The 210383-nt window shown below is 44.8% G+C and overlaps 1 protein-coding gene across 1 annotated transcript; it reads left to right on the plus strand.

The window, feature by feature from the left end:
* Window positions 1-2327: 2327 nt before the first annotated feature.
* CCDC80 (coiled-coil domain containing 80) lies at window positions 2328-165030 on the plus strand. The gene is made up of 8 exons (XM_075333554.1): window positions 2328-2631; window positions 16095-17980; window positions 24940-25096; window positions 73881-74017; window positions 99343-99494; window positions 144144-144247; window positions 158705-158785; window positions 163427-165030. Exons 2-8 carry the CDS (start codon window positions 16106-16108, stop codon window positions 163774-163776), a joined length of 2856 nt encoding a protein of 951 aa, XP_075189669.1. The 5' UTR covers window positions 2328-2631; window positions 16095-16105; the 3' UTR covers window positions 163777-165030.
* The last annotated feature ends 45353 nt before the right edge of the window (window positions 165031-210383 follow it).

Genomic DNA, 210383 nt, shown 5'->3' on the forward strand with positions numbered 1-210383 from the left:
CTAAGGAACTCTCAATTGAGGTGAAGCAGAACATCCTGAGGCTGAAAAAAAAGAAAAAAATCCATCAGAGAGATAGCAGACATGCTTGGAGTAGCAAAATCAACAGTTGGGTACATTCTGAGAAAAAAGGAATTGACTGGTGAGCTTGGGAACTCAAAAAGGCCTGGGCGTCCACAGATGACAACATTGGTGGATGATCGCCGCATACTTTCTTTGGTGAAGAAGAACCCGTTCACAACATCAACTGAAGTCCACAACACTCTCAGTGAAGTAGGTGTATCTGTCTCTAAGTCAACAGTAAAGAGAAGACTCCATGAAAGTAAATACAAAGGGTTCACATCTAGATGCAAACCATTCATCAATTCCAAAAATAGACAGGCCAGAGTTAAATTTGCTGAAAAACACCTCATGAAGCCAGCTCAGTTCTGGAAAAGTATTCTATGGACAGATGAGACAAAGATCAACCTGTACCAGAATGATGGGAAGAAAAAAGTTTGGAGAAGAAAGGGAACGGCACATGATCCAAGGCACACCACATCCTCTGTAAAACATGGTGGAGGCAACGTGATGGCATGGGCATGCATGGCTTTCAATGGCACTGGGTCACTTGTGTTTATTGATGACATAACAGCAGACAAGAGTAGCCGGATGAATTCTGAAGTGTACCGGAATATACTTTCAGCCCAGATTCAGCCAAATGCCGCAAAGTTGATCGGACGGCGCTTCATAGTACAGATGGACAATGACCCCAAGCATACAGCCAAAGCTACCCAGGAGTTCATGAGTGCAAAAAAGTGGAACATTCTGCAATGGCCAAGTCAATCACCAGATCTTAACCCAATTGAGCATGCATTTCACTTGCTCAAATCCAGACTTAAGACGGAAAGACCCACAAACAAGCAAGACCTGAAGGCTGCGGCTGTAAAGGCCTGGCAAAGCATTAAGAAGGAGGAAACCCAGCGTTTGGTGATGTCCATGGGTTCCAGACTTAAGGCAGTGATTGCCTCCAAAGGATTCGCAACAAAATATTGAAAATAAAAATATTTTGTTTGGGTTTGGTTTATTTGTCCAATTACTTTTGACCTCCTAAAATGTGGAGTGTTTGTAAAGAAATGTGACAATTCCTACAATTTCTATCAGATATTTTTGTTCAAACCTTCAAATTAAACGTTACAATCTGCACTTGAATTCTGTTGTAGAGGTTTCATTTCAAATCCAATGTGGTGGCATGCAGAGCCCAACTCGCGAAAATTGTGTCACTGTCCAAATATTTCTGGACCTAACTGTACATATTTCACTTTATGTATATAATTTTAATTTTGATTCAGTTTTCGATGCTCAATTGTAAAGAGGGGGAGTAAATAAAGAAATCCTAAAAACTTAAGGAGTGTAAATGAAAGCTTTTTTAATCCCAGTAAAAGATCCATATAAAACATTGTGTCATACCTGTTACACGTAACGTGAACAAAGTCTAAGTGTGAAAAAGTGAAATTAGTAGTAGACAGTAAAAAAATTGTTTAAAAGAACTGAGAGTCCTCAATGGTTGATACCTTTTAATGGCTAACTGAAAAGATGGTAATAATTGCAAGCTTTCGAGACTACTCAGGTCTCTTCATCAGGCATGGTATAACACAAAATCTGAAGAGTCACATATTTATACACAACAGGACATAGAAAAGTGCAGTAAAAAAAAAAACAAAAAAACAAGTTATATAAAACAGAACTATCACTATATATATCACTTATAGTGATAGTTCTGTTTTATATAACTTGTTTTTTGTTTTTTTTTTACTGCACTTTTCTATGTCCTGTTGTGTATAAATATGTGACTCTTCAGATTTTGTGTTATACCATGCCTGATGAAGAGACCTGAGTAGTCTCGAAAGCTTGCAATTATTTCCATCTTTTCAGTTAGCCATTAAAAGGTATCAACCACTGAGGACTCTCAGTTCTTTTAAACAATTTTTTTTATCTCTACTGGCTAACACGGTACAAAGATATATTTTACTTGTAGTAGACAGTAGTATCGTCCACATGATACAAAGTATTTATTATTTATACTATAAGATGTATAAAGTTCTGTGAATTTGGAGTAATGAAAAGTTGTTAAAATGTAAAATGTCCCACACAAATCCAGAGCCATGCGATGCTCCATGTGACGCTACTAGCTGACATGCTTCCCTTCTTTCTGATGATGTGTAATGTTTCAGCCCCATAAGTAAATCTCAGTCCTCAGCCCTCCCTCATCGCTTCCATTGGGCAGGAGGCGGTGTTCTGCTGATCAGTTAAATTCTTCCTAAATTTTTTTCTCTGGCTTGCAGAGACTGCAGATCTTGTGTGAATGTGTTTAATGGTGGAGTAGACGTTTCCTCTCAGTGAAACTAAGTATTAAAAAGTGCACAGGAAACAGGAGTCGAGGAGAAGAATAAACCCTGGCCAAAGAAAAACTTGTGTGGTTTCCTTCAGTCAGGAGTGTCCCTCTCAACCCATATTCATCCTTCCCTCAAACAAAGGACCAAGGAGAAGAAAATGAGGAAGAAAACTCTGAACATCTAAACAGATGCTTTAGGAGGACAACTGATTCCATCTACACATAGAAATGGAGGCGTAAAGTCTAGCAGGAGAGACAAGGTAATATGGAATCTCTTATGTCCATTCTTTTCAATGTTTCTACTGTACAAATTGTATACTCCCACATTATCATTACAGTGTACATATACATAGTAGAGGCATTCTACATAATTTCTAGGGTTCAGTATGGTCATGCTCTACTCTATAGAAACTCTGGAAAGTTGTAGAAAACTCTGGAAAACAATTACCAGACCTGTCGTATACACAATATATATTGTTGGGTAACTTATGTAGCAGAGCGTAAACAATTATTCCCTTTTCCTGTAGTGTTTTCAGGGGTTTTCTGCAGTTTCTCCAGCATTTTCCCACCAGTATGGTTTACTTTACTCACAATGAGTTGTTTAGAGAAAGGTTTAACCCTTTTGAAAAAGAACTGTGTTGCGGATGTTCGTAATTTGCCAAATAAGCAGTAAATAGCCTCAATTTGCATGTTCAACTATATTGATACAGCTGACTGCAGGAACATAAGGAGTAACATTGGAGTATTTGTTCGAGGAGCCAAAACAGACTACCAAAACCAAATGTTCTGCTGTACAGAGAATTGTTGGGGCAGTGGGGGAGGGCTGACATACATGACTCAGAGGGATGTTATATCCGCAGGGATAGTAGAATGATGTGGTCTATGTTTCATGCAACCACATTACCTGAGGACTATATATATATATATATATATATATATATATACCGTATATATATATATATATATATATATATATAGCTATATCACAGAGGTAAATGAAAGCCAGCTCAGCTTGTCCGTATCCTGGGTCAACAGCTCACCTGATTATTTTAGTCCTGCATGGATCAGGATTGGAAGTCCATCCTTCTCATGAATGGGAAAAATGGTGCATTGATCCTGCTTCTACCTTGTCGTTGTTGGATCAATGCACCATTTTTTCATATATATATATATATATATATTTGTCGCACTTTTTGCCAACAGGGGAGGCATTGACACCGCTAGAATACAACAGGCATCACAATAAATCCAGAAGGACTGGTACCATAAAAGCAGGCCATGCCACTAATATTGGGCCCTTGGAGATAGAGGCCGAGGCTTGGCAATCCCTTCCCCTTTTTTTGGTTAGTTGAATTGTATTGTTAGCTCATGATATTGAGGAGTTGGCAATTAAATCATAAAATGGGTTGTAGTTAAAACAAAAGCTCCTTTGTTCTGGGTGGTAAAATCAGCCCCAAAAAGAGAAATCCAGTTTGACACTATAACTGGTCCAATAGTAAGTTCTGCCTCTTACCCTGCAGGATTTAACCTTTAAGACGTATTCTTAGGTTAAGTCATCAATGTGTGCCTTCGTACATGATGCTGCATCTAGGACCACATCCTAGTCATCCTTGATCTTTTTTCTTACTGATGATTGGTGGGAGATACAAGACCTGATCCCTACCACCGATCTCATATAAGTGGACTATTCCTAGGCAGTACCGATTTACTGTAAGCCTAACCTGACGGAATTTTTCTGCACTTAACACCATTTTGTTACCTGAACATTTATCATCTCAGTAAGCCAGTACAAAGTTTAGGATCAGATTTCATTACAGTAGCATTATGCTGTGATTTTTGTTTATGCGACTCCAGGTTTTAAAAATATTCTATTAGTCTAAAGAGTTTGGTGTAGCACATTAGTGAGCACGAAAGCTCGGAGACCTCCATGTTATCTCCTTACATGTTTGTATCTTAGAGTAGCATAATATAATTATTATTATTATTGTTATTATTATTATTGTTGTTGAATAAACAGACTTAAAGTAACATTTGTAAGTGCAAAAGAGTAATCGGAAAAAAGCACCAATCCAGTGTTTTTTTCATCTCGCCGCTGTAGTGGTGCTTTAAATCTAATGCGGGTGTCACATGGTACGATATATCGGGCGATATGTTGGCGGGGTCACGTCGTAAGTGACGCACATCCGGCATCGTTTGATATATCGTAGCGTGTGACAGCTACGAGCGACGGTGAACGAGCAAAAATACTCACCTTATCGTTGCTCGTTGACACGTCGCTCATTTTCAAAAAGTCGTTTCTTCTTCTGTGCACCAGTTGTTCATCGTTCCCGGGGCAGCACACGTCGCTCAGTGTGACACCCCGGGAACGATGAACACAGCTTAGCTGCGTCCCGCCAGCAATGCGGAAGGAAGGAGGTTGACGGGATTTTTATATCCCGCTCATCTCCTCCCCTCCTCTGCTTTTGGCTGGCTGCTGTGTGACGTCGCTGTGACACCGAATGTTCCTCCCCCTTCAGGAAGAGGATGTTCGCCGCCCACAGCGAGGTCGTCCGGGAGGTAAGTGCGTGTGACAGGGGGTTAACGACTTTGTGCGCCACGGGCAACTAGTTGCCCGTGACGCACAAATGACGGGAGCGGGTACGATCACTTGTGCAATCACACGATAGATCATCCCGTGTGACGCCCACATAAGTCCTCCTGCCCCCTATCTGATATTCACCTTCCGGCAGCTTCATCTTCTATTGGTCTTTTCTAGAGGGTTTGTGACCTGCCGGCAGCTCCAGTGTTTCATTGTACGCGCCAGGCTCTATAAAAGTTTTGTTCTGGTTCTCATAGAGTTGCACTGAGAGCTCATAACATATCTTCTGACTTCCGCTCAGTCAGAAGTTACCGTCACAAGATGACGCCACAAGACCACAGCTGTGTCGGTAAAAAGTGAAGGTGAGTATATGACAAGGGGTAGGGGGGGGTTTATTTATAGCACCACTCCAGCAATTTTTTTTATTGCACTGCTGGACGAGTGCTTTAAATGTAAGTCCCTGAGCCCTGTCTTAAGCTCACCTTCTAGCGTGTTCATCTCTTATCGCCACCACTCCGTCCAAGATTTGTGACCTGCCAGCAGCTCTAGTGTTTCATGTAGCGAGCCCGAGGTCACAACTCAATACATCTCTAAGGCTGCTTTCACACATCCGTTTTTTGCCGTCCGGCACAATCTAGCAAAAAAACTGATGCAACAGATCCGGCGAAAAAAACTTATCTGTTGCATCAGTTTTTTCCATGCGTTTCTTCTGATTTTTGACGGATCCGTTGTGCTACTAAGCATGCACAGTTCAAAAAAATGGATCCGTCGTTGAATTTCGTCCTATGCCGGATGATGACGGATCCGGCGCCATAGGCTTCCATTATACAACATGCCGGACAACGCCGGATCAGGCGTGGTCCGTTTTTTTGTCGGAGACAAAAAACGCTTCATGCTGCGTCCTTTCCGGTCGCCGGACGAAGACATTTCACCGGATCCAGCGGATGCCGCATGCAACGCAAGACCATCCTGCACATTCCAGCACTAATACAAGTCAATGGGGAATAAAATAGATCCGGCGCTGGATCCGTTTTATCCGTTTTTTGCCAGACGGCGAAAAACGGATGTGTGAAAGCACCCTAAGTGAGCCTCAATCTGGCCTCTTCCTGGTTATCATAGCTTGTGACGTAACTTCTGACTTCCAGAGGACTACATGGCAGCAGTTTTACTAGTTCTCTAGTGATAATCTTGAGCTGTTAAAACTATTAGTTTATCAAAACTACAGAAAGCAACCCAGTAAGCAACAGATCACTGAACACAGGGTCTCTGCCCCTACATTATGCTGTTCACAGGTTAGACAACCAAAACCTGATGATTTCCTTTAGGGCCGAGTTCAAAAGGACATATTTCATGGTATGTATATATACCGCAATACCGAAATGACCATGGGTCTCCTGACCCAAATTTACAACCTCATATATACCACCGTGAGTCTGTGCATTGTGGTTCATGTACAGAAAATAGTGAATATATTACAAAGTTCATAAAGTTTTATACTATAGTAGAATTTAAGGGGTTATCCTATAATTATAATATAGCACCAGTCCGGATGAAACAGGTATCTGATTGTTAGGTATCCCAATGCTGGGACTACTATGGTCATAAGAATGAGGATCCATTAGTGGCACACTAACACTGCATTTATTGTACAGGACACTATTGGAAAAAGTTCTGGACTCCTGGACAATGTCTATGAAAGCCTGTCATTGTGGGACAACCAGGATTGCCAACCCTCTTTTTTACAATTTTCCTGGAATACTGGACTAAAAATCATATAAAATGGCAAACGTTTACAGATATAAACCATGCCCCATTTAAAAAAAACAAAAAAAAAAAAACAACATGTCTCTGTGTCACACCCTGAATGTAATGCCCAAGAATCACAAAACATACGGAATTTAAAAGATACAATGAATAGGGTATATGTAGTGTTATGACAATACTGTGAGGTATACTGTGAAGTTGTATATCGATGTCATTGCAGCTCTAAATGTGACTGTAGTATAAGATGTAACAGCAGAATACTGACTGCAGCTATGGATGTGAGTGGAATATAAGGCGGGCTTTGCACACTACGACATCGCAGGTGCGATGTCGGTGGGGTCAAATTGAAAGTGACGCACATCCGGCATCGCATGCGACATCGTAGTGTGTAAAGCCTAGATGATACGATTAACGAGCGCAAAATCGTCGTAATCGTATCATCGGTGCAGCGTCGGCGTAATCCATAATTACACTGATGCGACGGTCCGATGTTGTTCCTCGCTCCATTGGCAGCACACATCGCTGTGTGTGAAGTCGCAGGAGCGAGGAACATCTCCTACCGGCGTCACCGCGGCTTCCGTAGGATATGCGGAAGAAAGGAGGTGGGTGGGATGTTTACATCCTGCTCATCTCCGCCCCTCCGCCGCTATTGCCCGCCTGCCGTGTGACGTCGCTATGATGCCGCATGACCCGCCCCCTTAGGAAGGAGGCGGGTCGCCGGCCAGAGCGACGGTCGCAGGGCAGGTGAGTGCATGTGAAGCTGGCGTAGCGATAATGTTCGCTACGCCAGCTATCACACGATATCGTACCTGCGATGTGGGCGGGGACTATCGCGTGCGACATCGCAGCATCGGCTTGCGATGTCGCAACGTGCAAAGCCGCCCTAAGACAAGGTGTAACAGCAGAATGGTGACTGAAGCTCTGGAAGTTACTGGAGTATACGACATAATGTAACAGCAGAATACTGACTGCAGCTCTGGATGTGACTCGAGTATATGATATCATGTAACAGCAGAATACTGACTACAGTTTTGGATGTAACTGAAGTATAAGTGTGCCACCCCCGTGCCAGCAGCCAGCGCTGCTCGGATCCTGGCCTTCAGGGGTGGTGGTTTGAGGGTCTCACGGACACACCGAATAAATGGGGGGACGTACAGTGCCTACAAGTAGTATTCAACCCCCTGCAGATTTAGCAGGTTTACACATTCGGAATTAACTTGGCATTGTGACATTTGGACTGTAGATCAGCCTGGAAGTGTGAAATGCACTGCAGCAAAAAAGAATGTTATTTATTTTTTTATTTTTTTTTTTAAATTGTGAAAAGTTTATTCAGAGGGTCATTTATTATTCAACCCCTCAAACCACAAGAATTCTGTTTGGTTCCCCTAAAGTATTAAGAAGTATTTCAGGCACAAAGAACAATGAGCTTAACATGTTTGGATTAATTATCTCTTTTTCCAGCCTTTTCTGACTAATTAAGACCCTTCCCAAACTTGTGAACAGCACTCATACATGGTCAACATGGGAAAGACAAAGGAGCATTCCAAGGCCATCAGAGACAAGATCGTGGAGGGTCACAAGGCTGGCAAGGGGTACAAAACCCTTTCCAAGGAGTTGGGCCTACCTGTCTCCACTGTTGGGAGCATCATCTGGAAGTGGAAGGCTTATGGAACTACTGTTAGCCTTCCACGGCCTGGACAGCCTTTGAAAGTTTCCACCCGTGCCGAGGCCAGGCTTGTCCGAAGAGTCAAGGCTAACCCAAGGACAACAAGGAAGGAGCTCCGGGAAGATCTCATGGCAGTGGGGACATTGGTTTCAGTCAATACCATAAGTAACGTACTCCACCGCAATGGTCTCCGTTCCAGACGAGCCCGTAAGGTACCTTTACTTTCAAAGCGTCATGTCAAGGCTCGTCTACAGTTTGCTCATGATCACTTGGAGGACTCTGAGACAGACTGGTTCAAGGTTCTCTGGTCTGATGAGACCAAGATCGAGATCTTTGGTGCCAACCACACACGTGACGTTTGGAGACTGGATGGCACTGCATACGACCCCAAGAATACCATCCCTACATTCAAGCATGGTGGTGGCAGCATCATACTGTGGGGCTGTTTCTCAGCCAAGGGGCCTGGCCATCTGGTCCGCATCCATGGGAAAATGGATAGCACGGCCTACCTGGAGATTTTGGCCAAGAACCTCCGCTCCTCCATCAAGGATCTTAAGATGGGTCGTCATTTCATCTTCCAACAAGAAAATGACCCAAAGCACACAGCCAAGAAAACCAAGGCCTGGTTCAAGAGGGAAAAAATCAAGGTGTTGCAGTGGCCTAGTCAGTCTCCTGACCTTAACCCAATTGAAAACTTGTGGAAGGAGCTCAAGATTAAAGTCCACATGAGACACCCAAAGAACCTAGATAACTTGAAGAAGATTTGCATGGAGGAGTGGGCCAAGATAACTCCAGAGAACTGTGCCGGCCTGATCAGGTCTTATAAAAGACGATTATTAGCTGTAATTGCAAACAAGGGTTATTCCACAAAATATTAAACCTAGGGGTTGAATAATAATTGACCCACACTTTTATGTTGAAAATTTATTAAAATTTAACTGAGCAACATAACTTGTTGGTTTGTAAGATTTATGCATCTGTTAATAAATCCTGCTCTTGTTTGAAGTTTGCAGGCTCTAACTTATTTGCATCTTATCAAACCTGCTAAATCTGCAGGGGGTTGAATACTACTTGTAGGCACTGTATATGTACGGGCTGGGCCGTATTAAGTTCGTGACGCCACCCACGGTGTGTGGTGAGGTGGGACACCACCGCTGCTGTTACGGGGCACCCTTTGGGAGATGTTGTGCAGCAAGTTGTTAACCCTCCGTGGGCAGGGATGGTGGCCCCGGGACCCAGTTGGTGCGTGCAGGGGATGGCGACCGCAGGGGGGTGCTGGTGTACTCACAGTTAGTAAAACACACAAGTCTCTGGTAAACCAAGGTGATGGTGGCCGGTGCCGCGGCTGGTTGCGTTCTGGTCCCCCCACCCGGCTGGTGGTCTTTATCCTTTTCCTGCATTGCTTTAAGTAGAAATGACTTCTCAGTTTGAAACGTAGGAGTCCGCTCCCGGCTGGATGTGGCTTAAGGAGCCGTGCCTGCAGATGCTGGCCCGTGGGATCTATGGGCCCTGGCGGTGACCTCTTATCCCTAATTGGTGGGCTGTTGTCTTCTATGAGGGACTTTGGGTAGGACAGAACCTCTAGTCCTGAACTTAATCGGTTAATTAACCAGTTCCACTTGTTTCTGGTCTTGGCTTCAGGGTCCGAGTACCCCCCTTTCTGCTATGGTTTCCGGGTCGGTTCCCCGTGTCGGTACTGGCGGGATACAACCCTGGCTCGGTTTACCTCGGTTCTGCCGAGCTGTCTTCCCGTCTCCTGCTGACAGAGACCACCGTCTGCCTCCTAGCCAGTGGCACCAGGGCTCCTACCCTGGTACCGTTCAACTTGGACTTCACTGCTGGAGCTACCCCTAGCTCCAGCCCACACTCCTCTCCAAACTGAACTTCAGCCTAATCTGGACTTGATTGACTGTTTTCCCGCCCTGGGATGTATAGACACCTGGGTGGGTGTGTCCCAACTGCCTGGTCATGCCCACTCGTGTGTCTATCTTTCCCTAAGGGGGGGTGACTAGGGTTTCTAGGTTGGCTGTGTGTTTCCTAATGAGGGAAGGTGTTATGCAGGGGCCTACCTGTGACTACCTGGTTTTTGCCAGGGCATCACATATGACATGCTGTAACAGCAGAATACTGACTGCTGCTCTGGATATGACTGGAGGATACAACATAATGTAACAGCAGAAAAGTGAACACAGCTATGGATGCGACTAGAAGATAAGACATTATGTAATAGCAGAATAGTAAGCACAGCTCTAGATACGACAGGAGGATAAGGGGGGTACTTTACATGTTGCGACATCGCTAGCATCGGCTAGCGATATCCAGCGCGATAGTACCTGCCCTCGTCGTACATGCGATGTCTTGTGATTGCTGCCGTAGCGAACATTATCTCTACGGCAGCATCACACGCACATACCTGGTCGGCGACGTCGCGGTGACTGCCGAACAATCCCTCCTTCAAGGGGGAGGTGCGTTGGCGTCACCGCGACGTCACTAAGTGGCCGGCCAATAGCAGTGGAGGTGCGGAGATGAGCAGGTCGTAACATTCCGCCCACCTTCTTCCTTCTGCATTGATGGTGGAGGCAGGTAAGGAGATGTTTTTCGTTTCAGCGGCTTCACACACAGCGATGTGTGATGCCGCTAGAGCGACAAATAACATCGTACCTGCAGCTGGAGCGACATTATGAAAATGAACGACGTGACACAGATCAGCGATTTTTAACTGTTTTGCGCTCGTTCATCATCGTTCCTAGGCTTTACACATTGTGATGTCGCTACCGGCGCCGGATGTGCGTCACAACAACCGTGACCCCGACGATATTTTGGTAGCGATGTCGCAACCTGTGAAGTACCCCTAAGACATGATTTAATAGCAGAATAGTGAATGCAGCTCTGGATGTGACTTGTAGATAAGACATGATGTAACAGCAGAATAGTGACTGCAGCTCTGGCTGTGACTGGAGCATAAAAATGATATAACAGCAGAATATTGACTGAAACCATGGATGGGACTGAAGTATGACCTATGACATATGTTGTTGTAGTGCCCCACGGGGCAGGCGGTTAACCGGGCATTCGACTGTCGTTGTCATGGGCGGCCTAGCCCAGCTCCATTGCCCCGAGGCGTACAGAAGATGACTGGGGAAAGATGATGGGGGTAGTAGTTAGGTGATTGTCGTGACAACACCTGTGGTATGCGGCCAGGGAATGGGCCACCGCTGCTGTCACTGTCCTCCGGGGCAGATGGTAGTAGCAGCTAGGGATGGTATCGCTCCCCACAGGTGGAGCGGGCCCCAGGGAAGATGATGAGGGGAGTAGTAATGGCGGGCGCCGAAGCGCGGAGCGGTGGTGCCGGTAATGAAGAGACAGAGTCTATGGCTGAAGTTCCAGATTGTTTACTCCCTTTTAGTGCTGTGCTGCTCACCCGGGTAATACCAGTCACTTGCTATGATTGGCTCCGTCGAACCCAAACCTATTAGAGATCAGTCTGGTTTGGGTGTTCGGTGGGTTTCCTCCTTGTAACACCTGTCTTTGGATCCCCTGGTTTGAAGCTATGAGGGGACCCTGGGTTTTACAAGTAGAACTCTTGTCCCTATATGCAGGTGCCGCGGTTCCCAAGTGGGGTCTGACGTTATCCTAGGCCACAGATCCTACTGTATATGGCACTGTGCTCTAGGGCGCTTTGTGGTCAGGGAAGCTTGAAACTTTCCCCATCCAGGCAGATTCTGGAAAACCAATGTGGAGTATGATCTTCCCTAGGGTCCTGCCGCCCTGTGTAGCGTCGATTCCGTGGGGAGAAGGTTCACTCTCCCCATGGCAATCATGTGAACTTCTCCCCCCCACCAGAGCATCTATAAGATGCGACTGCTCCCTTCCTCTCCTGCTGGAGAAATCTCTAATTGTTGTGTTGGCTCCTGACTCCCCCTGCTGGCTGCACCTCCCCCCTCCCAGGTCCTAAGCTAGTGGGACTGGGGTCCATGTGTGAGGGGATCGTGTAAATGCCACTCTGTCGGCGACCCCTTTATTACTCTACCCTAGCCCAGTCCCCAGTGGGAACAGGGCAACCTGGTGTGTATTTGAGTGTGGAATGTGGTGAAACTGGGACTGACCTCTGAATACGTTTTCCAGTTTGGGGCTCCATCTTGTGGTCAATGCTAGTGATGCAGTTGATGTGTGGAGCGAAAGCTACACACCTGTAGAGGACTGGCAATCAGGGTCAGATTGAGCTATTTAACTGAGTAGTTTTCTCTGGTTACTTGCCGGTGGTCAATTGCTCCTGTGTGTTAAGGACATTCTGTAACCAGCTCTGCTCACTTCCAGAACTCCTCTCAGATAAGTGGTTTTTGTACCTCTGCTGATTGTTTTCCACTTTCTTGTTGCTTTCTCTGCTTTGATACTAATGCATGATTCCTATTTTGTCTGTGTGGAGTTTGTGGTGGAATGGGATCATTCCCTGCTGGGAGTGTCTGTATACTTAGCTCCATGATTCTGCAAGGTTTGTGTTTGTCATGCTTGGTATTAATTCAGTGGCTCATCTGTATTAATGTGTTTGGATCCCAGTAACATCTGAGTGCTGGTACAGTGGAGAAAAACAATAGAGATAAAAGAATCGGGTTTGATGCTGCGCTAAAAACCACAATGTCACAAAGTTGTAAAAAATTCCTTTTCTTTATTTCCAAAGGTCTACGCGTTTCAAAGGCATATCCGCCTTCTTCATCAGGACAAGGAAAAATAAAATAAAAGAACAGCCTAACAGGTTAGGCTGTTCTTTTATTTTATTTTATTTTTCCTTGTCCTGATGAAGAAGGCGGACATGCCTTTGAAACGCGTAGACCTTTGGAAATAAAGAAAAGGAATTTTTTACAACTTTGTGACATTGGGGTTTTTAGCGCAGCATCAAACCCGATTCTTTTATCTCTATTGTTTTTCTCCACGGCTATATCGGGGCTGCAGCTTACCGCTTCCTTTACATTCAATTGTTTCGGCTTTTCCAGGAGTTGTGCCTGTCACAACCATAGCAGGTGAGTACCTGTCTTGTTGTTATATTTCCATTTATCATCGGATAAGACCCTATGTGCGCTTTTTTCCACAGTTTCTTCTGCTGGTACAGTGGGGGAGAAGTTGTGTGACCTCAGGAGTTTTCCATATCAGAAGTGCTGGTATATATTAAGACTGCATTTATTACGCCGATTATTACGACTGCAGACAGTTGCTCTTTCCTATCCTTTCCTATAAAGATAGTTTAGGCCTCACCTTTGCTGAATCTGTCTTTTCTGGCTTTGTATTGTATTTTTCTATATCACTGTAGCTTTTACATGTGGGGGGCTAAATATCTATCTTTGGGGACTACTCCGAGGCAGATTAGCTTTCTTATATTTCTATCTGTGAGATTATTTAGTTCTCCGGCTTTGTCGAGGCGTCCAGTTCCTCGTAGGCACGCCCCACGGCTACTTCTAGTTGTGTGTCAGGATTAGGTCTGCAGTCCGTTAAGTTTCCAGCCACTCTGTTACCTTTTTGGGATTCCGGATTTTTTGATCCTCCTTGGTCCCTGAATCATAACAGACCTCTTCAGGATCCAGGTTTAGCATTACACCCAAATTTGGGTGCAATGCTCTGTGGCAACTGAAGCCTCAGGGGCGCCACATTGTAACAGCAGAATAGTATTGCAACTCTATAGATAACTGGAGTATAACACATAATACAACAGTAGATAAGTGACTGTCGTTTTGGAGGTGACTGGAGGATAAGACAAGATGTAATGACAGAATACTGACTGCAGCTCTGGATGTGACGGAGTGACTGGGGTATAAGGTATGATGTAACAGAAGAATAGTGACAGCAGCTCTAGAAGTGACTGGAAAATAAGACTGAATGTAACATGGAATAGAACATGGAATAGTGCCTACAGTTCTAGATGTGACTGGTCTATAAGACATGATGTATCAGCAGAATAGTGACTGAAGCTTTGGATGTGACTGGAGTATATGATATTATATAATACTGTTGCAGAATAGTGACTGCAGCTCCAGATGTGAGTGGAGTATATGACCTGATGTAACAGCAGGATGGTAAGGGCAGCTCCACTCCTTCCTTATACAGCCCGCATGAGTCCCAGGTCGTCATTGTGTTTGTACCTTCAGATATACAGGACAAAATTTGCTAAAGAAAACAAAAATCACAAAGGCTGCTTTTTTTTCGCAGAAGACTATGGATGGATGGCAGACATTAAGCATCTGTTTTCTGCAGTCTTTCCCAAATTTATAGACATTGGCAACTTATCATCATGATAGGAGGGGGTTCTAGAAGTGAAATAAATACCTGAAATGCATTTATGGAAAAGATTTTCAAAATGTCATAAAAGTCTTATGTATAATACCCCTTTTAAAGAGGTTTTCCCCACAAAATACATTTAATAACTAGATCTTGGAATAAAAATAATTTCCACAATTGGATGTTCCTGTGTTGAGATAATCTTATATATATGTGCCCCTGCTATGTACTGTGTAATGTCCGTGTCTGACCATACAGGGACATGGTCTGATCATACCACATCTCCTGGGCTGAGAAGACAAACACAAGTGTATACAGATGTTATCACATAAGGTCACAGCTGCTGGTTTGTTTGAAGTAAAACATTTTTAAAAACAGACAGGGAAATGTTTTACCTCACCAAAAGAGTAATTTGTTGTAATGTCTGTGAACTGTCTTCTGCCCAGGAGCTGTGGTATGACCAGACCATGTCCCTGTACGGTCAGACACGACCATTACACAGCACATAGCAGGGACACATATATAAGATTATCTCAGAGCAGGAAGATATTTTTAACACATCCAATTATTGAATTCATTTTTATTCCAAAACCTTTTAATTAAAATCTAGTTTGTTCATGGGACAACGCCCTTTAAGTTTTTTTTTTTAATTCTTTATTTAACAAAGGAATCCTACATATATAAGGGACAACTTGCTCGGACCTAAAGATCCATATGCACCCATCAGAAAAGCAATTCAAGACAGACATTGCGAAGAAGCTTGTGAACTTAAAATATGTGTAAAGTTACAAACTGTCTAAATACAATAAAAATACATATAATTCCACAAGAATTTGTTCATCTAAAGAAAGAAAAAAAACCACTAAAGGTAAAGAAAAGAAAAGAAGATATATTAGTAGGGTCAAAGATACTAAGATCTGTGAAGCCTTAAGATAGGGCAAAGTATGTAGTGTTGAATGAATGGCCAGGGATGAACAAGAGAGAGGGAGAAAGAAGAAGAAAATCAGGTAAGAAGGGATGGGGAAGAGGGGGGGTATCCTCAGATCGCCTTCCACCATATGTCGATATGTCTAGGTTTGTTGAAAATCCATCTCCCTTTAAGTTTTAATGAAATCCTTGATATTGGTTTAATCTAACAATGTTGCCCTCAGGCCAGAGACGTTTGTGTACCCCTGGGCTATGGAGTCCAACAAGCTGATTCAGATGCTCAACTGCAGGATATGTCACCCACGATCGGTTTTACAGACTAGGACTGGGCATGAAACTAAGTAGGGCCACCGGGCTCACCATTTTAGACAGTTTTTTTCTAATATGTTATGTTTACACTGACAAAATGTTTGATTTCCATGAGACCGTACATTTTTTTTTTCAATTCTACAATTATTTTGTTATTTACTAGTGAATTTATTACTATGTACTATTAAACTTTTTGTTCCTATCTATTGCAGATAATAGCACAATGAAAAGGACTTTAATATTACGTCTGGCAATCTTGTTGGCAGTATGGTTAATATGTGCCTCTGATCAAACTCAGAAGAGAGCACTTCAGAGGAACAGTGGACCTATAAGTACTTCATACAATGGAAGAACTCTACCCTCCCATAGACAGAATGGTCATCTACTTATAAATCAGAATACAACTGTAAATAGGGGTTTACTGAGAAGAAACTTATCACAAACTATGCAGAGAGATGAAAGCCAAACCCAGGTTAAAAAAACCACCACACAACAAAGGCCTGGTGTGAGGCAACCACAGGCTAGGATGTTGAAGGATGACAGCACAACATCTGCACGTTCCAGGACAGCACGTTTTCCATCTACGGCAAGTTCACCTAATATTCTTGCCAGCTTTGCTGGAAAAAACAGAGTATGGATTATCTCTGCACCTCATGCATCTGATGGCTATTATCGACTCATGATGAGTCTTCTGAAAAATGATGTGTACTGTGAACTTGCGGAAAGACATATTCAACAGATTGTCATATTCCACGAGGAAGGAGAAGAAGGGGGGAAAATTAGACGAATTACAAATGAAGGAAAGATCTTAGAACAGCCTATTGATCCCGCTATAGTACCGAAAATGATGACTTCTTTGAAACTGGAAAAAGGAAAGTTTGGTATGGTTCTTCTTAAGAAAACTTTGCAAATAGAGGAAAGGTATCCTTATCCTGTTCGTCTAGAAGCAATGTATGAGGTTGTTGATCAAAGTCCCATTAGAAAAATAGAAAAACTCCGGCAAAAAGGTTTTGTACAAAAATGTAAAGCAGCTGGTGTTGAAGGTCAAGTATCTGAAGAAGGCGTGAGTGGTGGTAGCAGTAGTACAACTAGAGGCACAAAGCCTACCTCAGGTGGTGAAACTGTTCAAGTCACAGTTAAGAAGGAGGAACCAAAAAGAAATGTCATCCCTACAAGGTCAACTAGAGTTAAAAGTACAAGAAAACCCTACACAGCAGCGTCCACACCTTCAACCACGGTTAAAATAACCACTATTGCTCCTTCTACAAAGGCCACTACACGCATTCAAACTACTGCTTCAAGAGCACCAACAACAGTGCCAACAACGGTTCTTCCCACAACCCAAAAACCATGGTCTACTAAGTCTATTACCACTTCAGAGTCTCATAGATTCCCTGTACAAGCTGAAGTAACAACTCGAGATCCAGAAACAGCAAGGCCCTATTTTCCTGTGAGAACCGATAAACACAGAGATAGACAGCATGTGCAGACAGGAAAGCACTTTGCTGCTACAAGCAAAACAAACAAACCAATGGTCCATGAGTCTCACACAGTCGCACCCGTTGTTTCAACAACCACTACAGAGCATTATACAAAAGAAAACACAGGGCGCTTCGGGGATAACCGCACAGATAGACAAGGCCAAAGTTCTCATCATGTCACACCATCTCAAAAGAAAACTCAAAAGACTAAATCATCTAAAAAGAAAGGAGTGGAGAAAATATTTACTAATGAATATGATGAAAAATTTGACACTGGCAAACCCACAACATCACAAATTGAAGAGACTGTAGAAGAGGCAAACATTTCACCTAAAAAAGAAAAAGAGCAGAAAAAGGAGGAAAAACCTGAAAAGATTGATAAAAAGAAAAAAAAAGCTGATAAGTTAGAGAAATCTCCAAAGAAAGAAAAATCATCTAAAAAAGACAAGTCTGATAAAAAAGTCAAGGCAGAAAAAGATCGTAACAAGAAGAATAAGAAGGCAAGTAAAGGTGATGAAGAGAGTTATATCAAACCAGTGAAAAAGACCGTGACCGAGCCACCGAAAAGATCACTGTCAACATTCCTGCAAAACTTTGAAGGCAAACGAAGACTATTGGTAAGTCTATGACTCACTTACGGTACCTTAGATCTACCCATGTTATAACATATATTATTATTGAATTAGAAATCAATTGCTGAATTTGTAGGGACAGGCTTGTAATGTTTATGGATTTACGTTCTTCTTAAGAGATCAAAATATGTGCATTAAAAGGATCCATATTTCTGGAACCGTATTTTAGATATTAAAAAAAACCCAGTATAGTTGTGGGAGCAGCAGAGATTAAACAAGATAAAACAAGAACAAAAAGTTGACACTTTTGACATGATCATAGGTCCTCTTCAAAGGGGCTGCAACTACTATGACATACAGTTAGGTCCAGAAATATTTGGACAGTGACACAATTTTCGCGAGTTGGGCTCTGCATGCCACCACATTGGATTTGAAATGAAATCTCTACAACAGAATTCAAGTGCAGATTATAACGTTTAATTTGAAGGTTTGAACAAAAATATCTGATAGAAATTGTAGGAATTGTACACATTTCTTTACAAACACTCCACATTTTAGGAGGTCAAAAGTAATTGGACAAATAAACCAAACCCAAACAAAATATTTTTATTTTCAATATTTTGTTGCGAATCCTTTGGAGGCAATCCCTGCCTTAAGTCTGGAACCCATGGACATCACCAATCGCTGAGTTTCCTCCTTCTTAATGCTTTGCCAGGCCTTTACAGCCGCAGCCTTCAGGTCTTGCTTGTTTGTGGGTCTTTCCGTCTTAAGTCTGGATTTGACCAAGTGAAATGCATGCTCAATTGGGTTAAGATCTGGTGATTGACTTGGCCATTGCAGAATGTTCCACTTTTTTGCACTCATGAACTCCTGGGTAGCTTTGGCTGTATGCTTGGAGTCATTGTCCACCTGTACTATGAAGCGCCGTCCGATCAACTTTGCGGCATTTGGCTGAATCTGGGCTGAAAGTATATCCTGGTACAGTTCAGAATTCATCCGGCTACTCTTGTCTGCTGTTATGTCATCAATAAACACAAGTGACTCAGTGCCATTGAAAGCCATGCATGCCCATGCCATCACGTTGCCTCCACCATGTTTTACAGAGGATGTGGTGTGCCTTGGATCATGTGCCGTTCCCTTTCTTCTCCAAACTTTTTTCTTCCCATCATTCTGGTACAGGTTGATCTTTGTCTCATCTGTCCATAGAATACTTTTCCAGAACTGAACTGGCTTCATGAGGTGTTTTTCAGCAAATTTAACTCCGGCCTGTCTATTTTTGGAATTGATGAATGGTTTGCATCTAGATGTGAACCCTTTGTATTTACTTTCATGGAGTCTTCTCTTTACTGTTGACTTAGAGACAGATACACCTACTTCACTGAGAGTGTTCTGGACTTCAGTTGATGTTGTGAACGGGTTCTTCTTCACCAAAGAAAGTATGCGGCGATCATCCACCACTGTTGTCATCTGTGGACGCCCAGGCCTTTTTGAGTTCCCAAGCTCACCAGTCAATTCCTTTTTTCTCAGAATGTACCCAACTGTTGATTTTGCTACTCCAAGCATGTCTGCTATCTCTCTGATGGATGTTTTCTTTTTTTTCAGCCTCAGGATGTTCTGCTTCACCTCAATTGAGAGTTCCTTAGACCGCATGTTGTCTGGTCACAGCAACAGCTTCCAAATGCAAAACCACACACCTGTAATCAACCCCAGACCTTTTAACTACTTCATTGATTACAGGTTAACGAGGGAGACACCTTCAGAGTTAATTGCAGCCCTTAGAGTCCCTTGTCCAATTACTTTTGGTCCCTTGAAAAAGAGGAGGCTATGCATTACAGAGCTATGATTCCTAAACCCTTTCTCCGATTTGGATGTGAAAACTCTCATATTGCAGCTGGGAGTGTGCACTTTCAGCCCATATTATATATATAATTGTATTTCTGAACATGTTTTTGTAAACAGCTAAAATAACAAAACTTGTGTCACTGTCCAAATATTTCTGGCCCTGACTGTAGATGAATTATGATAAAGAGAACCTGTCGTGTTAAAAAGGAGCTATTAATCTGCAGATGGGGGGTTAATCTGCAGGTTAGGAAAATGAACCTGGGCTGGGAGGAAATTAACTTTATTCCTTCTCTTAGTGTACAGCTAACAGTCATATGGGTGTGGCCAGCACTGGCTCAGTCATCGCTCAGTGTATAGTGAGTGGTGGCTATAACTGCGCCCCCAGGCACTTATTGACAGCCAAGTTAGCATTAGATCCAGCTGTCATTTAGTTGGGGGGTTGAGCTGACAGTCACCACTCACTATACACTGAGAAGTGACAAACGTCACCCCTATGACTGGAATTTAAACTCCACCTGACACCATGGTTCTAAGGCCTAGTGCTCACGCTGTGTAGTTTCGATGAGTACTTTCAGAAATCTGCATCAAAATCTTCACGTCCATTGTGAAGCCAGCAAAGTCTATGAGAATTCAGAAGTGCTGTGCCCATGTTGCTTATTTTTCCCTTGCATTTTTGGTGCAGATTTGGTGTAGAAAAAAGAAATCTGCACCAAATACGCAAGGGAAAAATACTCAACGTTGGCACAGCACTTCTGAATTCTCATAGACTTTGCTGGCTTCACAATGGACATGCAGATTTTGCTGCAGATTTCTGAAAATCTGCATCAAAATCCGCGTCAAAATATGCAGCATGGGCACAAGGCCCTAGTGGGTGCCGGGCAGGTTCAGAATGTTTTTAACCTGCAAATTAAAAACATATCTTTAGGTTAATAGTGTTTTTCACATGATAAGTTCCCCTTTAACCTCTTCACGACCTTGGATGTGCACATACATACTAGAAAGGGAATAGTTTCCAACCTAGGACGTATATATACGTTAGAGCAATCACACGAGCACTGACAGACGAGCTCCGACTCTCACAAGCTGTTTAACCCCAAAATTACATGATCGATATTGATTGCAGCACCTTGGGGATTGGGAGAGGGATCACGCAATGGTAACCTCCGGTTCACTTGACTACGAGAAGCCACAGTGATTATGACTGCAGCATGATCAGGAAGTTTCTGAGTGCAGCTTTGACAGCTGCACTGTACTGCACTGATCGAGCATTGCTATACAGTGCAGCTGCGATCAGAGCAGTGAAAGTTAGGGTCCCATATAGGGACTAAGTAAAAATGTAAGAAATACGTCAAAAAATGTAAAAATATGTTAATAAAAAATGAGAGACTAAAGAACAAAAAAATAAAAAATAATTGCTTCAACAAATACTTATATTTGTGGGGGAAAAAATAAACAAAAAAAAATACACGTGTTTGGTATTGCCATGTCCGGAACAACCAGATCTATATAATTGTCACACAAGTTAACCCATTCACTGAACATCGGAAAAAAAAAATAAAAAACAACTTTGCAAAAACTGTCTTTTTATCATACAGGTGAAAAAAAAAAGTGGAATAAAACGCAATCAAAACTCATATATAAATAAAATGGTACCGCTGCAAATTCATCCCACAAAAAACAAGTCACCATAGAGCTCTATCAGCAGAAACATAAAAAGTTATAGCTCTCAGAATACAGTAATGCAAAAATTGTTTTTTTCCTATAAAATAGTTTTTATGGTGTAAAAGCGGCAAAACGTAAAAAAAATATATAGATGTGGTATCACTGTAATCATACTGATGTGAAGAAAACGGTGTAAAAAAATAATAAAATCCTGAATTGATGTTTCTTCTTTATTCTGCCTCATAAAATCAGAATAAAAAACGATAAAAAAAATTATCTTGCCCAAAATAATACCAATAAAAATTCCAACTCATCCCACAAAAAACAAGCTATCACATGTCTCTTTCGGCAGAAAAATGAAAAAGCTAAAGCCTTCAAAATTCAGTAATGCAAAAAATAAATATTTTGTAAAAATGTTATTTTTAGCATGATAGTATAACATTTTGTGACACTCCTGTAGGGTCAATATGCACCCCTGGATGAATTAATTGAGGGGTGAAGTTTGTAAAATGGGGTCACTTGTGGGGAGTCACTGCTGTTCTGCCACCTCAGGAGCTGTGCCAATGTGACATGGCACCCACAAACCATTCCAACTAAATCTGAACATAAAATATGGCACTCCTTCCCTTCTTCACTTTGCACTGTTCCTCAAAAGTAGTTTTCCAAGTTTCCACTACATATGGGGTGTTGGCATACTTAGAACAAATTGCACAAGAAAGTGTTCATTTTCTCCTGTTACCTTTGTGAATTTAATAATTTGGGGATAAGGCAACATTTTTTGGTTAAAAATGTATTTTTCATTTTCAAGGCTTAACATTATCAAATTCTGTGAAGCACCCAGGGGTTCAAGGTGCTCACTAAACATCTAGATAAATTCCTTGAGGGGTCTAGTTTCCAAAATGGGGTCACTTGAGGGGAACTCCACTGTTTAGGTATATCAGCGGATCTTCAAACGCGACATAGCATCCGCTATCAATTTCAGAAAATTTTGTCTTCAAAAAGTCAAATGGCGCTCCTCCCTTCTGAGCCCTGCCGTGCAATCAAGCAGTAAATTTCCACCACATATGAGGTATTGTCGTACTCAGGATAAATTGCACAACAAATTAAATCATGCATTTTCAGCTATTACCCTTGTTAAAATAAGAGATTTGGGGTTAAAGCATCAGTTTTGTGGTAAAAATGCATTTTTTTATTTTCACGGTTCAAGGTTATAAAATTTTGTGAAGCACCTGAGTGTTCAAGGTGCTCACCAAACATCTAGATAAATTCCTTGAAGGGTCCAGATTCCAATTTGGGGTCACTTGTGAGGGAGTTCCACTGTTTAGGCACCTGAGGGGCTCTCCAAATGTGACATGGTGTCTGCTATTTATTCCAGACAATTTTGCACTCTAAAATTCAGATGGCACTTTTTTCCTTCTGATCCCTAGCGGGTGCCCAGTCAGTAGATTTCCACGATATGTGAGGTATCAGCATACTCAAGAGAAATTGCACAATAAATTGTACGGTGCATTTTCTCTTATTACCTTTGTGAAAATGCAAAATATTGGGTTAAAGTAAAATATTTTTGTGGGAAAAAGTAAAATTTTCATTTTTTCCTTGTACATTGCTTTAGTTCCTGTGAAGCACCTAAAGGGTTAATAAAGTTCTTGGATGTGGTTTTGAGCAGTTTGAGGGATGCTTTTTTTATAACAGAGTCAATTTTGGGTATTTTCTGTCACCTCGGCCTCTCAAAGACACTTCAAATGTCATGTTGTCTCTAAATAAAAAGATTTGGAAGTTTTGGTGGAAAAATGAGAAATATCTGATAAACTTTGAACCCTTCTAACTTTCTAAGAAAACAAAAATATGTTTAAAAAATGGTGCAGATGTAAAGTAGACATGTGGGAAATGTTATTACTTATTTTGTGTGACATAACTCTCCGGTTTAAAGGCATAAAAATTCAAAGTTTAAAAATTGCAACATTTTTGCCAAAATTTCCAATTTTTCCACAAAAAAACAAAAAATATCGTCCTAAATTTACCACTATCATGAAGTCCAATATGTTACGATAAAAATTGTCTCGAAATCACTGGATCTGTTGAAGCTTTATAAAGTGAGATTAGTCAGAATTGAAAATAATTGCCTGGTCATTACTGTGAAAACGGGGTGGGGGGTAAAGGAGTTAAGGCTAGGTCATCAATATTAAATTGGGGAGTTTCGACACACAGCACTCCCACTGTATAACAGTTGATCCTGGAATGGGCACTAAACAGTGTAAGGAGCCGTGACGTCTCCCTTTATATACTCTTTACATCCAATTATTGGCAGATCTATTCAGTGGGATTCAGAGTGTCAGACCCCCACCAATCTGATATTGATGACCTATCCTTAGGATATGTCTTCAGTATTCTAGTAGTGCCAAACCTCTATAAGGGAGATGAAGCTACTGAAAAGAAATTCATGCATACAGTAAATACTAATGTAATCATTCTTTATCTAGGCATTCATTGCATGTAATCAAACACAAAGTTAATAGCAGCCATATGGACAAAAGTAAATATATCAGTCCTGAATTTAATAGGACAAAAGGCAGAACAACAAATGAATTTAATTAATAAACATACATTGCAACATGTTTTTGATTATGTTCCTTTGTATTTTGGCCACATGTTGCAGAGAATCTAAGGACAACATAGTTTTCTCATCAAATACATCAATGGTACATAAACAAACGACGTCATAAATGTATGACCTATGAGGGCCTAACCGCTGGGACCCCAACTGATCACTAGAACAACGGAGGTACACCAATCTTCAAATCACTCTGCCTCCTCAAGACTGATTAGTTTTTTTAGGACACAATTGTAGTAACCTGACTCTGTTTCCAGATTATATTAGATTAAAAGATGCTGAGTCCGAATCTCATTTTTATATATATTTTATATATCTACTCACTTGCATTCCACTGCTGTTTACTCACAAAAGGACTATATACTACATGTTGTTGAAGAAGACCTAGGAGTCCTCTCTACGATGTAAGCATTGGAGTCCTATCCATTATATGAATACACTTTGGAGTTCTCAATGATGTCCACACTCTTAGGACTCCTCACCATCATATGCACACTCTTCGGACTCCTTTCCATCATGTACATACTCTTAGGTTCCTCTCCGTTATGTCCACACTCTTAGGACTCCTCACCATCCTGTGCACACTCTTAGGTTCCTCTCCATTATGTCCACACTCTTAGGACCCCTCACCATGATACGCACACTCTTAGGACTCCTCACCATCCTATGCACACTCTTAGGACTCCTTTCCATCATGTGCACACTCTTAGGTTCCTCTCCGTTATGTCCACACTCTTAGGACTCCTCACCATCATATGCACACTCTTAGGTTCCTCTCCATTGTGTGCTCACCCTTTGGAGTCCTTTTTAAAGCAAGGATTAGCATGATTGCCTTTTGTTAAAATGATTAATCTAAGTTTATGTTTGAACATCTCATATGTCTCATCAGCTCATCACAGCTCCTAAGGAGGAGAACAATATGTATTCCCAGCAACGTGATGAGTATCTGGAGACAGTTTGTGAGATGGCCGTAAGAAAGATCTCCATTATCACAATTTTTGGAACATTGACTAACAGTACCATGAAAATTGATCACTTCCAATTAGGTAAGTCATTCTTCATAAATTAACTTCCACAATGATGCCTCCTTTTTTAAAAATGTTCTTCTGGTTTTGGAATTACATCTTAATTTCATAAATATAATACCAACTTTTGAGGGGTACGTTCTATGGAGATGCATGGGAAAAAAAACAACAAATTCTTTGATAGTGACGACTTCTGACTGAAATATGGAAGAGTCATGGAGAGCTTTGTACTTTGAGTATTTTGATAACTTCATTATGATCTCAGATTTTTGTCCAATCTACCAGCATGCAGATTAAAGTCAAGAACAGCAAAATCTTTTTTTTCCCGTTTTATGCTTTTATAGCTTCAACAATGTCATCAGACTTATGATTCAATGTTTTAAGATAACCTTCTAAGTATTGCAACCAATCGATGATAAGCAAGCCATTTTGAAGTCAATCATTGTTGTAGCAGCCATTGTGTTATTTGTAGTCTGTCTATGCAGAGTCTGTGCAAACTTAGCTCCATCAGTGTTAATGAAAAGTACATTTTGTAACACAGTAATGTTTCTGGAGTAGTACTTAGAGGATTTGTTGTGTTATTCATTGTATGTGGTTCTACATGAGAACTGCATGGAATAACAGTAAAATATTTTTCCTAATATTCTGTAAAAAAAAATGTAGAACTTAGGTGTTGTTTATTGTAGTTCAAGTCTATTCTCTCATGTATCAACGACAGGGAGAGTAGAGATGTTGGGTTATCCCAGGTAAATCAAAAGAAGAAATCAGTGGGTGACAAGTTCTGAACACAGGACTAGTGTGTGCACTTTCCCTACAGCACCTCCAAATAGTATTAAAGAGGTTGTTCACTATTTTAACATTAGTGGTCAATCCTTAGGAAAGGTTATCAATGTCTGATGGGCCAGGGTTCGACACCCGGCACCCGCAAAAGCTGTTCTCTATCCCAGCTGCTGCAGCAGGCTGCCAGAAATGCTCCGGTCTGGAACTGCCCTTTCAACTGATTGCAGCCGTGTACTGAACATCTGTCCCCCATTCAAATTAATAGGAGGCAGTTGTGCAGTATCCAGCCACTATCAGAAGATGGGGCAACTCCGAAACTGATCATTTCTGGCTGCCTGCTGTCGCCATCGGGAACTAGGAGAGCTGAACGGCGAGTGTGCTGGGTGTTGGACCCTGGACGATCAGACATTGATGACCTATCCTACGGATAGGCCATCAATGTTAAAGTAGTGGGCATCCTCTTTAAGGCCTAAAAATTGATCATAAAATATATCTACCTTAAAATGTTTTTGAAAGCCTCATTAGCATACATATATTTGTATCATGCAGTTTTTTTAGCCCATGGCCCATCAGTACTGGGAGGGGGCATATGGTGGACACAGTTGACTACATTATTTCAGAACAGATTAATGTTCTCCTAAATAAAATAAAAGTGTTTTGTAGAAAAATCTATTGGATACCCTGAAGGGCTGCATTCACAATCTGCTTATTTTAATGTAGTAAATTTGATTTCAACACTCTCACTTCCAGTTCAAGGTAATAGTTTCTTCTAAGAAGACATCTGCTGGGCAGCTCCGATAGTACTTTATATTTTACCACACATGGAGATGGGAATAAGTAGCTAAGGCTCACATCTGGTGGCCCATGGCTTATAAATAAAGGGATTGCATATGTAGTTGTTATCTGAATCCTTTTCTTTACATTTGGGAACAATTCAAGTAACAGGGATAAGCAGGCAAATAAAGATCCATTGACGTACAGTACAGACTACAGACACCATCAATTCCTGATAATGAAGAACAGGGTGGGTTTTCACCTAATATTTAAAGGGAATGTGTCAGCAGGTTTATGTTATGTAAGCTTAAGCCAGCATGCTACAATGGTTAACACAGAAATTTCAGGGCTACCTGTCTTATCACAGTCCGATCTGTTGTTTACTTGATATGTTTGTTTAAGCAGCAGGACCTTATCATTGCTCGGACTACAATGTCACTCACTCGGCAGTCCGGCACACCCCATCCAGTGATTGACACCTCACTGTCTGTGTATAATTTCTACTGTAAGCCTGGTGTGGTCACTGCTTAATGACGATATCTAAAAATTCTGATTGTGTCAAAACGATGTCGCGAGCGATAGCACCCGCCCATGTCGGTGGCGCGTCACAGTGGTGATCGACGCCGTAGTGAACAATAGCACTACAGCAGCGTCACACGCAATTACCTGTTCACCGACGTCGCTGTGGTCGTCGAACAATCTCTCCTTTAATGGGAAGGTTCGTTCGGCGTCACTAAGCGGCCGCCCAATAGAAGCGGAGGGGCGGAGATGAGTGGCCTTAAAACATCCCGCCCACCTCCTTTCTTCCTCATTGCCAGCGGCCACAGGTACGATGTTGTTCCTCATTCCTGCAGTATCACACATAGCGATGTGTGCTGCCGCAGGAACGACAAACAACCTGCGTTCCAAATGAGGAACGATTTTTTGAAAATGAAAGACGTGACACGAGGAACGATTTGACACCTATTTGCGATCGTTACTGATTGCAAAAAGGTGTCACACACAACGACATCGCTAACGAGGCAGGATGTGCATCACCAACACCCTGACCCCGACGATATCTCGTTAGCAATATCATTGTGTGTAAATGGGCCTTAAGTGATACACCGTTGGTTTCAGGATCTCTTTGCCTATACAGTTAGGTCCAGAAATATTTGGACAGGGACACAATTTTCGCGAGTTGGGCTCTGCATGCCACCACTTTGGATTTGAAATGAAACCTCTACAACAGAATTCAAGTGCAGATTGTAACGTTTAATTTGAAGGTTTGAACAAAAATATCTGATAGAAATTGTAGGAATTGTACACATTTCTTTACAAACACTCCACATTTTAGGAGGTCAAAAGTAATTGGACAAATAAACCAAACCCAAACAAAATATTTTTATTTTCAATATTTTGTTGCGAATCCTTTGGAGGCAATCACTGCCTTAAGTCTGAAACCCATGGACATCACCAAACGCTGGGTTTCCTCCTTCTTAATGCTTTGCCAGGCCTATACAGCCGCAGCCTTCAGGTCTTGCTTGTTTGTGGCTCTTTCCGTCTTAAGTCTGGATTTGAGCAAGTGAAATGCATGCTCAATTGGGTTAAGATCTGGTGATTGACTTGGCCATTGCAGAATGTTCCACTTTTTTGCACTCATGAACTCCTGGGCAGCTTTGGCTGTATGCTTGGGGTCATTGTCCATCTGTACTATGAAGCGCCGTCCGATCAACTTTGCGGCATTTGGCTGAATCTGGGCTGAAAGTATATCCTGGTACACTTCAGAATTCATCCGGCTACTCTTGTCTTCTGTTATGTCATCAATAAACACAAGTGACCCAGTGCCATTGAAAGCCATGCATGCCCATGCCATCACGTTGCCTCCACCATGTTTTACAGAGGATGTGGTGTGCCTTGGATCATGTGCCGTTCCCTTTCTTCTCCAAACTGTTTTCTTCCCATCATTCTGGTACAGGTTTATCTTTGTCTCATCTGTCCATAGAATACTTTTCCAGAACTGAGCTGGCTTCATGAGGTGTTTTTCAGCAAATTTAACTCTGGCCTGTCTATTTTTGGAATTGATGAATGGTTTGCATCTAGATGTGAACCCTTTGTATTTACTTTCATGGAGTCTTCTCTTTACTGTTGACTTAGAGACAGATACACCTACTTCACTGAGAGTGTTCTGGACTTCAGTTGATGTTGTGAACGGGTTCTTCTTCCCCAAAGAAAGTATGCGGCGATCATCCACCACTGTTGTCATCCGTGGACGCCCAGGCCTTTTTGAGTTCCCAAGCTCACCAGTCAATTCCTTTTTTCTCAGAATGTACCCGACTGTTGATTTTGCTACTCCAAGCATGTCTGCTATCTCTCTGATGGATTTTTTCTTTTTTTTCAGCCTCAGGATGTTCTGCTTCACCTCAATTGAGAGTTCCTTAGACCGCATGTTGTCTGGTCACAGCAACAGCTTCCAAATGCAAAACCACACACCTGCAATCAACCCCAGACCTTTTAACTACTTCATTGATTACAGGTTAACGAGGGAGACACCTTCAGAGTTAATTGCAGCCCTTAGAGTCCCTTGTCCAATTACTTTTGGTCCCTTGAAAAAGAGGAGGCTATGCATTACAGAGCTATGATTCCTAAACCCTTTCTCCGATTTGGATGTGAAAACTCTCATATTGCAGCTGGTAGTGTGCACTTTCAGCCCATATTATATATATAATTGTATTTCTGAACATGTTTTTGTAAACAGCTGAAATAACAAAACTTGTGTCACTGTCCAAATATTTCTGGCCCTGACTGCATAATGCTGCTCTTAAATGAGGTAGCGAAAACCTGCTGACAGATTCCCTTTAATGTATAATGGGAAACTTTAACTTAAGGATGATGGTGCTGACTTAAATGGTTCCCCATTTACATACAGTGCCTTGCGAAAGTACTTGGCCCCCTTGAACATTTCAACCTTTTCCCACATTGCAGACTTCAAACATAAAGATAAAACATTTTAATTTTTTGGTGAAGAATCAGCAACAAGTGGGACACAATTGTGAAGTAGAACAAAATTTATTGCTTATGTTAAACTTTTGTAAAAACTAAATAACTGAAAAGTGGGGTGTGCAATATTATTTGTCCCCTTTAAGTTAATACTTTGTAGCGCCACCTTTTGCTGTGATTACAGCTGCAAGATGCTTGGGGTATGTCGCTATCAGTTTTGCATATCGAGAGACTGAAATTCTTGCCCATTCTTCCTTTTCAAATAGCTGGAGCTGAGTGAGGTTGGATGAGGAGCGTTTGTGAACAGCAGTTTTCAGCTCTTTCCACAGATTCTTGATTGGATTCAGGTCTGGACTTTGACTTGGCCATTCTAACACCTGGATACGTTTATTTGTGAACCATTCCATTGTAGATTTTGCTTTATATTTGGGATCATTGTCTTGTTGGATGACAAATCTCCGTCCCAGTCTCAGGTCTTTTGCAGACTCCAACAGGTTTTCTTCAAGAATGGTCCTGTATTTGGCTCCATCCATCTTCCCATCAATTTTAACCATCTTCCCTGTCACTGCTGGAAAAAAGCAAGCCCAAAACATGATGCTGCCACCACCATGTTTGACAGTGGGGATGGTGTGTTCAGGGTAATAAGCTGTGTTGCTTTTACGCCAAACATATCGTTTGGCATTGTGCCCAAAAAGTTCGATTTTTGGTTTCATCTGACCAGAGCACCTTCTTCCACATGATTGGTGTGTTTCCCAGGTGACTTGTGGCAAACTTTAAACAACACTTTTATGGATATCTTTGAAAAATGGCTTTCTTCTTGTCACTCTTCCATAAAGGCCAGATTTGTGCAGTGTACGACTGATTGTTGTCCTATGGACAGACTCTCCCACCTCAGCTGTAGATCTCTGCAGTTCATCCAGAGTGATAATAGGTCTCTTGGCTGCATCTCTGATCAGTCTTTTCCTTGTTTGAGATTAAATTTTTGAGGGACAGCCGGATCTTGGTAGATTTGCAGTGGTATGATACTCCTTCCATTTCAATATGATCGTTTGCACAGTGATCCTTGGGATGTTTAAAGTTTTGGAAATCTTTTTGTATCCAAATCCGGCTTTAAACTTCTCCACAACAGTATCACAGGCCTGCCTGTTGTGTTCCTTGGTCTTCATGATGCTCTCTGCACTTTAAACAGAACACTGAGACTATCACAGAGCAGGTGCATTTATACGGAGACGTCATTACACACAGGTGGCTTATATTTATCATCATCAGTCATTTTGTACAACATTGGATCATTCAGAGATCCTCAATGAACTTCTGGAGTGAGTTTGCTGCACTGAAAGTAAAGGGGACGAATAATATTGCACGCCCCATTTTTCAGTTTTTTATTTTTCTCAAAAGTTTAACATAATCAATAAATTTCGTTCTACTTCACAATTGTGTCCCACTTGTTTATTCTTCAACGGAAAAATTAAAATGTTTTATCTTTATGTTTCAAACCTGAAATGTGGAAAAAGGTTGAAAAGTTCAAGGGGGCCGAATACTTTCGCAAGGCACTGTAGACATGCTTGGCCATTTCAAAGATTCGAATGCAGTCATGCACTGGTAAAGCCGGAAAGTTATAAAATCTGATGGATAGTTGTGTATCCTCATATTTACAGCTAGTTTTCCTGTTCAGCTAAAGAGAGCTAAATTGTTTCCTGTCTGTTGCTGCACACAATCCAGATTTAGCTGTAGCCTGAAAAAGCCATTATGTGCATTTCTTTGAAGAAAGAGCAGATTGGTTTTAGACAGATGCAATCACTTTACAATCACTACAATGATCTTTATAGTTGAAATGATCCTTGTTGAACTTTATGGTAAAGATTCCGATATTCATTACTAATTTATATAAGCAACTAAAATAAATGCTTTGTATGATGTTTAGACAACAGTTGCTTAAGCAATAAGGATAGAGAAGCTTTTGATTGCTAAATGAATATATACACTTGTCGTCAGGTAAAAAACAAAAATGACTAACCTGCAAATGTAGAATCATTCTTCAGGATAATCATTCAGAATCTGCCCCTTACCCACACTGAGAGCCCCACTACAAGGAATAAATTAACCATATTCCTCGCAGCCAGGGACTTTCTTTCATCAAAGTGGTGCCAGTGCAGCTTCAATCAGTGCTCTGTACATAGTGAGCAGCGGCTGTAACCACACCCCCGGCACTGACTGACAGCCAGCTCTGTAGTTATTCACTGCTGAGCCGGCTTTCAGTCAGTGCCCGTTGACATATGGTATAAAAAATCTCACATTTTTAGTTAGCAGACCACAGTACAGATTTGCATACTAATTCATATCTGTGCATTTATGAGTAGCAAAAATGTAAGATTTTCTAGGCAATTTTTGATTAAAAGAAAATAAAAAACCTTTTATTTCATATCATAAAAAATGACACAAAATTTCCAATATAGTGTGTTTCAGACCACGTAAAGTCTTTAATCATCCAAATTTTTCTTTAATTCTCGCTTCCATATATGTTATTTTGTGGCGTGGTTGACTTTAGTCGTAATCTACAATTTGCACAATCAAAAAGAATGAGGAAGACCATTGCATGAACAGGTGCGTCCAAACCTTTGACTTGTACTGTATATCATGCTCCAAGTGAAACTCATTGGCTCCAATGCAAAAACATCCAATTATTGCAAGTCTATAATAGTATTGGTCTTTTCATATAGGCCATAGGGAAGTTTTGCCCCCCCCTAGGCTCCATGGCGCAAGTGCGGTAGGATTGCGACCCCTGCACCCATTGTAGTTACACCCTTGCATGCTCCTTTTTCCATTTTAAACATTAAAGGGGACACTATAGGTGTTTTTCATCAGTGAGGTCTGTTTCAGGGGCAGGACTGGTTTCTGTTATCACTATTTGCTGCCCTCTTTTTCAATGTGCAATGACAGTGCACTCTCTTGCCAACTTGTCACTTCTCTTTAGAGCTGGCGATAAGGCGCAATGTCTGTGAGTGTCGCGGGCGGGGGCGTAAACCACGGCAGGGGGGCTACTCGAGACGCTCAGATCCGGGACTAGTGCAGCAGCCCGTCGCCCACAAAGTAATAAAGGAGTTATTTACAGGGGAGAGTTTGTCAGTGACGCCACCCGTGGGTTGCAGTGAGCGTTGGTGACACCGCCGCTGCCTTGGTATGGGGTGGCCGGGGTTGATGGAGCAGGGCAGCAGGATGGAATCCCCTCCACGGGTAGGGGAGGTGTTGTCCCGGGGCCAAGGTGTAGGTGGAGTGCTGGAACGCAGTTTGCAGGGTTGGACCGGATGATACCGGTGTACTCACAGTTTGAATAAAGTCACACAGAGTCCAGATAGTAAACCAAGTGCCGGATACTGGTAGCCTCCGGAGGGGTGTGCTCGGGTCCCACACACCGGTGAACAGAACCCTTCCGCCTGCATGCTAGTTTGTTGTCTCGTGTGATGACTAGTCCGCATGAAACAGGAAAAGTTCACTCCCGGTGTCTTTACTGTGGGAGCTGTGGCCCATGAGATCTGACCCTTGGGATTTTTGCAGGCACTTGCAGACACCCTATCCCCCGCGTTGGGCTTCCGTCTCGCTCTATCTGGGCTTCTAGTGGGACAAGACTTGGAATCTTGTCCTCTGCTGGCTAATTGACAAGGTGCTTGCAGCTGTCCTCACCCTGGGGTCCAGGTGCCCCGACTGTGCACGGCCTCCGGACTGGATTCCCGCTGTTGGCACCGGTGGGCTACAACCCTGCCCTGGTCCACTTAAGGTCTCCCGCAACCGGATCTCCATCGCCTGTGGCCCTGCTCTGCCATCTGCCACCTAGTCAGCTTAGGTAGTCCGGGAGCTACAACCCTTGACTACCACTTCACTCCTCTCACTTCCACTGTCAGCACTAGACTAACTGTCTTGTCTCTGTGTTCCATCCCCTTGACACCTCAGGACCCCTAGGTGGACTTCACCATCTGTCTGGCCCCGCCCACTGGTGTGTCCTTATTGTCCTGGGGGGTGACTAGGCTTTTGTGGCTGGTGTTTGTACCTGTGTGGGGTTGTGTTGTAGGGCCAAGGAGGAGGGAATCCTGCACCAGGAGAGGGGTGCAGTCATCTGTGACAACCTGATTTTTTCAGGGTGTCACATGAGCATTTCAAGGGATATAAAGCAGGGAGTGCATACTGAGCATGTATTGGAAATGACAACATGTGCATGCTCAGTAGAGCAAGGGCAAGCACAGAACCAGAAACGGACGTTGCTGATGACATTTCATTGTTTGACCAGTAGCTTGGATAGCGATCAGAGCTCTGGCCACCTTATGGCATCCTTTTAACATATCCCAGCATACTCTGTGGTTGGGGAATCTCAAATGAAACCACAAATATCATCAAAAGAGTAAAAAAAAAAAAAGTAGATAGGAGTGCACAGTGAACATTTAGAGAATTTGTACTTGAAATATATTAGAAAAGTGTTTAGTTTATCAAGTTAATGTGAAAATCATATTTGGCTTTGGACCACCCCTTTAAGTTGCTGTACACAGTTTCTAAACCTACAGATTTTACATTTATATCTACAGTAAGGTTCAGAAATATGTGGACAGTGACTGAATCTTCGTGATTTGGCCTCTGCAGGTCACCATTTTTTATTTAAAATAAAACAGCTGAGATGGAATTGAAGTGAAGATTTCCAGGTTTTATGCATTCATTTTTCTTCTAAGCCTTTTCATTTTAGGGTCTGAAAAGTAATTGGACAAAGTAATTTTGCCATAAATAAATGTTCATTTTTAATACTTTGTAGAGAACATTTAGTAGGCATTGACTGGAAGCCATGGACGTCACCAAACCCTGGGATTCCTTCTTTGTGATGCTTTGCCAGGCCTTTACTGCAGCTGACTTCAGTTGTTGCTCATTTGTGGGTCTTTCTTCCCTAAAGAGATTGCCATCTACTACGACAACCTCTTCTGAATCCACGTTTCCTCCATGTAAAATATAAAAGCCTATATTCACCTCCTATGCTGATGCCGTTACAGCGATGCAAGTGCTCGCGATCCCAGGGCTCCCATGATGTTGTGACATCATGCGAGCCCTGCTTCCAATCATTGACAGCTTCTGTCTCCATGCCTTCAGAGAAAGGAGTAATAAAAAAGAAGTGAGCAACAGCTGCAGCTCTCGCTTCCTGTTGATTAATTCATTTGACTGAAGGCGGGAAGAAAGAAGTCATGATTGGATGCGGGGTTCGTATGACGTCACAACATCACATGGCCCAGGGAACGCGAGCACTGGTATCGCTGTAACGGCGCTGGCACAGAAGGTGAGTATAGGCTTTTTTATTTTACATGGGGGAAGCATGGAGAATCAGAGAGGGTTGTCCTAGTAGTAGACAATCCATATACGTTTTGTCTTAAGCATGTGAAGTACACGATTGATGGGGTTAAGATCTGGTGATTAACTCAGTCATTGCAGAGTATTTCACCACTTTGACTTTAAAAAATTTGGGGTTGCTTTTGCAGTATGTTTTCAGTCATTGTCCACCTGTAGTTTAAAGTGCTGTCCAATCAACGTTGCTGTTTGAATCTGAGCAGAAAGTATAGCCCTGTGCACTTCCAAATAAATCCAACTTCCTCTGTCTTCAGTCACATCATCTGTCCAAATAATGCTTTCACACAACAGGGCTGGCTTCTTTAGATTTTTTGGGGTGAAATGTATTCTGGCCTTTCTATTTTTAAGGCTGATTAATTGTTTGCACCTTGTGATGAACACTCTGTATTTGCTCTCATAAAGTCTCTTTATGGTAGACTTAGATACCGAAACACCTACTAACTGGAGGGTGTTATTCAATAGTGTGGATGTTGTGAGGGGGGTTTTCCTTCACAATGTAAAGGATTCTGTGATCATCCATCACTGTTGCCTCCTGTGGACATCAAGGACTTTTTGATTTTTGATTTCTCAAGTTCACCAGCATGCTCTTTTTTTTTTGCAGAATGTACCAAACTGTTGATTTCACCATTCCTAACATTTCTGCTATCTCTCTGATTTCTTATTTTTTCAACCTAATGATGGTCAATGTTGTGGGCTTACAGCAACAGCTTCCAAATGCCAATGTCACACACAAAATCTGCTCCAGACCTCTTAATTGCTTAACTGACAATGAATTAACAAGGTAATAGCCCATAAAACAGCTTTTGAGATAATTCTCCAATTAATTTTGCTTCCTTTAAAAATAGCTAGCTACATATTAGAGTTGTAATTCCTAAACCCTTAAGGCACCATTACACGCTACAATGTATCTGACAATATGTCGTCAGGGTCACAGTTTTCTTGACGCACTTCTGTCGTTGTTAGCGATGTCGTTGTGTGTGACACCTACGAGCGACTCCGAACGATCTTAAAAATAGCAAAAATCGTTGCGCATTGACACGTCTTTCAGTTTCAAAATATTGTTCGTCGTTTCGAATGCAGCAGACATATTGCTACGTTTGACATCCTGCCAACGACGAACAACATCGTTAGTGCGTCCGTGAGGCAATTACACGCCATTGCTATGGACAATTATACGCCTCTGTCTTGCCGGAATCATTGGGAAGAAAGCTTTGTGACGGTGTCCACACGACTGCCTTGGTCAAACAATATATCGCTGAACGATGTTGCGTTGTTTTTGAGATGGGTACGTGTGACCGCTACAAAACAACCTATGAGCGAACTCAGCAAATCGTAGCAACGATCTGGCCGTGTCACATCGCTAACGAGATCACTAGCGATATGTGTAAAGCGACCTTTACTCCAATTACGATGTGAATACTCTCAAATTAAAGCTGAGTCTGCACTTAAAGCCCATATTGATTACATAAAGTATCTTGAATATGTTTTGGTAAACAGCTAAATTTACAAAACTTGTGTCACTGTCCAAATATTTCTGAACCTAACTGTATGTGCTTAAAAAAGACATGTGAAAGCAGATATGCCGTATGGACATAATTTTTGTCTGGCATATTACTGTGATGCTTTACATGTGAATTTTTTTATCAGTTGCTGAATTTTTGAGAAATTTTGGCTTAATCAATACAGGTGATGTATAGTTACATTTTCCAGAACAATGGAGCCTTTAAGAAGTTTAGTAATATTTTTGGTTCTGTTTAGTGAGTTGAGCTGAGACCCTTTTGTACTGTACATACTTCTGTACAATAAGATGCCAGCAGAGGGACTGACCCTACGTATAAATTACTGTAACATGAAACACATGAAATTTTACATAAAAAAAATAGAAGAAGGCGAGAGAGAAAAGTTAGGCTTCTTCCAGATTAGCTTCAGTACTTGTTATCTTATAGGAAAGCCAGAATGTGTTCCACGAGGGGCTGCTGATAAGTCTTTGGCTTTGTGATTTTTTTTGTTTCTACGGTAACGAATGTTACATCACATAAAAGTCTTATGTGTCTAATATGTTTTCAAAATTTTGTGTTTGTTGCTTATGGCAACAGTGTTCTACGCACGCAGGAAAACAAAATAGTGGAGTCTAATGCAATATTCACAGCAACTGAGAGTAAAGGAGTGATAAAATTCTTGTTTCTGAAAGGAAAATCCGCAAAGGATATTCATGGTGATATGTCGCAGACATTGGGGGATCAATGCCCTTCATATTCCACCGAGTTGACAAATTTAAAACGGGCCACTTCAGCACCAAGGATGAGGAACATCCTGGACGACTGACAGTGGTCATACTGGGGAATCGACAAATTTCAGCTAAATCAATAGCAGACTTCATGGAGATTTCTCATGAACGTGTTTGTGTCATTATCCATGAACATATGGACATGAGGAAGCTATCAACAAAGTGGGTCTCCAAATGGTTAACAACAGATCAGAGAAGCATGTGAGTGGAAACTTCCTGGTCCATTTGTCAGCATTTCCGGACTGTTAAGAACTTCCTGGATCGACTGGCCACTATGGATGAGATCTAGATTTATTTGTATGAGCCTGAAAACAAGGAGCAGTCAAAAGAGTGGAGGCACAGTGGTTCTCCTCATCCAAAAAAGTTTAGGGTGCAAATATCAGTCACTGAGGTGATGGCGTCTGTGATCTGGGATAAGGTGGGCATGCTGCTAGTGGACTACCTTCAAAAGGGTTCCACCATCAATGCAAGGTATTACACTGAACTTTTGGACAAATTAAAGACAGCTTTGAAGGCCAAAAGGCACAACAAGCTGTCCAAATCAATCTTGTTACTGCAAGAGAAAGCCTCCGCTCACACTGCACGAGCGACCATGGCAAAACTGCCAGAGTTGGGCTTCCAGCTGATTGACCACCCACCTTATTCACCAGATCTAGTTCCCTCCGACTATCATCTGTTTCCAAACCTGAAGACCCACCTCAAGGGTACCAAGGTTCACACCATTTCTGATGCCATGGCTGCTACGGATGTCTGGTTTGAGACACAACCAAAATACTTCTTCTTGCTAGGCTTACAGAACTTGGAATATCGATTAAGAAGTGTGTTGACATCAGTGGAGAGTATGTGGAATAAATGTAAAGTTTCATCATCGTATCTCGTTTCTTTCTGGGTAAAACCAAAGACTTATCAGCAGCCCCTCGTACCCTAGGTGTGGAGCATGCAGCATTCTCATGTCTGATGTAATGATACCCCACTGCAAACAAGAAGGGAATTCACCACTAGGTAGATCCACACAGTGCATTTCAGATTGGCCAGGCAATGCAAATTAACACCATTGGAAAAATTGTAAATAAACGACTCCAAAATTAAAAAAACAATTTGAGCAAGCTTGTAACCAAACAGATGCTGTAAAGTGAGCAGCTGTGTCAACACAAATCGGCAATAGTTCCATTTAGACATGACACGGAAGGGTAGGCAAAGATAGCAGGACAATAATAAGTGCCTATAAGTAGACACTTTCATTAGGAACAGCTAATATTGGAAACTTTACTTCCAACTTTCAAAGTAAAAGAACATGTGGGAACAATTAACAAATGGGACAGAATCCGCAAAGCTCAGTAAAGCTACAACCAGGGACGAGGCAAACATTATTGTGCACACATAGTTACAGTGATGCTCAGACGCTTTTTAGATTATGTCAGCTCTTTTCGCAACTCTTATTGTAGTGTGTTGAGTAAAACTATTACATTAAATGGAAAAAAGCTAAACTATCTAAACTTGCAAATTACACTGAACAGTGTCACTTTTATGAAGCCAGGTTACTCTCCCCAAAGTACAACTTTGCGTTATTTCCCAATCTTAAAAACCATGAAGCATCACATCTTCAACCTGACCAAGACTTTGGGGAGAATTTATCATTTTCTGAAAAACATTTTTTTTAAAAAAATATCAGAAAAAAATAGTCATATTCCAAATTTTTGAATATAAAATATATAATTTTTTATTAAACATTCATAAAATCAAGAAATGTACACATAATATATTAAAGGGGAAAACACAGTGCAGGGAAAGGGCAAGCAAATACCACGAAATGAGCCTTTTGGCTGCTTCTCTAATTAGTGCTATCCTTGCTTGAGATGTCAGTTTAGGTGGACACCATGTCTTGGTAAGTTTGCAATTGTGCCATCCACCTTCCATTTTTCGATTAGGGATTATAGAGTTCTCCATTAATGTTCAAATCGTGGCTTATTTTTTATCATCTAACCTGCATTACTGTTCTGCATAACTTTACCCCTGACCTGTCTGGTGTGTTCTTTGGTTTTCATGATGCTGTTTGATCCCTAAAGTTCTCAAACAAACCTCTGAGGCCATCACAGAACAGCTGTAGTTATACTGAGTATGAATTACATACTCCTTTTACTAAATTGGTGACTTCTGGAGGTGATTGGTCACTCAAGATTTTATTTAGGGTTATCAGCCTACAGGGGGCCAAATATAAATTAACTATGGGGAGATAAGGTATGCACACCAGTGACTATGTAAGGGGAATACATGAAATAGCAGAAACTGCTGTGTGAATACTGACTTGAAAAATCCAATAGCTATATGCAAGAGTGAAAATGTGAAAAATGGAATCTGCATTACTGCCATGAACATATGAATCAAGAGAAATTTAGCTACTGAATTGATCAATGCAATAGAGCCCCAACACTACGCCAAAGTATTTCTCTACTTTGGGGTCCCTAGCTTGTGTGTGTCCTCTCATGCAGTTAAAAAACTTACCGTGTATGGGAAGCTGAGACCCAGGCTATTTATGCGTATGATATGGATTGGCAATAGGTGTGGTTGGGGAGGGTTCACAAACGAAAAACTACTAACAACAATAAGGAATAACGTTTGGAACACCATTCTAAGAGTGAAAATGTGAAAAATGGAATCTGCATTACTGCCATGAACATATGAATACACGGTAAGTTTTTTAACTGCATGAGAGGACACACACAAGCTAGGGACCCCAACGTAGAGAAATACTTTGGCGTAGTGTTGGGGCTCTAATGCATTGATCAATTCAGTAGCTAAATTTCTCTTGATTCATATGTTCATGGCAGTAATGCAGATTCCATTTTTCACATTTTCACTCTCACATATAGCTATTGGATTTTTCAAGTCAGTATTCACACAGCAGTTTCTGCTATTTCATGTATTCCCCTTCCATAGTCACTGGTGTGCATACCTTATCTCCCCATAGTGATGTTTTTTTAGGTTTTTGCACCCAGTTCAGACTTAGAATGGTGTTCCAAACGTTATTCCTTATTGTTGTTAAATATAAATTAACGTCACAATTTTCAAATTTATAGCTTTCAAATATTTAGAAAACCATGTATCATTTCCTTTACACTTCACAAATACTTGCTACTTACTGTTGGTATATCCTATCAATTCACGTTTGTGGGCGTAATATAATGTAGGGTGTATATAATAGCATATAGCCTGTAAGCTACATTTCAGGGTCCGCACTGGTTCTGGAGGAGGAATCCAGTTATTCACTATGTGAGGTTCCATATAGAGCGAGGGTTGATCTGTGGTAACACATTTCCTTTAATACATTTTCCAGAATTGCTGACAAGGATATTTGAACCAAATCTTCTTTTATAAATTCAGTAAGGTTAGCGCAAGTCTGTCCTTTCCTTTTGATCTGCTCAGCGGCCACATAAACTATCAAATATCTGTAATTTCACTATTTGTCTGTTTAACCGCAGACATAAGAAAATGCTGGAGGCCACATCACTAATGCCAAGTCAAATACATCATTCATCTGTAATCCACAATGCAATAATCCATACTAGAAGCCTATATGTTACATAATGTATAGTGGATTAGTCAGATACCGTAATTAACTAAGCTTTATCGCATTTTGGAAAATCTATGTCACTTATATAAATTGTTGCACAAAATGTTCTATTATGAAAAGAATATTTTATCGGCTATGAAAAAAAACATTTTTATAATACCTCAACCACCTGGCAGAGTGCGTCTGTACCAAAGCACCAGCCATTTCTGTAAAATGCCTTCACATCTGAAAATAGACATGAATATGTGTTCTGTGTTTACCTGTGAACACTGCTGGTTTTGTTTTTCTGTTCCCGCTGAATACCAGTAAACCCCTAATTTATGGGGTTGTACAAACACTGAAATGTGTGAAGTGTTTATTCCGGAGAAATCGTATATCTGCTGATCTTGTCAGTAATTCTAGCTGTCTGGTTACATTTCAATATATCTCTTTCAGTCTCTTTACCTTTTTAAACAAAATATAATTTGTTCTAGAAAATAAAAATATTCAATTGGTCAATACAAAGTATGTCTCTAAAATTTCCTCATCTCGTCAGAACCCACCTTATTATCAAGTCATACTGTTGGGTGGACCACTGGTTCATTTAAGGCTCCTCTTTTGGCCCATTGTCTCAGAGTGGTGAGAGCAGGCAGATGCTGCTGACAGGTATTACATGTGTCACCAAAGTGTGAGAATGACACGCCCACCAGGGCCGTTGGGGCACTCGGAACCGGGCCGGTTCTGTTCTGGGAGGATGTCAAGGCGGCAGGGCCTGACTCTGTGACCCTGGCGGTGTCATTTAAATGAGTGGGGGATATTATTTACATGAGATATGTCGTGACGCCACGTGGCAAGATATGTGCCGCCGCTGCCATTCAGCTTCCCTGGGGTCGGTGGTGATGCAGCAGAGATGGCTCAGCTCTCCACGGGTAAAGCTTAACCCCAGGGCAGGTGATTGTCTATGCTGGGGGACGTAATGTTTGGGTGCAGGACCAAAGACGCAGGCAACAACTGGACACAACAGTAGGATGCAGTCACCAGTTCTTTACTCACAGTTGTCAGTTCCATGTCGTTACAACCAGTCAGAGGCTGCCCTTAGAGTGCAGAGTCCTGCTGTGATGGGATCCATGCCAATCCCGGGTAATTCAGATGCCTAAGACCAATGTTCCTTTCTGTAAAAACCTTCCCAGGTCATCTTCCTGTGCTGGCTTCGCCCTCCTGCCCTGCACCCTTACACACAGAGCCCTGAAGCAGTGTACGAGAACCCTGTTATGGGTGTTTTTTTTGTCCTTTCCCTTGGCCCTCTGTGGTCACCTTTTCCATAAATGTATGTGGATGTGGTTTTGGCACTTAAAGTTGCCGTAGCCTCCGGTTTTCTAGCTGAGCCTGGTTGTTCTCCACTAGTCTAGGGGCCAGTCCCCTTTGCGGCCTAGTCCCTCCACAACGGTACAACGGCTGTGGATGCGAGCCAACGGGTGCATTTCTCACTTCCCGTGGCCCTAAGACTCCTTCTTCCTTTCCTCCTACTCCTTTACAGTCCCTTGGATGAGCTCCCACTGCTTTGGCCCTCAGGACCGCTCCCCTCCACGTCTCCTTCATTCTGCTTCCACTGTTCTAAATCTCCACCCCCTAACTAACCCCAGTGCCAGACTGGTTCTGGGACTGTGCTGTCCCAAGGGAGCAACTCGCCCTCACCTGATGGAGTGTAGCTAAATCAGGAGTGTGTGTGCGTGCAATAGTCTGTGGTAACCTCCTCCTTACCAGGGAATGGGGTCGCACACCTCTGAATGAGGTGCAGTACCTCTGTGGCGATTGGACCCTCAGGGGCATCACAAGAATATTACTTCCCCCAAATTGCTTTTGGAAAGAAGCAGGAGTTGAAAGGTCATAACTAGAGATAGTCAAGCACTAAAATTCTTGGGTGGTTGGTCCTCAAGTTGAGCAGGTCAGATGCTCTGAAAGTGCTCAGCTCGAGTAACAAGTCTAATGGAAGTCAATGATTGGGCAGGTCAGTTCTAGACCCACATACAGCCAGCCATGTACAGAGCATTTTGGAGGGAGGGTGGGCGGATTTTTTTCTTTTTTCTTTTGACACGCTACATCTAAAAATGTTGCTTTAACCCCAGTGAGAGCCATTCAGAGACTGCGAATGGCTCTCAGTGGGGTGCCTGCACACAACATGCAGTGAAGCAAGCCTGTGCGTTGTGGTCATTGCTTCACGGACGAAACATCCAAGCACCCACGATACTCAGCTGAGCTCCACAAGTATCAGAGCACCCTGATGTTCGATCGAGTAACGAGCAATGCCGAGCATGCTCACTCATCACCAGTGAGAACTACTGCAGAGATAGTACTTGTAGCTAAAAGTCACAAGCATGATCCTGTCAAAGAACTGTAGAAAAAGACATGCACTGCACATCTGGAAATCATGCGTTGATCTAATGCTGCTAGGCAAAATTTTATATACCTGAACATAAGGTTCTTGGTTTAACATTCTGATCAGACTGTATGAACCCCACTGCCATGTTATAGCAAACCTCTGAGTGGGTCCTTAACTTTTTGAAAGATTCTGTCAAACAAAAAATGCCAGAGCTATGTAAAGATATTCAAGTCCATTTGTCAAATCTGTATTTAACTGCCACCTTGGACCAGTGTTTTAAGAAGTAACCATTATTTTATTTTTTTTCCCAATAAATCAATAGTACCATGTAAATAAGCAATTTTGTATAATAACTTATCAGATAACTGTCTGTCATTTTCCACATAGACTGATGTTATCTTACAGACTTTCCCAGTTTCACACATCTGCAAATCACAGTCCAAGTAAAAAGACGATTTATGGGCCATGGGTTTCCTGACCCTAAGGGGCACTTTGCACACAATGACATCGCAAGCCGATGCTTGCGATGCCGAGCACGATAGTCCCCGCCCCCGTCACAGCAACGATATCTTGTGATAGCAGCCATAGCGAACATTATCGCTACGGCAGCTTCACATGGACTCACCTGCCTTGCGACGTCAATCTAGCCGGCGACCCGCCTCCTTATTAAGGGGGCGGGTCGTGCAGCATCATAGCGACGTCACACGGCAGGCGGCCAATAGAAGTGGAGGGGCGGAGATGAGCGGGACGTAAACATCCCGCCCACCTCTGTCATCCCACATAGCCGGCGTGAGCTGCAGGACGCAGGTAGGAGATGTTCCTCGCTCCTGCGGCTTCACACACAGCGATGTGTGCTGCCGCAGGAACGAGGAACAACATCGTACCTGTCGCAGTCACGTAATTATGGAATTCCCAGACACTACACCGATGATACGATTACGACGATTTTGCGCTCGTTAATCGTATCATCTAGGATTTACACACTACGATGTCGAGTGCGACCCCGGAAGTGCGTCACTTTCGACATGACCCCTCCGACATCGCACCTGCGATGTCGTAGTGTCCAAAGTGCCCCTAACTCTACAGCCTCATACATGTTTAGAACCCACCGCTAGTTGGTACATTACAGTCGAAAATCAGACTATGTTTTTTAGAAGTTTATAAACAGCAATAGAGAAAGCAGGTGGCAAGGGGAGAGGTTGGAAACAGATCATCACAGTGGGGAGAGGGGAAAAAGCAACTACTGCCTCAAATAGCGAAGAGAAAAACGGATATAAAAAGGAGGAAAGTACATGAAGAACAGTACATTGCACAGCCAATCACAATGATCGTTGTTGCAGGGTGGTGGTGAAACCCCCTGTGGCAATGATTCCCGCTGTGCCATGCTGTGAGAAACAGTCGTTACGTTCCCTGTACATTCTAGGTCAGGATCTCCTTCCCAGCGATGATGTAAGGGGTATGTCAAAAGTTGTGATAGGGATTAAAGCTGTATTAAAAAGGAGAATTGGTAAGAGAAGACATACAGAAATATGCTTTACAGCATTCATGTAGATCATAGCAAACAACCGATTTTTGTTGACTTCTATGTGAGAGTATTCTTGGTATACTCTGTGATTTGTGTAGAGGTGATTGTGCATGGAGGTCATTGTCCTGTGTTTATCATATAATGTAAATGGTATGAGCCTGTGATAACTACATATACCATAGGTACCTTTCATTGTAATCCTATCTGCAATGATTATGAGAAGTATTGAGAAGTAATCTCTACAGTGTCCGGTGATTATGTGGCTTAGTTGCTCAAGTGAAAACTTCAAATTTTATTTATATATTGTAAGATGGTCACTGGAAAAATCCTGAAGGGGAGATATCTTTCACTGAGGTTGTCAGCCTCAGTGATTGTCAGCCTCAGTGATGTGAACCTGAAGCATGTTCCAGCATGTTATATGTTGAGAGGGTATGATAAGAGCTGAGTTTGTGAATAGCTAAAGAGTTGGGTGTGACAGCTTTTCACATATCTCCACCCTAGGGTGTGATCCAGCAGGTAAGATGAAGGTCTCTGGATTCACTCAGTTCCTGTGTATGGAGGTGAGCATACCTCCACAGCAGTGTTCATACTGAAAGAAGTGAACCCTAGTCCTGAGCATGTGGACCCCACAGCTGTATATGGAATGTTTGAGCTCTGTATCTTTCTTTATGCCAGACGAGTCTGCTTAAGTTTACTTTGTGCTACAGGCTTATGAAACCTAACAAACCAGCTGAAGATTTAAATGGAAATGGTTTCTCTGAGCACTTCAATTCACAGCTGAGTGAGCTAAATCCTTACGATAGATAGATAGATAGATAGATAGATAGATAGATAGATAGATAGATAGATAGATAGATAGATAGATAGATAGATAGATAGATAGATAGATAGATACTGGGGAAAATAAGGATTTGATACACCCCCGATTTTGCACGTTTTCCCCCCTACAACGAATAGAGAGGTCTGTAATTTTTATCATAGGTACACTTCAACTGTGACAGACAGAATCACCCCCAAGAATCTAGAAAATCACATGGTATGATTTTTAAATAATGAATTTGCATTTTATTGCAAGATAAAAAGTATTTGATCACCTATCAATCAGCAAGAATTCTGGCTGTCACAGACCAGTTATTCTTTTTTTAAGAAGATCTCCTACTCTGCGCTCATTACTTGTATTAACTGCACCTGTATGAACTTGTTACCTGTATAAAAGACACCTATCCGCACACTCAATCAATCACACTCCAACCTCTCCACCAAGGCCAAGACCAAAGAGCTGTCTTAAGGACACCAGGGACAACATTGTAGACCTGCACTAGGCTGGGACGAGCTACAGGACAATAGGCAAGCAGCTTGGTGAGAAGGTAACAACTGTTGGTGCAATTATTACAAAATAGAAGAAGCACAAGATGACTGTCAATCTTACTCGGTCTGGGGCTCCATGCAAGATCTCACCTCGTGGGGTAAGGATGATTTTAAGAAAGGTCAGGATTCAGCCCAAAACTACATGGAAGGACCTGGTCAATGACCTGAAGTGATCTGGGACCACAGTTTGAAAGATTACTGTTAGTGACACACTACGTTGTCATAGATTAAAACTCTGCAAGAAGAAGAAAGATGAGTACAACCCCAAAAACACCGTCCCAGGCATGGAGGTGGAAACAGCATAATTTGGGGGTGCTTTTCTGCAAAAGGGACAGGATGACTGCACCGTATTGAAGGGAGGATGGATGGGTTCATGTATTGCAAAATTTTGGCCAACAACCTCCTTACTTCAGTAAGAGCATTGAAGGTGGGTTGTTGCTGGGTTTTCCAGCGTGACAATGACCTGAAACACACAGCCAGGGCAACTAATGAGTTGCTCTATAAGAAGCATTTCAAGGTCCTGGAGTGAACTAGCTAGTTTCCAGACCTGAACCCAATAGAAAATCTTTGGATGGAGCTGAAACTCAATGTTGCCCTGTGATAGCTCTAAAGCTTGAAAGATCTGGAGAAGATCTTTATGGAGTAGGCCAAAATCCCTGTTGTGGAGTGTACAAACTTGGTCAAGAACTACAAAAAATATCTGAGCTATGTAATTGGAAACAAAGATTTCAATACCAAATATTAAGTTCTGTTTTTCTGTTGCATCAAAAACTTATTTCATGCAATAAAATGCAAATTAATTATTTAATAATCATACAACGTGAATTTCTGTATTTTTTTTTTTATTCTGTCGGTTACAGTTGAAGTGTAACTATGATAAAAATTACAGATTACTCTCAGGGTTGGAATCCGGAAATATATAAATTTTTTATTTATTTATTTATTTTATTTTTTTCAGGATTCCAACCCTGAGAGTCCATTCGTTACTAATTGGATGCATTAATTAGGATTGTTCTTAATATTACGTTGTCCTACAATATGAAATAAGTAAGCTTTTTAAATTACACGTCTTCTCATTTTGAGATTTTTTTCTTTCTGAACTCTACAAAGCAAATGTTTGATAGCTGATCTTGCATACCATGTGTAGAGCCCTAGAGACCAACCTAATATCATGATTCATGGACCCTGCCCCATTCAGGCAGGTTGGATTACACTCATTTATGTATTCTCTGATGAGCTGTTCAAAGAGAAATAAAAAACAACATTAGCCATATTAGATTACAAGGAACAGAGACATCAAAAAGCTACAGCTTGTTTCTATTCATTAGCAATCCATAAAGCCTTTATATTTCTTTACACCTAGTAGAGGAATATAATGGTCAGTTAATAATGATGTCATGTTTTCCTAGATCATATCAATAAATTCTAAAGTTTCAGCAAGGTACATCTTTGAGATGAACGGAAACTATGCATCACCAACAATGAATGACGGTACAACAATGTATAAAACTGTCAAAGTCTCAAGGGTTTCCCTAGAGTCGATGATGGAAAGTTGCAATCAGTCATCGCTTAGACAATGACATCACAGTCTCATATGTTGCCTGAGTCATTTCAATGAGGCATGGCTGAGTTTAGATTTTTTTGAGCTTTTCGTGTCTACTCAAAGCTTCTTCCCTTTAAAAAAACACAGGTGGCCACTGGAGTGGGAATATAATTAGCAGAGAAATGTTCTAAATTATTACAGTCTCTAGAAAGTAATGTAGTACAGCGCTTCTCTCAGAGAATGACCGGGTAATGTATAAAAAGCCAAGTCTTTGCCTATAGTGCTGCAATTTTGTCTTTCTAGGCCCCGAGGGTTAAAATGATCATTTATTCTTCCCCCCCTATTGATAATCAGGGTTGGACTGGGCCACCGGGGTGCCAGGGAAGACCCCAGTAGGCCCCGGATCCTTATTGGCCCCTCAGTGCTTCACATATGGCCCCAGGATAGTAACCGCAGACTGGGCTAGGGCAGGGGGCCCTGGGTGGCTCCACCAGTGGCAGTGCTAGGGCTCCGGGTGGCTTTACCAGCGGCAGTGCCAGGGCCCCGGCGGCTCCACCAGTGGCAGTGTCAGGGCCTCAGGGCCGCTTGTTACTATGTTGGCCGGGACTGAACTGCACAGTCTATTGTTCATGTACCGCCCCAGCCATGTCACAGTTAATCGACGCAGCCGCATCTGCTAACTGTGACATCACGCACCATGCCCAGCACTGCTGCTTTCTGCCGGAGAGGATCATCAATAGAGCCTGTGGGCCGGAATGGAGACAAGCCGGGGAAGGTAAGAACTCCTCTCATATGTGTGTATATGTCTGTTTAAATGACTTTTTTTTTGCATAAACAAGTATTCTGTGTACCAGTGTGTGTGTGTGTGTGTGTGTGTGTGTGTGTATGTCTGTCTGTACATTAGAGCATGTGCCTGTCTGCGTTCTTCTGAATGTCTGTGCATGTGGGTGCCTGTGTGTCTGTGCGTGGGCCTATCTGCATTCAGTGTGCATGTATGTGCCTACATGTGTGTGCATGCTTGTGCCTATGTGTGTGACGCCCTGGGCAAGCCAGGGGTCACAGGTCATCACACCACCACACCCTACATCCCAGTTAGGAACACCAAAGCTACTAAAATCCTTGCTGTCTTCCTCCAGGGGCTGATGTTCACACCAGGGGGTGGGCCAGGCGGTTGGCTCCGCCCACCGAGGACTTCACAGCCCTGGAGGCAGGAAGTACCAGGCAGTGGAGCCCAGGCAGGGCTAGAGTGAAGCTAGGGAAGTGAAGGAGTAAACAGCTAAGTGAAAGTGAAGTGGTAGTGGAGCAAAGAAGAAAAGAGTAAAAGCGAGCTTAGAAAGCCCTGAAGTTGGTCCAGCTAAGTGCAGGACAGTGTCAGCAAGGTCAGCAACAGCGGTGATAGTCTGGAGTGGGACTGCTCGGAGGTTGCTGGAAGGACCGCGGACGGGTAGTGGCCCGGCGGTCTGGAGCAGTATACGAAGGACAGTCAGCACCAGGGCAGGGGCCTCTCGGACCCCGGCAAGGCTAGGAGTCGCCATAATTTGCCAAATCCGTCAGTGAAGGGGACGTCGATCCCCCAACAACCAAGTCCCGACTGAAGGCAAAAGTCCAACCATTAAGGAGGAACACCGCCACCGCCAGGGCACCAGTTCCTCGGGGACAGCGTCTGCGGGCAAAGCAGGGCTCCTCCGGCCCATATCCAAGCCGGGGAGCGGGTTACCGGTGGGAATCCATCGCTACCAACACAGAAACACTAGGTGCAGGTCAAAGGGACATCACCGTTACCTACTGGGAAAGCAAGTGCAGCCGTCCGTGGGAACCGTCTTTCCAGCCGTGTGGTTTACCGTAAAACTGTGTCAACGTCTCAGGCTGAGTGAGTACCACAGTGCCGCAAGGCACCGCGCTGCCCCCGCGTCCCTGTGCCCACCAAGCCCTGCATCTCCCACCTCCTCACTGGGCCCCGGGATCACCAACCCCTACCCACGGAGGGGCAACACAACAACTGGCTGCTCCATACCACCCTTCTCGGGATCCCCATACAGAGCAGCGGTGGTGCCAATAAATCACCACAACCGTGGGTGGCGTCACGGACAATAAACCATCCCCACACCCAACTACCCCCTTTCACTCACGGGCGAGGAGCGCCGCTAGAGTCCCCGGGATCCGGCTCATCGCTCGAGCCACCGAGCAGCAGCAGGCCGCAGCAGCCGCGGCGGCCGGACCCGAGCAGCAGAGGGAGAGCGCGGCGTCCCCTCCTCCGCCCGCGACATGTGCATGTCTTCATGTTCATGCCTGTGTGTTTACGTATTGTGAGATGCCAAGGGGAGAAATACTAGAGAACAGGTATGTTTCCTCTCGGTTCATTTCATATGCCTCCATGTACTGATTGTGGAGCAGTCAGCCCATGAAAATGGGCTGGGAAAAGCTGGGCTGGGAAAATTATATCTGGCTCAGCAATAAGGTAGTCACTGAAGCCTGTTTATTTCAGTGTAATTTTGGGCTCGGTTTTTCCTGGAGTAATCAGTAGGAATAGCACTGGGACTGGTTGCTCCCTTCTCCACATTCAATCCAGGTTTTGATTCCTCACTGGATCAGCTGAAATAATCAGGAGGCATTCAGTACAAGGAGACTGCTGAGGAGAGCAGTCCAGGCTCATGGCTGCTGGTGCTGAGACTCAATTCCTCTGCTTGTTGTGCTGAGGAAGCAACACAGTAAGAGAATACTGTTTTGTTTGTTACATAGGTTTATTTTGTAGTTAGCATTCTGTTGTTAGTTAGTGGCAAGATGGCCTTAGACGTTTATTTTCCTGTTTTTTGAATGTGTAACACTGAGAGATAAGTGTACACAATAAACACGGCAGTGGCCGTATCTGTTTGGAACCTGCCAGTCTGCCGCTGTCATCTGTGAATCCATAGCCACTCACTTGGACCAAAGCAAAAATCCCAGCTGAGCTATATCTCCTGTCTCACAGTATGTATGAGTGTTCTTGTCTGCATGAGTGTGCATGTCTGTGTGTATTTGTCTGCATATCTCTGTGTCTGCATGCATTTATCTGCATTTGCCTGCATATGTCTGTGTGCCGATCTCCATGCATTTGTCTGAGTGTCTGCATATGTCTGTGTCTACATATATGTGTGTGTGTGTGTGTCTTTACACGTGTGCATGTCAGTGCATCTGCATATGTGTGCATGTGTCAGTGTGTGTCCATGTCTGTGTGCCTACATTACATCTTTTGTATTTAGTAACACAGCACACTCTCAATTTTGTATGATTGAAAAGAACTTTTTAATTCATGTACAAAAGCCAAGCAAAGGAAGTGAACATTTTTTGACAGATTATATTCTGACGTTTCCTTCCTTGGCCTTTTCACAGAGCCAATGCACGGGAGTGCCAGCGAGCACACAGCCCAGCTTTTATAGCCTATAAATCCAGGGCGGACTGCCCACTTATCTCCATCAACCACTACAACAGTTAGCCATTATCTCAGGATACTGAACCAGTATTGGCAGTAAACTCTGTGAACAAGGCCGTTGGCCGAAACGTCAGAGAATATAATCTGTCAAAAAATGTTCACTTCCTTTGTTTGGCTTTTGTACATGAATTAAAAAGTTATTTTCAATCATACAAAATTGAGAGTGTGCCGTGTTACTAAATACAATTCAAGATTACTCAACCCAACCACTGGCACCTCGCTTCCTTCAGTATGCATGCCTTTTCTCATAATACATCACATGGGGGGAGTGGACATTTGACCGTGCCGGATATGCAGCCACAAAAGGACGTAGGGGAGCGCAGGAGGGTGATTAGAATCTTTTTGTAACTCCCTCTGTGAATGGACAGGGTAATGGATAAAGGAGCCCAGTATGAGGCAGTTTAGGGGCCTGGGATGGAGGAACATAGGGGCCCAAGATGCAGGAACATAGGGGTCTAGGATGGGAAAGATTATTAAATAAAGGGGGCCAGGATGGGAGACATTATTAAAGGGGGCCAGGATGGGAGACATTATTAAATAAAGGGGGCCAGGATGGGAGACATTATTAAATAAAGGGGGCCAGGATGGGAGACATTATTAAATAAAGGGGGCCAGGATGGGAGACATTATTAAATAAAGGGGGCCAGGATGGGAGACATTATTAAATAAAGGGGGCCAGGAAGGGAGACATTATTAAATAAAGGCAGCCAGGATGGGGTACATTATTAAATAAAGGCAGCCAGGATGGGGTACATTATTAAATAAAGGCAGCCAGGATGGGGTACATTATTAAATAAAGGCAGCCAGGATGGGGGATATTATTAAATAAAGGCAGCCAGGATAGAGGATGGGGTACAGAATTACTATTTGGGGCCACAACAAGGAACATACATTATTGGCTTATGGTGGCAAATGGTGGACCTAATTACTGTAGGGGAAAATTAGGGGACATTATTACTGCTTTTATATAATTTAATTTTCAGGATACGGTCTTCCATGGGGGAACAAAAGTCTGATGTAGTGTAGAAATTGGGGAAAAAGTGTGGAATGTGCTCTGGGAGTGATCAGCTACAGGTAATTGTGTGTTATATTCTGCAGTTGCATCATGGCAGGAAGAAATAATAGCGGTCAGTGCCGGATGAAGAGGAAAAGCGAAGATGAATAATATCCACTAGAGAAATCATTGGTAAGTTAGTGTATTACTTGTACACACACACACTATACACTATATACAGAGCTCCTGAGTATAATGTCACTGGTGATCACTGTATTTCAAGTACACTGACACTATATACAGAGCTCCTGTGTATAATGGCACTGATGGTAATATTAGTGTTGTCATTATTAGTGTAGTATTCAGTTATTTTGTGGTCTGGTCATGGGGTGTTGGTATTTGACGCATGTATGTGGTTGTATTCGGTCACCATGTAGTGGTAATATTTGATCTGGTCACGGTATGGTGGTATTTCTCTCTTGTATGTGGTATAATTTGGTCACTGTGGTCTGGTCACGGTGTGGTAGTATTTCCCCCTTGTATGTGGATGTATTTATTTGGTCACTATGTGGTCTGATCATAGTGTTACAGTATTTATCCCTTGTATGTGGTATTATTCGGACATTGTGGTCTGGTCACGGTGTGCCGGTATTTCCCCCTTATAAGTGGTTGTGTTTGGTCACTGTGCGTTGGATATATTTTGTCTGGTCACAGTGTTGCAGTATTTCTCCCTTGTATGTGGTTGTATTTGGTCACTGTGTGGTGGTAAAATGTGGTCTGGTCATGGTTTGGCGGTATTTCTCTTTTGTATGTGGTATTATTCGGTCACTATGTGGTCTGGTCATACTGGTACAGTATTTCTCCCTTGTATGTGGTATTATTCAGTCATTTTGTGGTTTGGTCACGGTATGGCGGTATTGGCCTCCATTGCACTCCTGTGCATGTGCACCTTTCAGCTGCCTTCTAATGGCCGAGCAAAGTACGGTAATGCGCAGGCGCAATAGAAGGTCAAAGACCGCACGCGCATTAGAGTACTTTTATCTGTCCTCAGCCGGGCAGATCAAAGTGCGCATTTGCAGGAGCACAATGGAGACCTCTGTGTGAATGACGCAGGACACATCATGCACATGGGACAGGGCAGGAGGACGACAATCACACAAGAGGGAGCAGGCACCGGACCAAGAGCAGCGACACCCATCACACCAGACTACCCCCAGGTGAGTATTATAAAGGTGTTTTTTTACATTTTACACAGCAGCCTGGGTTGTTATATACAATATTCTAGAATGCTGTATATAAGGGCTCACTGGTGGTGGCCGCAGCTCATAAGGGAAAATCTTGGTGACAGGTTCCTTTAACAATGTTTTAATTTTCTGAGTTAGTTTAAATCTGTTTTTTGGTCCATTTTGCCTGAGCAATAGCAGCTACTTATTATTTCTGCACACCTTGATACAGGGCATTTATGGACTCCTTAGGCCTCACTTTCACTTAATACACAATTACACATCACTTCAAATGCTTCAAACCAATAAGCAATTGAGTTTATACAGCATGAAGTTGGAAAATATGTATAAAAATTATAATATAGCCAAAATTCTCACATGCATAATAATTATGCACACATAGTAAGGGGAAGTGACATCAATGAGGTTATGTTGTATTGAAAAAGGAATTTAGTATTACTCCAATATATGTCTGGAAAAGATATTATTAGACCTTGTAATAATATCATTGTATAATACAGTTCCGATATGTAAAAGCTTTGAATGTGTAAAGGTGTGGACCTATGCTCATGTACCTCCTTGAAGCCATCAATCGTTTAACTAATGTATATGCAATGTACGATTGTGTAAGGTTATGTGGGCTGCAGTACCAAAACTGGCTACAAGAGGTCATTGTTTCTCTGATATATTTAGATTTCCCTGAGCGCTATAGGATCTTTTGTTCAGGGATGTGAAGGTTAACTCCTAGCCCGCCTGGGAGAGAGAGGAGTGTTAGTCAGAAGTAGTGATGGGCAGTTCGGCAATTTTTTATGATCCGCTTCCCCTGGCTCTGCTCACCAAAAAGAGCCGGCTCTTTCAGATCATTCATGGCTCCCTATTACATATGTGATCACCCCAGGTGAACACATATTTAAGATTATATTAACGCCAACGAAACGCCACCCAAACACTGCCCACTTAACATGGGCCAATTAAATTGTTGAGTGGGCGGGTTTTCATCCACTGAACACCTAAATTTTACGCCCAGTATGAGCTGTTAGGAGCTGAATCCTCTTATCAGTCAAAGCAGGGAGCCGGATTTTTGTGTCGGAATGTTTGCAACCGACACATCACAAGTCAGAAGGAGAGGAAGTTCTTAGTTCAGGGGTCAGTGTGTTTTTAGTACTAGTGAAGGAAGGCGTTGTTCTAGTGATGCTGGGAACCTGTTGGAGCGACAGAGGTCACATCGGCAGGAAAGTTGGAGGAGACCTGTGGGAAAGAAACCAAACACGAAGTGAGGCCAGTTTATGCCAGTAATGGGAGACCAGGTGACGTAAGGGGCCACCCATCTGAGAGCACAAGGAAGGGTGATGCGGCTCTAAGATCAGCCCTTGTAAGGAATCACTGATGGTGGCTATAGGTGCAGGATACTCAGCTCTCAGCTATTTATTGAATTGTGGGTTCCAGTGCCATAGAGAAGGACGGCTAATTTAACTTATATTGGAATCTACCACCCTTCTATATAATGGAAAAAAAACCAAAAGGATGACTAATGCAGGCACTGATGAATAAGAACATGCTTATGTATTTGAATGGTGAAGTTGAGGATCACAATGTGCAGGGTGATCATGGCAATATCCCATTGACGAACTAAGAAGAATTGAAGTAAAAATAATAAAACATGAAAATCAAAGTTGCTGTCATGATGCTGGTGCGCCCTGGACTAGCCAGGTCGTCACAGGTAACACACACACACCCCCACCCCCACTAGACAGCAACATTAGCCAAACACAAAATCCTTGTTGCCTCCCTCCAGGGTCTGATGTCCACACCAGGTGGGGCGGAGCCAAGCGGTTGGCTCCACCCACCGAGGAGTTCACAGGCCTGGAGGCGGGAAAAGTGACAGTTTAGTCCAGGAGGTGGAAGTGTGAGGAGTAAACACTGGGTGTCTGAGTTTGTAGGCCAAGGCACTGACAACAAGGTTGGCAGATGGTGGTGGCCGTCGCCAGGAGTGGTAAAGCAACGCAGAACCGTAGGACCTGGGATGGGCGTTGGCCCGCCGGTACCAACCGGGGAGCGAAGTGAAGCCAGCACACACAGGCAGGGTCATCGGACCCCGACCAGGCTTGGAGCCACCTACAATAGTCAAATCCGAGTGTGACTGGAACCCCAGGGGTTTCCTAACAGCCAAAGACCCGATAGAAGGCAACTGCCCACACTGTGAGGGTATACAGCTACCGCCTAAGGGTAGAGACCCAATGGCCAGCGCCTGCGGGCAAACGGGCTCCTCCGGCATCCATACACTGGGGAGCGGACTACCGTTGGGGATCCATCGTAGTCAAACAAGTACACAAAGATGCAGGGAAAGACAGCCGCCATCACCTGTCCGGGGAGAGACACTGCAGCCGGCTGCGGGACTCGTCCATCCAGCCGTTTGGTTTACCGAGGACTTTGTGCATCTCTTACTGAGTGAGTACACCCGTGCCATCCGCCGCCGCGCTGTCCCTGCAACCCTGCACCTCACCAACCCTGCCTCCCCGTCACCAGCAGCGGTGGTGCCCATCTTCACCACAACCCGTGGGTGGCGTCATGGACTAAATCCCCCAAACCAACCACCCATTTCACTCACGGGCGAGGAGCGCCGCTCTAGTCCCCGGATCTGGCCCACCGCTCGAGCCACCGAGCAGCAGCAGCCGCAGCAGCGCCAGACCCGAGCGTTAGTGAGCACGCAGCAGCGGCGGCGTCCTCCCCGCCCGCAACAACTTGGCGTCACAAACAGGATTAAACCCATCTACTTACCAGTAGAAGTGCGCCTTGTGATCTCCGCCGGCGGTGTCCAACCATAAATTTTGAAGCACCGCCATCTTGGCGCGAAAATCTCCCGCTTGAGCGTCTTCTCTGAGCAGGGAAGGCGCAAAAGCGAAGCCCCGCCCCCAAGTGGAAGTGCTGAAGAGAACCAAGGGGGGGCGGGTGTGTGTCTGCCTAATGTAGCCAAGGCTATAAAAGCGGGGACGCCAGGACTCTGCAAACATTTGGTTCCTGGAACACTGCTGCGCACGATGTCCCGTTCCTCCGGCACCGCGGAAATCCCCGAGCCCACGCCAGGAACAGCGACGTGGGTGGAAGCCCGGACCGCACAAATGTGCTGCCGCCTTCAAGCCCAGGTCCGGTTCTTGATGGAGCGCTGGGTGGCTGAGATGGAGGAAGTGGCGGCGGCCGTGCGGAGATGCGAGGTGGAGGCAGAGTTGGAGGAGCGGGTAAGCGACCCACGCCCCTGTGTCCGAGAAGGACCGGCCGCTGCGGCTGAGAGGCCCGGCCTGCACCCACTCACCCTCCTGCCTCCCCCTCCATCCATACCGGTTGCTGTTGCCCCTCCGCTCGGTCCGCTACCCCCAACACCGGTAGCGGAATCCAACCCATCCGCCCTAGAGGACCGGCCTGGGAACGTTGTTCGGGAACGGCCTGTGTCCCTCCCGCTGACATGGAAGGCCCCGCGGGAAGTAGCTGCCCACGACGAGAAGCCGTCGGCCCCGGAAGTGGCCGCACCCGAGACCGTCCCAGCTCCGGCAGTCCGCCCGGCCGTGGATGAACCGGCCGCTGCCGGCCCGAAGACCCAACCAGTAAGGCCAACTGTCCCTGAATTCCCCGAGGCTGCGCCGGGCCGCCACTGCAAAGCAGCAGTACAGGCCACGTCACCGCAGGACCCCCACGAGAGAGTACCGATAGTGGCCGGTGTGGGCGCGGTCCAACGGGGCCCGACCCGGGCGCAGGGGTCTGCCAACGCCCCTTATTGGGACAGGGAACCAAACCACTTGGGCTGGGAGATTGCCGCCAGAGAGCAGCAGAGGGCCGAAGTAATGGCGCGAGTGATTAAAGAAAAAGATACACTCCGTCATGCCACCTTTCGGGTGCGGGGCCCGGTGTATAAAGGCCAAGTCCAACAGTTTGACACGTGGATGGGGTTTGGATTCATATACGAGCCAGGCCTGGAGGCCGAAGTGTTTGTGGCCCGCCGCAATGTCAATTCACATCTTCCCACGGGCCACCCAGGTCGCGTTCTATTGCCAGGCGACCTGGTAACTTACACCCGCCACTGCGGGGAGAGGGGCTGGTTCGCCCTGGACATTAAACAAAGGAAGAGCCGCGGTGAGCAGATGCGGACCCAGCCCCCTCCTCCTCCACCAAGCCATCCGGATGTTGAGCTGAAAGAGGTCCTAGACGAGTACGACCTCAACTAGTGGCAGCGGTCCGCCGTTGCATAAAGTTGTCCCCGTTGGGACCCTCAGCAGTTCAAATGAATGACAAAAATCAACCGAAGATCATCTGATTAGCTACAGTGATTATTCCGGCCGTTGCCGGCAAGTTCTCCACGGAGGGACTCTGTGTGTTTTTACTACCCACATGAGGAACTACTCATGAACATGGCCGAGAACTGGTGGGCTTGTAAATAGTTTTGTGGGATGGAAACCATTGCCGTCTCCGGAGAGGCAGATTGGAGGAAGGGCCCGCAGCAGAGCAGACTGGGGCCCGGCCACCACCAGGACCGTTGGCCATCCTCCGGGGGTCAGGGCTCCTCCTGGACGTGGGGTCCCCTGAAGTGACAGCCGGGTGCGAGTAACTGTACCCGTTCCCGCTCGGGCAGCCTGAACTTGAACTGGGGTCAAGGGGTGCTGCCCACTTCTTAGGGGCAGCATCAGGGCTAGGTTGCTTGGGTGGGAGAGCGTAAGACATCCGTCCGTCCGTTATTATTAAAAGTGTTTTTATATGTGCAACGTTTAAGTGATCTAACAAAAAAATGCTTATGTTTGAAATGTTTACGTGTTATTTATGTTTTTACAGTTTTTGAAAAAAATAAATAAAACCGGTGATGGACGGGCAGCCCGCGGACGGCCTGCATTTCACCAAGGGGGAATGTGGTGCCCTGGACTACCCAGGTCGTCACAGGTAACACACACACACCCCCACCCCCACTAGACAGCAACATTAGCAAAACACAAAATCCTTGTTGCCTCCCTCCAGGGTCTGATGTCGACACCAGGTGGGGCGGAGCTAAGCAGTTGGCTCCACCCACCGAAAAAGTGACAGTTTAGTCCAGGAGGTGGAAGTGTGAGGAGTAAACACTGGGTGTCTGGGTTTGTGGCCCAGGCACTGACAACAAGGTTGGCAGACGGTGGTGGCCGTCTGCAGGAGTGGTGAAGCAACGCAAAACCGTAGGACCAGGGTCGGGCGTTGGCCCGCTGGTACCGACTGGGGAGCGAAGTGAAGCCAGCACACACAGGCAGGGCCATCGGACCCCGACCAGGCTTGGAGCCGCCGACAATAGTCAAATCCCAGGGGTTTCCTAACAGCGAAAGACCCGATGGAAGGCAACCGCCCACACCGTGAGGGTATACAGCTACCGCCTAAGGCTACAGACCTGCGGGCAAACGGGCTCCTCCGGCATCCATACACCGGGGAGCGGACTACCGTTGGGGATCCATCCTATATCTTATAGGAGGGGATATGTCTTTGGGCCTAATAAAAAACAAAAAGAGTAAAGAGGAAAAGTCTCTTAGGGCAACATACAGATGGCACAGAGTCACTATGACGTAGATGGTAGTAAACAAATAGAAAGAACCTGATTCCTCCTTAATGAACAATGGCCCAACAGATGTATATAAATCTCCAATTTAAGTGAAGAGAGAATCTGCAATGTATAATCCAAATTTCACCGTTAGAGCCATGATGGAGCAGAGGGCCATACCTCCACAAAGCAATTATATCTACCCTTTGCAACCAATGAGTCAAGGTAGGGGTTGTTCCAGCCTGATTCCTGGAGAATTTTCACCACAAGGTTCCTGTATGTAAAATAAAGGAGTCTACATCATACCCCCATTTAATATATCAACATGCATAAATTCTTAAGTAGCACATATGGCACATGGAGGAGATAGGTTCGGTCAGGGGTCACTATCTCTGGTCCCTGGGGCCCCTCACCACCCTAGATAGGTTCCACACCTATGCACTGAGCCGGATACCTGACCAAAGGTATCCCTAGTGCTGGATCCTAAATAGGGAACAGGTGGAATAAGCTTTTCGTCAACCCCACTAAACACTAGAGAATACACAAGGAGGACACACAGGGAGAAAATGCATGAACTACTTATGCACAGATGACTCAGGTAGAAGTTCAGCAAAGCTTCACCAACAATACTACAGATGAAAGCAATACAACGACTTGCAACCAGAGCTAGAATGAACTGAATAATATCACCAGCACAAGTCCAGGGAAGATGGGAGCATTTAAGCACATGGAGAATACTGATAATCTGCAGCTGGATGGAAGGAGGGCTCCGCTGGGTCCTCAAGGGGTAGAGATGAAAACCCAGCAGGAAAATTACCTATTATAATGAATACTGCGTAACAGCAGGAACAGTAGAAAGTCAGGGAACACTCTGCGCAGACAAATGCTGTGATCTTCTATTGCCAGAAACTACATGACTGTCTGTCACCCGTGACACAGCAGTGACAGTTTGGGCCTGGTGAAAAACAAACTGTGGAACTGTTGCAAAAACTCCCCTATGATTTATCCTGCCATAGGATGAACCAATATTTTTGAATAGTTTTTTTTTACTTTATTATTACAAGGATACTGAGTGTTGATGGGTAATTCATGAATTTGTTGTGAAATGTTAGTAATTAGGTGAGTTTTTACTTTGGTGTCGACAAGCTTGGTCTTTGAGATGGCACGTACTACCTTCAATGATTGGTCCAATAGGTGGCCATCATAGCCTTTATTAAGAAATTGTTGTTTCACATAATTGGCTTCTGATAAAACATGGTATGTGTATGTGCAGCTGTGGCAGAGATGGGTAAATTGGCCTTTATGGATGTTGATTAGCCAACATGGTAAATGGCAACTGGACATGTCAATGAAACTATTGCAGTCTACAAGTTTCTTATATGGCTAATTTAACTTGCCTGGCTAAAAGACTGCATACAAGTAAAAAGCCAACATTAGAAACACAATGATTGTGCCTCTGTGTTATACAAAATACCATAAAGTGTCATGTCTGCTGTACAGTCATGTCCAAAAGTTTTGAGAATGCTACAAATATTAATTTTTACAAAGTCTACTGCTTAAGTTTTTCTAATGGCAATTTGCATATACTCCATAATGTCATAAAGAGTGATCAGCTTAACAACAATTACTTACAATTACAGCAAAGTCAATATTGGCTAAGAAAATGAACTTTAACCCTCAAAACACATTTCAACATCATTGCATTCCTGCCTTAAAAGGAGCAGCTAACATTGTTTTAGTGATTGTTCCATTAACACAGGTGGGGTGATGATGAGGACAGGGCTGGCGATTAATCAGTCATGATTAAGTAAGAATGACACCACTGGACACTTTAAAAGGAGGCTGGTGCTTGGTATCATTGTTTCTCTTCAGTTAACCATGGTTATCCCTAAAGAAACACGTGCAGCTATCATTGCTCTGCACAAAAATGGCCTAACAGGGAAGAGTATCGCAGCTACAAAGATTGCACCTCAGTCAACAATCTATCGCATCATCAAGAACTTCAAGGAGAGTGCTTCCATTGTTGCCAAATAGGCTCCAGGGCGCCCAAGAAGGACCAGCAAACGCCAGGACCGTATCTTAAAACTGTTTCAGCTGTGGTATCGGACTTCCATCAGTGCCGAGCTAGCTCAGCAATGGCAGCAGGCTGGTGTGAGTGCTTCTGCACGTACTGCGAGGCGGAGACTGCTTGAGCAAGGCCTGGTTTCAAGGAGGGCAGCAAAGAAGCCACTTCTCTCCACAAAAAACATCAGGGACCGACTGATATTCTGCAAAAGGTACAGGGAGTGGACTGCTGAGGACTGGAGTAAAGTCATTTTCTCAGATGAATCCCCTTTTCGATTGTTTGGGACATCTGGAAAACAGCTTATTAGGAGAAAAAGAGGTGAGCGCTACCACCAGTCTTGTCTCATGCCAACTGTTAAGCATCCTGAAACGATTCATGTGTGGGGTTGCTTCTCAGCCAAGGGAATCGGCTCACTCACAGTCTTGCCTAACAACACAGCCATGAATAAAGAATGGTACCAGAATGTCCTCCAAGAGCAACTTCTCCCAACTGTCCAAGAGCAGTTTGGCGCCCAACAATGCCTTTTCCAGCATGATGGAGCACCTTGCCATAAAGCAAAGGTGATCACTAAATGGCTCATGGAACAAAACATAGAGATTTTAGGTCCATGGCCTGGAAACTCCCCAGATCTTAATCCCATTGAGAACTTGTGGGCAATCATCAAGAGACGGGTGGACAAACAAAAACCAACAAATTCTGGCAAAATGCAAGCATTGCTTATGCAAGAATGGACAGCTATCAGTCAGGATTTGATCCAGAAGTTGATTGAGAGCATGCCAGGGAGAATTGTAGAGGTCCTGAAGAAGAAGGGTCAACACTGCAAATATTGACTTGCTGCATTAACTCATTCTAACTGTCAATATAACCTTTTGGTACTCATCATATGATTGCAATTATATTTCTGTATGTGATGTAAACATCAGACAAACACAAATAAAAACCAGAGGGCAACAGATCATGTGAAAATATAATTTTAGTGTCATTCTCAAAACTTTTGGCCATGACTGTATTCTGTGCTCAAGTGTTGTGCCAAGTAAAGACTGCCTTGTTTTTATCAAAGTGTCTGTGGCCCTTATCTGGAGGTCCCATAAACCTGTTGTGGAGCGTAAGGCTATGTGCCAATGGGAGTTTGTACCTGCGGATATATCCGCAGGTACGTCCGCAGGTTTCCCACAGCTGCTCGCTGGAATCCGCAGCTATCCCATGCTGCGGTAGTGTGACGCCCTGGGCAAGCCAGGGGTCACAGGTCATCACACCACCACACCCTACACCCCAGCTAGGCACATCTAAGCTAACCCAAAATCCTTGTTGCCTTCCTCCAGGGGCTGATGTTCACACCAGGGGGTGGGCCAGGCGGTTGGCTCCACCCACCGAGGAGTACACAGCCCTGGAGGCGGGAGGAACCAGGCAGTCAGCTCAGGGAAGAGCTAGAGTGTCGAGTTGAAGTCTAGCTGAGGGCTAGAGAGGAGTTTAGCCCAGTCAGGGCTTGAGTGAGCAGATGAGTTTAGGAAGTAAAAGGAGAAGGAAGTGAAGTGGTAGAGGAGCTGAGGAGTTTGTAAAGCCTGAAGTGAGTCCGGCTGTGTGCCCGGACAGTGACAGCAAGGTCAGCAGATGGCGGTGACTGTCTGGAGGGGGACTGCTCGGAGGTTGCTGGAAGGACCGCGGACGGGTGGTGACCCGGCGGTCTGGAGCAGTATACGAAGGACAGTCAGCACCAGGGCAGGGGCCTCTCGGACCCCGGCAAGGCTAGGAGTCACCATAATTTGCCAAATCCGTCAGTGAAGGGGACGTCGGTCTCCGAACAACCAAGTCCCGATTGAAGGCAACAGTCCAACCATTAAGGAGGAACACCGCCACCGCCAGGGCACCAGTTTCTCAGGGCCAGCGCCTGCGGGCAAAGTAGGGCTCCTCCGGCCCAGATTGAAGCCGGGGAGCGGGTTACCGGTGGGAACCCATCGCAACCATCATCAACATAGATGCAGGACAGAGGGACCGTCACCGTCACCTACTGGGGAAAGCAAGTGCAGCCATCCGTGGGAACCGTCTTTCCAGCCATGTGTTTTACCGAGAACTGTGTCATCGTCTCAGGCTGAGTGAGTACCACAGTGCCGCAAGGCACAGCGCTGCCCCCGCATCCCTGCGCCCACCAGGCCCTGCATCTCCCACCTCATCACTGGGCCCCGGGATCACCATCCCCTACCAACGGAGGAGCAACACAACAACTGGCTGCTCCACATCATCACTTCCGGGATCCCCATACAGAGCAGCGGTGGTGTCGACAAATCACCACAACCGTGGGTGGCGTCACGGACAATAGACTATATCCCAAAACCCAATCCCCTTTCACTCACGGGCGAGGAGCGCCGCTCGAGACCCCCGGGATCCGGCCCACCGCTCGAGCCACCACTGAGCAGCAGCAGCTGGACCCGAGTAGAGGGGTGAGCGCAGTGCTGACACCCTCCTCCCCGCCCGCGACAACTACAAGCAAACAAACACCCAAAAAAAAACCAACATTGTTTGCAATGTGCCGGGGTATGTTACAGTTAGCACTCCCCGGGTACGTTTATAAATGATACAACACTTGTGCAGGAAAATTAGTGTAATAACAAGGCATAAAGCGCTTATCATTATCAGAGCGATACAGTGAAGTGTATGCACTGAAATGTACCACCCCATCTGTAGAGTGGCAGCAGTGTAGAAATTCACCTTCTTTCTTGCACACTGCTGCAGCCCTTCTTGTAATTGCAGGCTACCTTCACATTATTGAACAGCCTTCTTATTTCCTGCTGGGTTCTTGTACTACCATGGCCCTTTTTAGTGTTCTGAACCAAGCACTTCCTTGTGAGCACCAGTCTGTTTACAAGCTCTCTAGCATTGTATTGGCCCTTCTGCTATAAACTTATCCATACCCAGCAGGACCTGTATTGTTGGAGTCAGCGCTGGCACAAATTACAGGTTCTGATTAGTATGATCGGTGGAACCCAGCAACTACCGGGGACTTCAAGAAGGCTGGTTACACTGCTAGGAAAAAGACCAATTACCAGAACAGAGAATTTATGTCCCTTGTTCTCCATTGGTTGTAAGGCCATGTCTAGCAGGGGTTAAATGTATGTGCCCTGCCCTTCTATTCAATAGACTATAGCACTAAAGGCCACTTTAAACGCAACAACATCGCTAACGAGATGTTGTTGGGGTCACGGAATTCGTGACTCACATCCAGCCTCGTTAGCGACGTCATTGCGTGTGAAACGCAGGAACGACTGTTAACGATCAAAATTACTTACCTAATCTTTGATCGTTGACGCGTCGTTCTAATCCCAAATATCGTTGCTGTTGCAGGTACGATGTTATTGGTCGTTCCTGCGGCAGCACACATCGCTATGTATGACACCGCAGGAACAAGGAACAACAGCGTACCTGCGTCCAGCCAGCAACGAGGTGGGCGTGTCTTTCCTTCGGCTGCTCTCCGCCCATCCGCTTCTATTGGCCGCCTACCGTGTGACGTCGCTGTGTGACGCCGCACAAACCGCCCCCTTAGAAAGGAGGCGGTTCGCCGGCCACAGCGACGTTGCAGGAAAGGTAAGTCCGTGTGACGGGGCCTAGCGATATTGTGCGCAACGGGCAGCGATTTGCCCATGACGCACAACCGACGGGGGCGGGTGCTTTCACCAGCGACATCGCTAGCGATGTCGCTGTGTGTAAAGTGCCCTTAAGGGTATGGTTCCACTAGTGTATAGCTTCTAATGTGAGAGCATCAGAAACGATATGCTAATGACCCTCTGCTGTGGGTGTTAGCCATGGGTCATACGACTGTGATGCAATCTTGCGAACACATCACAGGTGTGGACAAGAGGGACAGAACACTTTCTCCCCATTTCCTCCCTGGCCTGTCTCTATGTACATTGCACTGAAGTCAAATGACATGCAAGTGCAGTGCAATGTCTCACATGCTCCCATAGGCTTGTATGGGGGTGCATGAGTCAAGAATCGTTGCCAAATGCAGCTTACTGCGATTCATTTTACATGCTGCTATGGCATGAAAAATCAATCGCAGATGGACACTGCACCATAGTTTTGCATTGGTGCAAGAGCAATCCAATGTTTTATTGGATAGCACTCATCTGTGCAAAACGCAAGTGGAACCGTACCCTATACTTGAGCAGTACATCGGTAAAAAACAGAGCAGTATAACAAAGGAACAACCTCATGCTCCAGCCATTTCATCGTGAACGCAATTTTGCCACAATGGGAGAACTATAATGTCTAATTGTACATTCTGTTTAGAAGAGAGAAACATTTTTTGGGGTTCATTAAACTTGTTGCTTATAAGGTAATAAATTATTTGCTGTTCGGTAAAATTAAGTATACGATTGACTGTAGAAAAACATATGGTCACAATTTGATTGCAGGTCCATCTTTTTGTCAATAGACCTGCTTCTAATTACTAAGTCCATGTGCTTTGCCTGATGCTTGGGAGGGATGATTGACTGCCAAGACTAGACATCATTCTAGCTATAAACTGAAAACAATGGCAGAATATGTTTTTCATTTGCTGTCACATATCTTTTTTAAAGGAGAACTACCCCCTTATATATATTTATCCAGTAAAGCACTTTAAAAAAAAAAGGATCAGCTTACAGGAATTCTTATCAGTACCAAAAATTACTGATTACTGTCCTGAAGCCTATTGCACCTCTACTCTAACGTCTATAGGACAACACTATTCAGTTTTCTGATGTTGCAGTCTTGTAATGAGTCAGTGATTACATATAAGTAAGGACAATACATTTTTTCAACTAACTGTATAGTGATTAATCACGCTCTTAAAGGGAAACTGACAGAAGAGTGAACCCTCCTAAGCCTTCTATATAGGCATACATGTCATAGGAAGTTGAATAATATGACACCTTGATATCTGCGATCTGATCTTTTTTCGTGATTTTTTATTAATATGTAAATGAGCTGTTAAGATCTATGGACAAGTCATAGATCTATCAGAGAATCTACCTTTAGAGCCTATTTGAAATTAAATGGAGCATTAACCGTGTGAGACATGACTGTCAGCTCTACAGTAAGATCAAGAGAGCAAAGAGTGATTATACCTAACTGTACAGCAGAGCTGAGATTTGCCGCATTACAAACACATCAGCAGCTCTGTTCTCATACGGCTGTCAGTTCAGCTGTATTTTCCTCTCCCCCTGTGGCTGCCTGTGAGATAGTAGCTGAAGACATGTTAGGTGTAATCAGGAGCCATTCTGCAGCATAGCTGAGACCACTATGAGAGGATAACTGCAGATGTGCTTGTAATGAGGAAAAGTTCTGCTCTGCTTTACTGTATTAGTTATTATCACACACAGCTCTGCAGAGAGATCAGAGAGCAGATGATCAGTCTTATGTCTCACACTGGTAATGTCCCCTTATGCTTTATTTTGAGCTCTGAAGGCAGACTAAGAAATCTGTGTATGATCCATAGATCTTAACAGCTCATTTACTTATTAAGCAAAGCATGGGTTTTCACTGGAATATGACATCGCATTTCAGATATGAGGCATCATTTTATTCAACTATGACCTGCATGCCCACAAAAACAGCTTAGAAAGGTTTATCCTACTGACATATTCTCTTTAAAGCCAAACTTAAAGCTCCTTTACACGTTTCAATTTCTCGTGCGATCGCATGTGCGATCGAACCCACCCCCATCGTTTGTGCAGGACGGGCAATTTCTTGCCCGTGTCGCACAAAGTCATAAACCCCCGTCACACGTACTTACCTTCCAAACGACCTCGCTGTGGGCGGCGAACATCCACTTCCTGGAGGGGGAGGGACGTTCGGCGTCACAGCGACAACACACAGCGGCCAGCCAATAGAAGCAGAGGGGTGGAGATGAGCGGGACGTAAACATCCGGCCCACCTCAATCCTTCCGCATTGCCGGCGGCCGGATGTAAGCTGCAGTTCATTGTTCCCGGGGTGTCACATGGAGTGACGTGTGCTGCCTCGGGAACGATGAACAACCGGAACACAGAAAGACGTTCGATTTTTTTGAAAATGAGCAACGTGTCAACGAGCAACGATAAGGTGAGTATTTTTGCTAGTTCACAGTCACTCATTTGTGTTACACGCTACGATATGTCAAACGAGGCCGGATGTGCGTCACTAACGACATGACCCCGATGTCTTATCGTTTGATAAATCGTAGCGTGTAACGGGCCCTTTATATGCAGTAATTTATCAATTTTCTAAAATAATAAATAAATAAATAGATACTTACAGTATATATACAAATTGTGATACAAAATATCATAACGTCACGTCACCAGGGCCGTATTTGCCACTAAGCACCCGTGGTCCCGTGCCTAGGGCGGCACGTTGCGGGGGGCGGCACTTTCTGGCAGCAAAAAAAAATTTTTTTTTTTTTTTTTTTTTTTTTACATCCCCGCCCCCCGTCCTTCCCCCCCGTTACACTCGGCTGTGTTCCGGGGGGGGTTGGGAGTTAGGAGAGGCGCACTTCTGCTGTGTATTTAAATACATGGCGGGCGCCAGGCATAGTGAGCTGACTAACCCCGGAAGTTCCATGGCCTGCACTTCCGGGGTCAGAGGCGCGCAGGCGCGACAATCAGCTCACTGCCCCGTGCTGCAGCGTCCAATGCTGCAGATGACACACGCCACGGAGGAGGACGCGTCTGCAGCTGGAGCAAGCCAGAAGAGGAGCCAGCCAGAGCAGGGCGGCGGGCACCGGAGCAGGTAAGGCAGAGCCTAGAATGTATGGGCACCTTACAGGTTAGTTGATGATCGTTGCAAATTGCGATGCCATTTTTTGTCCACTGTAATCATGCAAGGGGAGGCTGGGAAGAGAGGGAGGCTGGGAAGAGAGAGAGGCTGGGGGGAGGCTGGGAAGAGAGAGAGGCTGGGGGGAGGCTGGGAAGAGAGAGAGGCTGGGGGGAGGCTGGGAAGAGAGAGAGAGAGGCTGAGGCTGGGAAGAGAGAGAGGCTGGGAAGAGAGGCTGAGGGGAGGCTGGGAAGAGAGAGAGGCTGAGGCTGGGAAGAGAGAGAGACTGAGACTGGGGGGAGGCTGGGAAGAGAGAGGCTGAGGCTGGGGGGAGGCTGGGAAGAGAGAGGCTGAGGCTGGGGGGAGGCTGGGAAGAGAGAGAGGCTGAGGCTGGGGGGAGGCTGGGAAGAGAGAGAGGCTGGGAAGAGAGAGAGGCTGAGGCTGGGGGGAGTCTGGGAAGAGCGAGAGAGGCTGAGGCTGGGAAGACAGAGGCTTAGGCTGGGGGGGAGCTGGGAAGAGAGAGAGGCTGAGGCTGGGAAGAGAGGCTGAGGCTGGGGGGAGAGAGGCTGAGGCTGGGGGGGAGGCTGGGGCGAGAGAGAGGCTAAGGCTGGGGGGAGAGAGAGGCTGGGGGGAGAGAGAGGCTGAAGCTGGGGGGGAGGCTGGGAGAAGAGGCTGATTCTGGGGGAGTCTGGGAGGGGGAGGCTGATGCTGAGGGAGGCTGGGAGGGGGAGGGTGAGGCTTGGAGGAGGGAAGCTGATGCTGAGGGAGACTTGGAGGAGGGAGGCTGAGGGAGGAGGGAGGCTGAGGCTGGGAGAGGCTGGCAGGAGGGAGGCTGAGGCTGGGGGAGGCTGATGCTGGGGGAGGCTGGGAGGAGAGAGGCTGATGCTGGGGAAGGTGACGCTTGGAGGAGGGAGGCTGATGCTGAGGGAGGCTGGGAGGAGGGAGGCTGATGCTGGGGGAAGCTGGGAGGGTGAGGCTTGGAGGAGGGAAGCTGATGCTGAGGGAGGCTTGGAGGAGGGAGGCTGATGCTGAGGGAGGCTGATGCTGGGGGAGGCTGGGAGGAGGAAGGCTGATGCTGGGAGGAGGGAGGCTGATGCTGGGGGAGGCTGGGAGGAGGGAGACTGATGCTGGGGGAGGCTGGGAGGAGGGAGGCTGATGCTGGGGGAGGCTGGGAGGAGGGATGCTGATGCTGGGGGAGGCTGGGAGGAGGGAGGCTGATGCGGGAGGCTGGGAGGAGGGAGGCTGATGCTTGGGGAGGTTGGGAGGAGGGAGGCTGAGGCTGGGGGAGGCTGGGAGGAGGGAGGCTGAGGCTGAGGGAGGGGGAGGCTGAGGCTGGGGGAGGTTGGGAGGAGGGAGGCTGGGAGGAGAGAGGCTGATGCTGGGAGGGGGAAGGTGAGGCTTGGAGGAGGGAGGCTGATGCTGGGGGAGGCTGGGAGGAGGGAGGCTGGGAGGAGAGAGGCTGATGCTGGGAGGGGGAAGGTGAGGCTTGGAGGAGGGAGGCTGATGCTGGGGGAGGCTGGGAGGAGGGAGGCTGGGAGGAGAGAGGCTGATGCTGGGAGGGGGAAGGTGAGGCTTGGAGGAGGGAGGCTGATACTGGGGGAGGCTGGGAGGAGGAAGGCTGATGCTGGGGGAGGCTGGGAGGAGGGAGGCTGATGCTGGGGGAGGCTGGAAGGAGGGAGGCTGATGCTGGGGGAGGCTGGGAGGAGGGAGGCTGATGCTAGGGGAGGCTGGGAGGAGGGAGGCTGAAGCTGGGGGAGGCTGGGAGGAGGGAGGCTGAGGCTGGGGGAGGCTGAGGCTGGGAGAGGCTGGGAGGAGGGAGGCTGATGCTGGGGGAGGCTGGGGAGAGAGAGGCTGATGCTGGGGGAGAGGCTGCTGGTGAAGGCGGGAGAGAGCGGCTGCTGCTGGGGGAATGGGAGAGGGGCCAATGCTAGAGACAGAGGACAAGGGTTGAGGGATAGAGCAATGACAATATCGATGGGGGGGAGTGTAAGGACTCAGAATAAGAGGGGGCCAGCATTGGGAGCTCATTATGGAGAAGGGGCAGCATGTCTGGGCTCAGTATGGAGTGGAACAATGTAGGGGAGTCAATATCAAGAGTGGGGTAGTGTGTGTGTGGGGGGGTCTCAGCATAAGCGTTAGTGTGGTGGTCTTAGGATGAATGGGGCAGCATGGAGGTGTCATTATGGAAAAGAGGAAGGCAGCATTAGGAGCTCATGGAGAGGGGCAGCATGCACAGGACACTGAGGAGGGGGCAGCATGCATGGGACACTGTCAGGAGGGGGCAGCATGCATGGGACACTGTCAGGAGGGGGCAGCATGCATGGGACACTGTCAGGAGGGGGCAGCATGCATGGGACACTGTCAGGAGGGGGCAGCATGCATGGGACACTGTCAGGAGGGGGCAGCATGCATGGGACACTGTCAGGAGGGGGCAGCATGCATGGGACACTGTCAGGAGGGGGCAGCATGCACGGGACACTGAGGAGGGGGCAGCATGCATGGGACATTGTGAGGAGGGGACAGCATGCATGGGACACTGTCAGGAGGGGGCAGCATGCATGGGACACTGTCAGGAGGGGGCAGCATGCATGGGACACTGTCAGGAGGGGGCAGCATGCATGGGACACTGTCAGGAGGGGGCAGCATGCATGGGACACTGTGAGGAGGGGGCAGCATGCATGGGACATTGTGAGGAGGGGGCAGCATGCATGGGACATTGTGAGGAGGGAGCAGCATGCATGGGACACTGTGAGGAGGGAACAGCATGCATGGGACACTGTGAGGAGGGGGCAGCATGCATGGGACATTGTGAGGAGGGAGCAGCATGCATGGGACACTGTGAGGAGGGAACAGCATGCATGGGACACTGAGGAGGGAACAGCATGCATGGGACACTGTGAGGAGGGGGCAGCATGCATGGGACACTGTGAGGAGGGGGCAGCATGCATGGGACACTGTGAGGAGGGAGCAGCATGCATGGGACACTGTGAGGAGGGAACAGCATGCATGGGACACTGTGAGGAGGGGGCAGCATGCATGGGACACTGTCAGGAGGGGGCAGCATGCATGGGACACTGTGAGGAGGGGGCAGCATGCCTGGGACACTGTGAGGAGGGGGCAGCATGCATGGGACACTGTGAGGAGGGGGCAGCATGCATGGGACACTGTGAGGAGGGGGCAGCATGCATGGGACACTGTGAGGAGGGGGCAGCATGCATGGGACACTGTGAGGAGGGAGCAGCATGCATGGGACACTGTGAGGAGGGAGCAGCATGCATGGGACACTGTGAGGAGGGAGCAGCATGCATGGGACACTGTGAGGAGGGGGCAGCATGCCTGGGACACTGTGAGGAGGGGGCAGCATGCCTGGGACACTGTGAGGAGGGGGCAGCATGCCTGGGACACTGTGAGGAGGGGGCAGCATGCATGGGACACTGTGAGGAGGGGGCAGCATGCATGGGACACTGTGAGGAGGGGGCAGCATGCATGGGACACTGTGAGGAGGGGGCAGTATGCCTGGGACACTGTGAGGAGGGGGCAGCATGCCTGGGACACTGTGAGGAGGGGGCAGCATGCCTGGGACACTGTGAGGAGGGGGCAGCATGCCTGGGACACTGTGAGGAGGGGGCAGCATGCCTGGGACACTGTGAGGAGGGGGCAGCATGCATGGGACACTGTGAGGAGGGGGCAGCATGCATGGGACACTGTGAGGAGGGGGCAGCATGCATGGGACACTGTGAGGAGGGGGAAGCATGCCTGTGACACTGTGAGGAGGGGGCAGCATGCATGGGACACTGTGAGGAGGGGGCAGCATGCATGGGACACTGTGAGGAGGGGGCAGCATGCATGGGACACTGTGAGGAGGGGGCAGCATGCCTGGGACACTGTGAGGAGGGGGCAGCATGCATGGGACACTGTGAGGAGGGGGCAGCATGCATGGGACACTGTGAGGAGGGGGCAGCATGCATGGGACACTGTGAGGAGGGGGAAGCATGCCTGTGACACTGTGAGGAGGGGGCAGCATGCATGGGACACTGTGAGGAGGGGGCAGCATGCATGGGACACTGTGAGGAGGGGGCAGCATGCATGGGACACTGTGAGGAGGGGGCAGCATGCATGGGACACTGTGAGGAGGGGGCAGCATGCATGGGACACTGTGAGGAGGGGGCAGCATGCATGGGACACTGTGAGGAGGGGGGCAGCATGCATGGGACACTGTGAAGAGGGGGGCAGCATGATGTGAGGACAATGTTCAGATCATATTTCATAATTGAGGAAGGTGTGGTGGGTATAATTTATAAGGGAGGGCAGTGTGTAGTTTATTAGGGGCAGTGTGACAGTCACAGTATATAAGTGGGGATGGTGTGGTGGGAATATTTTATACTCATGCTATGTTTTGATGTGCCCGTGGTGATTCCCATTGGGGGGGGGTTAGTGCCCTTCGTTTCTCATTGATACTTTTTCAAGTGTTTTACAGAGTAGATCTGCCTTAAACAGATCTCGTGTGCGAAAACTCAGTTTTACGTTGTCAATAAGGGGCGCGACCACTTAAAGTGCCTAGGGCAGCACGAAGGCAAAATACAGCCCTGCACGTCACATAGGTTGATCTTCTTGGACCAATTTTTATGAAGTGTTGACATATTGTTCTAGTTGTAACTACCTGAGAACTAGTAGGAAATGCTTGGATAATAAACTTTCAGTGATAACTTGCATATTGGATATTCGCAGTTAGCTATATACTAACGTACATTGGTACGGTCAAATCGGAGTTACCTTACCAGTAATGAAGAAAAGTGTACAACATCAACCTAGACAGCTTTGTTATTATTGAACATGCAGGAATAGTCAGTTCTGATATATTTTATGAGTTAACCCCCTTGGAATTAGACCATAAATGCAAGAAATTAATTCCAAATTCAGCCATATGGGGTAATCTATGGCTAGAACCTTTAGGTGTGGTCTGGTGCTAAGCACCCATTGTGTCAAACCCTTAGCTCACTTCAGTATCCTCTGGTACTCTGATGAGTCCGGTAAACCCAGGAGGGGTAGGGGGGAGGGTGGGAAGAAGAGTGTACAGAAAAATGACAGTCATGAAAAAAAATAGATATCCAGTTAATTGCATTCACAAGCACAAACAGAACAAGCATCGCAAGGCACTGGCAGCACCTGTGGTAAGGCTTTTTTGTACACAATGGCTGATGCCACAGATGCTGCCTGCACCTTACCTTGCTTGCTGTTCACGTTGTTAAGCTAGCAATCTACATGTGGTGAAGGATGCTCAGTTTTTCTTTCCTGAGTAATTTGCTAAACTATTAATTATGGAACTGAGCACCACAGCAGAAAGTAAACATAGTTGCTATTTATGCCAATCATTTAGTTAGCCACTGAATGAAAAATGTCTATATGTACGGCCGACCCAGTCTATTGGTGGACAAAAGTGACTTTGTATCTGAGAACAGAGCTGGAGTCCCACTTGTAAGTGACTTGCTTGAGAATCACATCACACTACCTGGACCGGCCGCTAGCTCTCCTGATAGGAGCAGGCAGCTGCATAAAAATTCATACAGCTGACCTGCTCCTGTCAGAAGAGCCGGCTGCCGATGCCGATGCAATCCTCGTGCGAATCACACACAAGTGTGCCTCCAGTCTTAAAGAGTGAACTGAAAAATGTGGCAATGATTTATTAAGATTGGCATTTCATACGGGGCATGCAGTGTCATGCGTTTCCATACATCTTGCAAGAAATGTTACACCGGTCTCTGACTGAAGCAACATTTGTGATAAAAGAAACACCCCCACCTTCCATGACCCTGATGGTTGGGTATAGCCAAGCTCAATCTAATCCCGGCACCTCCTCAGCTCGGCCCATTTTGGTGGAGCTGCTTTAAAATAGAGGGAAAACAACAAGTCGCAATATTTGTGCGCAACTCCACAAAACTCATTGAACATTTTTTATTATCATTCAAAATGGTTTATAGCATAAACACTATGATGAGTCTGGCCTATATGTCCAATGTGATGGAAACTTCTCACCTTCAGTTACAGAAGGAAGATCAATTCTGAATAACAAACACCACTTTAACCAGTAAAATACTGTGCACACAGGAATATATAAAAATGTATGTGTTTATAAAATCAAATTATATTGAGAGAAATATTTTGATATTTTTCTTTATTCTTTTAGATAATGAAAAACCAATGAAGGTAATTGGAGACGATGACTTGCTGGACCGTGAGCTGATTATAGAATTAAGAAAAGAATATGGGATGACCTACAATGATTTCTTCATGGTACTGACCGATTTAGATATGAGGGTTAAGGTAAGTAGAAGTTTACATTTTAGAAGTAATGTTTATTATCTAATTATGTTGGTTTTGCTGTTATTAATATTGCTGTTATTATTATTTTTATTATTATTATTATTATTATTATTGACTTGTGGACTCTAAAGATAGGCACGTACTTGCAAATTCTATTCAGAAAGTTCTAAAAAAAAACGTCTTATAACATCTACTCTAGATTTATATCATTCAGCATTTCCATTTATTTCTGCAAGTTCTTTTCAAATAAATAGGACGATTGCAGAAAATTAATAATATAAAATTGAATTGAGTTGAATACAGCCACACATGACATCCAGTGGATCTATTGGAATTTCTTAGTATAGCTTCAAAACTACTTCAGTCAACAGCTGGAGGTATGTTTTAACTTAACATGTACCATGTCATACATGACATACCACCTCTGTAATAAAAGAGGTTCTGTTTGAAACTCCTCAGTGTGCAAAAATAAAAATCCACTGGTGGATAACAGGAAATTCTTGTCAAAAAGCCAAAACTGCTGGTTATTTGCAGGGTCAAACCAAGCAAATCACAATGCACAGTATGTCATATATAGTTAAGTCCAGAAATATATGGACAGTGACCGAAACTTCGTTATTTCGGCTCTGCATTCCACTCTATTTTATTAAAAATGAAACTGAGAAGTTGAAGTGCAGACTTAAAGATTTAAAGGGAATTTGTCAGTTCCCCTATGCCCTCCAACCAAGCAGCATTGATACCTGTATGCCCAAATTCCCTCCCTAACCATCCCTGAATAGTTGGTGCTTTTTCCATGTTATCACACACCTGTGGGTGTGATAATATGATTTCCATGAGCCAGAGTCACCACCAGCTCCTAAAAATCTCGTGCATGTGCACGGCTCATTTTGGCAATGTCAGTGTACCTTTGAAGCCAAGTGTACATTCCTCGACTTCATTAGGTGCACTGCACATAACTGAAAGTTCAGAAGACACTCAGCTCATGTACACGATTTCTAAACCTCTGGGTAAACGCAGTACATCTAATGAAGCCGGGGAGTGTATACCCGGCTTCAAAGGCACACTGACATGGCCAAAATGAGCAGCACACATGCGCGAGATTTCCAGGAACTGGAGATGACGCTATTAAAAGAGCAGACTAGTCAGGGAAACGAACACCCCTGCAACTAGTCACAGGCCTAATTAGCATAGGGAAAGTGAGGCTTTGTAATTTAGGGCATACAGACATGTTTACTGCTGGGTTGGAGGGCATAGGGGACCTGACAGGTTTCCTTTAATTGAACAAAAATATCCTATGAAACATTTAGAAATTGCAAACATTTTTCTTCAACTCTTCATTTTAGGGGATCACAAGTAATTGGACAAATTTACTTTACCATAAATAAAATGTTCATTTTAATACCTTGTAGAAAATCCTTTGCAGGCAATGACTGCCTGAAGTCTGGAAGCCATGGACATCACCAAACGCTGGGTTCTTACTTTGTGAAGCTTTGTCAGGCCTTTACTGCAGCTGACTTGCTGTTGCTGATTTGTTGCTTGTTTGTGGGTCTTTTTGCCTTATGTATTGCCTTAAGCATGTGAAATGCAGCTCGATGGGGTTGAGAGCTAATGAATGACTGAGACATTTCACAATATTCCATATCTTTGCCTTAAACTCATGTGTTGCTTTGGCAGCATGTTTTGGGTCATTGTCCATCTGTGCTGTGAAGTGCCATCCAATCAACCTTGCTACATTTGATTGAATTTGAGCAGAAAGTATAGCCCTGTACAGATTTCATCTGGCTGCTTCTGTCTTCAGTCAATAAACACTAGTGACCCAGGGCCATTGGAAGCCATACATGCCCGGCTATCACACTGCCTCCACCATGATTTACAGAGGTTACGGTGTTCATTGGATCATGAGCCGTTCCAAGTCTTCTCCATATTGTCTTCTTCCCATCATTCTGGTACAGTTTGATCTTAGTTTTATGTGTCCAAAGAATGCTTTTCTAGAACTGGGCAAGCTTCTTTAGATGTTTGTTTTTTTTGGCAAAGTTTAATCTGGCCTATTTTTAAGACTGACCCTCTGTATTTGCTCTCTTTAATTTTTCTCTTTATGGTACACTGAGTAGATGTCGTGAAGGGTTTTTTTTCACCATAGAAAGGATTCTGTGATCATCCATCACTGTTGTCTTCTGTGGACATCCAGTGTTATGAATACAGTTGAATTAGATTTCTGATTGGGGCTCCCTCTTGTGGTCAGTGCTGGTAATGCAGTTAACTTGCTGAGTGGGAACTGGACAGCTGAGTGGGATTTGCAATTAGGCCATTTGGTTTGGGCCTACATAACTATGTAGCGTCCTTTTGTTCCTTCCCGGTGCTCAATTGTATTTCCTGTGTTCTAAGGACTTCCTGAAACCAGCCCTGTTCTCTGTGTCTACCAGAACTCCTCTCAGATAAGTTGGTCTTGTACCTTTGCTTATGGTTTTTCACTTTTTTGTGATTTTGCCTGTGTGGAGTTCCTGGTGGAATTGGATTATTCCCTGCTGGTAGTATCTGTGTACCTTGCTCCATGTTCTGTTATGTATTGTGTTTTGTCATGCTTAGTACAATATTCAGTCCCCTCTCTATATCAATGTTTTTCTTGGATCCTAGTAACACCAGAGTACTGATATAGTGGGGGAGAGCCTGTTTATGCTCAGTATTTTTCCATGTCAAGCGTGCTGGTATTTATTAGGGTTTTTACGGCTGCAGTCAGTGCTCTTTCCTATTCTTTCCTATGCAGATAATTTTGGGCCTCATCTTTGTTTAGTCTGTTCTCTAGATACGTATTGTGTTTTCCTATATCACCGTAATCTTTACATGTGTGGGGCTATCTATATTTTTGGGGACTACTCCGAGGCAGATTAGCTTTTCTACATTTCTCTTAGAGTATTTAGTTCTCTGACTGTGTCGAGACAACTAGGTCATCGTAGGCTCGTCCCACGGCTACTTCTAGTATTAGGTCTGCAGTCCATTAAGGTTCCAGCCACTCTGGTTATTTTCTGGGTTTCGAGTTATTGCTCTTTTTCTCATCATCCTCGGTCACTGGAGCACAACAATCTAGACCTTTTTGAATTCCATAGCTCACCGATGCGCTCTTGGTTTTATTTTTTTTTTTTAGAACATACCTAACTGTTGAATTGGCCACTTGTAACATTTCTGCTATTTCTCTAATGGATTTATTTTTTCTAATCTAATGATGGCCTGCTTATCTTCCATTGTATGCTCTTTTTACTGCATGTTGTCTGTTCACAGCAACAGCTTCAAAATGCAAATGCCACACCTAGAATCAGCTCCAGACCTTTTACCTACCTAATTAATTATGGCTTAGTGAGGGAATAGCCCATGCAGCTCACTAAAGGGCTTTTGAAATAATTGTCCAATTATTTTTGGTCACTTGAAAAAGAGGCAGCGCTATATTAAAGAACTGTAATTCCTAAACCCTTATTTCAATTAGGATACAAATCCTCTCAAATTAAATTTAAGAGTGCACTTTAAGATAATGTTGATTATATAACTGTATGTTGAATATCTTTTGGTGAATAGCTCAAGTGGCAAAACTTGTGTTACTGTACAAGTATTTCTGAACCTAACAGTATCTAATAACAAGCTATAAACCAGCAATGGCATAATATACAGTACATTTTTGTTTAAAAAGGAGACCTTTATAAAGAATGTAAAACATGTTTTGTAGATTATCTCAGTGTTTACGTTAGATAAGATCTTATGAAGTACACAAGTCTTCACAACAAACTAAACAGAGTGCAGTCTTTATCAGGTCATTCACATTGCTATCCATGTGTCTTCCATTTCTATTTCATATGCAAAAAAGATGGATTTTTTTAAGCTTTTTCTAGCAAATAACCAGTGAAAAACAGATATAATACAGATACCAACAATGTGATGTCCATTTTGTTCTCTTACCCTTTGACTTAAATGGGCAAGTTGAACATGGATCAGCAAAAATAAAACTGATATTTGAATAGCCCTCTAAAATATAATGTGTTAGCTTGAAAAAGATAGGCAGCACAAGGGTGACAATTTTTGCAATAATGCGTGAATAAAGCCAAAGAAAAAACATAGATGAAGATTAATAAATTGCTTTACATTTGGCTAACCATAAATCTAGAGCCTAGGATAATCTTAATTTTGTCTAGAGAAACCAAGTTGTGTGCTCGATAGAGATGGTGTGAATCGATTCATAGGACCACTGAATTTTACTGCTATATAAGGTATTGTCATCGGGCTCATCAAAAAGTATATATTAGTGGCCAGGTGATTACTGTGTGGCCTCTGGGAGCCCTGTGAAGTGCCTCCTACGTGCCATCACCTGCAGCTTCAGTTTTGATAAGCTGGCCTGGCACCACGTCATTGGAAGGAGATGATGCACACACAATGTCACGCCAGGCTGGCTAATAAAAAGGGGAGCAATGGGTTTCAACAGATGGGAGGTGGTTCGCAGGGCTCCCATCTAGTGGCTATGGAATACTGATATGACTGCTGGCCCATGGTTCTGTGAAGGGCTGAGCAGGCATCAAATAGGTAAGATCAAGATACCTCCCTCCACAAGGGGGCTATGATGGACATAGTGTGTGTGTGTGTGTGTGTGTGTGTGTGTGTGACTGTGTGTGACTTCATACTAAGAGTTGATGCGATACCTCAGTGCACATTTTATGTTACTAAACAATTGTCCTACACTATATTGTAAAATTATCTCCCTGTACAATGATAGCTTATGGGTCAAAAGTGAGATAGTTCACATGTTGCTAGTTCCCTTGCTGAAGCCTGGACATAACTTGCACTGTAGTCTTCTATTTTTCTCACAAATAACATGCTGTACACAGGGAAATCATCGGCGTAGCAGCCATAGAATAGACACAAAGTGATTCAAACCGTTAGTTGGGTGAAAGATTCTGGATGGAAGCTAACATATTAGCGTCACCATGGAGTTGGAAGTATAGCAACCAAATCCCAGCTGGGGAATTCGAGCTCCCCTGTAGTGCTGACCACATCCCGTACACGTGGTATAGCAGAATCTGGCACAGACAAAAGGTCAATGAGTTTAGTTGCTGAAAATGCTTTTGCTGTGTTCTACAGCATCATAATAATGGGACAGTTAAGGGTTTTCATTTTGTTTTTAGAGCTCTAGAGAACCTAGTTAAAACTACATACATCTTTGTAGCTGCTTTATATCTGTATGTCCTCAAACATTAATACTATATAGTCTGTAAGGTTTTTTGGCATTTTTCTTATTCTTTAGCAACTCAATTACACTGTTTTCAGCCCCTGGTGACCAACTGGTATTGTGCTCAGTGCTTGGTAAGCCTGTAAGATAGACCCGTAAAGAAAAAAAAAATTGCAGCCCAGATGATGTTACAATAAAAAGTAGAAGAAAATGGATTTTGGTTATTGTTAATTGAACCGGCACTTGTCACGCTGTACAAAGGGTTGGTAGGACATAGTACAGCGTATTCCCCACTAGGTGGCAGCAGAGTAGTGAAGGAGAGACAAAGTAGCACAGTAACAGAAAGGCAGCTGAAGTACAGCAGAGTAAAGTCAGCAGGTGGTTACTCGGCAAACCACCAGGGGGCAAAAGAGTAGTCAAACAGTCAGAGTCTAAAGCCAGGAAAGTGGAGTCACTGCAAAGGGAGGATCAAAACCAAGTTAGAAAACAGAACCGAGTCAGAAGCCGGGAGATCAGGTATGCAGAGGAAAACACAAACAACAGACAGGAGCGGGAAGTCAGGGGTTGGGACAGACAGACGAGCGGGGAAGGGTACAGGTAAGGGCACAGTAACAAGGAGTCAGATCAAACAGGAATTCTCACCAGAGCAAGTCACAAGCTGCAGAACAAAACTATAACTAGCATAGGAATGCAGGTTCAGAGACCTTATATAGTGTCCCCAGAAACCAGAATGAGGCTGATGGGAGTTAACCCCTGACATGACCAGGCCGGGTCTGGAAACTCTGGAGTGGAGATTCCCGGTCCTGGATCATGACAACACTATATGAGTAATTATTTCCACATGCAAGTGAACCAGACCTGGCCAAAGTGCAGACAGTGGGCCATTTCTGGCCTTCTTGCGGTTCCTGTATGGCCCACGGATCGTCACAACCAAACGGCTGAAAAAAACACGCTGCTGTCTCTCCCGTCCCTAACGTCACGATTTCACAGTTATCTGTATCCTCAATAGAGTTGAGCGCGGTTCGTGGTTCGAGGTTCTCCAGTTCTAGGCTCGAGTGATTTTGGGGCCTGTTCTAGATCGAACTAGAACTCGAGCTTTTTGCAAAAGCTCGATAGTTCTAGAAACGTTCGAGAACGGTTCTAGCAGCAAAAAAACAGCTAATTCCTAGCTTGGTTTCCGCTGTAATAGTGTAAGTCACTCTGTGAATCACACTATTATGACATTTCAGTTGAACAAATTTTCATAGAAGAGAAGGGGTGTAACATGCTGTAATAATACTAGTCAGGTAAATATCATCTGACTACAGTAGTCCCCATAGATAGGATTTAGTTATAGAAGGAACATTCCAATCTAACTGCAAAATATGTGAGAACACACAAAGGAATGATTTATCCAAATTTTATTCATTAGTTGTACACACAAAATAAAAACAGGAGTGCGCAATACTCCTGATTAGTAATAATCATCACTTATGAGGACATTGTAACCTCACCAACGTGGGGACCAAGACCGGACAGAAGGTATATATACTATGCTTGGGAGAGTATACGGCTGATTGCCAGTCACAATACCCCTAGGTTATCCCCAAGTATAGATAGTAAACTCCCTCATCTGACTCTGATATCGGGTAATGCAATACTAACCCGGGGTGCACAAGGCATAACCGAGTCAACTAGGTGTTAGAGGTACGTACCGGGGAACGAAGTAGGTAAGGGAGCCGGTCCAGGGTCCACGCCCGACCCGCGTTTCGTGTACCTTTTTCAGGGGCACCACACGCGTGTGGTGCCCCTGAAAAAGGTACCCGAAACGCGCGTCGGGCGTGGACACTGGACCGGCTCCCTTACCTACTTCGTTCCCCGGTACGTACCTCTAACACCTAGTTGACTCGGTTATGCCTTGTGCACCCCGGGTTAGTATTGCATTACCCGATATCAGAGTCAGATGAGGGAGTTTACTATCTATACTTGGGGATAACCTAGGGGTATTGTGACTGGCAATCAGCCGTATACTCTCCCAAGCATAGTATATATACCTTCTGTCCGGTCTTGGTCCCCACGTTGGTGAGGTACAATGTCCTCATAAGTGATGATTATTACTAATCAGGAGTATTGCGCACTCCTGTTTTTATTTTGTGTGTACAACTAATGAATAAAATTTGGATAAATCATTCCTTTGTGTGTTCTCACATATTTTGCTATGACATTTCAGTGTATAGTGTGCGTGAACAGCGCCTTCAGATCACTGCTGTTTCTATAATGGCGATCGCCATTTTTTTTTTTTTTTTTCCTTGTCTTCCTTCCCTAAGCGCGCGCGTGTAGTGGGGCGGGCCAGCATGTCAGCCAATCCCAGACACACACACAGCTAAGTGGACTTTTAGCCAGAGAAGCAACGGCATGTGTGATAGGATGTCCATGTCACATGTCCCTGCATTATAAAACCGGACATTTTCCTCCAGGACGCCATTATCTCTTCTGCGTCTTTGGTGTCAGACATCACTGTCGCAGCTCCGTCCTCCTGAGTCCTATCGCCAATACAGCAGTATGCGCTCCATACACAGCGCTGGACAGCTTAGGGAGAGCACTTTCTAGCAGTCCTTTTAAGGGCTCAAACCGGCAGGGTCAGAGCCATAGGTGACAGGTCCTGAAAACAGAGACAGCGTCTGTGTAGCCAAGGTCAGGGATTTCCTCCCTGCATTTCCCTATTAGGAGGGAATAGAAAGGCAGGCTTCCATTCCTCTACCCAGAGCCCCACAATCCTGCCACTGTACCCTCCTGTCCTCTGCACACTCCTACTCATTATAACTAAGCCATTATACTAGCAAACACTCAGTGTACCTAGTGGCATCCTAAACGTGGCTATTGGACTTTGCTATAGTCCCACTAGTGCAAAGACATTTGCAGAGCACGTCTGCCTGCATTGCACACTCCAACTCTTTTTAACTAAGCCATTATACTAGCAAACACTCAGTGTACCCAGTGGCATCCTAAACGTGGCTATTGGACTTTTGTGTAGTCAAACTAGTGCAAAGATATTTGCAGCACGTCTGCCTGCATTGCACACTCCAACTTTTTTTTAACTAAGCCAGTATACTAGCAAACAGTCAGTGTACCTAGTGGCATCCTAAACGTGGCTATTGTACTTTTGTCTAGTCACACTAGTGGAAAGATATTTGCAGCACGTCTGCCTGCATTGCACACTCAAACTCTTTTTAACTAAGCCATTATACTAGCAAACAGTCAGTGTACCTAGTGGCATCCTAAACGTGGCTATTGTACTTTTGTCTATTCACACTATTGTAAAGATATTTGCAGCACGTCTGCCTGCATTGCACACTCCAACTTTTTTCAACTAAGCCATTATACTAGCAAACAGTCAGTGTACCTAGTGGCATCCTAAACGTGGCTATTGTACTTTTGTCTATTCACACTAGTGGAAAGATATTTGCAGCATGTCTGCCTGCATTGCACACTCCAACTTTTTTAAACTAAGCCATTATACTAGCAAACAGTCAGTGTACCTAGTGGCATCCTAAACGTGGCTATTGTACTTTTGTCTAGTCACACTATTGTAAAGATATTTGCAGCACGTCTGCCTGCATTGCACACTCAAACTCTTTTTAACTAAGCCATTATACTAGCAAACAGTCAGTGTACCTAGTGGCATCCTAAACGTGGCTATTGTACTTTTGTCTATTCACACTATTGTAAAGATATTTGCAGCATGTCTGCCTGCATTGCACACTCCAACTTTTTTCAACTAAGCCATTATACTAGCAAACAGTCAGTGTACCTAGTGGCATCCTAAACGTGGCTATTGTACTTTTGTCTATTCACACTATTGTAAAGATATTTGCAGCATGTCTGCCTGCATTGCACACTCCAACTTTTTTCAACTAAGCCATTATACTAGCAAACAGTCAGTGTACCTAGTGGCATCCTAAACGTGGCTATTGTACTTTTGTCTATTCACACTATTGTAAAGATATTTGCAGCATGTCTGCCTGCATTGCACACTCCAACTTTTTTCAACTAAGCCATTATACTAGCAAACAGTCAGTGTACCTAGTGGCATCCTAAACGTGGCTATTGTACTTTTGTCTAGTCACACTAGTGGAAAGATATTTGCAGCACGTCTGCCTGCATTGCACACTCCAACTTTTTTAAACTAAGCCATTATACTAGCAAACACTCAGTGTACCTAGTGCCATCCTAAACGTGGCTATTGTACTTTTGTCTATTCACACTATTGTAAAGATATTTGCAGCATGTCTGCCTGCATTGCACACTCCAACTTTTTTAAACTAAGCCATTATACTAGCAAACAGTCAGTGTACCTAGTGGCATCCTAAACGTGGCTATTGTACTTTTGTCTAGTCATACTAGTGGAAAGATATTTGCAGCACGTCTGCCTGCATTGCACACTCAAACTCTTTTTAACTAAGCCATTATACTAGCAAACAGTCAGTGTACCTAGTGGCATCCTAAACGTGGCTATTGTACTTTTGTCTAGTCACACTAGTGGAAAGATATTTGCAGCACGTCTGCCTGCATTGCACACTCCAACTTTTTTAAACTAAGCCATTATACTAGCAAACACTCAGTGTACCTAGTGCCATCCTAAACGTGGCTATTGTACTTTTGTCTATTCACACTATTGTAAAGATATTTGCAGCATGTCTGCCTGCATTGCACACTCCAACTTTTTTAAACTAAGCCATTATACTAGCAAACAGTCAGTGTACCTAGTGGCATCCTAAACGTGGCTATTGTACTTTTGTCTAGTCATACTAGTGGAAAGATATTTGCAGCACGTCTGCCTGCATTGCACACTCAAACTCTTTTTAACTAAGCCATTATACTAGCAAACAGTCAGTGTACCTAGTGGCATCCTAAACGTGGCTATTGTACTTTTGTCTATTCACACTATTGTAAAGATATTTGCAGCATGTCTGCCTGCATTGCACACTCCAACTTTTTTAAACTAAGCCATTATACTAGCAAACAGTCAGTGTACCTAGTGCCATCCTAAACGTGGCTATTGTACTTTTGTCTAGTCACACTAATGCAAATCTATGTGCAGCACCTCTGCATGACACCCTCCTGCTCTGTTTTTAATAAGCTATAATGATAGCAAAAAATACTGCCATTTAGTGGCATCATAGAACTGGCTGTTGTATTCCATTAGTGCACCACTGGTGACAAGCTATTTATAGCACCTCTACATGACACCCTCATGCACATTTTGCTACGCTAATGTTATAGCAAACTCATGGAATTCATTGCTGCATTTCATAATTCGGAGGGATAGAAAGTCAGGCTTCCTTTAGCTTTTCATTCTGTTCATAGACAGCATCTCCAAAAGCAATTTCCCCTCCACGTCTAAGTGTGGAGAGGCAGCTAGTGCGCATGCGTGTGCCGATGTACCCCAGCTGCAGCATAATTACAGTGTTTCGCCTAGTGAGTATGCTCAGCCTGACTGTGTTATTCCTGACGATGTCTTCTTTTCGGGATACAGCGCATGCTCCCACACTAAGTGTGAAAAGCCTCTTTGCACAGGTGCTTGCATTCCGTGCCGGGTCTAAGTCCTGTTTTGTGCCTAGACACCATGCTAAAGCTGATAGTCTTTTTTCAGAGACTGTATTTCATGCTACTGAGCATGCTCAGGCACTTCCTGCATCAGAGACTAGGTCCGGTAATGAACTCTTTGGCCCTGCCCCTGATGTGGGGGTCCCATATAGACCACAGGGCATCAGGTGTCCTCCCAAATGGCTTGCAGAGGCCCACCCCTATGACTTGTCACCGCATTATTGATGGTCAGACGATGACTGGTGAGGTGTTTGGGTCATGGCAGCCATGAGGTCATCATTGAAGTTGCGGTTCCATATAGGACGCTAGTTATGCCACTCATGACGTGTCACTCTACTTTTGTCTCCAGGAGGTGCATTGTGGTTCACCCTGGTTTGGGGCGGACCCAGGTTATAAAAGGGGCTGGAGCCAACAAGGAGGTGCGCAGTCTTCTATTATGCTACGAAAGAGCACACCTCCATGTGTTGAACCCATTGCGGCTTTAGGCCAGAGGTAGGCAGGGATAGGGTGTCGATGCAGGCCACCAACACAGTTGGTAACGCAGAACGGTTAAGACCAGCTCCTGTCCTACCAGTCCTGCTTGTGCAGCCCAGTGGCATTAACAGGCCTGCTGCTGCTGATGCGCCTGCTGTCCACAGGTGTGCCCCTACGCACACGGTCAGCGTACTCAATGGCCCCTGTGTTGTTAACAGGGAGTTCCTGGGCTGGGTGGGCATGTGGACCCTGTGACGCTAACAGGGCTCACAGTCTCCAGATCCGAATGGCGTCTAACTCGGTTCAGGCTACTATTAGTTTCATAGCCACACAGCTCTGTATCCTCCACCAAACCTTCCAGTTGCCAACCTCTCCTTTTCCAACTGGGAGCACGGTGGACACTGACTGCTGATGGGGATATATACCTTTCTCTTTCTTTTCTTATTAATTTTCGTTATATAGCGGTAACATAGTATATACCACTTTATCCAAATCTGCCAGTCCCACTGTAACAGATGGTGTTTCTTCAGCAAATGTTACAGTTGCTTAACCACCAAATCCACGGACCAAAACTTTTGTCCCCTTTCCAACACACCTGTTCCCCTTTCCACCAGCATCTGTCCTTTTTCAACTCATTTTGGTATATGACCAAAAGTGCAACTCTGCAGGGCCAGGGACACCGTACTCAATGCCATCTCAGCACAGCAGCCATCCCTCGGTCCCTCCGATGTGGACAAGTAAAAGACCATTTCCTCCTATCCATGACAAAGCGTTGAGATTCACTCTGTGCAGCACTGGTGTTTAGTGGAAAAGTAGATCTAACATTGCGTACCACATTCTGCAGATACTCCTGTATACGTGCGTCCATTTCTATGGCAGGAATTAGTTCGTCAAATTTTATCTTGTACCGGGGATCTAACAGTGTGGCAACCCAGTATTCAGGATTACTTTGAATTCATACAATCCGAGGGTCATGTAGGTAGTGCAGCAAGAAGGCGCTCATGTGTCTTGTGCATCCAGGAGGACCAAGTCCTTGGTGTGTTGGTGGCAGAGAGGTGAGAATCGTGCATCCTTCCTCTGCCCTCTCCCCACAACCTCGCACAACCGAAATGTGAGCAAGCTCTCACTCATCTGCTGAGTCTTCCATGCCCATCGCCAGTTCCTCCTCCATTTCTTCATGGGCTCCTGCACTTTCATCAAAACTTTTTGCTGATACTATGCGCCCTTGTTAATCCCTCTCCCTCACCATGAATGCCGCATAGGTGCCGCTGACCATCTGGACCTCGTAGATCTTATCCCTTCCGCATATGACTCCTCCTGTACTTCCTCCCCTTCCTCTTGTCCCAACACCTGACTCCGAATAATAATTACAGTGTGCTCCATCATGTAGATGACCAGAATTGTCACGCTGAGAATGACATTGCCAGTGCTAAACATCTTCGTCGACATTTGTAAACTGTGTAGCAGGGTGCATAGGTCCTTGATCTGACACCACTCCAGCAGCGTGATCTGCACCACCTCTTGATCAAGTTATCCCAGGCTATATGTCATACCGTATTTCAGCAGGGCTCTGCGGTGCTGCCACACACGCTGCAACATGTGCAGATTCCAATTCCTGCGGGTCGGAACATCGCATTTCCGGCGTTTAACTGCCAGACCCTAAGACTTCCGGAGTGATGAAAGTTGTTGAGCTGCTGTGTGCGCACGATGGAAGTGAGCACATAGCGAGCGTGCCCGCTGCACAAGGCCATGTAGGCCGTGATGGTGTTTTAAAAATTGCTGGAGAATTCGGTTCAACACGTGAGCCATACAAGGCACGTGTGTCACATTGCCCTGAGGATGGCCCGCAGCCAGGTTTGCATCATTGCCGCACACGGCTGTTAAGTCACCAACGGAGTCCGCTCCGTCAATTTGTACTCCGGTCGCCAGGTGACAACGTGTTCCTTTCATGAATAGTGCTGATGATGGGAGAGGAGTCGATGCCAGCGGCGCAGGTGGACGCAGGTTATGCTCACCCACTGGGCTGCATTACCTTGACAGATGCAGAATCTCTGGCTGAATGTAGCTGGTGGGTATCTCACAGATGAAGTACAATCATTCAGCTACAACCAATGGGAAGACACCACACCCTTTTTTATGCCCATCCTGTCTGGAGACCACTGCCAGACATAGCTATGACCTCTGGTTACTTTTACCCCCAGTTCAGTTTTATGATTTTGTGTGCTTGTTACCTGACTACTTTTCCTGCTTGCTGTTTATGTACCTTGTTGGCCGATCCGCATTTCACCTCTGCTTGTTTTCTGATTAAGTCCTGGCCGTCCCATTCTGTTCCTGTTCCTCAATTAATGTTTTCACCCTGCCTGACTACTATTCTCTGGAACTCCAGCCTTCCACAGGTATTAATCACCTTGGGCCCTGTGCAATTCCTAATCCCTGTATAGGGGTTAAAGGGGTTAAGGGTTCTAGGGGTCCTGCTTGGTGAGTGGCTTCCCTCTAGCCTATCATTAACAGCCCATCTGAGTGTGTGGATCAAGGAAGGCGTTACACCGTGCTCTCTGCAGAAGGCCATGTGGTCCAGGATAGTGCTTTAAAAATTGCTGGACAACCAGGTTCAACACGTGAACCACACAAGCCATGTGTGTCACATTGTCACAGTGAAGGGCCGCACCCATGTTTGCATCATTGTCGCACCCGGCCTTCCCTGGCTGCTGGTTGAGTGGAGACAACCATTGATGAAACTCGGTATCCAGAGCTAACCGTCCACAACTTCTCAGCGGTGTGACTCACATTTCCCATACATTTCAAAGTAAAACTTTGACCGCCTGATGGCATTGAGCTCTGCTGCCAGCATAGTAAGGAGGTGTGTGGTAGTGCTTGTGCGCAGTTACAAGGAAGGGTGGCCTGACCACACAGGGTTTGCGCCAAGGTGGAGGACCCACATGAGGTTGAAGAGGCAGAAGCAGTGTATTAACTTCTACATACAGAAGAAGGATTGAAACAACTCGTGGGGACGGCAAGACTTGGACAGCAGACCCTTCTCCATCTCTCACCATAGTTTGCCAGTGCCCAGTCAGTGACATGTAATGACCCTGTCTATGCTTACTGGTCTAAGTATCTGTGTTGAAATGCACCCTGTCGCACACAGAGTTTCTCAAGGAAGTGGTGATGTTGTGTGCGACATGCTGGTGTAGCGCGGGCATGCTGTTCTTGGAGAAGCAGTGGTGATTGGGCATCTTGTACTGGATCACAGCGACAGACATAAGGTCTCTAAAATCCTGTGTGTCCACTAGGCGGAAAGGCAGCATTTCGGTAGCCAACAGCTCACAGAGGGATAGAGTCAACCTCTTCGCTTTGTCATGGGTCGCAGGAAGTGGCCTTTTATTTGACCACATCTGAGGGACAGAGATCTGGCTGCTGTGTGTAGACGGTGTTGAGTAGGGTGTCCCTGGAAAAATGCAGGTTTGTGAGGAAAGTGCAGGCGGAGACATGATGTTGCCTTCATCCAACGTTGGTGCTATCGATGTCTGAGAGAGCTGTACACACTCACTTGTTTCCCCTTCCAAACCAACTGACGACCTACCAAGCAAACTGCCTGTTGCGGTTACAGTGGTGGAAGTTGTGGGTGGAAAAACAGGTGTGACAGCTGTCCCCACAGTCCTAGAAGATGACGAGCGCGCGGATGCACTGGAAGGGGCAGGCGGTGGATGGTTCGCTCCGCTAGGCCGCATTGCAGCACGGTGAGCTTCCCACCGGGCCATATCATATTTATTCATGTGACGATTCATGGAAGAAGTTGTCAAACTGCTGAGGTTTTGACCTCTACTAAGAGAACCATGACAAATTTTACAGATCACATAATTTGGGCGATCTTTTTCTATGTCAAAAAAGGACCAGGGTAGGGAAGGCTTAGAGGCCATGCGACCTGTTGATCCACCCCGAATAATGCTCAGAGGCAGAGTGGTGGCTGAGGATGCAGTTGTAGACGTGCTACCAGTGCTCCGACTGTGTCCAGGAAGGTGCAAGGTAACTTCGTCGTCGGTTGCATCCTCCTCCACCGCCTCTGTTGACCTCCTCGAGTGTCTGACTGTGGGTTGACAGTAGGTGGGATCTAGAACTTCATCATCAATTGTTGTGTTTGCACTCCCCTCCCCCTCAGAACGAGCCTCTTCTTGCCCTGACCGAATATTTAAGTTGTCATCCCAATCGGGTATCTGCGTCTCATCTTCATCAGTATGTTCCTCATTGTCTATAACCACAGGTGTTGGAAAGGCAGCATTTTGGTAGGCAACAGTTTGCCGATGCTGAAAGTCAACCTTTAAGCCATTATGGGGAGATAAGGTATGCACACCAGTGACTATGGAAGGGGAATACATGGAATAGCAGAAACTGCTGTGTGAATACTGACATGAAAAATTCAATAGCTATTTGTAAGAATGAAATGTGAAAAATGGAACCTGCATTACTGCCATGAATATATGAATAAAGAGAAATTTAGCTACTGAATTGATCAATGCAGAAGAGCCCCAACACTACGCCAAAGTATTTCTCTACGTTGGGGTCCCTAGCTTGTGTGTGTCCTCTCATGCAGTTAAAAAACTTACCGTGTATGGGACGCTGAGACCCAGGCTATATATACGATGTGGATTGGCAATAGGTGTGTGTGGGGAGGGTTCACAAACGAAAAACTACTAACATTAAGGAATAACGTTTGGAACTCCATTCTATGTCTGAACTGGGTGCAAAAAACCTAAAAAACATCACTATGGGGAGATAAGGTATGCACACCAGTGACTATGGAAGGGGAATACATGGAATAGCAGAAACTGCTGTGTGAATACTGACATGAAAAATTCAATAGCTATTTGTAAGAATGAAATGTGAAAAATGGAACCTGCATTACTGCCATGAATATATGAATAAAGAGAAATTTAGCTACTGAATTGATCAATGCAGAAGAGCCCCAACACTACGCCAAAGTATTTCTCTACGTTGGGGTCCCTAGCTTGTGTGTGTCCTCTCATGCAGTTAAAAAACTTACCGTGTATGGGACGCTGAGACCCAGGCTATATATACGATGTGGATTGGCAATAGGTGTGTGTGGGGAGGGTTCACAAACGAAAAACTACTAACATTAAGGAATAACGTTTGGAACTCCATTCTATGTCTGAACTGGGTGCAAAAAACCTAAAAAACATCACTATGGGGAGATAAGGTATGCACACCAGTGACTATGGAAGGGGAATACATGGAATAGCAGAAACTGCTGTGTGAATACTGACATGAAAAATTCAATAGCTATTTGTAAGAATGAAATGTGAAAAATGGAACCTGCATTACTGCCATGAATATATGAATAAAGAGAAATTTAGCTACTGAATTGATCAATGCAGAAGAGCCCCAACACTACGCCAAAGTATTTCTCTACGTTGGGGTCCCTAGCTTGTGTGTGTCCTCTCATGCAGTTAATTCAGTAGCTAAATTTCTCTTTATTCATATATTCATGGCAGTAATGCAGGTTCCATTTTTCACATTTCATTCTTACAAATAGCTATTGAATTTTTCATGTCAGTATTCACACAGCAGTTTCTGCTATTCCATGTATTCCCCTTCCATAGTCACTGGTGTGCATACCTTATCTCCCCATAGTGATGTTTTTTAGGTTTTTTGCACCCAGTTCAGACATAGAATGGAGTTCCAAACCTCCAAGCCATGTCATGCCCTTCTAAAAGCATGTAAAACACAGCGAGGGGACTCCAACCACAGTCTCCCTCGTTTCCACTAACTGTGCCACACACACCCCACTTGACTGGCATCGGTTGACCCCCCCTTTTGAAAAAGAAAAAGATGCTTTGCATGAAGCACTCTCAAAAATACGCGTGCCTTTCCCGTCCCCTGGCTGACCCAGGGGAAGAAAAGTCCTCTGAGAGCCATGACTTGTTCATCTTGGTTCTTTTATAAACACAGCGAGGGGACTCCAACCACAGTCTCCCTGATTGCCACTAATTGGGCCACACACACCCCACTTGACTGGCATCGGCTGACCCCCCTTTTGAAAAAGAAAAAGATGCTTTGCATGAAGCACTCTCAAAAATACGCGTGCCTTTCCCGTCCCCCGGCTGACCCAGGGGAAGAAAAGTCCTCTGAGAGCCATGACTTGTTCATCTTGGTTCTTTTATAAACACAGCGAGAGGACTCCAACCACAGTCTCCCTCGTTTCCACTAAATGGGCCACACACACCCCACTTGACTGGCATCAGTTGACCCAATTTTCAAGATGAAAAATATGCTTTGCATGAAGCACTCTCAAAAATACGCGTGCCTTTCCCATCCCCTGGCTGACCCAGGGGAAGAAAAGTCCTCTGAGAGCCATGACTTGTTCATCTTGGTTCTTTTTTCAAAAGCGAGGGGACTCCAACCACAGTCTCCCTCGTTGCCACTAAATGGGCCACACACACCCCACTTGACTGGCATCGGTTGACCCCCCTTTTGAAAAAGAAAAAGATGCTTTGCATGAAGCACTCTCAAAAATACGCGTGCCTTTCCCGTCCCCTGGATGACCCAGGGGAAGAAAAGTCCTCTGAGAGCCATGACTTGTTCATCTTGGTTCTTTTATAAACACAGCGAGGGGACTCCAACCACAGTCTCCCTCGTTTCCACTAAATGGGCCACACACACCCCACTTGACTGGCATCAGTTGACCCAATTTTCAAGATGAAAAATATGCTTTGCATGAAGCACTCTCAAAAATACGCGTGCCTTTCCCATCCCCTGGCTGACCCAGGGGAAGAAAAGTCCTCTGAGAGCCATGACTTGTTCATCTTGGTTCTTTTTTCAAAAGCGAGGGGACTCCAACCACAGTCTCCCTCGTTGCCACTAAATGGGCCACACACACCCCACTTGACTGACATCAGTTGATGCCCCTTTTCAAAATGAAAAAGATGCTTTGCATGAAGCACTCTCAAAAATATGCGTGCCTTTCCCGTCCCCTGGCTGACACAGGGGAAGAAAAGTCCTCTGAGAGCCATGACTTGTTCATCTTGGTTCTTTTAGAAACACAGCGAGGGGACTCCAACCACAGTCTCCCTCGTTTCCACTAATTGGGCCACACACACCCCACTTGACTGACATCAGTTGATGCCCCTTTTCAAAATGAAAAAGATGTTTTGCATGAAGCACTCTTAAAAATACGCGTGCTTTTCCCGTCCCCTGGCTGACCCAGGGGAAGAAAAGTCCTCTGAGAGCCATGACTTGTTCATCTTGGTTCTTTTATAAACACAGCGAGGGGACTCCAACCACAGTCTCCCTCGTTTCCACTAAATGGGCCACACACACCCCCCTTGACTGGCATCAGTTGACCCAATTTTCAAGATGAAAAAGATGCTTTGCATGAAGCACTCTCAAAAATACGCGTGCCTTTCCCGTCCCCTGGCTGACCCAGGGGAAGAAAAGTCCTCTGAGAGCCATGACTTGTTCATCTTGGTTCTTTTAGAAACACAGCGAGGGGACTCCAACCACAGTCTCCCTCGTTGGCACTAATTGGGCCACACACACCCCACTTGACTGACATCAGTTGATTCCCCTTTTCAAAATGAAAAAGATGCTTTGCATGAAGCACTCTCAAAAATACGCGTGCCTTTCCTGTTCCCCTGGCTGACCCAGGGGAAGAAAAGTCCTCTGAGAGCCATGACTTGTTCATCTTGGTTCTTTTAGAAACACAGCGAGGGGACTCCAACCACAGTCTCCCTCGTTTCCACTAACTGGGCCACACACACCCCACTTGACTGGCATCAGTTGACCCAATTTTCAAGATGAAAAAGATGCTTGGCATGAAGCCATTCTCAAAAATACGCGTGCCTTTCCCGTCCCCTGGATGACCCAGGGGAAGAAAAGTCCTCTGAGAGCCATGACTTGTTCATCTTGGTTCTTTTATAAACACAGCGAGGGGACTCCAACTACAGTCTCCCTCATTGCCACTAAATGGGCCACACACACACCCACTTGACTGACATCAGTTGATGCCCCTTTTCAAAATGAAAAAGATGCTTTGCATGAAGCACTCTCAAAAATACGCGTGCCTTTCCCGTCCCCCTGGCTGACCCAGGGGAAGAAAAGTCCTCTGAGAGCCATGACTTGTTCATCTTGGTTCTTTTAGAAACACAGCGAGGGGACTCCAACCACAGTCTCCCTCGTTGGCACTAATTGGGCCACACACACCCCACTTGACTGACATCAGTTGATGCCCCTTTTCAAAATGAAAAAGATGCTTTGCATGAAGCACTCTCAAAAATACGCGTGCCTTTCCTGTCCCCTGGCTGACCCAGGGGAAGAAAAGTCCTCTGAGAGCCATGACTTGTTCATCTTGGTTCTTTTAGAAACACAGCGAGGGGACTCCAACCACAGTCTCCCTCGTTTCCACTAACTGGGCCACACACACCCCACTTGACTGGCATCAGTTGACCCAATTTTGAAGATGAAAAAGATGCTTTGCATGAAGCACTCTCAAAAATACGCGTGCCTTTCCCGTCCCCTGGCTGACCCAGGGGAAGAAAAGTCCTCTGAGAGCCATGACTTGTTCATCTTGGTTCTTTTAGAAACACAGCGAGGGGACTCCAACCACAGTCTCCCTCGTTGGCACTAATTGGGCCACACACACCCCACTTGACTGACATCAGTTGATGCTTCAAAATGAAAAAGATGCTTTGCATGAAGCACTCTCAAAAATACGCGTGCCTTTCCTGTCCCCTGGCTGACCCAGGGGAAGAAAAGTCCTCTGAGAGCCATGACTTGTTCATCTTGGTTCTTTTAGAAACACAGCGAGGGGACTCCAACCACAGTCTCCCTCGTTTCCACTAACTGGGCCACACACACCCCACTTGACTGGCATCAGTTGACCCAATTTTCAAGATGAAAAAGATGCTTTGCATGAAGCACTCTCAAAAATACGCGTGCCTTTCCCGTCCCCTGGCTGACCCAGGGGAAGAAAAGTCCTCTGAGAGCCATGTCCACATTGTCAGTGGACAGACACATGTGCTTATCTGCCAGCAGACCCCCAGCAGCACTGAAGACAGGTTCCGAGAGAACGCTGGCTGCAGGACACGACAAGATCCCCAAGGCGTACGTGGCGAGCTCAGGCAATTTATCAAGATTGGAAGCCTAAAATGAGCAGGGCTCAAGTTGCACAATAATGGAATCGATGTTTCCTTGCATATACTCATATATCTGTGTGTCCTCCTCTTTCTCCTTGTCCAGCTGTTTTGTTTTCGCATGAGTATATGTCCTTGTCACTTTCCCATGTGTTTGAGTTGTTTGTCACCTTTTGGACACCTTTGAGGGTGTTTTCTAGGTGTTTTTCTGTGTTTGTGATTGCCTGCCATTGTTTCCTATGCAGTTCGAGTTCGGTTCGTCGAACGTTCGACGAGCCGAACTCGAACGGGACCTCCGTTCGGCGAACCGGCCTCGAGCCGAACCGGGACCGGTTCGCTCATCTCTAATCCTCAATATGCATGTAACGGTGAATATAATGGTGGAGGAGGGAATTACCAGCTCCTTCTTCCAACATTCAACACAGGCAACTGAATCAGCAAAGATGATGACATCACTACATCATGTCTGCCGTGCAGAGCCTCAGTGCACACATCAAACACTGGAACAGAGTGTCGGGGAAATAGGAGTGAGCTGAGTATTTGTTTGGGGCTCAAACCAGTGACGTCTGTTTGTGTGATCAGTTTTTCTCTCTGTTGGACCACAGCCTGTTTTGTCTCTGTCCAATTGTTCTCTTGTCTTTCCTATCCTTTGCCTTGCTTACCTGTTTTACTTCTATTCAGTTGTGTTTACTTCTTTTGTTTTAGTTGCCCTATCACATCTTGGGTGGGGCTATTTATACTTATCATGGACATGCCTTCATTGCGGGCTATATTCCAAGATGGATGTTTGGAGTCCCTGCTCTTCAGTTAAGGATTATCTTGCTGAATTATCTCTATTGCTAGTACCTGCATTTGTATCTAAGTTTTCCTTCCTATTCTGTTACATTTGACAATTGGGAGGTTTTCAGAATTTGGTAAGTCTTTTAGGTTTCTTAAGTTTTCTTCCTTCCTCCCTGTATGACTGTGTGAACGTATTCTTAGCCCTGTTTCTCACCCTCAGCTTGTGTGCACTTCTTTTATGGTTATTCTTGTTTTGTGTTACGCTATGTTTATAGTTGAGGGTGCAGTTAAAGGGGTATTCCCATCTTCAAGAACCTATCCTAATATGTAGTAGGTGTAGTAAAAATAATAATAATAATACTAATAATAATAATAATAATATTAGCAAATACCTCCAATTAGAAATGTAGAACAGTTATCCTGATATAGCCAGTCTCCTACCTCATGTGCAGGGCATTGCAGCTAAGGTATCAATTGCTACTGCCACTCATATAGTGACAGTTAATTCGTTGCTGGTGGTCATAACCATGGATACCTAAGTTGCAATGCCCTGCACATGAGGTAAGAGACATGGCTATATCATGAGAACTATACTACATTTCTAATTTAAGGTATTGGCTAATGTTATTACACCTACTACATATTGTGATAGGATCTTGGTGATGAGAATAACCCTTTAAGAACACTCAGGATCAGCTGACGTTGAATGTGGGACGCCATTGTGTAATCTTAGGGTGCCAACCGCCATGATCAGGCAGAAAGAAATCAGGGTCAGATTTAGGGTTTCTCATAGTTTGGCTATCTGTAATGTTTTCACCATATATATATATACAGTCATATGAAAAAGTTTGGGCACCCCATTAATGTTAACCTTTTTTCTTTATAACAATTTGGGTTTTTGCAGCAGGTATTTCAGTTTCATATATCTAATAACTGATGGACTGAGTAATATTTCTGGATTGAAATGAGGTTTATTGTACTAACAGAAAATGTGCAATCCACATTTAAACAAAATTTGACCGGTGCAAGAGTATGGGCACCTCAACATAAAAGTGACATTAATATTTTGTAGATCTTCCTTTTGCAAAAATCATAGCCTCTAGTCGCTTCCTGTAGCTTTTAATGAGTTCCTGGATCCTGGATGAAGGTATATTTGACCATTCCTGTTTACAAAACAATTCCAGTTCAGTTACGTTTGATGGTCGCTGAGCATGGACAGCACGCTTCAAATCATCCCACAGATTTTCAATGATATTCAGGTCTGGGGACTGGGATGGCCATTCCAGAACATTGTAATTGTTCCTCTGCATCAATGCCTGAGTCGATTTGGAGCGGTGTTTTGGATCATTGTCTTGCTGAAATATCCATCCCCTGCGTAACTTCAACTTCGTCACTGATTCTTGCACATTATTGTCAAGAATCTGCTGATACTGAGTTGAATCCATGTGACCCTCAACTTTAGCAAGATTCCCGGTGCCGGCATTGGCCACACAGCCCCAAAGCATGATGGAACCTCCACCAAATTTTACTGTGGGTAGCAAGTGCTTTTCTTGGAATGCCGTGTTTTTTTGCCTCCATGCATAACGCCTTTTTGTATGACCAAACAACTCAATCTTTGTTTCATCAGTCCACAGGACCTTTGTCCAAAATGTAACTGGCTTGTCCAAATGTGCTTTTGCATACCTCAGGCGACTCTGTTTGTGGCGTGCTTGCAGAAATGACTTATTTTGCATCACTCTCCCATACAGCTTCTCCTTGTGCAACGTGTGCTGTATTGTTGACCGATGCACATTGACACCATCTGCAGCAAGATGAAGCTGCAGGTCTTTGGAGGTGGTCTGTGGATTGTTCTTGACTGTTCTCACCATTCTTCTTCTCAGTCTTTCTGATATTTTTCTTGGCCTGGCACTTCTGGGCTTAACAAGAACTGTACCTGTGTTCTTCCATTTCCTTACTATGGTCCTCACAGTGGAAACTGACAGTTTAAATCTCTGAGACAACTTTTTGTATCCTTCCCCTGAACAACTATGTTGAATAAATTTTGTTTTCAGATCATTTGAGAGTTGTTTTGAGGAGCCCATGATGCCACTCTTCATAGGAGATTCGAATAGGAGAACAACTTGCAAGTGGCCACCTTAAATACCTTTTCTCATGATTGGATACACCTGTCTATGAAGTTCAAAGCTCAATGAGGTTACAAAACCAATTTAGTGCTTTAGTTAGTCAGTTATAAGTAGTTAGGAGTGTTCAAATCAAGAAATTGATAAGGGTGCCCATACTTTTGCACCGGTCAAATTTTGTTTAAATGCGGCTTGCACATTTTCTGTTAGTACAATAAACCTCATTTCAATCCAGAAATATTACTCAGTCCATCAGTTATTAGATATATGAAACTGAAATAGCTGTTGCAAAAACCCAAATTGTTATAAAGAAAAAAGGTTAACATTAATAGGAGTGCCCAAACTTTTTCATATGACTGTATATATATATATATATATATATATATATATATATATATATATATATATACCAAAAGTTTGGACACACCTTCTCATCTCTAGAACAACTATTAAGAGGAGACTTTGTGCAGCAGGCCTTCATGGTAAAATAGCTGCTAGGAAACCACTGCTAAGGACAGGCAACGAGCAGAAGAGACTTGTTTGGGCTAAAGAACACAAGGAATGGACATTAGACCAGTTGAAATCTATGCTCTGGTCTGATGAGTCCAAATTTGAGATCTTTGGATCCAACCACTGTGTCTTTGTAGAAAAGGTGAACTGATGGACTCTACATGCTTCGCACAAAGACAAGGTGGTTGGATCCAAAGATCTCAAATTTGGACTCCTCAGACCAAAGCACAGATTTCCACTGGTCTAATGTCCATTCCTTGTGTTCTTTAGCCTAAACAAGTCTCTTCTGCTTGTTGCCTGTTATTAGCAGTGGTTTCCTAGCAGCTGTTTTACCATGAAGGCCTGCTGCACAAAGTCTCCTCTTAACAGTTTTCTAGAGATGTGTCTGCTGCTAGAACTCTGTGTGGCATTGACATGGTCTCTAATCTGAGCTGCTGTTAACCTACAATTTCTGAGGCTGGTGACTCAGATAAACTTATCCTCCGCAGCAGAGGTGACTCTTGGTCTTCCTTTCCTGGGGCGGTCCTCATGTGAGCCAATTTTTTTGTAGCGTTTGATAGTTTTTGCCACTGCACTTGGGGACACTTTCAAAGTTTTCCCAATTTTTCGGACTGACTGACTTTCATTTCTTAAAGTAAAGATGCCCACTCGTTTTTCTTTACTTAGCTGCTTTTTTCTTGCCATAATACAAATTCTAACAGTCCATTCAGTAGGACTATCAGCTGTGTATCCACCAGACTTCTGCACAAGACAACTGATGCTCCCAATCCCATTTATAAGACAAGAAATCCCACTTATTAAACCTGACAGGGCACACCTGTGAAGTGAAAACCATTTCCGGTGACCACCTCTTGAAGCTCATCAAGAGCATGCCAAGAGTGTGCAAAGCAGTAATCAATGCACAAGGTGGCTACTTTGAAAAACCTAGAATATTACATATTTTCAGTTGTTTCACACTTTTTTGTTAAGTATTTCATTCCACATGTGTTAATTCATAGTTTTGATGCCTTCAATGTGAATCTACAATTTTCAGAGTCATGAAAATAAAGTGAGCTCTTTGAATGAGAAGGTGTGTCCAAACCTTTGGTCTGTACTGTAATATATATATATATATAGCATACTGTATACATTGTGTGTGTGTGTGTGTGTATATGTGTATATATATATATAATATATATATATATATATATATATATATATATATATACACACACAGTATATATAAATATGTACGTGTGTGGTCCTATATGTAGGTTCTTTATTGCTTTTCTGGTGGCCGGCATCTCAATATATGTATTACTTCTCTGGTGTTTTGGCTTGCTGCCATTTTTGTAGGTTGTATGTTTAGCTGGACCATAAAATGCCTCTTCCCTGCAGCCATTATTACTAACCTTAACTGAGCCGCAATGCCGAATTGAACAATTTTGTAAATGAAATATCTAAATAAAATGTTCCATGCTCATATATTTAAATTGATTTTCTTTGTCTTTATTTTTTATTACACAGCAATATTATGAAGTGCCCATTGCTATGAAGTCGGTGTTTGATATCGTTGATACATTCCAATCCAGAATTAAAGAGATGGAGAAACAGAAAAGAGATGGGATTACATGTAAAAGGGAAGACAAGACAAGATCACTGGAAAGTTTCCTCTCAAGGTAAGCTGATCCAAAAAATCAACTGAAGTGAACTTGTCAGATAAAGTCTTCAAATTTCAGTTTAAAAAAAAAATCAATCCACCAGAACATTCTAGTTGGAGGCACTTAAGAGTAAATAAAATAATGTAATGTGAAACATTTGCTCATATTTAGAGAAGGAATTTTTTTATCTTTTGAAAATTGAAAATAAATTTTAATATCTTTTATAACAAATGTAGGCAATAACGTATGCTAATAAGCATTATTTTCATTCCTTATAAAAAAAAACAAAAAAAAAAAAACAGGAATTTGTAATGGTTAAGTTGGCTTTCTTAGACGACAAGCAGGAGGTCCAGTCGATAATATGCCATTGTTCTTTGCAACATATGGAAGTGACCATTCTCTTATATCTCTTTGACCAGTTTCCTGGTTGTCTAGTGGAAAATATTAACCCCTTAACGACCTTGGACGTACTGAGTACGTCATGGTGACATGGTGCTAAACGACCCATGACGTACTCAGTACGTCATGGCGAAATCGCGGTCCCGGAGCCCCGGGAAGTGAAATTTGTTTACTTAAACGGTAGATTCGGGAAGGAGGGGACCTCTGCCTGACCTCAGGAGGGGTGGTGCCTCCTCCCCGAACCTACAGAGGCTGTGATTGGCTGACGAACGCCGCTCAGCCAATTACAGCCACTGTAATGTTCCAGCCATTGAAAATGGCTGGAACATTGAAATCCAGCCCTGATCAGTGCTGCTGTAGCACTGGCCATTGGCTGGAGCTGGGTGATCGATGCTTCACCCGCCCCCAGCTCTGATTGGAGAGACCGGTCTTGTGACCGCTCTCTCCAATCAATGTGGATCTGCGGCCTGTGACCGTCCCTGGAAGCCGAGGAGAACGGTAAGTTGCTGTCCCCGCCGCCCGCCCGCCCCTGTCCCCGCTGCCCGCCCCTGTCCCCGCCGCTGTCTCCGATCGCCCCGCCATGCTCCCGCTCCACCGCTGTCCCCGCCGCTGTCTCCGATCGCCCCGGCGCCATGCTCCCGCTCCACCGCTGTCCCCGCCGCTGTGTCCGATCGCCCCGCCATACTCCCGCTCCACCGCTGTCCCCGCCGGTGTCTCCGATCGCCCTGGCGCCATGCTCCCGCTCCACCGCTGTCCCCGCCGCTGTCTCCGATCGCCCCGCCATGCTCCCGCTCCACCGCTGTCCCCGCCGCTGTCTCTGATTGCCCCGGCGCCATGCTCCCGCTCCACCACTGTCCCCGCCGCTGTCTCCGATCGCCCCGCCATGCTCCCACTCCACCGCTGTCCCCGCCGCTGTCTCCGATCGCCCCGGCGCCATGCTCCCGCTCCACCGCTGTCCCCGCCGCTGTCTCCGATCGCCCCGGCGCCATGCTCCCGCTCCACCGCTGTCCCCACCGCTGTCTCCGATCGCCCCGCCATGCTCCCGCTCCACCGCTGTCCCCGCCGCTGTCTCCGATCGCCCCGCCATGCTCCCGCTCCACCGCTGTCCCCGCCGCTGTCTCCGATCGCCCCGGCGCCATGCTCCCGCTCCACCGCTGTCCCCGCCGCTGTCTCCGATCGCCCCGCCATGCTCCCGCTCCACCGCTGTCCCCGCCGCTGTCTCCGATCGCCCCGCCGCTGCTCCCGCTCCACCGCTGTCCCCGCCGCCGCTCCCGATCCACCGCTGTCCCCGCCGCCATGCTCGCCACTGTCCCCGCCGCCGTCGCACCCACCTTTTTCAGCCGCTGCTGCCCCCGAATCGGCCCCCACTGTTCCCGATCGGCGGCCGCCGCCGCCTCCTTCATCGGCTGCCCCTTCTCCATCGCCACACCTCCTATCCCTCCATGTGCTGCAAACCACCCTCCCCCCACATGGGGGGAGGGTGGCTTGCAGCACATGTGGGGGGAGGGTGGCTTGCAGCACATGTGGGGGGAGGGTGGCTTGCAGCACATGTGGGGGGAGGGTGGCTGGCTTGCAGCACATGTGGGGGGAGGGTGGCTGGCTTGCAGCGCATGTGGGGGGAGGGTGGCTGGCTTGCAGCACATGTGGGGGGAGGGTGGCTGGCTTGCAGCACATGTGCTGCAAGCCACCCTCCCCCCACATGTGCTGCAAGCCAGCCACCCTCCCCCCACATGTGCTGCAAGCCAGCCACCCTCCCCCTACATGTGCTGCAAGCCACCCTCCCCCTACATGTGCTGCAAGCCACCCTCCCCCCACATGTGCTGCAAGCCAGCCACCCTCTCCCCACATGTGCTGCAAGCCAGCCACCCTCCCCCTACATGTGCTGCAAGCCACCCTCCCCCTACATGTGCTGCAAGCCACCCTCCCCCCCGGGGCCCCTCCTCCTCCATGTGCCATCTCTCTCTCCCATCAGACTCTGCCCCCCTCCCCGATCTGCTGCCTGCTCTCTCCCATTTTCCATCTACTGCCCCCTCTCACCCTCCTCGATCTGTTGCCTCCTTCATCTGCTGCCTCTTCTGTCTGCTGTGATCCTGCTGCCTAGATCCATCCTGAAAGGTAGGTATCCCCATCTCACCTCCCCCCCCCATCCTCTGCCGCTCCTCCATCTGCTGCGCCATTTCCCATCCATCCGCTGCGCCATTTCCCATCATCCATCCGCTGCGCCCTTTCCCATCCTCTGCCGCTCCTCCACCCGCTGCGCCCTTTCCCATCTTCCATCCGCTGCGCCCTTTCTCATCTGCCGCCCCGCCCTCTCGCATCGCATTATCCAGCGCAGTTGCTCGCTTCCAGACTGCAGTGGATGATGCGATGCGAGACTCGTGCATTGCTCTCACGTTGGGCACTGGTCTTGGCAGGCGCTCATTTTTTTTTTTTTTTTTCTACTGATGTCTGTATTTTTTATTTCGCCAAACTAATTTTTTTTGTATGGGGGGGGGGGTCTAGTTTCCAAAATGGGATCACATGTGGGGGAGCTCCATTGTTTAGGCACCTCAGGGGGTCTCCAAATGAAACATGGCGTCTGCTAATAATTCCAATCAATTTTACTGTGAAATGGCGCTCCTTCTCTTCTGATCCCCGCCGTACGCCCAAACAATTGATTTCCACCACATATGAGGTATCGTCGTACTCAGGAGAAATTGCACAATACATTTTATGGTGCATTTTTTCCTGATACCCTTGTGGAAAAAAAAGCTACCTGTTTGAAAAAACAATTTTGTGGTAAAAAAAATAAAATATTTTCACGGCTGAACATTACAAACGTTTGTGAAGCCTCCAGGGGTTCAAAGTGCTCCCTAAACAGCTAGATAAATTCCATGAGGGGTCTAGTTTCCAAAATGGGGTCAATTGTGGGGGAGCTCCATTGTTTAGGCACTTCAGGGGGGTCTCCAAACGCAACATGGCGTCCGCTAATAATTCCAACCAATTTTGCTGTGAAATGGCGCTCCTTGCCTTCCGAGTCCTGCCGTGCGCCCAAACATTTGATTTCCACCACATATGGGGTATCTGCGTACTCAGGAGAAAATGCACAATACATTTTATGGTGCATTTTTTCCTGATACCCTTGTGATAAAAAAAGCTACCTGGTTGAAGCAACAGTTTTGTGGTAAAAAAAAATTTTTTTCTTTTCACGGCTCAACGTTATAAACTTCTGTGAAGCCCCCAGGGGTTCAAAGTGCACATCAAACATCTACAAAAAATATTTGAGGGCTCTAGTTTCCAAAATGGGGTCACTTATGGGGGAGCTCCATTGTTTAGGCACCTCGGGGAGTCTTCAAACCCGACATGGCGTCCGCTAATGAGTGCAGCTAATTTTGCACTCAAAAATTCAAATGGCGCTCCTTGCCTTCCGAGTCCTGCTGTGTGCCCAAACATTTGATTACCACCACATATGGGGTATCTGCGTACTCAGGAGAAAATGCACGATACATTTTATGATGCATTTTTCCTGATACCCTTGTGAAAATACTAATTTTTATGGCTAAAGTAACATTTTTGTGTTAAAAAAGTAAAATTTTCATTTTTTCGTCTACATTGCTTTGGTTGCTGTGAAGCTCCTAAAGGGTTAATAAACTTCTTGGATGTGGTTTTGAGCAGAGTGAGGGGTGCAGATTTTAGAATTGGGTCATTTTGGGTATTTTCTGTCGCCTAGGTTTCTCAAATCACTCCAAATGTGATGTGGTACCTAAAAAAATTTTTTTTGTAAATTTTGTTGGAAAAATGAGAAATTGGTGATGAACTTTGAACCCTTCTAACTTCCTAACGGAATTTTTTTTTTTTTCAAAAATTGCACTGGTGTAAAGTAGACATGTGGGAAATGTTATTTAGTAACTTTTTTGTGTGACATATCTCTCAGATTTATGGCCATAAAATTTCAAATTTTGAAAATTGCAAAATTTTCAAAATTTTCGCCAAATTTCCGAAATTTTCACAAATAAACGCAAAACATATCGGCCTAAATTTACCACTGACATGAAGTACAATATGTCACGAAAAAACAATCTCAGAATCGCCAGGATCCGTTGAAGTGTTCCAGAGTTATAACCTGTCAAAGTGACACTGGTCAAAATTGCAAAAAATGGCCGGGTCTTTAAGGTGAAAACAGGCTGGGGGCTGAAGGGGTTAAAAAGATCCTATGAAAAAAACAAAACTTTGGTCATTTTTTTCATTGGCTACAAACAGAGTTTGCATCGTGTTATTCTAAAAGTCTCCGTTGATAACGCCTGGAATGATATTTAGCACTTGATATATTCGGAACATCAGTCAAAAGTGATCATCCTTCATCCTGCATCTGACAATGAAGAATTATCAAAAATGTATCCATTTGTTCAATCTGTCCTTATACTTCGAACAAAAGGTTATCAACTTCAAAATACTTTTTTTTTTATCCAACTTCTAAAATTGTAGTGACAAGGAACATTTTCATGTAAGAACAAACATGTGCCTTCCCTTCAAGTACTAGAACTCACATGTGTTGTCAATCTGGATGTTTGCCACCCACAATATTAGAATAGCAACATCTGATTATCATCCATATTTGAATCTTCCCTTTAAATAGGCGGTACGTTCCAGCTGCGCAGGCAGGGGCCTCCAGGAAATACAGAAATGTTATAAATGAGATAAAGCTGGGGGCAGGAAATCATGATTACCGCTAATTTCCAAAATAAAAAAACTACACGAGAGATCTGAGACTCAGGGGAATTAGACCCAGCACTATAGATAGCAAAATGAAAAATTAGATCCGGTGTACTATCACACATTTTTTGAGAAGGTAAATTGAAGGTCTTTTTATACAATAGTACAAAAATTCTAAATGCTATACATTATATAAACAAAGAGAAAAAGGGAGTGTTAAAAGGCCCATATAGTATGAGGAAACATGTACAGACTCCTTGTAATTATCAGAACAATAATTTATTATACAAATAATAGTAAACAAGGAGACAGTAATCATGGTGAATATTAGACATACATAAGTGCAGGAAAGATGTCCCAGAAAACAAGATGGTTCCCAGACCAAGGACCTCTGCCACGCAAATGGGCCCGTAGCAATCCCATATCAAAAGGTTATAATCTAAATCATCACTAAGATTGCCGCTTACCCATAGATAAAGTGCAATAGTGCTTTGGCAAGTGCCAGTATAGAGGTCCGGTGCAGAGGAGGAGGGGTCACACTTATGTATGTCTAATATTCACCATGATTACTGTCTCCTTGTTTACTATTATTTGTATAATAAATTATTGTTCTGATAATTACAAGGAGTCTGTACATGTTTCCTCATACTATATGGGCCTTTTAACACTCCCTTTTTCTCTTTGTTTAATTATGCGTACGTGGAGTGGCCCTCATAGATTTATTTTTATCCCATCTGATACCCTGAAATCCTGTTATATAACATTATATACCCTATGTAACTTTAAATGTTATTCGTATTATTACTGGGAGAAATAATTTCATTTTATCACTCATTTAGCTCAAGAGCTATTGAGAAATCCCAATACTGGTTTTATGTATTGAAAATTCCAATAAAATGCCTGTTATAGTGATGTAGATTTGCTAATCTATAAATTAAGATGAGAAGCACATACAAGAGACATGGATACAATGAAATTACATAGGACAGACAGGACGTGCAACAGCGAGGACCAGTAAGGCTGTGTGCGCACGTTGCGCTTTTTCATGCAGTTACGCAGGCTGCTGCTGCTTGTCTTAAGCGGGCTTTACACCCTACGATTTTGCTACAGCGATCTCATTGGGGTCACGGAATTTGTGACGCACATCCGGCCGCTGTAGCGATCTCGTAGTGTGTGACTCCAAGGAGCGATTTTGGATCATTGCAAAAACATCCAAAATTGCTTCTTGTTGACATGGGGGTCCGCTCCCAATTATCGATACTATCGCTTTGCCGTTGTTGTTCCTCATTCCTGCGGCAGTGCACATCGCTGTGTGTGACCCCCGTAGGAATGAGAAACCTCTCCTTACCTGCCGCCGGCCACAATGCGGAAGGAAGGAGATGGGCGGGATGTTCGTCCCGCTCATCTCCGCCCCTTCGCTTTCATTGGGCGGCCGCTTAGTGACGTCGCTGTGATGCCGAACGGACCGCCCCCTTAGAAAGGAGGCGGTACGCCGGTCACAGCGACGTCGCTATGCAGGTAAGTATGTGTGACGCGGGTGCGCGATTTTGTGCAGGACGGGCAGTGATATGCCCGTTTCACACAAAAGATGGGGGCGAGTCGCATGCTAGCGATATCGGTACTGATATCGTAGCATGTAAAGCCACCCTTAATGTGCTATAAAAGGGATAAAGGCAATTAGAAAAATAAGGTGCACAGCAATAGATTCATTAAAGAGCAGGGTGCTAACACATGCAGTGGGTAACAATGTGAAATCTAGAGAGAAAAAGACACTGCATATAAGAGGAGAGCACACCCAATATATAAAAGTAATGAAGACTTTATTGACAATTTTACATTATAACACAATTAAAACAATACACCCTAACCAGGGTATCTCCAACAACCAAGTTCATATAAATAATCAATATCTGACAATATTGCAAAAATGAACGTTGCAGGAATGTGGGTTTCACATGTGCCCAACAATTATATATATGGCCAACCACAAATCACAATAATAATTTATCCACATGATACACAAAATGAGACATGACTCTAATCAGCAAAGCATGTCCTCATAGGTAAGTGGTGACCATACAACCTGTCATTTAGTGAGCAACCTGCTCAAGAATCATGGACCCACAGAATCATATAACCTGCAAAAGGAAGAAGGAGACCCTGGGACAACCCCACACGTATTGCCAATCTAGGCTTCGTCAGGGAAAGCTAGTACCAAAGTGTCACAAAAGTCTAGTATATATACACATATAATCATGATTATGATAATCATTTCCACCTGTTTGTGCTGTATTGCGTGGTCCAGACCAGCTGGGACTTGTGGTGCAGTTTCATGTGCAGATGGTCAATTGTATTATGTCAAATTAAGGCCGCTTTACACACAGTGATATCGCTATCGCTATCACTAGCGTGCGTACCCGCCCCCGTCGGTTGTGCGTCATGGGCAAATCGCTCGGACCCATCAAACTACTTACCTGCCTAGTGACGTCGCTGTGACTGGCAAACTGCCTCCTTTCTAAGGGGGCGGTTCGTTCGGCATCACAGTGACGTCACTAAGCGGCCGCACAACAGAAGCAGAGGGGCGGAGATGAACAAACATTCCGCCCACCTCCTTCCTTCCTCATTGCGGACGGCCGCAGGGACGGTGATGTTCCTTGTTCCTGCAGTGTCACACATAGCGATGTGTGCTGCCGCAGGAACGACGAACAACCTGCATCCTGCAACAGCAACGATATTTGGGAAATGGATAGCGTGTCAACGATCAACGATAAGGTAAGAAAATTTGCTCGTAAACGGTCGTTCGTGCATTTCACACAAAACAACGCCGCTAACGAGGCCGGATGTGCGTCATGAATTCCGTGACCCCAACGACATTGCGTCCTTTACTCGATGATTTATCTATACGTAAAATACAATACAAATTTTTTTTTTCTTCTCTCCCCAGATTGAGTGGTTCATAAGTAGACCGTTGTGTGTTGATTTTCCACATATATACCTTACAACAGGCTATGAGTAGGGCGAGTTATGAAAGATGAAAGTACCATCATATGTGGTGAAGTGTATAGAACCCATGTTAGGCTATATGCGCATGTTGCGTAATTTCATGCATTTACGCTGCGTTTAGCACTACAGTGTAAATGCATGCTTCCTGCGTCCCCAGCACAATCTATGAAGATTGTACATAATCCGTGTTCATGATGCTTTTTTGAACGCAGCGATTTGATTGTAAAAAATTTGACAAAATCTCTGTGTTTAAAAAAGCAGCATGTCAGTTCTTTTGAGCATTTTGGCAGCGTTCTACAACCATTGAAAACAATGAGTTGTTGAAAAACGCTACCAAAATGCTAAGCCGCGCGTTTGCACTGCATTTTTGTTGCGATCCGCATGTTTATTTGAAATAACAAATGCAGGTCTTTTTGTCAGACTCTTCCTCCCACCCCCTCTCTCATACTCACCGATCCTCGATCACCGGCGCGGTGCTGCACGGCATTCACACTGTGGCAGCTTCTCCTCTTATTCCATCTCGTATTCCCTGCATCCCCCACCCACCGGCGCCTATGATTGGTTTCAGTTAGACACGCCCCCACGCTGAGTGACAGCTGTCTCACTGCAACCAATCACAGCCGCCGGAGGGTGTGCCTATATCGTGCAGTAAAAAAAATAAATAAGTAATTAAAAAAAAAACAATGTGCGGTCCCCTCCAATTTTGATACCGGCCAGGGTAAAGCCACACGGCTGAAGGCTGGTATTCTCAGGATGGGGAGCTCCATGTTACGGAGAACCCACCAGCCTAACAAAATCAGCCAGTAGCTGCCCGGAATTGCCGCATCCATTAGATGTCCCCGGACTCTACCTGGCACATCCCGAATTGCCCTGGTGCAGTGGCAATCGGGGTAATAAGGAGGTAATAGCAGCCCATAGCTGCCACTAAGTCCTAGGTTAATCATGGCAGGTGTCTACCCGAGATACCTTCCATGATTAACCTGTAAGTTAAAGAAAATAAACACACACCCTTTCACCATTTTATTAATCCCCAAATACCCATCCAGGTCCAACATAATCCACACGAGGTACCGCGACACTTTCAGCTCTGCTACATGAAAATGACAGCGAGCGGCCACAGACCACGACCACTCTTTGTCAGCTCAACGCAGCAACTGAAGTGAGCCGCGCAATCAGCGATGACATCACTCAGGTTACCGCTCTCAGGTGGATTACTCCAGCTGTGGCCGCGGGTCGCCTGAGTGACAGCACCGCTGATCATGCTGCTCACTTCAGTCACTCAGGGGATTTGAAATGAGCGACGTGTCAACGAGCAACAATAAGGTGAGTATTTTTGCTCATTCACAGTCGCTTGTAGCTGTCACATGCTCCGATATGTCAAACGATGCCAGATGTGCGTCACTAACGACGTGACCCTGACGACATATCGTTAGATGTATCATAGCGTGTAACGGGCCCTTAAATGACAGGTTGTATGGTCACTACTTACCTAAGAGGACTTGCTTTGCTGATTAGAGTCTTGTCTCATTTTGTGTATCATGTGGATAAATTATTATTGTGATTTGTGGTTGGCCATATATATAATTGTTGGCCACATTTGAGACCCACATTCCTGCAACATTCATTTTTGCAATATTGTCAGATATTGATTATTTATATGAACTTGGTTGTTGTAAATACCCTGGTTAGAGTGTATTGTTTTAATTGTGTTTTAATGTAAAATTGTCAATAAAGTCTTCATTACTTTTTATATATTGGGTGTGCTCTCCTCTAAGGCCAGCATCACACTTGCGATTGACTCGCACGAGTGCAATGTGAGAAAATCTCGCATAGCATTCGGACCAATGTTAATCAATGAGGCAGCTCCGATCTGCTATTTTTTCTCAGTCCAAATCGGACTGAGAAAAAAAATTGCAGCATGCTGCGATTTCTAGAGTTTCTCGTGCAAGTCTCCTTAATGCAATGGGTGCGAGAAAAAAACGGATGTCACACAGACGGCACACAGACCATCCTAGTGACATAGCTCATCCTACTCTCAGGCATGAGAATCGGACCGATTTTACAATCACAAGTGTGACGCCGGCCTTATATGCAGTGTCTTTTTCTCTCTAGATTTCAAAAAAGGGATAAAGAGCAAAAATCTCTGTTTATAAAGGCTAGATTAACTAGCAGTTTTCTCCCACCAGCTCAGAGTGGAGTGTAAATTAGTCATACAGCATGCAGAGGAGAAAACTGGTGAAGATGCAGGATATAAGTCATATAATGGCTAGAAATACTCTTATTATTCATATATACACAGGGTTCCTTATTCTGAAAAGTTAACTGAAAATATGGTTATCCTAAGCTTACAGATAAGTATCAGCTTTGCAATGGTTTCCCATTTTTCTTTTCAAATCTGTTCAAACTCTGTCATGTTGCATGGCGGAGTTTAGAGCGGATGGCTATAGCAGAGAGAATGGAGGCCATACGACTTCCTAATGTTTGGGATTGGCCAACATTATCAGAGATCTGTGTATCAGCCCCACCAGTCAGCTGATTGAAGGCTTTGTGTCCTGTTTATCTTATGGTTCTGGGAGAAAGTTGAAAACCAGATATAACTGAAATTGACTCTGACCCATTAAAACACAATTTTATAAAGAAAAAAAGAAAACACAGCAAAAATTCCAAAATGTACATTGCAAAATCCGTTCCTATCAGGTCATAAAAAGAGATTATAATTCACATCTGTAATTCAATTTATGTTTTCAGTTCTAGATTTTGGTTCCAAATGTTGCAATCATAAATTCAGTAATCTTTGTACTGATGTAGTGCCAGTCAGCCACTTAACAAATCTACAAAAGTCTGTGTTCAATCACAACACAATTACCTTCTTGGAAACAAATCACTATGTTTCTAAATATCTCATAAGCAGTGTAATGATCATTTCCTAGTTGACTACATTGGGAAGGGGCTAGCGAATAATTAACTAGAGGTCATGGCTATTGGATGTATTTCTAACTGGTGTCTAGTAATATACTAAGGCTTTACTAATGATAAATGTATGGCAGTAACAGAGAAGACTGTACACCCATGATCTCCAAGAGAGGTTGCCACACATACTAGAAAGTGTCTTGTACACTGAAAAATATGTTAATATATTAATTATGCAATACAAATATACAGTGCTTAAATATTTTTAATCCCTTCATGATCTATAACGTAGAGGTCGCCCTGCCTTTGATGCGAGCTTGCATGCCAAGCTTGCATCTTTCCATGCACATGTCGGCTGATTTGACATGTGCCTCTAACAGCCATGGGTGCATCAGCAAGAACTGTAATGCCGGCGTCACACGGTACGATATATCGGGTGATATGTTGGCGGGGTCACGTCGTTAGTGACACACATCCGGCATCGTATGACATATCGTACTGTGTGACACCTCCGAACGACGGTGAATGAGCAAAAATACTCACCTTATAATTGCTCATTAACAGGTCGCTCATTTTCAAAATGTCGTTCCTCCTTCTGCGCGCCGGTAGTTCGTCGTTCCCGTGGCAGCACACATCGCTCCGTGTGACACCCCGAAAACGACGAACACAGATAACTTGTGTCCCGCCGGCAATGCGGAAGGAAAGAGGTGGGCGGGATGTTTACATCCTACTCATCTCCGCCCCACCGCTTCTATTGGCTGGCCGCTGTGTGACATCGTTGTGACGCCGAACATCCCTCCCCCTTCAGGAAGAGGATGTTCGCCGCCCACAGCGAGGTGGTCAGGGAGGTAAGTGCGTGTGATGGGGGTTTAACGACTTTGTGCGCCAAACAAACGACGGGGGTGGGTGTGATCGCTTATGCGATCGCACAATTTATCGTCCCGTGTGACGCCGGCATAAGGCTGTGTGCGCACTTTGCGTTCAGTTACTTGCAGTTGTAAATGCATCCTCTGGCAGAATTTGTCAATGTCAAATTTGGTTTGGACCACAAAAATGCAGGAAATACGCATCCGTTTTTATTGCGTTTTAACTGCGTTTTTACCGCGTTTTACATGCTTTTTCTGTGCTTAAAGACAGATGCGTTTTCAAACAAATACACTACTAAATAAAGTTTAAACATTCAAACACTATTGAAAAAAGGAAAAAAAAAAATTTCCATCCTTTAAATCATGCACAAAATAGCTAATTTTATTAAAAATATTAATGTGATTTAATATTTATGTATAAAATAACGTTAAATTATAGTTTTACTATTTTTTTATACTCGAACTAGATATGTGTGTGAAATGAGACGTCAAGACCTCATTATAATTTCAAAAACGCATGCTTTGGTTTTTGTCAAAAAAGCATGCGTTTTGCATCCATAAAGCATGTAAAACGGTAGAAATTTGATTAAGGATGCGTTTTGATCATTCTCATTGACTTCAATGATACCAAAACACTGCCAAAATGGCAAAAACAATTGACATGTTGCTTCTTCAAACGCAGAGATTTTGACAAATTTTATGCACCTAAAACGCTGCGTTTTTAACAGCACAGTGCGCACAAGAAATCCCTATTTCCCATAGACTTTGCCTGGAGATCAAAACGCATGCTTTTTTGCATTAAAACGCTGCAGTTCAAACCGCTGCAGAAACGCATGAAAATACGCAACATGCGCACACAGGAATGAAACTTTGCCTATATGCCTCTAATAGTAAACTATCCCTTTTTCATCACCTAACCCTACACTAATAAAGCCTACTCATAAGAACTATGCACTAAGTGCAATGACTGCCAAAATTTAGAAGGAGGCACTCACATATAACCTGGAAGGAGTAGGATGTCTACACAGGTAAAGGTGATGCACAAAGTCCAATGGCTGAAAAACATTTACTCAGGGGAAGGAACATTACAATTGAATTTAGGTTCGGCTGCTGTCATCCAGGGGAGTTGAGAAGTCTGGGCTAATCCGCACTTTGTTCATTTTGATAAGAGTCATCCTGTCAACATTTTCAGCTGACAGGCGAGTTGTTACCCACAGAAACTGATTGTGGAACCAGACGATCGCCCCACCTAATGCTTAGATGACATGTGCCTGAGCATACTTGTGATAGTTAGGCTGGTAATGGTCTGGCCCCAGATGAGCTTCATACAGCACAGGTTGCAGATCCCTCCCTCTCTGTGCTGCCATGGTCACTCTGCATGCCCTCTTGCCAGATTGGGTCAGGGACTTCATCATACACCACCTCGTCTTCCAATTCCACACTCTGGTCCTTCTCCAGATTGGTTGACTTCTTCTGACCATGGCTACTAAAATATTTGGGCATCACTGCACATGATGTCCTAATGTCCCTCTTGCAACGTGTATGGTGAGAAGTCGGAAGAAGCCATAAGTGTAAAGGTAAAGAGCTCCTTGGAATATCCAAGTGTAGGGTCATTTGTCTCTTGGGACTCACCATGGTGAGAGGAAGGAGTATCAGAGTGAGAATTATATGGTCCAGACCCTCGGCTAGTGAGACTGGACAGTGTGGAAGACAGGGTGGAGCTGGGAAACAAACTGGAACCAATATCTGCCATCCAACCACAACCCACTCGCACTCTTTTGGCTTCAACAGTGGTGTCCCGTGCCTCTGTAATAACCTGCAGGTAACGGGATACGCAAGGACTGCACGGAACCACGGGGGTTAATCAATGCAAATTTAATAACATATTGCACAACACAGGTGGAGGAAAAATGCGGGAAAGGAGCACAGCAGTAGAAATAATGCAATATACATACAACTACTTTGAATAGCTTGTCAAGGGTAGGAAGCCTCAGATTGTACTCCCAAAAGCAAAACACAGAAATCCTTATTAAGCAAAAAAAATGCAGAGTCCTTGTTACCTTACTCGTATAACACAGTGCAGAGTCTTTTCCTATCTGTCCCTAACTAAAGTAGTGTGCACACTTAACTGCAGGTTTCAGCGTGGGGTACCTCGTCACCGTTGGGGCCCGTATTCCGCCGGCAGACACCTCTAAAGTTCAGTCTTTGTCCCGGATCTGTAATTTGCCCGTGCTGTCTGGCACCTCGCTCCACATCCAGCCTTTCTTGGATCTGTGTCTTGGGGAGATGTCACGCAACACTCAGGTACTTGGACCTTGTTCAGCAGGGCAGAATGCAGCCTTGCCTTATTTTGCACGTCCGGACACACACACCTCAGCATAAACAGCTACCAAACAAAACTAACTCCTCTGCACATCCTGTTCAGGACTGTACCAAGTAAATCAAGTAGCAGGGGTTTGTGCCCGCTGTTCTTTGTTTTGACAGTAGGTGGCAGCATAACAAGGAAAAGTCCACAGTCTTCTAACCTATATATGTAAATGTTAACAGATCTTACATTTCCCCCCCTCTTTAACCTCGGCCGTCCCGGCCGATACTCTCCTGAGGCGCTCTGCACAGGGGCACACGGTGGCAACTCCTGCCCTGCTTCACAACCTGGTGCTTGGGAGCCAATGTCTTAAAACAGGATCCAGTGACAGAACACACAAATTCATCTGCCAAGTACCGATCAGGGGGAATACCAGCGTTAGCCCGCTCAGTCCGGCGTGGTACTACGGCTAAGTCACCAGACGTCGGCGCCGTATCAGGGAGTACAGTATTCTCGTCCCCATCGCTGGCGATTGGTGACTCCTGCTCTGCAGGGGTGGCACCTGTGTCTTGAATGGATGGGGGTGTGGATCTCTCCCAGTCTGCTGGGTTGGTCGGGGCCCGCCACCATTCTTCATCGTCAGAGCCCTCTTCGACGGTAACAGGAACGGGCATCGTCTCCGAGGTACTTTGTCTGGTCCTGTCTTCTGAATAGCAGGGCCTCAGCATATTACGATGCAGGATGAGGGTGTCGCCTCTTCGCTCACCTCTCACTTCGTATACTGATCCGTGGGGCGAGATTCTTCTGATCACAATGTACGGCTCTGTTTTCCAGCGCTCGCTCAACTTGTTTCTCGGGTGCTTCTCTGCAACTAGTACTCGGTCTCCTGGCAAGAACGGGGTTTCACACACAGGTTTCCGCTGTGGATGTGTCTTTTCTTGCAGCCGCTTGGTGACAATTCGATGGATAGTCTCCAGCCGTCGACGGTGACAGTCAACCCAGGAACCTACGCTCTGACCTTCGCTGATCTCGGGGGGAGCCAGGTTGAGCTCTTCAATGCCTCTTCCGGCTCTTCCAAACAGTAGTACGTATGGGGTGTACCCAGTGGTGGAGTGGACACGATTATTGTACGCCCACACGAGTTCTGCGAGATAGCCGGGCCAGTGATTCTTACGATCATCCTCCAACGTGCGTAGCATTTGTAGGAGGGTCCGGTTAAATCTCTCGCAGGCTCCGTTGCCCTGCGGATGATAAGGCGTAGTCCTTGACTTCTGCATTCCGTAAATCCTTTGCAGCTCTCTCATGACACTGCCCTGAAAGCAAGCTCCTTGGTCAGAATGTATTCTTTTGGGGCAGCCGTACACCCGGATAAAGTCATCACTGATGGCTCGAGCAGCTGATTCAGCTGTCTGATCTCTGGTGGGCGTCACCACCGCAAATTTGGAGAAGTGATCTGTCATCACAAGGCAGAACTGATAGCCCCGGTGGGAGTGGCCAATCTTCAGATAATCGATCATGAGTACTTCCAACGGCTCTTTGGTTACAATAGTCTGTACTGGTGCTTGCTGTGGGGGAGCCTTACTTAACTCGCAGGAACGGCACAGTTTACAGGCCTTCTCTACTGCCCGAAGCATCTGAGGACAGTATACTATTCTTTGCAACCACTGGTAAGTCTTGTCCGGTCCGAAATGGGCTCCCTTCTCATGCGCCTCTCGGGCCAGTGGTACTGCCATCTTCTGGGGTATCACCACTTGCCACCGTACTTCCAACTCTGTAGCTAGGTGCACCTTCCGATACAGCATCCCTTCTTGCACCGACAGCTTATCCCACTGGCTGAGAATCTGGAGGGCCACGTGCGACAGCGTGGCCCGTATTTCCTTTCTAGGCTTGCTCTGCTGGATCACCCACTCTTTCACTTGAAGCAGTTCTGGGTCAGATGACTGGATTTTCACCCATTCCTCTCTGGTTTGGCCAAGCAGGCGTGATGTCGTGCCCGATGTAATTTCCAGCATACGAGCCTCTACCACTTGAGCGGTGAATTTACTGAAGTCTGGAATCATCTTCCTCCAACTGTTCATCTCTCTCCCCCACTGGGGCTTCAGTGGTAACACGAGAAAGGGCATCCGCATTCTGATTTTCATGCTTAGAGCGGTACTGCACATGATAATTGTATCTGGAGAGTCGTGCCAGCCTTTCTGTTCCATTGCTCCCAGTTTGGCGGTGGAGATGTGAGCCAGGGGATTATTATCCGTATAGACTTCAATTTGGGCTCCCGTGAGATATTCCGAGAACCTTTCGGTTATTGCCCATACTAGTGCCAGTAACTCCAGCCGAAAGGAACTGTAATTCTCGGGATTGCGCTCGGCTTCTCGCAACGTCCGACTTCCATATGCAATCACCCGTTCAGTACCATTCTGTACCTCGGCCAGTACTGCACCCAGGCCGTAGAGGCTCGCGTCTGTATACAACCGAAAAGGGAGGTTATAGTCTGCATAGGCAAGCACAGGGGCGCTAACCAAGGCCTCTTTCAATCGGTGTAAGGCTTCTGCTTGTCTTGGTCCCCAGCAAATTTTCTGTGCTTTAGGTCCTTTCGCAGTCCCTCGGAGCAATTCGTGCAAAGGTTCTGCCTCCTTCGCGAAATCTTTGATAAAGCGACGGTAATATCCGGCTAGCCCCAGGAAAGCTCGAACCTCTCGCACTGTGCTGGGTGTGGGCCATTGTAGCACTGCTCTCACTTTCCCATCGGAGGGCTGTACGCCGGCTTCTGACACCTTGTGTCCGAGATATTCAATCTCTTCCTGAAAGATCCTGCATTTTTTTGGTTTTAGTTTAAGCCCATGGGCCCGTAACCGCTGAAACACTTGGCCCAGGTTTTCTAGATGTTTCTCAAAGGTTGCAGAATACACTACTATGTCGTCCAGGTAAATCAATGTGGCCTCGAAGTTCATGTCTCCAAGGCAACTTTCCATGAGGCGCTGAAAAGTTCCTGGGGCATTATTTAGTCCAAACGGCATGCGATTGAACTCGAAGAGTCCCATGGGTACAATAAATGCGGTCTTGGCCTTGTCTTTCTCTGCCACAGGGACCTGCCAATATCCGCTGGCCAGATCGAGGGAGGAGAAGTAACGTGCCTTTCCCAACGCCGACAGGGACTCCTCTATCCGGGGCAGAGGGTAAGAATCACGAACCGTGCATCCATTAAGCTTGCGGTAGTCAACACAGAAGCGGGTAGACCCATCCTTTTTCTTGACCAGCACGATTGGGGCAGCCCATGGACTCTGACTTTCTCTTACCACCCCGCTCTTCAGCATCTGCGCCAAAAGCTCTTTTACCTCTTGGTAGTACTTTGGGGGTATTTGTCTGTACCTTTCCCTGATTGGTGGGGCATCTCCTGTGGGTATTTCGTGCTGAATCTTGTCAGTACAGCCGAAATCTTCTGCGTGACGGGAGAACGTGGCTTGATTCTCCCAAATAAAGTCCTCTATGGCTTGGGCTTGCTCCGAAGCGAAGGGGCTCAGGTCCACTCCCATCTGTCCTAAGATGACGCAACTGTTCCATTGATCAGTGGGTTTCTCTTTTCTTTCCATAGAAACAGCCCAAGTCCAGGCTTCCCCTGCCATGGGCTGCAATTCAATCGATTCTGCGGCCGCCACCTCTTCAGGCGCCAGGTAGACATGGGCCAGAACAACTCCCGAGGTCAAGGTGTAGGCCTGTTCACCGGTGTTCACGCAACGGAAAGGGACCCTTCCATTTCTTACTGTTGCTAAAGTGCGAGCCACCAACGGTTCGTCTCCGTTCTCTTCACCACGGTAAGGCTCCACCAACACCTCCATCCCCTCGAGTGTACGGTGGGCCCCGACTGGCAAGGTGAGGACTGTCTCACGATTTGGAGGTAGAGTAATTGTTGTCTGTCTTGGGACTCGAACCCTCCCCACCGGGTAGCGGCTCCCACCATTCTTCCACAGTCCTCGGGCACGGATAAGGTGTTGGAAGACCTTTTGGGCGGGCCTGTTAGCAACTGTTGTCTTCCAGTAATCACAGCCCCCCTTGTTGAAGAGCAACAGGTCTAATTCTTTCAGGACGTTCATGCCAACGATAGCTGGTACCTCTCTGTCGTACCGGCCCTTCGTTAACACAATCCCTTTTTTGCCTAAGTTCTGGCCACAGGCACGTATGTCCATCTACACGACCCCTACAACCGGAATGGGAAGATTGTTTGCAGCCCTCAGTTTGATATGTGCCCCTTTGTCAATGGATACAGTTTGTCCAAAATGTTGGTAGAAGAACTGTTCTGGCATGGTGGTCACTTGGGACCCAGTATCCATCAGGCATCTTACTTCTTTCCCTTCAAATTTGGCCGTGATCGTCGGCGTGCAGGCTGCTATATCTTCAGGGCGTTGGTTTTCTCTAAGCTCAGTTGGTCTCCCCGCCATGTGCCCATCCATGGAGGGAGGCACTAGTTTAACGACGGTCTTTCTTGAGACGTCTTCCTTTCCGGACAGTGTCGGAATAAATGGTTCCGATTTCCACAGTTCCAACACTGGTACTCTCCAGCGGGTCTTGATCGTCTCTGCTCGATCTGTCCCCTCTCTTCTTGATAGGTATGCGTGCGGGTATTTGGTCGCGGTGCTGTCGTTCTTACTTCTGACGCCGGGGCTTGCATATTCTTCAGCAACTCTTGTAGAGCAGTAACAGTCTCTTGTAACTGATCCACTTTAGCCTCAAGCTGGCTCGGTTCTTTGTTTTTCTCACCCGGGACTACCTTATGCATACAAACTTCACCCCAGGCGTTCTGCGGGTCGCAATTTTCAGTTTGTGCGCGGGAGACTGCTTCTTCCAATATCTGCTGGAAAGTTAGTTTTTTTTCTACCCTGAGCCGTTCACGGAGGGCACCTTTGATCTTGGGGTTATGTAACCCGCGGAGGAATTGATCTCGCAGGGTACGGTCAGCATAACCGGGGGTTTGTGCTAGCTCTGGCTCTGCTGTAAGCATTTGTCTCATTATTCTCTGGAGTGCATTTGCATACTGTGTGGCAGACCTTCTTCTTCACCCTGCAGCCTGTAGAACAGTTGCGCCTGTAAATCTCCTGCTTCTGGTTTCCCGCCATACACTCTCTCAAGAATCTTCACCACCTGCTCTAACGTCTTTCGTTCACTCTCAGGGCACAATAAAATAGTCTCTTGAGCATGGCCTTCAAGGGCAATCAACAGTATCTCCCCTTGATTTTCTGCAGTCACTCCTGCTACTCTCAACATGCCCCTCACTCTCTGCGCCCAGTCATGGAGAGGTACATTGCTGCCAGTAAATTTTGGTATATGGGTCAGCATAGCCCCCAGGGACAGCTGCCTTGCTGGTATTCCCCCATCAGGTTGTATTAGAACACCTCCATCAGCGACACCCCCCTGTCCGTCCATGGTTCCGTACCAGCCTGCGTATCCTGCCGACTACGCCAAATGTAATAACCTGCAGGTAACGGGATACGCAAGGACTGCACGGAACCACGGGGGTTAATCAATGCAAATTTAATAACATATTGCACAACACAGGTGGAGGAAAAATGCGGGAAAGGAGCACAGCAGTAGAAATAATGCAATATACATACAACTACTTTGAATAGCTTGTCAAGGGTAGGAAGCCTCAGATTGTACTCCCAAAAGCAAAACACAGAAATCCTTATTAAGCAAAAAAAACGCAGAGTCCTTGTTACCTTACTCGTATAACACAGTGCAGAGTCTTTTCCTATCTGTCCCTAACTAAAGTAGTGTGCACACTTAACTGCAGGTTTCAGCGTGGGGTACCTCGTCACCGTTGGGACCCGTATTCCGCCGGCAGACACCTCTAAAGTTCAGTCTTTGTCCCGGATCTGTAATTTGCCCGTGCTGTCTGGCACCTCGCTCCACATCCAGCCTTTCTTGGATCTGTGTCTTGGGGAGATGTCACGCAACACTCAGGTACTTGGACCTTGTTCAGCAGGGCAGAATGCAGCCTTGCCTTATTTTGCACGTCCGGACACACACACCTCAGCATAAACAGCTACCAAACAAAACTAACTCCTCTGCACATCCTGTTCAGGACTGTACCAAGTAAATCAAGTAACAGGGGTTTGTGCCTGCTGTTCTTTGTTTTGACAGTAGGTGGCAGCATAACAAGGAAAAGTCCACAGTCTTCTAACCTATATATGTAAATGTTAACAGATCTTACACCTCCATGGAAATTGGGACAGGAAGCTAGGACTAGTTGATGCATATGTTTGCTGTACTCGTGTAGCAGGCCCAGTTTGCCCTGGTTCACAGTCTCTGCTTGTGCCACCATCAGCAGGTCATCCACATCCTCATCTCTTACTGTACGTATTGCACATTTCAATTTATGTGCGCAGCTAAAAGCAGTATTATTAGAGAATAGAGTGTATTTAAATTTGCCCTGAAATGAACTGTTGGCTATACGTGACATCACCAAGGACTGTAACACAATAAACCCTGACTAAGTACCTCTAATTCACTATCTGTACTCCAGAAGCTAACCCTACATTAATCGCAGATTAAGAGCAGTATTATTAGAGAAAAGGATGCGTAAATTAATAAAACTGCTCTTTTTGTTAAACACCTTCATCTCCATTGGATATCGTCTTGACAAGAAGCGCAGCAGATTTATCCATATATCCCTTTCCACTATATCATTTAAGTTACAGTACAGTAATTATAGAAACACTGATGTCACAGTACAGAGATACAGCACAAAGTAATGAATATAATGAAACACTGATGTCACAGTACAGAGATACAGCACAAAGTAATGAACATAATGAAACACTAAGTGGAGCTCCATTAGATTTTCCGCCATCCTCCATAAAACATTGCTTTTCATTATCAATAACATATCCTTGTTACATTCTTTGGGAATTTACTGTGAAATAAAATTCCTCAGTGTGCCAGATCCATTATATAGCAGACCCTCTTGATTAGCAGGCGTCTGTTGGATTTCTATCATAGTGTCCTTCGACGATGCTGCAATATTTTGTCCTTTATGTTTTGGCAGGAACTATGACTAGGCCTCCAATTCAAATGTGAGCAGAGCCTATTCTGTCTGCATTTAGTGACAAAACTGATGGGTGAGACAATGGGGATGGAACAGGGTATTAATGACTAAACCCAGAAAACTCTCCCTTTGTTCCAAACTGTCCTCACTTTTCAGTATCAGCAACTACTGCCCTGTTTTCTGTAATTTTTGTGCTGATTACATATTCTACTAATACTGTATGCTCGATGATTCCCCATTACCTCAATATATGCTGAGCCTGAAAGTATGGTGGTAATGTCACTGTCACACAATCACATTAACCAAACACTTTTTAACACTCTTAACCTATGCAAGGATTAAAAGAGATCACACAAAGGCAGCTGTTGATCAACGATTTTAAAGAAAACTTGCTGGATTGAATTATGGAAGAAGTTTAACTCCTTAAGGCTATGTTCACATGCAGTGGTTTTTTTGCAGCTCTTTTTATATATGTAAATAAGTACCTGTGTTTTTACAGCTCCAACAAAAGCTGTGATTTCAGAAATCTCATGCGCACACTTGTTTTTTTTCCTTGATTGAATTTGATAACTGTAGTGTTTTTCAATTTGTAGCATGTCAATTCTTTCAGTGTTTTTGCAGCTTTTTTTCACCCATAAAAAATAATGAGACAACACAGGACATATGAGAAAACAAAGAGTGCAAAAAATGCTACAAAAAACACAGGAAAAAGGTTTCCAATAAAACAAATTTTACTAAACTTGTCCTGTAGATAAATCGCACATGTAAACCACAACAAAAAAAAGCAGCTAAAAAACACCTGAGTTCCGGAGTTCAGCCCGGCCTGTCCGCAGCTGTGACATGAACTGAATCACAATCGCCGAGGAATCAGTCGGCGCTCGCGGTTCAGTCTTGCAAGCCCTGAGTTCAATGCACGTAACCGCAGCCAGGCCTGCTGTTACTGTAGGTTTCTCCGGTAGCCAGACTGACACTGAATGCAGCATGGAATGGAGGCGATCAGCCTGTGGCACTGCTGAGGTGTTATGGAAGCCCAGATTGCTTTGATAACAGCCTTCAGCTCATTTGCATTGTTGCGTCTAGTGTCTCTCATCTTCCTCTTGACAATACCCTATAGATTCTCAATGGGATTTAGGTCAGGCGAGTTTGCTAGCCAATGAAGCACAGTGATACTGTAGTTATTAACCCAAGTATTAGAACCAAGTCCTGCTGGAAAATGAAATTTCCATCTCCAAAAAGCTTGTCGGCAGAGGGAAGCATGAACTGCTCTAAAATTTCCTGGTAGACGGCTGCGGTGACTTTGGTTTTGATAAAACACAGTGGACCTACACCAGCAGATGACATGGCTCCCCAAACCATCACTGATTGTGGAAACGTCACACTAGACCTCAAGCAGCTTAGATTGTGGCCTCTTCACTCTTCCTCCAGACTTCAGACTGCAAACTGTCTCTTTTTTTGTTATTTTTTATCATGTTCAGTTATGCAGCTTTAGACCACTATGGTAGTAAGTCCATTTAAAAACTTCCAGTATGCTCGATCACATCTTATAGGGACCAGTTTCCATTTTACACTGCATGATATATCATAAAAAAATTGTATGCTCATTTGCATGAGACTTTAGTCATATTGATATTTTTGGTTAGCGACAAACTTGGTAAAGGGTTAAATCAAACCTGTCATTAGATTCATGATGTCTGAGCCATGGGTAGCAAGAATAAGAGCCTGGCTTTTAAGATTGGCAGGTAAGTTTTAGTCTGAAACACTGCAGTGCTTCAGAGAAATCCTAGTTTGAAAAGCCTGAAGCCAGCTTTACACCTTACAATTAGGTGTGCGATCTCGTATGCGATGTGACACGCCCAGGTCGCATATGCGATTGAATGAGATTGCACATAGGTCGTTCATTTTCTGTCACACGTGCGTTAGTAGTCTATGTTAAATTGATCAATTTTGTGTGCGATCCTTTAGATCATGTGTTCTGTGACGTATGCATTGGGCACCCTTTTTTTTTTATTTATTTATTGACTTGCCAAGCGTGTGTAATGTGTAGGGATGCGTTGTTACTATGTCATCTGCCATTCAGCTCTGCTACATGGCCGCTGACAGCAGACACAGACAGCCATGTAGAAGAGCTGAATGGCAGATGACAGCAGACACAGACAGAGCTGCACTGTCAGAATGAACTCGGGTGAACCTCACCCGACTTCATTGTCTGTGTCGCGCCCTGATTAGCGGTCACCTGTGAAGGACTCACCGGTGACCACTAATCCCCCGAGTGACTGAAGTGCCCCCCCCTCTCTCATATACTCACCGATCCCCGATCCCCGGCTCTGCACGGCATTCACACTGCTCCGGCGGCTTTTACTATTTTGAAAAAGCCGGCCGCCCATTAAACAATCTCGTATTCCCTGCTTTCCCCGCCCACCGGCGCCTATGATTGGTTACAGTGAGACACGCCCCCCCGCTGAGTGACAGGTGTCACACTGCACCCAATCACAGCAGCTGGTGGGCGTGTCTATACTGTGTAGTGAAATAAATAATTAAATAATTAAAAAAAACGGCGTGCGGTCCCCCCCAATTTTAAAACCAGCCAGATAAAGCCATACGGCTGAAGGCTGGTATTCTCAGGATGGGGAGCTCCACGTTATGGGGAGCCCACCAGCCTAACAATATCAGCCAACAGCCGCCCAGAATTGCCGCATACATTATATGCGACAGTTCTGGGACTGTACCCGGCTCTTCCCGATTTGCCCTGGTGCGTTGGCAAATCGGGGTAATAAGGAGTTATTGGCAGCCCATAGCTGCCAATAAGTCCTAGATTAATCATGTCAGGCGTCTCTCCGAGATACCTTCCATGATTAATCTGTAAATTACAGTAAATAAACACACACACACCAGAAAAAATCCTTTATTAGAAATAAAAAACACAAACATATACCCTGGTTCACCACTTTAATCAGCCCCAAAAAGCCCTCCTTGTCCGGCGTAATCCAGGATGCTCCAGCGTCGCGTCCAGCTGTGCTGCATGAAGGTGACAGGAGCTGCAGAATACACCGCCGCTCCGGTCACCTCCACACAGCAAATGAAGACAGCCGCGCGATCAGCTGAGCTGTCAGTGAGGTTACCCGCTGTCACTGGATCCAGCGGTGGATGCAGCGGTGGCCGCGGGTAACCTCAGTGACCGCTCAGCTGATCGCGCTACTCACCTCAGTTGCTGCGTGGAGGTGAGAGGAGCGGCGGTGAGTAGCGCGATCAGCTGAGCTGTCACTGAGGTTACCCACGGCCACCGCTGGATCCAGTGACAGCGGGTAACCTCACTGACAGCTGAGCTGATCGCCGGCTGTCTTCATTTGCTGTGTGGAGGTGACCGGAGCGGCTGTGTCTGCTGCAGCTCCGGTCACCTCCATGCAGCAGAGCTGGAAGCGACGCTGGAGCATCCTGGATTCCGCCGGACATGAAGGGCTTTTTGGGGCTGACTAAAGTGGTGAACCAGGGTATATGTTTGTGTTTTTTATTTCTAATAAAGGATTTTTTCGGGTGTGTGTGTTTATTTACTGTAATTTACAGATTAATCATGGAAGGTATCTCGGAGAGACGCCTGACATGATTAATCTAGGACTTATTGGCAGCTATGGGCTGCCAATAACTCCTTATTACCCCGATTTGCCAACGCACCAGGGCAAATCGGGAAGAGCCGGGTACAGTCCCAGAACTGTCGCATATAATGTATGCGGCAATTCTGGGCAGCTGTTGGCTGATATTGTTAGGCTGGGGGGCTCCCCATAACGTGGAGCTCCCCATCCTGAGAATACCAGCCTTCAGCCGTATGGCTTTATCTGGCTGGTTTTAAAATTGGGGGGGACCGCACGCCGTTTTTTTTAATTATTTAATTATTTATTTCACTGCACAGTATAGACACGCCCACCGGCTGCTGTGATTGGGTGCAGTGTGACACCTGTCACTCAGCGTGGGGGCGTGTCTCACTGTAACCAATCATAGGCGCCGGTGGGCGGGGAAAGCAGGGAATACGAGATTGTTTAATGGGCGGCCGGCTTTTTCAAAACAGTAAAAGCCGCCGGAGCAGTGTGAATGCCGTGCAGAGCCGGGGATCGGTGAGTATGAGAGAGGGGGTAAGAGGGATAGACTGACATGGACAGAGAGAGAGGGACAGAGATATTGACGGACTGACAGAGATTAGTGAATGACAGACATTGTGAGGTGCGGACCTTTTTTAAGCTGCGGTGCAGAGCGCACACCTGCGCACATAGCCTCAGACACCAAAATCGTATGAGGGATGTCACACGTTACAATTCACTAGGTTCATACAACAAAACGTCCAATGTATGAGGAATAAACGACGTGTATGCGATCACCGTATTTTCGTTCAATCTTGATTGCACGTAGGTGTCACACGCAAATACGTCACGAACGATGCAGGATGTGCGTCACTTACAACTTGACCCCGACGACGGATTGAAAGATTTATTGAAGCGTGTAAAGCAGGCATGATGAGGACTATATGGAATATCCTGACAGTCGGGTACTGTCCCAGCCCAGCTGTTCTTCACCGCGCTGCAGTTGATTGACAGGTCTATCTTCCTGTACGTACATGTTAGACCTGTCAATCAACTAGAGCAAGGCGGGGAGAAGTTATCCAGGGCCGAGCCAGACTAATCAGGCCTCTCACTGTAGTCTTCGGCCAGCCTTTTAAGCTATGGACCTGATTTAGTAATGTGTAAAACACCTTGAAATGCTACATAATTTTAGCGCAGCTCAATGTTGCACTAAGATTTTGTGACTTTTGCCGTTTTTAGACCAATCCTGGACAACGTGACTAAAGTGGGCAGAGCTAAGGTGGGATAGCATAGTAAAGACTGATTAGCAAGTTTATTGACAATTAAATCACATTTTACCTACACTAGACTAGAGAACATTCCTGGTGAAATTATTAACGGATGCATGATTTTGCCATTAAATAACAGTTTTAGAATACAGTATGTACATGGTGTCTTTTTTTCAGGCACATTCCACATGGAACTGTGCCAAAACCCACTATAAACATGACAAAAAAGTACTTTTGTGCATATGTTCTAACTTCTGTTAACCGCTTCAGGCATCAAAAGTTGTGAAGCAGTTAAACGAATTGGCCAATCCATTATTCTGGTGGCTTTTGCTTGGAAGTCACTCACTATTAATATATACAATTAAAAAAAACTTCTCCAATAGAAGTTATAAAAGACATAAAAAAAAATCTTAAGGAGAAAAACCTCACCAGCGATTTCCTGAAGTATCTTCTACTTCAAAAACTTAGCGGGTACACTGACATCTAAAAGACGTGATGTGCACATACATCAACCCACACTCCTGAGCGCAAACTAACAATTAATTTGAAAACCATGTTGTTTGGTGGTGAATACACATTATTGTGGTTTTTGGCCACATAGAGGTTGCGCTGTGACGTCAAGACATGAACTCTTTTAAGGGAGTTATTTTGTAGAATTCAGTCTGTCAAGAAAACTACAAATGCCAGCAAGTTCTGAAGGTCTGGAGTTGTCAGGGCCTGCCGAGAGTGGATGGGAAATTGAGGACACACACTTCTTTCCGTACTAGTCTGATGCTCGGTCCTTGCCTTGTACTATGGGCCCCCTTAGGTCTATGAGCTCGGAATATGTGTGCTCACACAACAGCAGGCTACAGGCAGAAGAAAAGAAACTGCAAAATGATTGATGGTGAGGGGGCCCTTGCGGTAATGTTGAGATGCAGTGGGTGTGCGATGAAGGATACTACGCAATACTGCTCTTTTATGTCGTCTCAAAATATGGATCTATATAATAAACTGGGTAATTTGTTATATAAATGATGAGATGTCATATGCTGTCTTTGTATGTATGTAGTGCATCAAGTGTACCTAGTACTACCAACTGCTCATACACAGTTAGATCCATAAATATTTGGACAGTGACTCAAGTTTTACTATTTTAGCTGTTTACCAAAACATATTCAAGATACCATTATATAATCAATATGGGCTTAAAGTGCAGACTCTCAGCTTTAATTTGAGGATATTTGTAGCGCCCAGAGAAGGGGGTACTCGGTCCCGGGCAGTAACAAATGGGAATGTCACTCTGGTGGCTTTTGCCTGGTCCCGTGCCCTGAGCCCCTTTTGTGAATTAAGGGTATTTACAGGTGAGATAAGAGTTTTTGTCATGTGACGCCACCTGCGGGTTGCGGTTAAGGATGGAGAACCGCTGCTGCTGTATGTGTGTACTCCCAGAGCTGATGGTAGTGGTGTAATGTCTGCCTGGATCCACAGACTCAGATGGGCTGTAATGGGGAGGCTAGAGGGAAGCCACTCACCAAGCAGGACCCCCATAACCCTGAAACCCTTTAACCCCTCTACAGGGATTTGGAATTACACAGGGAACTGGAGATCACTACCTGTGGAAGGCTGCAGTCTGATGAGAGTAGTAGTCAGGCAGGGTCAAACCAGGAATTGCGGAACAGGGACAGAATCGGCAGGCAATGACGTAGTCCGCAAATGTAGCAGAGGTCAAATCTGGATCGGGCAGCGAGGTACAGAAACAGTAGGCAGGAGGGTAGTCAGAAAACACGCAGAAGTCAACACACAGGAATCACCAACAGAATAGGACGTAACAGGAGCCAGGATAATCAGAACTATCTCTGGCAGTGGTCATGTGACAGGAGGGGGAATAAGAAGGGTGTGGTGTCTAACCATTGGCTGTAGCTGAACGCTGGCAACTTCAGCTGGAAGACACATGCCACCCACAGTCAGCCAGCGGTACTGCAGATCCCAAGCTAACCCAGCCCAGTGGATGATCGGAGCCTGCGCCCACCACTGGCATCGACTCCTCTCCCACCTCTCCCATCACCAGCACCATCCACGGCAGGAACACGGCGTCGCCTGGCGATCGGAGCAGAAGTCGCTGGAGCAGATTCCGGCGGTGACGTAACAAATGGCAGCTGTGATGGTTGGCCCTCCTCAGGTAGGGCTGTGCCTGGAAGATGTAACGGGGCAATAATGGAGACTACACAGGTTGTCTTTAACAGTCTCTACTCACTGTGGACCCAGGGGTTGCTGGTTCAGGTCCCTTGAAGGACCAGTGCCGATGTAGTGACCCAGGTTGCTCTGTCCCTGGCACTCTCTGTAGATTGAGTCCCCGTAGCATTGAGCTTTTGGGAACCCCGACTGTCCCTTTTGGGGTACAGTTTCTTTCTCCATATGGCGGGCAGTGGAGACCCTCCGGGGAGGTAAGTGTCCGAACCCCAATCCTAGTTTACTGCTGATGCCCCCGCATTATTTGGTTCGGTGAAGTCCATGAAGGTGTCCTCACCGGGCAGGTATTTGCCAAACAGTCTAAAACTTGCGCTTGACCTAGGGCCCTGTGCCCCGTGCGTGCTCCGGTCCTAGCGGTATCTCGGTACCCGTCCTGGCGACCTCTCTCCTGTGCCTCCGGGGTCACCGTTATACAGACCCAGCTCAGGCACGTCCGCACACCTCTCCTGTGTGCTCCTGACTCTCGACTCCTCTCTCACTCACTGACCCCTCCCACCAGGCTGGCTATACCCAGAGACTCGTTCCCATGGCGACCATCCCCTTACATGGTTAACCCTCTATGCCCAGTGTGAAGAGGAGAACTAGAATTTAGATTTTGTTTTGGTGGAATTGGCACTGGTACTCCAGGTCCCAGGGGGTAGGTCCTGCATCCCCAATAGAATGCAGTTCCCTGTAGTGTCCTGAGGGTCTCAGGGGCGCTAGATATTCACATCCTATTTGGAATAAGGATTTATTGAGAACATATGAGTGGATGTAACCATGGATACCTAAGGTCCTGCAATGCCCGGCACATGAGTTAAGCGACATGGCTGTATCAGGAGAACTATATTACATTTCTAATTTTTGGTATTTGCTAATATTATTATTATTATTATTATTATTATTATTACACATACTACATAGCGAGGTAGGATCTGGGGGATGGAAATACCCCTTTAATTCAGCTCAGTACCGGGAAAACATTTAAATAAAATATTTAAACCAAGACAAAAACCTGCTTCCCACATCTGCACCGTTTTTCCACTCTGATCCCTGTTTTCTCCCACCAGTTCTATGACATAAACATGACAGTGGCAGCAATCAGCATCTGCTATTACTGGCAGGGGCTACAAGTCTCCGGGAAGCCGAATGGTGTTGATAAGAATGTCACATATTTATTTAATGCAGCATTTAAAAGGCCTTTTCCTGTATTGGGCAACCCCTTTAAGGGTAGGTTTATGTGTTGCGCCCAGGGATATGGGATACTCGGTCCCAGGCAGTGTTTATCTTGGGAATGTCACGGTGGTGACCATTGCCTGGTTCCGTGCCCTGGGCCCTTTTTGTAATGGGGGTGTATTTACAGGGGATTAGATTAGTGTTCATATGTGACACTACTTGCGGTGTTGTGGCTATATAGATGGAGCCGCCGCTGCAAAATGTCACTACTGGGGCTGGTGTTAATTGCAGCTGGATAGTAGGCCCTCTGCAAGCAGGACTGGGCCCCAGAGAATGGGTGATGTGACGGGCGTCGGAAGAAGGTAGTCCACACAGTAGTTTAGCGCAACTGGTCTTTACTCACTGCTTGTTGTTGGTAACTGGTTACCTGAGACCGGCTGGTTTCACCTCCAGGTCCCCTTCATTCCAATGCCAGTGTAGTAATCTGGTACCTTCTTCCCCTGCACCTGTCTCTGGTTAATGGGTCCCCGTACTGTGGTTTGTCCACTTCTGTCCGCCTTACGGTAGAGTGAACCCTGTGGGGTTGGAGTCTCTGGTCATGTCCCCGGTTCTCCCTTTGCTACTGAGTCTTCGGATTCTTAGGGTCAGCGAGGTCCTTCATGGTCCCCTCGCTGTGCAGGCGTTAACAGGCCGGCTTGGAGCTTCTACCTGTCCTAGGGTCCTGTACCCCGTCGGTGCTTAGTTCTGGGAGTACTCCACCAGCAACTACCCTCCTGGGTACCAGGTTACTGTCAACCCCGAGTCAATGCGTCTTCTCCTGTCCACCTTCACTCCTCGACTCTCTCAGACCAGCCTGAATGTCTCTCCTCAGTCCGCCCCTCCTACCTGGTCAGTTAGTGGACTGGACTGGATCCACCTCTAGGTGGCCATCCATTAGTCTGACCCTAGCTATGTACCATTGTATGGGGGATTGTTGGGGAAAACTGGGATTACCTGGAGTGTTTGTGTGTGACCGTCACTGGTCTTCCGGGGCCCTAGGATGTAGGCCCTGCATCCTGGGGGGGATGAAGAACCTTGTAGCACCCTGGGGCCATGTGAAAAGCTATTTTTTCAATTCAATGTGTTCAACTGGAAGAAAAAGACATGAATCGCACATCCCAAAATCATACTTTGATCTAAACCCGCTAGGCAAAGTTTAAATACCCGAACATGAGGTTCTTAGTTAAACATTCTGATCTGACTGTATGAAGCCCACTGCCATGTCACGGCGAACCTCTGAGTTGGTCCATAATCTATGCCTCAAAAGTGCGGCGCCAAACAGCAGGACAGGTGACCTAGTGCCTCACAACAACCATGCTGCAAGTGTACCGCGCAGCAAGCTCGGCTGCGGCCGCCGAGCCGCTCAGCTCGCACTGCGGGTGGTGGCTCGAGCCTCTCACGGACCCGGGGGTCACGTCGCTCTGCAAGGGAGTTGGCGCTACCCGCGGGGATATGAGGTGTTTGGATTTGAGGTGATAGTTTGTGACGCCACCCACGGGTTGTGGTGATTGTGGACACCACCACTGCGGTGAAGGTGTGGGGGCCCCCGGGAGCGATGTAGTAGCACAGCTAGGTGTTGACCCCTCCGTGGGTAGGGGATGTTAGTCTCAGAGTCCGGTGGGCCAAGGCCCGGGTGCAGGGTGTAAGGTTGCGGTGCAGCGCGGTGCCGGATGGCACTGGTGTACTCACTCTGACACAAGACACTGGAGTCACTGGTAAACCAAACGGAGTGATGAACGGGACCCACAGCTGGCTGCAGCTTTTCCCAGGTTAGGTTGGCAATGTCCGCCTTTCCCCTGCACCTTTGTATGTGAATCTTGACTCCCGTGCCTGAGCACCGGTAGTCCGCTCCCCGGCGTGTATCTGTCGTAGGAGCCCGTTTGCCCGCAGACACTGGCCCTTTGGATCTCTGGCCCTTGGCGGTGGCACTTATCCGGAATGGTTGGGCTGTTGCCACTGAAGTAGTCTTTGGCAGGCCTGAGCACAGGTCTGCTTCTGGACACAACCTCCCTCCTTCACGGTCAAAACCACTCTCTCAACTAACTTGAACTTGACTACTACTGTGGACATCAAACCTGGAGGGTGGTGACAAGGCTTTTAGGTTGACTGCTGTTACCTAACTGGGAAGGGGGGTGTGTAGTGTTGTTGTGTCTACCTAGGACAACCTGGATAGTCCAGGGCGTCACACAAGGCAGTGTCCCCATGACTCCAGGCCACACTGCCACACCGATGTAAAACCACCACCACAATGGCCACCACACAGCACCAGCACTAAGTGAAAGTAGCTGTACACTCACCTTCCACAAGCTCCCAGTTTGTGAACTTGGAGCAAAAATGGCAGGACCCCTATTTGCAGTCAGATGCTAATTAAAAACGCCTGTGCCAAATGTGTTCACAATGTAAAATTTTAATCGATACTTCCATGGATAAAATGGATTAATACATTTTTAGTCACATGTCAACAGTGTAGCTGGGACTTCACTATTGTGCCTTTCATGCAGTGCGGGGGTGAATTTTCTTGATTTGCTGCTGTGCTGAGGGTGGTGCACACTGTGTGCGACATATCAATTGCAACTGACTTGTGTATCTACACATGTGAGGTGTACACTGTGCTGTAGAAAATCCAGGCTCTATCCCCCATCTCCCTTCACACCCCTCAACTGCCATCACTGCCGCAATATTTTATTTCTATTTCTTTGGCTGTCCATGTCAGCGGACCAGATAGGGATAGTCAAAGTGCTGGATGTTGCCCACTGATGATATGGATAGGTTTTTTCAATGTTGACATACCGAGCAATCAGCTTTAAACTTTATGGAAACCTGGAAGCATTTCTGTTTTGCAGTTGCACTGGAAATGAAGCATTACAAAAGTTTCATTAATATAAATTCAATGTCGCGGGCGGAGGAGGGGATGCTGCGCTCTCCCACTGCTCGGGTCCAGCTGCTGCTGCTGTTGCTGCTGCTCGGTGGTGGCTCGAGCGGTGGGCTGGATCCCGGGGACTCGAGCGGCGTTTCTCACCCGTGAGTGAAAAGGTAGGGGGATTGATTGTGGGGATTTGATATTGTCCGTGACGCCACCCACGGTTGTGGTGAGATTGGTGACACCACCGCTGCTCTGGACGGGGATCCCGGGAGCGATGACAGGGAGCAGCCTAGATATTAGTTATCCCCTCCGTGGGTAGGGGGTTGGTTGTCCCGGGGCCCGGTGATGGGGTAGGAATGGATGGCAGGCGGGTTACGGGGCCTGGTGAGGTGCAGGGTCGCGGGGGCAGCGCTGTGCCGCACGGCACGGTGGTACTCACTCAGCCAGTAACACAGAGTCTCCGGTAAAACAAACGGCTGGATGGATGGGTCCCACAGACGGCTGCGGTGTTTCTCCTCCCAGCAGGTTGATGGTGACTGCCTTTCCCTGCACCTGTGTAGTGTGTACGGTTCCAATGGGTTCCCACCAGTAACCCGCTCCCCAGCTTGGATATGTGCTGAAGGAGCCCCTTTTGCCCGCAGGCTCTGGCCCTGGGAACTTTAGCCTTGGTGGTGACTGTGTTTCCCTCTAACGGTTGGACTGTTGCCTTCTATCGGGACTTGGCTGCTGGGAAACCCAGGAGGTTCCCTTCGCTAACGGATTTGACAAATTGCACGGCGACTCCTAGCCTTGTCGGGGTCCGTAAGCCCCTGCCGGATGGTGCTGGCTTCTCTTTGCGTACCGTTCCGGTACCGCCGGGCCACCGCCCGTCCACGGTCCTTACGGCTAGCTCCAATAGACCTCTCCTGCAGACGGTCACCACCGTCTGCCAACCTTGTTGTTCCGTCCGGGCCACACACCCGGACCACTTTCTGTCTGCTCCTCTACCACTTCACTCCTTCCACTTCAAACTCTAAAACTCAATTCTTTCCTTTTCCCGCCTCCAGGACTGTGCACTCCTCGGTGGGCGGGACCAACCGCCTGGCCCACCCCCTGGTGTGAACATCAGCCCCTGGAGGGAGGCAACAAGGATTTTGTGTTTTGGCTTTGGTGTGCCTGACCGGGAGTGTGGGGTGTGTTGGTGTAGTTCCTGTGACGTCCTGGCTTGTCCAGGGCGCCAAATCAACATGAAACAAATATGTCAGTTCATCAAAATGGAAGAATGCACTTTTGTATCTGCTGTGCTCATTACAATTAACAGATGAAAACTCTTTAAGGGAATCTGTCAGTAAGAAAAACCATGCTAATCCATATATGTGGGCTTGTTGGTAAGACGTATAGTGGGCTTGTTGCTAAGAAGTATAGGTCATTGTAGCATTATTAGGGTACGACCGCACTTTGCGTTCACCTACATGCAGGTCAAAACGTACGTTTTGTGCTTAATTGATTTGACCAAAGTTGCCTTTTCCAGAATTTTAGCACTGAAAACGCATGCGTATTTGCTGCGTTTCTCATGCGTTTTCAGCGCTTTTTGCCTGCGTTTTCTCATGCATTTTGTTAGATGCGTTTTGAACATGATGACACTGCTTAATAAAGTTGATGTAATCAAAATTTTAAAAAAAAGGAAAAAAATAAACATATATCTATATTTTAATGATATTTCAGGGAATTATATTTATTTCAATGAATTATTGTGGTAATTTGATAATTGAAAGAAAAATAGCAATAAAGTCATGATTTTCTTAATTTTAATTGTCGGATTTTGTGTGTGTGTGTAAAGGACCATAAGAAATCAATATTTTGATGAGCAAAAAGCATGCGTTTTTGAAGTCCAAAACGCATGTTTTCTGCATTGAAAAAGCAGGTAAAACGCAGGAATTTGAAGGAATCTTGGTTTTTGCCATTTCTCATTAACTCCAATGTTAGCAAAACGCACCCAAAATGGCAAAAACAATTGACATGCTGCTTCTTTGAACGCATGGTTTTTGACACAAAATATGCAAATTAAACGCTGCATAAAAAAACGCAAAGTGCGGTCAGGATTTCTTCTTTTTCCATAGATTTTGCTGGAAAACCAAAACGCATGCGTTTTGGCACAAAAAAGCTGTTGCACAAAACGCTGCAGAAACGCAGGTAAAAACGCAAAGTGCGGTCGTACCCCAAATCCTATAAAAACATGTGCGTTGCCTCCCCCTCCCCCTTCATTGTTTAGTAGTGACCTCTATCTTGTACTAATGTCCCCCACCCTGGGCTACTTCCTGGTAAATATTCTCCCATCCTGGTATATGTCCCCATCATGGCCCCATCCTGGTGTATGACCCTATTATTGTTATATCTTTATATCCTGGTATATATGGCCCCATACTGATATATATGCCCCCAACATGGCCCCATCTTGGTATATGTGACCCCGTAATGGCCCCATCCTGGTACATATGTTGCCATCATAGCCCCATCCTAGTATATATGTTCCCATCATGGCCCCATCTTGATATATGTCCCCATCATGGCCCCATCCTGGTGTATGACCCTATCGTGGCAATATCCTGGTATACAGTATATGTCCCCATACTGGTATATATATCCCCATTATGGACACATCCTGGAATATATGTTTCCATCATAGCCACATCCTGGTATTTATGTCCCCATCATAGCCCCATCCAGTTATTTATGTGCCATCACTACCGCCAGCCTAGTATACGTCTCCATCCTGGTATATGTCCCCAACATGGCCCCATCCTTATACAGTGCCTACAAGTAGTATTCAACCCCCTGCAGATTTAGCAGGTTTGATAAGATGCAAATAAGTTAGAGCCTGCAAACTTCAAACAAGAGCAGGATTTATTAACAGATGCATAAATCTTACAAACCAACAAGTTATGTTGCTCAGTTAAATTTTAATAAATTTTCAACATAAAAGTGTGGGTCAATTATTATTCAACCCCTAGGTTTAATATTTTGTGGAATAACCCTTGTTTGCAATTACAGCTAATAATCGTCTTTTATAAGACCTGATCAGGCCGGCACAGGTCTCTGGAGTTATCTTGGCCCACTCCTCCATGCAGATCTTCTCCAAGTTAGCTAGGTTCTTTGGGTGTCTCATGTGGACTTTAATCTTGAGCTCCTTCCACAAGTTTTCAATTGGGTTAAGGTCAGGAGACTGACTAGGCCACTGCAACACCTTGATTTTTTTCCCTCTTGAACCTTGGTTGGGCCTTGGTTTTCTTGGCTGTGTACTTTGGGTTGTTGTCTTGTTGGAAGATGAAATGACGACCCATCTTAAGATCCTTGATGGAGGAGCGGAGGTTCTTGGCCAAAATCTCCAGGTAGGCCATGCTATCCATCTTCCCATGGATGCGGACCAGATGGCCAGGCCCCTTGGCTGAGAAACAGCCCCACAGCATGATGCTGCCACCTCCATGCTTGACTGTAGGGATGGTATTCTTGGGGTCGTATGCAGTGCCATCCAGTCTCCAAACGTCACATGTGTGGTTGGTACCAAAGATCTCGATCTTGGTCTCATCAGACCAGAGAACCTTGAACCAGTCTGACTCAGAGTCCTCCAAGTGATCATGAGCAAACTGTAGACGAGCCTTGACATGACGCTTTGAAAGTAAAGGTACCTTACGAGCTCGTCTGGAACGGAGACCATTGCGGTGGAGTACGTTACTTATGGTATTGACTGAAACCAATGTCACCACTGCCATGAGATCTTCCCGGAGCTCCTTCCTTGTTGTCCTTGGGTTAGCCTTGACTCTTTGGACAAGCCTGGCCTCGGCACGGGTGGAAACTTTCAAAGGCTGTCCAGGCCGTGGAAGGCTAACAGTAGTTCCATAAGCCTTCCACTTCCGGATGATGCTCCCAGCAGTGGAGACAGGTAGGCCCAACTCCTTGGAAAGGGTTTTGTACCCCTTGCCAGCCTTGTGACCCTCCACGATCTTGTCTCTGATGGCCTTGGAATGCTCTTTTGTCTTTCCCATGTTGACCAAGTATGAGTGCTGTTCACAAGTTTGGGGAGGGTCTTAATTAGTCAGAAAAGGCTGGAAAAAGATATAATTAATCCAAACATGTGAAGCTCATTGTTCTTTGTGCCTGAAATACTTCTTAATACTTTAGGGAACCAAACAGAATTCTTGGGGTTTGAGGGGTTGAATAATAAATGACCCTCTGAATAAACTTTTCACAATTTAAAAAAAAAATAAAAAAAAGAAATAACATTCATTTTTGCTGCAGTGCATTTCACACTTCCAGGCTGATCTACAGTCCAAATGTCACAATACCAAGTTAATTCCGAATGTGTAAACCTGCTAAATCTGCAGGGGGTTGAATACTACTTGTAGGCACTGTATATATGTCCCCATAATAGCCCCATCAGAACCCTATCCTGGTATAGGTTTCCATCCTGGCATATGTCCCCATAATGGCAGCATCTTAGTACATATGATCCCCCATCACGCTGCACACAGTAAAAAAAAATAATAAAGATTATAATCACCTTCCCTCCGCTTTCCCGGTATCCTCCTCCGATGCTGGTGTGCTGGCAACTGATTTCAGCGAGTAAACAGCACAGAGCATGACGTTACTGTCAAGCGCATCCATTTACAAAGCCATCAGCTGACAGCTTATTCGCTGCTCCACACACTCGGGATTATGAGCGTGGGGGAAGTGACTATGCATTTTCTTTAATAATGGAACACGTGATCGCGCAGCTGCTGTAAAAGGCTGGTTACTGGGCGGTCACAGGTGCTGCTATTAAAGACCATGAATATTCAGTGCTCCTCACACCCATAATCCCTCTCACATCTCAGCATCAGCTTTAGTGAAAAGAGGTAGGTGTGATTATGGGCATGGGGAGCAATGAATATTCATATCCTTAATCGGTAGTCGGCATATTGAAGTACAGGGACCTGACAGGTCTCTGTGCTGCAATGCAATGCATTTCAGCTGGATGCATGCCCTCAGACACACATCCAGTTGAAACAGGCACTGGGGTCATCGGGCCCCTCTTACCCTCGATCCTTGTGACCGTGATCATTACGCTCCTGTGTATGTGCATCTAGGTCATAGGAAACTAAATAAAATAATACCTCGATCTCTGATCTGATGTTTTGTTCTAGAGAAATCCACATTTTTCTTATATCTAAATGAGCTGTTAAGGTCTCTGGGCCGGACACAGATCTCCCAGAGAATCTGTCTTGAAGGCTTATTTTAAATGAAAGAGGCCTTACTAGTGTAACTCAAGTAATGACTGGTAGTCTGCTCTCATAATCACACACAGCTCTGCAGTGAGATCAGTCGTTTCATGTCTCATACTGTGAGTAAAGAAGAAAAAAATGACTCAATAGTCCAGTAAATAATTAGTTTTATTAATCAAATATTACAATAGTCAGAGTAGGGGATAGAATCAACATACACAAGAAGGGGCGTGCCAGTCTGTCTGGGACAGCTATATTAACATCATGAATACTAATTTTAATAAATTTATATGCAGATACTACAGTTATACAGAAAAATTACTGTTAAAGACACAATATATTATGCAGCCACAGGAGAATATAGTATTAAATGTATGTATTAGTATGCAGAAAAGGAATAAACATTCAATACATACAATCAACCGAAGACATCCTGACTGGTAATATGTCTTATTAGGCCTATGTATGAAAAATTGGTATACACACAACACAGTATAAGTGCCTATAAGATGACAATAAACCAAAAAAAGGCAAATAGTCTGAGCTATAAACTGTAAATGTACCTTGTTAATGAGTATAGCCATCCACAAGATCAAATGGCCTCCACCCTGATGCGCTTTTTGGCTGGCGCCTTCGTCAGCGAGGTGTCACACCCCCGACGCAGGAGCCAGCTGAAACACACTTCGGGGTGGAGGCCATTTGAGCTCACGAACGGCTATACTCATCAACTAGGTACTGTGTGACACACCCCCTGACAAAGGCGCCAGCCAAAACGTGCATTGGGGTGGAGGCCATTTGATCTCGCGGACGACTATAATCGTTGACAAGGTGTGCTTGTCTTCGTCAGTGTCCATATTTTTCACAAGGGAACAAAAGTGCAGTCAACTGCACTTTTGTACTGCCTGAAGAAGTTGGATACTATAAGAATAAAGGCTACACAATGCACAAAGTGACTCTGTTGCATCATTAAATTCACTGGCCCTTTCGGCAGCTGTGCCCCAATCTCATTTTTCAGGGCATCAGATGGAAGCCACAATGGAGCCACTTACAAGTGGCAATTATGCATTATAAACATTGCTTAACTAAAAGAAAAGGGTTAGTAATAGAGAGGAGTCTATTAGACACGCCCATTACAAACCTAGTAATCAAAAAAAACACACACAGGAAAAAATAGTTCATTTAAATAAAGACTCTTCCAACATTATTCCTCGTTCACCAATTTATTATCAAAAATGTTTCCAAGAATCTCATCCGTCATAGTCCATGTTCCCCGAATGTAGTTTCAGTGACTGTGAAGAGCAGTAAAGAATAGCTATTCACAAGTGCCGGGTAGTGACAACAACACCCATCAGTGCCGCCGGGTCTCAATGAGCGTAGTGTTGAGCCAGAGGCTCTGATGAGAGTAGTTGTCACTATCCGGCACCTGTGAATAGCTGTACTTTACTGGTATTCACAGTCGCCAGAGCTAAATTGTGAAATATGGACTATGTGGGAACATTTTTGCGAATAAATTGCTGAATGAGGGATAGTGTGGGGGAGTCTTTATTAACATAAACTATTGTTTCCCTTGTGTTTGTTTTTTGGGTATTATTAGGTTAGTAATAGGGGTGTCTTATAGATGGATCTTCATTACCAGGGGTTGATGCCAGCAAACATTACACAACTGACATCAACCCCCAAAAATATTACCCTGATTCCCATCGTGCCAAGGCAATTGGGAAAACAAAGCAAAGCACCAGAATTGGCGCATTTAATATGATGCACCAATTCTGGGGTTGCTGTGGGCTGATATTTTTAGACTGGGAAGGGACAATATTCATGGGCCTACCCAGTCAGAGTATACCAGCCCGCAACTGTCTGCTTTACCTTGGCTGGCTATGAAAAATAAGGGGAACCACACAACATTTTTTTTTATTTATATATTAGGTTAAACAAAGCTAAAAACACCCATAAGTACCACATAAAAGGCACTGAAAAATGTGATTTAGTGCCACATGAAAGGCACTAAAGGGTACAAGTATACAAATCCTGCTCTAATCCAAGTTCTCCCTCCTATATCACCTCTTCCTGAACTGCTTCCAGCGGACAGTGTGCCGAGCATCGCGCCCCCAGGTCTCATATAAGACTGGATGATGAAATTCAGCCAGCCTATCACAATAATACCAGAAATCAACATGGCTATGGCATTACTGTGTATGGCAGGCAATCCCATATGTTTATTGGCTGCCTAATAGACGTTCAGGTACCCACGATACTCTTCCAAGTAATGAGCATGATCGAGCACATTCACTCATCACTCGTAGGCATCATTAGGTGGCAGAATAATTGCCTCATTCTGAATGGTGTAGACTAGATGCCATTATACAGGCCAAATACACACTGCTATATCAAGAGAGTAAGGCCTGAAATATTCCGTTATCAAGTAGACAGTTATGATACTACAATGGTAAGAATATGAGAGCTTTGTCTTCATCTGTCCATGAACTTATAGTATATGGTGATCTTGATGCCAGCTGACCTTATGTAGCTGACATCTACCCTAAAAAATATTACCCCGATTGTCACCACACCAGTGCAATCGGGAAAAGTCGGGCAAAGCACCAGAATTGGAGTATCTAATGTGATGTAACCATTCTGGGGCAGCTGTGCGCTAATATTTTTGGGCTGGGGACAGCCAAATAATTATGGACCTTCCCAGCCTGATAATATCAGCTCTGAGCTGTCTGCTTTAGGTTAGCAAAAATAAGGGGGGAATTTTTAATTGATTTATTTATTTAGTTCCCTGCAGTGGCCTGGGAGTCAGAGATGCATCCAGGCGTCTTCTTCATGCTGTTCCCATTCTATACTGTTTCCATCCATTTCAGGAATTTTCAATCCCTCCTATTAAAGTCTTTCAGAGAAATCCTCAAATTTCCCATTGGCCTCCATTATACTCATTACTCAAGATGAGCCTGTCGGAGTGTTCAACCTGCTCGATTCATGTGCTACCTTAAAATGGGCAATAAAACATGCCATAATTCATGGTTTCTAAATTAATTTGTGAGAAAAAAAAACTTGAGGCCTATAATGTTCTACAAATCTGTACAATATGGATGCCTAATATGGCCATTTGTATGAGGACTTGGATTTCCACTTCCTTTTTATCATACCCCTTCAGAAGTGTCTTATTATGTAAAATAGAACAAAAACCATTCTAACACAAAATACAGTTTGTCTTTGTTAATTACTGCAATTAACAAACGATCTGTGATTTTCTTTACAATATTTATATTCAGCGACACTTTGTGTAGTGTAGCATGTGGGTTTTTCTGCTGGCATCCCCTGGGTAAAGAAAAAGTATTTTTTTCATGGTCGATGAACAGATTCCAAGTATTCCATGCAGCTCAAGTCTGTTACTTCAATACATTTTCCGGTACTCAGCCAAAAGGAATTATACTTTTCTCTATTCATCTTTTTTACAGAAGGAAAATATAATTTGCAAATTAACTTCTTTCAAAAATGGTATTTAAAAAGAAAAAGTAGAACAAAGATTTTATTGCTTCAGTCTGCGTTGGAAATTTAATCACACAGTATATAAAAAAGCAATTTTCTCTTAGAAAACTACAAAAAATGAAGCAATTCGCATGGAGGATTTATTCCGCTAGATATTATGAAAGTGAATATAAAATTATTTTGAACAAAGATGTTATTATCAAACTTTTGACTCTATTGAGATTGTCTTGTCTATCCACAGTGTATGTGGACTGGCAATATACCAGTACAAGTGTTGGAAACAGATTTTTAACTCTTGTTTTTCTAAAATCGTATTAAGATCAACAACTTATCAATCAGGGAACAATCTTAACACACTTTTCTTAGTGATGGTACGAGTAAATGAAAGAATAGCAGCAGTCCCTACAAAATAGTGTATACAGTGCCTTGAAAAAATCATTCATACCCCATGAGCGTTTCCATATTTTTTCATGTTACATCGTCAAACCTAGATATATTTTATTGAGATTTTATGCTGTATGCCAACACAAAGTAGCAAGTATTTGTAAGGTATGAAGGAAATGATACATTGTTTTCTAAATATTTTAAAACAATAAATCTGAAAATTGTGACATGCGTCAGCCCCCTGTAGTATGATGCCCCTAAATATAAGCCTGAGTGACCAATTGCCTCCAGAAGGCACCTAATTAGTAAATTGAGTCCACCTATATGTAATTTATTCTCAGTATAACTACAGCTGTTCTGTGATCATTTCAGAGGTTTGTTTGAGAACATTAGGGATCAAACAGGATCATGACAACCAAGTAACACACCAGATAGGTCAGGGATTAAGTTGTGGAGAAGAGAAAAGCAGGATTAAGTTTATTAAAAACAGTCCATGCTCTGAACATCTGATGGAGCACTGTTCAATCCATGAACCAAATATGGACTGAGTATGGCACAACAGTAAATCTACCAAGACATGTCCGTCTACCTAAACTGACATCTCAATCATCCCAAGCACTAATTAGGGAAGCAGCCAGGAGGCACATGGTCACTCTGAAGGAGCTGGACATATCCACAGCTCCGGTAGGAGAATCTGTGAACAAAACAACAATTAGTCATATACTCCACAAGTCTAGCCTTTATAGAAGAGTGGCAAGAAGAAATCAATTTTTTGAAAGAAGCCATAAGAACTCCCATTTTGAGCTTGCAAAAAACATGTTTAGGACATAGCTAGCTTGTGGAAGAAGATGTTTTTGTCAGATGAGACCAAAGTACAACCTTTTTGGCTAAATGCAAAACGCTGTGTGTGGCTGAAAACTAACACTGCACATTACCCTGAAAACATCATTCCCACCATGAAACATGTTGGTGGCAACATCATGCTGTAGAGATGCTTTTCTTCAGCATAGACAGTGAAGCTGGTCAAAGTTGATGGGAAGATGGATGAAGCTAAATATAGGGTAATCTTGGAGGACAACCTGTTAGAGGCTGCAAAAGACTGGATTGTAGGTTCACCTTCCAGCAAAAAAATTACCCTAAGGGCGGCTTTGCACGTTGCGAGTTGCGACATTGCACGTGCGATGTCGATGGGGTCAAATCGAAAGTGACGCACATCCGGCGTCGCAGTCGATATCGCAACGTGTAAAACCTTTTTGATACGATGAACGAGCGCAAAAGCGTCGTTATCGTATCATCGCTGCAGCCTCCGACATTTCCATAATGCCGATGGTGCGACAGGTATGATGTTGTTCCTCGTTTCCTGCGGCAGCACACATCGCTGTGTGTGAAGCCGCAGGAGCGAGGAACATCTCCTTACCTGCCGCCGGCTGCAATGAGAAGGACGGAGGTGGGCGGGATGTTTACATCCTGCTCATCTCCGCCCCTCCGCTTCAATTGGCCGCCTGCCGTGTGACGTCACTGTGACGCCGCACGACCCGCCCCCTAAGGAAGGAGGCGGGTCGCCGGCCAGAGGGACGTCGCACGGCAGGTATGTGCGTGTAAAGCTGCCGTAGCGATAATAATTGCTACGGCAGCTTTCACTAGATATCGCACGTGCGACGGGGGCGGGACTATAGCTGCAGCATCTGTAACACATTGTTACCGATGTCGCAACGTGCAAAGCCCGCCTAAGTATACTCCTACAGCTACAATGGAATGGTGTATATAAAGCATATTCATGCGTTTGAAAGGCATAGTCAAATTCTAGATCTAAATCCAATTGAGAATCTGTGTCAAGTGAAGTCTGCTGTTTACAGATGCTCTCCATCAAATTTCACTGAGCTTGAGCTATTTTGCAAAGAAGTATGGGCAAACATTCTGCCTTTACATTTGTAAATCTGGTGGCGACATACTCCAATAAACTTACAGCAGTAATAAGTCTACACAAGGGATGAATGCAAATGCACTACACAATTTTCAAATTTATATTTTTAAAATATTTTAAAAAAATATGTATCATTTCCTTTACATTTCACAACCACTTGTCACTTTGTGTCAGTATATCAAATGAAATCCCCAAAAAAGCCATTACATTTTGTGAGTATAACATGATAAAATGTGGAAAAGTTCATGGGGTGTGAACACTTTTTCAAGGCACTGTCTCTTACCATAACTGGAGCGGTTTTCAACAGTCTGTGGCGATAAACCTTATCACTGACTAGTACAACACACTTCAAATACTCTGGTCTTGGCCGTGGTACACCAGGTGTCTGCTGGATAGTGCTTGACCTCTTTGAAATCTCTTGTCTTCCATGACTCTACTGAACCTCACACTGACTTGAAGGTGCTTCTAACAATATGCTGTGTCTGATAGTTTTTGTTTGTGTCTGAGGCGTTTGGATGCGTTGATAAGAACGGTGTTGATGGATGCCAGTGGTCCTACACAACTCCTTGACCTCTCATCACTCATTTGTTTCTGTTTCCTCTCAATAACTGGTATCACACTCATCTCTACTTTGACCTCTATGTTGAACACTGCCATTACACAGGAGTACACCGTTTGTCTTCATTAATAATAATATTTCTATTTATATAGCACCAACATGTTCTGCGGCATTTTACAAATACATGTACAGTTACTACAAAGTAAAACTTACTTCAACAGTTTCTTACTTCTTACAATTTGTAAGATGAAACTCATCCCCATCTCTGACGCCCTCTTTTATAGATTTCAAGACAACATAATGCTGGTGGTATTTTATAGAAAATAATGTCCTATAAATGATTCCAGATCATGACCAAAAGGGAGTGTGGAGGACCCAGTCGCATCTGGGCCTGGACCTGAGTGCTTGATGGGGTCCAAAGGCTTTCTGTCGCATTGGAAGATAGTGCCTAGGCTACATTAAGGAGAATGCTTAAAAACATTCATAAAAAAGAATCTTATGCATCCACATGAAATCAGAGGTTTACCACTGCCGATTAAGTCCTCTGATAATGGAGCCATAATATAATCATGTACATGTGCTCTTATCATTTTTGCATTTTACTTGAATTGGTTTCTATTTCCAACTTTTTATTTCACCATGTCCACCGCTATTTATAAAGTACAATTCAGACATTAAAAATGCTTTATTTTAGAAGTTAAAACATTTATTACAATCTGTGAATTTTTGTATAGGTTCCGTTGGAGAAGACGATTGCTGATTATATCTTCTGCCAATGATGAAGAATGGGCTTATCAGCAGCAGCTTTATGCACTGACTGGACAGGCTTGTAATATGGGTAAGTGTGATATCTAATAACTAGTGATGGCCAAGCACTAAAATGCTCAAATGCTCGTTACTCGATTCCAGCTGGTCAGACGCTCGGACGAGCTCAACGTTAGTAATGAGCATTATGGAAAGTCATTGATTGACCTTTTTGGGTATCCGCCAACGTACAGCTAGTCATAAACAGAGCATTTCTCATGGGCGGGTGGGGGTATTTTTGCTTGGACACACTACGTCCGAAAACGTTGTTTTATTCCCCGGGAGAGCCATTCCGAGATTGCAAATGACTCTCCTTGTGGTGACTGCACACATCATGCAATCATGCAGTGAAGTAAGCCTGTGTGCCGTGGTCGTTCTTTCACGGCTGCAATATCTGAGCACCCACCATACTTGACTGAGCTCCGCAAGTACCCAAGCACACTAATGCTCAAGCTGTGCTGAGCACGCTCACTTATCACTAGTAATAACTTATGTCTAATTACAAATGCCGATGCTCTGCAAATGCTGTTCTCTATGTATCTTCTTTCCCATCCATCCAAAAATCAAGCAACATACATTTGAAATACCTCTGTGCTATGTATTATTTTCCTATTTCAAAGTAAAATACATAGGAAGATGCAGTTTTGCTATGGCTGCAATGCAAATGCAAAAAAGTACAGCAAAAACCACAGAAGCTTCTGAAATTGCAAAAATTAGTGATAATTCACATGTCAGAATTTTTGCATCAGTATTTGTATGTATGCACTACCATGCTAAGGTGCTTGGTGATCGTTAAGAGCAGTTCGACACTCAGTGATGCCAAAAAAAACAGATTGTCTCCGCTCGGAACACACGGACACACGTGTGCGCCGCACAGAAACATGTCAGTGAGAAATCACTAATGTATGTGCAGACACATTGATTTTAATGGGTCTGCGGATGTCTGTGATTCTGGTACGTATAAAAACTGCAACATACGTACCAGAATCACTGACATGGGAAGGGGCCTAAGGGTTAGATCCACCTTTAAGCAGACATTCTGCCCTAATGGTCAATAATTATATCAGGTTTATTAGACCTCAGTTTGATATAAACAATTGAGTCAACTCCAAAAATAAATTGGCAATGGTTTTATGAAAGGAAGATATGATTTATAGACAAATTCTAACATATAGAATGTCTCAAGAAGCTCAATCTCATCATCCAAATAAGCATTCACAATTCTCCAGGGTGTGGGGCTTCCAGCTTTCCATGATATAATAAATGATCAAATGTTGTGCATTGTGGATCTATGCGTTAATCTAACATTAATACTGATATTCTACTTTCAGATTTTACATTTCATTCTTCGTATTTTCTGTATAACGATCAAACTGCAGTGGAGAGAATATCTGAAATCTATCACAATTCTATATATTTTATTCTCTTATATAGCTCCGTTAATTCACAGCGCTTTGGAAAAATGTTCTACCAGTAAATTAAGCTTGAATTGCATGTGTATGATGTTCTTCCACAGATCCTGATTTGTGTATGTATAAACCCGTTGTATATGTATAAAAAAAAAGTTTGGGGGAGGGCAGGAAAAAGATAGTACAAGTGCGCACCTTAAAGTTTCCTCTCATGATTCACTGGGAAGGAATGCACCATAAAAACATGCCTGCTATATCTAAAGGCCAGTCTCCAAATGTATTTTATAAGTAAAAGAATTCCTACATCAACTGCATTTCTCTGTAAGGATATGTGCACACGCTAATTATTTGCTGCTTTTTTCTGCTGGCAAAATCTGCTCTCTTGGTTGCTAATTACATAGAGCAGGTTTTGCTGCATTTTTGCTCCTTTTTGGAGTACTTTTGTGCATTTTTTTTGCTGCTTTTTTGTGCGCTTTGTCATTTTTCTTCAGAACTTTTTTAATCAAGTTACTTCTATTCACCAAAAATGTAGCAAAAAAGTAATTTTTTTGCTGTGTTTTTGCACTCTCTCATTACTTTGTATGGTGAAAAAAACACTGCAAAAACATCTAAAGAACTGACATGCTACAGTTTTCAAAAACGCAGCAGATTTCCAATCCAGTCAGGAAAAAAAGCAATTGTGTGCATGAGATTTCTGAAATCTAATAGCCTTTGCTGGTACTGTAAAAAGCAGCTTTTAATTTGCATTAACAAAATGCATCAAAAAACACTGGAAAAAATGCAGTGTGAACATAGGCTTAGGCTATGTGCGCACGTTGAGTACTTGGTGCAAACATTTTCTGCATCAAATCTGCACCTTCTGGCAGAAAAACACACCGAAAACACGTATTTTTGGTGCTTTTTTTGTCATGCGTTTTTCTTAATGAAGTCAATGGGTGGAATAGCTAAAAAAAAATGCAGGAGAAAAGCACCAAGAATTGACATACTGCAGGTTATTTTCTGCACCAAATCTGCATGGAAAAAATTAAGCAATGTGTGCACAGTAGTTAAGAATTTTCATAAACTTTGCTGGTACAGGTAGTATGAACATAGGCATGCAGATTTGTGACAAATCTGCACCAAATCTGCATCAAAAACGCACTGTGCACAGCCTTACACATTTAAAGTGTACCCATCATTTAATCTTTAATTCATAAATCAATAGTAAACATGAAAATAAGTAACTCTCTATTATTTCTTATCAGACAAATTGCTTCTTTCTCTGCCAGAATTGATCAGTGATTATCAAAACTCTCAGTTCTGAGGTGAAATCTGTATTCAGTGAAGACTTTCCCATTACTGAGATAGGAGATGGCAGTTGGTGCTCATGAAATTCTATGATGGGAGGAGGGGGTGGAGCTCTGCATCTAGCTCCTCCCACTGCCTCTAGCTAACTCAGGGGTCTCAAACTCAGCTGGATGTATGGCCGCATATAGAAAAAAAAATTGAGAGGTGCCGCATTATTTGCAGGACAAAGTGAACATTTTTAATGAATCCATGTCTTTTTTATATACATCTTTGCATCACTTTTTTAAACATTTTTTGCTTGTATATTCTAACAAATTAAATAAAGCAAGGCAGTAAAAATGGACTTCATTGAAAGTAAAAAGGCAACATCTTCAATTAGTATAAACACACAAGAAAGACAGAAGTCTTTAAATTTGCCTAAATATATCCATATATCCCAAGGTCAAGAATTGACACTTAGAAGCACTATAATAAACATAGTTTATTGTACAAAAAAGTGCATAGGATATAAATACAGTAGAAAACACATTACAGGCAGGAAATTGACTAAGGAGGGTGAAAAAAATCCCCATGTGGTACCACATGCAAAGAGGTATATAATTATCTCCCAGGCACACAAAGTGCTGATTAGTAATCCCAAACTTATGAGTAAGGAGAGAAACAAAATTAGCAGCAAGACACCCTAGTAATAATTGGTCTGAACAAGGTCAGAAAGCTGGATGCTAAACATCCAGTAAATCAGGGGTGTCAAAGCAGTCCATAACAACAGTGTAGGGGAGCTTACCAATGATGTACAAATCGCAAGTGGACACACATGGGGACAAGTCCCAACACGTGTTTCGCATGACTTCCTATTATAACAAAGTGCACTTTTTTTGTTAAGTTTATATATAAAAAATCATTTTTAATGGCAAAAAAAATGTCATGCTGTATTATGATTTTTTTTTTTACATTTTATCACCTTCTTGTAATATTGTTTTACAATTAGCAGCACCATATAGTAATCTTAGCCAACATCTTGTAGTAATCTGCCCATGCTGCAGTAATGTCCCCTTCAGTGTGCCCTGTAGTAAGGTGCTCATCCTTGTTGTATTGTGCCCAGTAGTATTCTGTCCATCCTTGTAGTATGTGCCCAGTAGTATAGTGCCCTGTAATATTGTCCTCATCGTTGTGTCCTCTAGTATTGTGCCCAGTAATATTGTGCCCATCATTGTGCCTTCTAGTATTGTAGTATTGTGCCCGTCCTTGTAGTATTGTGCCCATCCATGTATTTTGCCCAGCCCTGTAGTATTGTGCTCATTTTTGTAGTATCGTGCCCATCCTTGTAGTATTGTGCCCTGTAGTATTGTGCTCATCCTTTTAGTATTGTGCCCATTCCTGTAGTATTGTGGCCATCCCTGTAGTATTGTGCCCTGTAATATTCAGCCCATACTTGTAGTATTGTACTCTGTAGTATTGTGGCCATCTCTGTAGTATTGTGGCCATCATTGTAGTATTGTGCCCATCCCTGTAGTATTGTGCCCATCCTTGTAGTATTGTGGCCATCCCTGTCCTATTGTGCCCTTTAATATTCACCCCGTCCTTGTAGTATTGTACTCTGTAGTATTGTGCCCATCCCTGTAGTATTCTGCCCATCCTTGTAGTATTGTGCCCTGTAGTATTGTGCTCATCCTTGTAGTATCGTGCCCATCCTTGTAGTATTGTGCCCTATAGTATTGTGCTCATCCTTTTAATATTGTGCCCATTCCTGTAGTATTGTGGCCATCCCTGTAGTATTGTGGCCATCCCTATACTATTGTGGCCATCCCTGTAGTATTGTGCCCTGTAATATTCAGCCCATCCTTGTAGTATTGTACTCTATAGTATTGTGGCCATCCCTGTAGTATTGTGGCCATCTCTCTAGTATTGTGGCCATCATTGTAGTATTCTGCCCATCCCTGTAGTATTCTGCCCATACCTGTAGTATTGTGCCCGTCCCTGTAGTATTGTGCTCTGTAGTATTCTGTCCATCCTTTAGTAATATGCAAAAAAAAAAATTCCTCACCTTTCCTCCTTTTCATGTGTGCCCACGATCAGTATTTGCAGAGTTTTGGATGTTGCATGCTTCAGCTGCGTCCAAATCCCTGCTATGTACAGTACAAGCAGAGTGGATGGGATTTCTGAAAACCACATGCCCACTGTGCGTGTACGACCAGCAGTGAAAACGGACCTGCGGTGCGGCTTGCGGAGGCTACAGCATGTAAATTTATGTTGCGGAGTCGGAAGCGTCCTCCCTAGGCAGAACACAGCAAGGAGACTGCAGCGGCCTGAACCCTGATCGTGGGCACGGGCAGCTGCGGTCTCCTAAGGACGCAGTCCAGGACACAGCGGGTCCTGATCTTGAGCACGTACCTTACCTGCTTGTTGCGGCCTGTGACAATCGCAGCTCTATGCTGAGGGTCGGCACAAGCAGGAACTTTACTGCATTTGAATCCATTTGCGGTGGGGCGCAGAGGAGCTGTGTCTGAACCAATGGCTGCTGCCGGCCAATCAGATGCAAGAAAGTGACGTCGCTGTATGACGTCACCTCCTTGCATCTGATTGGCAGACAGCAGCAGCAACTGGAATAGAGCTGACAGCTCCTCTGCACGGCGCCGACCCTCAGCATAGAGCCGCGATTGTCACGGGGTCTTCAGGCTGCAATCGTCACGGGGTCTGCGGGCCGCAACAAGCAGACTCAGGGGCCGCATGCGGGCCGCCTGTTTGAGACCTCTGAGCTAACTCCTGTCCGTAGAATCTCCTTAGTAACAACTGCCATTTCCTATCTCAGTAATGGGAAATTCTTCACTGAATACAGATTTTACCTCAGATCTGAGAATTTTGATAATAACTGATCAGTTCTGGCAGAGAAAGAAGCAGATTTTTCTGATAAGATATATTACAGAGTGGCTTATTTTCATGTGCACTATAGATTTATGAAATAAAAATTAAAATGACGGTTACGCTTTAAAGGGATGTTTCAAGTTGGAAGTTATGTTCTATCCTTTGGAACGGGGGCAACTTCCTGATCGTCGGGAGTCCTACCAGTGGGAGCGGTGATCAATCATGTGCTCTGCTGCTTCATCTATTCTTAGGTAAGTAGTAAGCACCAGCCAAGTGCAGCTGTCGGCTGTCCCCAGCATGAATGTAGTGGCAGCATGCATGATCAACCAGTACCCCATTCACATGAGACTCTTGGGAGACACAGTTCTTGGGATTGGGATCAGTGGGAGTTAGTGATGAGTAAGCACTGCCGTGCTTGGACAGACTCAACTTGTTTATCAGGTATAATAGAAGTCAATGGGAAACAATCATGGAAAGATCTTCCTGAAAAATGCTCAAGTCTTCCATTGATTTCCATTACATTCGGTACATGAGTCGAGCCCGTCCAAGCGTCCAACCTGATCATTACGAGTACCGAGCACCTGACCAAGGTAGTGCTCGCTCATCATTAGTGGGGATACAGTGGTCGGACCTGCAATGATCGGAAAATTATCCCATGTTTTATGGTTAGGGAATAACTTCTAAACTCAACAATACCCCATTAAATGTTGTGTTTACCTTCAAACAATAATTTCTGCATTTTAAGGCATTAGAATGGCATAAAAATTACATTTGCCTTGTGATAAAGCAACATAGGTAACCAAGTGGTATCTGCGCCACAACAGGACCTATAGTAACTCATTGCAACCAACAATAGTTCATGTGCAATTAGTTATACATTTTTATAAGATGTTGGTAGACCCATCTAAAAAGCCCCTATTAGTCTTGCAAAATTGCAGAATGACTAGATTTCTGTGCTTGTTCTTGTGCAATAATCTGCAGAATTTAATTTGCCATTTTGTACTGTGATATCAGTAAGCAATTGTGTAATTTGGATAACACGTTTTATTACCGATGCTTCTGAATCTGTAACATATTTATGACCCTGTTATAGCACAGTTCATCACTGTGTTACAGCCTACTGGAGGCAAGTCTGTAGGGCAGCTCTAGCTTCTCGTACATAAACACCTTTATCTGCTGTGCATATGTTCACACATATGTTGAGCAATATATCCATGAACCCCATAAAAATGTCAGGCCGTATTTAACGAAGGGAAAAAAGAGAACATTGATACAAACGATGTACAAACTCTCCACCACATTTCATAACATAGTTACATTTGATATTTGCAGTGTGTGTGTGTGTGTGTGTGTGTGTGTGTGTGTGTGTGTGTGTGTGTGTGTGTGTGCGTGTGTGTGTGTGTGTGTGTGTGTATATATATATGTAATGTTATGGTGAAGAATCAACAACAAGTGGGACACAATTGGGAAGTTGAATGAAATTTATTGCTTATTTTAAACTTTTATAAAATATAATAAACTAAAAATTGGGGCGTACAATATTATTCGTCCCCTTTAAGTTAATACTTTGTAGCGCCACCTTTTGCTTTGATTACAGCTGCAAGTCGCTTGGGGTATGTGTCTATCAGTTTTGCACATCGAGAGACTGAAATTCTTGCCCATTCTTCCTTTGCAAATAGCTGGAGCTGAGTGAGGTTGGATGGAGAGTGTTTGTGAACAGCAGTTTTCAGCTCTTTCCACAGATTCTTGATTGGATTCAGGCCCGGACTTTGACTTGGCCATTCTAACACCTATTTGTGAACCATTCCATTGTAGATTTTGCTTTATGTTTTAGATCATTGTCTTGTTCAAAGACAAATCTCCGTCCCAGTCTCAGATCTACAGACTCCAACAGGTTTTCTTCAAGAATGGTCCTGTGTTTGGCTCCATCCATCTTCCCATCAATTTTAACCATCTTCCCTGTCCCTGCTGAAGAAAAGCAGTCACAAACCATAATGCTGCCACCACCATGTTTCATAGTGGGGATGTTGTGTTCAGGGTGATGAGCTGTGTTGCTTTTACATATCGTTTGGCATTGTGCCCAAAAAGTTTGATTTTGGTTTCATCTGACCAGAGCACCTTCTTCCACATGTTTGGTGTGTCTCCCAGGTGGTTTGTGGCAACCTTTAAACGACACTTTTTATGGATATCTTTGAGAAATGGCTTTCTTCTTGCCACTCTTCCATAAAGGCCAGATTTGTGCAGTGAATGACTGATTGTTGTCTTATGGACTGGTCCTCCCACCTCAGCTGTAGATCTCTGCAGCTCATCTAGAGTAATCATGGGCCTCTTGGCTGCATCTCTGATCAGTCTTCTCCTTGTTTGAGATGAAATTTATGAGGGACGGCCGGGTCTTGGTAGATTTGCAGTGGTATGATACTCTTTCCATTTCAATATGATCGCTTGCACGGTGCTTCTTGGGATGTTTAAAGTTGTGGAAATCTTTTTGTAACCAAATCCGGCTTTAAACTTCACAACAGTATCACAGACCTGACTGTTGTGTTCCTTGGTCTTCATGATGCTCTCTGTGCTTTAAACAGAACACTGAGACTATCACAGAGCAGGTGTATTTATACGGAGATTAGATTACACACAGGTGGCTTATATTTATCATCATCAGTCATTTAGGACAACATTGGGTCATTCAGAGATCCTCAATGAACTTCTGGAGTGAGTTTGCTGCACTGAAAGTAAAGGGGCTGAATAATATTGCACGCCCCAATTTTCAGTTTATTATTTTTTACAAGAGTTTAAAGTAAGCAATACATTTCGTTCAACTTCTCAATTGTATCCCATTTGTTGTTGATTTTTCACCATAACATTAAAATTTTTATCTTCATGTTTGAAGCCTGAAATGTGGGAAAAGGTTGAAAAATTCAAGGGGGCTGAATACTCTTGCAAGGCACTGATATATATATATATATATATATATATAAATATATATATATATATATATATATATATATATATATATATATATATATATATATATATATACAGGGGAGTAACAATGACTGTCACAGAGGTTGCAACCTCAAACTGGCCCAAAGGTGGAGGGTACGTGCTGGCATCAACGCCTGATTCAGCTGGATGTGCACCCTCGGACATACATTCAGCTGAAATGTATTCCTGCACAGAGACTAGTTGGGTCCCTACACTGCAAATCACACTTACATCTAATTAGAGTGCTGCAGCTGACGTCAGTGCACCTGTGACTGGGGGTGCAAGGTGGTGATGTCATGCCCTGCCTGTCACAAGTCGAAGTCAGCTGCCGGCTTCAGAAGATGACGCCTAGTGCCAGAGTTGTGCCAGAGGATGTTCCTGGAATGGGGGACATATATACCAGGATAGGATACATTACTACACAATGAAAGGGGGGAAACTCATATGTCCTTAACCCCTTAACGATCCTGAGCAGTAATATTACGTCCCTACGGTCATAGTGTTAATCCCCATCTGCTGCTGAGGGCTGCAGGCGGGGATCCGCACACATGTCTGCTTATTTGTACAGCTGACATGTGTGCCTCGCAGTTATGAATGCAATCGTTATTCACCCGTACCTGTTAACCCCTTAAATGGCGCTGTCAAAATGTGACAGCGCCATTTTAACGGTGATCGCGGTAATCACATACTCACAGGCCTCCACCGGAAGTTACGTGACATGATCACGTGGATCCGATGGTTATCATAGTAGCAAAGGGTCATGTGATAATTCCTGTAGCTCACATGGTTAAAGGACATGATCATTTCTCCCGATTTCAGCTGTGCTGCTTTGATCGGGAGAAATAAGTGAGCGATCAGACTGCTGAACCTTATAGCACCCTAGAGGGACTAGTAAAATAAAAAAAAGTTTAAAAAAAGTTTACAAAAATTAAAAAAAAATTAAAAAAAACCCTAAAAGTTCAAATCCCCCCTTAACTTTCGCCCCATTGAAAATTAAAGGGTTAAAAAAATATACACACATTTGGTATCGCTGCATTCATAAATGCCCGATCTAGCAAAATCTAAAACTTTTGTGTTGCCAAAATCTGACCTTTCTGTGTTCATTAAATGATCAATATTTCAGCTTTGCAACAACTTTATTTTCATAACCTAAACCAAATTTGGGAGGGTTTCAGCTTTCAAAAGAGTAATTTATAAAACCAATTGATGAATTTAAAGTCAGGTTATAAGCTTTTATTTACATAACATGGATAAGCGAAAGACCTTCCTGTCTGGGACTCTATATATATATATATATATATATATATATACACTGTATATATATATTTTAGACATTAAGGAATCTGTTCAAACTTAAATTTGCCAGACCCACCAAATTTTTCCACAAAAATTGATTTGTGTTGAATAAATTTACTGTAAATCTCAGTACTGCAAAGTCTCTAATTGCTCAGAGAAGGTTATATATAACACTTGGAAGTCTCCAAGGACTGTGTTGAACCCCTTTTGAGCTCTTTGATGCCAACACAGTCTTTACTATTGTCCAAGTGAGGCCTACCTAGCGGCCCATAGGAAAGCTGGTGGTAACCAGTGGTAACCAACAGCGTTATTGGAGTGACGTATCTAATATTGAACTATTATAACCAAAAAGTGTGCACAAAATATTTTTTTTTCACAGCATGCACTTTAAATACAGTTCTACTGTATTTAAATGTTTAGAATATGAAGATTACTCTTGTCTTTTATTAAAAGATAAAGGAAAAAATTATCGTCTATGACTTATCTTTCTCACAAGCAATGAAGCACTCATTCTGTGACACATAAGCCTTAGTTTGGGGGATTTTTTTAGGAGCAAAATGATCACAAAGGGATTAAACTGCCCTCCTTGTTTGTAGTACATAAAGTAAAATTGGTGTTATTAGGCCAAATACACACGTTGAGCATTTGGTGAGTCTTTTAATTCAGTATTTATAAGCCAAAACCAGGAGCTGGTAAAAAAAATTCAGAATTGGTGCAGGTGTTTCTATTCTACTTTTCCTCTGATTGTTCTATTCCTGGTTTTGGCTACAAATTCTGAGGGAAAAAACTCATCAAATACTCAGTGTGAACAAGGTGCTGTTACTACAGACCGGAAGTGCCCGGCATTCAGCTCAGCATTCACCGCGGACAGAAGTACACGCATCACTGCTGGAGACGCTTCATTGCATAGCATGTTAGCACACCCCTGTGGGTGCACTAACATGTTAAGAAGGCGGCTAGTTGGGGAAGTAACGCCCTCATGACTAGTCCCTGGCCTCACTAGCATATTATAAAGAATCTTTAGAAATACTTTTTCTAAAGATCCCTTTATCTATGCTACTATATACAGGGACGATTAGGCAGGGATTAGTAATATGCACCCAGAACTGCTCGTGGTTCTGGATGCATATTGTACCTGACCAGGTTCTATTTAAAATACAGTTATTGCTGCACGAGTAAGTAAAGGCCGCTTTGCACGCTACGACATCGCTAGCGATAGCTAGCGATGTCGAGCACGATAGCACCTGCCCCCGTCGTATGTGCGACATTTGGTGATCGCTGCCGTAGCGAACAATATCGCTACGGCAGCGTCACACGCACATACCTGTGCAGCGACATCGCTGTAACCGCCGAACAATCCCTCCTTCAAGGGGTAGGTGCGTTCGGCGTCACAGCGATGTGACCACGACGTCACTAAGCGGCCGTCCAATAGAAGCGGAGGGGCAGAGATGAGCGGGACGTAACATGCCGCCCACCTCCTTCCTTCCTCATTGCCGGTGGACACAGGTAAGGAGATGTTTGTCATTCCTGCGGTGTCACACATAGTGATGTGTGCTGCCGCAGAAACGACAAACAACATCGTACCTGCAGCAGCAACGATATTATGGAAAGGAGCGTCGTGTCAACGATCACCGTTTTTGGACGATTTTGCGATCGTTGATCGTCACCCCTTGGTGTCACACGCTGTGATGTGGCTACCGGCACCGGATGTGCGTCACTAACGACGTGACCCCGACGATATATCGGTAGCGATGTCGCAGCGTGTAAAGTACCCTTAACACCAGATACTGAGAGCCAAGGTTCACATACTTTTGAGAATTGACCTGTGATTCTGGATCATTATATTCATTTTTTTTAACTGGCAAAGCCTAATATTTTTGACTCACTTGTTTGATTTAGTTAGTAACCTTTATCTACCTTTAGGACTGATGTGGTTTTAGGCAAAATTTATGTACAAATATGGAAAGTTCTGAACTGTTCACAAACTTTCAAGCACCACTGTACTATTCTGGTAGTAAATTTACTTTGAACGGGGTAAAAAGACAGGTCCACCAACCCAACCATGGCATTGCCAGGCCTATGATTGGTCTTCAGATCTACACATCTCTTTATGCACATCATCATACCGTGATTTGAGTACAGTTTATACTATGTGTGGAGGATACACTCCAAAATGAATATTTGCCACAAAAGCAAGCTTTGTCTCTAATGCAGCAAACCCATTAGAGGAAATGAAATGACAGCTATTCTCTGTCCTAATCTGCTGCTGCTCCTCCGTATGGGAGAATGAATGCCTAGGAGTGAACAATATAGAGTCCATACAGTGCATTATGAACTTTATACAATGCAAATATTATAAACGACATAATGAATGTAATTTCGCTGTGAGAAATAATACTTTCCTTAAATCTGTCCACAATAGACATTCATGGATTAAAATGTACCCAACCATTCTTCTCTATGCCCCCCTCCATATATCTCCACTCTTCTTTACTCATTGTACTAATATTGTATTGTTTTTGTTTATTACATATTATGCTTTTGTTGATTTAGTATCTAAAAAAAACAATAAAGATATATGAGCAATAAATTACATAATGAAGTAACTGTTGTAGCTCTTATAGCATTATGGCATTTTAAAAACATAATTTGCATAATGGGATCCACTGCAAAATCTCCCCCAGCCCCCTCCCCCCCTTACATTGTGTCGTTTCTAATGGTGATGTCTTCTCATCCTGCAGAGGGGGCTATGAGTTCCCCCAAACACCAAGTCCAGGGTGACACTGCCACCTCTGCATTTCATATAGCAACAATGACAAGTTAAAAAGCAAATTATTTTTTAATACATCACAATTATAAGATAGAACAAGACGACATTCATATGTTATATTATGAATACCATTAATTAGTGTTTCCTGTTGCATTCTGCAATGTATTAATCAACCAGTAAAATAGTTTGATAATACAGAAACACAACATCTCCATCTATTGGCAGATAAGTGGGAATGTCAATAAATTACAGATAAAAGTATATTTTATTTTAATAACTGTTCACCATAGGTCATGAAAAAATGATGGGTTTTTTTCTTGGTTCATATATTTTTGCTGCATAAGACCAACAAAATAAAATATACATCACCTTCTATATAAAAAAAAGTGAAAGCCCTGTATTTTAAACCTTAGGACCTGTCCTGCTTCCCAGAGGGTCGGGGATATGTCCCAACTTCAGCTGCATCTGTGTCTTCAGAATACAGATACAGCAGACTATGACGGTGGAGCAGGGAGCTGCTAGGTCCTTCCTCCACCATTTCTGCATGTATAAAGACTAAAGCGGGCTTTACGCGCTACGATATCGTCAATTAATTATCGTCGGGGTCACGTTGTTTGTGACGCACATTAACGATATCTCAGTGTGTGACACTTAAGAGCGATCTGAAACAATCGCAAAAGAGGGCAAAATCGTTTGCCGCGGAGAGGTCGTCCTGAAATAAAAAATCGTTTTCTGCTTTTTAGCAATGTTGCTTGTTGTTCCTGCGGCACCACACATTGCTATGTGTGACACCGCAGAAGCGACAAACATCTCCTTACCTGCCTCCACCAGCAATGCGGAAGGAAGGGGGTGGGCGGGATATTTTCCCTCCGCTTCTATTGGACGCCTGCCGTGTGACGTCGCTGTGATGCTGCATGAACTGCCCCCTTAGAAAGGAGGCGGTTCGCCAGCCAGAGCAACGTCGCAGAGCAGGTATGTGCGTGTGACGATGCCATAGCGATAATGTTCGCTACGGCAGCGATCCCCATATATCGGCCGTACGACGGGGGCGGGTGCTATCGCGCTCGACATCGCTAGCAATTGCTAGCGATGTCGCAGCGTGTAAAGCCTGCTTAAAAGTGCTACCAGAATGTTAGTGTGTATTTGTGTGTGTGTGTGTGTGAGTGTGTGTTTTATATTGATGCATGTGTTTTAATGTAGAAAAGTTGTGTATGTAGCAGAGCTGTGTGTGTTAACATTGCAGAGTTGTGTGTGAGTTCATGTAGCTGAGCTCGGTGTGTAGGCATCATTCTGTGTGGGGGCCTTAGGCTGAACTCACACGAGCGTATAACTCGCATGAGTATCAGAACGCATCACCCGGCGCGGCTGGCTTCTCTGCTGACAGGAGCGGGTCAGCTGCATGTATTTCTATGCAATAGTAGAAGTCCTAACTGGGCCCCATAAAAATGAATAAAAAAATGAATAATTATGATTTCTATGTACATCACTGACTAAAGTAATGACTTCATTCTCAGAATCAGAGGGGCCTTAGCAGTCAGTCCCACAGTGATCACTGATCATAAAGAAATGGCATATCTTGGCAATGAGATTCATCAAAAACCTTATAATATCTTAAAATATCCTAAAGATTCTAGAATATTAAAAAATAGGTAGTTTTTACTACAGTAGTCATAATAGCTTCCTTATCGATAGATGTCAGTACATTTGTATGTGTGTAAGGAAAATTCAGTGAAACAGCACCTGAACCATTTATTTGCTTTTTTGAATAGCAATATTATTTGGTTGTCTGTCTGTTTTCATATAAAATTCAACTTGCTGCTGCTATTAAAGTATTAAACTTTGCTAATAAGCCACCTATATAATAACTACTGTTGTTTCATTTAAGGTTTACGGCACATGGCCATTTTGAAAATGGTTGGCATTGGTGTGGAGGGTGGTGGTGTATTAGAGCTCTTCCCTATCAACGGTAAGAACCATTTTCTTTGCTGGTATTTGCGAAAATAGTAAATAAAAAAGCATATTTGCATCAGCCCTTATAGCCCTTATACAATATTTCCTAACAGGATTGATTGAAGGGATTTTGTCTTCTTCGGTCCGTCTTCTTGTCCATACTTTGCTACTTCATGCAATCTCAGCCAGTCCTTGTTTCGCTAGGTGTACATACATGGTACTATGAAACTAGTCAAAGTTACATTTACTGATTGTATTAAAGGAGTTGTACAGTCTAAAATAACAAGTCTGCAGTCACTGTATATGACTGCAGACTTGTGAATCTCCAAATACCACACACTCTGTGATGTGAGGATTCTCCCTTGTCAGAGCCGGAAAGGGCAGTCATGTGGCCACAATTATGTGATGTGTATGCTTCCAGCCAGAATAGATGGGCGCAACCTTTCTCAATGAAGGATAGTGAAGTCACCATACATAGTAGATATCAGTCTCTTTTCCCTGCATGAGTAATAAGTCACTGCCAAAGTCCCTGCAGGGGGTGAGGAAACAGCTGGGTCAGGAATGGTTCATGAAGGGACAACAGAATTCCTGTTTCTACATACAGTAGAGAAAAGAGAAGAATTATCTGGGTAGAAAGGTAAAATAAGCCATTGTAAGTATACGGTGCTATATAATATGATGATTGCGTTATATTGAAAGGATTAAAACTTTGATGGGAAATTGCAACAGCAAGAAGAAAAAATCATGGAAGTATGATAATCACAGGATATATAGACAAGTTAATTGTATGCAAATGATGAAACATAACTTTAAAAGTCTCGATTCATTCAGTATCAAGTTGTTATGCACAGAAATGCACACACACTCTTGGTATGTTATCAATGAAGTTAATAATGGTTATCTGAAGAATGGTCTGACATGGTTGGGGGTGCAAACAATCAAGATCTGCTGGCAGCCCCATTTTCAATTGCCGAACAATGACCTCCCACTCCGAGATGTGCTCAATGGGTGACAAGTCCGGAGATGCTTCTGTAGCGCCCCTGAAGCCATCAGGAGCTACAAGGAACTGCATCCTTTCAAGGATGGAAGGCCTACCCCCAGGGACCCAGAAGACCAGTGCCAGTAACACCAAAACATTCATTTTAATCCCAGTTTTTCCCGTTCCCAAAGACTGGTGACAGGCTATGGTTGGACCCAATGAATGGCCACTTTGGGGTGGAACCAATCCAGTCTACTGGACGACAACAAGGGGGAGGGGTCAGACAGTCAGTAAGTGGAAGTGAGAGGAGATGGACGTAACTGTACTGACGGGAGAGTGTAGCGGTGACCTGTGGGCCCAGGCATGTGGTTGCGGTGGAGTACAGTGGAGTACTCCCAGAACCATAGCACCAACAGGGTACAAAGCCCGAGTTCTGGAAAACGCTCCAAGCAGACCTGATAAAATCTGCACAGTGAGGGGACCATCCAGGACCTCACTGACCGTAAAGTTTGGGACATAGTAGCAACGGGAGAACCGGGGAACAGAGAAACCGACCCCACAGGTTTCAAGCTACCTGTCATACGGACTAAGGCTGAAAGATGACCAGGAGGGGACCCCCAGATTCTCCAAGCCACGAGGACCCACCAACCAGAGACAGGTGCAGGGGAAGACAGTCACCAGGTCACTACATCGGCACTGGAACTAAGGGGACCAGTGGTGAGGACCAGCCTTTATCGGGTTGCCAGCCATAACAACGCTGTGAGTAAATAAACCAGTTATACTGCAAACACTTGTGTGGCCTACCTTCTTTCTGCATCCAACAACATCATCTATCCCCTGGGGCCTGGCCCTACTTGCGTAGGGCCCAACATCCAGGCTGCCATTAACATCAGCCCCAGTAGTGAGAAACTGTGCAGTGGTGGCTCCATCTAAATAGCCGCAACCGACAAATGGCGTCACGTCAAAAACTTTATTATTATTCCCATGTACATAGCCCCTTTCAAGCGACCCCCAGGGTTACGTGACCGGGCAACAGCCACACAGTGAACTGCCCTAGTAAATATACTGCCAAGTACCCCATAGCCCTGGGGTGCGTCACGTCAAGCCATGGTATTACATTTAGGTCACTCAGGCTGCTCACAGTAGCAACATCCGCATAAGGCCTGGCGCCCTGTGGTGTTAAAAAATGGTTTCTGTGACATTTTGATGAAATGGCTATTCTACTGGTTACATGATTCATTCAGTCTGTACTACTAGTAAATTTGGACATCATATACCAAGCCAAAGGAGTTCAAATAGTGTCTATAACATATAATATAGGCGTTTGTATGACCTAGGGCTATACGCCAGATGTATAACTACAGGTGCCCCCTTGACTTCATGCCAACACTCTCAAAGGTTATCATGAGTGCAGAGCAAAACCAAATGGAGGTCTGTCCTCTTCAGCGATTAGTCCCTCTTTTGTTTCTGATACGATGAAGTAGATTGCTCTGGACTATGTGGTCAACACCATGAAGAGGTTTTTTTGATGGACCATCACGTTAGTCCTACTCCCATGTGATTATGGTGGGAGATGGCATAATGTAATGTAGAGGGCCTCTCTAGTATTCGTTTTAGGTACACTAACAGCTCGACGTAACCCTGATTTGATCTTGGAACCAGTAGTACAGCCATTTCTCCAGTTTCCCAGAAAACTGTTTTTCAATAGGACAACACTACGCAGTATGTTGCTTGTACTACTGTGGGCAGCATGAGTAGCCTAACTGTGCTACCATGGACTGCAGCATTTCTGGACTTGACTCCCGTCGAGCACATCTGGGACACAATTTGTGAAAAATTACAAAGGAAGCTGCCAGCAGTGGATCTTGATGATTAGCATGCTTCAGTGCAGTCAATTCCGGAGACATCCATTTAAAATTGATAGCATGCCCCGGGGTATAAATGCATGTATTTCTGAACTTGGTGCTCATACTCAATACTAAATAAATCAGGAGGTTTTAAAAATTTTCTTTCCATTCCTTCATCATTTGCATATCCTTAAGATGTCTATCGATACAGTGATTTTCATAATTTCACTGCTTTACCTTCGTGTTGCAATTTCGATGTTCAGCAAAGTATATGTGACCTTTTAATTGCAAACAGAATGGTGGGGTCTGGGTCCTGACCTTTCTGATCGCTCAAAAGATGTGCACATCTCAGGAGGACGGAGCGCACAGCTCCTATCTGAGCGTGCACACAGAGCGGAGTGTGGCTACAATAGAATGCATAGACATTCAACTGGATCCATACTCCGCTTTGTGTGCTAATTCAGGTAGGAGCAGTGTGCTTGTTTCTACTGAGCTGCACACATCTCAGGCTGTTTTTTGAGCAAACTGTGGGTCTGTTAAACCCAGGCACCCATTAATTTTTTTTGCAATTAAAAGGGCAGCTATATATATATATCCTTGTGCAGCACATCCACATAACGTGGTGAGGATAGGTTTCAATTTAAAGAGGTATTCCCATCTCTAAGATCCTATCCCAATATGTTGTAGGTGTAATAATAATAATGTTGGCAAATACCTCCAATTAGAAATGTAGTATAGTTCTTCTGATTCACTATGTGGCTTACCTCATGTTCAGGTCATTGCAGGACCTTAGCATGCTGTGATAGTCAGCGAAAGCCGTATCACTCACGCCCATACAAGTCTATGGGTGGGAGTGAAACATCAGACTGCACTCGGATGATATCTTAGAGCAGTGCGTTAATCTCATCAGCTGACAATGGAGGAGATAGATGGGGAGATTAGTCCCTCCCTCTCCTTTGCAGCTGTGATCCAATCACAGGATCGGATCACAGTTGGACACTCGGCTCACACTGGCAGCAAAATGGGAGCCGAGGGTCATTAGCATATCACATCTGCTGCACTTGCATTGGATACCATACCATTGTGTGAATCCAGCCTAACTGACTATATGCATGGTCGTAACCGTGGATACCTAAGGTCCTGCAATACCCTGAACATGAGGTAAAGGACATAGTGAATCAGATGAGCTATACTACATTTCTATTTGGAAGTATTTGCTAAAATTAATGTTATTGTTGTTATTATTATTATTACTACTACACCTACTACATATTGGGGTAGGGTCTTGGAGATGGGAATACCCCTTTAAGGTCAGCATATAAAGATCTTAAAAATGGTAAAAAGCTAAAACAGAAAGTATAGTATATAACCCTCATCTATGTAGTCATCAACAGTACACTGAATACACTATATACACTCATGAGAAAAACTGGATGTTTTTTCACTTTGTCCTAATACACAAAACTAAAGAATTCAAAGAGGGTGTTCTTAGTGTTTCTTATCACTGTATAACATGTGGCAAGCAGATTAGATGACTTCACCATTGTCAGGAATGGAGCTTGTGCATGCAGGACACATGGCGATGGGCGGACGTCATCACTCATGTTTATACAGCAACTAGCTTACAATCAGTTTTGTGTTGTCCAGAATTGCAAATTTTCCATACGCAACACGCCATGATTTTCCCGACATGAGACCTCACAACGTCACATTAACATTTACCTCAAATCCGATCTTCACATACAAGAGTGCATGTAATGGACGAGGCTCACTGAGCGCTCACCAGCCTGAAGCATTTCATTTATGGAACATTTTCTCCTTGTCGTTGCAGGAAGCTCCAGCGTTGAGAGGGAAGATCTTTCTTTCAACTTAGTGAAAGACATTAGAAATTATTTTCAAATCAGTCCAGAATACTTCTCTATGCTCCTGGTTGGTAAAGATGGCAATGTAAAATCTTGGTATCCTTCACCCATGTGGTCCATGGCCATTGTGTATGATTTAATAGACTCCATGCAGCTCAGAAGACAGGAAATGGCCATCCAACAATCCCTAGGGATGCGCTGCCCTGAAGATGAGTATGGCGGATATGGTTACCATGGTTACCCTCATGAAGGATATGAGGAGGGCTATCAGGATGACTATCGACACCATGAGGGATATTATCACAGATATCATGATTAATAAAATGATAATTTGCCAAAAAATATTGGCAGTGAGAATTCAGATATGTAAACATCACTCATTTTCCCATTGCTATGTGGGAGTATATATTTCTCTGCGTGTGTTTTTTAAGAAATTGAACTAAGCCAAAACTGCTGTGTAATGATACGTTTTTGTTTGCCTGTGGCAAAAATAAGGATATGGTTTTTCAGTTACTTCTTTATTTTCATGTGGAGACACTTTTTTTCTCTTATGTATTTATTGGAAAAACTATATAATACATTCATAAATGTATCAATGAAATAAGCCATGCGCATGTAGTGATGTCAAGCTACAGGCATGTCATGGCCCCTTACTTACTTACCAACTTTTAATAAGTATCCCTATTTCATCTGTTGGTTTACTTTAAAGAGTTTGTTCCACAAAAAAAAAACACATTTTAATCAATAGATCTTAGAATAATAATAATAGGTTCCACATATGATAATCTTATAAATGTATCCCTGCTATGTACTGTTTAATGGCTTTGTCTGACCGTACATGGTTTGATTATACCACATCTCGTGGGCAGGGGAAGATGCAAAAGAAAGTATACAGACATTAAAGCACAGAACCACAGATGCTGCTTTGTGAGGTAAAACATTACTTGTAAACAGACAGGGAAATGTTTTACCTCACAGCAGCACCTAGCAGGAGTACAGGTATAAGATTATTTCAAGCAAAAGGTTTGATAAGGAAGAAGTGGGCTCTGCACCAATCCAATAAAATATAAAAAAAAACTTTATTAATGTCCTTTTAAAATAGTCGTGCCTGGAAACACACCGTACAAAAATACACAGGTGAAACTTTACGCGTTTCGGACCTAAATTTTAAAAGCAGAAGTGTCCTTAGTCATAAGTTAATTAAGATTATTTCAGCACAGGAACATTTTTTTAGCAAATTCAGTAATGGTATTTATTACCATTCCAACATCTATTGATTCAAATGTATTTTGTTCCTTTATTGACTCAATTTTCACATTGGTTTACAGAAAATTATTTCAATAACTGTAATAGTACGTTTTCAAGAGGAGCCATCACACTTCCTGATGTTTTCTTCTAGTCCTTGTATTTCCTATGAAATAATTATTCCAGAAAATAAGTTGCTATATTCTCCTCTTAATCCAAAATAAATTGACATCTAGGTATTAAAATTCCCATAGTCTTAGGGACAAGTCCCTACAAAATTTGGCACTGTCTTATCACTACAAGTGCGTCTCAATAAATTAGAATATCATCAAAAAGTTAATTTATTTCAGTAATTCAATACAAAAAGGGAAACGCATATATTACATAGAGTCATTACTCACAGAGTGATCTATTTCAAGTGTTTATTTCTGTTGGGTTTTCATTGACTGTAAGCCATAATCATCAACATTAACAGAAATAAACACTGGAAATAGATCCCTATGTGTGTGATGACTCTATATAATATATGCATTTCCCTTTTTGTATTGAATTACTGAAATAAATTAACTTTTTGATGATATTCTAATTTATTGAGATGCACCTGTACATGACATGAAATGTGAGACAGGATAAGAAGCAATTTGGTAAGATTATATAATGTGGAAATCAGAATCTATGCAGCGGTAAAGGATTTTGATGAGGTGTAATTTACAAATTTACTTTGTATTATATGTTTTACATGTAAAAGTTTTTTCCCAGAAAAAAAACCTTTTTCATAGCCATGTGCACCACATCCTGAGAATGCTGTCGTTGAAATCCCTAAGATCGTTTTTCGCAACTTGACTAATAGTGAAGTTCTCCTTTGAGCATTATGTTCAGGAATATTAATGTTGCCACAAATACGTCCACACATTATGGCCTATTTATAAAAACTAGCACCAAAAAAAGTTATTACTGATCTATTAAGTAATATCATTCATTCTTGTAGTTCAAGCTACATTTAAGGATCCATTGTCTGATCAGTTGGCATAAGTAAGGCCTATCATGTGCCAAATAATCTCAAGTGTACGTTGATGTAAAATATTAACCTTGGAGCATCAAATTTTATGAATCAACATATACTGTAAAGCCTGTGTTGATTATTTAGTATACATTATAGCAATCACAACATCAGTAGTGGAATTTTGGGCTTTGTATCGGCTACAATGGAGCTCCTAATGCTAGAATGATATGGTAAAAAGCTGATGAGCACAGAATGTTGTGCCTCAAGCCGACGATTCACTTTTAGACATTAAGCACTTTGACATCCTATGTGAAATCATTCCTCTTTGTAATTTAATAATCACAAGTGTTAAAGGCTCATGTATTCTTCATGTGGCTACTTTTATGTATATTTTGTTAAGTAGGCATAAAGCTCTAGATTTTTTTTAAGAAAGCTTGTATTCTACATAGATCTCCCATCACATGTTAATGCAGACTATGCCGAAATCCGTTTTACAGCAGTATTATATTTAATTGTTTAATGTTTTGTTCTAGTTAGACAATCCATTTGTGTATATATCTCAAATGTGGCTTTTTTAAGGCATGTCAGGCATTCACCCAGCAACAACTGTTAAAACGGCATGTTTAAAAGGTTTTCTAGACTAATTACTAAAGACTGTCCAGAAAATTCTCAGTAAAAATGCAATTGCTTGAGAGATATTTCGTATTCTCTGCTTGATCACATTTTGGAGCTTTTAGAAAAGCATATTTATAGGCACACATATGAATCAATAAAAGAAATGGTGAACGTTATAACATTTCTAATGCATGGTCACTGCACCTAATGTGTGCTATTTTGCTGCTGCTCCCATTTCTCAGATCAATGCCCCATCTTTATCTCTGCTGCACAATCATGGGTAGTATTGTGGAAAGTCTGAATCACAACTCCTCTGTCTTTTCATTGATGTGGTATGGACTAGAGCAGATGTTGGTGATGTTGTCTACCCTGTGGCAAAGATCAGCCAGGCAGGGGAGGCATTGGATAGGGGATAAACTAGGCAATTGATCAGAGCTTACGGTCCTATGGGGCCTCTGCATCTATAGCAGGAGCTAAACTGAAAATAGCATTATTAGTGTAGCTTCTGATATGGAGACTGCTTGAGGACCTTTGGTGACATCACGATCATGTGACCATGATGTCATTGTCACCACAGGTCTTGTACTCTGCGAGACTTTGGGACCTTTGGTGACATCATAAACATGTGACTGGTCATATGTCCATGATGTCCCCGCAAGTCCTGGTTACTGCGGAAGAGCTGAAGAGGAGATGAATTGGTGGTGCGTTTGTGTGTGTGTGCCTATGTGTGAATGTGTTTGTGTGTGCCTGTATGTGTATGTGTGTGCATACACACATCAGATCGCACACACACAGTTACCACATCCGGCAATACTGATTGCTTCTGGCCGGCAGAGAATCCTGGGACACAGTGCAGTGATGCTCAAGGATCTGCGATGGAATGCATAGAAGACCTGCGGTGGAATGCATCGATGCGTCCCACCGCCAGGTCCTCCATGCATTCCACCGCTGGTCCTCACGCTCCACTCCACTGCGTCCCAGGTTCACCTGCCAGCCAGAAGCATTCGGCAGTGCCGGATGTGGTGAATGTGTGTGTGCAATCTGATGTGTGATTGTGTGTGCGATCTGATGTGTGTGAGTGTGCGATCTGATGTGTGTGGGTGTGCGTTCCACTGAAGGTCCTTCCATTCGGCGTCTAGTATGATTACGAGGTCTTCTTTCTGCTCTTTTGGGGTGTCCGCTTTCTATAATGAAGTGTCCTGCAGTAACTTATTTAGCTGATTGGACATTTCTTTATTGACATTTCTTTATTGAACTGCAACTAGGGCTTATTTTCAGGATAGGTCTTATATTTAAGCCTTATGCCAAAAATTCTCAAAATTCCTGCTAGGGCTTATTTTCGGGGTGGGTCTTATTTTTGGGGAAACACGGTATGGGCTCTTTATCTATATGGGTCTGTATAGAGGTGCTCATTGTATACATGCGTGTGTGCTATGTGTGTATACATATGTGTGTGTACCATTCAGTATTTGTGCCACATACTGTGTGTGTATATAGCATCCATTAATAAATCCCAAATGTACAGATAAGAGTTCAGAGGTGTAAACCTATCGGCAATTGCCCAATGAATGAACAAAATGCTCATTCATTGGGTGATTGGATTGTTTATGGAGGAGCAAAAATCATTGTCCTCAGCAGCACATCACCTGATGCAAAATGCAAATGTGCTACTGATATCACGATCGTATATGAGAACACCTCCTGGATGCTGGTCACAGTTCTACATCCACAGCATGGACACTTTTGCAAAGCAGACAATACACAGAACAAACAAACTCCAGCGCTGGAAGGACCAGACCGACTAGCTGTATTTCATAAAACTTCATATTTATTTCTCCATTAAAACTGTCAAGACATTGGACAAAAACTACATCAGTCCATAAGGAAAGGAAACCAACGGGTTTCGGCTTTGGCATTAATTATGGTTGCATGTAAATGCAATGTAAATGTTTGAGTGTGATAGTGCGATATGTTAGCATTTAAACTTTTACCAAGGCCTCACATTGTATAAAACCGGCCCTGCAAACAGGAGAGACATGGTTCGGACTTTCCACAGCACTCCCCATGCAGAAGTCACTTTTTAGATGATGATGAGTTCTCAACCTCAGATACGACAGCAGTAATAGCAGATTGGAGGACACTACGTTTTTTTACTATACAGTAGAAATTTAATTCTCACACCCCATGTTATGTCAGAACACTCTTTAAGATCCCCATTACACATATGCTGAGCTCTGTATAACCATGTCGACATCACTGATTGGCAGCTTTCTGCCTATGCACAGTGTAGAAAGTAAGCTGTCAATCAGTGGTCAGAACAAGACTATAAAGAGATCAAGAATATGCAAGATTACATGGCAACAGGAATACTAACTAGTCCGTTATGACAATCTCCTGCTGATGAAACAGTTATCAAAATTACTTCACTCAATAAAGCAAAAATGGCTGTGATAATTTTAGGGTGAGACCTATAAGGGTCTGGTTAAATATATATAGACACTTAAAAAAATTATCATCTAACTCGTGAGCCCTAAATTCAATTTAGACCCGCAGTCCAGACCTCTACAAAGCTTATGTAATTATGATACTTCATTTGCCAAAAAAGGGTAAACAAAACAGATTTCAAATGGATCTTATTATTTTTAGCGGGGTGTCACATTATAACACATGCATCCAATAGGATCCCTTGTATTACAACCACCGCTATATTCTCACTGACCCCAATGTTTTGTTTTAATAAAAAGTGTAAATATTGTTTTGTTGACGTATCTAACAAAGCATATGGTAGATCTGTTAATCTCATTTAAATCAAATTAGTACCCCATAACCTCTCGTATTGAATAGCTGCAGTGGTCCCCAATCATTCTTACTGAGAGAGCCACATTCAGATCTGAGAGATGCTGCAAGGCACATTTTGCTCTGAGAGATGGTTGTGAGCCACTCAGCCAATCAGCTTGTTCTCCTCCGTAGTGACACCCAGAGCATTGTATAAAGATAGCCAAATTTCACACAAAAAGTCCCCAGGGACCTTGTGCTCCTTGCCTTATGGGCAGTATAATTACATCCAGGGGTGCCAATTTTATCCCCATTCTGTAACATACTCACCATACTATTACATCCAACTTCAAGCACCAAACGTACTGTAATATCATCCAATATCCCCCACCCAGTATATTGACATCCATATCTAGTCTTCTGTGGGGGGCTACTAACAAATGTTACCATCTGGGGTCCCCCTCATTGCCGATTTCTACACCTGATACGATTACACTAAGCTGTCAGACAGCCGTGAGCCACACATCATGGTCATGAAAGCCACATGTGAGTCCCAAGCTACAGGTTGGGGACCCCTGCTCTAGTGGAACCCCAATTAGAAGATGGGGAAGCTACATAGACAATACCAAAATACCAGTTGAATAGTTTTTCCTTTTCTTTGACAGCAGTCATTCCACTTACGAAGTCCAACATCATTGTAGATTATATTCTTACCAATAACATCCGCTCTTGCTCAGCAGCTGGCCGAGCTGCATTGGGTGACAGGGTCAGAGAGAATATGTCTTAATAGGTTATATCAGCAAAGTTTATCCTGCGCGGACACCCCCTTTGACAGCAATAAAACACAAAGCAAGTACTGTAAATGTTCCCGAAACTATGCCTGTGGATGAAAAGAATCATCTAGTTATAGAAATCAGGAGATATGTGCTGTTAATTGATATTTAACATATAATACGCTTATCTATGACAATTTTTTGAATGAAGTGTTACTACAACCATTACTCATGATGACCTAATAATTCAGATATTGCATTGTAGTGCCAATTTGTAAAAATATGGTTTAATGTAAAGAATTAGTGTGCAATGAAGACTTGGCACAATCAATAAAGTTTTCAATTATTTTTAACCAAGTATTTTTGCCTTACAATTTACATAAAAGTTATAAAAAGTATTGTAGAATTAAAGAACAAACTTTTACCTTTCATTGTTATTCCTTTGACAACTGGGTGTTTTTGGTTGGGGTGTGTCAAAGGTAAAGGCTCCCATCCACATTAGGCTACAGTTGGCCCAACCCACCAATGTTTATGGGATTGGATCGGCCTACAGTCTAATGTATATAGGGTACCATGATGGGGGAGATAAGGATCCGGCCTGTTTAATCTCAATGGCTGATCCTTTTGTTTGGGGTAGAGAACCCAATGACAGAAGAGTATGACAGAGGTTCTCTCATAGAGAATACAGAAGTGCTATAGTTTGGTTAGAAACAGCCTTTTTAAGACAAAACTTAACTTTTAATATCTAGTGCCATGGTTATTAATTTTCTAAATGTGAAAGGACTTTTAGAACAGGTCTGGGCAAAGTGCAGTCTGCAGGCCACACCTAGCCCTCTTTCTGTTCCAGACTGGCCATTGACCAAGAGAACCGAAGGGCTGAAAGCAGAGGACCATGGGCCAAATCATGCCCTCTCTCACTGGCTGTCCACCGCCAATTGTTTACCAATATCCCCACTATCTGCATCGTCAGGATGCAAAAAGCAGTGACTACATTGGTAGGTGACAGTGCCACTGCCTCCGTTCTCCACCAATCAACATGTGGGACAGCAGACATGATGAGGTCACATCATTGAATTTTATACAATATAAAGTAGTCAGTGTACAGCATGTATATTTGGTGCCCTCTAGATATCTCAACACAGCCATTAATGTCTAAACTGTTGGCAACAAACGTTAGTATAACCCTAAGTGAAAATGGACAAAGTGTCAATATTTTGTGTGGCCACCATTATTTTCAAGCATTGACTTAACTCTCGTGAGCATGGATTTCTCTTGAGGTTCACAGAAGCCACTGGAATCCTCTTCAATCCTCCATGGCGACATCTCGGAGCTGGTGGATGTAAGATACCTTGCACTCCTCCACCGTATATTTGAGGATGTGCCACAGATGCTCAATAGGGTTTAGGTCTGGAGATATGCTTGGCCGCTTAAGCACCTTTACCTCCACTTTCTTCAGCAAGGAAGTGATCGTCTTGGAGATTGGTTTGCGGTCATTATCATATTAGAATATTGCCCTGCGGCCCAGCTAACAAAGGGAGGAGCTCATGTTTTGCTTCAGGATGTAACAGTACATGTTGGCATTCAAGCTGTACACTGATTACTTTACATTGTATCAAAGTGTCATATCTTCAGTATTGTCCCATAAAATGAAATAAAATATTTACAACAATGTGAGGGGTATAGTCACTTTTGGGATATGCTGTACATAGAAATAGTAAAAGAACATATCCCATTCGAACTATATTTCTCAGCATTGAGGATACCATTACTCCTTGACAAATACTCACCTCCATTTGCTGAACTGCAGTCCCAAGCTTTAAAGGATCCTCCATCATGCTTCACTGTTGCCTTTAGATATGTGTACTGCTCTCTAGCAATTTGACCAACAAAATTGCCTTCTCTTAAAGCCAAATATTGAAAATTTCAATTCATCATTGCAGAGCACCTGTTGATATTTTTCTGCACCCGAGTTGCTATATTTTCATGCATAGTTTAGTCACTTGGCCTTCTTTCCATATCAAAAGTATCACTTTTTGCCTCAATCCTTCCATAAACACCACGTCTGACCAAATGTCAATAAATGGGTGTTGCTGCATCTCACTTGTTGCTGACCGCTGTGAACTGATGTCACTGTTGGATAAATAACGATATGAAGATGTGTTTTTCATCTGCTGCACTAAATTTCCTTAACTGACTGTTGTGTCTTCAGTCCTCATTGTTGCCCTTCTCTTGGTGTCTTCAATGCTGAGAAAAACACGTAGATATTAATGCATCATGCAATTGCATAAGGAAAGAATCTGGTTGGCTCCAAATTTATTCTGAAGTAGGATAATGACACCAAACATACAGGACATACAAGAAACTGAGGGTAAAGATCCTGGAACGGCCATACATGCCTTGAAACCTAAACCATATTGTGGGTCATCCTCAAATGGGGTATGCTCACTTTTGTTGTCAGAGGTTTACACATTAATGGCTGTGTGTTGAGTTATTTAGAGGGCACACCAAATTTACACTTTTATACAAGCTGTACACTGACTACTTTACATTGTATCAAAGTGTCATATCTTCAGTGGTATACCATGAAAAGATATAATAAAATGTTTACAAAAATGTGAGGGGTGTACTCACTTTTGTGATGTACTGTATGTACACAAGATAGCAGGCACACAACTTCTTTCGTACGTTTCACTGAAGCAGAGCTTTAGACACACTCTTTGGTCATAGCTCAGCGGTTCCTGTCTCACCTATCTGATGCTGAGGAGAAACCAGTTTCCTCATAGTATACATGTAAACATCGCATCACAATCCACACTACTAGTGATGAGCGAGTTCTTAAATGTTTGGGTACTCAATATTCGAATCGAGCAAAATGGAATGCTCGGGTTCTCGTCTTGAGTAACGAGCATAATCAAATTTCATTGGAAACCTATAGTAACAAGAATCGGATCATCAGGAGCCAATGAAAAAGCCCAGTCCTGAGGGTCACCGCGCAACAAGTAAATGACAATCCTAACCTGCTGCACAGGACTCCCTGAGGACTTAGGGTGGCTTTACACGTTACGACATCGCTAAAGTTATCTTGTTGGGGTCACGGAATTTGTGACGCACATGCGGCCGCGGTAGCGATGTCGTTGCGTGTGACACCTATTAGCGATTTTGAATCGTTGCAAAAACGTTCAAAATCGCTAATCCGTGATATACGCCCCCTATTCCCAATTATCGTTGCTGCTGCAGTAACGATGTTGTTCCTCGTTCCTGCGGCAGCGCACATCGCTACGTGTGACACCGCAGGAACAAGGAACCTCTCCTTACATGCGTCCCGCCAGCAATGAGGAAGGAAGAAGGTGGGCGGGATGTTGGTCCCGCTCATCTCCGCCCCTCCGCTTTGATTGGGCGGCCACTTAGTGACATCGCTGTGACACCGAATGAGCCGCCCCCTTAGAAAGGAGGCGGTTCGCCGGTCACAGCGACGTCGCTAGGCAGGTATGTGCGTGTGACGCTGCCGTAGCGATAATGTTCGCTACGGCAGCGATCACCACATATTGGCCGTACGATTAGGATAGGTGCTATCGCGCTCGACATAGCGAGCAGCGGCTACCGATGTCACAGCGTGTAAAGCCCGCCTTAGGCTTTAAGGCAAAAAACAATTTACAATTCTTTTTAAAGTTCAAAAATTTAGACCTATCCTCCGAAAACAATTTAGGAACAGGAATTTTAGGTTCTAAAACAGAATTCTGTCTAAGATACGCTGAAATTGCCTGGACCTCAGAGGAGAGATGCTCAACACGCTCAACCAACTGTTCTGTATCCATTAACCATACAATTTTAAGAAAAAACATGAAACCCATGTTAAAACATGCTGCCACTCAAAAATAGTTTGTAATCAAGCAGAAGTGAGTTGTTATATGCAGCTACCAAAGAATGTGTGCACGGTTGTATGCATTTAACAAAAATCAGAAAAAGACCAAAAAAGACCTATTGTATAACACAAAGTCATTTTTATTATAGTCAGAAAAAGGTCTCAAACAGGTTGCCTTACAAAACGGCACACATAGTTACATAGTAGAAAAGGTCAATGGGATAAAAGAGGTAGTGGAATGAATGGACCTGCATTCAATGGTGGACAAGTAAGTAGCTAGAATAGGGGTATAAGGGAATGGAAATGGAATAAACCACAGTGCATCAGAGCAAACAAACACCTCTAAGCATAATCATGCATGAAAATACAATTGCAAGAAACACTGCAGTAGTTAAATAGGTGAAGGATATGCCCAAAGTATACATGCACTGTGGAACATCACCAGACCTTACCCATAATAATGTTCCAAAACATATACGTCCACCAGGGATAGCAGGACCACCCCTACATGTTTCGTGACATTGCTGGCACTTCCTCAAGGGCGTGGTTTGTATCAGAAAGTGATGCCCCTTTTAAAGCTCTAACGCTGCTGTGAGTAATTGCATGCCGGATATGGGGGCATGGCCGGAGGTCATAGCAACCACGTGACATTCAGACACAACGCCCGGGGAGGTGTAAAAACTCCCAGTGACGTCTGTTTACCCGTCGTGTGGTGTCAGCACAGAAGGTCACATGATCGGGACCTCAAAACACGCCCTACACATACACAAACAGAAAGGAAGAGGAGAAGACTTCATCTTGGAAGAGGGCAACATGTAAGGGAAAAGGAATATATACAGTCATATGAAAAAGTTTGGGCACCCCTATTAATGTTAACCTTTTTCTTTATAACAATTTGGGTTTTTGCAACAGCTATTTCAGTTTCATATATCTAATAACTGACGGACTGAGTAATATTTCTGGACTGGAATGAGGTTTATTGTACTAACAGAAAATGTGCAATCTGCATTTAAACAAAATGTGACAGGTGCATAAGTATGGGCACTTCAAAATAAAAGTGACATTAATATTTTGTAGATCCTCCTTTTGCAAAAATCACAGCCTCTAGTCGCTTCCTGTAGCTTTTAATGAGTTCCTGGATGAAGGTATATTTGACCATTCCTGTTTACAAAACAATTCCAGTTCTGTTACGTTTGATGGTCGGCGAGCATGGACAGCACGCTTCAAATCATCCCACAGTTGTTCAATGATATTAAGGTCTGGGGACTGGGATGGCCATTCCAGAACATTGTAATTGTTCCTCTGCATGAATGCCTGAGTAGATTTGGAGCGGTGTTTTGGATCATTGTCTTGCTGAAATATCCATCCCCTGCGTAACTTCAACTTCATCACTGATTCTTGCACATTATTGTCAAGAATCTGCTGATACTGAGTTGAATCCATGCGACCCTCAACTTTAACAAGATTCCCAATGCCGGCATTGGCCACACAGCCCCAAAGCATGATGGAACCTCCACCAAAATTTAATGTGGGTAGCAAGTGCTTTTCTTGGAATGCCGTGTTTTTTTGCCTCCATGCATAACGTCTTTTTGTATGACCAAACAACTCAATCTTTGTTTCATCAGTCCACAGGACCTTCTTCCAAAATGTAACTGGCTTGTCCAAATGTGCTTTTGCATACCTCAGGCGACTCTGTTTGTGGCGTGCTTTCAGAAATGGCTTCTTTCGCATCACTCTCCCATACAGCTATTCCTTGTGCAAAGTGCGCTGTATTGTTGACTGATGCACAGTGACACCATCTGCAGCAAGATGATGTTGCAGGTCTTTGTAGGTCGTCTGTGGATTGTCCTTGACTGTACTCACCATTCTTCTTCTCTGTCTTTCTGATATTTTTCTTGGCCTGCCACTTCTGGGCTTAACAAGAACTGTACCTGTGTTCTTCCATTTCCTTACTATGTTCCTCACAGTGGAAACTGACAGTTTAATCTCGGAGACAACTTTTTGTATCCTTCCCCTGAACAACTATGTTGAAGAATCTTTGTTTTCAGATCATTTGAGAGTTGTTTTGAGGAGCCCATGATGCCACTCTTCATAGGAGATTCAAATAGGAGAACAACTTGCAAGTGGCCACCTTAAATACCTTTTCTCATGATTGAATACACCTGCCTATGAAGTTCAAAGCTCAATGAGGTTACAAAACCAATTTAGTGCTTCAGTAAGTCAGTAAAAAGTAGTTAGGAATGTTGAAATCAAGAAATTGATTAGGGTGCCCATACTTATGCACCTGTCAAATTTTGTTTGAATGCAGATTGCACATTTTCTGTTAGTACAATAAACCTCATTTCAATCCAGAAATATTACTCAGTCCATCAGTTATTAGATATATGAAACTGGAATAGCTGTTGTAAAAACCCAAATTGTTATAAAGAAAAAAGGTTAACATTAATAGGGGTGCCCAAACTTTTTCATATGACTGTATCTCAAATGCAAATATATAGCCCACAGCAATATATTTATCCAAAAGAGTGCAAACAGTACAAATAGTTATAATAAATAGTAACAATAAATACATAGATAGATATATATATAGCGAATCCATTTCATTTAATTAAAAATGGTGACTGAGCAAAAATGGTCCATTTCTCCAAGATCATGGGGTATATTCAAAAACATCGAGAGAAAATCAGGGGCAAAGATGAAAAAGGTGACAAGGTGCAAAGAGTGCTGTGGAAAAACAACAAAAAAGACACAAGAATTAAAAACAGGATCATTATTAGGCAAAAATAAAAAACAAATATATATATGTGTAGGAAAAGTCAGGGATAAAGATACCTATATGCATGCAAACACAGGCAATACATTATAGAAATGGAGAGAAACTCAGTCTTTCGTTGAGACACAGGGCAGCAAGAGTACCTAGTCTAAAAATCCATTTGCTCTCAAGCTGGGACAGAGCACGTTTAACATTGCCCCCGCGTACGCCCAGCTTCAGAACATCAATACCCCTAATTCTTAGACTAGTAGGGTCTCCATTATGGCACTCCTTGAAATGACGTGGAATGGTCCGGAGGGCCATAATGTCATCACTCTCGACAGATGATATGATGTCAAGAACATGTTCTCTTGTTAACCGTCTCAGTTCTCGAGTGGTCAATCCAACATAAATTTTATTACAGCCACAGGTGGCGTAATAAATGACCCCTCGAATACTGCAAGAAATGTAATGTCTGATTTGTCTGATTTGGTATGTCCTTTTGCAGTCAGCCGATGAAAACGTTGTATCCCTCACAATATTCTTACACCCCACACACCAGCCACACGGATAGCATCCTACAAGGGGTTGTCTATGTCCAAAAAATGGGGCAGTTTCACGGATGTAATGGCTATGGACCAGGAGGTCTCGAATGCTCCTACCTCTCCTGGATGTCATCAGTGGTCTATCAGGCAGGAGATCCCTCAAGAAAGAATCAGTTCTTAAAATGGGCCAATGTTTAGGTAAGATATTTCTCAAATCATCCCACTCAGTATTATAGGTGGTTATGAAGCGAACAATGTCTTTCTCTATGACTGATATGACTCTATCAGGTAGTAGTTCACTTTGTGGGGTATTTTTGGCCTGATTATATCCCTTCTTGATGGATCTCCTGCTGTAGCCCCTATTAGCAAATCTCTCCTGTAAATCAGAGGCACAGGTCTCAAATCGCTGTTCTGTGGAGCATATTTTCTTCATCCGCAGAAACTGCCCCACTGGAATGGCTCGAATTGTAGCAGGGTTGTAGGAGGAAGTGGCATGTAAAAGAGTGTTCACTGATGTCTTCTTCCGATAAACATCAGTCTCCACCATCCCATTGGCTGCTTTTAAGATTTTGACATCAAGAAAATCCACCTCAGAAAAAGTGAAAGAGTGGGTCAGTCTAATGTTCAGACTAGTCCCATTTAGAGCAACTATAAACTTCTCGAAATCAGAGACGGTTCCACCCCAGATAACAAAAATGTCATCTATATAACGCAGCCAGCATTGCACATGGGAGGCGGCCAAGTAACCACCGCCAAACATCTCCCTCTCCCAGAAACCCAAGAAGAGGTTGGCATAAGACGAGGCACAGGCCGCCCCCATTGTTGTGCCGCGCTGCTGGAGGTAGAACACATCTCCGAAAATGAAATAATTATGTTGCAAAACAAATTTCAAAAGGTCCAGGATCAGGTCCTGTACGCCAGGGTCCAAATTGGACATCTAAAGGAAATATTTTGTGGCTAATAAGCCATCCGAATGATTAACCCCTTCAGCCCCCGGGCACTTTCCGTTTTTGTGTTTTTGTTTTTTGCTCCCCTTCTTCCGAGAGCCGTAACTTTTTTATTTTTCCATCAATTTTGCCATATGAGGGCTTGTTTTTTGCGGGACGAGTTGTACTTTTAAATGAAACCATAAGTTTTACCATATACTGTACTGGAAATTGGCAAAAAAAATTCCAAGTACGGAAAAATTGCAAAAAAAGTGTGATCGTACAATAGTTTTTGGGATATTTTATTCACTGTGTTCACTATATGGTAAAACTGAGGTATCTATGTGATGCCTCAGGTCAGTGTGAGTTTGTAGACACCAAACATGTATGGGTTTACTTGTATCTAAGGGGTTAAAAAAATTCACAAGCTTGTCCAAAAAAAGTGGCGCACGTTTTTTCCAAAACCCGTAGCGTTCTCATTTTTTGGGATCTGAGGCTCAGTGATGGCTTATTTTTTGCGTCTCGACCTGACGTTTTTAACGGTATCATTTTTGTGCAGGTGCTACATTTTAATCGCCTGTTATTGCATTTTGCGCAAAATTTGCAGCAACCAAAAAAACGTAATTTTGGCGTTTGGAATTTTTTTGCCGCTACGCCATTTACTGATCAGATTCATTGATTTTATATTTTGATAGATCGGGCATTTCTGAATGCGGCGATACCAAATATGTGTATATTTTTTATTTTTTTAACCCTTTAATTTTCAATGGGGTGAAAGGGGGGTGATTTGAACTTTTAGGGTTTTTGGGTTTTTTTAAATTTTTTAAAACTTTTTTTTTATTTTTTTTTTAGTTTACTATTCCCCCTAGGGGGCTATAGCGATCAGCAATCCGATCGCTCTGCACTATCTGCAGATCTCAGCTACAGAGCTGAGAACTGCAGATTTGCTGCTTTACTTTCAATGCCGCCTGTATTACGGCATTGAAAGGAAGTGAGTCATGTTAGCTACAGGCATCATCACATGACCCTGTGCTACCATGGCAACCACCGAAAGTCAGGTGATCATGTCACGTGACTTCCGGTGGGGGCGGGGTAAGTGACTGTCATGGCGGCACCCATATACATATCGCTGCCAGATTTTGGCAGCGAAATGTAAGGGGTTAATGGCCGTGGGTGGAAGCGATTCCACCCGCGGCTAGCAGGCACACATGTCAGCTGTTGATAACAGCTGATATGTGCGCGGATCGCCGCCGCCTTCCGGCGGCAGGGGGCTGGGCTTACCGGCACATGATCCATGACGTGCCCAGTACGTCATAGGACGTTAAGGGGTTAATACAGGTGTACAGTGCCTCCACATCTATTGTCGCCAGCAGTACCGACTCATCCAAAGTTAACCCATCCAGACGCCGAAGTACGTCCACAGTGTCTCTGCCATAGGAGGATATGGTTTAAACAAGTGGATGCAAGTAATATTTAATGAATTTACACACCATCTGACAAAGCCCTCCTATGCCAGAGACAATGGAACGTCCCGATGGGTTCAAAGCATTCTTATGAATTTTGGGTAAAATATAGAATGTTGGCACTACCAGCGATCTGACCAAGAGACCACTGTACACCTTCTTTGGAATAATCCCCTGCTCAAAAGCCTGATCCAGGATATCCTGGAGTTCCAGGGTAAACTTAGGTGTGGGATCAAAGTGTAAACGTTGGTACGAGGTCTTTTCACGTAAATGACGGAAGGCTTCCCTCTCATACATAGAGGTTGGACAAACCACCACGTTTCCACCCTTGTCCGCCGGTTTAAAGACTACGTCATTCCATGATCTCATCTCACCCAAAGCAGACCTTTGTTTAGATGTCAAATTTTGTCTATGCTTTACATTATTTTTAAGGGACTGGAGATCACTACTGACGAGTCTATTAAAAATCTCAATCTGGGGACAGATAGAAAGGGGTGGAAACGTGGTTGATTTTGGGAAAAAAAGACAGTGGAAAAAACGTTTTATGTACCATAGATGATTCCTCACCTAATTCCTCTAGAGCTACTAGTGCTTCTTTTTCAAGGTCTGTAAGTGGGGAAGTGGCATCGGCAATCTCTTTTCTCTCATATAACTTCCGTAGGATCAATTTTCTAAGAAAAAGTTGGAGGTCCTTAGTCACTGTGAATGAATCAAAAGAGTAATCAGGCACAAAAGTTAATGCCATCTGTAACACTTCCCTCTGAACCTGTGTCAGCTTATGATCGGAAAGGTTAACCACCGTAAGCCCATCACTCCCATTCTCACCGACAGATGACTCGGGTCCCATTACCTTCTTCTTTTGTCCCATCTGGGCCGACCTAGCTCTTGTGATGGGTTTATTGAATGCAATTGGTCCACCAATGTCTTCCAAGGAAGATAAAGAGGACATGGAAGTAGCTGGTGTGGGAGTCACAATTGATCTAGAGGGCATCAAGTCCTTCTTTTTCTTGCTGAAACCAGTCCCCCATCTATAGACCTGTTTTTTGCTGTAATCCAAGACATCACGACGGTATTTTTTGGACTTAACTGACACAGCTTCCTTTTCGCACTTCTGGAACTCTTTGTCAATTTGAGTGTGGATTTTAGTTAAATCCACAGCAGGAAGAAGGTCAGAATTACCTTCCACTTGTTCAATCTCTGTCTCCAATTCAGCAATGCTCTTTTCATTAGATTTAATTAGTAATCTCATATATTCCATCGAGCATTTGTTAGAAGCCTCTTCCCATTATGATTTAAATAATTCATCATTGACTTGGAAAGAGGGAAAGACTTGGATACGGAGACCTCTGGGCATAAGGCCTCTATTACAATATCGTTGCATAAAAGCCTTATTCCACCAAAATTTTGTTTTACGGTGTTCTGTATCCATGTCAACAAAAAATCTTCCACGGTACCCAAAGAAAAAGAGGAAAAATAAATGGAGATAAAAAAAAATATTTTCCCTTCTTTTGAGTACCTTTTTTCTTTTGTAGGCCGGTTATATTGTTATGATCCGGTAACCGTGGAAGATTACAAAAAACTCCCATTGGTGAAAAACACCAAAAAAACAGGAGTAGTTGGTACCTGGGCTGACCGCAATCCCCTAACTATCAGAACACACTAGAAGTAGCCGTAGAGCGTTCCTAAAAACCTAGACGCCTTGTCACAGCCTGTGAAACTATTTACGCCTTACAGAAAGAAATGAGGAAATCTACCTTGCCTCAGAGTGGTCCCCAAAGGAGTAGCTAGCCCTCCACATACAAAGATTACGGTGATGTAGGAAAACACAATACACAGATAGGAAAAATAGATTTAGCAAAGGCAAGGCCCAACTAACTTAATACAAAGAAAAGGAAAGGAAACTGATTGTGGTCAGTACAAAATCCCTGTAGAAAAATACCAAACTCCTGATAGTAAAAATGGCCCTGAAGGTCGAACAACCTCATCACCACTATATCAGGTACTCCTGTAAATAATGGGAGCACACAATACCAAAAAGAACACAAAATACAGAAGAGCAAATAATCAAATTAGACAGGGAGAAAATTCCTTTTCTTGCAGGAGAGCTAGCAAAGGGGGAACCCCCATGCTCACAACACAAGAGAAACCAAACTTCACCTGAAAGAAAACAAATACAAAGCAAAACAAGGACAAACAACCACCATAAGGTGTAAACCAGGAAGCAAGGAAAAAACTGAGAACTTATCTGCAAAAGTCTTGCTCAAGGAAACAGGGAAGGACAAAACTCCAAGCCGGGAACAGAGACTGAGGTATATACAATTATAACTGGCACCAGCAAGGCAAAAAGTGCTCTCCTATATAGACAAGACTTGTCTGCAATAGGACTTCCCTAATTCCCAATTAACGCCTATCTGAGTCACACTCTCAGATTCAGCTCCACTACCATTCCTGGCCACCAGAGGGAGCTTCAAAACAGCACCCACATTCTACGTCATCTACACTAGCCGATAGTGAGGTCCTGCGCAGTTACACTTTGATCTGCCCTGCCTCTAACAAGGAGGCATTGCAATACAGTCAGCAAGAGACATAGATGAGAGACTCTGATTTAAATTTGGTAAAATTTTAAAAACATTCTGACTCCCAAACTGTGAAAGCGTATGCGCTCAGAGCGAGGCCTAGCTAAAATGACAAGGAGGCATTGCAATACAGCAAGCAAGAGACATTTAGGAGACTTTGATTCAATTCAAATACAATATTAAAAATATTTTTACTGTAAAATTGGGAAAGCTTATGCACTCAGAGAGCGGCCTAGATAAAATGACTAGGAAGAATTGCAATAAAACCAGAAAGAGATGTAGAAAGGACTGTGATTCAATTCTGGTACAAAACATTCTGACTCGGAAACTTGGAAAGCCTATGCACTCAGTGCAAGGCCTAGCTTAAATTACAAAGAGGCTTTGCAGTACACCCTGGAAGAGATGTAGAGAAGTGACTGTGTTTCAATTCTGATACTGTTACATAGTGGCTACCAGGGTTCCGCCATGTATAAGGAGACTCCTGGCGAGCGCCGAAACACGCAGGGTCATCTCCTAGCACTCACCTGAGGTTCATCCTTGCACTCTCTTATGTCACTAGATGGGTCCTTCCCCCATACCCTGATCACATGCCTAAGCCCTCCTCCTTGGCCCTGATCTCTGCTCTGACTACTGGTCTTGCTACGGACATACAGTGACAAACAAAATGGTAGCAATATTTTGAACTTTTGACTTTCTGGCTCCATATCTCACCATCCACTACAGCTTTGAGAGTGAAACTTCATTTTTGACTATATCTTACATATGTTTGAGTTGCGGCTATTTAACATATGATTAGTTATGCAGATTATTGTCATGTTACTGCATTGTTACTGTTTTGCTCTGAAAAATCTAAATTTTTAAATTTTTATTATTTTGCTGGTATTTTATAAATCCACCTTTGACTTTTAACACTGCCTGAATCCTTCTGGGCATGCTTTAGATCAAATTCAAGCATGTCTTGGCCGAAATCTGATCCCAGGTCTCTTTTACACGGTTGGTGTTGGTGTTGGCATACTGATTGACACACTTAAGTATGCATACAACTTTGTCTTCAACTCTATCCACAAGTGTTCGATTGGATTCAGGTCTGAGGAATATGGGGACTTATCTAGCACCTCTACTTCATTGTCATTGAACCATTTCTTCTCCATTCTCAATGTATACTTTGGGTTGTTGTCCTGCTGGAACACTGGGTCACCCTTTTCATACTCATGACCATGGAGCAACAGTCCAGTTCTTTTTCTCCTTGGCCCAGGTAAGACGCTTCTGGCGTTGTCTATTGGTCATGAGTGGCTTGACACAAGGAATACGACAGTTGTAGCCCATGTCCTGGATACACCTGTGTGTGGTAGCTCTTGAAGCACTGACTCCAGCAGCAGTCCACTCCTTGTCAATCTCCCCCAAATTTTTGAATGGCATTTTCTTAACAATCCTATCAAGGCTGCGGTTATCCCTGCTGTTTGTGCACCTTTTTCTATCACACTTTTTCCTTCCACTCAATCTTACATTAATATGCTTGGATACAGCACTCTGTGAACAGCCAGTTTCTTTAGCAATGACCTTTTGTGGTTTACCCTCCTTGTGGAGTGTGTCAGTGACTGCCTTCTGGACATATGTCAAGTCCGCAGTCTTCCCCATGATTGTTTAGCCTACTGAACCAGACTAAGGAACCATTTTAAATGCTTATGAAGCCTTTGCAGGTGTTTTGTGGTAATTATTCTAATTTATTGAGATAATGACTTTTGGGTTTTCATTGGCTGTAAGCCATAATCATCAACATTAACAGAAATAAACATTGAAATAGATCACTCTGTGTGTACTGACTATATAATATGTGTTTCACTTTTTGTATTGAATTACTGAAGTAAATTAACTTTTTGATGATATTCTAATTTATTGAGAAGCACTTGTATTATCACAACAGTATTAGTGTCTTTAGGAGGGAAACACAAGCACATGTTCACCTTACACATCTGGAAATATTATCTAGAGGAGAGATGATTAGAGCTACCCTGAGTTCTGTGTCATGACAACAGTAATGCATCCTGAGACCATTTATGTTTGGGGTTGCGTTACATCCAGGGCGTAGGCTCACTCACAATTTTCCCTTATTTATACTGATATGAATAAAAAATTATATTTTAACAAGCTCCTAAAGCAACTTCTTTCAACCATCAGGACCAGTTTTGTAAAGAATAATGCTATTTCCATATCAAAAGGAAAAAGTCATAATTAAGTGGCTCAGAGAATAAAGCATTACAATTTTGGGTCCATGGCCAGAAGACTCCGTAGATCTTAATTCCGCTGAGAACCTGAGTCCTTAAAGGGAATCTGTCACCAGCAGTGGCGTAACTAGAGTTTGATGGGCCCTGGTGCAAAAATTTAGACCTGGGCCCACCTCCACATACATCGACACTTAGGGTACGGGATAATGACGCTGACACTTGGCTCTTACCCTCTGCACCCAGGTTTCCCATGATCTGAAATCCCTCTATCAGCACCCAGCTTTCCCATGCTCTGTCATACATCTTTCCCTCAGCACCCAGCTTTCCCATATCAGAGCATGGGGGGTGCTGAGAGAAGATGTACAGCAGAGCATGGGAAAGTTCTCCAAATACTATGATGGCCCCCACATAGCTTTCCATATAGTATAAAGGGTCCCACATAACCCTTCATATATTAGAATGCAGCCCCATAGTCCTCCAGGTATTATAATTCACCACATAGTTCTCCATATTTTATACTTCACCACACAGTCCTCCATGTTTTATAACACACACCCATAGTCCATGTATAAGGTAGCCTCCATAGTCCTCCATATATTATAATGTAGCCCCCATAGTCCTATATGTATTATAATGCAGCCCCATAAATCTTCATAAATCTTCATATTGTATTATGCAGCCCCATACTCCTCCATGTATAATGTACCCCTATATTCCATGTATAAGGTGTCCTTCATTTTGTATTATGCAGCCCCATACTCCTCCAGGTATAATGCACCCCTTGTCCATGAAGAAAAAACAAAAAGCCAGCACTAAATGTGCACTTCAGCACTAACAATTCCAAACTGTACTTATTATAAAAATTTTGAGATTTTTGGCAAAAAATTGCAATTTCTTGAGCTGCCTCGCCACGTCACGGCAAATCTCATTTGAGGCAGTCCTACACTAAAATATTTTTATAAAATGTGCCATACGGCCTCACATATGAATAGTAGAACTGCTCTTAGCAGCACTCACCTGGACTATTTCAATCCCGTACCCATGACTGAGTCATGGCTGTGGGCGGGACAGGTCCAAGCAAATGCTGCATGAAGTAAATAGCCTGTGGACAAGGCCTGATGACTTAATGTGAACAGTCACCAACCGCCACAATCTAGACAGATGGAATACATCCCAAATTGGGGTGCATAGCAAGGTGGAGGTCAACCACCGACCAATTCAATGAAGAAAAAACAAAAAGCCAGCACTAAATGTGCACTTCAGCACTAAAAATTCCAAACTGTACTTACTTAAGAGCAGTTCTACTATTCATATGTGAGGCCGTATGGCACATTTTATAAAAGTATTTTAGTGTAGGACTGCCTCAAATGAGATTTGCCGTGACGTGGTGAGGTAGCTCAAGAAATTGCAATTTTTTGCCAAAAATCTCAAAATTTTTATAATAAGTACAGTTTGGAATTTTTAGTGCTGAAGTGCACATTTAGTGCTGGTTTTTTGTTTTTTCTTCATTGAATTGGTCGGTGGCTGACCCCCACCTTGCTATGCACCCCAATTTGGGATGTATTCCACCTGTCTAGATTTTGGCGGTTGGTGACTGTTCACATTCAGTCATCAGGCCTTGTCCACAGGCTATTTACTGCATGCAGCATTTGCTTGGACCTGTCCCGCCCACAGCCATGACTCATGGGTATGGGATTGATATAGTCCAGGTGAGTGCTGCTAAGAGCAGTTCTACTATTCATATGTGAGGCCGTATGGCACATTTTATAAAAATATTTTAGTGTAGGACTGCCTCAAATGAGATTTGCCGTGACGTGGTGAGGTAGCTCAAGAAATTGCAATTTTTTGCCAAAAATCTCAAAATTTTTATAATAAGTAGTTTGGAATTTTTAGTGCTGAAGTGCACATTTAGTGCTGGCTTTTTGTTTTTTACCCCTTGTCCATGTATAAGGTGTCCTTCATGTTTATTATGCAGTCCCATAGACCTCTATGTATAATGCAGCCCCATAGACCTCCATGTATCATGCAGCCAGCCCCCCCCAGGGCCTCCATGTGGCATGCAGCCAGCACCCCCAGGGTCTCCATGTGGCATGCAGCCAGCCCCCCCAGGGTCTCTAGGTGTCATGCAGCCAGCCCCCCAGGGCCTCCATGTGTCATGCAGCCAGCAAAGTAAAAAAAACAAGTATCTCTCTTCTCCTTCTGACCATGGTAGGTACGCCCCTGCCCCCATACTTCACACACCCTGCTCCCCATACAGCCTGCACCCCCATATCACATACACACTACACCCCCATATGTCACACACCCTGCTCCCCATACAGCCTGCACCCCCCATATCACACACACTACACCCCATATGTCACACACCCTGCTCCCCATACAGCCTGCAGCCCCCATATCCAGGGCCGGATTATAGGCGGGGCAGGGGGCCCCCAACACCAGGGCCATACTTGCTTCTAGGCACCTGTCAGGATTTTTTTTTCTTCACACCCTCTCCCCCTCCGTAAAGACAATCTAATAAATAAGCTGTGTTTTCGAGGGGGGGGCGGCGCACCACCATTTATTTGTATCTGCATGTTTAAGACGCAAAAACAAATTGCGGGCACAGGACGGTGATTGACCCCGGAAGTACCAGCGCTTGCACTTCCGGGGTCGGAGGTGTGCCAATGAGCTCCCTGATATGTGCTGCAGCCGTCATGGGCGTACCCAGCGTACAGCTGCCCCCCCATCCTCCCAGAAGCAGGGGCACGGTATAGTGGGCCGCTGTATCTGCTGTCACCGCCGCGCTCCTCCGCAGTGTGTGCATGCATGCCCGACACACTAGATGCAGCAGGAGGCAGCGTGCTGTGCTGTACTGGCTCTGCTGTGTGCCCGGCATGTACACACTGCAGAGGAGCGCAGCAGAGCCAGTGCCGGTGACCGCAGTTTCCTCCTTCCTATTCAAATGTATTTGCGTCCTTCAGACGTAAATACATTTGAACAACGCGCCGGGACTGGGCCCCGCCCCCGACGTGCAGCAACGTGATGGATCAGCACCTTGCTGACGTCATCAAAGTGCTGCGGGCGCCACACTAGATACATCAGGAAGTGGTAAGCGCTCCATGGAGGAGCCGAAGAGACAGGTGTAATGAATGGGGATGAGTGGGGAGGGGCTGGGGACACATAACGGGGAACATTTGTGAAGGAACACAGCTTTGTGACAGGCAGAGGGGGAGTACTGTATTCCGAGGGAGAGGGGGAAGCAGGAGTGTGTAGGGATGGGGCAGTGTAATTTGTATGTGTAGGGGGTGATGAGGGTTGCATTGTATTGTGTGCGGGGGGAGGGCTAATGGAGGGTGCATTGTATTGAGTGTGGGGAAGGGGTAATAGGGGGGTGCATTGTGTGTGTGTGTTATGTGATGAGATGTGACGGGGAGGCTGGGTTGGTGAGGTGCAGGGTTGCAGGGACAGCGCGGCGCGGTGCCGGATGGCACGGGTGTACTCACTCAGTAAGAGATGCACAAAGTCCTCGGTAAACCAAATGACTGGATGGACGGGTCCCGCAGCCGGCTGCAGTGTCTTTCCCCGGACAGGTGATGGCGGCTGTCTTTCCCTGCATCTTGATGTACTTGATTGACTACTATGGATCCCCAACGGTAGTCCGCTCCCCGGTGTATGGATGCCGGAGGAGCCCGTTTGCCCGCAGGCGCTGGCCCTTGGGTCTCTAGCCTTAGGCGGTAGCTGTATACCCTCATGGTGTGGGCGGTTGCCTTCTATCGGGTCTTTGGCTGTTAGGAAACCCCTGGGGTTCCGGTCACACTCGGATTTGACTATTGTCGGCGGCTCCAAGCCTGGTCGGGGTCCGATGGCCCTGCCTGTGTGTGCTGGCTTCACTTCGCTCCCCGGTCGGTACCGGCGGGCCAACGCCCGACCCCGGTCCTACGGTTCTGCGTTGCTTCACCACTCCTGCAGACGGCCACTACCGTCTGGCAACGTTGCTGTCAGTGCCTGGGCCACAAACCCAGACACTCAAGTGCTTGCTCCTCTCACTTCAAACTCCTAAACTGTTCTCTCACTTTTCCCGCCTCCAGGCCTGTGAACTCCTTGGTGGGTGGGGCCTACCGCTTGGCTCCGCCCCACCTGGTGTGGACATCAGACTCTGGAGGGAGGCAAGAAGGGTTTTGTGTTTGGCTGGTGTCACTGTCTAATGGGGGTGGGGAGGTTTGAGTGTTACCTGTGACGACCTGGCTAGTCAAGGGTGCCACATTCCCCCTTGGTGAAATGCAGACCGTCCGCAGGCTGCCCGTCCATCACCGGTTTTATTTTTTTTTCAAAAACTGTAAAAACATAAATAACACGTAAACATTTCAAACATAAGCATTTTTGTTAGGACACTTAAACGTTGCACATATAAAAACATTTTTAATACTGACGGACGGATGTCTTCCGCTCTCCCACCCAAGCAACCTAGCCCTGATGCTGCCCCTAAGAAGTGGGCAGCACCCCTTGACCCCAGTCCAGGTTCAGTCTGCCCGAGCGGGAACGGGTACGGTTACTCGCACCCGGCTGTCACTTCAGGGGACCCCACGTCCAAGGGGGACCCCTGACCCCCGGAGGATGGCCACCGGTCCTGGTGGTGGCCGGCCCCCAGCCTGCTCTGCTGCGGGCCCTTCCTCCAATCTGCCTCTCCGGAGGCGGCAACGGTTTCCATCCCATAAATCTATTTACAAACCCACAAGTTCGTGGGTGGCCTGCCAGTTCTCGGCCATGTCCATGAGTAGTTCCCATTGTGGGTGGTAAACACAGAAAGTCCCTCCGGGGACAACTTGCCGGCAATGGCCGGAATAATCAAGTAGACAATCAGGTGAAGAACTCGGTCGATTTTTGGCATTCATTCACATATTTACACACTTATTATATGACACCCCTAAATGGTAGTTTCCCAGTACCTAAGCGGGGGTTGGCCTAGGTTGGGGCGTGTGGACCTTCTGGGTCCAATGCTATCAGTGGAGAGCAAGGGGACAGAAGAGACAGTCAGTTCCTCTTCCCGTCTACTGTGTGGGGCCGGCGGAGACTCAGGGGGACTGGGTACAGGTGCAGCCCTGGGCACTGGTCACTGGCGGTTAATTCCATCTCCTTTTCCTCCACGGGTTGTGGGAACATTATTACCGGAATAAGCACCACGCCGTTCTGTGTAGGCCAGTCCGCTGGGTAATTACCCATCACTGTGTGGATCACCTCTTTTTCTTTCTCCCCGGTTGGTCTGGGGGTTGGAACTTCAGTTGCCACCTTTAACGGCGACGGGCACCTCTTCAGGTGGTCCCTGGACACCGTGGCCAAAGTCTTCCCCTGGTCACGACTAATCTGGTAGGCCTTCTCATTCTCCAATTCAGTGGGTTGTATGACATACGGGGTCTTATCCCACTGGTCATCAAGCTTATGGGTTCTTCTCTTTCGTTTCAGCACTACATCTCCAGGTTTAAAGGGGCCTGCTGGAGCCCGCTTGTTGAAGTACTGTTCCTGCTATTCCCGGCTCCGACACAGGTTCCTTTCTACGTACTCCTGAACCTGTCGGTACTGCGCTCTCCGCCGAGTGTCCCATCCAGCAGTCGAAGGGAGGGCTTCTGGAGCTTCCAAGCCCATTTCTAGGTCCACCAGCAACAGGCCTGGCCGAGCTCTCATCAAATACGCTGGTGTACATTTGGTAGAGCTAGAAGGGATGTTATTTTACATATCGACCAGGTCAGGCAGCTTTTCTGGCCACAGGTTCCGCTCTTCTAGCGGTAACGTCTTGAGGAGACCAAGGACCAGATGGTTCATCTTTTCACATATGCCATTAGTCTGGGCATGGTAAGGCGTGGTCCGAATCTTCTTGCAGCCGTACAACTGGCAGAATTCTTGAAACACCTCCGCTTCAAAAGCCGGGCCCCGGTCGGTAAGCACCCTCTCCGGGTACCCATGCGGTCGGCAGAAATAGGCTTGGAAGGCTCTAGCGGCGGTACGGCTGGTCAGGTCCTTGACTGGGACAACCACCATGAATCTTGAATAGTGGTCTACAATGGTCAGGGCGTAGGTGTACCCACTTCGGCTAGGGGTGAGCTTCACGTGGTCGAGGGCGACCAACTCCAGCGGCTGATGAGTGATGATTGGGCATAGAGGGGCCTTCTGGCTGGCCTCGTCCCTTCTTCTCAGCGCACAGGGACCACACTCTCGGCACCAGGCCTCCACAGACTCCCGCATCCCATTCCAATAGAACCGCTCTCTCAACAGCATCTCCAGCTTCTTCCACCCAAAGTGCCCGGCACCGTCATGGTAAGCCCGTAGAACTGTGGGCACACTAGCCTGAGGAACCACCAGCTGACGAACCTTCTCATGGGTCTTCGGGTTGATCAGTTCCCGATACAGTTTCCCTTGGTCCAGATACAGCCGGGCTCGTTCTTTCCACAGCTGTTGGGCCTCAGGCGGAGCAGCAGGGTCCAGTCTAGTGGGACCTTGTTCAATCATGGCCTTGACCACTTGGATGGCAGGCGCTTGGTCTTAGGCTTCTTGCCATCCCTGACTGGGTAGCGGGTCCAGGTTTGCCTGCTGCTGCTTGACATGCAACTGCTTGACTGGTGGCCGGTGAAATGCAGGCAGCTCGATTTCTTCGAGATCATCGCCTTCCGGCCCCTCATCCGACAGGTGGGGCATCCGGGATAGCGCGTCCGCATTGGTGTTCTTGCGGCCGGCTCGGTACTTGATCGTGAAGTCATAATTAGACAGCCTGGCCACCCACCGCTGCTCCAACGCGCCCAGCTTGGCCGTGTCCAGATGGGTTAGCGGATTATTGTCCGTATAGGCAGTGAACTTAGCTGCTGCGAGGTAATGGCGGAATCGCTCAGTAATGGCCCACACCAGTGCTAGGAACTCAAGCTTGAAGGAGCTGTAGTCTTCAGGGTTCCTCTCCGTGGGCCAGAGTTTTCTGCTGGCGTAGGCGATCACTTTTTCCCTTCCGTTCTGGACCTGGGACAGGACGGCTCCCAAGCCTACATTACTGGCATCAGTGTAGAGCAGGGGTGGGGAACCTTTTTACTGCTGGGGGCCATTTGGAATTTTCTACCAACCTTCGGGGGCCGCACCAAATTATCAACTTGAAAACGACCAGGCTATATTTGGTCAAACAATTAATTAACTCACCCCTACTGTGGTGGCTGGAGCGGCTGTGATGTTCGGTGATATTGATCATTTTGTTTCTCACAACTGCTTTTCCAGGTTTGTCTTGGTCTGGAGAGGCTGGGGGCATACACATCCCAGGAGAAGCTGGGGCATATACATCACAGAAGACACTGGGGCGCATATACATCACAGGAGACACTGAGGCATATACATCACAGGAAACATTGAGGCATATACATCCCAGGACAGGCTGGGGCGTATACATCACAGGAGGTGCGTATAGATCACAGGAGATGCTAAGCATGGACAGCACTAGTGGCGGGCACAGACAGCACTAGGCGACGGCACAACGGACAGCGCTAGGCGGCACAACGGACAGCGCTAGGCGGCACAACGGACAGCGCTAGGCGGCACAACGGACAGCGCTAGGCGGCAGCACAGAGAGTGCTAGGCGGCAGCAAAGAGAGCGCTAGGCGGCAGCACAGAGCACTAGGTGGCAGCACAGAGAGCACTGGGTGGCAGCACGGACAGAACTAGGTGGCAGCACGAACAGCACTAGGTGGCGGCACAACGGACAGCACTAGGCGGCACAACGGACAGCACTAGGCGGCACAACGGACAGCACTAGGCGGCACAACGGACAGCGCTAGGCGGCACAATGGATAGCGCTAGGCGGCAGCACAGAGAGCGCTAGGCGGCAGCACAGAGAGCGCTAGGCGGCAGCACAGAGAGCGCTAGGTGGCAGCACAGGGAGCACTAGGTGGCAGCACAAAGAGCACTAGGTGGCAGCACAAAGAGCACTGACAGTGACAGCACAGAGAGCACTAGGTGGCAGCACAGAGAGCACTAGGTGGCAGCACAGGGAGCACTAGGTGGCAGCACAGGGAGCACTAGGTGGCAGCACAGGGAGCACTAGGTGGCAGCACAGAGAGCACTAGGTGGCAGCACAGGGAGCACTAGGTGGCAGCACAGGGAGCACTAGGTGGCAGCACAGGGAGCACTAGGTGGCAGCACAGGGAGCACTAGGAGGCAGCACAGGGAGCACTAGGAGGCAGCACAGGGAGCACTAGGTGGCAGCACAGGGAGCACTAGGTGGCAGCACAGGGAGCACTAGGTGGGAGCACAGGGAGCACTAGGTGGCAGCACAGGGAGCACTAGGTGGCACCACAAAGAGCACTAGGTGGCAGCACAAAGAGCACTGACAGTGACAGCACTAAAAGGCAGCATGGAGAGCATTAGGTGACAGCACTAGGAGGCAGCAGGGAGAGCACGATGTGGCAGCACTGACACCACTAGGAGGCTGCACAGATTACACAGCACTGAGGGGTTACACACAGTACTGGGGGGTACACACAGTACTAAGGGGTACACAGCACGGGATGGGGGGGCAGCGATGGGTTGCATACTCACAGTACAAGGGGAGGAGGAGGAGGAGTCACATAGCACAGGTCCGGGAGGCATGTACAGCAGGAAGGCATCTGCTGCACCTCTTCTGCTGTGACTGGAGCACAGGGCGCTGTTTACCCCGCCCTCAAGGTAAACCCTCAGCAGGCGAGTACAGTCCCGGGTTCAGTCTAGAATGTATGGGCTGTAGTCAGGTCCCGAAAAGAGCCCGTGCATTCTAGTACGGGCTGCAATCAGGATCTGTAAATAGCCCGTACATTCTAGCATCTACCCATAACGCACTGGGATTTTAAAGGGCCGGCGGCTGGCAAAAGCGCAAGTGCCGCTCGAGCACTGGGGTAGCCTGGAATGTGCCCGGGGCCGCATTAAATGTCATCGCGGGCCGCATACGGCCCACGGGCCTGAGGTTCCCCACCCCTGGTGTAGAGGATGAATGGGAGATTATAGTCGGGATACGCCAGGATTTCTTCCCCGGTCAAGGCCGTCTTCAGCTGGCGGAAGGACTCTTCGTGCTGCTCTTCCCATGCCAACGGGGTTCCAGAGGGCCTGCCACCCTTGGTCTGTCCCACGAGGAGGTCTTGCAAGGGGGTGGCCATCTTTGTATACCCCTTAATGAAGCGACGATAGTAGCCCACCAGGCCCAGGAACTGTCTCACCTCTCTCACAGTGGTCGGCCTCGGCCAGTCCTGAATGGCAGTGATCTTCTCGAGATCTGGGGCGACGCCTTCCGCGCCTACCACGTGTCCGAGGTACTGCACCCTGGGTTTCAGTAGGTGGCACTTAGAGGGCTTCAATTTCATCCCATATTTGGCTAGGGACGCGAACACTTCAGCCAGATGTTCCAGATGGGCCTCGTACGTCTGGGAGTAGACGATCACATCGTCCAGGTACAGTAGGACCGTTTCGAAGTTGAGATGTCCCAGGCAGCACTCCATTAGCCGTTGGAAGGTTCCAGGGGCATTGCACAGCCCGAACGGCATGCTGTTAAACTCACAGAGTCCCATGGGAGTGGTGAATGCTGTCTTCTCACGGTCCTCTGGCGTGACCGCTACCTGCCAGTACCCGTTAGTGAGGTCGAGGGTAGAGAAGAAGTTAGCAGTTCTCAGTGCAGCTAGCGACTCTTCGATACGGGGGAGAGGATAGGCATCTTTATGCGTGATCTGGTTGATCTTCCGGTAATCCACACACATTATCATGGTGCCGTCCTTCTTCTTTACAAGCACCAGTGGGGCTGCCCAGGGACTACAACTATCCCGAATGACCCCCGCCTCCTTCATGTTCCTCAACATGTCTTTAGCGCATTGATAGTGTGCTGGCGGAATGGGCCTATACCTCTCTTTAACACTAGAACTACTGGACTCGTGACACCTATAAAGAAATACATGGTGCAAAGTAGTAAAAATGACTACCTCAGTAGTTCTAGTGTTAATGGGTGGGTGTAGGCCTGTAGGGATATGGTGTTGAATCCCTTTAATCCTCCCGAAATCTAATGGGTGCTTGCTGAAAACCTGTTCATACTCTTGCACTACCCGTATACCCCCTCTTTGTGATGTGTGGGTGTGGTTTCAGTACCTACGTGTAGTTCCTGGCACCACCCCTCTAACTGTTCAGAGGGTGTATGGTTACTGGCAGGGGATGCCGAGGTAGGAGGGATAGCTTCGTGAATGGTGTGAGGGTCTAAGGTGAGCAACTTGGCGAGGGTAGTGTAACGGGGGAGCCTGACTTCCTCCTCTCCACAATTCAGCACTCTTACAGGCACTCTCCCCTTTTTAACGTCAACCACCCCTCTGGCCGCCATCACCGTGGGCCAGTGTTCAGAAGGTGTGGGTTCCACCATCGCCGGGTAGTCGCGCCCCTGGAGGCCTACTGCTGCCCTGCACCAGATCAACATTTCACTTTGGGGTGGCACTATAAAGGGGGCCACATCCATCACCCTCACTCCACCAATCTCTCCGCCGGTCGAGCTCTCTTGCTGCCGATACAGAAGGGCCCGGATCTCACGCTGCACAGCCCTCGCCGACCCCTCCTGCTGTGGCGGCCAACTGCTGCAACAGATTCAGCACCTCACTCATACAATGCTCCATCACGTTGGTCCCCAAGATTACTTTCGGGGTGTGATCACTGGGTTCATTCATTCACAATCATCCCTTGATTCTTTAACTCCGCACGTCCCACAGTCAGGGTCACTTGCTTGTAGCCCACCTGGGTTAGCGGGAGTCCATTGGCTGCGATAAGGGTCAGGCTATCATCACAGGGGGCAAGTTTGTCAGGGCCCCAATACTGCTGGTACAGTGTATATGGTATAGTGGTTACCTGTGATCCTGTGTCCAAGAGGGCCATGAGCGGAACGCCGTCCACTGCCAGGAATATGATGGGGCGAGCTCCGACGTACCGGTCTCGCCAATCGGGGGGCCATTGGTGTCTACTCCTGAGGATTGGCCCTTGGCCCCAGGGGTTGCTCATTTAACGGGCACCGCCTAGAGTAGTGGCCAGGCTTGCTGCACCTGTAACAGATAGGAGGCCCATACCGTGAGTCATTGGTCCTTCTCCGCTGCATCCTGGGGACGTCCTCCGGGCTGTCGGCGAGCTGGATCCCTCCTGGGGGCTTGACTCTCGTTGGAAGCTGGAGTGCGGCGAGGATCTTGGCTACGTCTCCATCCATGCGGCGGACCTGGGCCGCTAGTTCTTCCATCATCCCGACGGCCCTGCTGGGGCCGGTAGAGCCGGGGGTGGAGGTGCCACCGTGATAGGAGCGGATTCAGCCGGCCATGAAGCCGCTTCAGGAGCATCTGGCGTTGGGGCCTGCAGGGCCTTGATGGCCCGCTCTTTCAGCACGGCAAAGTCCGGATTGGGGTGTTCTAGGGCCCACAGCCGCAGCTGGTTGCGGTCTCCGCGGACCCCAGCCCTTGCAGGAATTGTTCTACTAGCACCTTATTGCTGTCCGCATCATTAATAGTGTCCACCCGCTTCAGCGTACGGAGGGCTGTTTGTAGGTGCAGGGCATAGTCTCTTACATTGTCCGCAGGCCGTTGTCGGCACTGATAAAACTGCATCCTCAGCTCCGCTTCTGTGCGGGTCTCAAAAGCGATTTGTAGTTTCTCAAAAATGGTAGTCACCGAGGCCCGGTCCGCGTCGGTCCAGGTCGCCACTTCCTGCTCGGCCGCAGCGGTTAGCTGCCCTAGCACTACCGCTGCCCGTTGCCTATCAGCCAAGGGATATAAATCAAGGACCGGGCTAATCTTTTTCCGGAACACCTGCAGAGCATCAGGCTTCCCATCGTACTGCGGTAGCCAGGTAGCACCGGGCACATAGGGCAGGGAGAACGGCATCACCTGGGCGACCGCTGGGCCCGCGGCCCCCCCCCGCTCCTGTGGCCGGAGCAGGGGCTATCCCGTATCCAACTACGGGTGCGGCGGCAGCTCCAACCGCCACTCCTCCAACAGCAGACATCTTTTTCCCGTCCCCCTTGGTTCTCTTCAGCACTTCCGTTTGTTGGGAGCGGGGCTTCGCTTTTGCGCCTTCCCTGCTCAGAGAAGACGCTCGAGCGGGAGATTTTCGCGCCAAGATGGCGGCGCTTCAAAATTTTCGGCCGGACAACACCGGCGGAGATCACAAGGCGCACTTCTACTGGTAAGTAGATGGGTTCAATCCTGTTCGTGACGCCAAGTTGTCGCGGGCGGGGAGGACGCCGCCGCTGCGCTTGCTCGCTCGCTAACGCTCGGGTCCGGCGCTGCTGCGGCTGCTGCTCGGTGGCTCGAGCGGTGGGCCGGATCCGGGGACTCGAGCGGCGCTCCTCGCCCGTGAGTGAAAAGGGTGGTTGGTTTGGGGGATTTAGTCCGTGACGCCACCCACGGGTCGTGGTGAAGATTGGCACCACCGCTGCTGGTGACAGGGATCCCGGGAGCGATGGTAGGGAGCAGCTGGGATGTTGTTTTCCCCCTCCGTGGGTAGGGGTCAGTGGTCCCGGGGCCCAGTGATGTGACGGGGAGGCTGGGTTGGTGAGGTGCAGGCTGGCAGGGACGGCGCGGTGCCGGATGGCACGGGTCTACTCACTCAGTAAGAGATGCACAAAGTCCTTGGTAAACCAAACGGCTGGATGGACGGGTCCCGCAGCCGGCTGCAGTGTCTCTCCCCGGACAGGTGATGGCGGCTGTCTTTCCCTGCACCTTGATGTACTTGATTGACTACTATGGATCCCCAACGGTAGTCCGCTCCCCGGTGTATGGATGCCGGAGGAGCCCGTTTGCCTGCGGGCGCTGGCCCTTGGGTCTCTAGCCTTAGGCGGTAGCTGTATACCCTCACGGTGTGGGCGGTAGCCTTCTATCGGGTCTTTGGCTGTTAGGAAACCCCTGGGGTTCCGGTCACACTCGGATTTGACTATTGTCGGCGGCTCCAAGCCTGGTCGGGGTCCGATGGTCCTGCCTGTGTGTGCTGGCTTCACTTCGCTCCACGGTTGGTACCGGCGGGCCAACGCCCGACCCCGGTCCTACGGTTCCGCATTGCTTCACCACTCCTGCAGATGGCCACCACCGTCTGCCAACCTTGCTGTCAGTGCCTGGGCCACAAACCCAGACACTCAAGTGCTTGCTCCTCTCACTTCAAACTCCTAAACTGTTCTCTTACTTTTCCCGCCTCCAGGCCTGTGAACTCCTCGGTGGATGGGGCCAACTGCTTGGCTCCGCCCCACCTGGTGTGGACATCAGACTCTGGAGGGAGGCAACAAGGGTTTTGTGTTTTGCTGGTGTCACTGTCTAATGGTGGTGGGGGTGTTTGAGTGTTACCTGGTTACCTGGCTAGTCCAGGGCGCCACAGGTGCATTGTATTTGTGTGTGTGTGTGTGTGTGTGTGTGTGTCAGAGCTGTGTGTGTGTGTGTATGTGTCAGAGCTGTGTGTGTAAGAAGCAGTATTGTGTGTGTGTGTATATATGAATTAGAGCAGTCTGTGCGAGGCCCCCCAGAACTATATGGGTCCCCCAGAGCGCTATGTCACCCATCCCAGTAATAAGTACACCACCAGAGCTGTTTGCCAGTCCAGTAACGTCTATGCCCCCTGACCCTTCTGTGATATATATATTGTAGCCCCCAGCCCCTCCTGTGATGTATATACAGCAGTGCTGTCAGTGTGCAGTCATGTCTGTTAGTGACAGCCATCATGAAACACAGCCACATGTCCTGAAGGAGCTGGATGGAAACAAGCGGGAGAGGTGAGTGAGGCTGCTGGCCACTTCCCCATATTAATACCTGTAAGGGCTCATGCGCACGTAACTGCTGAATATTCTGCAGCGATTTGACAGCACATGTGTGCGTCAAATCGCTGCAGAAACACTGCTTAATGGATGCAGTTTTTCTGTACAAAAAAAGCCGATTTCATGGCTGCTGCCCCCACCATAGACAGAGTGGGAGCTGCATCCATAGCGCATGGAATAATTGACACGCTCATTTTACGAATGCACGGATTTGGGTCAACATTTTAGCACCCAAATCGCTGCGTTCATAAAAGCAACATGCGCACGTATCATGCACAATCTTCATAGATTGTGCAGGGGACACAGAACGCATGAATTTACACTGCAGTGCAATACGCAGCGTAAATGCATGTAAGTACGCAACGTGCGCACGAGCCCTAATGCGTCTGTGTCTGCATGTATGTCAGTGTATATGAGTGTGCATATATTTGTCTGTTTATATGTATTTTTCTGAATTTGTCTTCAAATATGTATATGTACGTATGCCTGTCTGTGTATGTGCGTGTCTGTGTGTGGATGTGGTCCACTGAAACTCTTTCACCCGGAGGCCACAAAAACCTGGAGCCGGCCCTGGCTGCCTTAACATTGGGATCAATAAAAATATGTGAGTAACTAAAGTGACCACATGCTGAGTAGAGTGCTTTTAAATGGTTTTGCCACTCTATTACCAGAGTCACCTGAGTGCGCCAATGCCAGAAACCGAGGTCAGTTATTATGTGACTTCTGTAACTTTGTTTCAGAAGTAAAATAAATTGTGAATGAATTTATATGTTGGACGTCTTCTCCCGGCGTCTAAACATCTGTAAAAATAATTTTGGATTTAAAACATGTGAACTGAGTTTATCTTACTGTCCATAGGAACATTTCTCTGCGGAGTGCTGCTGTTTCAGTAGTCACTTTTTCCAGTCAGCTGTGGGGCGATGGTATCTGATGTTGGACTGATGAGTAGCCATTACCTCACTCTTTGATGTCTGCATTAGCTGCAGTTGAAGAATGTAAGCCCTGAAATAAAAAGCGTGCATTTACGAGGATTTTTTTTCACCAGGGTGAAATATTCTGATTTTAGTAACTGAGCTGTAATTTTAGCAAACCTATTACAAATTACACGCCTGGAATCCTCGCAACCCTAAACTCACACTTGTACAGAACTAAACGTAAAGGGAATCTGTCAGCTGGTTTTTGCTATGTAATATGATGATACCATGCTGCAAGGGTTAATACAGAAAGTTCAGGCATGCCTGTCTTGTCAAAGTCCGATCTGTTGTTTATTTGCGGTTTGTTTAAACAGTCGGACCCTTATTATTGCTTGGACTTTGCCACAAGTATGGTAATCTAACACGCCCCCCCTGTGATTGACACCTCACTGTCAGTGTACAGTCAGTAATGAGAGCCTGCTGTTGGTGGGACACCTCCCTGGACTCTGCTAAAAATTTTGATTGTGTCAGAATGGCTGCACCCAGTAATCTAAGTGATACATCATTTGATTCAGTATCTCTTTGCCTCCATCATGCTGCTCTCTGATGATATAGCAAATAACTCCTGATAGATTCCCATTAAAGTGCACCTGTTCTTTCACACAAGTCTAATATGTCTGTAAACTGTCCCGATACTTTTGCTCTTTCTCTCTTTTTGAGTGTGTGATTCATATTCATGACGATTATGACAACTCTACAGTATAGAAGCTGGATTTTTTTTCTCTCTTATTTCCCAGCATACATTGAGGCTGCCATTATCCACTGACTAGCCTGCCAACAACTGAATGTCTGATGATTTACCCTTGACAACTGGCAGTGGACAGCAAGTTGGGCAGAAGAGGGTTAATGTTGTAGAGTGGTTTGCCATCGCTCAGAGAAGGCAACATTTTTTGCACCCCCCTAGTAGTTCCTCAATCTTTCACAAATCCAGTATAAATACAAACACATTTATTGTATTTTAAGAAAATTATTATCATGGGGTGTGATGGAATAACCAGGAACTGGGGCTTCTAAACTGGCCCTCATGCTAGGGTGGGGTAGTCCTAGCTGTCCCTGATCTCAGAGATATGTCTAATGGTGATGATCTCTGGGCTGCATTCCTTGCCCTGCTCTTGAATAGCCCTGATCTAATACCCCCTCTTCCTCACCCCAGGGGAGGATCGGGATAGGAGTGGTTGAACCCACAGATAAAGAAAAACAGGGAAAATCAAACCTCGATCACACAGCACGTCCACACAGAGGTATTAGACCAGGGGTGGGCAATTAATTTTCCCATGGGGCCGCATGAGAAATTGGGATGGTTTTAGAGGGCCAGACTAATATAATTAACTCAGTTCTACTCAATACTGTATATAGTATATATACTATCCCTTCATAAACAAACAGTAAGTTAAACAGTACAAAGTTTCAATAAAATGTGGGGGGCATACACATTACTGGGATCAGTGGGGGGCACAGACATTACTGGGATCAGTGGGGGGGCATAGACATTACTGGGGTCAGTGGGCAGGCATACACATTACTGGGGTCAGTGGGGGAAGTATAGACATTACTGGGTTCAGTGAGAGGGGAATAGACATTACTGGGATCAGTGGGGGGCATAGACATTACTGGGATCAGTGGGGGGCATACACATTACTGGGATCAGTGAGAGGGGCAGAGAAATTACTGGGATCAGTGGGGGGGCATAGACATTACTGGGATCAGTGGGGGGGCATAGACATTACTGGGGTCAGTGGGCAGGCATACACATTACTGGGGTCAGTGGGGGAAGTATAAACATTACTGGGTTCAGTGAGAGGGGAATAGACATTACTGGGATCAGTGGGGGGCATAGACATTACTGGGATCAGTGGGGGGCATACACATTACTGGGATCAGTGAGAGGGGCAGAGAAATTACTGGGATCAGTGGGGGGGTATAGACATTACTGGGATCAGTGGGGGGGCATAGACATTACTGGGGTCATTGGGCGGGCATACACATTACTGGGGTCAGTGGGGGAAGTATAGACATTACTGGGGTCAGTGGGGGGGCATACACATTACTGGGATTAGTGGGGGGCATAGACATTACTGGGGTCAGTGAGAGGGGCATAGACATTACTGGGGTCAGTGAGAGGGGCAGAGAAATTACTAGGGTCAGTGAGAGGGACATAGACATTACTGGGGTCAGTAGGGGGGCATAGATATTACTGGGGTCAGTAAGTGGCATAGACATTACTGGGGTCAGTGGGGGGCATAGACATTACTGGGGTCAGTGGGGGGCATAGACATTACTGGGGTCAGTGGGGGGGGCATAGACATTACTGGGGTCAGTGGAAGAGCATAGACATTATTGGGGTCAGTGGGGGGCATAGACATTACTGGGGTCAGTGGGGAAAACAGACATTACTGGGGTCAGTGGGGGGAATATACATTATTGGAGTCAGTGGGGGCATACACATTACTGGGGTCAGTAAGTGGCAGACATTACTGGGGTCAGTGGGAGACATACACATTACTGGGGTCAGTAAGTGGCATAGACATTACTGGGGTCAGTAAGTGGCATAGACATTACTGGGGTCAGTAGGGGGCATACACATTACTGGGGCTTGTGAAGCATATATACTGGCCCTGGTGGCCTGTGGAGCATACATACTAGCACTGGTGGCCTGTGGAGCATACATACTGGTTCTGGTGGCCTGTAGAGCATGCATACTGGCTCTGGTGACCTGTGGAGCATACATACTGGCCCTGGTGACCTGTGGAGCATACATACTGGCCCTGGTGGCCAGTGGAGCATACATACTGGCCCTGGTGGCCAGTGGAGCATACATACTGGCCCTGGTGGCCTGTGGAGCATACATACTGACAGTGGTGGCCTGTGGAGCATACATACTGGCCCTGGTGGCCAGTGGGGCATACATACTGGCCCTGGTTGCCTGTGGAGCATACATACTGACAGTGGTGGCCAGTGGAGCATACATACTGGCCCTGGTGGCCAGTGGGGCATACATACTGACTGTAGTGGCCAGTGGAGCATACATACTGACAGTGGTGGCCAGTGGGGCATGCATACTGACAGTGGTGGCCAGTGGGGCATGCATACTGACAGTGGTGGCCAGTGGGGCATGCATACTGACAGTGGTAGACAGTGGGGCATACATACTGACAGTGGTGGCCAGTGGGGCATGCATACTGACAGTGGTGGCGAGTGGGGCATACATACTGACAGTGGTGGCCAGTGGAGCATGCACACTGACAATGGTGGCCAATGGGGCATACATACTGACAGTGGTGGCCAGTGGGGCATGCATACTGACAGTGGTGGCCAATGGGGCATACATACTGACAGTGGTGGCCAGTGGGGTATACATACTGACAGTGGTGGCCAGTGGGGCATTCATACTGGCCCTGAGGGTGCTGAGGGCACAGGCAGGCAGCACTACAGCAGCAGAGCCTGGGGGCTCCTCTGGCTGCCTTCTCTCCACTGTGAGTCCACTGTGTGTCTGCTTCCTCTATTGCAAGCACGGGGGGACCTGAGAAGACACAAATGCTGCTCCCCTGCTTTCCTCTCCTGCAGCCACTTTGCACTCTCCCTGCTGCTACTGGTGCACATTACCTCAGTTTGTAGAACAAACATTTTTGAAGCAGCCGCTGTGGAGATGAGCCAGTCACATGTGAGGATCCCTGGGTAGAAGGGGCAGGCAAAGGGGGTGTGGCCAGAATCGACAGAGCAGGAGGAGGGGACAAGGGAGGCATCCGAGGAGTGTGTGTGTCCAGCATTGAGGGGGCGTGGATGACAGCAAAAGGGGGCATGGCTAGCAGCATAGATGCCGGAGAAGGCATCCAGAGAGAGTGATCAGCATCCAGAGGGGGCTTGACTGGCAGCAAGAGTGGGCATAACCGTCAGAGTGGGGGCGTGGCGGCTGCTTATCACTTCACTGCAGTATGCACTTCATAGCTCCCGGCAGTGAGACCAGGGCTGAGGCATAAAATCCTACTTCAGGCCACGCCTCCAACTCTCAGCAAAACGGGCGGGCCGGTCACAGAAAGTAGACAGGCCGGATCCGGCCCACGGGCCGCCACTTGCCCAGGTCTGTATTAGACAAACAGTGATAAGGGGAGGTAAATAAGAGCAGTGAGGAAACAACGAGACGACAGGATAACTTCACGCACAAAGCAATACAATCACCAGCAGGACTGGGATACAACAGTACATGGACCAGTATAGCTAAAGCTATAGTCAGCATGGGAAGACAGGCTCCTCCATCTTAATAAGACTGTGATAGGTCTCCCACAACACGTGATACAAAAGGTAACCAGCAGGCTACCAGAAATTAAGTCCTGGAAGCCCGAACACAAAAGTGAACACAGGTGGTCTACACCCGAGCCTGTCTGTGTAACTCAGAAGTACCAAAGGAGGCATAGTGAGGATTGTCAGACTTCTGGAGTGTGAACAGCATCAAATGCTGCTATGGCACTCGTCGAGTTTAGAGCCAAACTCCGTGTGATAATAATGATACAATTATAGTTTGACCTTTGGCCCTCTAGTTATTTTCTGCTCTTTGCCTAAAATTGACATCTAATTTTGAAAATATTTTTTTTTAAATTGTTACTGTTTTATTACATTTTTGTGGGGGGTTTTATGTAACTTTGTTTTACACCCTAGTCCTAAATGCTAGCACTATCCCTATCGAGATCACAAAGCTCCCATCATTATATTGCGAGCTTTGTCATCTCCATTGCTGACTAAGAAGAGGGCAGCACAAAATTACAAGTTCATCTTGAAAGCTGCAATCTACAGTGCTGGCCAAAAGTATTGGCACCCCTGCAATTCTGTCAGATAATACTCAGTTTCTTCTTGAAAATGATTGCAATCACAAATTCTTTGGTATTATTATCTTCATTTATTTTGCTTGCAATGAAAAAACACAAAAGAGAATGAAACAAAAATCAAATCATTGATCATTTCACACAAAACTCCAAAAATGGGCCAGAAAAAAGTATTGGCACCCTTAGCCTAATACTTGGTTGCACAACCTTTAGCCAAAATAACTGCGAACAACCGCTTCCGGTAACCATCAATGAGTTTCTTACAATGCTCTGCTGAAATTTTAGACCATTCTTCTTTGGCAAACTGCTCCAGGTCCCTGAGATTTGAAGGGTGGCTTCTCCAAACTGCCATTTTGAGATCTCTCCACAGGTGTTCTATGGGATTCAGGTCTGGACTCATTGCTGGCAACTTTAATAGTCTCCAGTGCTTTCTCTCAAACCATTTTCTAGTGCTTTTTGAAGTGTGTTTTGGGTCATTGTCCTGCTGGAAGACCCATGACCTCTGAGGGAGACCCAGCTTTCTCAAACTGGGCCCTACATTATGCTGCAAAATTTGTTGGTAATTTTCAGACATCATAAAGCCATGCACACGGTCAAGCAGTCCAGTGCCAGAGGCAGCAAAGCAACTCCAAAACATCAGGGAACCTCCGCCATGTTTGACTGTAGGGACCGTGTTCTTTTCTTTGAATGCCTCTTTTTTTTCCTGTAAACTCTATGTTGATGGCTTTTCCCAAAAAGCTCTACTTTCAGGTCTTTGAAGATGGACTTGTAGACTTGAGATTGCTCTTGCTTCCTCACAATTTGGATTCTCAAGTCCTCAGACAGTGCTTTGGTCTTCTTTCTTTTCTCCATGCTCAATGTGGTACAGACAAGGACACAGGACAGAGGTTGAGTAAACTTTAATCCATATCAACTGGCTGCAAGTGTGATTTAGTTATTGTCAACACCTGTTAGGTGCCACAGGTAAGTTACAGGTGCTGTTAATTACACAAATTAGAGAAGCATCACATGATTTTTTAAACAGTGCCAATACTTTTGTCCACCCCCTTTTTATGTTTGGTGAGGAATTATATCCAATTTGGCTTTATGACAATTTTTTTTTTTTTTTCATTGAAGACAAATTAAATGAAGATAATACCAAAGAATTTGTGATTACAATCATTTTCAGGAAGAAACTGAGTATTCTCTGACAGAATTGCAGGGGTACCAATACTTTTGGCCAACACTGTATATAGGAACCTGCATCACAGAGGTCTGGTCAGCATCCTAGCCATTACAGCATTTACTGCACCCCTCTTCCACTCCAAGTAGAAGCGGATTGGCGGGGTTAAAAATTTTGTCTTCTCCATAGAATTCCCCCCCCCGGTGCAAACACCCCTGTGACGCCACATGCTACATTAAGGTAGCTATTTATTTACACTTTGAAAAAATATTGATTTGTAGATTACTTATGTTGCCATGTATTAAATGAAATCAAACTATCCAATTTTTAGCAATTCAATGTTCAGTAAGTTCTAGAGGGTTAAATTGATTTTGGCCATTGCTTCCATATTGTAAATACAGTACATACAATTCATGTGGATCCATTCGCAATAAATGTGGTTTTGGGCAAGAAAGTTGCATCTTTGGAATCACTTTATCATCATATTTTGGGTGAGGTCTGAACTGAAACTGCAAATATTATTCCAAAAAGGTCTGACTTTTACTGGAAATACACTGGTGAATCCAATATGTAAATCGTTCCTTCTCCATGTGGGAGAACAGTTGACTTATGAGAAATAGATATGTTCCTCCAACTCCTGAACCCAACATAGATCGAGCATCTACATAATTTTATAAACGCAAACAGTCCCAGTTGTAGAACAATATAATTTATTGTAAAGATTCTAGATGCCTTAAAAAAATGTTTGTTCATTATGTGATATTGTGAACACTCATATACAGTGACTTGAACTTTTCCACGTTTGTTCACATTACATCTACAACCTTAAATATATTTTATTGGGATTTTATATGACAAACGAACACAAAGTAGCAAATATTTCTTGTAACCTGTAAAGGAAATAATACATAGTTTTCTAAATATTTTACCAATGTAAATCTGAAAATTGTGACGTGCATTTGTATTCCGCCTCCGTCATCTGATATGCCAAAATAAAATCCTGAGTGATAAATTTCCTTTAGAAATCACTGAATAAGTAAATTGAGTCCACATGTAATTTATGATCAGTATAACTAAAACTGTCCTGTGAAGAGCTCAGAGGTGTGTTTGAGAACATTAGGAATCATACACAATCATGAAAACCAAGGAACACACCAGACAGGTCAGGGATAAAGTTGTGGAGTAGAGAAAACCAAGGTTAGGTTATTAAATAAAAAAAATAAAAAATAGTTGACGCTCTGAACATCTCAAGGAACACTGTTGAAACCATCCTCCAATAAATGAAAGGAGTATGGCATAACTGCAAACCTAACAAGATGTGGCTGTCCACCTAAACTGACATCCCAAGCAAGGAGAGCACTAATTAGAGAAGCAGCCAAGATGCCCATGATCACTCTGGAGGAGATGAAAGAATCCACAACTCAGGTGGGAGAATCCGTCCACAGGATCTTTATGTACAGTAGAAGGGAAGTGTTTGAATTTAATATTACATATATACTGTATGTGTCTCACTCTATATCTCTTTCCCCTACCACATATGCTGTGGGATAGTCAAAGAAGTAAACCACATGGGAGACACAGAGACGCCATGTGCTGAGAACCAGCTTTTCCACTTTAGCCAACTCAGATGGGAGGAAGTCTTCCCCAACCCCTGGCAATGCACCCTCACACCTTTACATGAGTTTTCAGCCAATGATGGGAAAAATGAATCTTACTAGTTGGACCCTACTGCTGACACAGAAACATAAAAAGCTAGACTGGAGACTGACAAAATGTACATTAGTAAGCCAAAATTCTTTTAGAAAGTGGCTTTTGGACAGATGAGACAGGGATACAGCTTTTTGGCAAAGCCCATCATTCTGTTTACCGAAAACTGATTGAGGCCTATAAAGAAAAGAACACAGCATCTGGAGTGAAAGATGAGGGAGGTTCAAAGATGTTTTGGGATTTTAATTGCTGCCTCTGGCACTGGGTGCCTGGACTGTATGCCAGGCATCATGAAATCTGAAGATTACCAAGGGATTTTGGGGAGCAATGTAGTGCCCAGTGTCAGAAAGCTGGGTTTGTGTCCTAGGTCATGGGTCTTCCAGCAAGACAATGACCACAAACATAGCTCAAGAAGCACCCAGAAATGGATGGAAACAGCACTGGAGAGTTCTGAAGTGGCAGCAATGAGTCCGGATCTAAATTCCATTAAACACCTGTGGATAAATCTTAAAATTGCTGTTGGGAGAAGACACTCTTCAAATATGGGAGAGCTGGAGCAGTTTGCAAAAGAAGAGTGGTCCAAAATTTTAGCTGAGAGGTGTGAAAAGCTTGTGGATGGTCATAGGAAGCGACTGATTGCAGTTATTTATTCCAAAGGGTGTGCTACCAAATATTAAGTTGAGGGTGGCAACAATTTTGCCAGTAGTTTTGTGTGAAATTATGTCCAATTTGACTTTTTTCTCCGGTTTTTTTTTTGTGTGTTGTTCCAATAGACACAAAGGAAGTAAACATGTGTATAACAAAACATGTGTAATTGAAATTATCTGGGAGAAATACTTCATTTTCCGGAATAAATTTAAGCATGCCAACAATTCTGGCCATGATTGACTATATATTATATATTTACTTGGATCTGCACTCCTTGCATTTAGCTCAGGTGTTTTTAATTAGGAGACTACAAGAGGGGAACTGCCTTTTTTGCTCTCAATTCACAGTCTAGGAGCTTGTGGAAGGTGAGTTGTCCAGCTCCTTTCACAGGGTGTTTGTGCTGTGTGGCAGCCATTGTTGGGGCAGTTTTGTCTGTGGGGCCATCTGGCCTGGACTTTTAGGTGCTCAGCCTTGCAGCATATGTTGTGAGGCACCAAGTCACCTGCCCTGCTGGTGCACTGTCGCTGTGGAGGTGGTTGAAGCACAGCACCACACCTTTAAGGCTTAAATAATTTAGGGACCCATTGAGAGGTTTGTAATGACATGACAGTGGGCTTCATACTGACTGATCAGAATGTTAAACCAAGAACCTCATGTTCAGTTGTACAAATTTTTGCCTAACACCAGTAGATCACCTTATGCTTTTTGCATGTGCAGTCCATGTCTTTTTCTACTGCTATGACTAATATTTACTGTATATACAGTATATAATTCTTAAATGTATTTTGTATAGTTATAGTTGTGTGGTTTTAAACAGATGAATGACAATTGAGATTGGAAAATGTATCTGTTTTACTTAGTTGCATTTTAGTTCTGGAAACTAACAGTTGCCCAATAATTCTGTACACATTAAGAAAGGTAAACCTCACCTTTACTTTCTTATTAGAGCTGAAACCTGAATATTTAACCTTTTGGATTGACCGACAGCGCTGTAGTTGTCAGTGATAAAATTAATCATCAAAATGCCAATTGCCTAACAATTCTGCACACAGTGTAAATATCAGCTGAAATGGCCAATTTCAATAATAACGATCAACCACTCAATGATTTCACTGATGCCTGACGAACTAACAATGTTATTGTTCAAAACATCAATTGGGTATGTTGGACAGAGAAGGAGAACTGGCTGCATCATCAGCCCCCCAAAAAAACTAACACAGCCAGTCTAGAGGTTTTTTTACCAGCAACTAGAGTTGAGCGAGTACCTAACTATTCGTCCTCGCTATACTCCTAACGAATACTGTCTAATACTCTGTATTCCTTCCGAATAGTGTGTGCAATGCAAGTCAATGGGGAATACTCGCAATGTAACGAGTAACCCGAATTCTGCACTATTTGCTACTCGCACGAATAGTACGGCATTTGGGTTACTCGTTACTTTGCGAGTTTTTCCCCTTTGACTTGCATTGCACACACTATTCGGAACTAATACGCGAGTAGTAGACAGTATTCGTTATGAGTATAGCGAGTATGAATAGTTAGGTACTCGCTCAACTCTAGTTGCTGGTAATAAACCTCTAGACTGCCTGTGTTATTTTTTTTGGGGGGGGCTGATGATGCAGCCAGTTCTCCTTAGTAGTTAGGTACTCGCTCAACTCTACCAGCGGCCAACGATCATTTGTGCAACCAACTAATGATCTTTCATCCTTTCTCAATCATTATATTCCCGCATGTAAAATAATAGCCTATACAGTGGCATGTAAAAGTTTGGGCACCCTTGTTAAAAATTACTGTTTTTGTGAACAATTAAGTAAGTTGAAGATGAAATGATCTCTAAAAGGCATAGAGTTAAAAAATGACACATTTCCTTTCTATTTTAGGCAAAAAAATATATTTTCATCTTTTACATTTTAAAATTAACAATAAAAGGACAGTGGACCAATTAAAAAGTTTGAAATAAAATAGAAGACTTGCACTTGCCGGCACTTCGTAATATTATACTCTGAACTGGTGCAAACTGAATATAGCATACATTATCCAAAATAGCAGTTGAACTCAGTAAAGTTCAACTGCGATTTTTGACAATGCAAAAGGTTTGGCACCCTGCATGTTAAGTACCTTGTAGCACCATCTTTGGCAAGTATCGTAGCTTGTAAATGCTTTTTGTAGCCAGCCAAGAGTCTTTCATTTTTTGTTTGAGGGATTTTCATCCATTCTTTCTAGGAAAAGTCTCCCAATTCTGTGAGATTCCTGGTCATCTTACATGCACTGCTTTTTTGAGGTCTCACCACAGATTTTCAATGATGTTCAGATCAGGGGATTGTGAGGGCCTTTGTAAAACCTTCAGCTGGCGCCTTTTGAGGTAGTCTATTGTGGATTTTGACGTGAGTTTAGGAGGATCATTAGCCATTTGTATAATCCATCCTTAGCTTTTTTACAGTTGGTGTTATCTTTGCTTCAAGAATTTGTTGAAATTTCATTCTCCACACATATCTTTGATCATTGTGGCAAAATATTTCTATTATAACCTCATCACTCCCTAGGACTTGTTTCCAAAATGCATCACCTTGTTTAGATGTTTTTTTTATACTTCTCATGCTGAATTTGCTGCAGGAGAGATTTTCTTCTCATGCCTCTTCCATGAAAGCCATATTTTGCAGATGTCTCTGAAAAGTAGAACAATGTACCACAGCTCCACAGTCTGCTAAATCTTCCTGAAGGTCTTTTGCAGTCAAGCAGTGGGTTCTGATTTGGCTCTATAGCAATCCTACGAGCAGCTCTCACAGAAATTTTCCTTGGTCTTCCTGACCTTATCCTGACCGCCACTGTTCCTGCTAACTGCTATTTCTTAATTACATTGCAAACTGAGGAAACGGCAACTTGAAAACGCTTTGATATTGTCTCATAGCCTTCTCCTGCTTTGTGGGCCTCCACCATTTTCATTTTCAGAGTGCTAGGCAGCTGCTTAGAAGATCCGATGGCTGATTGTTTTTCGCACGAGGTTAGAGAAGGCTAAATTTTTTAAAGCTGCGAAATTTGCATCACCTGTCCTTTCCAAATGATGATAATGAAAAA

This window comes from Anomaloglossus baeobatrachus, chromosome 2 (genome assembly GCF_048569485.1).
Source record: "Anomaloglossus baeobatrachus isolate aAnoBae1 chromosome 2, aAnoBae1.hap1, whole genome shotgun sequence".
Lineage (NCBI taxonomy): Eukaryota > Metazoa > Chordata > Amphibia > Anura > Aromobatidae > Anomaloglossus > Anomaloglossus baeobatrachus.

Bases quoted from the DNA above. Each gene is read 5' to 3' on its own strand.
- CCDC80 (XM_075333554.1), top strand. From the start codon at position 16,106: ATGAAAAGGACTTTAATATTACGTCTGGCAATCTTGTTGGCAGTATGG. The intron at 17,981-24,939 runs GTAAGTCTATGA...ATGTCTCATCAG, and splicing joins AAGGCAAACGAAGACTATTG to CTCATCACAGCTCCTAAGGA. The intron at 158,786-163,426 runs GTAAGAACCATT...TTGTCGTTGCAG, and splicing joins AGAGCTCTTCCCTATCAACG to GAAGCTCCAGCGTTGAGAGG.